The 288,358-nt window shown below is 41.7% G+C and overlaps 1 protein-coding gene across 7 annotated transcripts; it reads left to right on the forward strand.

The window, feature by feature from the left end:
• The first annotated feature begins 6,744 nt into the window (after nucleotides 1–6,744).
• LOC126427399 (uncharacterized) lies at nucleotides 6,745–238,841 on the forward strand. 7 transcript variants are annotated; one of them, XM_050089747.1, is made up of 15 exons: nucleotides 6,745–6,803; nucleotides 9,353–9,572; nucleotides 20,800–21,133; nucleotides 35,971–36,182; nucleotides 68,663–69,112; nucleotides 100,134–100,352; nucleotides 158,905–158,988; nucleotides 161,045–161,137; nucleotides 182,678–182,749; nucleotides 189,913–189,969; nucleotides 199,517–199,558; nucleotides 218,340–218,396; nucleotides 221,656–221,696; nucleotides 226,897–226,967; nucleotides 237,488–238,841. In XM_050089747.1, exons 2-14 carry the CDS (start codon nucleotides 9,420–9,422, stop codon nucleotides 226,898–226,900), a joined length of 1,818 nt encoding a protein of 605 aa, XP_049945704.1. In that variant the 5' UTR covers nucleotides 6,745–6,803; nucleotides 9,353–9,419; the 3' UTR covers nucleotides 226,901–226,967; nucleotides 237,488–238,841. The 7 variants fall into 7 exon arrangements, 6 of the variants coding, with proteins under 6 accessions (XP_049945704.1, XP_049945705.1, XP_049945706.1 ...); XM_050089748.1 differs by lacking the exon at nucleotides 100,134–100,352 and having other exon boundaries at nucleotides 35,971–36,185; XM_050089749.1 differs by lacking the exons at nucleotides 20,800–21,133; nucleotides 35,971–36,182.
• The last annotated feature ends 49,517 nt before the right edge of the window (nucleotides 238,842–288,358 follow it).

Here is a 288,358-nt window from a genome sequence, read left to right on the forward strand (position 1 = left end):
GGATAAAAACCAGCACATTATAAAGGTTTGTCATCGTTCAACTATTTAAAAACATAAAGCACCTTGTGCAAAAGGCCATGTCCATATACATATTGGTCTCATACGCTCGTTACATCACACAAACGTGGTACACAATCTGTTTACCTATGCTGGACATGGCCTTTTGCACAAGGTACTTTATGTTTTTAAATAGTTTTAGGGACGACAGGCCTTTATAATGTGCTGGTTTTTATCCACTTGACATCTTGTGCGTAATGTTCAGAGTAAAATGTTTTAGAAGAAAAGTTTAAGACCACAAGATACAGCAAAGTCTTTTGAAACTGGTTGTCTTATATAAAGAAATATGTTTTGCGATCTTGGCTGTTGAATGCTTTTCAAACTAAAATGAACTACTAAGTTTGGTATATTCTTTGGTGGAGTCTGAGCACTGCTTGCCTTTGCTGATTCTCAGTATGGAGGTCGTATCTTAACTAGGTGGTCCACCAGTGGAGTTTTTACACCACAATGAGGACTCATTGTCTGGTATGCTCGGTTGCAACGGCTTGCGGCAACTTCAACTACCGAAGCAGAGTGCCGAGCTGCCGTCTCTTTGATAGACGATATATGTTGGATACGACATCTTGGAAAGAAATTGAAATTTTAGATTTGAGTGGACCAGCACAACTTTATACTGACAATCAAGCTGCCATACATATGTTGAGAAATACCTATCAGGGAAAAAACAGGAAACATATTGATATTCCAAGAACGTTCATTAACCAACATACTGGAACATGTGGAAGGTTCAAGTCAGCTTGCTGACATACTGACAAAACCACAGACTCAAAAATTGAATGAAGTAATAAGAAGAAAACTAATTAACGGGGACTGTCTTATTGTTATATGTTGTGCAAGGTACTTTTATATTAACTGAGGTGACAAATGTCATGGGACACCTCCTAATGTCATTTTGGACCTCCTTTTCCTCGGCATAGTACAGCAACTCGACTTGGCACTGAACTCAACATGTCGTTTGAAGTCCCTTGCAGAAATGTTGAATCATGCTGCCTCTATAACGATTCATAATTGCAACAGTGTTGGCGGTGCAGGATTTTGTGCAGAAACTGACCTCTCAGTGATGTCTCATGAATGTCAAAGGGATTCATGTCAGGCAGTCTGGTTGGCTGACTAAATCATTCGCTCGATCGTCCAGAATATTCTTCAAACGAATGATGACCAATTGTGGCCCAGTGACACGACATTGTTGTTTGGGAATGTGAAGTCCATGATTGGCTGCAATGGTCTCCAAGTGGCCAAACATAACCATTTCCAGTCAATGATCGATTCAGAAGACCCAACCCATTCCATATAAACACAGCCCACACCATCATGGTGCCACCACCAGCTTACATAGTGCCATGTTGATGGGTGCATGGCTTTGTGGAGTGCGCGCCACACTCGAACCCTAGCATCGGGTCTTATCAACTGAAATGACAACTCATCTGACCAGACCACGATTTTCCTGTCATCTGGGGTCCACCTGATACGGTCACGAGCCCAGGAGAGGCACTGAAGACGATGCCTTGCTGTTAGGAAAGGCACTAATGTTGGTCATCTTCTGCCATACCCCATTAACACCACATTTCGCCACACTGACCTAACCGATACATTCGTCGTGTGCCCACATTGATTCATTTGCTTGTCTGTTACCACTGACAACTCTACACAAATGCCTCTGCTTTCGGGTCGTTAATTAAAGGCTGTTTGCCACTGTGTTGTCCATTGTAAAAGGTAATGCCAGAAGGTTGGTGTCCTCGACACACCCTTGAGACTGTGGATCTTAGAATACTGAATTCTCTAACGATTTCCGAAATGGAATGTTACAAGCGTCTAGCTCCACCACCATTGCCCATTCAAAGTCTACTAATGCCCGTCGTCCGGCCATAATCACGTCATAAACATTTTCACGTGAATCACCTGAGTACAGTCTCTGTCCGTAGCTCTTGTGTATGCAGTACTACTGCCGTCTGTATATGTGCTTATTGCCACCCCATGACTTTTGCCATCTCGACGTATGTGCCATGTATTTCCTTTTAATAATTCCGTATGTAGTAATTGCTATCCTGAGTGAAAGTGAAGAAGGATTAAATGATCTGCTGAACGGAATGAACAGTCTAATGAGTACACAGTATGGATTGAGAGTAAATCGGAGAAAGACGAAGGTAATGAGAAGTAGTAGAAATGAGAACAGCGAGAAACTTAACATCAGGATTTATGGTCACGAAGTCAATGAAGTTAAGGAATTCTACTACCTAGGCAGTAAAATAACCAATGATGGACGGAGCAAGGAGGACGTCAAAAGCAGACTCGCTATGGCAAAAAAGGCATTTCTGGCCAAGAGAAGTCTACTAATATCAAATACCGGCCTTAATTTGAGGAAGAAATTTCTGAGGATGTACGTCTGGAGTACAGCATTGTATGGTAGTGAAACATGGACTGTGGGAAAGCCGGAACAGAAGAGAATCGAAGCATTTGCGATGTGGTGCTACAGACGAATCTTGAAAATTAGGTGGACTGATAAGGTAAGGAATGAGGAGGTTCTACGCAGAATCGGAGAGGAAAGGAATATGTGGAAAACACTGATAAGGAGAAGGGACAGGATGATAGGACATCTGCTAAGACATGAGGAAATGACTTCCATGGTACTAGAGGGAGCTGTAGAGGGCAAAAACTGTAGACAGAGATTGGAATACGTCAAGCAAATAAATGAGGACGTAGATTGCAAGTGCTACTCTGAGATGAAGAGGTTAGCACAGGATTGAAATTCGTTGTCGGCCGCATCAAACCAGTCAGTAGACTGATGACAAAAAAAAAGTAGTAATTACCCTTTGCTCAGACAATTGTCTGTTGTTTCTTTGTTCAAGCATACTGTAACTGAGTAAGCTACATTACAGTGTACTGCTTTACATATAACAAAATAGTTACTACTCTTTAAAACAAGAAATTATTAAGAGCAGGCTTTCTGAAGCAGCAAACTTGGCTTCAGAGTAACGTTACTGACTGTAATAACATACCAAAATATCACAACTACATCACGTTTTGCGATTTAAGCCTATTCTGTGTTCGTTTTGACTGGCTTAATCGGACGCTACATCAAGAAATACACGCATCAGATGGCGGAATGGTGGTATACAAAGACTTCATTTTTTGTCGGTGCCTCTCGTTCACTGTCATTGCCAGCCCAATGTATACAGAAGCAGTTTAGTAAGTTGTATTACACTCCTGGAAATGCAAAAAAGAACACATTGACACCGGTGTGTCAGACCCACCATACTTGCTCCGGACACTGCGAGAGGGCCGTACAAGCAATGATCACACGCACGGCACAGCGGACACACCAGGAACCGCGGTGTTGGCCGTCGAATGGCGCTAGCTGCGCAGCATTTGTGCACCGCCGCCGTCAGTGTCAGCCAGTTTGCCGTGGCATACGGAGCTCCATCGCAGTCTTTAACACTGGTAGCATGCCGCGACAGCGTCGACGTGAACCGTATGTGCAGTTGACGGACTTTGAGCGAGGGCGTATAGTGGGCATGCGGGAGGCCGGGTGGACGTACCGCCGAATTGCTCAACACGTGGGGCGTGAGGTCTCCACAGTACATCGATGTTGTGCCAGTGGTTGGCGGAAGGTGCACGTGCCCGTCGACCTGGGACCGGACCGCAGCGACGCACGGATGCACGCCAAGACTGTAGGATCCCACGCAGTGCCGTAGGGGACCGCACCGCCACTTCCCAGCAAATTAGGGACACTGTTGCTCCTGGGGTATCGGCGACGACCATTCGCAACCGTCTCCATGAAGCTGGGCTACGGTCCCGCACACCGTTAGGCCGTCTTCCGCTCACGCCCCAACATCGTGCAGCCCGCCTCCAGTGGTGTCGCGACAGGCGTGAATGGAGGGACGAATGGAGACGTGTCGTCTTCAGCGATGAGAGTCGCTTCTGCCTTGGTGCCAATGATGGTCGTATGCGTGTTTGGCGCCGTGCAGGTGAGCGCCACAATCAGGACTGCATACGACCGAGGCACACAGGGCCAACACCCGGCATCATGGTGTGGGGAGCGATCTCCTACACTGGCCGTACACCACTGGTGATCGTCGAGGGGACACTGAATAGTGCACGGTACATCCAAACCGTCATCGAACCCATCGTTCTACCATTCCTAAACCGGCAAGGGAACTTGCTGTTCCAACAGGACAATGCACGTCCGCATGTATCCCGTGCCACCCAACGTGCTCTAGAAGGTGTAAGTCAAGTACCCTGGCCAGCAAGATCTCCGGATCTGTCCCCCATTGAGCATGTTTGGGACTGGATGAAGCGTCGTCTCACGCGGTCTGCACGTCCAGCACGAACGCTGGTCCAACTGAGGCGCCAGGTGGAAATGGCATGGCAAGCCGTTCCACAGGACTACATCCAGCATCTCTACGATCGTCTCCATGGGAGAATAGCAGCCTGCATTGGTGCGAAAGGTGGATATACACTGTACTAGTGCCGACATTGTGCATGCTCTGTTGCCTGTGTCTATGTGCCTATGGTTCTGTCAGTGTGATCATGTGATGTATCTGACCCCAGGAATGTGTCAATAAAGTGTCCCCTTCCTGGGACAATGAATTCACGGTGTTCTTATTTCAATTTCCAGGAGTGTATATGTGAAAATACGTGTTTGTTCTGTAGCTGTAGAAACTATGTTTCCGCTTTTTATGTAACAACTGATCACGGGGAAATGGCGTGATGCCGGACACGGTGGCCGAGCGGTTCTAGACGCTACAGTCGGGAACCGCGCGACTGCTACGGTCGCAGGTTCGAATCCTGCCTCGGGCGTAGATGTGTGTGTTGTCCTTAGGTTAGTTAGGTTTAAGTAGTTCTAAGGGACTGATGAGCTCAGATGTTAAGTCCCATAGTTCTCAGAGCCATTTGAACCACTTTTTGAAATGGCGTGATGCCACTGAAGACAGACCAATCTGTTGAATGCCTGGTCGCAAGCCGAACAGCGTCAATGGCCATCGTCTCTGAGAGCAACGCCTGCATATTACCCCTGCCATACTTTTCGTGAGGCACCTCCTAGACTGTCCATTATAGTACTGAACGTCTAGGTGTGAGACCGAGAGGTTGCGCAGTAATACCGAGAACATCATAAACTTTTGAAATATTTTGTGCCACCTGGAAATATTGTGCTGTCTGTGGGCAGCATTGACAACATCCTTGCCAATCTTACACACACACACACACACACACACACACTGTTTATATGCGGCTCTCAAAACCAGATTACTCCCAAGAAAATAAGACTTTGTTCCCTTTATTACGAATGTATCTCAAATGAAACTGAAAAAGTGTCGCTGTCACTATATTAATATCGATGGAATCAATAGTTATGGCTTTGCAATAATTACGTTTCTTGTGCTTGACGACATGAGACAATGTTTTCCTTGTGCTTTTGTTATTTCAAACAGATGAGATCGAGAGGCGTCATACTTATTTTTTAATTAGATAATCACAGAAGAAGACAGAATACAACCTCAGATGTCTAAGTCGGATTTAGATGAATCATTTTACAAGAGTTGGCTTTCACAAATGGAAGAACCAGCGAGAGGTCTATTGTTCATAGTACAGTGATGAAGTATACAGAAAAAAATATCTGCACCAGAAGGTGGAAAGAGAAGCTTAAGTATGCAAGGTATGGGAAGTACCGTTGAAGGACGACAAGTTATTTGTTTTGAAGAACTTGTTTTTTCTCTGTAGTGCAATGCTGTGTTCTTTGTTTATTAAAGGTAGTATTTTCTGTGCACATCATAATTAAAATTGTAAAATACGATCTTAAGCGTCTTGAGAACCAGTGATGTGCAAGAAAAAGCGACTTTATGTGACATGAATTTGGCATCAGCTCCTGGAATCAACACAGAATTGTATCTAAATAGAAATCGAAATTTCTGAAAAATCCACCAGAAAAGTCGGAAATTAAAATAAATTGCGAAAGAGCATCACTTGATAACGGCTAGACTGATCAGCTTCATTTTTTGGTTGTGTTTGTGATTGTCAGCGGTTTTGGCGTTAACAGTATGAAAAATAAAATTAAAAAAAGTTAGTTCAGTTTGGCAGTTCTGGTATCACCTGTTTTATAACAAAAAAGTCAGTTTGACAGTTATATACAGTGTGTTTCCCAATTTATGTAACACACTTCTAGAGATTGCAGAGGGGAGTTAGTAGATCAAGTTTTACATAGGAACCAGTTTGTGGAAACGTCATACAACGATGATACAGAGTCTCACAGTTCTAGGCGCCAGCACCCGTGAATACATGTGTAAACAGGGTGATTTCGTGGTGATGTTGCAAACTTTCAAGTATGATGGAGAAGGATAAATGTATAAAATGGAGGTAAGGGTCCATGGTTCGGAAAGGAACGAGTCGAAAGCTACAAGCGACAATATTTCTGATACCTCTGTCTGTGAAATACATGTACCGGTATTATGGTTGCTAAGAATGGAGATTAGGCAACTTTCAGAGGTGGTAGTATGGACCAAAACAAGAAAAAATGGGCAGTAAAGATCGCCTATACGTACATGAGAAGTTATGAGCACTTGTTCGTTTTTGCTGTTGTGAAACACTATTGAACAAGAGCGCATAGCTCTTATAGTCTTTTAGCAACAGTACCAGCACAGTGGTACCAGAGGGCTGATGCTCCTTTCTGCGCATGTGCGTGACGTCACAACATGGCGTCGTACGAAGTCAAATATTCAAGCGGTAAACTTACGCGCTGCGCCCTGTGTGCCCTAATAGTAGTGATGGGCTAAACTGCGATTTTCCGATATCAGTGATTTCTGTGAATGCTACTTTTCAGTATCTGTTATTCTTAACTGTGATTTGTCGCAGTTAAGAGTCGCAGTTAAGGAACCTAAGTCGCGTATCCCTCCGCCACTGCTATTTCTGCTACTTCCGCGATTTCTGCTACTTTTGCTACTTCTGCGACTTCTGCGATTTCTGTGACTTCTGCTACTTCTGCGATTTCTGTGACTCCTGCGATTTCTGCGACGTATGAAAAAGTTACATCTGCCCACATAGAAAATTGCATCTCAACAAACCTGTCATTGGTAAGTATGTTTTACGTTTATTCTTCCGTTGGCTTTAATTTTGTATTAAAGAAACAACTGTGAAAATATTAATAGTGTAATTAATATGTAAGTAGCCGCACAGTACCGTAATAGTTCGCGTTTAGAAAATGAATTCTAACATATTGTTATGTTCATAGGTACCTGAACTACATTTCAGTCACTCAGTAAAGTGATAATTCAAAATATCATTGTCAACAGATCTGAAGAAATTGCCAGTCTTTAGACCGTTTTCGTCAGACGACAGGTTAGTTTCTAAGCGTTTTGATGGACTTAATTACTTCAGTGAGATCGTTCTTGCGAATGTGATATAGCAAATATTAGCAAATGTGATATAGCAAATATTAGCAATCTACTCTGTCAATTATATTGCTAGTAATTAGTGACAGCAAAAATTGTTTAATAATCCTTGTGTTTTTGCAGACGCAGTTCTGACTGATTACTGGTTGCTGTACATATCTATCCACATCAAGGCTGTTGAGAGAGACTCGTGAAGATTCAAGACAGCTCTTAGAGGATTTGCAGTTCAAGAGTGAAATAATTACGAAATAAGTGTGTGACTGATTAAAGTGTTTTATTGAAGTTGTTGTGCGATTTTAAAGGAATAATAAATACATTGAGTGAATAATAAATATCTCATTTTCCACATGTTAAGCCGTCCTATACCCGTAATTTTCCGCCACTTATTTATTGGTAAACACTTGTTGGATTTGGATACCGACGTGCCGCCCCTCCCCCCCCCCCTCGTTTCTCCTCAAACTTGGTGTGACACTGACCTGTAACATATCCCGAAGTCTACAATATGCATTTTGACGCTGTTGATATGAAAGTGGGAAGTACAGATCTTCCAGTTAAATCAGGAATAGCTTAAGTGCATTACTTGAAAGTGACACAGGAAAAGCTTACTTATGTAGGTGGCAGTAGTGTCGGCAAAAAGTTCTTGTGTGTGAAGTTGCCATGTAGAACACCAGGTGTAAAACTTTTCTCCCGAGTCTTGAACTGTGTCGGAACAAAAGTGAGGCATTCATATGACTGTTTTCATTTCTCTACACTTATACAGATGTCTGAGTTCTGCTGTGTTAACATTGCAAAGTCCTGTAGGCATGTGGAGTATTAACCAAAACTGTCATATTGGAAGCAGAATCAAACACATTTGTTACGTTACTTGATATTTTCAGGAGAAAAAGGCAATGTTGCTTCTTATTAATATAATACATTCAGAGTCACAGCAGTATTTGACCAACCATAACTGATACTGAATGTGCATGTCGTCATATAATATGAAGGGCTTATTTCAATAGTGGTACATGTCCATTACCTACACTTTTCTGTCTATAATGCTTCTGAAATTAGTGATCCAAACAAACATAAATAAAGGTTCATATCTAGCAAGAAGCCATATGCTTGAATATTTCTGGTATCTGAACTGCAGATCTTTCAGCACTCATTTAACTTTACGACTCTATATCTCAAAATTAACAAAAATGGACTTGTACCACTATTGAAATAAGCCCTTCATATGCACACACAGCACATCGATCTCGTGAGGCACAAGGCTCTCATAACGAAGTACGTACGTCGGTCAACAGATGACACTAGGAAAAGTATGTTAACTGCGCTTTTTAGTTGCTACTTGCGACTCTTAGTTGCGATTTGTCACAGAAATCGCAGTTTGACTCGGTAGCGAATAGCGTAGTATGAACTTTGCTCAACAGATGGCAGTGCTAACTGCGCTTTGTAGTTGCTACTTGCGACTCTTAGTTGCGACTTGTCACGGAAATCGCAGTTAGACTCCATAGCGTACCGCAGAGATGGGCGTAGTACGAACTTTGACCCACAGATGGCACTGTTAACCGCGCTTTCTAGTTGCTACTTGCGACTCTTAGTTGCGATTTGTCACGGAAATCGCAGTTAGACTCCATAGCGTACCGCAGAGATGGACGTAGTACGAACTTTGACCCACAGATGGCACTGTTAACCGCGCTTTCTAGTTGCTACTTGCGACTCTTAGTTGCGACTTGTCACTGAAATCGCAGAAAGCAGTGCTAAATTCGACCAATAGATGGCTCACGTCTTTGAATGTGAAATACTACTTGCGACTGCTAACTGTGACTGAAATCGCAGTTAGATTCTGTAAAGTTGCTACTGTGATATCTGTGACTTCTCAGTCACTGCGATTTCTAACAGATACGCGATTTCCTGCCCACCACTACCTAATAGAGAAAAACTACGTGATTGAACGTGAACGATTTGTGGGTTTGACTTCTTGTTATTGATAATATGCCGTATCATTGTTCTGTGCCGTATTGCCGTGGTAATTATGACGCTGGCCCAAAAGTTACAGTATTTCAATTTCCGAAGGGTGAAACGTTGAGGAGGAAATGGTTATCAAGTATTGGTCGGGTTAACTTTGCTCCTTCTCCAAGTTCTAAGGTGAGTCTTTCGTTTTTGTTTACGTTCGTAAGAATTTTTTAATCTAATGACGGAGAGTACTGTAATGTATCGTGCTTCGTTTTCTCGACCAGAAAACCCGCAGCTTAGTTTGTTTACATCATGTAAATGATTTACTCCTCGAAGTGCAGGCAGTGGAAGTTTCTATAAATCTGATAATTGAATGTAGCACGGAAGACTCCTCCAGATCAGTGGCTTTCTTACATACACAGTGCTCTTCAGCGTTTGTTGCAAATTTTTGATGTAGTGTGCTATACACCGAATACGAGTTGTTTAAGCATTGACTGGTACAGTATTGGTATTCAGGCCTTTTTTGTGCTGTAAAAACTTTCAGTAAGCTGTCTTTGAAAAATGAAAGGCATTTCGTGTAGACGTAGGCCTACTCTCTGCCCGTAATTCAAACGTGAATTAAAACGGCAGCTCCCTTATTAGCAAATCCCTGATAAATTCCGCCTTTATAGACCTCGCTGTCGACGGGACTGGACCTTCTAGTATTTAATTTGTAGGAGACTGATGTTCAAAATTCGATTTAGTAAGTCTGAGCAGAACACACACAACGCTTTTGGTCGTGCAGTGCGAAGATAAAAATTTTACTTTATGGTGACAGAATTCTACAAAAGTGAAGAAGACAAGAGTAGATTAATATTGCAAATGGAAGATACAGGATATTTTGTACTATCGATTCTTTCTGCAACTTGTGTTACTTTCTGGGTCAGTAATTTCAGATACATTGAAGTGCTCTACATTTCTATCCTACATACATAACTAAATACCTAGAAAATCACCGTGTATGTATGCTTCTGCTAATATGGACCTCACACGTGGCAGTGTATCAGCTGTCTTGACACTGTCTGGTTTTTTAGTATTAACATACTCCAATTGATAATGAAATAGACATAGAAACACAGTGACACAAAAGGGCTTCACTGATATTGGCCACATAAATACACAACTTTCAGTAATTAGCCTCTTTCATGATGGCTTCTATGGAACATTTCTTTATGTGGGTAGTGTTAGTGCTGTTGTTATTGTTGTTGTTTTGAGAGGGGGGGGGGGGGGGGAGGTGTCACTTAGTACGTACAGACTGAATTAATAAAATAAATGTTCTGAAATTGTTAGAGGAATAGATGTACAGCATCTTTCTAGAGTAATTTTAATGATGCAGGCATCACCAGATTTGTGAGTTACATCTCACAAAATTGTAACCAATTCCTAATTTACAATATTTTTGCATTTTACAATTTCAAATGTCTGTAATTTACTGAGGAACAGTGTACTTTTATTCCTCTGCCAGCTGTTTTTAATTATTCTTTTGAGTTTATTGCCATAATACATTGGTGAATCATGGCAATTTTTTGAGTTTTGTTATTTAATGGAGTAGCTGTCCCTCCCCCAACGTTTCTCATTTGATTATCTCCTTATAAGTCATTTAGCGTTTTTAGAGGATATAGTAACTTTATGTATGTGGTAATAACTAATACATGGGAATTCTCCAGGGATTAAAGGAAGCAAAAATTTTAAATATACATGTGATCATTTTTTTTTATTTTTTATTTTTTTATTTTTTTTGTAGTTCCTTAGTTAGATATTTTCTTATTGTTATATGTTTGCTTTATTTCTCTCTCTGTTTTCAAATTTCCAACTTGGTTGTGCAGGTGGTCCCCCACCCCCCACCCCTCCTAGTTTTGTTTGTTTTGATGTTTTGGGACTGTAAAGTTAAAGGCTTCTTGTGTTTATCTTCACTGCCATTGTACTAGTAAGTAAACAAAACAATGACCTTTCATCAGTAACATTACCAGATGCCAAGTTCGTTTTGTTTGCCGATGATACAAACATTGCAATAAATAGCAAATCAAGTGTAGTCTTAGAAAGATCAGCTAATAAATTATTTGTGGACATTAATCACTGGTTCCTGGCCAATTCATTGTCACTAAACTTTGAAAAATCACACTACGTGCAGTTCAGAACTTGTAAAGGGTGTCCCACAAGTATATGCCTAACATACGATGACAAGCAGGTAGAAGAAGTGGACAGTGTTAAATTCTTGGGATTACAGCTTGATAATAAATTCAACTGGGAAAAGCACACCACAGAATGAAAAAGCTGGAATACTGTGCTTACTTTCATTCCATAATGTCATATGGGATTATTTTTTGGGGTAATTCATCAAGCCAAGCCAAAGTTTTCTGGGCACAAAAACGTGCGGTAAGAGTTATATGTGGTGTGAACTCAATAACATCCTGCAGAAGTCTTTTTAGGGAACTAGGCATACTAACCACTACTTCCCAATACATTTATTCTTTAATGAAATTTGTCATTAAACATATCACTTTTTCAAACCAACAGCTCAATTTATGGAATCAATACTAGAAATAAGAATAATGTTCACAAGGATTTAAAGTCATTTAGTCTTGTACAAAAAGGTGTGCATTATTCAGGAACACACATTTTCAATAACTTGCCAGCAGCCATAAAAACCTTAACAACCAATGAAATTCAGTTTAAGAGAAGCATAATGGATTTATTGGTGGCCAACTCCTACTCCACTGATGAATTTATCAGTAGAACCAACTGATATGATGTAACTTACCAAACGAAAGCGTTGGCGTGTTGATAGACACACAAAATTCAAGCTTTCGCAACCAACGGTTGCTTCATCAGGAAAGAGGGAAAGACGAAAGGATGTGGGTTTTAAGGGAGAGGGTAAGGAGTCATTCCAATTCCGGGAGCGGAAAGACTTACCTTAGGGGGGAAAAAAGGACAGGTACACAGTAGCGAGTGCGCTCTCTCTCTCTCTCTCTCTCTCTCTCTCTCTCTCTCTCTCACTCACTCACTCACTCACACACACACACACACACACACACACATGCACATATACAGACACAAGCAGACATTTGTAAAGGCAAAGAGATTCGGCAGAGATGTCAGTCGAGGCAGAAGTACAGAGGCAAAGATGTTGTTGAATGACAGGTGAGGTATGAGTGGCGGCAACTTGAAATTAGCAGAGGTTGTGGCCTGGTGGATAATGGGAAGAGAGGATATACTGAAGGGCAAGTTTCCATCTCCGGAGTTCTTACAGGTTGGTGTTAGTGGGAAGTATCCAGATAACCCGGATGGTGTAACACTGTGCCAAGATGTGCTGGCCGTGCAACAAGGCATGTTTAGCCACAGGGTGATCCTCATTACCAACAAACACTGTCTGCCTGTGTCCATTCATGCGAATGGACAGTTTGTTGCTGGTGATTCCCACATAGAAAGCTTCACAGTGTAGGCAGGTCAGTTGGTAGATCACGTGGGTGCTTTCACACGTGGCTCTGCCTTTGATCGTGTACACCTTCCGGGTTACAGGACTGGAGTAGGTGGTGGTGGGAGGGTGCATGGGACAGGTTTTACACCGGGGGCGGTTACAAGGTTAGGAGCCAGAGGGTAGGGAAGGTGGTTTGGGGATTTCATAGAGATGAACCGAGAGGCTACGAAGGTTAGGTGGACGGCGGAAAGACACTCTTGGTAGAGAGGGGAGGATTTCATGAAGGATGGGTCCCATTTCAGGGCAGGATTTGAGGAAGCCATATCCCTGCTGGACAGCCACATTCAGAGTCTGATCCAGTCCCGGAAAGTATCCTGTCACAAGTGGGGCACTTTTGGGGTTCTTCTGTGGGAGGTTCTGGGTTTGAGGGGATGAGGAAGTGGCTCTGGTAATTTGCTTCTGTACCAGGTCTGGAGGGTATTTGCGGGATGCGAAAGCTGTTTTCAGGTTGTTGGTGTAATGGTTCAGGGATTCCGGACTGGAGCAGATTCGTTTGCCACGAAGACCTAGGCTGTAGGGAAGGGACCGTTTGATGTGGAATGGGTGGCAGCTGTCATAATGCAGGTACTGTTGCTTGTTGGTGGGTTTGATGTGGACGGACATGTGAAGCTGGCCATTGGACAGGTGGAGGTCAACGTCAAGGAAAGTGGCATGGGATTTGGAGTAGGACCAGGTGAATCTGATGGAACCAAAGGATTGAGGTCGAAGATGAAATTCTGGAGTTCTTCTTCACTGTGAGTCCAGATCATGAAGATGTCATCAATAAATCTGTACCAAACTTTGGGTTGGCAGGCCTGGGTAACCAAGAAGGCTTCCTCTAAGCGACCCATAAATAGGTTGGCGTACGAGGGGGCCATCCTGGTACCCATGGCTGTTCCCTTTAATTGTTGGTATGTCTGGCCTTCGAAAGTGAAGAAGTTGTGAGTCAGGATAAAGCTGGCTAAGGTAATGAGGAAAGAGGTTTTAGGTATTGTGGCAGGTGATCGGCGTGAAAGGAAGTGCTCCATCGCAGTGAGGCCCTGGACATGCGGAATATTTGTGTATAAGGAAGTGGCATCAATGGTTAAAAGGATGGTTTCCGGGGGTAACAGATTGGGTAAGGATTCCAGGCGTTCGAGAAAGTGTTTGGTGTCTTTGATGAAGGATGGGAGACTGCATGTAATGGGTTGAAGGTGTTGATCTACGCAGGCAGAGATACGTTCTGTGGGTGCTTGGTAACCAGCTACAATGGGGCAGCCGGGATGTTTGGGTTTGTGAATTTTTGGAAGTAGGTAGAAGGTCAGGGGTGCAGGGTGTCGCTGGGGTCAGGAGGTTGATGGAGTCAGGTGAAAGGTTTTGTAGGGGGCCTAAGGTTCTGAGGATTCATTGAAGCTCCGCCTGGACATCAGGAATGAGATTACCTTGGCAAAGTTTGTATGTAGTGTTTTCTGAAAGCTGACGCAGTCCCTTAGCGACATACTCCTGACGATAAAGTACCACAGTCGTGGAACCCTTGTCCGCCGGAAGAATGACGATGGATCGGTCAGCCTTCAGATCATGGATAGCCTGGGCTTCAGCAGTGGTGATGTTGGGAGTAGGATTAAGGTTTTTTAAAAAGGATTGAGAGGCAAGGCTGGAAGTGAGAAATTCCTGGAAGGTTTGGAGAGGATGATTTTGAGGAAGAGGAGGTGGGTCCCGCTGTGACGGAGGACAGAACTGTTCCAGGCAGGGTTCAATTTGGATAGTGTCTTGGGGAGTTGGATCATTAGGAGTAGGATTAGGATTGTTTTTCTTCGTGGCAAAGTGATATTTACAAATGTCTGCTTGTGTCTGTCTCTGTGTGTGTGTATGTGTGTGTGTGTGTGTGTGTGTGTGTGTGTGTGTGTGTGTGTGTGTGTGCGCGCGGGCGCACGCGCGCATACCTGTCCTTTTTTCCCCCCAAGGTAAGTCTTTCCGCTCCCTGGATTGGAATGACTCCTTACCCTCTCGCTTAAAACCCACATCCTTTCGTCTTTCCCTCTTTCCTGATGAAGCAACCGTTGGTTGCGAAAGCTTGAATTTTGTGTGTACGTGTTTATTTGTGTGTCTATCAACATACCAATGCTTTAGTTTGGTAAGTTACATCATATATATCTGCACAATTTCCAATTTCAGTGCATGTTTATTACCTTATAAATAAATAAAAACTTTTTTATTTTAAATTCAGTGCATTAATATTTGTAAAATGATTCTTTCGTATAGTATCCATTAAAAAATGATCATCATTCCACTTGGGACCTGTGGAATGGTACATTAGGTTATTTGTTTGAGTTGTAAATATTTGTCATGTATTGTTGTTTTTCTGACATGCTCTACATCCTGGAGCACCTCCTCACTATGGACCAACTGGAATGAAAGGAAATCTAATCTTTTAGTATTGAGAACGCAGTCAGTAGTGGAAGCTTAGTCTACAGATCTTATTGGATTAGTGTTTAGTGTATACTGAGCATTTTCTTCCGCCAGTAATTGAATCAGCTATTCCTGAGAGGGGTCTCAATGAACTGCGTCTGGCTTAGGGTCACAGGTGTGATGCGTTCTCTTATTAAACTGGTCCACACAGTAAGTTACTAGCTAAAATGTATTCTAATCAGCATGTGACGAACATGTACCATGTATTCACTTGCAAATTGCATTGTGCCTGAAGCCAGATGTTTGTGTGCTGTAAGATTTCCTAATAGACATCTTCTGAACAATAAAACGTTTCACAGAATACGTGTAAACTTTGTGGAGACAGCCTCTTTCTAGGAAAGGTAATTTCATTGTGGAAGACCAAATAGTGTTGGATCACCTGATATAGAAGATAAAGTACTGTAGCACGTTGAGGGCAATAGTGGCAACAGCACCAGAGAAATTTAGTCATGTGACTGTGTGGAAAGTGTTACGGGAGCAGCCCCTTTACCCACCACCACATTCACAGAGTGCAGGGCCGTACTGAAACACATTTTCAATCCAGAAAAGCTTTTTGTAACTCGGTTGGTTAGTGGCAGTGTGTGCTCAGTACCGACACTTTCCGTTCACCACACAGCTCGCTGACAAAATAAATTTCACCAAGAATGGAGTGAGAATTTTCACATACATGTGGTAGGATGGTGATCCTTATTGCACTTTTGAAAACCAGTTCAACATTAATGTATGGGCTGGCATTATTGAAGACAGATTAACTGAACCTTTCGTTTCCTATGGGGGACTGACTGCAGCATCGTGCTGTGAATTTTTGTTGGAAGACGTTCCACTACACTTAGGCTACTTCGGGACACGGGGTTCGTGCATGGTGGGGCACCACCACTTTTCGCTCTGGAGGCTAGAACAATTTCAAATTGGCATGTCACAATAAATGGATAGGATGTGGGGCAGCAGTATCTCCATCTACTCGATACCTTGTTCTTTCTCCACTGGATTTTTATTTTTGGGGGCATTTAAAGGATATATTGTGAATGTTGAACATTATTCGCAGATGTGTTCAAGGATTTCACCAGATACAGCAGACACCAGGAATATGGGCTTGATTAAGACAATCTGTGATACAGCATTTGGAAGTGTGTGTTAGAGCTAATGGTAGACACTTTGAGAATTTCATTTAGCCATCGGCAGACACTACTTGAAAAGAAAAAGTATCCTTACAACCTAGCTGGAAATTTGAAACCAAAAAAGGCTCAAATGAACCCAACACAACACATTGTACTCAGCACATACACACACGCCGCCAGAGGACACCATGAAACACAAGAAGACGACATCTACAAACACAACCAACTCATAAACACCGTGTTGTGATGATGTCACACAGAACACCACCCTTGTGTCATGGGGTCAAAGCTGACGGGTCGAATCGGACGCTTCCATTGACCCAGATATTGATGTTACAAGAGGTGGTCTACCATGAGCATGTCTTGCAGTGTGGTGATAAATCTGTTATAATAATAATAATAATAATAATAAAATTTTATTGTCATTCAGCTCGTTACAGCAATTGACAAAGTCAAGAGCATACATTTCTCAGTGTACTTTAGCTTGCATGAAATGGGTAAAAGTAGAAACTAGAAGTTACAAAGCAGTACTTCAGTCCTCAAAAAATTCATCAACAGTATAAAAAGGATTGTTTACTAGTAACTTATACAACTTGGCTTTAAAAATATTTACAGGCAATTCTTTAAAATCTTCGCTTAGTCTGTTAAACATTCTTAGTCCAAGTACTAGGTAGGAGTTCTGTGATTTACACAGTCTATGATATGGCATGTCTACACAGTTCTATTTCTAGTATTATACCTATGAATCCCCACTCCTGGGCACGGACTACTCAGGAGGACGTCATTATCAGGAGAAAGAAAACGCGTTCTTGAGATCGGAGTGTGGAATGTCAGATCCCTTAATTGGGGAGGTAGGTTAGAAAATTTAAGAAGGTAAATGGATAGGTTAAAGTTATAGGCCTAGTGGGAGTTAGTGAAGTTCAGTGGCAGGAGGAACAAGACTTCTGGTCAGGTGAATACAGGGTTATAAATACAAAATCAAATAAGGGTAATGCAGGAGTAGGTTTAATAATGAATAAAAAAACAGTAGCACTGGTAAGCTACTACAAACAGCATAGTGAACGCATTATTGTGGCCAAGATAGATACAAAGCCTTTATATTCCAACCAGCTCCGCAGATGATGAAGAAATTGATCAAATGTATGATGAGATAAAAGAAATTATTCAGATAGTGAAGGGAGATGAAAATTTAATAGTCATGGGTGACTGGAATTCGATAGTAGGAAAAGGAAGAGAAGGAAACGTAGTAGGTTAATATGGAATGGGGGTAAAAAATGAAACACGGAGACGCCTGGTAGAATTTTGCAAAGAGCATAACTTAATCATAGCTAACACTTGGTTCAAGAATCATGAAAGAAGGTTGTGTACATGGAAGAGGCCTGGAGATACTGTAAGGTTTCAGATAGATTATATAATGGTAAGACAGAGATTTAGGAACCAGGTTTTAAATTGTAAGACATTTCCAGGGGCAGATGTGGACTCTGACCGCAATCTATTGGTTATGAACTGTAGATTAAAACTGAAGAAACTGCAAAAATGTGGGAATTTAAGGAGATTGGACCTGGACAAACTGAAAGAACCAGAGGTTGTACAGAGTTTCAGCGAGAGCATTAGGGAACGATTGACAAGGATGGAGGAAAGAAATACAATAGGGGAAGAATGGGTAGCTTTGAGAGATGAAATAGTGAAAGCAGCAGAAGATCAAGTAGGTAAAAAGATGAGGGCTAGTAGAAATCTTTGAGCAACAGAAGAAATATTGAATTTAATTAATGAAAGGAGGAAATATAAAAATGCAGTAAATGAAGCAGGCAAAAAGGAATACAAACGTCTCAAAAATGAGATCGACAGAAAGTGCAAAATGGCTAAGCAGGGATGGCTAGAGGATAAATGTAAGGATGTAGAGGCATATATCACTTGGGTTAAAATAGATACTGCCTACAGGAAAATTAAAGAGACCTTTGGAGAAAAGAGAACCACTTGCATGAATATCAATAGCTCAGATGGAAACCCAGTTCTAAGCAAAGAAGGGAAAGCAGAAAGGTGGAAGGAGTATATAGAGGGTCTATACAAGGGCGATGTATTTGAGGGCAATATTATGGAAATGGAAGAGGATGTAGATGAAGATGAAATGGGAGATACGATACTGTGTGAAGAATTTGACAGAGCACTGAAAGATCTAAGTCCAAACAAGTTCCCGGGAGTAGACAACATTCCATTAGAACTACTGATAGCCTTGGGAGAACCAGCCCTGACTAAACTCTACCATCTGGTGAGCAAGATGTATGAGACTGGTGAAATAACCTCAGACTTCAAGAAGAGTATAATAATTCCAATCCCAAAGAAAGCAGGTGTGAAAATTACCAAACTATCAGTTTAATAAGTCATGGCTGCAAAATACTAACAAGAATTCTTTACAGATGAATGGAAAAATTGGGAGAAGCCGACCTTGAGGAAGATCAGTTTGGATTCTGTAGATATGTTGGAACACGTGAGGCAATACTGACACTACAACTTATCTTAGAAGACATATTAAGGAAAGGTAAACCTACGTTTCCAGCATTTGTAGACTTAGAGAAAGCTTTTGACAATGTTGACTGGAATACTCTCTTTCAAATTCTGAAGGTGGCAGGGTTAAAATACAGGGAGCGAAAGGCTATTTAGTGTTTGTACAGAAACCAGACGGCGGTTACAAGAGTTGAGGGGCACGAAAGGGAAGCAGTGGTTGGGAAGGGAGTGAGACAGGGTTGTAGCTTATCCCCTATGTTATTCAATGTGTATATTGAGCAAGCAGTAAATGAAACAAAAGAAAAATTTGGAGTAGGAATTAAAATCCATGGAGAAGAAATAAAAATTTTAAGGTTCACCGATTACTGCAAAATGAGGATAATGGAATGTAATCGAATGAAATCGGTTGATGCTGAGGGAATTAGATTAGGAAATGAGACACTTAAAGTAGTAAATGAGTTTTGCTATTTGGGGAGCAAAGTAACTGATGATGGTCGAAGTAGAGAGGATATAAAATGTAGATTGGCGATGGCAATGAAAGCGTTTCTGAAGAAAAAAATTTGCTAATTTCGAGTATAGATTTAAATGGAAGTATTTGTATGGAGTGTAGCCATGTATGAAAGTGAAACATGGACGATAAATAGTTTAGACAAGAAGAGAATTTAAATTTTCTAAATGTGGTGATACAGAAGAATGCTGAAGATTAGATGGGTAGGCCACATAACTAATGAGGAAGTATTGAATAGGATTGGGGAGAAGAGAAATTTGTGGCACAACTTGATTAGAAGAAGGGATCGATTGGTAAGATATGTTCTGAGGCATCAAGGGATCACCAATTTAGTATTGGAGTGCAACATGGAGGGTAAAAATTGTAGAGAGAGACCAAGAGATGAATACACTAACTAGATTCAGAAGGATGTAGGTTCCAGTAGGTACTGGGAGATGAAGCAGCTTGCACAGGATAGAGTAGCATGGAGAGCTGCATCAAACCAGTATCTGGACTGAAGACCACAACACACCAGCTATGAATATCACTTCTCAGTATAAATTTTGAAACATTGTTTCTAATGTACAATAGAACATTATAATTGAATAAGTTTACTACTGTCTGACATTGCAGTTTAATTAACAGAGGTTTACAGTCTTCTTATTTACCAGAATCAGTAATCATTCTTAATGCTTTCTTCTGCAAAAGAAGAATGTCTTTTATGTGACAACTACTACCCTACTATAAAATTCCAGATGATATAATGCTTCGGAAGAATGCTAAATATGCTGATCGTACTTAGTTTTCTGGAACATGTCATTTAAATTTCTAATTAGATAAATAACTTGTGAAAGTTACCAGACATATTTTTGATGTGTGGTTCCCAGGACAATTTGTTGTCAATAGTAACACCTAAAAGTGTAATGATTTCTAATCCATGGTGGTTAGGGACCCCCATCAAGCTAAAGTAAAGTTCCTGGGTTTTACTGTCGTTTAGCAAGAAACCATTCGCTCTGAACCATAATGACGTTTGAGCAAAGGTATTTTTGGTCAATGTTTTCAGTGTGGCTAGATCTTAGCTTTTATTGATGAAAGTTGTGTCATCAGCGTATGATATTGTGTTCGAATTTATGAACAAAGGCAGATCATTAATCATTAACAGAAACAATAAATGTCTGAGCACCGACCCTTCTGGCACTCCAGACCTAACATAAACCAAATTTGATTCCTCTCTACCAATGCACACAACTTGTTGGCAGTTCTCTTGGAAAGATTTAAACATATTTACTCTGTTACGAACTATAAGTACCCTGCAAAAATTACCTGGTTGTACACTTCTCATTTTTTATTCATTTTTATTTACAGGTATGCCATGTTCACTTTAAAAAGGAAGATGTTATTTGGGAAACACGAATTTGTGATGAAAGGACAGGCCAGGTATTAGTTGCCCCCCTCAAAAAACCGCGCTTGAGGCTGGGTGCAGTTCCACTGTTATTCCCAAACTGTCCTCCTCACCTCTCAAAAGAAGAGAGCAGACATGAAGGACCAGCAGAGAAAAATCTGGGGCTCGAAAGTGAACATCTAGAAGCAGCATTACAAAAAGGCTTTGATGATTTTAGCTTCAGTTCTTCGGAACAGTTACCATTACATAACAAGGAAGTGGAATTGCCCTGTGAATTGAGGCCAGTTGAGACAAAGAGTGAGTTTCTGTATTTTGCTGAAAATTAGAAGAAATCCATTTTGTTGGTAAAAATTTAAGTATTTCATTTGTTAAGAAAAATTTGCAAGTTAAGACATTAGGAAAAGCTTCTTTTCCAAGAGAAGTAAATAATATTGATGAAATTGTAAGTATGTTGCAAGAGTTTTCAGGCAGAGATCCTGTGTACCCAGAAAGTTGCACAGACAACATAGTAGAGATAGTGACAGACAGTTGAGGAATGGTGGAAAATAAAACTGAAGAGTATGATAAGTAGATGTTAGAATTTGTGTGAACAATTTACGCTTGTAAATGCCAAAATTTTTCATCATAGGTATAGTTCATTATTGTTGTTGTTGTTGTCTTTTTCTTCTCTCATGCTTATAAATTCATACGCAGCAGTTCATTAATGAAAATACCACATCCAAGTAGGATCTGCAGAAAGTTTTATTTAAATCCATGACAGTAAAGGCTTGAGGAAAGTAATTTCCTATTTTATGCATAACAGAAATTTTGGTGCGTGACTGTTGTTGTAGTGGTGGTGGTTGTTGTCTTCAGTTCGAAGACTCGTTTGATGCAGCTGTGCATATACTCTGTCCTGTGCATGCCTGTGCATTTTTAAATAGCTACTACAACATACATCCTTCTGAATCTGCTTACTGTATTCATTACTTTGTCTCCCTGTATGATTTTAACTTGCCATCCTTCCTCCAATACTAAATTATTGAGCCCTTAATGTCTCAGAATGCATTCTACAAACCAGTCCCCTCTTCTAGTCAAGTTGTGTCACAAATTTCTTTCCATCCTAATTCTATCCACTACCCCCTCATCAGTTACATTATCTAACCATCTAATCCTCAGCATTCTGCTGTAGCACCACATTTCAAAAACTTCTATTCTCTTCTCATCTAGACTGTTTATCGTCCATGTTGCACCTGCCATAGATGGCTAAACTAAAGACAAATGCCTTCAGAAAAGACTTCCTAAAGGTTAAATCTATATTTGATGTGAAGAATCTTTACTTCTTCAAAACCACTTGCCAGTCTACATTTTATACGAGGGCCGTTCAGAAAGTAACCTCCGGTTGATTTAAAAAAATACACCAAGTTAAATAAAAATATTTTAATATATACATCTTACAACTACATCTTTGCACTATTTTTCTACATAGTCTCCATAGCGATTGAGGCACTTATCGTATCTCTTCGCAAGCTTTGAAATTCCTTCTGCATAAAAATCACCCGCTTGTGCCTGGAGCCAGCCTGTGACCGCATCTTTGAGCTCTTCGTCGTCATCAAACCGCTGTGACCCGAGCCATTTCTTCAAATGCATGAAGAGGTGATAATCACTTGGCGCCAGGTCTGGGCTGTTAGGTGGATGGTTGATAACGTCCCACTTGAAGGACTAAAGAAGGGCCGTTGTTCTGCGAGCAGAGTGAGGACGGCCGTTATCGTGAAAAAAAACGATACCGGAAGTCAGCATACCACGGCGTTTGTTCTGTATAGCCCGTCGTAACTTTTTTATTGTTTCACAGTACACGTCTTGATTAATGGTCGTACCACGTTCCATGAATTCAACCAACAACACCCCTTTGGCATCCCAAAACACCGTTGCCATCAGTTTTCTGGCAGAAAAATCGTGCGAGGCTTTTCTTGGTTTGGTAGGCGAATTTGAATGTGCCCACATCTTTGATTGTTCTTTTGTCTCAGGGTTCACGTACTTAATCCAGGTTTCATCATCGGTCACGATTCTGTTTAACAATCGTTCTCCTTCGTCCTCATAACGTGACAGAAAGTCTAATGCAGAGGCCATTCTTTGAGTTTTGTGGTGGTCGGTAAGAATTTTGGGCACCCATCGTGCACAGAACTTACGGTAACCCAATCTTGCTGTCACTATCTCGTACAAGAGAGTCTTAGAAATCTGTGGAAAACCAGTAGACAACTCCGACATTGAGAAACGTCGATTTTGACGAACTTTTGCATCAACTGTCTGAACGAGTTCGTCAGTCACCAATGATGGTCTACCACTCCTCTCTTCATCATGAACGTTTTCTCGTCCACTTTTAAATAAACGTACCCATTCACGGACAACTCCTTCACTCATAACTCTTGGTCCGTACACGGCACAAAGCTCACGATGAATAGCTGCTGCAGAATATCCTTTGGCTGTAAAAAACCTTATGACAGCACGCACTTCACATTTGGCGGGGTTTTCTATTGCAGCACACATTTCAAACTGCCACAAAAACTAAACTAGCGCAGGTACGACGTTCACTCGACCACGGCTTGATGCTGACTGACCTGTTGAGTGCGTGAACGCACAGATGGCGTCGCTGCTCCCCCCACAACCCGCACTGTGACCAATCGAAGGTTACTTTCTGAACCGCGCTCGTATATCTCTACATCGGCCACTTTCAGTTATTTTGCTGCTCAAATAACAAAACTCATCTTCTACTTAGTGTCTTGTTTCCAATTTAATTCCCTCAGCATCACCTGATTTAATTCAACTGTGTAGTAACACTGTCACGCTTTACGTCGCACTTCACTTAGCGTACACTGGGACTGTGTCCTAGGCATGCCAGATGTGAACTGACCGGGCACGGCCCGTGCTGCCTGAGTTGTTGTTGTTGTTGTTGTTGTTGTTGTTGTTGTTCCACCGGCAGAGGTCGCGGCCGAATTCTCGCGTGCCCTCTGGTGGACGGGACTCTACTTGCGGCAACTACCGTCCGTGACGCGCCGTGCCGATGTGCGCTTTCCGTGATCTTTCCAGTGGCTACTGCACTCCTCCTCCTTCGGGGGGTGAAGCCACTGTGATCCACTGCGTCGGAAGGTGGAGCGTCGGGCAGGAGCGATGACCTCCATGTCCATCAGGAGGCCGGAGTCGAGGGGATCTGCCAACCCTCGTGCCGGAACCTCTGAATACAACTGGAAGTGACCCACACGAAGAGGCCCCAATCGTCCCACCACTGGAGCCCGGGACAGAACGGGAGACAGGCCGTCGAACTCCGGATCCTGGTCCACCCCGGGAGGGGTGATGCCGGTGCTGGAGCTACTGGAGGCTGCCAAGGCTGAGAACCATCGCAGTGTGGCGGAATCACAGGAGAGAGGGGAGGTAGTGTCCCCGGAGAAACCAACACAGGTGCCGGCAATGGGGAAGCCGGTGCCCAAGGGGTCGGAGGGTGGGTGCCCAAATGTGGACGTAGCTGATTTTGGTGATGACGTACCTCCCGGTCCCCCGTCTAGGTATAGAGCCGGCGGCCATTTTGGCGCAGGACCGCTGCCAGTATCCAATGTGGATTGCGACCAAACCCATGTCCCCAGACCGACATACCTGGTGGAAAGCCGGGTACTCCGTTTTGCGAAGACTGGCGAGGACCGGGCTGGAGGAGGTGCAGCAGAGTCCTAGGTTGGCGCCCGTGGAGGAGCTCTGGGGGGCTGCGTTCTCCCATTGGTGTGGTCCGGTATGCCGTCAGGAAAAACGTCAACGCCTCCTCCGCAGGAAATTCGTGCACATACTTTTTCATCTGCATCTTAAATGTGCGCACCATGCGCTCTGCTTACCCATTCGATTGTGGATTAAAGGGGGGAGAGCAAACGTGCCGAATACCGAAGTGCCTACAAAAATCCTGGAAGGTCTGCGAAATAAACTGAGGTCCATTGTCCGAGACCAGGGTGACTGGCAGACCTTCCACAGAAAAGATTTTTGCTAGTGCCTGGATTGCAACTTCTGAAGTGGTAGAGGAGCAGCGAACCACATATGGAAATCGGGAATCAGCATCAATGACAATGAGCCAAAAGCCATTGAGATACGGGCCCGCAAAATCGATGTGAACACGTTCCCATGCCTGGGTCGCAGGCGGCCATGAAGAGAACGCTGACCTGGGAGATGCCTGTTGGCTCGCACACTGGGAACAGGCGGCCACCGAGTGCTCAATTTCTCTGTCAATACCGGGCCAGTACACATGTCTGCGAGCCAAGGTTTTAGTACGAGAAACACCCCAGTGCCCCTCATGTAATAACGTGAGGACTTCCCTTCGCAAACTTGCAGGAACAACCACGCGAGGAGCTGTATCATCCGTAGCCAGAAGGAGAACTCCTTCCAAGACGGAGAGGCGATCTCGTAGAACAAAATTATTACGAAGAGGGTTCGAGGCCCGGCCTGGAGGTCGGGATGACCACCCCTGCTGAATGAGGCGAACTACTTGCCGGAGAACCAGGTCAGCTGCCGTTTCCCTGGCAACTCTAGAACTAGTGATCGGGAAGCCAAGAACCGCTTGGCGCTGTAGTCTGTGGGCCGCCCTATCCGGAATCTGAGAGGCGGGTACAAATAAAGATATTAACGGCTTATGGTCAGTGATTAACTGAAACTTCGTGCCATACAAGAAAGGGTGAAACTTGGTAACAGCGTAGACAATGTCCAAAGCCTCTTTTTCCACCTGGGAGTAATGGGCCTGTGCAGGACTAAGAGTTTTAGCCACAAACACCAGTGGCTGCTCCGAACCACCCGCGTTGTGATGGGCCAGGACCGCCCCCACCCCATACTGCGAAGCATCTGTAGCCAGGACCAATGGCTTATGGGGGTAAAAAGTAGCCAAACAAGGCGCTGACGTGAGGAGGCCCTTCAATGAGGTGAACGCTCGCTCGCACGTAGGTGACCAATCAAAAGGAACACCCTTGTGCAGAAGGCAGTACAGGGGGCGGGCTATGGTGGAAGCCCTGGGAAGGAACCGGTGGTAATAGGCAATCTTGCCTAAAAAAGCTTGTAACTCCTTCAGCGAAGCGGGCCGCGGAAGGTCGACGATACCTCGGACCAAACTTCCTAGTGGCTGGACGCCGTGCCGAGAGATTGTGTAGCCCACTTACTCAATGGACGGTTGGAAGAAGTTTGACTTACGCAGGTTGCAATGCAAGCCCACGGACCTGAATTTGAGAAAGAGGGTGTGAAGGTTGTGCAAGTGTTCCTTCGTGCTGTGGCCCGTGACAATTATGTCGTCCAGGTAATTAATACAATGAGGGATTGTCGACGTGGCGTGCTCAAGATAATGCTGGAATATCGCCGGGGCACTGGATATTCCGAAGGCCAACCGCTGGTATTGGTAAAGGCCAAACGGGGTGTTGACAACCGCCAGCCGTTTGGAGTCCTCATCAAGAGGTATCTGATGATAAGCCTCCGAAAGATCGATTTTCGAAAAATATTGGCCTCCCGCCACAGCGGAGAACAATTCATCAGCACGAGGCAAAGGATAGGTGTCCACTACCAATTGGGAATTAATGGTGGCCTTGAAATCACCACAAAGACGTAAGTTTCCCGAGAGTTTCCTGACAATAACGAGGGGCGAAGCCCACTCACTGGAAGAAATGGGAAGAACGACCCCTAGGGCTGTCAGCCGGTCTAGCTCTGCTTTTACCTGAGGGTGGAGAGCCAAGGGGATCTGCCTCGCGTGTAGAAAACGCGGGTGAGCCGATGCCTGCAACGTTAAGTGAGCTTCAAAGTCTGAAACACCCCCCAGGCCCTCCTCAAAGATATCTGGAGAGTCAGAGGTCAAAGATTCCAATGAGTGATAGGGAACGTCTTTGGAGACCAACTGTATGGTATCAGTGATAGAAAAACCGGAAGCTTGAAAGGCATCGAAGCCAAAAAGGTTAGCGGAGCTCGCATCACTGACAACAATAAAAGTAATAGGCCGAGTGACTGATTTGTAAGTCACGTCAGTAGTGAATTGACCCAGTAGGGGAATGAACTGTTTACCATAACTGCGTAGACGCCAGTAAACTGGCGCCAACGGAGGCGACCCAAGGTCGGAGTAAGCTTGTGCATTCGACAAAGAAACTGCCGCGCCCGTATCTACTTGCAGTCGTAATCGGCGCGACCGAACCGACACCTCAATAAAGAGTTTGTGTGCCGATGCGTCGGGAGCCTGGCCCAATAAAACTTCCTGAATGTCAACATACATGTTCTCTGTAACTGCTTCCTTCGATTCTTTTGAGACCGAGCGGCAAACTTTAGCAATGTGTCCTTTTTAATTACATTTGCGACAAACGGCCCAACGCTGGGGGCACTCCGACCGATCGTGATGTATATAGCACGACGCACAGGACGGTAACAGGGGCCGACGGCCGGAACTCTGTTTACGCGCCGTGCGGGAGTGGCTGTAATGGCCGGATTGTACTGTTCGCTTGTCGTCCACCCCAGACATAGTGGGCGCGTCCGCGCCACCCTCAACCGCCGCGACGTCGCGCCACGCTTCCAACTGTTGCCCTGTGGCGAGAGAGACTTCGTACGATTGAGCAATGGACAGGCCTTCCTCGAGGGAGGGGTCTTCTAACAGCAGGGCCCGTTGCCGGACCTCCCTATCAGGGGCCGAACGAACAATGACGTCGCGCACCATAACGTGGGCATACGACTCTCGCGACTACTCCGTGACAAAATGACACTTGCGACTAAGACCGTGCAGGGTAGCGGCCCACGCCCGGTAAGACTGATGGGGCTGCTTCTTGCATTGATAGAACTCGATCCTAGCCGCCACAACATGCGTGCGGCGGCAATAATATGAAGACAGCAAGGAACACAGCGCGTCAAAAGACGACTAGGGTTCCTGCAACGGCGCTAGCTGCCGCAAAACTTGATGCAGCGAGGGAGATATCTGAGACGAGAAAAGAACACGACATACCTCCACATCGGCAACACGAAACACCTGGAAGTGCTGCCGAAGGCGATGTTCGCACGCGTCCCAATCCTCCCCCGTCTCGTCATACGGGGGAAAGGGAGGAGGGAACGGCGCCGGAGCAGACTGCACGGAGAGCAACTCCGCATGCACTTGTTTCGTGGTGGCCACGAGTTGCATCTGCTGCTCAACCAAAATCCGCACTAAATCCTCCGTGCCGTGGATGAGCTGTGAAACCAGAACGACGGCGCAACACGCGAAAGAACGACCCTACTCGTCGCCAATTGTGTAGTAACACTGTCACGTTTTACGTTGCACTTCACTTAGCGTAGACCGGGACTGTGTCCTAGGCATGCCCGATGTGAACTGACCAGGCACGGCCCATGCTGCCCGAGTTGCTGCTGCTGCTGTTGTTGTTGTTGTTGTTCCGCTGGCAGAGGTCGCGGCCGAATTCTTGCGTGCCCTCTGGTGGACGGGACTCTACTTGTGGCAACTACCGTCCGTGACGCGCCGTGCCGATGTGCGCCTCCGCGATCTTTCTGGTGGCTACTGCAAACTGCATTCCCGGGGCTTTGTTTTGCTTTTGTTGACATTCATTGTGCAATGTTTTTTCAAGACACTGTCCATTCCATTCAACTGTTCACGCCACCTTTGCCATCTGTGATAGAATTGCAGTGCCATCGGCAAACTGCAAAGTTTTGATTTCTTCTCCCTGAACTTCAATTCCTACTCCAGTTTTTCGTCAGTTTCCTTCGCTGCTTGTTCAACATACGGACTGAATAACATAGGGTATAGGCTACAACCCTGTCCCACTCCCTTCACAACCACTGCTTCCATTTCATGCTCCTCTACTCTTTGTAACTGCTTTCTGGTTTCCATACATGTAACAAATCATTTTTTGCTGTCTGTGTTTTACTGTTACTACCTCCAGAATTTCGAAGAGTGTACTCCAGTCAACACAAGCAATGGATTTCTCCAAATCTACTTATGCTGTAACTGTAGGTTTGCCTTTCCTTAATCTATATTCCAAGATAAGTTGTAGGGTCAGTATTGCCTGATGTATTCCAACATTTCTTCACAACCCAAATTCATCTTTCCCAAAATCGGCTTTTACCAGTTATTCCATTCTTATGTAAATAATGTGTGTCAATATATTGCAACCAAGACCATTTAACTGATGCTTCAACAATGTAGGAAAAAACAAGTTGCTACTTACCATAAAGAAGACATGTCAAGTTGCAGACAAGCACAATTAAGACAGTCACATAAAGCTTTTAGCCACAGCCTTCGTTAGTACGACACACATTCGCATACACAAGCAAGCGAGCGAGCACACCTCATGCACACACGACCACCAACTCCAGCATCTTGGGCCAGAATTCGGCCAAAGTAAGAGTGATTTCAGGTGTGCTGCAGGGGAGTGCCATAGGACCGTTGCTATTCACAATATATATAAATGACCTTGTGGATAACATCGGAAGTTCACTTAGTCTTTTTTGCAGATGATGCTATAGTATATTGAGAGGTTGTAACAATGGAAAATTGTACTGAAATGCAGGAGGATCTGCAACAAATTGACGCATGGTGCAGGGAATGGCAATTGAATCTCAATGTAGACAAGTGTAATGTGCTTTGAATACATAGAAAGAAAGATCCATCATCATTTAGCTACAATATAGCAGGTCAGCAACTGGAAGCAGTTAATTCCATAAATTATCTGGGAGTAGGCATTAGGGGTGATTTAAAATGGAATGATCATATAAAGTTGATCGTCGGTAAAGCAGATGTCAGACTGAGATTCATTGGAAGAATCCTAAGGAAATGCAGTCCAAAAACAAAGGAAGTAGGTTACAGTACACTTGTTCGCCCACTGCTCGAATACTGCTCACTGGTGTGGGATCCGTACCAGGTAGGGGTGATAGAAGAGATAGAGAAGATTCAACAGAGAGCAGCGCGCTTAGTTACAGAATCATTTAGTAATTGTGAAAATGTTAGGGAGATGATAGATGAACTCCATTGGAAGACTCTTCAAGAGAGATGCTCAGTAGCTCGGTACGGGCTTTTGTTGAAGTTTCGAGAACATACCTTCACCGAGGATTCAAGCAGTATATTGCTGCCTCCTGCGTATATCTCGCGAAGAGACAATGAGGATAAAATCAGAGAAATTAGAGCCCACACAGAGGCGTACTGACAATCCTCCTTTCCAAGAACAATACGAGACTGGAATAGAAGGGAGAACCGACAGAGGTACTAAAGGTATCCTCCTCCACACACCGTCAGGTGGTTTGCGGAGTATGGATGTAGATTTAGATGTAGATTGTGGAGTTGGCAGGTGCACACGTGTGTGTGTGTGTGTGTGTGTGTGTGTGTGTGTGTGTGTGTGTGTGTGTGTGTTTGTTTTTACTGATAGAGGCTGTGGCTGAAAGCTTTATGTGACAGTCTTTTAATTGTGCCTGTCTGCTACTTGACGTGTCTTCTTTATGGTAAATAGCAATCTGTCTTTTCCTGCATTGTTAATAGTCCTAAACTAATAGTTAAGTAATACTGACCCATCAACACCTGTTTTCTTTGGAATTGGAATTACTGTATTCTTCTTGAAGTCTGAGGCTATTTCGTCAATCACATACATCTTTCTCAGCATATGAAAGAGTTTTGTCATGGCTGGTGCTTCCAGGATTATCAGTAATTCTGAGTGAATGTTTCCCTTGACCTTGTATTAATTAATTGGGACAATTAAAATTTTGTTAGTGTTTGGCATGGTAAGTCATCCTGTGAAACTTTATTAAATGTCTTCTCTGCCTAGAACAGCCAGTTAGGAATCCCTGTCATGTGACTATATTGGATCTAATGGCTGCAGACAGACCTGACCTCTTTCAGGATGTCCACATCCAAAGTGGTAGATTAGATTAGATTAGATTCAGTTTTCGTTCCATAGAACCAAAAAATGAGATGATTCTCAGGTGTGTGGAACATGTCAGAAAGTATAACATAAAAACATAAAACATTTTAATACAATACTTACTATCCTGATCATTTGTCAGGAGATCGTCAAACTAGGTGAATACAATGTGGTAAACTGGAACAGCCAATATTTACAGTTAACATGCTGCCGAATGAAACATTATTATGCTCTATTAATAAATTTATCACACAGTAAATACCTAATCTTGACTCTTGTGACCAAGTGTTGTCAAAACTGAAATCCAACAGATATTTTTACTTAAGCTGGCTTAACAGTCTCCGTTAAGATATTCATCTATGAAGTAGTAGGAATTGCCTATCAAAAAGTCTCTCAAAATCTGTTTGAACCGCACTTTGTCAGTGACCATGATGTGATTGTGGCAACAATGATTACCAAAGTACAAAGGACATCTAAAACAAGCAGAAAAATATATATATATATATATATATATATATATATATATATATATATATATATATGTGTGTGTGTGTGTGTGTGTGTGTGTGTGTGTGTGTGTGTGTGTGTGTTCAATAAACTAGTTAAAAAAATCAGTAATATCATATCTCAATAAGGAACATGGAAGTTTCAGCACAGGTTGGTAGCATGTAGAGGAACTCTGACTTAGGTTTAATAGAACAGTCAATCACGCACTGGATGGATATGTACCCAATTGAACAATTCATAAAGGAGGGCACCTCCATTGTACCATGGTATACAGTCCTGTAAAGAAACTTCTAAAAAAACAGAGATTATTGTATAATAGGTGCAAAAAGAAGCATAGGATTATAGATAGAGGGTTGCTGAATGAAACACATTTGGCTGTGATGAGAGCAATGCATGATCCCTTCTATGACTACGGTAGCAGAATATTGTCAAATGACATTTCGCAAAATCCAAAGAAATTTTGGTCTTGTGTAAGGGTTGTTAGTGGCACCAGAGTTAGTGTCTAGTCCCTACTGAGTGAATGAGAAAGGAACTGAAATTGAGGGTAGCAAAGCAAAAGATGAAATGCTCAACTCCATTGTCAAATGGTCCTTTACAAAGGAAATCTCAGTAGAATTGACCCAATTTAAGCTTTGTACCACTGAAAAGATGAGTGAAGTAAATATTAGTGTCAGCAGTGTTGGGAAACAGTTGAAATCGTTAAATGGAACAAAGCTCCAGGTCCCAATGAAATACCTGTGAGATCCTATACTGAATTTGCAGCTGAGTTAACCCCTCTTCAAACTATACTCTGTTGTAGATCCCTTGAACAAAAAACTGGCCCAGTTTTTGGGAAGAGGCACAGGCCACACCTGTGTATAAGAAGGGTAGTAGAAGTGATCCACAAAATTACAGTTCAATATTTTTGACCGATTTGTTGTAGAATCTTAGAACATATTCTGAGCTTAAACATAATGAGGTATGTAAGTCTGTAGGTTTCCCTTTATAAGAGGAAAGAGGATGTGACACTCGTCTCTGTCAGTGTTGTAGCAGTAGTGGACACCAGAAGATCCCAGCAGAGGAGTCGAAATGTCAATAATTTTAGAGAAAATATGATGCGGCGTAATAACCCAGAAGATTTTAACTTCAGTTATAATGTATATTGAACAGAATGACCTTCTCAATGCCAACCAGCATGGATTCCGAGAACATCAATTACGCGATAAGTCACACAAATCTGAAGGCTGTAAATTCAGCTTAGGAATTACAATTACAAATAACCTAAATTGGAACAATTACATAGGTAATATTGTGGGTAGAGCAAACCAAAGACTGTGATTCATTGGCAGAACACTTAGAAGGTGCAACAGGTCTACTAAAGAGACTGCTTACATCATGCTTGTCCGCCCTATTCTGGAGTATTGCTGTGCGGTGTGGGATCCGCATCAGGTGGGACTGACGGATGACATCAAAAAATTACGAAGAAGGGCAGCTTGTTTTGTATTATCGCGAAATAGGGGACATAGTGTCACAGACATGATCCGTAAATTGGAGTGGCAATCATTAAAACTAAGGCATTTTTCGTTGTGACGGGACCTTCTCATGAAATTTCAATCACCAATTTTCTACTCCGATTGCAAAAACATTCTGTTGGCACCCACCTACGTAGGGAGAAATGATCATCACGATAAAATAAGAGAAATCAGGGATCGCACAGAAAAATTTAAGTGCTCGTTTTTCCCGCGTGCCATTCGAGAGTGGAACGGTAGAGAGACAGCTTGAAGGTGGTTCATTGAACCCTCTGCCAGGCACTTTATTGTGAATAGCAGAGTACTCATGTAGATGTGTTAAACTCAACTTGCACTTTTTTCACATGACGTGCCGAAAGCTTTATATCAAGCAAACCAGATAGATAAAGTGTCTTTTGATTTCTAAAAAGCATTTGACTCAGTACCGCACCTATTCTTATTGTCAAAAGTACGTTCTTATGGGGTATCAAGTCAAATTTGTGACTGGACTGGGGATGTTTTGATGGAGTGGACACAGCATGTTATCTTGGATGGAGAGTCGTCGTCAGATGTAGAAGTAACTTCGGGTGTGCCACCAGGGAATGTGTTGGGACCTTTGCTGTTCATATTGTATATTAATGAGCTTGCAGACAATATTAATAGTAAAACCAGGCTTTTTGCAGATGATACAGCTATCTCTGGTAAACTACTATCTGAGAGAAGCAGCATAATTTTTCAGTCATATCATGAGAAGATTTCAACATGGTGGAGAGATTAGCAACTTGTTGTAACTGTCCAGAAATGTAAAATTACGCACTTCGCAAAACAAAAAAAAACATAGTATCCTGTGACTGTTGGAATCGGCCAACTCATACGAATACCTGGGTGTAACACTTTATAGGGATATGAAATGGGATGATCACACAGGTTTAATCATGGGCAAAATAGGTGGTAGGCTTCAGTTTATTGATAAAATACTGAGAAGTGCGATCAGTCTACAAAAGAGATTGCTTACAAATCACTCGTGCAACCTATCCTAGAATGTTGCTCAAGTGTGTGAGACCCGTATCAGATAGTACTAATTGGGCATATTGAACATATACAGAGAAGGGCAGCACAAATGGTCACAGGTTTGTTTAATCCATAGGAGTGTGTCCCAAAGATACTGAAGGAGCCAAAATGGCAGACTCTTGAAGACAGACATAAACTATCCCGAGGAAGTCTATTAACAAAGTTTCAAGAACCAGCTTTAAATAATTACTGTATGGATATACTACAACCACCTATGTATCACTCACACAGGGATCATAAGGACAAGATTAGAATAATTGCTGCACACCCAGAGGCATCCAGTCAATCATTCTTCCTGCGCTCCACATTTGACTAGTAACTAGTATACTGGAACACACCTTCTTCTGTGCACCTCCCAGTGGTTCACATTGTATAGATGTGGGTAGATGTATTGAATTAGGTCTGTCAGTGCTTTGTCAAATTCTTCTCACACTATCACATCTCCTAGCTCCGCTTCATCTACTTCCTCTTCTCTTTCTTTAATACTGCCTTCAAGTTCAGTTCTCTTGTATAGCTCCTCCATATATTCTTCCGTTTTCCACTTTTCTGTTGCTTGCTTAATACTGGTTTTCCATCTAAGCTCTTCATATTCGTATACCTGAATATCAGTGGTTGCCGCTCACCATATAGCGGAGATGCTGAGTCACAGATTGGCACAACAAAAAGATTCTCACAAATATAGTGTTTGGCCATGAAGGCCTTTGTCGACAATAGACACACACAGTTACACAATCGTAACTCTCTCACCCCACTGCTGTCTCAGCATTTGTGTGTGTGTGTGTGTGTGTGTGTGTGTGTGTAGCATCTCCACTATATGATGAGTAGCAACCTTCCTTCTCATAATATTGTTACATTCCATCCTGGAGTTTCCATTGTTTGAATATCAATGGTGTTAATATTGTTTTGAATGTAAACGAAGTTGATCTATATTCTTATCTGGGATAAGGGACGAAGAGGAGGTTTGCGATGTAGGGGGCAACGAAATCTAAATTTTCAGTATTTCATGAAATTATTGAGCAAATTCAAAAACTTCAAATTCTCTCATAACCTACTCATTAAGAGGTATAATCTCATGTTATTTTAACACAATAAGGCAAGTATTACAGTTGGTACGCTGTGTTAATTTTGAAGCAGAGTAATGGGCAGTGCACAAATACCTGAACTTTATTTGTCCTGTGTTCTCATCCCGTATGGTAAGTCTCCCTTGACCTGCACTTCTGGGTGAATTTCCTGAAATCTACCCCTTTTCGTAGACCTCTCCAGTCCTTTTCCGTCACCCTTCTTCCTTGCCCTTCAACCACTTCGCCTGAAGGAGGAGCCACTGTCTCCAAAAGCTTGCCAATTACAACAGTCGTTTATGTGTGTGTTCTGCTGCTGCTTAGTGAGTAGATTTGTTATCTATCCAATTAAATAATTTTATCAATAATTGATTTTTATATTTATCTACTTTATGTTTCACGGAGATGCTCGTGCAACATGCACCTTTTTTTTAAAAAATTAGCACACTTTGGAACCAAAACTGGACTGCTCCCACGGAAGGGGAGCATTCTCCTACAAAGCCATGCTGCCCATTGAAGAAGAAGAAGAAAAAAGAATTTGCTGTAAGGTACTAACAACACTAGGAAAACTCCGAAGTTAGTTTCCTCGAGCATATTTGAGAGTTGAATGGAACTCATAGGGAATGATACTATATGACTTATGAACTTCAGTTACCATGAAAATAAAAATGAAAATATAAAACAGCTTTGGCTGCTGTCTTGCAGCAGGTTGGCCCCCACAGGCTACTCAGCCCGGCTTCTTGTTGTGATGTCTGAAAGGGAAGATGTTGGCGCAACAACGCATTCCGCATCCATCAGTCATATTTGTTCCTAAAATCCCAATGATACCTCTGTGGTTCTTTTTGATATTTTTGAAGTCATTGTTCGCAATATTCCCAGCTGCATCTCCTCTGTGGTGATGCTGGTGGTAGTACCATTTGTTTCTTGGTTTTGCCATTGCCATTGTTATAATTTTGTATTGTTTAGTTATTTTGTCCATTGGTCATTCTTCGGGGTTTGGATTTCCACTGAGCATACAGCTTCATGTTATCGACACAGTATAACATTGTCTGCCGATCGCTAATTCCTCTTCCCGCCCCAATCCCCTCCCGAATTTACTACACCACTTAACCATTCACTCTGTAGTTAACATGATTAATTTTCTTATATTATAGGCACCTTGAGGGGAAGTGTGCAAGGTCGCACCTCCCGTCAATTTGACCACACTTACGCTCGGCCTATTCCTTCCAAATCGATGACAGATTTTGAAGATGTTGCGGATCTTAATCAAAGTCGGACAGCTGGAAGACACCAAATTGTAGCTGAAGCACCCAACGGAAAAGTCTCTCACTGTGGAAGCCGTGTGGTGCCAAGTTGTTTCACAAAGGTAGTAAGCATCAGTTCATTTCACATATGTAATGTATCACAGTCGTTCTATGACTTTTGTGAATGTACTGTAATCCTTCATAGTTAGTTGTCATACCTGGTCATTGTATTTGCTTGCTCAAAAATCTCTCTTGTGCATCCGTGCATAGAGTAGTGATTGATTTTGGAGGTTTACAACAGGTCATAATCCACAAACACTTCCTCATTGTGATCGGGGTCTGTGTGGAAAAAAAACAGTTAATACATATTATTTAAGTTTTATTCTTGAAGTATTGCTTATTAATTATTCTTCCCTACTCTTGAATTAACTTTCATCTGGATTATGCAACCATGAACACTTATTACATAATCATGTACCGGTGTATTTTCTGAGTGGAGATATCCAACAGCTTTTTTGCAAGAGTTCAGATATACACATTCTTGAGCATATTCTCGATTAATGATTTTTGACGTTGCATACTCCGAGGCTCCCATTAACCTGACTGTGCAGTGCTGGAAGCTCCACGGTGATGTAGAAGTGTGTGCTGGTGCACTTCAACCAGTACAAGCTGCCCGAGGTGTAACTCAAGCAAACACCGCATTACAAAACAAGTATTTGCACTACCACATGACGTCATCAAGATAACTGATATCTTTGGTGCCATAGTGGGTAACCTTGGTGGGGAGTGATGAAATATGCTCATGTATTTTAGAACAAACTTCGGCAGAAATCGTGTTCTTCTTGAGATTTTTACCTCGTTTACCTTGAGGTGATTTACCCTGTTAGGAGATCGGTAAGCCTTCGAACTGTGCTCAGTAATGCCATAGAATGAAATAAACGCTTTCTTACATAACCTTTTCCTTTCTCCTCTTTATAGTAAGAAATATTCAAAACTGGCTCCTTTTTATCTAGGCTGTACAGAACGAGGCCTACGGTGCTTAATTGGCGTATTTTTCAATCAGTTGTTGTAAGAAAATATTTTGTTTGTCTTTTGTTTTCAACTGATTCAAATTAGCAACAAATTCAGATTTGTCATCACCATGAAACTTAATAAAGCATTGTTATTTACAGCTACAAGTAGCACCTGTTGTTCTAGATGGGATGAGACGCACTTTCCAGTTGATGTGTTCAACCTCAAAAACCTTAGAGGTTCTAATGACGTTTCTTCAATGTTTTTCTTCATTTCTGCTCCTTTTCTTAGGAGCTGTTTCATGATCACTTTCACTGCTTGTGGTACTCACAGACATATTAAACATAGAACAGGAAACATTAAGCACGAACTTGGAACACATTGAAAACAATCAACAAAACAAAGACTTTGATAACAGCAGCTGTTTAGGCTGGTAAGCACCTTGCTCATGCTTGGTAAAGGGATAAGACTGGTCATGCGATCTATCGGTGGGAGCAGAAACATCAGTGACTGACTCGTGTTATTTCTGTGCTCAACATTAGAAACATAGAAACATTAGTATCTATGAATCTACTCAACAGAGTAACATGGTCCTTGCACTTGACACGCATCTTGCCTTTCTAAGCATCCTTTCATTGAAAACGATTTTGTGCCTTTTTGTGACTGAAGTGGTTTCTGCACTCACCAATTCATTTCCACCTTCTCCTCTGCAATAAATTATTTTATGCCTTTCATTCACATCATTCCTAAGTAAGCTGTACAGGGATATGTTTCACTGCTCTGAGATGGTATGTAAGACTACATAGTTCAGGGAATGGTGCTGTAGAGCTTTGATAGTTGACTTTAACAACGTCTCTGTTTATACAGCCTGTGTTTATACAGCCTGTGTTTATACAGCCTGTGTTTATACAGCCTGTGTTTATACAGCCTGTGTTTATACAGTCTCTGTATATTACATTATAATGTCCAGAAACTGATACTGTTTTGACGATTACAGCTGTTATAAATATTAGGAAATGAATTCATAAAAATTAATAATTTATACAATGTCAGGCAGCGTATTGAACCGTGTCGTTTGCCACGGTTCCTGTTTTTTCCCTCGGTTTACTTGTGTTTGGAGTTTCTGCGCTTTCCTAGAGGGCATTACGGAGCCTCCACGAGCCTGCTACTAGCGCACCCGGCGCAAGGAGGTGCTGTGTGCCACGCCGAGGGCAGACGAGACAGTCGAGACGAGTGTTTGGCCCTGGACGAGTGTTCTGCAGTGGGATGCTTGGTCCCTGTATGCTAAGTCTGGATGGACCCAAAAGACTGGGACATGAGGACACAAGAGGCTGTAAATCTGTGGACAATGTTGGGTTTCCATTCATGGACTGGGGAAGCTATGAAGTCCGTCTGCAGCTGCCATTAACCTCCAGATGGTGGTGGTGTCACTGAAAGTAAGATTTTTCATCTAGTTAATGCAACGGTCGTCATCTGGTGGGGCCAGTCTTCCGGTATTGTGGAAGCTATTAATAACTGTGTGGCAACGTTTCTCTGCTTTGAGTTTCTGATCGGAAATTGCCTTGCGTGTGTGTTACTGCCCTCTTGCAGGATTGTGCATTTGAACGCCATTCTGACTCGCTTATGGCGTGTGTCGTAAAGGAAAGAGAGAGAGAGAGAGGGGGGGGGGGGGGGGGGAAAGGAAAATTTTTTGGCTGTGGACCTCCGGCAAGCCGTTGTTTTCCCATGGACAGCGTAGGTCACTTTTTGCATAAGCACATTGTAAAATGTTTAAATAACCTTGTACTGTCTGGTGGAGAGATACAGTGAACTGCAGCCAGTTAATTTTACGGATGTCTGAAATGCGAGATTATGTTAATGTTCGCTAATATCTGTTGTGTTTTAGTACAGAGACTTTAGTCACTGTTATTGTGTACACATTCTTGTGTTAAGGAGTTTGGTCCCCGTGGCATTTAAGCGCTCTATTTAGTTACATTTAAAGTAGTGCTAGAGTTTCTATTTGGTAATCCTCCTAGTCATGACTGATGTCGGTTGCTCGGTCTGTCTGAAATGTCGGGTCTTTTGAGTAGAGACCGTCGTTAGACTTGCTCTCCTCTCTCCCGAATTCTCGTACTGATACTACGGTGGGAGTTCTGTCGGAATCTCATTTGCAGAAGTTACCAATTCTTGTGAGCGCAAATAAAGCTACCTTTGCCTCTGTAATTTTCATCTGCTGGCCAGCGGGCTTTGGGTGATAATTAAAAATCACCAACTGGTCTTCGTCCAGCTTAGTTGCTCGTGTTAGACGAGTTCCCTTTCCGGTTTGGGTAAATGTTTCCTCCTCCTGGCGGAGCCATCCTCTTTCTCGAGCCACGCTGGGGTAAGAGTTGCCCCAGCATGTATTGCTGCTCAGTATTCCAGGAGAATGAAGTAATAGGTTAGTTATCTATTCTACCGTTATCCCCGAGAAAGGCGAATTAGAGTAGTTCTGGATATCCACCTAAAGATTGTACACTATTAAGATAGTTCTAGGTTTGGAGAAATTGCTGTTCAGTAAAATTTAGCCTTCTATGTCGGTAGTCCGGTGTATTCGACGATCCGACATTGTTATAGAACTGAGACACTTGGTTTCGACGCATTTGCTGAGATTTGACTTGTTTGCTATTGATGTTAATTGCTTTAGATGAATTTTATTTAATCTGTGGCTATAATTCTTAATGACTGATCATCCTAGTTCTATGGGACTTTATTAACTGTTGATCCTTATTGTTTATGGTCTTAAATATACAGGGTGTTACAAAAAGGTACGGCCAAACTTTCAGGGAACATTCCTCACACACAAATAAAGAAAAGATGTTATGTGGGCATGTGTCCGGAAACGCTTAATTTCCATGTTAGAGCTCATTTTAGTTTCGTCGGCATGTACTCCAACGTGATCAAATTGTAAACTTTAACAATCAACATGTGTGGGCTGACGAGAGTCCGCACGCAATTGCGCAATCACATCATCAACACAGATTTTCTGTTAACGTTTGGGCAGGCATTGTTGGTGATGTCTGGACTGGGCCCCACGTTCTTCCACCTACGCTCAATGGAGCACGTTATCATGATTTCATACGAAATACTCTACCTGTGCTGCTAGAACACGTGCCTTTACAAGTACGACACAACATGTGGTTCATGCATGATGGAGCTCCTGCACATTTCAGTCGAAGTGTTAGTACGCTTCTCAACAACAGATTCGGTGACCGACGGATTGGCAGAGGCGGACCAATTCCGTGGCCTCCACGCTCTCCTGACCTCAACCCTCTTGACTTTCATTTATGGGGGCATTTGAAAGCTCTTGTCTACGCAACTCCGGTACCAAATGTAGAGACACTTCGTGCTCGTATTGTGGACGGCTGTGATACAATACGCCATTCTCCAGGGCTGCATCAGCGCATCAGGGATTCCGTGCGACGGAGGGTGGATGCACGTATCCTCGCTAACGGAGGTCACTTTGAACATTTCCTGTAACAAAGTGTTTGAAGTCACGCTGGTGCGTTCTGTTGCTGTGTGTTTCCATTCCATGATTAATGTGATTTGAAGAGAAGTAATAAAATGAGCTCTAACATGGAAAGTAAGCGTTTCCGGACACATGTCCCATTACGTATTTTCTTGCTTTGTGTGTGAGGAATATTTCCTGAAAGTTTGGCCGTACCTTTTGTAACACCCTGTATGTTTGTTTAAAGGGGTAATCTTAGATTAATTGTTTATTACGTAATTCTTAAGTTATATACCAAATATTACGAGTGCAAATATTCTCTCATTGTTGCACTTTTGTGTTCTGTGGTTTGCACTGAAGGGTGTGACAATAAATGCAAAATCTAAAGTGAAATGTTGGGACGAATTAATCCTTTCCCTTATCATTACCTTTAAAGATAACTGATTGTTTGTCACTTGTTATTGAAATTGGTTGGGAGAATAGTTTATTGATTGACCCCATAGAAAGAGTATATCATGTATAAACACAGACTTGCGTAAATAACTGGTATAGTACAAGTACGCCTCGCTGGGCTAAAATGACAATAATAAAAAGTTCTGTATCCCTGTGTGGGTATCACCAAGTGCAAGTACAGGGGATATGGGTAACATGACATACAGAAGTTTAGATCTGTCTGGAGGCGTGCACAGGTAGCCAAAGCGGTTCAGGCAGCCGCTTGCAATATGTAGGAAATCTGGGTTCGAGTCCCAGTCTGGCAAAAATCTTCATTTGGCATTAATACAATGTACAACTGATTTTAGTACATGTTCACAATTTGTGAATCCATTTCCTAACAGTGATACTTGTATTAATAAGTCCCCAAAGCAGCCTTATGTACCTTTACTTCTACGGCTGTACTCTTCAAACCACTTCCAGCATCACAATCAATCCCCCCGCCCTGTTCCATTCACTAACAGTACATCATGTATACTCTGTGAGGTATGTATGGGAGGAAGTATTACGTTACACATTAACCTCTCACTGCTGTACAACACCCCTCTTACAGCATCTGATAGTGTAGTTCATTGAGCATCCCCATAATGCCCTCTTGCCAAGTAAATGAGCCCATGAGGAAAAATGCCAGTATTGTGAGGTCTTATCTCTCTCTTCCATTAATCTAACCTGATAATGGTCACACATAATGAACAATACTTAAGAATTTGCCAAATAAATATTTTGTGGGCAACTTTTTTGTGCGTGAATTAAATTTCCTTAACATTCTTCACCTGAATATCAGCCTGGCATCTGCTATTCCTATATGTTTTTTATAGGGTCATTCCACTGCAGCCCACTCCAGACCCATTACTCTGAGGTGCCTTGCGACTGCTACTGCTTCCAGTACTCTGTGGCCAGCAATGGATCTTTTTTCTTTTTAGTGTTTTTTTTTTCTTACACATCGACTTCTGTAGGACCAAATTGAGGAGCAAATCTCCAAGGTCATGGAATGTGTCAGTACATGAAATTACAACATAAAAGTAATAACAGATAAAAATAAAATGTTTATCAACCTGAAAAAGTAAATCAGTAAGTTTAAGTAAACGCAGTCAACAGTACAACAAGAATCGGCTTAATTTTTCAAGGAACTCCTCCACAGATTAGAAGTATTGATCCATGAGGAAACTCTTCTGTTTCGATTTGAAAGCGGGTGGATTACTGCTAAGATTTTTGAATTTGAGTGGTAGCTTATTGACAATGGATGCAGCAGTACACTGCACACTTTTCTGCGCAAGAGCTAAGGAAATACGATCCAAATGCAGGTTGGATTTCTGCCGAGAATTAACTGAGTGAAAGCTTGATTATTCTTGGGAAACAGCTAAAATTGCTCGTTTCTAAGCCAAAAATATCCTTTTAGAATGGGAAGAGTTACCCCAAAATATAATACCATATGACATAAGTGAACGAAAATAAACAAAGTAGATCAATTTTTATGTCAAACAATCACTCACTTCTGATACCGTTCGAATAGTAAAAATGGCAGCATTAAGTCTTTGAACAAGATCCTGAACGTGGGCTTTCCACAACAGTTCACTATCTATTGGAAAACCTAGAATTTTGAACTGTTCAGTTTCACTAATCATATGCCCAGTATGCAAAATCAAAATGACAGGTTTTGTTGAATTGTGTGTTAGAAACTGTAAAAACTCAGTCTTATCGTGATTTAGCATTAGTTTATTTTGTACAAGCCACGAACTTAGGTCACGAACTGAACTGTTTGAAACTGAGCCAATGTTGCACACAACATCCTTTACTACCGAGCTAGTGTCATCAGCACACAGAAATATTTTAGAGTTACCAGTAATACTAGAGGGCATATCGTTTATATAAATAAGAAACAGGAGTGGCCCCAACACTGATTTCTGGGGCACACCCCCCATTTGGCCGTACCCCACTCAGCCCCACATCACAACCATTCTCAATATTGTGAATAATGGCCTTTTTCTGTCTGTTGCTAAAGTAAGAGGTGAACCAATTGTGAGCTACTCCTCGTATTCTGTAATGGTCCATCTTCTGGAGCATTATTTTGTGACCAACACAATAAAACACTTTAGTTAAATCAAAAAATATGTCTAGCATTTGAAACCTTTTATTTAACCCATCCAGCACCTCACAGAGAAAAGAGAATATAGCATTTTCAGTTGTTGAATAACTTCTGAAGCCGAACTGTACATTTGGTAGCAAATCGTGTCATGTAAAATGATCAGTTATCCTTACATACACAGCCTTTTCGGTAACTTTAGCAAACACTGATGGCATAGAAATAGGTCTAAAATTATCTACATTATCCCTTTCTCCCTTTTTATAAAGTGGTTTTACTACTAAGTGCTTTAATCATTCAGGAAATTGACTGTTCCCAAAGGAAAAATTACAAATATGTCTAAGTACAGGGCTGACATGTGCAACCCAGTAATTTAATATTCTGCTAGGCACTCCCTCATATCCATGAGAGTTCTTCATCCTGAGTGATTTAATCAGTGACTCAATCTCCCCCAAGTTAGTATCTCAGAGTAGTATTTCAGACATCAATCTCGGAAAGGCATTTGCCAAGCAAAAACTAAATTTTTATTTAATTCACCAGCAATATTCATAAAATGATTGTTAAATACTGTACATATATCTGATTTATCAGTAACAGAAATATTTTTACTGCGAACTGACTTTATATCATCGACCTTGTGCTGCTGACCAGACACTTCCTTCACAACTGACCATATCGTTTTAATTTTATCCTGTGAATTAGCTATTCTGTTTGTGTGTTACAAACTGTAAAAACTGAGTCTTCCTGTGATTTAACGTTAGTTTACTTTCTACAAGCCATGAACTGAGGTCATGTACTGCATTATTTGAAACCGAGTCAATATTGCACACAACATCCTTTACTACCAAGCTAGTGTCATCAGCAAACAGAAATATTTTGGAGTTACCTGTAATACTGGAGGGCATATCATTTATATAACTAAGGAACAGGAGCGGCCCCAACACTGATTCCTGGGGCACCCCCCACTTGACTGTACCCCACTCACATCCCACATCACAGCCGTTATCAACATTGTGAATAATGACCTTTGCTGCCTGTTGCTAAAGTAAGAAGTGAACCAATTGTTAGCTACTCCCCATATACCGTAATGTTCCAACTTCTGGAACAATAGTTTGTGATCAACACTCAAAAAATATGCAAAGCATTCGAAACCTTTTGTTTAGCGCATCCAGTACCTTACAGAGAAAAGAGATTATAGCATTTTCAGTTTCTAAACGACTTCTAAAGTCGAACAGTACATTTGATAACAAATCGTATGATATAAAATGATCAATTACCCTTACATACACAGCCTTTTCAATAACTTTTGCAAACACTGATTGCATAGAAATAGATCTAAAATTATCTACATTATTCCTCTCTCCCTTTTTACAAAGCGGCTTTACTACTGAGTACTTTAATTGCTCAGGAAACTGACCACTCCTAAAGGAAAAATTACAAATATGGCTAAATACGGGGTTAACATGTGCAGCACAGTACTTTAATGTTCTGCTAGACACTCCATCATAACCATGAGATTCCTTAGTCTTCAGTGATTTAATTATTGGCTCAATCTCCCTCTTGTCTGTATCACAGAGGAATATTTCAGACATCAATCTCGGAAAGGCATTTGCCAAGAAAGTTATACGATTTCCTGTAGAAACTAAATTTTTATTTAATTCACCAGCAATGCTCAGAAAATGATTGTTAAATATTGTGCATATATCTGATTTACCAGTAACAGAAATATTTTTACTGTGAACTGACTTTATATCATCGACCTTGTGCTGCTGACCAGACACTTCCTTCACAACTGACCATATCGTTTTAATTTTATCCTGTGAATTAGCTATTCTGTGTGCATACCACATACTTTTTGCCTTTCCAATAACATGTTTAAGCATCTTACTGTATTGTTTGTAATGGACTACTGTAGCTTGATTGTGACTACTTCTAACATTTTGATATAGTTCCCACTTTGTTCTACATGATATCCTTATCTCACTAGTCAGTCACTCAGGCTGCCTTTTACTGCTAGTACCCCATTTAGAATGTTCTAATGCAAAACAACTCTCAAAGAGCATGAGAAATGTGTATTAAGGAAAGCATTATATTTGTCATCTATGCCATCAGCACTATAAACATCCTGCCACTCTTGTTCCTTGTCAAGGTTTGAAAAACTCTGTATTGCTGTTGGATTAACTTTCCTACATAGTTTGTAATTATATGTGGCATTTGTTTGAGTACGAAAGCCTTTTAGTGTTAATATTTGTGCATAATGGCCTGAAGGGCCATTCACCCTGTTGTAACAGAATGCCCATCTAGTAATGAAGAGTGAATAAAAATATTGTCTATGGCTGTGCTACTGTTCCCCTGCACCCTAGTTAGAAAAAACACAGTCTGCATCAGGTCATATGAATTTAGGAGATCTATCATAATCCTTTTCCTTGCACGATCATATACAAAATTTATATCGAAGTCACCACATATAACTACTTTCTGGTACTTCTTACAAAGTGAATCAAGAACCCTCTCTAGCTTGAGGAGAAATGCTATGAAGTCGGAGCTAGGGGACCTATAAACAACAACAATTAGAAGTTTACTTTCATTAAATTCAACTGCCCATGCACGACATTCAAATATCTGTTCAGTGCAGTGCTGTGATACGTCTATGGACTCAAATGGAATACTGTTTTTTACTTAGACAGCCACTCCCCCCACTGAGCAATGAACTTCTTGAAAAATGGCCAGCTAATCTGTATCCTGGTAAAGGAAGCCTCTTTGAATTGTCATGTGGTGCTTCGACGTACCAATAATATCAGAGTCAACATCTATAAGCAGTTCACTAACTTCATCTCTAATACCTCTTACTTTTGACGGAATATGTTAATTCATTCTCTACTTGGAAACGTGACATCCTCTGAAGGTCAGTCCTTAGTTAGAGGGACTTCCTTCAAGCAGGTATACCTATCAGCTGACTTCAATCTAAATAAGGTGCAGCTCCAACACCAGCTACTACAGGAATTTTTCCATGAGTGGTACCACCACCACCCACTACACTGTCACCTGAAAGCTTTCCCATACCTGTTGAGGTGCAGGTGCTAGTGAAACCCAGTCCACTGATAGACCCAACCGGCACCACTGAAATGTGACCCATGCCCTCTGCCATCAGCCCTCTCTCCAGCTCCATGTTACAGCGCCTAACAGCCGCATTAAGGTGGGGCCGATCATTATGCTGAAACAGTCGCACGAAATGCTCATTAGTGCCACCGGTCACCACCTACATCATATTCCCCATCCCTATCAAGACTGTTCCCTGGTCCACTCACTATCACTACTTGATCCTCCCTCGTAAAATTCCTACTTACAGGGTGTCCAGAAAAGGACTCCCTGATTTCAAAATTAAATATCTCGAAAACAAAGATCGACAGAGGAATGCAGTAAACGGTATGTTTATTGTGAAAGCTGTAAGAAGTTTATACAGCAGTTTGCAATAGTAGTTACAAAAGCTGCTAACAGATGGCGCTGTATGCTGTACAGCTCATATCAACATACATAAGTGAAATAATCGTATGAAAACAATCTTTGCAAACAATCACATCACAATGTTTTCAAAATGTTCACCATTGGCACTACAGAGGTGTCGCAAACGAAGAATGAAATTCGCCATCACATTTCGTTGTGTCTCGACCGAAATGGATTCACGTGCCACAGAGATCGCCGATTCGAGCTCGTCCAGCGTGGCGGGATGCTTCGGGTAGACCGTGTCTTTCACTGTGCCGCACAAAAAAAAGTCACAGGGAGTCAAATCGGCGAATATGGAGGCCAATCCGTGCCTGCACCAGTAAATGTGGGATATTCCAAAGCAATGACTCGATTCCCGAAGTATTCCTCAAGAAAGCGAAACACTTGTTCGGTCCGATGTGGTCGGGCTCCATCTTGCATAAACCATTCAGTACCTGGTCGATCCTCTAACGCTTGCTGTGTGGTGACAAATTGTTCGAAAATTGCAACGTAACGTGCACCAGTGACCGTTTCTCGAATGAAAAAAGGGCCAATAACGCCTCTGCTGCATACTGCAGCCCACACAGTAACTTTAGGAGAATACAGTGGTTTCGCTTCACACCAAAATGGCTTTTCGGAACCCCAGAATCGCGTATCCATTCAGGTGGAAGTGTGCTTCATCTGTAAACCAGATGCAGCCAACATCAAATCCTTTACTATCAATCATTGTGAGCATCTGATTAGCAAAGGCAACCCTTTGTTGCACAGCTCGTACGGGTATGGCCTGGTGCGTTTGAATTTTGAGTGGAAACATGTGTAGGCTCTTTCTCAGTATTTTCTGCGTGCCGGAACGCTTCAAACCAGTCTCAGATGCAATTCTACGGACGGACGACATTGGATTTCGCCGGAAAATTCCAGAAACTGTGGCGATATTTTCAGGCATAACTGCGGTTTGCTTGCGGCCAACGTGCCCCACTAGATCATCAGTTATGCTGCCCGTTCATTGAAATTTTGCGAAGAGCGTAAGAACGGTTTTCGCATCAGGTCCTTTCAGAACATTAAATTGTGCTCGAAAACTTCGCCTTGTTGCCATAGGACTCTCTTCTGACCTGTGGCACTCTAGCACCAGAAAAACGCATTGTTCAATGGAGTACACGGCTTTAATCTCTTCCTTCGGTACGCTAACCTCCTTTCACGTGTCAGTAGTGGAACTGATCGCTCTGGGCTTCGGATCACTATTTATACTAGGCATTACGTATGGCGATTACAGCGCCATCTGTTAGCAGCTTTTGTAACTATTATTTCAAACTGCTGTATAAACTTCTTACAGCTTTCACAATAAACATACCGTTTACTGCATTCCTCTATCGATCTTTGTTTTTGAGATATTTAATTTTGAAATCGGGGAGCCCTTTTCTGGACACCCTGTAACTCCCCTATGCTGTCAGTGACCTGAGCCAACCCTGCACTAGGCTTCACGATGCTGGTGAGCTGGTACTCACTCCCCAACACTTCCTGCAGCTGCTGGCTCACGCCTCTACCGTGAGAACTGCCTAGCAGCAGACCCTTTGTCTTTCTGCTAGACTTTGCAAGTGACCCAGGCCTCCTAACTGCTGCATGTTACCTACATCTACAGCAAAGTGTCATCTTCACTTACATGCAGTATGTTTTACTGTTTGCTTGCAGGCCAACTGCTAGTCCCAACACCAGTTGTCAGTCCACTGCAGATCTTCCTGAATGCTGAGAAGACTGCAGTAGTTTTGAACGAGAAGCAAAAAGCTGCGAACTATTTATTAAATTAGTTGATGCTTCAAGGTGGGTGGGGCTCCCTCTAAGGGGGACCCTCAGTTGGAAGGAGTGTACCTTCGGAGATGTTGCAGTCGTAGGGGATTTTCTCACAGTGAGTCTATCACCACCTGGGATTACATCTACTAAAAGTAAATGGAATCAAGCTGAAGATTCCGAGAATCTCCCAGTTGCACCTCAGTTCTCGTGGTATCACGTAATGAAGAAGATCAGTCCTTTGTTACAGTCAGTCTGTTTATTATTCAGAAGGGTATTGATGCAATTGCAGGCCCTGTGAAATCTTGCTCTCATTTAAGTAATGACACTTCGCTTTTGGAGACCGATCGTGATTTTGAAGCCCGACAACTGCTCGCAGCTTTACCGTCCACAGCTATCCTACTCAGGTTGAGGCCTCTTGAACGCTGGATTTTTTTTGAGGTGTTATTTACATTAAGCTGACAGATGGTCTGACTCAGAGAGAAATCCAAACTTACCCCTATGATCAAGGCGTCACTGCAGTCCTGGGTAATGAAAAAGTTGTTGCAACATTAGTGCCTACACACACTTTTCTTCTTACTTTTGATAGAATAGTGCTTCCATCAGACATCAAAGCAGGCTGTGAACTCGTCACGGTCTAACCGTACATTCCAAACGTGATACACTACTACCAGTACTGACGTTACAACCACACTCGCATGTCCTGTTGGAACACAGCCAGATGTGTAATCTGTGGTAGGAATGCGCACGAGGGTGATTGTCTGCCGTCTCCTCCCCAGTGTATCAAATGCAATGGCGACTGTGCTATCCCGTCCCGAGAATGTCACGTGTATGTCAGTGAGTGGGCCATCTAGGAGATCCAGGTGAAGGAAAAAGCACCTTTTCCTGTCGTTTGCAAGTTGTCAGCTACTTGAAAGCCCTCTGTTTTGCGGCCACCCAGACGTGCGACCTCAAATTTGGTGGTTGTAAAGTCACCCGGAGTCGTGGTAGCATCCCCGTCTTCTCCTCCGGCTGTCTGACGAGCCACCAAATCTTCGCCTTTGGAGGCGAAATACCTGCTACACGAGTGGCAGGCCAGAAAGGACGGAAGGATTACTCCTGTGGACTTTTTCTGTCCCTCCAGCCAACAAAAACCTGCAAAAGCTCTAAGAAATCAAACAAAGGCAAACGGTCTTCTCCTTCCCCGACTTGGAGATCCCCTTCAGTGTCACTGCGTGACGGTCCTTATCGCCGTTGTGCACCACCTGTCACTTTTCTGCCCTGGAATCTGCACGCCGACCCACTTAGAATGCTGAAGCATTTGTAGATCTTATGGAACAGGATGTTCCAAACTCTGCACCCTGTAGCAATGAATCTTCAAAGGGTGGCACTTGGCAGCTGTCAGTGTGACTACCCTTTCTCTGTTCCCTCCTCCCCGATCTGTGTTACGACTAATCTCCAGTTGAATGTTTGTGGCATTAGCTCCAAAAAGGAGGAATTACAGCTCTTGGAATCGCAATGACCACTTGTTCTCTGGGTCCGAGAAACAAAATTGCGTCCTTGCGACTGCTTTGTTCTCTCGTAATTACTTCTGGTCCACTTTGATGTTCACTCTGAGGAGGGCATTCCATCTCGTGGGGGAGTCGTGCTGCTCTTCTCGGATGACATTCGTAGTCCAACTGTCTCACTGAACACTCGGCTGCAAGCTGTCGCAGTCCATATTATCCTCCCTCGCTTCATCGTTTCTCTTTGCGATGTCTACATCCTCCATTATTTGGTGTCACCAGGGCAGAGTTTCTCCAGCGTATTGATCAATTCCATTGTCCCTTTTTGGTGCTCCGGGACTTTAATGCACACCATCCCCATTGGCACTCTTCCAGAACCTGCACGAGAGGCGCCCACTTGGCTGACATTCTCAGTCAACTCGACCCCATTGGAGCACCCACGTTCCTTTCAGGCTCCAGACACGTCTATTCTCAATTGGACCTCTCTTTCTGCACTACCCAGCTTGCCTGTCTGTTCTCTCTGACACGTACTCTTCTGAGTGTCCATTTCCCGTGTGCTATCCATCTGCTGACTCCTACCCCACCCATATGTAAACCCAAATGGCAGCTTCCTAAAGGCCTGGCCAGACAGAATCCGGCCTGCCGCTGCGACGGACGGCGCAGCGGCAGGCCGGGCCAGTCAGCGATCAGGGACGCCACACAGGCAACGGCCAGCCGGCCGGCCACAGCGACTCTTGATGCGTTAGCTGTTACACTGTGGAAAGGGCCAAACCCCACTATTAAGCTTGCATGCGTAGCGTGATTGTCTTGGCATTAGAAGATTTGGAATCTTCACGCAGGACACGTTATCTTTGTGGGAGATCATTTTTTTTTTTAATTTATTTTTTTATATATTGAGAAATGAGTAGTTCGCACTAGCGATACGAAATGGCACCAAGAAGAGATGATGTTGGGTGCACGACATTAGTAGCAAGAGAGAAAGCTTAGGAGAATACCATCGTCTGTGTATTGATCTAGAGTCTGACGAAGATAGGTTCTTCAATTATTTTCGTATGTCGCGAGAATGTTTCGAGGAAATGCATCATCCCGGCGGGGTCAGGGATTTTCTCTGCTCGTGATGACTGGGTGTTGTGTGATGTCCTTAGGTTAGTTAGGTTTAAGTAGTTCTAAGTTCTAGGGGACTGATGACCATAGATGTTAAGTCCCATAGTGCTCACAGCCATTTGAACCATTTGAAATGCATCGCCTGATAAAAAGGTAGCACCGAGAAGTGCAGAAGGAACTGGAGAAAGCCAATTGATACGAGGCACAGACTAGCCGTTTGTTTGAGATAAATTTTACCATTTGTAGCCTCTTTGTGGTTCAAATAGAAGTCATATAAATTATTCCATTTCAGTTTTGCTGTATCATATGAAAGGTTCGGCGGAAGAAAGTGCTATCCCACAATGTAGTTACGAGTGGAGTGATAAATTTATCTGCAGTGTTTACGAATAAAGCAAACGATAGTAAGATCTAGTTCCATATGTCCCGCTAGAGAGAACTTTGTACCTAATAGATTGTTTTGTTTCATTGTATTCATAACATTGTCATTGAATTTAAAGAAACATGTCTTTGGTTGTTAACTTATCTATTCGTTCTATCGACATAATTAATTTTAATCTTTTCGAGATACTTGACTACAGGCGACAGTCACCTGCCAGGCAATATGGACTGTTCTACAGCTCAAGTATTTACCTACTCCTACAACAGAGATGTGGAAGAAATCTGAAGAAGGATTTGTAGAACTTTGGGGGTTTGCAGACTGCCTCGGAAGCATACACGGAAAGCCTATCAGGTTAAAATGCCCGAAGGATAGTGGATCCCAGTTCTTCTGTTACAAACAGTTCTTTTAGCTGTTTCTCCTGGCGATCGTTGATCCATACTACGGAGTTTACAGTAGTTGATGTTGGAAGTTATGGATGTCACAGTGACAACACTATTTCTGAGAATTCAGCTTTCTATCAACAGTATATCGAGGGCAAAAGTATTCTACCTCCAAATCAGGATCGCGTGTATCATACAAAAAGTTGTATTCCCTCACCTCCTCTATAAGTCTTTCTGTGTCCACGATGCGTGCACTACGAGCTGCAAGACAGAAACCGCCTCGCGCCGCTGCTTCCAGTGTGACCACAGAGCAGCCGAGTGCGCCAACAGAGGCAGGCAGCCGCTCCGGCTTGCGGCGAATCTGTAATCTGTGGCAACCCGGCGGCGGCCGGTGCGGCAGGCCGCTTGCCGGTGCGTCAGAGCCGCACTCCGTGTGACCGCCGCCATACGATAACGAGAGATTCGACAGTGCGGCCTGCCGGCTGCGGTTCAAGGCCACAGGCCGGACGGCCAGGCCGCGTTCTGTCTGGCCAGGCCTTAAGGCTGACTGGAAGCCCTGTTACTTCCCGGCAACCTTCAACGAACAGTATTTCCCCAGTCGAGATGACCAGGTAGAGTATCTTCAGACTGTTATGCTTACCGTTACAGAACATTCTGTGCCTCACACTTTATATTCATCTCACCACATACCAGTCCCTCAGTGGAGCGAGGTGTGCCTCAATGCGGTTCGTGCAGGAAGATGTGCTCTCTGCATTTTTAACCGTCATCCTACGATGGCAAACTGTATTCGTTATAAACAGTTGCATGTGCAACGTCGTTGCAGTCTTTGTGATAGCCAAAAAAAAAAAAAAAGCTAGCTGGATTTCATTTACTAGTTCTTTTAACATTTCCTCTCCCCCTACTGTCATGCGGGGGCAACCTCCGTCGGCTCTCTGGGACCGAGTTCCATCCCCCGATTTCTGTCCCGACTGTAGCAGCTGATGTCATTGCGGGCCTCACAGCTATTTGCAACACCTATTTTGCAGAGGTTTAGAGTTCCACCCACTATCGACCCACCTTCCTTCCTCGGAAATGAGTGGAGGTAGCTAAGATGCTACCTTTCCCCTCTCTGAGGGAGCTAGGTCAGGTTCTTATTTCATCCCGATCCTCCTCCCGAGAGCTGGACGATGTTCACATTCGGATGTTGCAGCACCTTTCTCTCACGGGCAAGCACATTCTCCTCGATATATACAATCGCATTTGAGAAGATGGCACGTCTCAGACTTGCTGACGTGAAGCCGTTGTGGTACCCGTACGTAAGCAAGGCGAGGACAAACACCTTCCTCCTAGCTACTGCCCAATTTCTCTCACCAACTGTGTTTGCAAGGTGACGGACCATATGATTCGTGGCCAATTGGTACGGTGACTCGAATCTCGCGATCTACTGACCACTGCACCATGTCAATTTCGAGTGCGTCGTTTTGCAGTTGTCCATATCGTCACTTTGTCAACCCGTGTCGTGAACAGTTTTCTATATGACAAGAGGGAGATTGAGTTAATAATTAAATCACTAAAGACCAAGAACTCTCATGGATATGATGGGGTATGTAGCAGAATACTGAAGTATTGTTCTATGTATGTTAGGCCAGTACATAGCCATATCTGTAACTTTTCCTTTAGGAGTGGTCGGTTTCCTGACCGATTAAAGTACTCGGTAGTGAAGCCACTTTATAAAAAGGGAGACAGGGATAATGTTGACAATTTTAGACCTATTCCTATGCCATCGGTGTTTGCTAAAGTTATCGAGAAGGTTGTATATACGAGATTACTGGAGCATTTAAATTCACATAATTTGCTGTCAAATGTTCTGTTTGGTTTTAGAAATGGTTTAACAACTGAAAATGCTATATTCTCTTTTCTCTGTGAGGTTTTGGACGGATTAAATAAAAGTTTGCGAACGCTAGGTGTTTTCTTTGATTTAATGAATGCTTTTGACTGTGTTGACCACAAAATATTACTGCAGAAGTTGGACCAATATGGAGTAAGGGGAGTAGCTTACAATTGGTTCGCCTCTTACTTTAAGAACAGAAAGCAGAAGGTAATTCTCCGCAATATTGAGAGTGGTAGTGATGTTCAGTCCCAATGGGGCACTGTTAAGTGGGGCGTTCCCCAAGGGTCGGTGCTGGGGCCACTGCTGTTTCTTATTTATATAAATGATATGCCTTCTAGTATTACAGGTGATTCAAAAATATTTCTGTTTGCTGATGACACCAGCTTGATAGTGAAGGATCTTGTGTGTAATATTGAAACGGTATCAAATAATGTAGTTCATGAAATAAGTTCGTGGCTTGTGGAAAATAATTTGATGCTAAATCACAGTAAGACTCAGTTTTTACAGTTTCTAACTCACAATTCAACAAGAACCGATATTTTGATCAGACAGAATGGGCATATTGTAAGCTGTTGTGGAAAGCCCATGTCCAGGATCTTGTTCAGAAACTAAATGCTGCTTTATTTACCATTAGAACAGTATCTGAAATATGTGACACTTCAACACGAAAAGTAGTCTACTTTGCATATTTTCACACGCTTATGTCGTATGGTATTATTTTTTGGGGCAATTCTTCTGATTAAAAAAAGGGTATTTTTGGCTCAAAACCGGGCTGTTCGAACTATATGTGGTGTAAGTTCGAGAACATCTTGTAGACCCCTATTCAATAGTCTGGGAATTCTGACATTGCCCTCACAGTATATATTTTCTTTAATGTCATTTGCTGTTAGCAATATTAGCCTATTCCCAAGAGTTAGCAGCTTTCAAGCAGTTAATACTAGGCAGAAATCCAATCTGCATGCGGAATGCGCTTCCTTGACTGTTGTGGAGAAAGGAGTGCAGTATTCTGCTGCATCCATTTTCAATAAGCTACCACAAGAACTCAAAAATCTTAGCAGTAGCCCAAACTCTTTTAAGTCTAAACTGAAGAGTTTCCTCGTGGCTCACTCCTTCTATTCTGTCGAGGAGCTCCTGGAAGAGATGAAAAATTAAGCAAATTCCAGTGTTACATTTTTGATTTTCTTTATTTAAACTTACGACTTGTCACCTGAATATGTTTTTTTATATTTCATTTTATCTGTTTCTAATATTGTGTTATAATTTAATGTATTGACTCGTTCCATGATCATGGAGACTTCTCCTTAATTTGGTCCCACGGAACAATAAATAAATAAACAGTTTTCTGTGGAAATACCAGATGGTGGCTGTGTTTTTTTGATTTGGAGAAAGCCTATGATACCTGAAACTTCCTGGCAGATTAAAACTGTGTGCCAGACCGAGACTCGAACTCGGGACCTTTGCCTTTCGCGGGCAAGTGCTCTACCATCTGAGCTACCGAAGCATGACTCACGCCCGGTCCTCACAGCCTTACTTCTGTCAGTAACTCGTCCCGAGTTCAAGTCTTGGTCGGGCACACAGTTTTAATCTACTACCCCACAGTAAGATACCATAAGAGATGATGCTTTGGAAGAAGGCAAAATATGCTCATCTCACATAGTCATTGGGAATATGTCTTTTTAAATTTCTAATTAGATAAATAACTCTTGAAGGCCTAGCCAATATATTTTTAATGTGTGGTTCCCATGTCAATTTATTGCCAATAGTATCATCTAAGAATTTAACAGTTTCTAATTAATTCTTGGTAGTTAGGAATCTCTTTGAGGCTAACGTAAAGTGTCTGGGTTTTGTTTTTATTTAGTAAGAAGCCATTAGCTTTAAACCATAATGAGGACTGAGCAGTGTTTTCACTATTTTTAGGATATTATTTGGGCTCACTTCTGTGAAAGTGAATGTGCTTTGGGGAAGCCTTTCTAAGCAGCTGTCAATAATAGTAGGTGCCTTTTCAGGGGGTCTGTTTATTGAACTACTAATTTATTCAATGGACTGAATGCAATATTTACTAAATTCTTCTGGGGTAATGGCGATTTCCTCTTTGTGTTTAGTGTGTGCAATGGAGTTTATAACACTCCAGGCCTTTTTGCATTTATTGTTAGATTTTTCAATGCTTACTATTTTATGCAGTTTCTTTGCTTCATTTATTGCCTTCCTATACTTCTATTTAGCTTTAGCATACAGTTCTGATTTACTGGTTTTGTACAGACTAGAGTGCAGCATAACAGTATTTTTCAGTTGCCCTAACTGTGGAGTATACCATTCTTGTAATTACCACTAATATTCACGATACATTTTTTCAGAAGGATGTTATTTTCAAATATATTTAAAAAATACGGAGAAAAACTTGGTGAAAACAGTATCAGCTGAACAGTGTTGAAGCCTAATAGCACATGTGTCCTAACTGAAATAAGTGAGGGCATGTCTAAACCTATCCATCCCCTCTCTCTGCTCACTGGTCTAGTAATCACAATTTTAGATTCTGGTCTGAGAAAGGGAAACTAATTACATCAGTGGACATATGTTATCTTAATATTTGTAAATATATTGTCTGCAGAGGACGAGCCTGTGGTAGGTTTGCAGTTAACATAGTACAATTAAATTGTCACAGCACGTTTTTGAGCTCTGTCACAGTTTTTCTGTCCTGCAGGACATCAAAACTTCAGTTGATATCCCCTCCAGTGACAATATTGTGTTTTTTTCCATTTCAGTATACATATGTACATTAACAGTTCCTGAAGTAAGATAGGGGGGTCACCACTAGGTGGCCTGTACATTACTTCTACCATTAGTTTAAGGCTCTGAAATATTAGACCTGATATTTCAAAATGCAATTCATCACAAAGGGTATTGAGAGCTATCCTGCCACAGTTTTATGCAAGAGGTGTTTTTGCATATGTTGCTACCCCACCACGTACGTGCTGTTTTCTGCAATAGAAGCTAAGTAGTGTGTAATCATCCAATACTTTGTACCCAAGGTCATCTTCTTTACACCAAATCACTTAAACATAGAATATCTACCATGTTTTCGTTTGAAAATTTGTTGACTATTAAGTTTTTTTTTTCCCTCTCTCTCAGTTGACATATCCTATTACCCAATGTACGTTACCGCATGAAAGTTGACCAGGCTGTGTCCTTATGTTACTAGAACACCAAGCCTGGTCTATGGATACAAGTTTTTTGTCATCTCAGTTGAAATATAATACAAACATATTACTGGTCTTTTTTTCCTTCTCTAGTTTATCCAATACTATTCCGAGAATTGTGTCACTTAAAACACGTTTACCTAGATTATTGAAATGTTGATTATACTTGGTATGCCATTCTCTGCTACAACTTGCCCTACTGGTGTTAATTCAGGAAACATTCTTAAAGTGCTTACAGACAGCTTTGTACTCCTTGTTGGTCTGCTCCACTTCCTTATTCACACATGACCACTGCTGCAAATCATGTCGATGAGGAACATTTAAGACAATCACGTTGGTGTGGGTTAACACTTAGTGTCTTCTTCAGTATTGAAGCAGCAATCTTCCTTTCGTTTCTGCAGACGTCGTTTGCTCCGGCAATTATCACTAAAAAGTGTCTGTCCACAAGGGCTGTGCTTTCTTTTTTGATTGATGTTGAAACATCTCGTAAACCAGCTCCTGATTTAACGGTACTTTCTATTTCAAACTCGTCAATCATACGAGGTCCGCTTTCCATTAACATACACTCAGTCGCAAAAGTATTTGAACAGTGGGAACTTTCACAATGAGTACTCGCGAAACACTAACTATGAAACCCAAACCTACTTATTAGCAATATATATGCGTAACAACATTAATTACAAAAGAATTATTGTATTATTTCGTTTCCAAAACATAAATAACAGCAAAATTAACAACAAAAATGAAACATCCTGCACACCCTGCTGCTACAAAAGTATTCGGACACTGTCTAATAAATGTTCATAAGTTGTGTGACGAAAATGTCAATACCTTGTGGGTCCACCTTTCATTTTCAATACCTCCTCCAATCTACTAGGCGTACTTTCCACGAGTTTTTTCGTGAAATCTGGGCCTATATTTGCCCATTCTTGGCGCAGTTTCACTTTCAAGGTCTCCTTCGTATAGATGTTGTCCGCGCAGAGGGTCCATTTTAATTTATCCCGCAAATGTTCGATTGGGTTAAGGTCTGGTGATAGGAGAGGGGGGTGCAATACTTTTGGGCTATTGAAGAGCAACCACATTTGTACAATATGCGCGGTATGCTTGGGATCATTATCCTGATAAAAATGAAAGTTGTTCGCAGTACCTAGATGTCGTGCACTCTGCTTCAAATGTCCTCGCAATATATTCAAATACGCTTCCTTGTTCATCGTATCATCAATGAACACTAAATCACCCACACCATTGCCAGACATGCATCCCCACACTATGATGCTCCCACCTCCAAACTTTACTGTTGGTTTTAGGTTCCTGGGATTCAGCTCTTCATTGGTCTTTTGCCACACGTTTGCCTTTCCGTCGCTTTGCCATAATGTAAATTTACATTTGTCACAAAATATCACACGATTCCACCAATCCTGATCGTATTCAGCATATTCCCTCGCTAACTGCATACGTTTCTTCTGGTTCACTGCATTTATGAATGGCTTTCGCCGTGCCACTCGACCACGGTGCTGCGATCGTCGTAGTACGAGGTGCATTCAAGTTCTAAGGCGTCCGATTTTTTTTCTCTGGGCTGGAAAGGGATAGAAACATGCGCATTGTTTTAAAATGAGGCCGCGTTCATTGTCAATACGTCCCAGAGATGGCAGCACCGTACGGCAGATGGAGTTTTATCGCCAGCGGCGAGAATGAGAACTGTTCTAAATACTTAAAATGGCGACGTTTTCCTTACTTGAACAGCGTGCAATCATTCGTTTTCTGAATTTGCATGGTGTGAAATTACTTGAACAGCGTGCAATCATTCGTTTTCCGAATTTGCGTTGTGTGAAACCAACTGTAATTCATCGACAGTTGAAGGAGACATGTGGTGATGGAGTTATGGACGTGTCGAAAGTACGTTCGTCGGTGCGACAGTTTAATGAAGGCAGAGCATCCTGTCACAACAAACCGAAACAACCTCGGGCTCGCACAAGCCGGTCTGACGACACGATCGAGAAAGTGGAGAGAATTGTTTTGGGGGATCGCCGAATGACTGTTGAACAGATCGCCTCCAGAGTTGGCATTTCTGTGGGTTCTGTGCACACAATCCTGCATGACGACATGAAAATGCGAAAAGTGTCATCCAGGTGGGTGCCACGAATGCTGACGGACGACCACACGGCTGCCCATGTGGCATGTTGCCGAGCAATGTTGACTCGAAACGACAGCACGAATGGGACTTTCTTTTCGTCGGTTGTGACAATGGATGAGACGTGGATGCCATTTTTCAATCCAGAAACAATGCGCCAGTCAGCTCAATGGAAGCACACAGATTCACCGCCACCAAAAAAATTTCGGGTATCCGCCAGTGCTGAAAAAATGATGGTGTCCACGTTCTGGGACAGCGAGGGCGTAATCCTTACCCATTGTGTTGCAGAGGGCACTACGATAACAGGTGCATCCTACGAAAATGTTTTGAAGAACAAATTCCTTCCTGCACTGCAATAAAAACGTCCGGGAAGGGGTGCGCGTGTGCTGTTTCACCGAGACAACGCACCCCCACATCGAGCTAACGTTACGCAACAGTTTCTTCGTGATAACAACTTTGAAGTGATTCCTCAAGCTCCCTACTCACCTGACCTGGCTCCTAGTGACTTTTGGCTTTTTCCAACAATGAAAGACACTCTCCGTGGCCGCACATTCACCAGCCGTGCTGCTATTGCCTCACCGATTTTGCAGTGGTCAAAACAGACTCCTAAAGAAGCCTTCGCTGCTGCCATGGAATCGTGGCGTCAGCGTTGTGAAAAATGTGTACGTCTGCAGGGCAATTACGTCGAGAAGTAACGCCAGTTTCATCGATATCGGGTGAGTAGTTAATTAGAAAAAAAAAAATCAGAGGCCTTAGAACTTGAATGCACCTCGTGCTCTCCGCACGGTTTCGGGATGAACTTTTATACTAAGGTCTCCCTCCACCTCATTTGCAATTCGTGTGGCAGATATTTTCGGATTTTGTTGTACCTTTCGCACAATCACACGTTCATCTCTCTGTGAAAATTTCCGTGGCCGTCCTGTATTGCAACGGAATTACAATCGGTCTTCTTTCTCGTAATAATGTCGTGAACTGCACTTTTCTTCATGTTCACTATTGCGGCAATTTCCCTACAGGTTTTCCCCGTCGCGTGATGATAAACGACAAGTTGCCTTTGCTCGAACGTAGAACACTTCCCTCTGCGTTCCATCGTCGACCTGCACAGGCTCGCGATACGTGTTTACTATAGTTGAATTCTTTTATCTTGGCGGCTCGGGCATGCCCGCCCAGACGCGGGAGATTGCTGCGTTGCCAGTTGCACACGACGCATGCGCCAATAGATGCAGCGCCATAGTATAACGTAGTTCGCAAGCTTAAGTGTAGGGGGGAGCGCGCAGTTCATGAAGTAAAGCTACCACGGCCGCATTAACCCTTTCGCTGCTACAAAGATGTGCTCCCTGCATTCCGCGCTGTGCGCGATTTTGTCATCACTGCTCTGCTCGCCTGTGCAGACACATAGTGTTCCGACTGCTTTGACACTCTTATCAATCGATTCCACAAAAACAATTTGGCCCAAAAATTAGGTTTTTACACATCTTCTTGACTGATACCGTCCCTTTTGTGGCGGTGTTCGTAGCGACAAGCAATTCGCTGTAGAAACAGCTTACGAAGTCACCGCCACACTTTTAATAGCGGGCCGACCGGTCCGCTGGAACAGTGAACAGAAAGATGAAAACCCAAACACTCTGATTAAATAAAAGTCGGTACTTATCTTTATTAACGAAGATACAGAAACAGTAGTGAACTCCGTGTCTACAGAAATCTGTCTAGTTCGAGTCGGAGCGGCTAGGTCAGCGTCGGCTGACGACAAACAACAACTCGGCTGCGATGAACACACAACTGACTAGCAAGTACACAATTCGGTGGCGAGTATACAACTGAGCGGCGAATACAGAACTGTCCTAGCGCTCGCGACTCCAGCGCTTAAGAAGCCAGAAGCCAGCAGTGGCGCGCGCAGAGTTGCGGCGATTTCCTGTCTCGCTGGCGCTGCTTATGCGGACGGCGTCCGGACTTTGATGCTGCCAACCTTTTGGCAGCGGGCTCGGGTGGCATTACTGGCTAGGATATAACAGTCCCCCCATAAATGACGTAATTTTGTTTCGATGTTCAACGCAGTTATTATGCAGCATTAAATATAGTAAACCATTGCACGAAATTTTGAAGAGTTCGCAGAGGTAAAAGTCCATAGAATATACAGTAAATTTTATATGAAATTTAGGTATTTTGTCCACATTTCACTCTCAACATTGTGGCAACTAAAATCGACCATACGGAAAGTATACGCTATGGACTTCTACCTCTGCAAACTCTTCAAGATTTCGTGCAATGGTTTACTATATTTAATGCTGCATAATAACTGCGTTGAACATCGAAACAAAATTAAGTCATTTATGGGGGGGAGGTATCAGTCAAGAAGATGTGTAAAAATCTAATTTTTGGCCAAATAGTTTTTGTGGAATCGAGTGATAAGAGCGTCAAAGCAGTGGGAACACCATGTGTCTGCACAGGCGAGCAGTGCAGTGACAAAATCGCGCACAGCGCGGAATGCGACGAACACGTGTCTGCAGCAGCGAAAGTGTTAATAAAGAGACAAAGCACTAGAAATTTCAAAAAATTGCGTTCAAACGAATATAATTCGTGAAGTAAGGCACTTCGATATTGTTTTCAAATAATGAAAATATTAAGCACTGCACAAGGTTTGAACTCAACCTTTCGGTTAGCAGCCCAACACCTTAACCGTTACGCTAACACACCTCGTCTGACTACATAACGCCATGAGTGAGTACATAACGCAATGACGACTATAATACGTAACGCAAAATATTGACAACCACTGTTGGTATGACTTCGTCGAAAGTACAGTAGGAAATAAACAATTACCGCTGTTCTTTATTGCGAAAAAGCAGTTCGTGAGAGTGATACAAACACCTTTCCTTGCTATCGCCTGAATTAGGAGTCTTATTGCTTGTTTGGTTTAATTAATTAATAGAATATGAAGCAGTTGGTATAAAGAATGCTTTTTCCAAACTTTCTATAAAAGAATGTCTGCTATCAAGACATTGCTTTTGTTCTATTACTTTATTTATGACTGAACGTTTCTAAAACTGAAGACACTCGTCCATGCTCTGCACTGCAGTCGAGATGTGCCAGTGTCGTTCTCTGTTCATTGGCTGACTGTGTTTTGTGACGTCAGATGCGCAGAACGAACCTAAACTCGGCCGCCAACATAAATGACGCGCACTTTAATCATCGCTATCGTCACGCGGAAATGTCAGACACACTGCAGTCGCTTCACCCTCTGTGCGTCTCGGAATGAACTATTCTCTCACGTTGTCCGTCTTTGTCCGAATACTTTTGTTGCACCTTCCCGTGCCGTTTTCAGGAAATATTACGTAACAGACACATGTCCAACAAAAATTCTTCGTATTTGACGCGTTTCACGTTGCGACTACGTACCCAGAGTCCCAAATACACTACAAAGTGCAATTTCTGTATTTGTTCATGCGGCAAACTGCAAAACTATGCGCCGTTACGTGCTGTCCGAATACTTTGCGTCTGAGTGTGGCTGCTAATTCTCTGGCGTAACTGTCTGAATAAATCTTTATTTTACGTTTTTCTTATGCCTTACTTGGCTGTTCGCTAAGCTTTGAGTGTCCTGCACCACCTTAACAGATGAGTATGCTGATACAGTTTCTATGGCATCTGTGTTTTTTTTACGTGCCTGAGAGAAAGGTCGGAGGCAAAGAGGGCAGGGATCGTCTTCCGAGGCCTGGCCTCCACGTCCCGTTCCCGCCCCCCAGCGCCAAGGAAAGGAAAGGGGTGTTTTGAAGTGGATTATATTTGTTATTTAATGGTAACACAAAGTCCTGCCTATGTTTATTGTTAATATGTTTGTAAGAGCTCCCCTTCGATTTTACAGTTAGGCGGTATTACACTATCAAATTTCTTTGTCCAATATCTTTGTCAAAGATATTTGATAGTGTAATAGGGACTTTGTCAAATGTCGTCCAATATTTGATCAAATCTAGGGCCTCGCTGTACATTTGATCAAAGGAATCGCTTGTCTTCTGTTCACTGCAATGTGACATGTTACCACATGGAGCGCTAGCATCGCTACAGGATTCTGTCGTCTGTAGTGTTTTTATAAACATTGCCGGTAAATACAATTGGTGTGTTCCGACAACTACAAAATTAATAGAGATGTATGAAGCTGATGAGGCGCTTTACAGCGTGAGGCACCCTGAATACAAAAATAGATTAAGAAGATTGGAGACCTAACCTAACCCAACCTAACCTAACCTAACATAACATAACCCTCTCTTGTAGCAAGGAATCGGAGTGTTAAAGTGAGCCTGTCTTCTGAAGATGTAGCAGTTCTTAAGTGAATATTGTGCTTTGTGATATGAGGATACACTTAACTGAGCACATACAGAAATGTATGCTCGTCCATTCTTAAGTAATTAATGTACGAATTGACGTCTTCCACTGTACGCTCACGTAACAAGTTTTGTTGAATGCTTTTATTGTGTCGTTGTAAAAACCCACAGCTTCACCCAGATTAGATTAGTTTCTCGTTCCATAGATCCGTGCTGAGGAGATCCTCGTGGATGTGGAACACATCAGTTTTTTTAAGCTGAAATAACAATACTAATAGTATGAATAAATACATCATTTGTTTCTATTAAAAATTTCGTCAATGGAGTAGAAGGAGTTGGCCAGTAGTAAGTCTTTCAGGCTTCTTTTAAACTGATCTTCATTTGTAACTAAATTTTTTATGTTTGCTGGCACATTATTGAAGATGAGTGTTCCTGAGTAGTGGACCCCTTTTTGAACTAAAGTAAGTGCTTTTAAGTCCGCCCCTCGTGGTCTCGCGGTAACGTTCTCGCTTCCCGAGCACGGGGTCCCGGGTTCGATTCCCGGCGGGGTCAGGAATTTTCCCTGCCTCGAGATGACTGGGTGTTGTTGTGTCGTCTTCATCATAATCATTCATTCCAATTACGGTCGGAGGAAGGCAACGGCAAACGACCCCCATTAGGACCTTGCCTAGTAAAGCGATGCGGGTCTCCCGCATCGTTCCCCTACGCTCTGTAAAGAAGCATGGGACTTCATTTCCATTTTTTTTCAAGTGCTTTTAAGTCCTTGTGCAGATCATTTTTGTTCCTGGTATTGTATGTATGAACTGAGTTATAGTCGACCCTATATTTGCTATTAAAATTTAGAAAATTAGCGTATTTTGTCTCACACTTATATGAAACTTCTATGATTTTTTTGATAGGAATTCTTGTAAGTCTACCCTTACTATTTATTGAAGTGATGAGGAGTGAAGATAATAGAGTTTTAGAAGTTTCTGCTGGTGTGGGATACCCGAAAATATATAGGCAAGCTTGTAACTAGCAAAATACCAAGGGACATCGAGTGTGTTACTAAGTAGCTCGAGTTCTCATCGTTCAAATGGTATATAACAAGTCATGTCGTCTATTAACAGAGAAGAAACCACAGCATTGTGATAATGAACTTGAAACGTGACCGGTTGTGAGGCGGCAAGCCAATGGGTTAAAGTTATACATATGTGCAGCTAGATATTATAGAGACAATTGATATTGATCTATAGTTATCTGGTACGTCACTGTCACCATTTTGTATTTTGGAAGTGTAACTGTAATTTTAAGGCATTTGCTGAAAGTACTACCATACATAATTTTACTTACAAGATAGTGCATTGACATTCTAATTTCCATGATTATACATTTTAGAACATAGTTGTTGAGCCCATGGCAGTCCTCTGTTCTGGAGCTGTTCAGTGCGTTTACTGAGTAAATAAAGGCTGTAGCAGTAATTCTTCTCCAAGTAATCTTGTGTTTTACTGTGATTTTGAAAGGAATGCCCCCACATCAGATTAATCGCCATTTTGTGATACAAGGGAACTATCAGAATTAATGAAATATTCGTTGAGGGTCTTATAGTTAATTGAGATACTGATTTCCTCCTTTCCCATGTTTATTTCAGTTTTTACCACATTCCAGTGTGTGTTACATTTATTTTTAGAATTTAAAATGTAGGTGCTCCTCATTAGGTTTAATTGTGCTGCTTTAGTTTTGGATATATAGGTTTTTCTTAAGCTTATATTGTTCTTGTTCTCACAACTGTTAGCAGTTATTTCCTTCAGCATGAATAAAATATCATGACTTTACTGTGTTGCAGTGCGTACTATTGTTGTATGTTGTACTTTGTGACTATTACCAATGTTGCATCTTTTAGAAACAAGAGGGCAGTTATTGGATACTGTATGTTTCATGATGGAAAGGAAAGTGGAGGAGGATTCATTACTATCTTTCTCAGTGGTTAGTATATTGGACAACTCAGTTTAACATCATTTTTCATTCTTTCAGCATTCTCTTCATTGGCAATTACGTGTGTAGTCAACATCTTGGAATTATCAGTAGGCAGGTTTCCAACTTTGAGCCATATGCTGTCAGGGTCAGATATTTGTAGTTTGGTGGTGTCACATCCTACTTAATTTATACACACATTGCTTATTTGTCAAGGCATGCTTCCATCCTGGTTGGTGTTTCATTTCAGCAATAGAAATTCATTGATATTAACACAGTTAGGAAACAAATCACACTTTTTTTCTCTTCACTCTTATTTCCAGGTTAATATTTCCTGTGACCAAAATTTTGTAATGCTTGTATTTGGGATTGCAACTAAGCCAGGCCACAGCAACCTGTTTTCAATTGCAGGATGCCCACCTAACGGCACTCAAGAGAACAGGGTGTATATGTGGACAAGGAAAAAATATTCGTAATAACATGAAAGTTAAAGTAACCTCTGGTGTGCCACAGGGGAGTGTTATGGGACCATTGCTTTTCACAATATATATAAATGACCTAGTAGATAGCGGCTTTTTGCAGATGATGCTGTAGTATACAGAGAAGTTGCAGCATTAGAAAATTGTAGCGAAATGCAGGAAGATCTGCAGCGGATAGGCACTTGGTGTAGGGAGTGGCAACTGACCCTTAACACAGACAAATGTAATGTATTGCGAATACATAGAAAGAAGGATCCTTTATTGTACGATCATATGATAGCGGAACAAACACTGGTAGAAGTTACTTCTGTAAAATATCTGGGAGTATGCGTGCGGAATGATTTGAAGTGGAATGATCATATACAATTAATTGTTGGTAAGGCAGGTGCCAGGTTGAGATTCATTGGGAGAGTCCTTAGAAAATGTAGTCCATCAAGAAAGGAGTATTGCTCATCAGTGTGGGATCCGTACCAGATCAGTTTGACGGAGGAGATAGAGAAGATCCAAAGAAGAGCGGTGCGTTTCGTCACAGAGTTATTTGGTAACCGTGATAGCGTTACGGAGATGTTTAATAAACTCAAGTGGCAGACTCTGCAAGAGAGGCGCTCTGCATCGCGGTGTAGCTTGCTCGCCAGGTTTCGAGAGGGTGCGTTTCTGGATGAGGTATTGAATATATCGCTTCCCCCTACTTATACCTCCCGAGGAGATCACGAGTGTGAAATTAGAGAGATTGGAGCGCGCACGGAGGCTTTCAGACAGTCATTCTTCCCGCAAACTGTATGTGACAGGAACAGATAAGGGAGGTAATGACAGTGGCACGTAAAGTGCCCTCCGCCACACACCGTTGGGTGGCTTGCGGAGTATAAATGTAGATGCAGAAAGTACGAGAAGATGTAATTAGCTGTACTGTCATTGGCGTTAGTGCTTACTGTTTGTAGTTATGATGCAGAATTAAAGAGTTGACTGTACTGACTATTGGGACGTGCATATTAGCTCGCAAAATAGGTTGTGTGGCAGTTTGGGGATAAACTGCCATATAACATAATGTAAGTCTTGTACCAGTATTTTCGTAACACTTGACCTGTGTAAATTTAAAGGCGATGGATTGAAGTGATTGGGGCATCTTAAATTAAAATGATTGAGAAAGTTGCTATGCGCAGCCTCCACACTGTTACTCTCTCTTTCAGGACAAAAGCCCACTGCACACAATTCCAGATATCCATCCACGTTAATAACACCTAATCCAGAGCTCAATTCCAGCTGCAAGGTTCCTATGTAACAGCATTCAGGGGGCTATAAAAATTTGACTTCAGATTCGATCTTTCGTTAAGAAGTTTAACATGGTAAAACAAATTTTACAGTTAGAAACTATGTGTATATCTTGAGGCAGCACAACTGTGTTGTGGAAATACTAGGACTTCATTCATCCATTGTTGAAGAATGAGAGCATTTAGCTACTACCAACAAACTTGACACATGATTTCAAATCCTTATGAAACTTTATCTTGCTGACACCCACTACAAAATGATTAAAAAAGTATATCACTTAGTACATTTTCTCTGTTCTCGTATTAAACTGTCACATCGTGCATGACGTTTTATTATTTCTTTTTTACCACTAATTCAGTTTGCAAAATGTTTTTCATACATCATCAACAATACACTGAAAGTACCTGCTAAATTATGGCTTTGTATGATGTATAGTTAAGCAGATATGACATCATAAACACCGAGAACCATGAAAAAACTAGCTTTTACCTAAAATGGGGTGCAAATTACCCTGGCTATAATCCATTCATTAGAGCACTTGAATGACTTCCAACAAATTTAAATTTCGTTTCAAATATTTTGCCGGCCGAAGTGGCCGTGCGGTTAAAGGCGCTGCAGTCTGGAACCGCAAGACCGCTACGGTCGCAGGTTCAAATCCTGCCTCGGGCATGGATGTTTGTGATGTCCTTAGGTTAGTTAGGTTTAACTAGTTCTAAGTTCTAGGGGACTAATGACCTCAGCAGTTGAGTCCCATAGTGCTCAGAGCCATTTTTTCAAATATTTTCTAAACTTTTCCTCACTTTCCTGCTTAACATCAAATATATAACATATTTACTCATTTGTAAAGTTCTCAGACGTCTGATTTTGTTTTATACACTGGAGTTTCATTCATTAAATAATCACTGGTGGTGGTTGTGGATGTGGTGGTAAGGGCGAGGGTTATTGGTGTTAAGTAAATGACAAGTTGGTGTGAGCTGATTTTTATTTGTTACTCAGTGTTTGCAATTGCCCAGTCAACACAAATTTCAAACTTTCTCATCCTCTGAATCGCTCTGTACTTGGTCTCTCTCCCCTTTTGGTTACAACTGCTCTTTGTGTTTGACTGTAGCTATACCAATGTGTTTTACGTAACACACACTACCAACAGTAGTGTACTTTGTGCCCAATCAAAATATAAAAATAAATTTCATTAGTTGTTTTTCACTTTTATGAGTAGCAATACTTTATAGATTTACTGGTGTGTAAATAGGGCATAGTTTCTCAAAACAGCTTTTAGCACTGTCTTAGCAATGCCAATGGGGAAAGGTGGGGGGGATTACTTTACAGCCATCACAATAAAATTAAACCATTTTCGTTAGTTGATTTTTACTTTTATTAATAACATGCTGTTTAAAGAGATACTAATGTCTAAATAGAACACATGAAAATACTGAAAATATATTTTTTTTGTAAAAAGACACATCTACAACATATAAGTTAAATTTGAATTTTTAGATTAAGTTTGACTGAAAACATTAAAGCAATTAAAAATGTGGTAGAAGTTCTCATTAAAAACAATAAATATTTCAATCAACATTTTAAAATATGATGTTTATGACTAGCTTGTAACATTTACAAAAGATGGGCATAAGTACTCCCTCCCCTTATGTTATTGCTAGTGTTAAGATGGGAATGTTAAATTTAGCACAAGAGTTTGTTAATGGTGACACTCTGTTGTTTATTGCAGCAGAAGAACAACAGTACTGCCTCCGCCAGTGAGTCCGGAGTCCCGAGAAGGGTCAGTGGCTTCTGCAACGGCATCGGCTCCTCGCCTCGGCCTGGCCGACCTCTCGGCCCTCCACTGCCCCAGAGTCCGTCCTCCCGCCAGTATAAATGTGCAGTGTTCCAGTGTGATACTAATGCCCGAAAGGTGCCGGGTGTCGTGTGGCATTCTTTTCCCAAAGACGAGTACTTGAGGTGTGAGTGGATTGCCAGGTGCAAACGTATAGGCAGAGTGAATGTGAAAGGTGGGGGAGTCTGCTCGCTTCATTTTCGGCCGGAGGACTATGTACGAGATTTGAGAAACGAACTTCTCAGATTACCCTCGAGAAAGAAATTAGTACCGACTGCAATTCCCAGCCTGAACATTCCGAGTTGGAATGAAGGTGAAATTAAGAAGCGCAAGAATCAGAGAAAGGTAAGAAGTCAGTATGGAAAATTATTAATGCTAAAATATTTCACATAAATTAGTTAAGATTATCAGATTACCTTACTATGTGTGTGCTTATTGTGAACACTAGTTTTTGTGTTGTGATGTATTTAGATTTTTTACTGCACTGGATGACAAACCCAACATTACCCACGAATTTTCTGTTAGGCGCGAAAACAAAAAGTAATCAACTGGGACTGTAAGGTAATATCGAAAAAATTTCATTTCCGTGTGTTTGTGAAAGTGCCATTAAAATTATGACAGTCGTTCAGATAAATATGCATAATGTAGAATGCAATATTGTTGTTGGCTCTTCATAGCTACGTAGTCAAAAGCTATAAAAAACAATGCCAGATGTCAGGTATTTCCTGAAGTTGACTCAACTGTAGGAGTTTCTTAGTAGTAAAGAATAAAGATATTAAAACTTTGTGCATGATGCAATGTTTTTTCACAGATATCAGTATTTATAACATCATCTCTCTTGAACTGTGTGTCGTACAATGATGTGTTTCTGTAGGTACATTCAGTGGCGTATGTCGATACGGTCAGCAAAGTTTATTGCGAATAAATTTAGTGGTAGAGAAGCAGCAAATTAAAACATCATGAAGGACGTGGCAGTTTTTAAGCATTGCTGTGTTTGACATTGTTTCTCCTTGACTATGTTAGGTGGTTCTTATGTCCACAGTGATTGTTGTCTGACAGTTTAGGATTTCCTTGAAATTTGTCCAGTGGTTTAAGAGGAAATGTGGAACACACACACACACACACACACACACACACACACACACACACACACACACACGTGTGCTTGGAGAGAGCAACATTAAACGTAACTCACAGCAAAACCCAACAATGTTTATGAAAGACACTCATACAACTGGTGCGACTATACAGGTGATGTAGACAGTGTGTTATTACTGACTTCTGCCATTCGTCAGTTGGTTGTGTGTCAGTGCAATATTGTGAGTGCAGCTGTAAATACGTTAAAAGCTTTATTCATTTCAGGTAAGGATAGCTGTAGTTGAGCTCTACATTTGTTCTCAGTTGTTTGAAGAAACGCACAATGTATTCGTAGAAAAATTCTGAATGCTGGTATCTCAACAAAGAATAGCATACGTGATTTAGTTAAAAATCGGATCAGTTTCAAAGGCAAAACAAAATAGGCAACCTTCCTTTATGACTCCACTGGCCATTACTGATGTTCGAAAGAGTGTTTCTGCCACCTCAAAAAAAATCAGTTCTTAATTTATCCCATCACTCTGGTGTTGAGTGCACCACTTGACATAAAATTCTTCAGGATTAAAACTGAAACCATACCATTCCTAAGACTGTACAATAACTTGAGGAGGTAGATGGATAAAGGCAAATTGATTATTGCAACTAATTTCTTGAAACATTGTGGGTGGACAGCTAGACCCGATGGCATATTTCGTGTCAGACAAAGAATGGTTCCGTTTACCAAGTTACATTATTTGGCAGGATACCAGGTGCTGGATGGTGATGAATCCTTATGAGACATACCAACGCCCACTTGACAAAGTTCTGGTAATTGTATAGTGCGAGACATTTTTTTGAGTTGACTGCCAATACCCAAGTTCAAACACCATAATTTTGTAATAATTATGAGCACAGTTAACTGACAATTAAAAAGAAAACAGCTTCTTCCAATGAGATGGGGCAACATGTCCCACATCAAACATTTCACTGAATCGCATTCACACAGTAGAAAGGATTGTGTTCGCTTCTTTCTTATCGGTGACAGTCTGTGGTAATTGCTTGAGCTTCCTCAACATGGCAGTTCACAGTATGAAGTTTAAAGAATGCGTGCTACATCGTCGTGGAAAGTGTCTGGGCCAGGAGGTACAGCCTCTGCAGTTACTAGCTGTTGCATATAGAATGACACATAGTATATAAGTAGTGAATCCATAGCAACTGGGACCATCTGGACACGAAGCAAATGGCATGGGTGAGCTTACTGAAGAAGTAGGAATTAAAATTTGAAGTCTGTCATGGCATCATTACGTAACCTAAAATAAAAGTGTGCATTGTAAAGCAATTGAATGTGATCTGAAGGAAAATGAGATGGATTTTGCTAAAAATTATTCACTTATTATTCACAATGCAGTGCAAGTTTTCCATGGGGAAAAATAGTCAAGTGCCAATCCAGCCATTTGTTCCAGAATGAGATTTTCACCCTGCAGCAGTGTGTGCACTGACGTGTGAAACTTCCTGGCAGATTAAAACTGTGTGTTGGACCGAGACTTGAACTCGGGACTGGAAAGTTTCGAAGGTAGGAGTTGAGGTACTGACAGAAGCTGTAAGGATGGGGCGTGAGTCATGCTTGGGTAGTTCAGTCGGTAGAGCACATGCCTGTGGAAGACAAAGGTCCTGAGTTCGAGTCTCACTCCGACACACAGTTTTAATTTGCCAGGAAGTTTCATCCATTTGTTGTCTATTTTCCTCAAAATCAAAGATCTCAAAAAGTAAGAATCATGAGTTTTTACATTGTCAATGACTGTGACATGATGCAGTTGCTGTCTATCAAGGAGCTGATCAAATATGTAAAAACACTGTCTGCTTAGATTTCCGACATCTGCTATTTCATTGATGACTCCAGTACCCAATGCAATACTTTCAAATTTTTTCTCGATTTGTGCATCAGAGAAATTGTCTGGTGATGGCAGAATGGAATTATTTTGCAAGTCACAGAAAGTCACCTAGCAATTGGATTGGAGTTACAACAGAATAGATTCTGACAGCATTTTAAATTAATTCAATAATTGTATGACATATTGAAAAATTCAAATTTTTGTTGCCTTGAAACTTGGTTGACGAGCATCCTGCAACTTGGATTGTGCATCGCCTTAGCTGTTTACTGATGTAGATATTATTACTCAGTTTCTATACACATAGGTGAAAAAGCTGAGATCTTTACAACAATTGATAGAAGTAATGTGGTACAAGTAGTCTAACTGCAAATGCTCAGCTGCCAAGCCGAATGACGGAACTATATTTTGCGCAAGTTGGTCGTGTAATGTGAGTGGTAACTTCATTGGTATCTGCTGCCATTGAGCATTCAGGTTGGCATCTTATTCTCTGCACTGTGATACTGACAACAGCGCAGCGACATTCAAAACTTATGTGTCGTGGGTGTCTGGAATCTCTCGTTGAGTTTAGCATGAAGGTTAATGTTGAACTTCAGAATGCAGTTGTGATGGGTAAAAATATTAGGGTTGGAACTTAAAGAGTGGCAATTATATATTCACAACCGATACAAAAGAGTTACATGTTTGCACCTGTTACCGTCCTTCAAAGTAGTCACCAGCGTTGTGTAGAACTTGTGCCAGTGATGTGATAGGTGTAGTATACCATTAGCAGAGCCTGTTTTGTTGATGGTGCGAATGGAGCAGTCTACTGCCTGTCGAATCTCTGAAACAGTTCTGAAGCGAATGCCACGAAGTGGTTCCTTCATCTTTGTAATCAAATCAAAGTCAGAAGGACTTAAGTCTGGGAAGTATGGTACATAGTACAGTAGTTCCCGAAGAGAGCAGCCGCAGCTTGCACTGTATGCGCCCGCGCATTGTCGTGCAAAATGATGGGTGGTTTGCACAGAAAGTGCCACCGCTTCTTTCGCAAAGCTGGTTGCAGGTAATACTCCAAAAACGAACAGTAATACTGTGTCTTGACGGTCTGCCGTGGAGAAACGTAGTGCGTTAGGATAACACCGTCACAGTCGTATAAGAGAATCGCCATAACTTTAGACCGCTCCATTCAAACTATCAACAGAACAGGCTCTGCTAACGGCATACTATGCCTTCCACATCAGTGGCAATGGGTTCTATACAACACTGGTGACTACTTTGAAGGACAGTAACAGGTGCAAACATGTAACTCTTTTGTATCAGTAGTGAATAAATAGTTGCCACTATTTAAGTTCCAACCCTCGTATAAGTAAAACTACAATTCTAGGCCCAATTCCCCACATTGGCTATTTCATTGGTGACCCCAGCACCCAATGCAAAACTTTAAAATTATTTTGCTGCAAGTGCATATTAACCTCTTAAAACATCATACTGCCAATACAACATTTTTCAGAATTACTTCTACTGTTTTAAAAGAGTGCACAGCTAGTTATTGTAACAAACATAGCTCTGGCGCAATGGTATCCGTGGACATTGAGGTCCAGTTTGTCGCAAATTTCTCTGAAACTTGTGACCTTTGAATGTTTTTCTTCAAGTTCATCAAACTTTATCTGTGAGAAAACCTTTTTTGTCACAAAATGCCATTCATATTCTTTCTATCAAGAATTGCTAGATAATTAACAAACTCACTTTCCTGAGATAGCTTCATTTTGACAGCAACGAGAGCTAAACCTAGGACAGTCGGAGAGGAAATAAAAGAAATTTTTGAAACACTCCTCGGTTTTGTGAATTTTGAAATTTTCTGGGAAATCCCCCATCATGTGTGATAGGTTCATACGCCTCTAAAATAAGTAGCATCTACATCTACTAACAAAGTTGTGCAACATTTGTATGGACAATCTCAATACTTCGTATTGCAGCAGGCCCTATAGAAAGGCAGTCATCTGCACCTATGGAGTCAGTTGCTCTACAGAAATTGGCAAATGTTAAAAGAATAAAGTTTTAACTGGGATAAAGAGAGAAGATCAAACAGCAATGAGGATACAAAATCTTATGTTATAACATGTGGTATTTTATGCAGATGAAGGAATACTAATTTACTGTATATGTATCATATAATTTTTACTTACATGTTCAAGATGTATCTATACAACCGTGTAAAGAATTCATTGTTTAACATTACTGCCAAAAATTTCTAGATGCTTGACCAGTTTACTTCATAGTTTTAAACCACTGACCTTCTCACATTTTATCTCGGGCATTGCAACACTTCTGAATAGCACTGTCGATTGACAGTTTGTCCCTGTGACACAAATTCACGATGACAATGCTGACACGATCATAGTCACTAGATGTCGAAAGATGCCTGGAATGAGGTCATCAGACCATTTTTAAACTGTGTGAGCAATTCGTAACACGGGGTATGGCTCGAGCACTCATCACTGAAACCTTCCTGCATGATTTGGTGTGTCTCTGTAAAGGTTTCTTTGAATTTCAAGCAAAGTGTAATGCAGACGCATTGTCCCTCTAGCCGAGGCATCTCGAAATTCCCAAACTGTGTGACACAGCTTTCTGCTCTATAAAGCACTGAACGCTGACAGACATACAACAGTGAAACTTCCAGCAGTTAAACATTAAACACAGGCGTGTGCAGGGATGCCAACCATATTTCACTCGAGATGCCATTCGTGGGTAATTACGAATGTTCTGGAATTTATCAAACAGATCTCGTATTTTTTTAAATGACAGTTTACAAGTTTTGTGTTAAAACACAGTTTGAAGAAGTGCAGTGCTGTATTGCGCTGTGCTGTGAAAATGTGCAGTTCTGTGAACTTAACCTGCAGTCAGTTTCAACTACAATAGCAGGGAATTTGAACTGTTACACCAATGGTATCGCTCAAATATATTTCTAGTAACTAAGTAATATATGAAACAGAGCCAAGTAACACAAATATGACTTTATTCATAAACCTCTGATCAATAACAGAAATAAGCCTCTCGTGACTCCACATGTAATGAGACAAGTGAATCCTACTGAAGGGCAACGTAAGCGATGCACAACTTATGTTAGTAGTATGAGCTAAAAGAACACAGTGAGAGTGAGTCAGCCCTGCTCCACTCGTGTACAGGCGCAAGTCGATGTTAGACGGTGAGGTGGAGAACGCTTCGTACAGGTGTCTTCTAGTGACCGGCCTGTGCTGGCATGGCTGCCAGTTAATTTGAGGGCTCACTTGCGCTGACATTACACTCGGCGCACCCACACTCACCTGCACTAGCATCAGGATACAGCAATATTCTTCCTCCTTTCCTTTTCTCTTTCTTCCTCTTTATATATAATTTTAAACAAAAATAGTGTTCTCAAGAATGTGCTGTTTTGTTTTCTTCCTCGCAGTTGGTTTCAACAGAAAACATGGAAGTAATGTTGATGGCTTATTGTCGTATAATTAGAATGCTACTACAATGGAATGTGAATCATCCAAAAACATTGTATTCCTACCTGTTGGCAAATTAATAAACACATCAAAAAAAGTTTTGCATCACTGCGGTTCCCAGAATTTCTAAAGATAGGTGTTGACTGTGGATACTGTATCACAGACACATCCCTTTGACTGTTGAGAAATGTCACTAAACCCGCCAGAAGACGTAAACAACCGTGCACGAGCAACACCTGTTAGACGGAGGGGGTCTGACAGCTGATCAGTTCCAGTCATTCCACCTGGAAGGAGGTACACGGCTCCTGTTGACTGTAGTTCATCCGTGCCTAGATGGCCAAACTGTGGACAATAGGCTTCACGGTGCGCAACTTCACACCCGACGTCTGTGGCGAGGTCCATCTTTGCAACCACGACACTGTGCAACGGGCTCGACAACATGCCAAATGGACCGCTCGGGATTGGCAAGACATTCTCTTCACCGACAAGTGTCGCATATGCCTTCGACCAGTCAATTGTCGGAGATGTGTTCGGAGGCAACCTGTCAGGCTGAATGCCTTAGACACACTGTCCAGAGTGTGCAGCAAGTTGGAGGTTCGCTGCTGTTTTGAGGTGGCATTATGTGGGGCCGACATACTCTGCTGGTGGTCACGGAAGGTGCTGTAACGGCTGTACAATAGACGATTGTCGTCCTCCGACCGATAGTGCAGCTGTATCGGCAGCATATTGGCGAGGCATTGATCTTCACAGATGACGGTTCGTGCCCCCATCGTGCACATCTTGTGAATGACTTCCTTCGGGATAACGACATCGCTCGACTAGAGTGGCCGGCGTGTTCTGCAGACGTGAACCTTTTGAACGTGCCTGGGATATATTGAAAATGGCTGTTTATGGACGACGTGACCCACCGACCACTCTGAACGATCTATGCCGAATCGCCATTGAGGAGTGGGACAATCTGAACTGACAGTGCCTTGATGAACTTGTGGATAGTGTGCCACGATGAATACAGGTGTGCATCAATGCGAGAGTACTGCTAGGTATTATAGGTACTGGTGTGTTCAGCAATCTGGATCACCACCTCTGAAGGTCTCGCTGTATGGTGGTACAACATGCAATATGTGGTTTTAATGAGCAACAAAAAGGGCAAGTATGATGTTTATGCTCATCTCTATTCCAATTTTCTATACAGGTTCTGGAGCTCTCGGAACCGAGGTGATGCAATACTTTTTTTGATGTGTGTGTTATGCAAAATACTGTCATTGAAGCTACTATCCTCACAGATTCAGCAGCTGGAGAGGTTTTTCTCATGTCCCGTACACCGTGCATTTTCCTCATTTGAAGTGACTTCAGCACATTTATATTTTCCAAATTATAAAAGTAACATCCGAATTTCAACGTTCTTCGACAGACAACAGTTTAAAATTTGAACAGTCCGGGTAGACATTCCAACCACAGTACCATTGGTGCTCTTGCTTTCTTCTTGCTGGAGAAAACTCTGACAGGACTAACCTATTCAGACATGCTTCAAAACTGGTTATTTCCTCAACTTGAAGATGATTCAGATGACTTCATCTTCGTGCAAGATTGTGCTTCGCTTCATTTCTCCAAGTGTGTCTGATGTTACCTGAATGACACCGTTCCAGGATGTCAGATTGGAAGAGGAGCAGCAGAAGATGAACTTCATCGCTGGTGGCCTCCCAGGTCTCCAGATCTCACTGCTTGTGACTTTTATCTGCGGATTTATGTACAAGACGGCATTTTTATCCCCCCTGTACATGACACCCTCGAAAGGCTGCAGCATTGCACTGTTGAAGCTGGGAATTCGATGACTAGAGATCGGCTGCTTTTTTGTGTATCAGGAAATGGGCCGTTTTGTTATTTGTCATTTAACAGATGGAATGCATAAAAATTTGTACTTTTCTCTTTCCGGGAGCACTAGAGTTGTGTTTCTATCATTTGTAGTTCGGGAGCAATAAATGTTTGAAATCTGTTCCCTCTTTTTGAATATCTTGTATGTAGCAGCAAAACGACGTGAAGGGAGCCCCATAAATTGGGAGTTGCAGGGCGAGGTAGAATTACAAACCCACTTGTCTGTGTTGCAAATGTGCCTGTCAGGAGAAGTTGTACCAAAGCCATAAAACCTGAACTATTGAGCAACGGAATTAAGTCATTCGGTGGGAGCACTTTTGTTTTACACTGTTTCCAATTAGTGGCAGACTATAAATCTGGCATATGCCACATACGGTGCAGACTGCTGGCTGACAAGTGAAACACAGCGACGGATTCAGTGACAGTATGGTTAGCCGTATTGTGGTATGCCGGGTGTCACAAGATTACACTGCCATCTATTACGTGACGATTTTGGCTGATCAGGTCTGTCCCGTGGTACGGTGTTTGTTCCTCAATGGTGATGCCGTGTTCTGAAAACATGGTACACGTTCACACAGTTGCATCGTCCACAGCTGGTTTTTTGGTTACAAGAACGAATTGTCGCATCTTCCGTGGCTACCACAGTCAGCAGATAGGAATATTGTTGGGCGCTTGTGGTCTACTTTGGAAAGAAAGGTGCACGATCACTGTCCAGCTCTGCCATTGTTACCTGACCTTCCCACTATTTTGCAGGAATAATGGTGTAACATTTCCTTGAAAAACATACAGGGCCTGTATTTATCCGTTCCAAGATGACTGGAAACTGTTTCAAATGGCACCAGTTTTCCTAGGCTGTATTACGTGTAATAATGTGGTGTGTCTGTACTTCAGTCTACCCGCTGTAAGCAGCAAGCCACATATGGGTGAAGGGTTCCTTGTAGTATTGCTGGTCATTCCCGTTTCCTTTTCCACTCAGAGTCAGAGAAAACTGACTGTCTGTATGTTGCATTCATGCGAACCTCGATTTCACTTATCTCGGCTTTGCAGTCCTTACTCGAGATGTATGTTGGCAGTGATCAAATTGTTCTGTTGTCAGCCACAAATGCTGGTTCTCTAAACTTTATCAATAGTGTTTCGAGGAAAGAATATAGTCTTCCCTCCTGGGATTCCCATTTGAGTTCACAGAACATTTCTCTAATTCTTGGGTGTCAATTCACCTATCAGTGGCAATTCTAAAAGCACGTCAATGTCTTATTTTAATCTGATATCGTGGGGATCCCAAATACCCACGCTGTACACAAGAATGGGTCCCCCAAGTGTTGTATACGCACCCCCCCACCCCCTCCAGTGGAGGTAAGCTACACTTTCCTAGAATTCTCCCAATAAATCAAAGTCGAGCATTCGCTGTCCCTATTCTGTCCTTATGTGCTTATTCCATTTCATATAGCTTTGCAACATTACACCTAGGTATTTGATTGAAGTGGCTGTATCAAGCAGCACATTGCTGATAATGTATTAGGGCATGACGGGAATGTTTTCTACATCTACATTTATACTCCGCAAGCCACCCAACGGTGTGTGGCGGAGGGCACTTTATGTGCCACTGTTATTACCTCCCTTTCCTGTTTCAGTCGCGTACGGTTTGTGGGAAGAACGACTGCCGGAAAGCCTCCGTGCGTGCTCGAATCTCTCTAATTTTACATTTGTGATCTCCACGGGAGGTATAAGTAGGGGGAAGCAATATATTCAATACCTCATCCAGAAACACACCCTCTCGAAACCTGGACAGCGAGCTACACCGCAATGCAGAGTGCCTCTCTTGCAGAGTCTGCCACTCGAGTTTGCTAAACATCTCCGTAACGCTATCACGCTTACCAAATAACCCTGTGACGAAACGCGCCGCTCTTCTTTGGATCTTCTCTATCTCCTCCGTCAACCCGACCTGGTACGGATCCCACACTGATGAGCAATACTCAAGTATAGGTCGAACGAGTGTTTTGTAAGCCACCTCCTTTGTTGATGGACTACATTTTCCAAGGACTCTCCCAATGAATTTCAACCTGGCATCCGCCTTACCGACAATTAATTTTATATGATCATTCCACTTCAAATTGCTTCGTACGCACACTCCCAGATATTTTACAGAAGTAACTGCTACCAGTGTTTGTGCCGCTATATATAATCGTACAATAAAGGATTCTTCTTTTCATGTATTCACAATACATTACATTTTTCTATGTTAAGGGTCAGTTGCCACTACCTGCACCAAGCGCCTATCCGCTGCAGATCTTCCTGCATTTCGCTGCAATTTTCTAATGCTGCAACTTCTCTGTATAATACAGCATCATCCGCAGAAAGCCACACTGAGCTTCCGACACTATCTACAAGGTCATTTATATATATTGTGAAAAGCAATGGTCCCATAACACTCCCCTGTGGCACGCCATGGGTTACATTAATGTCTGTAGACGTCTCTCCATTGAGAACAACATGCTGTGTTCTGTTTGCTAAAAACTCTTCAATCCAGCCACACAGCTGGTCTGATATTCCGTAGGCTCTTGCTTTGTTTATCAGGCGACAGTGCGGAACTGTATCGAACGCCTTCCGGAAGTCAAGGAAAATAGCATCTACCTGGGAGCCTGTATCTAATATTTTCTAGGTCTCACGAACAAATAAAGCGAGTTGGATCTCTCACGATCGCTGCTTCCGAAATCCGTGTTGATTCCTACAGAGTAGATTCTGTGTTTCCAGAAATGACATGATACGCGAGCAACTTTCCTTTGTTGAGTGATTACCTACTCGTCTGCTATTAAGTTACATTTTTGTACTTTAGAGGAAGCTGCCATTCATCGTGCCCATTAGGTATTCTGTCATCCTGCACTCCCCTCCGGTCACGTGACAACATTTTGCCGTACATTGCAGCGTCTTCAGCTACAATTGCAGACTGCAGCTCGCCCTATTTGTCAAGGCATTTATGTATGTAGAGAACAAGAGTTCACACTGATGGTACGGCTGTCTCTGAACACTCGCCTCCTGGGATAATGCACTGTGCTCTGTTACATTGTAGAAGTAGAGTATCTCACCTTTTCTCTCTCACTTAACACTACAGCCCTTAACCCATTAACGCTCAAATCTGCGCTAATGCAACATTTCGTTTGTAATTTTTCATGTAAAATGAGTTGGACCAATTTCAGATTTCTTTATAAAACGGTAAGAGGGCACCTGAAATTGTTGAGGCGTTTTTAATCGGTTACTGAACGTAATGCTGGCCAGTCTGAATTTTAAACGTTTCGATAAAAGTGTTTATTGCATTGCGAAATTTCGTACTTTCTTCCTATTTATCAGGCAGTGATTTTTAAGTGAGTTTTATACAATGAACTACTTTAACCTTCTGCTATTATACTACAGTATTATTTACAGACTGAACTTACAATGCATACTATTTCTTGGCAATTAACAATAATGTTGTGTTTTTTACCAGCTTTGGGACTTGTGGGTTGTTGTTGTTGTTGTTGTTGTTGTTGTTGTTGTTGTTGTCTTCAGTCCTGAGACTGGTTTGATGCAGCTCTCCATGCTACTCTATCCTGTGCAAGCTTCATCATCTCCCAGTACTTACTGCAATCTACATTCTTCTGAATCTGCTTAGCGTATTCATCTCTTGGTCTCCCTCTACAATTTTTACCCTCCACACTGTCCTCCAGTACTAAGTTGGTGATCCCTTGATGACTCTGAATGTGTCCTACCAACCGATCCCTTCTTCTATTCAAGTTGTGTCACAAACTCCCCTTCTCCCCAATCCTATTCAATACCTCCTCATTAGTTACGTGATCTACCCATCTAATCTTCAGCATTCTTCTGTTGCACCACATTTCGAAAGCTTCTATTCTCTTCTTGTCCAAACTATTTATCGTCCATGTTTCACTTCCATACATGGCTACACTCCATACAAGGCTACACTCCATACAAATACTTTCAGAAACGACTTCCTGACACTTAAATCTATACTCGATGTCAACAAATTTCTCTTCTTCAGAAATGCTTTCCTTGCCATTGCCAGTCTACATTTTATATCCTCTCTACTTCGACAATCGTCAGTTATTTTGCTCCCCAAATAGCAAAATTCCTTTACCACTTTAAGTGTCTCATTTCCTAATCTAATTCCCTCAGCATCACCCGACTTAATTAGACTACATTCCATTATCCTTGTTTTGCTTTTGTTGATGTTCATCTTATATCCTCCTTTCAAGACACTGACCATTCCGTTCAGTTGCTGTTCCAAGTCCTTTGCTGTCTCTGACAGAATTACAATGTCATCAGCTATATTTGTATAATTTGGCTGCTTTATTCTGCCACAATAATCTTTGGTATTCCGTTGCCCGAACTATTTATTATTGTTTGGCCTTGTTTCGCAGATATTTAGTCACTTTGGTCGGTATACGGCCAGAACATTAGATGAAAACAGGGAGGGGGAAGTCTTCACAGGCACGGGGAATGCACTGTGTACTCATTGCCAGGCACTCTCGTACAAGACAAAGTATGTCCTCTTCAAACTCTGGAGTACAGTGCACCTGTGAGGCCACAACCAATCCTCAGAGCTGAGAACAAACCAGTTCCTTGGGGCCGTCATGTATGTGACATCGTAACTACAACAAGAAGTCTTAGTCATTCAGATATCCCAGGCACGGGGAATGCACTGTGTACTCATTGCCGGGCACTCTCGTACAAGACAAAGTATGTCCTCTTCAAACTCTGGAGTACAGTGCACCTGTGAGGCCACAACCAATCCTCAGAGCTGAGAACAAACCAGTTCCTTGGGGCCGTCATGTATGTGACATCGTAACTACAACAAGAAGTCTTAGTCATTCAGATATCCCAGGCACGGGGAATGCACTGTGTACTCATTGCCGGGCACTCTCGTACAAGACAAAGTATGTCCTCTTCAAACTCTGGAGTACAGTGCACCTGTGAGGCCACAACCAATCCTCAGAGCTGAGAACAAACCAGTTCCTTGGGGCCGTCATGTATGTGACATCGTAACTACAACAAGAAGTCTTAGTCATTCAGATATCAGAGAACCTATTCCTTAAGCTCGGACCTTTCGCTAACTGTGAATACTCGATATAACTAGCAATTTTTTGTAGATGTCCGAAATTCGAATAGATATTGCTGTCGTCACTCACAAATTTCCACTGCAAAAGATGCAAATGTGAATAACGACATAGACTGACAAAAATTTAAAGCGTTGCACCAACATGCCAACATGACCGGAAGCTACTGAGCTCACATTCCATTGTTTACATAGCTGGTAGGTTTTATGACTAGAATTTGGCCCTCATGCACGCTTTATTTTCAATGTAGGAATAGCCATTTCTGGAGGTAGGTAGATTAAGAACGCGTGATTAAGCAAATATGCTCTTTTATGAAGGCTTTCAATTTCATTCTGGTTTATAAGAAACAAATAAAATCTGTTCTAGACCCAAATTCATCGTCAACATAGTTTACTTTTGTTGTACAGCGTGTGAAATGACTACAACAACAGGCTTCTAGAGGTTGCAGAGGGGCCTTGATAGATAGTTTGGGTAAGGAACCCATGTCCAGAAATGTGCTGTTTGTATGTTAAAGAAGTTTCAAGACAGGATCTTTTTCAGACCTCCTGCTTCCACTTCAAGTACGTACACAAAACCGAGCGAGGTGGTGCAGTGGCTAGCACACTGGACTCGCATTCGTGAGGACGACGGTTCAGTCTCTCTTCCGGCCATCCTGATTTAGGTTTTCTGTGATTTCCCTAAATTGCTTCGGGCAAGTGCCAGGATGGTTCCTTTGAAAGGGCACGGCCGACTTCCTTCCCTAATCCTACGAGACGGATGACCTCGCTGTCTGGTCTCCTCCCCCAAAACAACCCCAACTCTACGTACACAAACTGAGAAGAGGGCACTGTTGGCAGTCCTTGTTGTAGTTACGATGTCACGCACAGTTTTCGTATGACAGTGATGACGGCGCCGAGGAACTGGTTTGTTCTCAGCTGGGAGGGTCGGTTGTGGTGTCTCACAGGCGCACTGTACTCCCGAGTCCTCTGTCTCGTACGAGAGAGCCCGGCAGTGAGTACACAGTGCACTGCCCGTGCCGTGAGCTCCTGTGGATACTTCCCCGTTTTCATCTAAACTGACCAAACTGACTAAATATCTGCGAAACAAGGCCAAACGATAATAAACAATTCGGACAATGGAATACCGAAGATTATTGTGGCAGAATAAAGCAGCCGAACTATACAAATATATTCACAAGTCTCAAAGTTGGTAAAAAAACACAACATTTTTTTAATTGTCAAATAGTGTGTGTTGTAACTTAAGTCTGTAAACAATAATGTAGTATAATAGCAGAAGGTTTAAAGTAGTTCATTGTATAAAACTTACTTAAAAATCATTGCCTGATAAATAGGAAAAAAATACAAAATTTCACAATGCAATAAACACTTTTATCGAAAAGTTTAAAATTCAGACTGGCCAGCATTACGTTCAGTAACCGATTAAAAATGCCTCAACAATTTCACGTGCCCTCTTACCGTTTTAATAAAGAAATCTGAAATTGGTCCAACTCATTTCACATAAAAAATTACAGATGAAATGTTGCATTGGCGCAGCTTTGAGCAGTAATGGGTTAAGGGCTGTAGTTTTGAGAGAGAGAGAGAGAGAGAGAGAGAGAGAGAGAGAGAGAGAGAGAGAGAGAGAGAAGGTCAGATACTCTATTTCTACAGTGTTCTGTGAAGATTCACAACTCTCCAAAGCTGCAAAACAACACAAACCACAGCCACGGCAAGCAAAGCGTATAATTTCCAGCGAACTACCTTACAGCCGAACAATAAAAATTCTTATCGCACATTCCACGAGAAAACAAGCACCCCCTCTTTGCCCCCTCCTTGACGCCTGTGATCCCAGGCACTTTTCTTGTATTTAATTTGGTTAATAACCTTGGCATGACTGTGCAGAAGCGGTTACCATTAAGTCACAGTGTCTGTGACACTGCTCTGTTTACATGGAATTTTAGGTTTCATGTTAACTGATAGTTCTGTTACATCATCGTAGAACAACTTCATAATTATGTACGAAAAGCAGAAAATTGCGGATATTCTGCAGCATTAATTTATAAGGGGCGTTCAAAAAGAAACTAGCCGGGGATGTAATTACAGAAACCAATAGGCCTACCCGTATGTTAGAAGCAGTGACTCTGGCTATTGAGACACTTGTCCCACTGTGTGTTGAATGTCTCATAAAATTCCCGGGGCTGCGATGTTAATCAGTTCCGCATGTACAGCTGGACGTCATCATCCGAGGTGCCTTTTTAAGGGCACCAAAAATGGCGTAATCACAGGGAGACAGGTCTGGATTGTATGGAGACTGGCTGAGAACCTCCCATTTGAATTTCTACAGGAGTGCGCCGTCTGTGTCGGCCGTATGAGGCTTTGCATTGCCGTGGAGCAGAATGTTCCCAGGGGTGAGATTGCCCGGTCGTTTTGATTTGATCGCTTGGCGAAGGGTGGTCGAGGTTTGCGAGTAACGCTGGGCATTCACTGTTGCCCTCTGCTGCAGGAAGTGAGTCTGAAGGAGGCTATCTCGGTCAAAGAAGAACATCAGCATAACCTTTCCTGCACTTGTGTGGACATCATCATCCAGTTGTACTGGCGGAACTGGTTCACATCGCAGCCCCGGGAATTTTATGTGACAGCCATTCATCGCCTTGTGTCACAGTGGGACAAGTGTCTCAACAGCCAGTGTCAATACTTTTCTAACATGCAGGTACTGGTTTCTGTAATTATGCCTCCGGCTCATTTCTTTATGAATGCCACTTATATTTTGTTAACCAATTTTTGTATTGTAAAGTTGGTTAACAAAGTAGCTGAACACTGTAAAAAACTTAGTTTTTCGTTTGTAATTTTGACTTTAATTTCATCACACTATTTATATTTGATGACTAAAGCAAAAATGTTGACATCATATTACCAGTACCTTTAAAAAAAAACTTGCAGATTTGCAGTAATGAGAACCTCAGCAAGTCCATATGTTTGAAATATGTTGCATTATTGCAAGTGCCTTGTTTTAGTACGCTAGCCCATCCTTTGCAAACCTCTTCATCTCTCTGTAATTCCTGCAACCTACAGCCACTTGAACCTGTGTACCGCGGTCAAGCCGTGGGTCTATTAGGCGTTATTTTCTCTTTTGTTAATCATTGTTGCACAAAAGAGAGCCCCACTGAAGATGGGGATCTGAATATTGTTTATAACACCATATAGTGCACTATGAAAGATGTAGATAACCTACATCAGTCCAGTGAGCAAGTTACTACAATTCTTAAAAATATATTATGTAAGCTGTTGAAGACTGGTTGGTACCAGGCTTCCATTTGTTTCTTTTAAAGAAGTAAGCACAGAGAGAACACTGTCAAACTATTTGTCAGCAACTGCTCGTATTTGAAACCTGAAATAAAAGTCTTACATGCACAGTGAACAATACAGGGAGTTCGGAAATTCCCGTTGCAGACTTGTAGCACATCTAGAGGGGAGTGAGAACATAATACAGGGAACACTTTCAGTTATTTATTGCACGAGAACGAAACATTGTACAGGTATCATACATACGTCATTTTGAAGAGAAATCGCGAAAGTTTTTTTCGCGTACACCACCACAGCGTAGTTGGGTAATTTGCCGAAAGCGTTAGCCGCAAACGTGGCAAGTTCTGGTGTGGAGCGAACTTTGTGTGTGTTTCAGAGTTCGACAGAAACAAGTGTGCTACAGCTGTTCGACGGATGTTTGGAACGAAGTATGGTAAGAAGCTAACAAACGAGGAAGGCCATTTACCACTGGCACAACAAATTCTTTGACAGGTTGCTTGTGCCCGGCAAAGAGAAGTGGACGTCCCAGTGTGAGAGAAGTAAATGTGGAGCGCATACGAGAGACATTCGTAAAGAGTCCGAAGAAATCGGTGCGTCGTGCATCCCGTGAACTCGAAATGGCTCCAGTGACAGTGTGGGAAGTCCTGCGACAGAAGCTGTCTGTGAAAAAATTCCAATTGGAGCTCGTGCAGAAGCTCAGTGACGACGACAAAGACAATCATTTTGAGTTTTGTTCGCAGTTGCAACAATTGGAATGATGGGGATGGCATTGTTGATTGCTTAATTTTTAGCGACGAAGCCACTTTTCACTCTAATGGGAAAGTGGACATGCACAATTGTCGAATCTGGGGTACAAAGTGTCCACACAAATGCATTGAATTTGAGTATGATTCCCCAAAGGTAAAAGTTTTTTGTGCCTCGTCACATACGAGGGTTGTTTTTTAAGTAAGGGCCGTTCGCGCGTATAGTCCCGTAGTTCGCACGGACGCCGCAACAAGCCACCGCGCCACTTGCCGGCATCCTTCCCGTTCACACTGATGCAAGATGAAGCTCTGTAGCTGACGTGTACGAATCGCTGTGCTACTTTATAATGTTTACGATTATTGAATCGCCCGCCGCGTGTGAGATACGGTCAGTGATACGTTTTTTGACTGCGAGAAGCCTATCAGCTGCAGAAATTCATCGTCAGTTAACAGAAGTTTAGGGCTCGATTGGAATGAGTGAAGGTAAAGTGCGTCAATGGGTTAGAGAGTTTAAAAATGGCGGTCAAAACGCCCGTGACGAGGAACGCTCAGGCCGGCCCTCTGTGATCACTGATGATTTGGTGGCTGCAGTCGAAACAAAGATTCATGAGGACAGAAGATTCACAATTTCCACTCTTTCTTTGGAATTTCTACAAGTTTCGAGATCGGTTTTGTACAAAATTGTGTCTGAAAACCTAAACTTTAAGAAACTGTGTTCTCGGTGGGTACCCAGACTCCTCACAGAGGACCACAAAGGGAAGAGACTTGCCACTTCATTGGACTTTTTGATTCGTTATGAGGAAGAAGGGGATGACATGTCTAGACAAATTGTCACCGGAGATGAAATGTGGGTATCCCGTATCACTCCCGAAAGCGAGCGACAATCGATGGAATGGCGACACACAACCTCACCCGTCAAGGTCAAAGCCAAACAGACGCTGTCAAAGCACAAGATTACGGCAACTGTGTTCTGGGACCGGCGCGGTGTTTTGCTAGTGGACTTTATGCCACGAGGAACGACAGTCAACTCAGATGCCTACTGTGCAACTCTAAAGAAGCTCCGCAGAGCAATTCAAAACAAAAGGCGTGGCATGCTGACAAAAGGAGTTTTGCTCCCGCACGATAACGCTAGGCCTCACACCTCTCAAAAGACTCGGGATTTGATTGATTCTTTTGGCTGGGAAGTTTTGGACCGTGCACCGTACAGCCCCTACCTTGATCCTAGCGATTTTCACCTTTTCCCATACCTGAAACACCATCTTGGCGGGTAGCGCTTCAATGACGACGATGAAGTGAAAGCGGCCGTGAACTCTTGGCTGTCAGAGCAGGCGGCCGAATTCTTTGAAGAGGGAATTAAAAACTTAGTTGTACGGTATGACAAGTGCTTAAATAAACAAGGCAACTGTGTAGAAAAATATGTAAAAGTGTGTAGAATCAGAAAATAAAAGTTTTTTTACAGAAGTATTTGTTTCTTTTTTTAAAAATAAAAACGGCCCTTACTTAGAAAACAACCCTTGTAGAAAACTGTACTGGCCATTGTTCTTCACCGAGACCACTGTCACTGGATATTCCTACCTGAGCATGTTGCAGCAATGGCTGATGCCTCAAATGCAATCGGACACTCTGTTCACCTTTCAGCAGGCCGGGGCTCCACCCCATTTTCATCGTGAAGTTAGTGGGTACGTGAACACACAGCTACGGCATCGATTGATTGGCTGCGCTATAGGAGGGGACAACGGTTTCGTGAAGTGGCCTCCCCGATCACCAGATCTCACTCCGTGTGACTTTTTTCTGTAGGGAGACATTAAAGATCTGGCGTATGTACCTCTACCATTTGATGTAGCTGAGCTCCAGGACAGAATACGGGAAGAGACTGCCACAGTCGACGATGCCGTGCTGAGACGGGTATGGCAAGAATTCGATTACCGCATTGACGTATGCCAGGTCACTAATGTTTCGCATATCGAATGTTTGGGGAAAAAAAAATAAACTCCTTTCAGATTTTCTCTACAAAGTGCAATATGTATGACATCTGTACAATTCTTAGTTCTTGTGCAATAAATAATTGAAAGTGTTTGTGAACTTAATGTAGACCCTGTGTATGGAATAGGAACCCAGTCCAGAAACATTGTATGATGGTTTCAATTCAGGTGTTTAACATGTCCACTTCCACTTGAGGAATTGAATTAGTCATGATAAAGTACAGCTAGTAAATAATATTTTGAAAGAAAACATAATATCGTAGAAGGGAAACAGCATGTTTCCCAGTCATGGGTTCATATTTAAGATATTATATACTCACTCCCCTCTAGTCCTAGAAGTTTGTAACGGGAATTTTCAGACACTCTGTATTTGCGTGAGAAGAATCTGGAGAAGTGACAGAAGTGAAATACCTCACACATCAATATATCAGACGTTAACAGTAATTATTAAACTAATTTAGCATGTCGAACGAAACTTAAATGATGCGTACAAAATGTCAGAAAGAATGGGAGCTAGGAAGCTGAAGACAGCAGAAGAGCAAGTTTTCTTCATTTTCTAAACACTTACTTGACTCCATGAAACATTACTCATATGTTTTCTCCTCGAGGTAGAAACTTCAAAGAGCATACCATTAAAATACTAGTCCCTCCTAAAACGGTACAAATTTTAAGTGAGTTTAGAAGTAACACTTCATCTCCCAAGTCCTAGATCCTTAAATTGTCCTACCAACCAGTATCTTGTTTCAGTCAAGTTGTGCCACAGATTTCATTTTCCCAATTTTGTTCAATACCTCATTAGTTCCTTGATCTCAATACATGGCTACACTCCTAAGAAATATGTTCAGAAAAGAGTGCTAAGGCTTAAGTCTATGTCCGACGTTAATAAATTCCGCTTTCCCACAGACACTTACCTCACAATAACTAGTCTACATTTTATATCATCACTACTTGGGTGAACATCAGTTACGTTACTGCCCAAACGCTAAACCTCATCTACTAGTTTTAGTGTACCATTTGCTAATCAGTCTCCCTCAGCGTCACCTGATTTAATTTGGCTACATTCCATTATCCGTGCTTTGCTTTTGTCAATGTTCATCTTGTAACCTGTTTTCCAGACACTGTCCATTCCGTTCACCTGCATGCGTGTCCTCGGCCATCTGTGACAGAATTGAAATGTCATCCCATATTGCAGTTATTTCTTCTACCAGAAATTTATTCCCTTTCCAAATTTTTCCTTGTTTTCTGTCACTGCCTGGCCGTCGCACAGATTGAATAACTTCGGGGACTACAAACAACCCTGTCTCACTCCCTTCTACTGTTCCATTCCTTTCATGTCCTTACACAGTTTTAACTGCAGCCTCATTTCTGCACAAATTATAAATAAGATTTTTTTCGCTATATATTACAGTGTTACCTTCGGAATTGTAAGCATTGTCAAAAACTGTATCAAAATATGGAAATACTTTAAACGGAGGTTTGCTTTCTTTCACATATTTTCAGTGATTGAATGGGAGTTGCTGAAGCCTAGAAGAAAATTCCTACCACAAGATTTATAAAATTTTCGCCACCTTATCAAGTATTTATATAAAAAGTTGAAAAATGACCTTTTTTCCGTGAAAAACAAGACTGAGCTGTCAAATGAATGAGGGCAGACTTGGTGTTAAACCCTGAGCTCTGTGGGGTCACGGTGGGGCCAACGAGATATGCGGGCCCCGTGACGAACTTGTGGAGTCACATTAGTCGGCTCGTTCAGACTTCGGTTGCTCAGTGCTTGAGCTGCATCGCACAATCCACGTGTGCGTTAAGTTGTCGCTGTTTGTTGTTTTTAGTGTGCGAGTGTTGAGTAATGAAACACAAAACTTGGAAGTTAGTTATGTAGTATTTAACCAAGTGTAAATATGATTTTGGTGAATGATATATTTCCATTCTGGACTGTGTAAAACTGTTGTCTGTGAGAAAGGTGTGTAGATTCAGAAATCTTTCTTTGTGGAATGGTTCTGCAGCTATAGTGCATGTTCTGTGGTAAAATATGGAGCTTTATTAGTCCATTGTGACAAATAAGAAAATATTCTGTCTTCTTTATTTCTTTATTTTATAGCTTTCACAAAACCTCAAAATGCGACACAAGTGTAGTATCATCGGATACCGTACAAATTACGACTCGTTAACTGAAAGGACAACAGTATTTTCATTGCCGACAGATGTAAGTTGACAAAAGGCCAGGTTTTGTTACATCCCAGCAAACTTATCCAAGATATAATGAACTGGTGTGTGCGTTAAAAGTCCTGTAACCCGGAAGGTGTACACGACCAAAGGCAGAGCCACGTGTGAGAGCACCCACGTGATTTACCAACTGACATGCCTACACTGTGAACTTTCTATGTGGGAATGACCGGCAACAAACTGTCCATTCGCATGAATGGACACAGGCAGACAGTGTTTGTCGGTAGTGAGGATCACCCTGTGGCTAAACATGCCTCGGTGCACGGCCAGCACATCTTGGCACAGTGTTACACCGTCCGGGTTATCTGGATACTTCCCACTGACACCAACCTATCAGAACCCCGGAGATGGGAACTTGCCCTTCAATATATCCTCTCTTCCCGTTATCCACCAGGCCTCAACCTCCGCTAATTTCAAGTTGCCGCCACTCATACCTCACCTGTCATTCGACAACATCTTTGCCTCTGCACTTCCGCATCGACTGACATCTCTGCCCAAACTCTTTGCCTTTACATATGTCTGCCTGTGTCTGTATATGTGCGGATGGATATGTGTGTGTGTGTGCGCGCGAGTGTATACCTGTCCTTCTTTCCCCCTAAGGTAAGTCTTTCCGCTCCCGGGATTGGAATGACTCCTTACCCTCTCCCTTAAAACCCAAATCCTTTCATCATTCCCTCTCCTTCCCTCTTTCCTGATGTAGCAACCTTGGGTTGCAAAAGCTTGAAATTTGTGTGTGTGTTTTTTATTGTGTCTATCAACATTCCATCGCTTTCTCGTTCGTTAAGTTACAGCATGTTTGTTTTTTGTATATATTTTTCCGACGTGGAATGTTTCCCTCTATTATAAACATTTTGATTAGTTGTACATCATTAGACTTTACAGTGTTATGAAAGATTTTCTAGAATAAGACCGAAAGTGACTGAAAATGCTGTGCCTACTATCTCTCCTAATACACCAGCCTACTGTTCAAAATCTGCCTCTAAAGTAAAACATCTTTCTGATGTGGAAGAAGAGAATTTTGCTGAAGCTATTGAGAACACTATTGCTTCCCATAAACAGTTTGTTGAGCAGGATTCACTGAAGTGCCAAAACAGTAATATCACACTTCCAGAAACCAGAAAAGTGGTGTGTGATGAAGGATGGTGATAGACTGCATGTTTGTCTTATGGGTGTAGGCAGTGGGACCGGTCATGTCATTTCTTTTATCACTGTAAATGGAGATTTGTCATATAGTGTAAGTGTTAATTTTTTTTGTCAGTGAACACACTGCAACTGAACTCGGTAAACGCTTTATATTCTCTTATGTTAGCAATGGAGAAAACAGGACCGCCACAAGATCTTGAAATCAGGTAATTTCTAACGTATTGAGGAAATCAGGGAAATTTGAACACACACTGGGAAAATCTTGTTTCTGTCTCAGTAGCACGAAATTGTTCGTTTACCGAGATGTCGTGCTTCGTCGCTGGCTGGGCACAGCTGAGTACGTGCGCCGCTTCTGTATTCTCTCATTCTTACTCCTTCTCCCCTTCCCACCCCTACTCTCAGCTTCCACTACTTGTTACTAGCCCAGCAGCTGCTGATGAGAGGCAGGGAGGCATGAGGAGTGGTTTTCTCGCATCTGATTCTCAGGGCTCGTTGACGCAACAGCGGGAGACAACGGTCGTGTTTGCACGAGCTGTGTCTGAGTGATTGTGTGAATGTGTGTGTGCGCTCTCATTTTGTGACAAAGGCTACGGCCAAAAATTTAGTTGCAAGAGTGCGATTGTGTTTCACAGGTGCCCGTTTGTGGCTCAGTGATCATCTTTACGGTGAGTTGCTACCTGTCCTCATTGATTCTCAGAGCATTTGCGCAAATTATCTGTTGCGTGGGTGATCACCGCGGTCTCCTTTCGTCAACACGGTGTCTGCGACAATGTGAATAGCTGGCCACACGAGTGGAAATCCGTGACGAGCCAAAACCGCAGGCCGTTTCGGTGGGTATCTCGAACGGATCGGGCCTTCCGATCTGGAGTCTGTGGTTTCCCACTAATGTGTGGGACCTGCCTGTCGGATCTAGTCTCACCGATAAGCTCACAGGCCGGGTCTGTCTGTGTGTGGCGTAATTTGGCGGCTTTTCACGGTTTATACACGGACCCGGGACTGTGGTGCTCCTCGGCAGGACAGAGGCCACGGGGGATGGATTTCAGAAAATGCGACTCTCACACTGCAAGTACATTGTGCAGTGCGGCATATTATAGACGTTCTATTTACTCTTTTGCAACTTGGCACTTTGAAAGTAGTTTATGTATTAGAAAGTATGGATTGCAAGAAGAAGAAAATTGTGGCAGTCGCTGGCAGTTTGTACGCTATGTACTCGTGTATTTCTTGAAAGAAAAATCACACAATATCTGTAGAATAATAGACATAACAAAGTGGATAATAACTGACAATAACAAACATAGCAGAACTATCATTTTATTGGTGGTCACCTTTAGTGTTGGTCTACACAACTCTTCCCCATCTTATACATATCTTTGAAGAAGCCCCTTTTTCTGAGGCTCTATCTGAAAGCAGTGAAGCTATTTTAAATCTGTCTTGCAACTTCAACAAAATGGGTGTTTTTGTCACCAAATAGGTTTCGCTTTAGTGAAATAGAATATCAGTGGTCTTAATGAAACATATATACCATTTGGCGTGCTTTATCCATCTGAAAACAGTTCTTTACAAACAATGTTGATGTTACTACTTAAGATTTTTGCTCACGTGTTTAGAAATACAGAAGTCGTTAAATTTTTTGTCAACTTAAGCCTTTACTTTCCCTTGATGTCTCAAAATTTGTCAGGGAAAAATGCTAAAACTTTTCTGGAAATCAGGATTTTAGTTGGGGAACTTGTGGCACCCCTGAAAAAGGAAAACTGGAGCATACTGTTAACTCTGCAATCGAATGCCTGGATACGGTACCAAGGTTTGATGAAAATGAACGATTAAAACGTGTGGAGCAATTGAAAGTGTTGCAGCTCACAAAAAACAATAGGCAATATGGCAGCAAAACTATGATAGTACCTAGCTGTTTGTATGTCCATTCTGCCACTCTAAGAAAATGCTGTCTGATGTTTTTACCGCACCCACGTACTTTACTGAACCTGATTTGTAATCATAACTTGGTGAAGCCATCATTAGATAGTAATAAAACAGAGTTAAATATCTGTAACCATGGGAACCGATAGTGTCTCTTTTGACCAATGATTATATACAGCCAGACCTTCATTTGTGTGTGGTGAAATGTAGGGCAATTACATATTTGATGCCGAAACATGTGCCAAAACAGCTCAGGTATTTATGGTCTCTTCAGTTTTGTCAAAATATGTTGATATAGTGGCTATCATTCCTGTTGCTAATATACAAGGTGAGCAATTGAAATCCTTAACCAGAAATGTTTTGTGTATATTGGAAAGAATAGGTTTCAAAGTAGTTATCCTCATTGCAGATAATAATAGTGTCAAAAGGAAAGCATATGAATTTTCAGTGTCAAAAAAATCCTGCAACCTTCTGTTGACCATCCACTTGATTCAACTAGAAAATTGTGTTTTATGTTTGACACTGTCAATATTTATTTATTTATTTATTGTTCTGTGGGACCAAATTAAGGAGAAGTCTCCATGGTCATGGAACGAGTCAATACATGAAATTATAACACAATATTAGAAACAGATAAAATGAAGTATAAAAAAACATATTCAGGTGACAAGTCTTAAGTTTAAATAAAGAAAATCAACAATGTAACAGTGGAATTTTCTTAATTTTTCATCTCTTCCAGGAGGTCCTCGACAGAATAGAAGGAGTGAGCCATGAGGAAACTCTTCAGTTTAGACTTAAGAGTTTGGGCAACTGCTAAGATTTTTGAGTTCTTGTGGTAGCTTATTAAAAATGGATGCAGCAGAATACTGCACTCCTTTCTGCGCAAGAGTCAAGGAAGCGCATACCGCATGCAGATTGGATTTCTGCCTAGTATTAACTGAGTGAAAGCTGCTAACTCTTGCGAATAGGCTAATATTGCTAACAGCAAATGACATTAAAGAAAATATATACTGTGAGGGCAATGTCAGAATTCCCAGACTATTGAATAGGGGTCGACAAGAGGTTCTCGAACTTACACCACATATAGCTCGAACAGCCCGTTTTTGAGCCAAAAATACCCTTTTTTAATCAGAAGAATTGCCCCAAAAAATAATACCATACGACATAAGCGTGTGAAAATATGCAAAGTAGACTACTTTTCGTGTTGAAGTGTCACTTATTTCAGATACTGTTCTAATGGTAAATAAAGCAGTATTTAGTTTCTGAACAAGATCCTGGACATGGGCTTTCCACAACAGCTTACTATCTATCCGAACGCCTAGGAACTTGAACTGTTCCGTCTCGCTTATAATATGCCCATTCTGTCTGATCAAAATATCGGTTCTTGTTGAATTGTGAGTTAGAAACTGTAAAAACTGAGTCTTACTGTGATTTAGCATCAAATTATTTTCCACAAGCCACGAACTTATTTCATGAACTACATTATTTGTTACTGTTTCAATATTACACACAAGATCCTTCACTATCAAGCTGGTGTCATCAGCAAACAAAAATATTTTTGAATCACCTGTAATACTAGAAGGCATATCATTTATATAAATAAGAAACAGCAGTGGCCCCAGCACCGACCCTTGGGGAACGCCCCACTTAACAGTGCCCCATTGGGACTGAACATCACTACCACTCTCAATATTCCGGAGAACTACCCTCTGCTTTCTGTTCTTAAAGTAAGAGGCGAACCAATTGTAAGCTACTCCCCTTACTCCATAATGGTCCAACTTCTGCAGTAATATTTTGTGGTCAACACAGTCAAAAGCCTTCCTTAAAACAAAGAAAACACCTAGCGTTCGCAAACTTTTATTTAATCCGTCCAAAACCTCACAGAGAAAAGAGAATATAGCATTTTCAGTTGTTAAACCATTTCTAAAACCAAACTGAACATTTGACATTAAATTATGTGAATTTAAATGCTCCAGTAACCTTGTATATACAACCTTCTCGATAACTTTAGCAAACACTGATGGCATAGAAATAGGTCTAAAATTGTCAACATTATCAATGTCTCCCTTTTTATAAAGTGGCTTCACTACCGAGTACTTTAATCGGTCAGGAAACCGACCACTCCTAAAGGAAAAGTTACAGATATGGCTGAGAACTGGGCTAACATACATAGAACAATACTTCAGTATTCTGCTAGATACCTCGTCATATCCATGAGAGTTCTTGGTCTTTAGTGATTTAATTATTAACTCAATCTCCCTCTTGTCAGTATCCTGGAGGAGCATTTCAGGTAACAGTCTCGGAACACATTTTTCTAAGAGCGCTATATGATTCCCTGTTGGGACTAGGTTTCTATTTAATTCACCTGCTATATTCAGAAAGTGATTATTAAATACTGTACATATGTGCGACTTATCAGTAACACGGACATTCTTACTACGCACTGATTCTATATCCTCGACCTGTCTCTGCAGACCAGCAACTTCCTTTACGACTGACCATATGGTTTTGGTTCAAATGGCTCTGAGCACTATGGGACCCAACTGCTGTGGTCATAAGTCCCCTAGAACTTAGAACTACTTAAACCTAACTAACCTAAGGACATCACACACATCCATGCCCGAGGCAGGATTCGAACCTGCGACCGTAGCAGTCGTGCGGTTCCAGACTGAAGCGCCATATGGTTTTAATTTTATCCTGATACTTAGCTATTCTATCTGCATACCATATACTTTTTGCCTTCCTAATAACATTTTTAAGCACCTTACAATACTGTTTGTAATGGGCTGCTGCATTTAGATTTTGACTGTTTCTAACATTTTGATATAATTGCCACTTTGTTCTACAAGATATTCTTATCCCTCTAGTCAGCAACCCAGGCTGCCTGTTTGTGCTAGTACCCTGTTTTGAACGTTCTAACAGAAAACAACTTTCAAAGAGCACGAGAAAAGTCTTGAGAAAAGCATTATATTTATCGTCTACTGTATCAGCGCTATAAACATCTTGCCACTCTTGTTCCTTGATAAGGTTTACAAAGGTCTCTACAGCAACTGGATCAGCTTTCCTGAACAGCTGATGACTATATTTAACACGTGTTGCAGCACAAAAATCTTTTAAAGTTAAAAATTGTGCATCATGATCTGAAAAGCCATTCACCTTTTTGCTAACAGAATGCCCTTCTAGTAATGAGGAATGAACAAAAATGTTGTCTATGGTTGTTCTACTGTTCCCTTGCACTCTCGTTGGAAATAATACGGTTTGCATAAGATTATATGAATTAAGGAGGTCTACCAGCATCCTCTTCCTTGCACAATCACTTATACAATTAATATTGAAGTCACCACATATAACTAACTTTTTGTATTTCCTATAAAGTGAACCAAGAACCTCCTCTAGCTTTAGCAAAAATATTGTGAAATCAGAGTCTGGGGATCTATAAATAACAACAGTTAGAAGTTTAGCTCCATTAAATTTAACCACACCTGCACAACATTGAAACACCTTTTCAGTGCAGTACTTTGAAACATCAATTGACTTAAATGGGATGCCGTTTTTCACATACATGGCTACTCCCCCACACCACAAAGAGCTCCTAGAAAAGCTGCCAGCCAACCTGTATCCTGGTAAAGGAAGCCTCTGAATTATCTCGTTATTTAAGAAGTGTTCAGATATACCAATAATTTCAGAGTCAACATCTATAAGCAGTTCACTAACTTTATCTCTAATACCTTGTATATTTTGATGAAACATACTAATTCCCTCATTACTCGGATACCTAAGCTTTGTCAAAAGTGGTTACTTCGTTAGAGAGACTTCCCTTAAGCAGGAATACCTATCCGCTGACTTTAATCTAAAAAAGGTGCAGCTCTAACACCCATTACTGCAGGAATTTTCCAATGAGTGATCCCACCAACCCCACCTATGCTGTCACCTATAAGCTTTGCCAACCTCCCCTTCCCATACCTGTTGAAATATATCAGAAACAGCTGGGAAACAAAATGAAATGAAATGTAAACAAAACTTTGCATTTTCTTAACATGGAAGACCATTCAGTAATGCTGTCAGCACAATAAAGACATTTGGAACTTGGTTTTGAGAAGGAAAAAAACTCTTTGGTCAAGTATGGCCACACCCTTTCATCAAAGGCTTTGTACCATTCACCAATTCAAAAGCAGAATGTGAAACTGGCATGAAGAATTCTCATGAAAATAATGTTGTACCACTGAAACATGGCACAAAAGATATGCTGATGTTTCTGCACAAATAAACCAGATGGTTGGTTTCCTCCAAATTATTGTGAAATGGCGGAAGATTATTGACCTGTGTTTGAAGACCAGAGATTTAGTGATCATAGCTGAGAAGACATCAGAGGAATATCCAGTAGTCATATGCAGCTTTTATGTAATATTTGTCACAGACTGAGAATTTGGAGACTGTCAGTACAACCAAGTGTTGGTTTGTCCGCACAGACATTTTAGTCTCTAATCTTAACCACAGAATGTTACAGAACTTACAGAAATCACATATTTGTTCCAAAAATATAGACTGGACTAAATTTTTCTCAGCAAGTTCAATCTGATAATCTTCAGAGCTGATTTAGATCCTATCTGCAACTAAGTGAGACCAACTGTTACATAAGCTATGTGTGCAGGTCTTGGAAAATGAAAGAAAATTAAGATTTAAAAATGATGTGCTATTTGCTGCTGAAAATAGTAATCTACACTTCAAAATTCTAATTCCCATCCAGCAAATTCGAGATCATAATACTGATTTGCAGCTGTGGTTCAGAAGTACTGGATTTAAATTTTAAGTCACATTATGTTCCTGCTGATATTTTACCCATACTAATGTATGTAGCTGTCTACACACTGAGAAAAGTTTTCCCAAAATCAAAATGTAATACTTGTCTGTATTACAACTAAATGAGGAAATGGAAGTAGACTCTTCATATGACTTATAAAGGACCAGAACAGAGGTAAACCAACCTTGCCCTCTGAGGAAGTAGTGTACACTTTTGAATCAGTGTGGGATACAATATCTGTACTCATAGAGTTTTCTTCATCAATTTATGAAATGTGACAAACGGCTATCTATCTCTCGTAATTTAGCCATAAGATGATTGATGAAAAATAAGTTAAGTTGTTGCTAAGTGCAACTGTTTGCTCCACAACAGGCTACTGGGTAAACTTGAAGATGTCTCTCTTTCTACATGGAAGTTACTATCAACTACTTTGAGAAAAGGAACAACAATAAAGAAAGGGAGGATTAGATCATTTCAAAAAAAACTTTAAAAATGAATTCATATGAATTAATTTAAAATAAGCATGAAAATAGAGCCAACAGCAATGCTAAGTGAGATTAGTCTGCTATGAAAGTATTTGGTATTAGAAAATTAGAGCTTCTGTTTCGTTTAGTTACTTCAAATACTAACTGTGGCCTAATGCAAGGAGGCTTGTAGAAGCATTTCATGCTAAGTGTAACACATCTGACTACCTCTTTGCTATTTCATCTTTCAGTTACTCTTGTGTAACCAACTTTCGTCAGTACTGTGATTTGACGAGGGCCGGAACAAAACCCGATATTCGCGTGTTTGAGCTGTAGGGGGAAGATACGGGAGTAATAATACATGCTGCCACAAAATAATTTTCATCACAACGCGGCATCAAGTGTTTTATGGTGTGCTTCTTCTTTTTATAGCTTGTGGGCCCATTTAGAGATCACTATTTGTTACCTTCTGTATTAACAGCAAATGCGGATTTATCTGTTTTTGTTCCGGCGCTCCTCATTTACATCTTTACTGTTTCGATAATCAGTGAATGCGTAGTAGTACGTTACTGTTGGAGCATGGAAGTTTTTTGTTTTTTGAAGATTGCAGTTTTGTTCTTCCGTGCCCTTCTCTTGCAATTTTTCACTGTTCTGATGCTTTGTTAAACAGTGAAAGAGGAGGCATTTACGATGGCATTGACTGATACTTTTATTTAATTTTGTATCCGTTGTGAACAACTTAAGTTCCAGAATGAAAAAAATTATACATAGTTAACGTCATATTGTTAGCAATGAATGACTGGCAGTTGGAGCGTATTCTACTTGGAAGCAGTTCGAAAGGTAAGTTTATGCTGTTTGCTCGTTTTTACTGCTTGCAGTAAATGTGCCAGCAGAGTTACTGCAATACAGTTAGCTTCATTAGAAGGGTTAGCACCTGCAGTAATCAAGGTCAGTGCAAATGAAGGGACCTAGTAAAGGCCTTAACAGTGGTTTGTGTTACCGAAAACCTGAATCTCTTTAAATCTGCAGTTAATTGGCCTCAAAAAACAGCATAACTCGCATCCGTCAGAAGCAGTCGCTGGAACTCGTAAGATCCGTAGTAGAGGGGAGACGCCCTGACGTCACAGCTGCGAAGCCGAGGGTAGCCATCTCAATCCGATCAAAGCATTGCTGCTGTAAGCTTGTGTGCATAGGCTTGTCGCTCGCTTTTGGAAGGATTTTGCGCTTTTGTGGTGACTTGTGTGGTGTTCGGGTGTACGAATCGTTCTGATTGTGATGCGAAATCGAAGGGAATAACGTTTCATGTGTAAGTTGTCTCGCTAAATGTGATTTTACTACTTCATTGTGAACGAACGTGTACTACATCTCTATTTGTACTATAGTGTATTTTTTTCCTTTATGATTTTAGATTCCCGAAAGATGGAAGTCGGAAAGCTCTGTGGGAGAATGCCGTGAGGAGGGGGAGAATGCCGTGAGGAGGAAGAATTGGCTTGCGTCTAAATGGAGCACTATATGTTCTCAGCATTTTCGAGAAGATGACATTGACCGAACTTCCCTTTCAACAGTAAGGCTTCGAGAAAATGCTGTACCATCAGTTTTCCCTACACACCCAAAACATTTGCAAAAGGTATGTTAATTCAAAGAATTCTTAGTTTTCAAGTTCATGTTTCAGTATAATACGTACGTATCGTCGATAATCGAAGTGTTGAGTAACTCACTTTGTCTTCATCACGTACCAAATTAAAAGCTATCACTACATTAACTGGCGTAAAGTATAGGCCTAAACAGGACACTGTGTAGATTTGCCATTCTATGTACCGTATTTCAGGGAATATTGGTGGTAATGAACAGTGTTTCCCAGTAGTGTAACGTAACTGAAATGTTCCAGTACGTATTACAAACAAGATGTATTTATGGGGCTTTGGGGGGAGGGTATAGCTAACTTAGTTTACAGTTTCTATTATTTAGCTCTAATTCCGAAAGTAATTGAATACACACGTGACGTAAATGTTATCAGTTATGTGAATTTACCACTGTAAATACCTGTCAGCTTGACAAGAAAGGCTTGCATTTAAAAGAATGAAAATTATAAAATAGGGAATGACATAAACAAAGCACAATGTGAAATGGTTTATGCCTAAGCCACCTAAAAACATTGGGATATTGTTGCCCTGTTAAGAAATCTCTTTCATACCAAAATAAAAAATTGGGACCTAAGGTAAGTAAGCAATAAGTAGAACTCCTTACTAATATTAAAATGACTCCCATAGCAGATGAAAATTGGAACACTGTTATACTGCCTTGGCTAACAGACATGCCGTGTAAGTGCTGCTGCCGCAGTTGATTTGTTAGTTACTAAAAAAAAGTGCCCCAGTCTCATACTAGAGCTGCTGCGTACAACTTAAGAGAAGAAATGTGGGTATGTGTTGAAGTGTGTATGAACTGTATGGAAAAGAGTTTTGTTTTCTTCCTCAGGGTCAATGTTATCCAAACTGAAAGTACCTTTTTTTGTGTATAACAAACACCTAATTTATATTTCTTGGGATTCCCCGCAGTTCTATTCCACTTGACAACAGAATTAAGTTGTGCACAATGTGACAGGTTGTTGGCTAAACATTAACTCACATTGAGTTATTTTATCAGACTTATTTATCTGCTGCTTCATTGTTTAAATAATTAACAACAAAGATCATTTGGTTACCTCTTCAGATATGTGTGGTGGTCAGAACCGCAATCAGTCTGTAACACATTAGTAAATAGCTGCTACAATACATCATTCTGAACTCAAACAACTGAAAAGTTTTGGTTTGTATGTCACGAAAATCGGAAAAGACGACGTCACTTTTCGTAAATCTGAGATTGCTTCGTCCAATCAGATGGTTGTATCAGGTGATCGTAAGAAAAAGTAAAGAAAGAACACGAGTTTGTGATACACGTTTATTACTGAATTAACAAAATTGTATCATTTACATTGAAGACCAGCATATACTACTAGCTATTCGTAATATTACATTAAAAACTATTTTTAATCAGAAGAAACGCTGAATTTCGCCTTTACGAGATTTTATTTTAAACAACTAATTTGATGATGTTACATGCGTATGTGGTGCAATTAGCGACTTTAATACACACAGCGCTATAGCACACTGGCAATGTTTGTCAGTGTGTCATGGCAGCGAGCCACGCCCCCATGGCTTCAAAACGTAGTACGGCTGGGATACGTAGCGCCATCTCCCCTTGCATCTAAAGCTAGCGAAATGAGGGATGCTCAACTACCTGACCTACCGATAGATGACTCTAGCGTCAAGCTACCATGATCCTTTGCGAGTCCAGGTGTCTTGGGTCACGCTCAACTACAGGATCAACCGATAGATGACTCTACGGTCACGTTACCATGATCCTTTGCGACGCCTGTAATACTGACAAGGGAACCTCCCCATCGCACCCCCCTCGGATTTAGTTATAAGTTGGCACAGTGGATAGGCCTTGAAAAACTGAACACAGATCAATCGAGAAAGCAGGAAGAAGTTGTGTGGAACTATGAAAAAAATAAGCAAATTATACGAACTGAGTAGTCCATGCAAAACATAGGCAACATCAAGGATAGTGTAAGTTCAGGAGCGCCGTGGTCCCGTGGTTAGCGTGAGCAGCTGTGGAACGAGAGGTCTTTGGTTCAAGTCTTCCCTCAAGTGAAAAATTTACTTCTTTTTTTTCGCAAAGTTATGATCTGTCCGTTCGTTCATTGACGTCTCTGTTCACTGTAATAAATTTAGTGCCTGTGTTTTGCGACCGCACCGCAAAACCGTGCGATTAGTAGACGAAAGGACGTGCATCTCCAATGAGAACCGATAACATTTGATCGCAACGTCATAGGCCAACCGATTCCTCCACAGGAAAACACGTCTGACATATTCTATACGACACTGGTGACGGCATGTGCGTCACATAATTGTCTGAAAATAAAAAATTAAAATTTTCACTTGAGGGAAGATTTGAACCAAAGACCTTCCGTTCCGCAGTTGCTCACGCTAACCACGAGAGCACGGCGCTCCTGAGCTCAGATTGTCCTTGATGTTGCCTATGTTCAACATGGACTACTCAGTTTGTATATTTTGCTTATTTTTTTCATAGTTCCACACAACTTCTTCCTGTTTTCTCGATTGATCTGTGTTCAGTTTTTCTAGGCCTATCCACTGTGCCAACTTATAACTAAATCTGAGGGGGGTGCGATGGGGAGGTTCCCTTATGAGCGACAAAGAAATTTCAACTCCTGCTTATTCTGTAGTCTGATCTATGAATGATGGCTGTTCGCGCAGATTGAGATATGGATGGGGATTGCACTGTTTGCCGGTTTCAAGCGACGATTGCCGTAAGCGCATAGACGTGCTCTGGGCTAGAAAAAAGCGTGGTTGCTGCAAATTATGATTCTCACTTGCCTGCGCGGAATTTGTTGCTTATCTCTACCATCGACCGTGACAGCTCGCAAGAAATGGAATAAAATTTTACTGAATAGCTCGCCACGGTCGCGTTTAATGCTCACGATGGCAACCACTTTCACAGCAGAGATCTGAGAACAGTACTGAACGGCATATTGGTTGTCGGAGAATGCGTGACGTAGATGCGCAGAACAGGCTTGACCCTAACTATAGTGAAAAAATTCAGCAAGGAAAGGTTCCCTTCCTAGTTCCGCCACACAGTTTCGACCTAAATTCTGTAGAACTGGTCTGGAATCTTTGAAAGAATAAGATCTGTAGTTGTAATGCATAGAGCATCTCGCCCACTAACCCGAAAAAATACAGGCTGATGCTTCTGCTGTTAACAAATGTCACCTATCCTGAAGTAAGCCTTTCGACGTAAACAGTTACGTTAGCGATTTGCGCATCAGTTTTGCTCCTTTTATATTCAAGTAGCTTTCCTGTTGGTTTCCTAAGACAGAAGGAACCTCCTTCCAAATCTTTCCACCAGATTAAAAACTTCAGTGAGTAGGTATTGAACCCAGGACCTTGATATTACTAGCCAAAAACGGTAGTCGTTACGCTACGACGTCATTAGCGATATTTGGGCATTGTAATTGTAGGTAAACTACTACAGTATGGATCAAGACTAGGGTGTCCATTCGTCCCGTTTTTCCCGGGACAGTCCCGTTTTTTACCAAAATGTCCCGCTGTCCCGAAAGTTTTTTTGGGACGCTCAAATGACCCGTTTTTTATGATTCCGCTTGGCTAGAGTATTTTACGCTACTGGTTGTTTGACTTGCTATTAACTGCGCAATTATTTACGCTAGGAAGCGTGTGATGACTTTCAGCATACCCCAAACATGTACCGAACTGTCAAAAGTCGCAAGTAATTATGAACGCACTATAGGTTACGAATAAGAACGAAGATTCTTCTCTTCTAAATCGATCCACTGAATCTGTCCTTTCCGTCCAGAGATACTCTACACCACTGATACTTGCTCTCTGGCTTTCGTCATCACACGGTTAATGTTTTGCACTGTACAATCACTGTTTCATTATGCCAAAACGAAAGTGTAACTTTAACAGCAATATAAAAAGCGAGTTTCCTTTTATCACTGGTAGTGGAGAAACTAGAATGTACATTGTGCAGATCAAAATTTGCTATTGGTCATGGTGGAAGCTCTGACATTGTGGATCACATTAAGACGAAGAAACAACGCATGAGTGATCAAACGAAAAGAGCAAATAAATGCGTAAGTGACTACTATGTAAGCTTAAAATCAGTAACGGAAATGGATAGGCAGCTGGCAGCACAAGAAGCTACGTTTGCATACCACAGTGCAATGCATAACCATAGCTTTAAGTCAATGGACTGTACTACAGCAGTTGTTAAAAAACTTTTCAATCCTAAATTCACATGTGGACACACAAAATGTAATGCAATCGTTTCAAATGTTATTGCACCGTATGCAGCTCAGCAGGTTTTAAATGAACTGAAAAGTGCTCGTTTCATTTCTGTAATGATTGATACATCGAATCATCTGGATTTGAAGTTGGTTCCTCTCCTTATCAGGTATTTTCACCCTGAAAATGGCATCACGGTGAAAGTGCTCGAATTGGTTAATTTAGGTGAAGAAACTTCAGATTTACTTCAGAATCATGTGCTGGAGGTTTTAAAGAAATATGATACTGAGGGAAAGGTGATTGCAGTTTCTGCAGACAACACTTAACACCAATTTTGGTCGTAAGCAGAGGAAAGGAAAAAACAATTTGTTCTATAAACTGCAACAGACCACAGTGAATAATATAGTAGGTGTTGGCTGTCCAGCACATGTGGTGCATAATTCACTACAAACTGGCTGTAAAATATTTGTTTATTTCAAAAGTAAAAACATTAACATGAAAAACATCATTCATTTGGTGGAGTTTTGTCTGGCAATTCCTGGGTCAAATGCTGCTGCGGAACGTGTGTGTTAGTTTGTGAACTCTTTGTGGTCATATGGAGAAAAAAAAACAATGAAAGTTGAAACAGTGAGGGCCTTGCTCATTGTCAAAACACACGTTAATGGTGTATCAAGAAGTGCACTTTCAAATGAAAGTGCACTTCTTGATAAAGTACATGAAAGTGTAAAGTACGGTGATAGTGTGGCAGAATACTTGTAAAAAGTGATTTGGGATCATCTGAGTGCACGTTGTAAAGGTTAACTTGTATGTGTATTAAATTTAGTCAATACAATATTTATGTCCCGTTTTTTCCTTCATTGTCCTAGGTTTTTCTCTAATTTATTTCAAATGTACCCTTTTTCAATGAAAATGAAATGGACACCCTAATCAAGACTGTCACATACACAAAAATGGTGTGTGATAACTATTGGAGAAGAAATACTTCGACGGGCAAGGGAATTAAAAATATAACAAAATCACTCGGAATAGATTCAAGCAACGGATCGGCGTTATCATTCGCGACGAATCAACATTCACAGCTATAAAAAATAACTACATCACCAGAGAAGATAAGTTAACTGCGGTTTTGACGGATACTGCCAGTGAAGAGTCGTTAGCAGCGAAATTAAGGTGTACTGATACGTACTGTTTCTGTTGTCTTAAAAAATGGGCACCTATTTGTGTGGCGCATACAGACACAGGCGTCTACAGCTAGCGGTAGCTTGACGCTAGAGCCATCTATCGGTAGGTAAGGTAGTTGAGCAGCCCTCATTTCGCTAGCTTTAGACGCCTGTCTTATTCTTACCTCGCTGCGTGGGCAGGAGGAGGGCAGATCCACCTAGCGGCAGAAGCTGAAGCTCGTTGGTGTCGGCGGTGGTTGGGGGGGGGGGGGGGGGGTACGTAGATGTGACGTCACGCAGCGAGTTAGGCGGGTCCTGAGGCGTGCTGCCATGCACGTGACGCTGCAGGTCTTACGAGTTGCAGCTGCCGTCTGCGGGGAGCGAGTAACTGTTTCAAACGGTTTAATAATTCGTATCTCCGTGTTTAAATACACTCTAGCTCTCAGTAACACACGTTACGACTTTTGGTATGTACAGTTTGACATACTGATTTCCCTGGACCCTGCACGGGATACATTGTTCAACGCACCGCGAGGCCCACGTGAATGGCACGTCACGGGGTGTACGTCACAGCACGTGACGCAGTAGGAGAGCGAGTAACTGTTCCAGAGCAGCTTAATAATTCGTAACTCCGCGTTTAAATGCATGCGAACTCTCGCAGCACACGACTAAGTTAAGACCTGTAGGGGGAACTTTTTCATTGACATATTGATTTCCCGCGGGCCCTGCACGAGCCGAGCGTTCGCGAAGTATGGCGGACAAGGCGACTAGCGTGACGTCACAAGATCGTTGCGGGCCCGTAATTTCCCGCGGGGCGCCGTGTATTCGTGACCGCATCTCCGATAGTCAGTGCTGCGAGTTGCCGCGTATAAACCACGCGTGTGCGTGGATTGTCCGCTGTTTCTTAGACAACTTAATGCGCCTGTTGGGAGTTGATTACGTAGTATTTACTCGTGTGTATATGTCGTTATTGATTCCTGCATTTCAACTCCGAACTGCGTAACAGCATATTCTTTTGTAAGCGGCGTGTGTGTATTCTGAAATCTTTTTGCAAAGGTTTTCCAGCTACGTCGCACGTTCTGCGGTAGAATATGGAGCTTTGCTAGTTCGTTGTGATGGATACTGCGATATTCTGTTTGTTAGCCTTGGTGACACCTCAAAATGCCGCACAGGTGTAGTGTGTTTGGGTGCCGATCTAATTACGACAAAGAAACTAAAAGAGTGACGGTATTTTCATTGCCAACTGACGTCACACGGCGAAAGGTGTGGCTGGACCACATCCCGACGGACTTCTCCAAGATAAAAACACCTGGCGTGTGCATAAAACATTTCGACGAGTCATACATCGTTAGAATAGACCGAGTTATGGATAGGGGACAATTGAAGGAATATCCCAGAATAAGGCCGAAACTGACTGAAAACGCAGTGCCAACTATTTTCCCGAGTATATCATCTACTTATAAGGTAAGTGTCCAAAGGACAATTTGGCAAAAACGATTCGAAACAATATAGACTAGAACGCTAAGCGCGCAATTCTTTAAAAAAATAAAAAATCGTACTTCCGTCGATAAAATGTTTGTAACTCCTTGATTACTTTACAAATGGGTTTAATATTTCATGTTAAGCATGGAAGTACGAGAAAACGCTTGAAATAAAATAAATTTTTGATGGTGTACAGCAACCAACTGCAAATGGGTTTCACGTTACTTTTTTAATAAAGTACGGTTACCAGTTTCGAATTTTTTGCCATTCATCATCAGACGTTTTTTTCGTACTTTCATCAAAACAAATTACACATTTTCCTGTGAGTTGCTCTAGGATAAACAATTCACAATGATCAATGTGTAACCAAATGGTTACGATACATGTCGGTGTTGGAATGCGGCTTATGAAATGTTCATCTGGCGCATTTGTTTTCGCAGTTTTGTTGCAGGCCAGCCGTAGTGGCCGAGCGGTTCTAGGCGCTACAGTCTGGAACCGCTACGTTTGCAGGATCGAATCCTGCCTCGGGCATGGATGTGTGTGATGTCCTTAGGTTAGTTAGGTTTAAGTAGCTCTAGGGGACTGATGACCTCGGAAGTTAAGTCCCGTAGTGCTCAGAGCCATTTGAACCTCTCTTTTTTTGTGAATACATTCTCAAAGATGTTTGTATTTTCGGAGTCACAAACGTTGCGCTGCATTGTAAACCACTTTCGTTCGGTCACAAAACGAAGTTTCAGTGTGCACCACATGTTTTGATTTACAACATACGAAAATAAATACACACTGTAAAAGGTACATGAGTGTCAAAAATTTTGCAATGCAATGATGCCATATCTTTGTATTTTTCGGGAGAGGAAGCGTAAAGTATTTTCATGTTAGAAGGACAAGGTGTTTCACATTAAGTCTATGGCATTAAACGCAGAATATAAACTTCGATTATGAACAACGGATGAAATAATTTTTAAGGGTAGCGGATATTGCTAAGTGGTCTCAAAACAGAAACAGAGGATGTGTATAGGCTGTCTAATTTGCGCTCCATTTTAAGCAAACCCAAATTTTTCACACTTGTCAGTGTTTATAATGTCAAATATAATTTGGTGTGTACATTCAGTGGTTAATATGTGGATAGTGACTGCAGAATGTGCTGTGAATATGAGTTAGTACTAAAGAAGTAATAAATTAAAACGTTGTGCCTGATGCTGGGAATTCACGGCCTGATTACCGAAAATGACGTAAGCGAGAAGTTATTTTTCTTTCATCGTTTAGTGAGAGGTGTCGACAAGGGGGAAAAATACTCGAAATTGTATGTAAAGTCTGTCGGAAGTCGCTAAGTTCTGTCATTCTCAAGTATGCTGTATGAGTAAAGTTTGGGTATTTGGGCGCCAGTGGTTTTACATAATAACTGTTGTGTTGAAGCTTAAACACAAGCTTATACCTCTAGATGTATATAAGATTAAATTGCGTCAATAATTTTTTGTTGCCTCTGGAAGCCATTAGGCATTGGGACTGTGAACCACGAACCAGATTAGCAGCTTTTTGTAGTGGCCTTCAGATATTAGACAGGTCCAAGGTATCTCCCGTTCTTGCAGCATTACCTGTTAATAACTACAGATGGTAGTAAAATCTCCGGAAAAAATATTAGACATACCTGTTTTTAGTCTCGAATGTGATGGACTACTTTCCAAAAGAAACTTATTGCCTGTTGAACCGCAAAAAACACGTTGCAAAAATTTAAAAAAAATTACCTCACGGCATTGAAAAAAAGAAGCCTAACCTATTTGGAATTAAAAAATTCGAAGTTTCTCGAAGTTTATAGATGCGTCATACATATTATATCGTGAAAACAAACAAATACTCTGAAATAAAGAATAAAATAGGTGTGAAACTGTTTCGCCCGTGTAACAAAAATTATCGTCGCTGATGAATTCGCATTCTGTTACTCTCGTGGAAACTTCAGCGGAAAAGTTGTTAGGGAAAATATAAAATTAATTTTGGCAACTTCTAAGGCATGATCATTGTATCTTGTCACCTGTGAAAGCAATTTATTTACAGAAACTGTGGGCGACAGCGCGCGAGTATTTGCATCTACATCTACGTGATTACTCTGCTGTTCACAATGAAGTTCCTGGCAGAGGGTTCAATGAACCACCTTCAACCTGTCTCTCTACCGTTCCACTCTCGAACGGCACGCGTGAAAAACGAGCACCTAAATTTTTCTGTGCGAGCCCTGATTTTTTATTTTATTTTGGTGATCATTTCTCCCAATGGAGGTGGGTGCCAACAGAATGTTTACGCAATCGGAGGAGTAAACTGGTGATTGAAATTTCATGAGAAGATCCCGTCGCAACGAAAAACGCCTTTGTTTTAATGGTTGCCAGTCCAATTCACGTATCATGTCTGTGACACTATATGCCCTATTTCGCAATAATACAAAACGAGCTGCCCTTCTTTGTACTTTTTCGATGTCATCCGTCAGTCCCACCTGATGCGGATCCCACACCGCACAGCAGTACTCCAGAATAAGGCGGACAAGCGTGGTGTAAGCAGTCTCTTTAGTACACCTGTTGCACCCTCTGTGTGTTCTGCCAATGAATCGCAGTCTTTATTTTGCTCTAACCACAATATTATTTATGTGATCGTTCCAATTTAGGTTATTTGTAATTGTAATCCCTAAGTATTTAGCTGAATTTACAGCCCTCAGATTTGTGTGACTTATCGTGTAATCAAAATTTTGCTGATTTCTTTTAGTACTCATGTGAACGACTTCACACTTTTCTTTACTCAGAGTCAATTGGCACCTTTCGCACCAGACAGATATCTTATCTAAATCATTTTGCAAGTCGTTTTGATGATCTGATGACTTTACAAGACGATAAATGACAGCATCATCTGCAATCAATCTAAGACAGCTACTCAGATTGTCTCCTATGTCGTTAATATAGATCAGAAACAATAGAGGGCCTATAACATTTCCTTGGGGAACGCCGGATATTACTTCTGTTTTGCTCGATAACTTTCCGTCTATTGCTACGAACTGTGACCTTTCTGACAGGAAATCACGAATCCAGTCGCACAACTGAGGCGATACTCCGGTTAGAAGACGCTTGTGAGGAACGGTGTCGAAAGGCTTCTGGAAATCTAAAAATATGAGATCAATTTGACATCCCCTGTCGATAGCACTTATTACTTCATGAGTATAAAGAGGTAGTTGTGTTTCACAAGAACGATATCTTCTGAAACCGTGCTCACTACGTGCAGATTTATCGCGTCAGCTGTAACTTATCATCCATGCACGCTATACAGTACTTCTTTGGTACTTTCAGACCAAGATTTCCATATGTTTGTATGGTTTTATGAAACGCAAGTTTCAAAAATGGCTCTGAGCACTATGGGACCCAACTGCTGTGGTCATAAGTCCCCTAGAACTTAGAACTACGTAAACCTAACTAACCTAAGGACAACACACACATCCATGCCCGAGGCAGGATTCGAACCTGCGACTGTAGCGGTACTGCGGTTCCAGACTGCGCCTAGAACCGCACGGCCACCCCGGCCGGCAAACGCAAGTTTCATCAAAGTGTACAAGAAGACTATTGCCTCAGCGTGCAATACGTCCATTGTGCGCAAATACTTCGCCCTCCCGGCTGCAGCGTGTCTGCATTCCGTTTCAGATTTTCGTCTATCCCACTTGCGGGATCGAAAACCAGAGAGAGAGTGGAAAAGGCGAAGAACGCAGTTCTCTGAGCCAGAATAATTATTCTCTTTGTTGAGATCACCATGTGTTTTACTGGCTGGCCTCTATCTTAACGAAGTACAGTTCTGCGCGCTAACTTTAATTCGCCAAATGCCGTAGATACCCGTTCTCGCACGTATCCCTTTGTTGGAGAATGAAAACGCGCGCCCACATCCGAAGACTGGTGATGTTAGAGCGCAGCTTTGCCACCGACAACGGTCGTCAGAGGTCACCCGATAACATCGGGCGACAACTGGTCATGTTGTTGTTGTTGTTGTTGTTGTCTTCAGTCCTGAGACTGGTTTGATGCAGCTCTCCATGCTACTCTATCCCGTGCAACCTTCTTCATCTCGCAGTACCTACTGCTAAATTTGTGATCCCTTGATGCCTCAGAACATGTCCTACCAACCGATCCATTCTTCTAGTCAAGTTGTGCCACAAACTCCTCTTCTCCCCAATTCTATTCAATTCTTCCTCATTAGTTATGTGATCTACCCACCTTATCTTCAGCATTCTTCTGTAGCACCACATTTCGAAAGCTTCTATTCTCTTCCTGTCCAAACTATTTATGGTCCATGTTTCACTTCCATACATGGCTACACTCCATACAAATACTTTCAGAAACTTAAATCTATGTTAAATGTTAACAAATTTCTCGTCTTCAGAAACGCTTTCCTTGCCATTGCCAGTCTACATTTTATATCCTCTCTACTTCGACCATCATCAGTTATTTTGCTCCCCAAATAGCAAAACTCCTTTACTACTTTAAGTGTCTCATTTCCTAATCTAATTCCCTCAGCATCACCCAATTTAATTCGACTACATTCCATTATGCTCGTTTTGCTTTTGTTGATGTTCATCTTATTTCCTCCTTTCAAGAAACTATCCATTCCGTTCAACTGCTCTTTCAAGTCCTTTGCTATCTCTGACAGAATTACAATGTCATTGGTGAACCTCAAAGTTTTTACTTCTTCTCCATGAATTTTAATACCTACTCCGAATTTTTCTTTTGTTTCCTTTACTGCTTGCTCAATATACAGATTGAACAACATCGGGGAGAGGCTACAACCCTGTCTTACTCCCTTCCCAACCACTGCTTCCCTTTCACGTCCCTCGACTCTTATAACTGCCATCTGGTTTCTGTACAAATTGTAAATAGCCTTTCGCTCCTTGTATTTTACCCCTGGCACCTTTGGAATTTGAAAGAGAGTATTCCATTCAACATTGTCAAAAGCTTTCTGTAAGTCTACAAATGCTGGAAACGTAGGTTTACCTTTCCTTAATCTATTTTCTAAGATAAGTCGTAGGGTCAGTATTGCCTCACGTGTTCCAACATTTCTACGGAATCCAAACTGATCTTCGCTGAGGTCGGCTTCTACCAGTTTTTCCATTCGTCTGTAAAGAATTCGTATTAGTATTTAAATGATTAATGGAAAATCTCATATAAAGATGTGAAACAAATACTAACAAAGAGATAGAGGGGCTGGCCAGTACTTACCTCAGCTCAGTACAGCCGATAGATACACAGAAAACAGAACTGAAAATTTACATTCCTAGCTTTCGGAACTTTGTTCCTTCATCAGGGAGGAGAGAGGGGAAAAAAGGGAAGAAGGGAAAGTGGATTCAGTTACTCACAACCCAGGTTATGAAGCTTTGGAGTTGCCCAAGTCTGTCGGAATGCACAATGGACATGAAATGAAATGCTGTGTGACGAGGGCCTCCCGTCGGGTAGACCGGTCGTGAATGAATGCAAGTGATCAGACAGGATGCTCACGTACGTGTCACCTGTCAGAGTAGTATCTACACGTTTCAGGGGTCCCATATGAGTACAACTGCAGACGCCCCACGCTATTACAGAGCCTCCACCAGCTGGCACAGTCTCCTGATGACACACAGGGTCCACGGATTCATGAGGTTGTCTCCATACCTGTACACGTCCATCCGCTCGATACAATTTGAAACGAGACTCGTCCGACCAGGCAACATGTTTCTAGTCATAAACAGTCCAAAGTCGGTGTTGACGGGCCCAGACGAGGCGTAAAAAAAGCTTTGTGTCGTGCAGTCACCAAGAGTACACGGCTGGGCCTTCGGCTCCGAAAGCCCATATCGATCATGTCTCGTTGAATGGTTTGCGTGCTGACACTTGTTGACGGCCCAGCATTGAAATCTGCAGCGATTTGCTTAAGGGTTGCACTGCTGTCTCCTTGAACGATTGTCTTCAGTTGTTGTTGATCCTGTTATTGCAGGATTTTTTTTCCGACCGCTACCATGTCGGAGATTTGACATTTTACCGGTTTTCTGATATTCAGGTTAGAGTCGTGAAATGGTCGGACGAGGAAAATTCCCACTACAGCGCTACGTCGAAGGTGCTGTCTGTTATCACTCGTGCGCGGCCTACACCACCACATTCAAACTCCATACTGTAAATAACGGATTTTGATGCGCTTCAAATATGTTGTAGACGCACTTACCCTGAGTACGTGGCTATCCGGTTTTTTTAGCGCCGGGCCCTGGTTTTTGTGAAAATCGATTTTGAAGTTCATTGCGCGCTTTGGATACCCGTAATATTGCATGAATGCCGAGCAAATCAGCGTAGCGCAGCGGTAGAGATTTCACGGCTACCGCGCAGGAGGTTCTGTGTTCGAATCCTGCTCTTGTACTTTCTATTTTTCAAAATCGACCGAATTTTTCAATTTTATTTCGAAGAATATTAACAAACAGTGTAAGGTGTGCGAAATTATAAAGATATATACAATTTTTAACTTTTTCTGTCATACAATATTACAAAATCTTATTTTTTATCGTCCACATTGCTTGATGTGCCAGATCAGTATTGTGGGTGATACTTATCATAGAAAAAACCGAAGCACAAATTTTCGCAGCACCACGCACATTTTATGAAAGCAACCATCTTTCAGGCACACGGTTTCTTCATAACCGATACTGGGAAACGCAATTCATTTGCATTCAAAAAGATTTCTCTTTCAGCCTATAATTTCGATGCGAACCATGCGTATCTAATTATCCTTTCAAAATTAGGTGCGCTGAATTGATGTAAGTTTAGCGAATGTAATTTTATCGAATCTTCTCTAGAAGCGATCCCTCCATTGTCTATCATCAAGTTGTGGGGCGGCGGGTGGAATAATAGAATAAATGTTTTGTATTTATGCTGTTGTTTGCCGTTCTCAACACTGGCTCTCTAACTACAACATTGGCAACCAGAAAGTGCTTAGCAAAACGTGAAGCCTGTAATTAGAATTCCTAGTGCCCACTTCATCTGAGAAATACATTTATTAGCTACAGCTTATAGCTCTGAGGAATTAGGAGATTGTCTGGGATTCATAATCAAAAACCATTCTCTCTAAAACAGCTCTGAGGAATTAGGAGATTGTCTGGGATTCATAATCAAAAACCATTCTCTCTAAAATGTTCACTATATTCAGAAAGTCACAGACCAAAAAGAATCCACACAATCCAACTACCAGAGCAGTTCAGAGTCTATTGCGCTGATGCAACTATAACTGTCCAAATTAAATGTGTAAGGGAATGCTCGCCATAATTTGATGATAATGTTCATCAAACGCCACGCTAATAATGGTAGAATCTGCAGCGGCTCGGGAAAATACGACATACGCAAACTAAAAATAGATCATTGTCATCCCAAAATTAACACTTCACTCGTAAACGATTTCATGGTTTCGCGTATCCCGAGTAACTTATTACTGCATCCGAGGCTGTTTATAGCAATGATACCGACGAGACGCGACTCCCTGCACAGGTGGTGTGCTAATCAGCGTCTGGAGAGAACTGGGGCCTACTTCTTTCGCGCAGCGTTCTTATATACGTATAAAGCCGCGGTGCGGACGGCTAAGGGAACGCCTGATCAAATCCGCTCTCCCGACTAGCCGCTGGGCTAGTAATGCACCACTTTAAGTTATCGAATAAATCGTTGCTTCCTTTGCTGATGGCCGATGAAGCTCTCAATTTAAATGTGTAATCAGCACACAGGTAAGTAATCATAATAAAAGTCTGACGTGGCTAAGTCAAATATTTTGAGCCAGAGAATTAATTTAATTACACTACACGCAGTAGACGAGCTCTGAACTTGCCCTTTGGAGATACGCTATCGCTATAGTTTTATAGTTATTCAGTTGAAACTTCTCACATTTTTATGAATATAGCGGATCTCCCTTGTACTTAAATTTAAACATCCTAACTTTATTTATTCGCCTACTTAATCTATCTTGCTTCCTTAATTTTTTAAAACAAAAACCAGAAAATCATGAATTTCAACTAAAATTTTAATTTGTGAGATCCAGAACACTGTTTCTACTAAATTATTGTGCAAAAGGAATCTAAATATAAATTTTTTAAGTTGCTAGCTCTTTTCTGTTGTGCCAATGATTTTTACAGAAAAACGTCCAAATTTCGAAAATGGTTAAAGTTATTGAACTGACATTCAACACATATTGATTTAGTACACAATGGAAGGACTGATGTGAATTTTATAAGGCGTGAGTAGGCTGCTTCCCTACAAAGTCGGGAGCATTCTGAATAATTTACGTGAAGATTTTCACCTGTCGGTAAAAATCAGCATCGCAGAGCTGGCAATAAGGAGTGCACTTTGGTGGGACCACGTACTCGCTTTCCTTTCATCAGTGAATAGATGATTGTATAAAGTTAAATCGGTTTGCCCTCCCCACGAGTCGATAACGTACAAAAAATTTTTGTCCCACGTACGGAAGAATTACAGAACGCAAAAATTCTTCCTACACAAGTTTCGTGAACTTCCCGTATTTCGTGTACTTCCCAGTTAATTGGTCTACTCGTTTTTGAACGTTAGGACCAAATTTTCCGGACGGTTCTTGCATACATAAAAAAACATACGTTAGCACGATTCGAACACGGTACCTCCAGCGCGGTAGCCGTGAACCTTTACCGCGGCGCTACGCTGACTTGCTCGGAATATATCTCCATTCCTTCCGAACTGACTATGCAAATGTAGACAAGATGTGGCTCAAATTCAAATATATAGTAGCAGCAGCAATTCAGAGATTCATACCTCATAAATTGGTGAGAGATGGAACTGATCCCCCATGGTACACAAAACAGGTCGGAACGCTGTTGCAGAGGCAACGGAAAAAGCATGCGAAGTTCAGAAGAACGCGAAATCCCGAAGATTGGCTATAATTTACAGACGCGCGAAATCTGGCACGGACTTCAATGCGAGATGCCCTTAATAGGTTCCACAACGAAACATTGTCTCGAAATTTGGTAGAAAATCCGAAGAAATTCTGGTCGTATGTAAAGTACACAAGCGGCAAGACGCAGTCAATACCTTCGCTGCGCAGTGCCGATGGTACTGTTACCGACGACTGTGCCGCTAAAGCGGAGTTATTGAACGCAGTTTTCCGAAATTCCTTCACCAGGGAAGACGAATGGAATATTCCAGAATTTGAAACACGAACAGCTGCTAGCATGAGTTTCTTAGAAGTACATACCTTAGGGGTTGCGATGCAACTCAAATCGCTTGTTACGGGCAAGTCTTCAGGTCCACATTGTATACCGATTAGGTTCCTTTCAGATTACGCTGATACAATAGCTCCCTACTTAGCAATCAATACAACCGCTCGCTCACCGATAGATCTGTACCTACAGATTGGAAAATTACGCAGGTCGCACCAGTGTTTAAGAAGGGTAGGAGGAGTAATCCATCGAACTACAGACCTATATCATTGACGTCGGGTTGCAGTAGGGTTTTGGAACATATACTGTATTCAAACATTATGAATCACCTCGAAGGGAACGATCTATTGATACGTAATCAGCGCGGTTTCAGAAAACATCGTTCTTGTGCAACGCACAACGCGTTCCTCTTTATTCGCACGAAGTAATGGCCGCTATCGACAGGTGATCTCAAGTTGATTCCGTATTTCTAGATTTCCGGAAAGCTTTTGACACCGTTCCTCACAAGCGACTTCTAATCGAGCTGCGGGCCTATGGGGTATCTTCTCAGTTGTGCGACTGGATTCGTGATTTCCTGTCAGGAAGATCGCAGTTCGTAGTAATAGACGGCAAATCGTCAAGTAAAACTGAAGTGATATCAGGTGTTCCTCAGGGAAGCGTCCTGGGACCTGATCTATATAAAGGACCTGGGTGACAATCTGAGCAGTTCTCTTACGTTGTTCGAAGATGATGCTGTAGTTTACCGTCTAGTAAGGTCATCCGAAGACCAGTATCAGTTGGAAAGCGATTTAGAAAAGATTGCTGTACGGTGTGGCAGGTGGCAGTAGACGCTAAATAACGAAAAGTGTGAGGTGATCCACACGAGTTCCAAAAGAAATCCGTTGGAATTCGATTACTCGATAAATAGTACAATTCTCGAGGCTGTCAATTCAACTAAGTACCTGGGTGTTAAAATTACGAACAACTTCAGTTGGAAAGACCACATAGATAATATTGTGGGGAAGGCGAGCCAAAAGTTGCGTTTCATTGGCAGGACACTCGGAAGATGCAACAAGTCCACTAAAGAGACAGCTTACACTACACTCGTTCGTCCTCTGTTAGAATATTGCTGCGCGGTGTGGGATCCTTACCAGGTGGGATTGACGGAGGACATCGAAAGGGTGCAAAAAAAGGGCAGCTCGTTTTGTATTATCACGTAATAGGGGAGAGATTTCGGTCACCAACGTTCTCTTCCGAATGCGAAAATATTTTGTTGAGCCCAACCTACATAAGTAGGAATGATCATCAAAATAAAATAAGAGAAATCAGAGCTCGAACAGAAAGGTTTAGGTGTTGGTTTTTCCCGCGCGCTGTTCGGGAGTGGAATGGTAAAGAGATAGTACGATTGTGGTTAAAAAAAAATGGTACAAATGGCTCTGAGCACTATGGGACTTAACATCTGAGGCCATCAGTCCCCTACAACTTAGAACTACGTAAACCTAACTAACCTAAGGACATCACACACATCCATGCCCGAGGCAGGATTCGAACCTGCGACCGTAGCAGTCGCGCGGTTCCGGACTACAGCGCCTAGAACCGCATGGCCGCCTCGGCCGGCCGATTGTGGTTCGATGAACTCTCTGCCAAGCACTTAAATGTGAATTACAGAGTAATCATGTAGGTGTAAATATGCAATGTTAATTCATGGAGAAGAAATACAAACTTTGTGGTTCGCCGATGACATTGTAATTCTGTCAGAGACAGCAAAGGACTGCAGTTGAATGGAATGGACAGTGTCTTGAAAGGAGGATATAAGATGAACATCAACAAAAGCAAAACGAGGATAATGGAATGTAGTCTAATTAAGTCGGGTGATGCTGAGGGAATTAGATTAGGAAATGAGGCACTTAAAGTAGTAAAGGAGTTTTGCTATTTGGGGAGCAAAATAACTGATGGTCGAAGTAGAGAGGATATAAAATGTAGGCTGGCAATGGCAAGGAAAGCGTTTCTGAAGAAGAGAAATTTGTTAACATCCAGTATTGATTTAAGTGTCAGGAAGTCATTTCTGAAAGTATTCGTATGGAGTGTAGCCATGTATGGAAGTGAAACATGGACGATAAATAGTTTGGACAAGAAGAGAATAGAAGCTTTCGAAATGTGGTGCTACAGAAGAATGCTGAAGATTAGATGGGTAGATCACATAACTAATGAGGAAGTATTGAATAGGATTGGGGAGAAGAGAAGTTTGTGGCACAACTTGACCAGAAGAAGGGATCGGTTGGTAGGACATGTTCTGAGGCATCAAGGGATCACCAATTTAGTATTGGAGGGCAGCGTGGAGGGTAAAAATCGTAGAGGGAGACCAAGAGGTGAATACACTAAGCAGATTCAGAAGGATGTAGGTTGCAGTAGGTACTGGGAGATGAAGAAGCTTGCACAGGATACAGAAGCATGGAGAGCTGCATCAAACCAGTCTCAGGACTGAAGACCACAACAACAACAACGGATATACAAAACGCGCAATAAACTCCAAAATCGATTTCCTGAAAAACCAAGGGCCGTCGCTAAAACACCGGATAGCCAAATACTCAGGTTAAGTGCCTAGTGCCTGTACAATATATTTTAAGCGCATCAAAATCCGTGATTTACAGCATGGAGGGTCCCCTTGTTAGATCTTGATAACGTGCCATTGTAACAGCGGTAACCGATCTAACAACTGCGTCAGACAGTTCTTATATACCGCAGCGCCGTATTCTGCCTGTTTACATACCTGTATTTGAATACACATACCACTCTGGCGCTTCAGTGTAATATACACTGAACACGGCCTAATAACCCGGAAGTCGTAAGTGATGTCAGTATCAGCTTTGAAAGCTTACACTGTATGATCTCGTGTCTCATTTCACGTGGAGCGGAAGCCGAACTGACTCGAATAGCCATGTGCCATGATACGGGTAGGTTTTATGGTGTGCGTTACGTGCACGTAGACTCGGCGATAATACGAGGCAACAGTTTTACCGACGCATTTAACTCCCACAGCACTGGTCAACCAGCTGGTTCAACTAACCAGACATCTGAAGCTTCCGCATGGCTGCTTGAAGAGCCACATTGAAAAGCATCGTAGAGAGTGCGTCCCCTTGTCTGGCACCTTTACTAATGCTAAACCAATTGGTCAGTTCTCCATCCACTCGCACTGCAGCCTTGGAACCAGCCAATGTTGCTTGAATAAGTGAGACATACTTCGATGGTATACCAAGTAGCAGCAAATCATTTAGCATTTGTGCTCTATCTAGACTATCAGAGGCCTGCTTGAAGTCTACACAGAGGTTATGAAGCTCAATGTTATACTCATGTATTTTCATGTATTTAGTTATCTGGTCTGTTGTTGATCTATCAGGCCGAAATCCACACTGATACTCCGCAAAATCTCTTCTGAATATGGTACCTGGTGTAGATAATACTAGAGACGATCTGATAGGTTACATTCAGCAAGGTAATTCCTCGGTAATTTGAACAGCAGGTCTTGTCTCCCTTCTTGTGTATTGGTTGGATTACACCTAAGCTCCATTCTTCTGGGATTCTTTCCTGATTCCATTTCAACTTAATAAGTTTGTGGATCCGCTTATGAAGATCAGTTCCCTCATTTTTAGCAGTTCTGCAATTATTTCATTGGTTCCTGGTGCTTCATAATTTTTTAAACAATGCACTACCTTCCATACTTCCTCTAATGTTGGTTCCTATTTTTCTGGATCTACGGTATAATAGAGTGGCTGCCCATTTCTGTTAGGTTTGCCCTCCAAAATTTCCTTGAAATATTCTCTCCATCTATCCAGAACATCTTGTTTATCTGTCAGCAAATTTCTCTCTTTGTCCTTACAAGCTGTTATTTTTGGTCTATGTTCTTGAGTTCCTTTTTTGTAGTATTTTCTGTTTTCATTCCTTTTGTACTGCTCTTCTATCTCCTCTCTCTTCATGGATTCCCTTTTTCTCCTCCTGCATATCCTTGCTGCCTCTATTCTCTTTTCATTATATAATGCCTGATTTGATCTAGTATTCTGCTGCATGCATTTCAGCCTTACTTCCTTTTTCTGTTCCACTGCCTGTCTACATTCATCATACCACTCTTCATTCCTAAGTCTCCTGACTTCTCCCAGTATTTCATGCGCTGTTGTCCTAATGACATCTTTAATAGAGTTCCATTCTTTGTCTATATCATCTCCACCATCTTTTATTTGTAACTTCTGTCTCAATCCGTTCGGGTACTCCTGAACAGTAGACCTATCTTTCAGTTGTTTTGTATTCCACTTCTTTACCCTGGAAGCCATACCAAGTTTCTGTCTGACTTCAGCTCTACATCTACTTCTACTTGGTAACTCTGCCATTCACGCGTAAGTGCCTGGCAGAGGGTTCATTGAACTATTTTCATACTACTTCTCAACCATTCCACTCTCGAATGGCGTGTGGGAAAAGGAACACCTAAATATTTCCGTTCGAGCTCTGATTTCTCTTATTTTATAATGATGATCATTTCTCCCTATGTAGGTGGGTGTCACCAAAATATTTTCGCATTCGGAAGAGAAAGTTGGTGATTGAAATTTCGTAAATAGATATTGCCGCAAAGAGAACCGCCTTTGTTTCAGTGACTGCCACCCCAACTCGCATATTGTATCAGTGACACTCTCACCCCTATTGCGAGATAACACGAAATGAGCTGCCCTTCTTTGCACTTTTTCGATCTTCTCCATCAATCCTACCTGGTAAGGATCCCATACCACACAGCAATATTCCAGCAGAGTACGGACAAGTGTAATGTAGGCTGCCTCTTTAGTGGGTTTGTTGCATCTTCTAAGTGTTCTGCCAACAAAGCGCAGTCTTTGTTTCGCCTTCCCCACAATATTATCTATGTGGTATTTCCAATCTAAGTAGTTCGTAATTGTAATTCCTAGGTATTTAGTCAAATAACGCGGAAGCTGTAAGTGATGTCAGTATCAGCTTTGAAAGCTTACACTGTATGATCTCATTTGATTTCGTTTCACGTGGAGCGGTAGCCGAAATGTCTCGAATAGCCATGTGCGATAATACGGATAGGTTTTATGGTGTGCGTTACGCGCACATAGACTCGGCGATAATACGAGGCAACAGCTTTACCGACGCATTTAACTCTGACAGCACTGGTTCACCAGCTGGTTCAACTAACTTGCAAGCAGGTGCAGTCACGATGTAAAAAAGGGACGAACAGAGAAACAGTATAGCGTCGAATATCATTTAATTTTGAAAAAGAACGAAATAACATACAGGGTGTCTATGAAGTCCCTTTACAACTTCAAAATATTATTAAAACGACAGTTGTTGAAATATTTTAACATCCAGCCACACGTGGGGAAGACCGACACATACATTAAGGACTCAGGACATTTCATTGAGAAGCTGAAGAAACTGAAACTTGCAGCAAACGACATCCTGGTCAGCTTTGATGTTGTTTCTTTATTTACGAAAGTGCCACCCAGTGACGCTCTGGAGCACATCAGTTCCATGTTCCCGCAGGACATCGGAAAGCTCTTCCATGCATGTCACACCACGAGCTATTTCACGTGGAATGTCGATTTCTACGAACAGCTGGAAGGTGTCGCCATGGGTAGTCCTCTCAGTCCAGTGGTGGCCAACTTCTTCATGGAACATTTCGAAGCACAGGCACTGGACTCGCCGACTTGCAAACCTAAGCTGTGGTACAGGTACGTCGATGATACTTTCGTGGTGTGGAGCCACGGTGAAGAACAGCTCGGTGACTTCCTAAGACACTTGAGCAGCCTCCATGCTAACATAACATTTACAATGGAAGTAGAAAAGGACAAGAAACTGCCATTTCTAGATGTGCTGGTCACAAGGGACGGCGAAAACCTGGGACACAGCGTGTATCGAAAACCAACACACATGGACCAATACCTGCGCAAACTGTCAAACCACCACACTAGCCAGAAAAGAGGCATGATTAGTACGCTCGTAACGATAGCAGGACGAATATGTGAGCCGCAACACCTCAAACGAGAAACGCAACACCTGGAAACTGTTCTGAGGAGCAATGGGTACTCCACAAATTATATTAGAACAGAGCCAAACACTCGGCGAAGTAAGGAACCAGAAAAAGAAATGTCGGGTACGGCCTTTCTGCCATACATTCCCAGAGTGACGGACAGAATCGGCCGTATATTGCGCAAACGTGGCGTAAAGACGATTTTCAAACCGACAAGGAAGATCAAAGAGTGTCTTAGATCGGCGAAGGAGAAGAGAGACCCACTTGCAATGTCGGGAATGTACCGTATACCGTGCACATGCGGAAAAGTTTATGTCGGAATGACTGGACGATCAATTAACACCAGGATCAAAGAGCAGAAGCGACATTGCAGGTTGGGGCAGGTGGAGAAACCGGCCGTGGCAGAGCACGCGCTGAATGAGACCGACCACGTAATAAAATTCGCCGACACGGAAGTTCTGGCTGTAGAGAAGCACTATCACACGCGCTTGTTCAGAGAAGCTGTAGAAATACAAAAACACGCGAACAGTTTCAACAAGAAAGAGGAAAGCCTTGAGGTAAACGGAGCCTGGCTTCCCGAACGGCAGCGAACGACCGTCGCAGGTAGCAAGAGGAGAATCGCACCGGAAATGACCGCGGAGAAGCCCTCGGACGTTGGCGCGCCAGGTACATATAGTCTGCGGCCGCGAGCTCGGCTCCAGTTCACCACCGGCAATGGAGGGTCAAGCTTTGACAATGCCAGCCACTCGTGCTGGCGAAACGTCAGAAAAATCTTTAGATGAACGTCGGCCGAAGAACCCGAGACAGAAGCCAATAGGCAGTTTGTCAACAAGTGGCCACGAAAGCCTTAATAATTTTGTATCGTTTCTTTTATTGTAATCATCGTTTATAAAAGTTTTTTTTTGACAGCGTTTAATAGACCGCCATATAGGTGCCTTTAATTGCAGGAAGCACGCAAAGACGGTACTCGATTTCTTGCCATATTCACTGTAGCATAGCTTCATCAGTGGTGGCAATGGCATTACTAATCCTTTGCTTCAAGTCAGCAATGTCCCGTATCTGTGTTTGATACACGATATCTTTTACATACCCCCATAAAAAAGTCCAAGGGAGTGATATCTGGCGAACGCGGTGACCAAGGAATAGGCCCATCCCTCCCAATCCATCTGCCTGGAAATGTTTCATTGAGGAACCGACGAACGTGCAGTCCCCAATGTGGACTGCTGGAAAGTGATGGTTGTAGTCAATCAGTTGTGGTGCTACATATTCTATCAGAAGGCCGAGGTAAACGTCTGCAGTAATTGTTGACACGTTGAAGAAAAATGAACCAATTATTCGGTTGCAAATGATTCCACACCACACATTCACTTTTGGACTTTCCCGGTGAAGCTCCCTAGTTACATGGGGGTGTTCAGATCACCAGATTCTCACATTGTGTCTGTTTAATGTCCCGTAAACATGAAAAGTTAAATGATAATTAATTGAAACCCTTTGCTGCCGACAGGTGTAGTTGATACACCTCGATGGGGACAGCTGAAAATGTGTGCCCCTACCTGGACTCGAACCCGGGATCTCCTGCTTACATGGCAGAGGCTCTATCCATCTGAGCCACCGAGGACACAGATGAATAGTGCGACAGCAGGGATTTTCAGCTGTCCCCATCGAGGTATATCAACAACACCTGTCGGCAGCTGAGGGTATCGATTACACTTCCGGCCATTAAAATTGCCACACCACGAAGATGACGTGCTACAGACGCGAAATTTAACCTACAGGAAGAAGATGCTGCGATATGCAAATGATTAGCTTTTCAGAGCATTCACACAAGGTTGGCGCCGGTGGTGACACCTACAACGTGCTGACATGAGGTCAGGTGAGTTATATATATATATAAATTCCCGGCAATCAGTTGCAACAATTATGAATATAGTAAGTTGTTGACAGTCGTTTGTCGTGGAAAAACTGGCGACTTCGAACATCATTATGTTTTCCGCAAACAAAGTTTTATTTCACAAATGTTATTAATTGTCTTCATAATGTTAACCACGTATAGTTAACGGAAGACGTAGAATCGATATTCCGAAACGAATACGTATAGGGTAAGTCAAACATTCGAATTAGAATAGAGACCCCACGAACACAAATTTGCTGCGGCAGGTATGAAATATAAACTCCGTTACTCGCTCGTTACACTTGATGGACAGATGTTGAATGGGCCGAAACGAGCCGCCGCATAACAGCGAAAGAAGGTAGATGCGGTCCCTAACGCAACTTATAACATCGTCGAAAACCAGTGCGGACGTGAGAGCTTTGGTACACCCTGTTAAACAAACGGAAAAATGGAGGCGGTACAATTGGAGAGCGATCCGCCTTCACCAACATGCATAAGCAATTCATTAATGTTTGAATTACAAAAAACTAATAATAAAAAAATTGCATGGCGCGAGATTCGATCCGGCGACTTTCGAATTACGAACCCGAGCGCTTACCGCTGCGCCGCGACACTGTAGAAAATTGTTACTCGTAGAGAGTATTTCACCGCAACGGTTTCTTTTAACTGTCCATTTTCTCGACAACGGCTGAGAAGTACATCTTGGTGCTTTGCCACATTACACCTCTGGCCATGAGCTTTTATCATGCGCAGTATGAATCGAATCTGAATTTCACAATTGGCGGCCTCCCCTTGTTAGTTCAATCTGTTCCCATGAGTGGCGCCGTCACAGCATGTCTTAAAGACGGCTGCTACACTTGACGTTCGTCAGACGTGCTGTCACAGAATTCCTGTGCTGTGAAAATGACACAGTGGGAAACGTCCACAAGAGGTTGAAAAAGGTGTACGGAGATGCTGCTGTCGATCGCAGTACAGTTAGTCGGTGGGCGAGCAGGTTACGTGACGAAAGCGGGAACGGCAATATTGAGGATTGTCCTCGCAGCGGCAGGCCTCGTACTGCACACACTCCAGACAATGTGCAGAGAGTTAAGGAATTGGCGACTGCTGACAGACGCATCACAGTGAACGAATTGTCACGCTATGTTGGGATAGGGGAAGGAAGATGGCCCTCTTGTGCACGCTGCCAAACAATGGCTCCAACAGGTTGGTCCAGAATTTTACAGTGCGGGTATACAGGCGCTGGTTCCAAGATGACGTAAGTCATTTGAGAGGCATGGAAATTATGTGGGGAAATGAAAATATTGTTCCTAAAGGATGTATCTACACACTGTAAAACTTTCAAACATGTAGAATAAAAGACGAATTTAAAAAAAAATAGTGTGCGTTTCTTTTGGAGTGACTCTCGTACAATCAAATATTCAAAAACAGGATCCACAAAACTGGGCAAGTTATGTCACCGAGAGTTCGCCTTCTATTTACTCTTAGTTTGACAGATAGTATTTATTACGAATTTAATGCATTTGTGTTTTATTACAAACATACCGGATTTGTGTTTACTCTAACAATAAAAAAGCAGCTGAATCGTATTGCCATTTTACTTCCCCTTCTGATGAAACAAAGTAGTCGGTAAGTTCATTTCGCACTTCGTTGGCCGACAGTGGCCAGTAATGTCTACTTAGCTGTTCCAGAGGTACACTTGTCTTCGCGCGATTCTCCAATTCGACACTGACGTTTTTCGTGACGGCCGAAACTTACGTAAGATTGAGAACTTACAGCTACAGTCAAGTTCGGCAAATACTTACAGCAAGGCGCAAGAAAAGTTTTCACGCTAGGGGAACGCGCCTTTATATTTAAGATTTGCCAGCTATGTGCTATGATGGGGCGTGTGGGGAGAGAGAGAGGTAACGATCAGAGCGACTAAACAGTATACACAGAAGGGTAGCCCATTCGAAGCCACAAGAAAAGAGGTAGGTTGTTCAGGCGCCTAGCGAGCAAAAAATTCCGATTCCCTTGCGCTCGATGACGTCACGCGGACTATAATGGCTGCGCATTGTTGTAAGTGCTCTCTAAACTACAGCAACTACTAGAATTGACCTGTGCAGAAGCTCAGTTCTAGTTATCGGTTACAATTGTTATTTCACTCCAATAGTTTTAGAGAGCATTTACGAACGTAGAACTGCTATTACGTTTCAGTGCACACAACTCTTGCAAAAATAGTTTACATATGAATCATGGGTAGGTTGGAACCGGTGACTGAAATTTATCCATACAGGGTGGTCCATTGATCGTGACCAGGCCAAATAGCGTACGAAAAAGTTACGAAGAACGAAACTTGTCTAGCTTGAAGGGGGAAACCAGATGACGCTATGGTTGTCCCGCTAGATGGCGCTGCCATAGGTCAAACGGATATCAACTGCATTTTTTTTAAAAATAGGAACCCCCATTTTTTTATTACGTATTGGTGTAGTACGTAACGAAGTATGAATGGTTTAGTTGGACCACTTTGTTCGCTTTCTGGTAGATGCCGCTGCAATAGTCACGAACATATGGCTCACAATTGTAGACCAACAGTTGGTAACAGGTAGGATTTTTAAATTAAAATACAGAACGTAGGTACGTTTGAACATTTTATTTCGGTTGTTCCAATGTGACACATGCACCTTTGTGAACTTACCATTTCTGAGTACCTGTAAATACCACATTAATGCAATAAATGCTCAAAATGATGTCCGTCAACCTCAATGCAATCTAAATAGTGCAATGTATGCTGGTTTCCTACCATTTCTGATTACCTGTAAATACCACATTAATGCAATAAATGCTCAAAATGATGTCCGTCAACCTCAATGCATTTGGCAATACGTGTAACGACATTCCTCTCAACAGCGAGTAGTTCGCCTTCCGTAATGTTCGCACATGCATTGACAATGCGCTGACGCATGTTGTCAGGGGTTGTCGGTGGATCACGATAGCAAATATCCTTCAACTTTCCCCACAGAAAGAAATACGGGGACGTCAGATCCGGTGAACGTGCGGGCCACGGTATGGTGCTTCCACGACCAATCCACCTGTCATGAAATATGCTATTCAATACCGCTTGAACCGCACGCGAGCTATGTGCCGGACATCCATCATGTTGGAAGTACATCGCCATTCTGTCATGCAGTGAAACAGCTTGTAGTAAAATCGGTAGAACATTACGTAGGAAACCAGCATACATTTAAAAAAAAATTCTTTATTGATAACCATTATAATTATACAAGTTGACCCACTTCCTTAAACTCATTAGAGGGTCCTAACAGTTATACATTTATATATTGAATTGTGCAGCTAGCTTTTAGTTTAATAGTGAGCTACAGTTACACAAACAACAATGGGCATTTAATATCTATATCTACTGTTTATATCTAATTCCTATAAGTAATTGAATTTATGTATTTTCTGCAGCGTCACATGTGTGCCAGTAAGAGTATAAACCTGCTTAATATGCTAACCCTGAAGAACATGCCCCTGGCACTGGGGAGGGCTCGACGTTATAATTCGCTGCAGTACCTATTCTAGTTTCCTATAACTAAGTCCTACAAACTAACTTATCCTACGTCATATTCGGTGTGTCATAATCGGTGGTTGGTCCCTACTCCCCGTAGTCCTGTACATGGCGGATTCCAACTCGGGTGAAGTCAGCCAGTCCACGCACAGGCGGTATGGGACTAGGGCTCTTGGTCACAATCGGTAATAATTATTACCCTTTTCTTACTGTATCTCTCTTAAATATTCAGTTAAAACTTTTCGAGATACCTCGTTTGCCAAGGTGTTTAGAGTCTGAAAGGTTTCCTCACGTCTAAGCAGTTGATACGTGTCATGGTTAGGAAGACTGTCTCGTAGTGTGTTTGCGACATCATTGAAGAGAGGCCATTCGTAAACAACATGTTCGGGTGTACCCTCCGGATCGCCGCAGTCGCACGCTGGTGTTGCCCTTTTCCCAAATCGACATAAGTATGTCGGGTAGGGTCCATGGCCAGTGAGAAAGTGAATCAGACCTCGTGTGGGCTCGAAGTACTTCATACCCAGGCGTTCCCTCACATCAGGTAGAAACTGGAAGGTTCGTCGTCCAGCCTCTTCTACAGCCCAGGTCTCCTGCCAGAGTTCCTCCCCTCTTTTCCTTATTTCTCTTTTGTCCCCCACTCTGATACCCATAATGTCTACTATCTTTTCGTAATTATCCCTTTTGGCCCAGTACCAGGCCACCTGTTCCCTTATCTTGATGTCCAGAGGGCAGAGCCCCATTATGACTAATCGGCCCCCCCTGGAGATGTTCTGTAAGCACCCACAGCTCTTAGTAGCATGCTTCTCTGGACCCTTCTCACTGCCATGGCGGGCACTACCCTCGTGAGCCTGTGCGCCCAGACTCCCGAGCCGTAACCCACGACTGAAGTTAGGATGCTGTTGTGATATAGTCTGATTAAGTGTGGAGGAAGATGTAATCTTTCATGACCTATTGAGATGAGATTGTTTAGTATCTGAAGGGCTCTCTGGGTGACGGTATCAATGTGCTTGCCGAAACTCCACCTCTCATCAATGATGACTCCTAGGTAGCGTGTCTCGCGTCGTCTAAGAACTGGTGAACCGTCTATTCTGACAGTCGGATTTCTAATGAGATGTCCTTTTAGCAGGAGGTAAGTAGATTTGCTGGGCGATATCGTCATTTTAGTCGCGTGGCACCACTGTTGGAGTTTGTCTAGTGCTGTCGCTATCTTTGGTTCAATGTCTTCGCGGCTGCGGCCGCCAACCAACAGGAGGTGGTCATCTGCGTAAGCTATCACCTCTAGCACCTCTTCACTCTGTTGTAAGCTATCTAACAAAGGCTCCATGTCGATGTCCCAGAAGAGGGGTCCTAAGACGGAGCCTTGGGGACATCCTTTAGTGATTGTCTTGCCAACTCTTTCGCTAGAGGATGATAGCCAAACCTCCCGATCCTCACAATAGCTCCTCAGGCAACCATATAGCGGCCCTGGACACTCTTTCTCCCGCAGGCAGGAGAAGAGCGAAGGCCACCACAGGTCGTCGAAGGCGCCACTGATGTCAACCGTGATGCCAACCACGTATTTGTGCAGGGTCGAGCCACAGACCTCGGCCGCCAGGGCGATTGCATCAGATGCCGACCGCCCCGGCCTGAACCCGAACTGCCTGTCACTCATCCCGCACAAAACTCGGTGTGCTGTCAGTCTGTCAGCCAGCAATTTTTCCAATATTTTGCCAAATATATCCAGTAGGCAAATCGGCCTGTAGGATTTCGCTTCTGCGGGATCCTTATCTGGTCCTTTCTTTATGATGACTACATGTGCCATTTTCCATATCTTAGGGAACTTACGCTGCCTGAGGCATTCATTGTACAGATGTGTTAGTGGTGCAGTCAGCTGGGGCGCCAGAAACTGCACCACCTCCGCAACAATGCCGTCTGGCCCAGGTGCTTTTCCTCTTTGCAGAGATCTTATGTGGGTTGCTACCTCCTCTTCTGAGAAGGGGTAGACAGCCGTCTCATTGGTGTATATTTCTCGGTCTTGATCTCTGAGTTGCTGCTGCCTCTCTGTTTCCCCATCCGCATTGTCGTCAGGCAGCAGGGAGTGGAGGAGGACCCCCGCAGTCTCCTGCCAGGACTCCGTCATCCTATCCCCGTACCTGACTAGATAATTCCAGAGGAGAGCGGATTTTTTTCTCTCACTAGCTTATATGGGAGCCCCCATGGGTCCGTGACTAGCTGGTTGAGCACGAAGTTTTCCCAGCTTCTCATTCTGACTTCCCGCAGTTCCTTTTGGAATTTTCGCTTTTCCTCCCTATACAGCAGCTGCCACCTTTGTCGTTCCTGCCAGTACCTCCTCAGCCTTCTGACAGACTGACGCAGTTCGCTTAGTTCGGCAGACCATGGTGACGGTGAGGCCGCCATGGCCCTCCTCCTAGTAGGTACGGCTGCCCTCACCGCTCTTGTCACTGCGTCCACCAGTTCCCCCGCCCTCTGATCCACGTCCAGGTCTAAGTGCATGTCGTCTTCCGGTTTTGGAGGAATGTCACACTCCCTCGCTAGGCGTTCCCAATCGGTTCTTTTATAGTTTAGTTGTATTTCCCACCCCGTGGCCCAGTGGCTCTCTCTTTCTCCTATGGTGAAAGTTATCAGATTGTGGTCGCTTGTGGTGGTATCCTCTGTTACTCTCCAATTTTGAAGGTTATTGGCTGTATTCGGAGTTACAAGGGTAATGTCAATGTTAGTGCCCTGTCCTCCACCTGCAGCGTAGGTGGGAGGATTGCCGGGTCTGATAGCCACCAGAAGTTGTGATGCCATAATAAATTCTTCAACCTTTTCACCATTTGCATCTCTTGTGCCACTGTACCACAGGGGGGATTTTGCATTAATGTCGGCAGTTATTATGACTTTTCTTCCCCGCAACGCCGTGGTAACTCTCGCTAGGTGGTCTATGTGAAGTTCTATACTGTCCCCATACTGAAAGTACATATTAATGAGAGTTATAATTCCCGTAGGGGATTGAAGCTCCACAACGTTGCAGTGGCTAGTTGTAAACTGCGAGAGTGTGGTGACTCTCAAGAGTTTGTTAGTGATTATGATTGCCGCCTTCGGGTCATCCCCTCTACTGACTATTTGCCAGCTTGCGGCAGCACAAGCTATTTTCCCAGCCAGGGAGTATGGCTCCTGTAGACAGAGTACATCAAGTCTCCTCTCCTCCACCTCCCTTCGGAGCTCTTGCATTACGAGTCTGCTGTTGTGTGTGTTAAGCTGTCCTATAGTAATTTTTGTCATTATGGGTAGTATGTATGTATTCGGTCATGTGGCCAGGTCTTATTCCAGTCAAATGCAATTCGTCCATGTGCCACTACTGATTGTTGATAAATGTCGTCAAGATCGAATTTCTCTCCTCGTCTTTCGAACACTTTCTTGAGCAGGTCTCGCAAGGCTCCAAAGTCGGTGGGGAGATTCACTGATTTTAACTGGATTCTGTCAACAGCCTCCATAACCGGAAAGGTTATTTTTCTGCCGTCTTCATGTCCTACGCGGACCACATGTCGTAAGGCAGTGGTCAGGGTAGCCGGCTGCTCCAATCTGGATAGCTGCATGGTGTACTCCAAGTTGGGGTACACCCTAACCGGATCGACCGGTGGTAGTCTGACTATTGGTGTGCACTGAGTGGTGGGGCTCGTACTAGAGCTCGTCACTACATTTTCCTGTATTGGTTGGTTGTTAGTGTTACTATCCTTATGAGTTGCTGGAGCCGCAGGATGCCCTTGCCGCTGTTGGTGTGGTTTCGGCTTTGTTTCCCGGCTTCCAGAGGAGACAGTTTCTGCCATGGGGAGATTTGTTTGTATTCCTATATCCATTGTTGGGAATTCAGTTTGTATAGCCATGTCCTTTGTTTCAGTTTTGATGACTCCCGTAAGCGACCTCATAAAGTCCTTGAATCTATTTGCCCGCATGGCATCCCTCCTCCTTTTGCTCGGGGACTTTCGCTTTGGCATCCTGTTCGGTATGCTGGGCTCAGCCATAATCAGTCCCGGAGATCAGTCTTTGCTCCAGCATTCTGTATGTGGGGCAGTTTCTACCGGTGGTTCCACAAGACTTTTTTCCTCGATTCCTACATGGTATGCAAACTGCCGCCGCCTTGCAGTCTTTGCGGCTATGACCTTTCTCCCCACACTTGGTGCACGCCGGCTCCCTGGTGCACAGCCTCAGGATGTGATCCAGGTCACCACAGTTGTGGCAACGAAACCAGCATACATTGCACTATTTAGACTGCCATCGATAAAATGGGGTCCAGTTATCCTTCCTCCCATAATGCCGCACCATACATTAACCCGCCAAGGTCGCTGATGTTCCTTCCACTTGTCGCAACCATCGTGCATTTTCCGTTGCCCAATAGTGCATATTATGCCGGTTTACGTTAACGCTGTTGGTGAATGACGCTTCGTCGCTAAATAGTACGCGTGCAAAAAATCTATCATCGTCCCGTAATTTCTCTTGTGCCCAGCGGCAGAACTGTACATGGCGTTCAAAGTCGTCGCCATGCAATTCCTGGTGCACAGAAATATGGTACGGATGCCTTTGATTTTGACGTAGCATTCTCAACACCGACGTTTTTGAGATTCCCGATTCTCGCGCAATTTGTCTGCTACTGATGTGCGGATTAGCCGCGACTGCAGCTAAAACACCTACTTGGGCATCGTCATTTGTTGCAGGTCGTGGGTGACGTTTCACATGTGGCTGAACACTTCCTGTTTCCTTAAATAACGTAACTATCCGGCGAACGGTCCGGACACTTGCATGATGTCGTCCAGGATACCGAGCAGCATACATAGCACACGCCTGTTGGGCATTTTGATCACAATAGCCATACACCAACACGATATCGACCTTTTCCGCAATTGGTAAACGGTCCATTTTAACACGGGTAATGTATCACGAAGCAAATACCGTCCCCACTGGCGGAATGTTACGTGATACCACGTACTTATACATTTGCGAGTATTACAGCGCCATCTGTCACAAAGCGAAAAAAGTGGTCCAACTAAAACATTCATATTTCTTTACGTACTACACAAATAAGTAATAAAAAATGGGGGTTCCTATTTTTTTAAAAATGCAGTTGATATCCGTTTGATCTACGGCAGCACCGTCTAGCGGGCCAACCCTAGCGCCATCTGGTTTCCCTCTTCAAGCTAAACGAGTTTCGTTCTTTGTAGTTTTTTCGTTTGATGCTTATTTCGTGATATATTTGGCCCGGTCACTATCAATGGACCACACTGTATAGGTTAATTGTTGTTATGTATTCCAATATTAGTTGTATTTTTGTGTATTTTCTTTAGTTGTGTTCTGACTATTCTTTTAGAATTTAGTGTATCGGTTTCTCCACATTTCATGCTACTGTTTCGTATTTACTGTCATTCAGTTCATTTTCATGGTTTTCCACTACTTTTTAGTTTCTCCCCGCCTAAAACCCCAAGGTTCCTACTCTTCTCCGGTTAGATTCAATAATTAATAGTAAATTTAACCCTACTTTACAATAGCATGACTTCACCATGCGCTTTACTGTAATGCAATTTAAAGGGTCTATGTACTTTTCTACTCTCATAAATTACGAGACTAATTCTTCTGAGACGTGAAATTTTTTAAAAATTCTTGTTCTTAGTTATTTTCGTTATCTTCATTGCGTTTCGGTGTAGTTCATGACTAAGTAAATAACGGCGTTAAATGTTATTGTAATTTTATTGCATGCTATATATGTATGTTTACGAGTATGATCCGTTGCTTTCATAGATTGCGTATACGTAGCGTCTTTGCTTTGGGTATGACGTCATTTCTCGAAGCCGACGAGTGCAATCGAACACTAGAATTGACCCAAATAACGTAATTCGTATATACTTTCACTTACATATTTCGCAGTAATAGTGACGATATACTGGTCTCCATCTGGTGATTTTGAGTTCTTTATGAAACAGCTGTACTGCATATGGGTTGTAATCAGAATGACTTAGTGTAAAGTGGGCATTATAATTTAAATGTTTAGGGCATGCCTATTGTATGCTTGTTTCATATAGCCCAATTCACCATCATTCGGTTTACAAGTATTAAGTCAGGAGCGCTGCTATTGACCTTTCCTATAGATGCTTCGAGATTTTCAAAACAATTCAGTTAAATTACGAGACTAATAAATGAAAAACGAATAGTATTATCAAATACGAAAAATATACACAACTCAATTTTCGTCATTTGAAAGTGTACCATTTTCTGTAACGTACGTACAGTTAGCAAGAGGAATGTCTGAAAGTTGCCCGTCTGCATTGTTGGGTCTACCGCCCGATTACAAACGATTCAGCCATCGATGGGACCGGGGCCTTAGAAATGATGTAGCCTTTAGAAGCAAAACAAATGCGCTCCGCCATGTCTCCAAAGGGGACAAAAAAGTCATTAATTCGAAAGACAGTCACATCACACATAAGTGTTTAGTAAAAACGTTTTATGCAGTGGTAAATACGTCTGTCGGAATAGGAACGTGGGCTTTAATGGAGTTCACACGACATGCCGTTGCATCCCCAAAGTCGTAAGCTCATGTACAAAAGGGAAAAGTCGCTTTGTCGTGAACTGGAGCAAAAAAAAAAAAAAAAAAAAAAAAGTGAGGGCCGGATTTTATTGAAGGCTGAGTCGAACGCGTGTCTACTCTAGAGAGACGAACAGTTTCGACATTTGACGTAAGCAGGTGGCGTGTTTTTGAAGGTTCTTTGGATGCCTTAGTAGTCGGTTCACATTCCAGTTTTCAGGTTGCCATGTTTGGTTGTGGAAGCAGCCAGTGTGTAAAGATTTGGATACACTTCTGACTGGTAGCCCGTTTCAGAGTTTTCATCAAGGCTGTCGAATAATCTAGAATACATGCAGGTCATTCAAAAGTACCTTCGTTTCGAAAACGACTGCGCAACGATCACGATACAGAAAAATCAGATATAAGTTGACAGCCCCTCCCCCACCCCTACTCCTCTCTCTCTCTCTCTCTCTCTCTCTCTCTCTCTCTCTCTCGCGGCCCTGCGGAGCAGACTTGCCAAACATGGCGTGTAATGGAGCGACGCGTTCGTTATGCGTCCTCAGATGCGGTGAAAGTGAGTCAATTGTGACGGTTCAGCGACAATTCCGCGCCAGATAAAAGTCCCGATAGACCAAGCAATCCATGGATGGTATAACATACCGATAAACGGGCTGCTTACGTGGCCAGAGAACAACACAGGCCGGCCGGTACTGTTGGGAGTTCTCAATCTTACGCAAGTTTCGTGTGTTCAGTACCGTCACGAAAAACGTCAGTGTCGAATTGGAGAATCGCGCGAAGGCAAGTGTACCCCTGGAACCGCTAAGTAGACATTACTGGTCACTGTCGGCCAACGAAGTGCGAAATGAACTTACCGACTACTTTGTTTCATCAGAAGGGGAAGTAAAATGGCAATAAGGAGGTTCGTTGGGGCAGTTGCCACAGTGCGCCAGAAAACAGGCCGTACTGCGCATGCGCAGCTACGATAACGTAGCCACCGAGGTATATAGAAAAAGCAGGTAGGCCATTCCGGCCCCAAGCGAGTAAAAATCTCCCAGACGCCCTTGCGCGCGTTGACGTCACGGAGAGGACGCTGCAGTGCTGTGCATTCAGTGGAACACGGAAGTGGTAGTGTAGTAGATCCCATAAAAGTGATTTGTTTTGAGACAGTCATGAGCAAGGGTCACTGTATCTGTGCCGTGGCACATTGCACTAATACTGCTCGCACGACGACGGACGTTATTTATCACGTTTTTCCCAAGGATGAGCACTTGCAACGTGAATGGATAGTTCGATGCAAACGCGAGGATAAAGTGAATGTGAAAACTGCACGTGTGTGTTCAGCTCATTTTCGGCCTGAAGATTATGAACGGGATATGAGAAATGAGCTTCTAGGGTTACCTTCAAGAAAGAAGTTATTACGAACAGCAATCCCCTGCATAAACATTCCGAGCTGGCATGAAGAAGAAATTGCGGAAAGCGGTGATGCAAACGAAAGGGTAAGACGTATGCACATACATAACACTTTAAATAATTGAAACTGAAAAATTACCGTAATTCCATCGAATTCCCGTAAACGCAACGCTTTTTGACGCATTACTATATAGCTTTACGGGAGTGAATGACACGCTATATTGTACTCAGGTATTGTGCTCAGGTGTATTTGCTTTTCCTCCTGCATATAATAGCCTCATTTGACGTAGAAATAGCCGTTATTTTTACGTATTGTCAATATGTTAACTATTTTGAAGCTAGTGTATGGTTCAAATGACAAAATCGGCATATTTCGCGTAATTTGTTTAGATTTACTTCTGTGAGAATAGCTGATACTGACCAATTGACTTCGTAGCGTAGTGGTGTGGTTTCTGATTCCCATGTTGGAGGTTATGGGTTCGTATACATGCATTTCTTCTTAATTTTTTATTTTTGCATTTTATCAAATTAAGCTATTGCAGCCGCTTATGCCACTGATATTTAATCGCTTTTGTCAATTTATCTGATTTATAGTGAGAAACTAATGCAGTTGCATAGTACTTAGTAAAAAGTTTTAGGAATAGTAGGCCTACTCGGTAAATAATTATAGGAATAATAAAATTAAAATTAAATTCATTCCTTAGGGATCCGGAAGTCGTGCACAACGCTGTGGAGCAACAAGTTTGCAAAAGCGAGCTTTGACGGCTTTAGAAACTGTGTCACCGGGGAAACAAGAAAGTAGACGGAGCCACACGTACAGATTGCTTTCATGAAGTCACTGAAGTAGTGAATAAGGATTTGGAAATTGAGGAACTGAGGGCCGAGACTGAACTTTTAAAGCTACCACGTGCTTAGTGTACGCTCATTCGGTTTTCGTCGCATTTCTGTTTGGAATTTCGTGCGTGGTGGTGCATTACGCGGCCATGTGCAGCCTTGCGGCATGTTGGTAGGATTGTTTTATCATATCCTACCCATGTAAGGAATACAAATACGGAAACAGTTCTCGGCGTAATATTCATTTCAAAACTAGACTCTACAGCTGGAAGAACCCTAACAACTTTTTGCTATGCAGTGACATCAATGTAATTTTTTTTTTTTTTTTTTTCGTGCTGTGCAATGTTATGTACCGTTTCCAATCAGGTTTACGTCTACACAAGATTGCAAAAATAAAAGAAACAGTGTCTTGTGTAGCTTACACCAGAATAAAGGACAATAAATTATTTCATGACTATTTCAAAATGTGTGAAAAATTAATGAGGTTCTGTGCGTGGCAAAGAAACTGTACAATTGACAGTTTATATTCTACTTTGGACTAAATATAAAGCGATGAGGGGAGTTAAAATCATAAAACGCGGTATGCTGCCATTCTGCAATTTAACATATAATGGCATTCCATAAATTTAAGATTTAAACAACACAAATTAAGAAATAACTCAAGTCTAGAGGATTTACTAGGCAAGTATCTTGTGATCGAAAAACATTGTTTCACAGAAGGCAGATTAGTAAAAGTCTGCCAAAGCTGTCAATATATTTGAAACATAATTTGTAATTCAAAACTACTGACCAAATTTACCTGCTTAGTCAGCTTCAAGTGAATATTTACATATATTCGTACGTATATAACATTAAGAGGTCTTACAGTGTCATCAAAGAAACAGGACATGAGAGCATCGGTATTTCGTAAACCATACTAAAATGCTTAATTCGGCATGAAGTGCACATTTATTTGTCCACATTCACACTGCAGTACCTGATATTCAACTTTTCTATGTGGTTTTCAGGATTCCAATTCGCTTGGAGTACCAGTGTTGTATTACGTATCTCATGTTTGGTTCTTTATTGTGGTTTTATGCCATTCGTGCCAGAAAACGAAAATGTTTGCTTGAAATTGAACGAAGTTGAAACAAGCCAATAGTGTGGTATAAAACACAGTTTCAAATAAATTGAATGTCTCGGCAGAAAAGATTAATAGAAGCAAATTTCTCCAGCAAACTGACAAACATTAAGACTATGATTGCTAATAACGTGGAAATAATATAGAATCAGAAAATTGAGACTAGTAACTTATTTTAGTCTTACATGATAATACGAATGTATATTAATTCACTTGGTGGCTCCAGGCCACAGAAATCTCTTGTTTTCATTTGACATGGGAACTGTAAACGAAGAGAGAACTGGTATATCAAGAAACATATACAAGGGTCACGTGAAGAATACCCCCACCCCCTATAAATCAGATTGCTCTGCGCATGCGCTAATCTGGTAGGTTGGGCGCCCCAGAAAAGTTTCTCCGGGGAGCAACTGGCTACTTTTGCTACTGCAATTAGCCGAAAGCGGGAGAAGACGCTGTTCATACGCGAATTCAACTCTGTGCATGCGCACGAACTCGCTGGTAACTGCTAAACAAGCCTTGGTAGAATCGCCATATTGCAGCGGGGCAATAGTACCGTTAGTTGTTTTTGTTTGTGACTTTTGATTGTTTTTAAACAAATATGGTCAATAGTTGTCGCATACGGATGCAGTAATAGGTGGACAACAGGAAGCAGTATTCAATTCCACCTGTAAGTTACACGTGCTTTAATGTCTCAGTATCCGGATCCCGCTCCAGCTACTGCCGGGTCTGGGTGCTGACGAGTCCTCTCCACGTGGCTCGGTCCTCCCACCACTTTTCTTCCTCCACTTGCTGCCAGGTCACTCACACCTCTCCTTTCTGCAGATATTCTCACTTCCGTTTTCCACCGTGTTCTTGGGCGCCCTCTAGGTCTTTTTCCATCCATCTTTAGTTCTTTCATAATTTTGGGGAGTCTCTGCCCATGCATCCTTTAACATGCCCATACCATCGTAATCTGTTTTTTTTTTTTTTTTCAATTTCTTCTCGTGTACTTTCTTGTTTAAGGTCCTTTCTAAACTCTACATTCCTTACTCTGTCCATTCTTGTTTTTTCATTAACTGCTCTGAGAAGTTTCATTTCCCTTCCTTGCAGTCTGCTCCAGTCCCATTCTGTCATTGTCCATGTTTCTTCACCATAGGTGACAATAGGGAAGTATAATTCTTATACATAAGGAGTTTTACTTTTTCTGAAACTTCCTTATTCCAAATCGGGTGTTTTATTGTTTGGTAGAAATTGCCTCCCTTCTGTAACATCCTGTTAATTTCGTTGGTAATCTTCCGTCCTTAGATATTTCACTCCCTAAATAAGTGACGCTTTCTACCACTCTGAGGGATTCTCCATTCAAGATATTTCCTTTTATCCCTTTCTCTCTTCCAAATATCATTACTTCACTCTTATCTTCATTTATTTTTAATCCATAACTTTTCATTATTTCCTTCCACGCATCAAGTTGTAACTGTACATCTACCTCTTTATCACCTCGTATTACCATATCATCTGCAAAAATCATCATTTTGTCTTTTTCTTTTACTATATCTTTAACTGTCCTACTCATTCCCTCCATCACAACATTAAAAAGGGCAGGAGATAGAATACTTCCTTGCTTAAGTCCTTGTCTTATATATACGGTAAGGGAAACAAGTGTTCGAGAAATTACAATCCCGTGAAAAGATATTGCAAGTGAAAATCAGTCGGAGACGGCAACTTGCTCGGAATAAACCATCAGTTTCTGAGGTAAAACTATGTATTTAACTAGTAACAAGGATAAACCATGCTGCTAATGTGTCTTAATTGTTAACATATCCTGCAGAATGATTCGTGTTAACATTAAAAGATTTTTCCCACGTTAGCAACTGAAATTTGCAACAGATGAATGCTTTATCATATTTGTTGCCTAATGATGTGTACAGAACTTGTCCGTATAGAGAAATGCACTTGGCATCACAGCCGAACCTAACCTAGTATCTGAAAGTTTGTCACATATCTCATGAAGTAACTATAATAAGAAATTTTTCATGTAAATGTTTTGGTTACTTTGTATCGCTATAAAGTTGCATCGTTCAGGAAATAAACTGCGAAAAGTGAAAGGTTCAAAAATGATCAAATGGCTCTCAGCACTATAGGACTTAACGTCTATGGTCATCAGTCCCCTAGAACTTAGAACTACTTAAACCTAACTAACCTAAGGACATCACACAACACCCAGTCATCACGAGGCAGAGAAAATCCCTGACCCCGCCGGGAATCGAACCTGGGCGCGGGAAGCGAGAACGCTACCGCACGATCACGAGCTGCGGACAAAGTGAAAGGGGGAAAAAATATTTTGCACAGGTGATGTTTTTGAGAAGCATAATTTGTCGGCAGCTTTAGTGGCATTATGCAAATTGCGTATGAAAATACAGCAGAGTAATTGCGAAATTGATCTTGCAGGGAAGGGTTAGAAGGTACAAGGGAATAGCACACAGTGAACTATAGACACACACACAGCATTATATAGTGTACATGAATGGTAATTGCATTTTTTCTGCGTGGCAGAACAGTTTGACACCTTGCCCCGGTTTAACATGGCGCGAGGCCCACGAGAAAATGGCTCTGAGCACTATGGGACTTAACATCTTAGGTCATCAGTCCCCTAGAACTTAGAACTACTTAAACCTAACTAACCTAAGGACATCACACACATCCATGCCCGAGGCAGGATTCGAACCTGCGACCGTAGCAGTCCCGCGGTTCCGCGCTGCCCACGAGGAAGACAGACCGACCGCGGCGCGTACGTCACGAAGGTAGTCCTGAACTCCCTCGCTCAGCTCGGCAGACAAAATGCGTTTCTAAACCTGTTAACTCGCAGCTGGGCGTGTAAGTACTAACGGGAATTGCACCTTCCACTGGAATCTGCTATTATGAGGTCTTACTGATTAACAGCACTACAGCAAAATTTAATTTAAGATCAATACTCGATATAAATGGTATAACAACGTGTTTATAGCATTTAGTCTCTTCTGCTTAACAGTACTCAATACATGATGGAAGTGGTGCCTTATGCAACTGATAATCATATTAGCATAATGTTATTTCATTGTACGTCAGTACAGCCGTAGCAAATTATAGGTAGGCCCATGGACTTCCCATCATAGCACTATAATTTAATAACAGATTCCATAATAGCGGATTCGAGTAGAAGATTCAGTTTTCGTTTGCACGGACACGCCTAGTTAAGAGTTAACAGGTGCAGAAACTAGCTTGTCTCCTGATTAGAGCGAGCGGGCGCGGGACAACCTTCGTGACGTACGCGCCACAGCCTGTCTTTCTCGTAGGCCACGAACATGGCGAGTGTGACCTCACAAGTCACTGATTTGCTTCATTTAGTCGTCTTTGCGGTTCAGTATTAAGGGGCTCCGGAACGCCCTATACTTGCAATGTTAAAATAACGCTTATAAATTACATCTTTCCTCACAAAGTATTTGAGGTAGGAAGTTGAACTTTTTACAGACTATTTATTGGAATATGGGCTACAACTTAACACAGGGATTTTACAAAATTTTAGTTCAGTTATTAAAGATGATTTTTTTTTCAATTGTAATGAAAATTCACAACATTTTTTTGCAATTTTTTATTTATACAGGGTGATTCAAAAAGAATACCACAACTTTAAAAATGTGTATTTAATGAAAGAAACACACAATATAACCTTCTGTTATACATCATCACAAAGAGTATTTAAAAAGGTTTTTTTTCACTCAAAAACAAGTTCAGAGATGTTCAATATGGCCCCCTCCAGACACACGAGCAATACCAACCCGATACTCCAACTCGTTCCACACTCTCTGTAGCATATCAGGCGTAACAGTTTGGATAGCTGCTGTTATTTCTCGTTTCAAATCATCAATGGTGGCTGGGAGAGGTGGCCGAAACACCATATCCTTAACATACCCCCATAAGAAAAAATCGCAGGGGGTAAGATCAGGGCTTCTTGGAGGCCAGTGATGAAGTGCTCTGTCACGGGCTGCCTGGCGGCCGATCCATCGCCTCGGGTAGTTGACGTTCAGGTAGTTACGGACAGGTAAGTGCCAATGTGGTGGCGCTCCATCCTGCTGAAATATGAATTGTTGTGCTTCTTGTTCGAGCTGAGGGAACAGCCAATTCTCTAACATCTCCAGATACTGTAGTCCAGTTACAGTAGCACCTTCGAAGAAAAAGGAACCAAAAACTTTATTGGCTGAAATGGCGAACAAATGTACAACTAAATGAAACTTTATAGCTCCCTTAATTCGCCGACAGATAGTGCTTAGCTCTGCCTTTTGTCGTTGCAGAGTTTTAAATTCCTAAAGTTGTGGTATTCTTTTTGAATCACCCTGTATATTCAAAAATATACAGTTTTTTGGAAAAAGGCTGTGTTAAATTATGCAGAAGGTACTGTGTAACATTTACTGAAAGTTTGAAACAAATATGTTTGGAAGATCCTTAGAAAACATGTAATTAGTATGAGAAAATAAAAGTTTTGGGAATCGAGCGACAAAGATTGGATTAACTTTTTAGTGCGTTCCAGGTCCATAGGATGGATTATCTTCATCCTCTGCAAACTCCTCCTCCAGCTTCCTCTTGTTCCTCCTCCTGTTTACTCTTGCTTGTATTTCTAGACTCTTTACAGCCCTGTCTGCAGCCCGAAGGCGTTCCTTGTCTAAAGCAAGCATCGCTCGTTGTTGTGTTCGTAGATTTTGCTACCATTTTCTTCAGTTGCAGTTACTGCAACACTGTTCCAAAAGGTGGTCATGTATGGACACTTATCACATTTCAGTTGTATTTCACTAGCAAGTCCTACGTGCTTTATTATGGAGATCTCCAGACCAACTTCACTACAATGAATACATCTTACACAGTTTCAAAAAATTCCTTTAAGAACCGACATATCAAATATTTCATTCACATCCGATTCGCCCATAAAACATTCATAGTTTTCACTTATTGAACCAAGCTTCTTCTGTGAAGTATTTTCTTTCCCACTTTGACTGCTATGGGCAGGTGTACTTGAGAGGTTAGGTTCACTCACTTGGTTATCGTCTTTATTGTTTACAGTAATAACACATACCTTTGGCTTTCCAACATTTCTCCTTTTCATAAAAGCCTTCGGAGGATTTGTAATAACTTTACTTTTACTCATTATTATACTTCAACAAAACAGAGACTCAAGAAACATAATTAATTACGAATATTTTCGAGATAACGACAGAGTAAATAAACATGAAACAATCGACAATCACACCAGCGATATATATTGAACCATCACAGGTTAACCACAACACATACTTTATCTCACATCACTAAAATGTACCTGATGAACACGGACGTTAATAATAACACCATTTGACAGCAGTTTAACAGCGCCACAGTGGGTCACGCCCATGTAGAACACATTTCAAAAAAAATTTAAAAATAGTTGTAGTCTTCGGAATAGAATAAATTATATATCTATTAAAAGGTAATAGTCTGCAGATTCAGAAAACGCAAAAAAGTAAAAATTGAACTTTTCATAATTTTGAGCCTTTCCCGGAGCCCCTTAAACTAGCTGGAGGCGCGTGGTAAGAGTTGGACTTCACTTATTGTTTGCCGTGCCTGTATTGAGCGTAACGCTGTGTCCACTGACGCTGTTTCCTGTATTTTTTTATTTTTATTTTCAGGCAGTCGTCTTCTGAAACCTGGTAGGTATTTGTGAATGAATCAGTATCGTAAATGTGGTGACATCATTATGCGAACACTATATCGTGGCAGTGTTAAGTAAGGCAGTGTTTTGAACTATGCGTAAGGCCGGTATTACACTATCAAATTTCTTTGTCAAAGATTTGATCACAGATGTGATCAAATATTCCGCCAACTATATTTGACAAAGATCTTTGACGTAGCGCTAGGAGGGGTATTACACTGTCATCATATTTTTCGTGAAAGTTCAAGATGGCTGACAACAACAACTTGTTATTCACCGCAGCAGTTGCACGTACCACAATTGCACTGTGTGCACATGCGTAAGAGAAGCGGAAAAAAAGTAAACATACCTAGGTGAAGCCGTGGGTGTTACGACGACACGACAAAAGCATTCAACAAAACTTGTTACGTGAGCTTATACTGGAGGACGTAAAGTCGTACATCAATTACTGAAGAACGGATGAGCATACATTTCTGTATGTGCTCAATGAAATGTATCCTCATATCACAAAGCACAATATTCACTTACGAACTGCTACATTTGCAGAAGACAGGCTCACTGCAACACACCGATTCCTTGCTACAGGGGAAGGTTAGGTTTGGTCAGGTCAGGTCTCCAATCTTCTTAATCTATTTTTGTGTTCAGCGCGCCGCACGTTGTAAAGCGCCTCATCAGCTTCATACATCTCTATTAATTTTGTAGTTGTCGGCACACACGAATTGTATTTACCGCCAATGTTTATAAAAACACTACAGACGACAGAATGCTGCAGCGATGCTAGCGCTCCATGTTGTAACATGTCACATTGCAGTGAACAGAAGACAATCGACTTCTTTCATCAAATCTACAGCCAGGCCCTAGATTTGATCAAATATTGGACGACATTTGACAAAGTTCCCTATTACACCATCATATATCTTTGACAAAGAAATTTGATAGTGTAATACCGGCCTAAGATACCGGCAGAGATCGGGTCTGAAATGGCATTGCAGCCGCAACAAACAAGTGTGCTATAGCCGCTGCCAGATGCGTTGCGTACACCAGTTTGCTTTGCATTGTGGATTAGTTTGGGTTTTTATTTTTTTTCTCGCTGATTTTGATGAGTCTATGGAACTGATCTCATGTTAAGTCCAATAGTGCTTACAGCCATTTGAACCATTTTTGTAGCGCAGTCCTATGTCTAGGTTAGGTTAGAAGACGACAGTTTGGTTGTGAGTTGGCGAAGCCAACAAATGTGAAAGCAGAAACACTGGTTCTGACAAATTAATCTTCGCTATTGGTCAGTGTTTACATCCGCAGCACACTGAAAAATGTAGGGGGGTCACGCCATAACTTTTACCCCAAACTGGGTAAGTGCAAATTTGATGACTCTCAGAAAGGAATCTCATGTGAAATACATAGTTCACGTTTACATTCAAATATCAGATTTCTAACATACTTGTTCAAAATAGTCATCCATCCTAACAATAAAACTGTGCGACTGTCTTGTGTCTGAACACGCATATCTCCAGAACTACTAAAACTGTGTTCATCATAACAATAAACTTGACACGATGTATTCTTCCGCGTTTGCTTGAATCTCGTTTGATTTCGTTGCACATGAAGCGGAAGCCAAGCTGTGCCAGTACAGTTAAGTACGCTCATAAGACCGGGCGAGGTGGCGGAGTGGTTAGCACACTGGACTCGCATTCGGGAAGACGACGGTTCAATCTCGCGTCCGCTCATCCTGATTGAGGTTTTCCGTGTTTTCCCTAAACCGCTCCAGGCAAATGCTGGGATGGCTCCTTTGAAAGGGCACGGCCGACTTCCTTCCCCATGCTTCCCTGATCCCATGAGACCGATGACTTCGCTGTTTGGTCTCCTCTGCCAAACAACCCAACCCAACGTTCATAAGCATATGTTTATGCTGTGACAGAAGTACATAGAATGAGCGGTAATGCAGGACAACAGCTTTATCGGCGGATTACCTTGTACAGCACTGGCTGGCTCTAGATCAGCTTTGCTGGGTTTATATTGTAATGGTACGCTAGCAAATGTAAAAGAAAAATTGCGGCGTTTGTATGGTGTGCTAGATCCTGTGAAAATGATTGTCATGAATCTACAACACCTATCGCTCAGGTTCATGTAAGAACAAATAAAGATTTGGTTTTTCATTTATGTCCAATAAAGTTGAACTGTCGTAATTTAAGCAACTTTCACGAACAATCTTTCATAAAACATCGATAATGAAGAATTTATGTTTGAAGTGAAAACAGGAATTTTACGTGCAGTAAGTAATTACTAATTAGAAACTGGAAGATGTACATTATTCATAAAAAATGAATTGTACTCGTACGAGATGGTGTTTTAAATTGAACAAAAGAAAAAAAAGGTGACCAAGGTGAGACTCGAACAAGCGATCGGTGAACTGCACCAGACAATCAATCTAATATAGTTCCTTAGAAAACTTCAAAGCTGATTTTTGATATTTCATGAAAAACATTAAGAACAACCCATTTCTCGGCATTTTTTAGTTCCACACACGAGTTTCTCAACGGAGCTGGAAGCAGCCTGTGCCATTTTCATACTGCGTATTAACAGCAAGACATCAGAGCACAAGAGTAGGGAGACTGCGACTGTACACTATTTTTGAGATAAAAACTATATACGATGGACGGTCGAAAAGTTTCTAGCCCGAGATAGTTACCGTAATGTCTCACACCAACACCACCACCTACTTTTATGGTGATCCTTTGTGGGTATGCTGGTCAAATTTCGCGGCTCCAGCTTCGTTAGTTTTGCCGCTAGGATGGCGTTGTATACCGTAGTACATTAAAGTTCTGTATCACTGCCTAACATACGTTAGACTGTTCTGTATATAGGAAAGTGTGGCCATTCTATTACCCTGCATTTACCGTCTTCCGCAGTTCAGGGTTGGCTGGAACTGCGTCACGTGACATTAGCAGCCATTGTGGGCCCAAGCGTTACGTGCGAAGCACAGGAAGTGCTATGTATTTTCGAAGTTTTAGGTAGAGTAATGCCTCAGTGCTGTGCTGTTGGCTGTTCGTTTCGAGGCGAAAAGGGAGGAAAACTGTACATTATTCCTTCCGAAGGGAGAGATGCAACAAGGAGGATGATATGGCTGATGAAAATCAACAGAGCCAACTGGCAGCCCACAAGACACTCTCGCTTGTGTGCGGTAAGTTCAATTTTTATTCATTAATGCAAATCATCTTGAGGTTTAAGATTCGCTCTGTAACAAACTTGCTATATTTTGATTCACTTCGTGATCAGATTTGGTGCAACATTATACGTGATTAGCCTAAAACCGGTCAAGAGTTTCTAAAAGACTTTCTTCGGACAAACTCTAGTAAAAACGACGTGTTTTTAGTAAATCTGTAATGAACCGAATGGTATAAAGGCGTACTTTTGCAGCGCGAAAGGTTTAGTAGGTAAAAGTTTTTCGTTCCGTAGTTACACAGTGTAGGTCTAACTGTTGGAGACGGAAAGTGCAGTATATGTATGTTTTTAGTTTGTGTTTACTGTTGCGTCCTCCGAAAAAATACGCTATTATGGCTAGCTGTACTTCAAAGGTCAATTAACAACGTGTCGTTTTCAGTAAGTTTCGTGAAAATAATTGGCGTGATAATGACGTGCCTCTGTAAAGAATCTGTTACTTGCATTTAATAGTGTAGGCCTACCGTTTCGACAAACAATGAAATAAAGGAAAAGAAAAACTTCAATCTTAACAGTACAGTATATTTTTAATTACTACTTTTAAAATACAGCTTCTTGTACTCTTAGCAGTCTCAGATGCAAATACTAGAAGATGTGTATCATACAATATTTGTTGTTACACAGGAAATCTAAACCAATTGAAATTTAAACTTGAATGAATAATATACATTACCTAAAAGATGTTAGTTTTCTCATACATAAAATGAAATTTTTACAATTAGTTTGCAGGTAGAATCTGAGAGATTGGTAAGTGTTAACAATGCTTGTGTATAGTTACTACTGTATCTAATTCATAGGCCTCCGAGCTTCTTGCACTGTATGTAGTTATGAGTAATGTGTGCTCAGTTCTGTTGATATTGCAGATTCATATATAGGCCTATTTTATATTCTAAACTATAGTTATAATGTATAGTCTTAAATTTTTTATATCACTTAAATGAATGAGTTTGCAATTAAATTGGCTGATAGAATTGTTTCTGTTTACCAGAATCACTTCACTCCAGACCAGTTTGAAACCAACAGAGCTGATGGACTGGTAAAACTTAAACCAAATGCTGTGCCAACCATTTTTTGTCATCATCACCCAGTGGTATGTAATGCTGCTGCTTAGAGGAAACCTGTTGGTCTACTAGAGAAACATACTGAGGATACATGCTTTTGGCAACGAGAGTCCATCTACCTCTCAGGGAGGAAAATAAAAGATATCAGGGTGTAGTGACACAAGGCAGTAGAAGCATGGCCATGAGAAAATTAGTGCAGAAACTGTGACTTCCAAAATCACTTTTTAGTAAATGATTTGTAAATTTGACATTCAAATTTATTTTGTTTGTGCAAGAAACAAAATATGTGTTAATATTTTCTTTTCAAATGGTCTCATTTTTGTTTTACTGATAGTGATTTTTATAATATTTTTGTTCTATGTTTCTTTCTCCAAGTGTGGAGTGTTTTCATTATCTCATGTAATATTTGTTACATTTTACAAGTAGACTATTTCCCTGTCAAGGACTCAGAATGGTGCATATATAAATAAAACATCCCTCAACCTATGTACATATTTGACTTTTGTGCATTGCCACCACCTTTGTTTCATCCTTGTGCTTCATTTGCTTTAATTTTTTTTCCTCTGTATTTCAACAGCCTTTTATACACACGATGTATCTACGTTTTATGTAATATTGTAGATAGGGAGAAAGTATACATTCTTCCAGGAAGAACATTAGCTTGTACTTTATACTCTTTCGTAGTTCAGAATGAAATAGCACATGTGCAAGATATGCTGATGGTTGATAGGTTGGCCAACACTTCTTGAAGAATACTTGTTTCCAAGCATGGTGAAATGTGAAGGTCAATTCTCGTAAATGTCATGCACATTTTGTTCTGTAATTGCTACTTTTAATGCTGTTTTGTCAAAAACTGACATATTGAGCCTGTGGCTGCGTACAAAATGTAGGTTGACTCTTACACAGAAGATTAAAGCAACCAACCACTTTTTACAATGCTATTCATTTATTAAAACAGCGCCATTGCCGGGTTCGAACCGATAGGTTCATCTTCTGGCAGCTAGTCCACATTTTACATTATATTTCGTTGTTTGTTTCCCCACCTGACGAAACTTTCTTGGGGGTGCTGATGCCAATGAAGAGTGCGTGCCATTACGTTCCAGTGCAGGTCACTTATCTTGCAATGCCGAAAACTGTATAATGCACTTTGTGTGTGCGCGCACGCGCGCGTGTGCGTGAATACTGTAATGCACCACTCACACACTTAGAAGTTTCATTACATGGAGGTATACACAAAAAAGTGCTTTATACAGTTTTTGATGTTGCAAGATGATAAGCGAGCTGCACTGGAATGTAATGGCGTGGATTCTTCATTGGCACCACCACCCCAAGGAAGTTACATCAGTTGGGGAAACAAACCACGAAATGTAGTGTAAAACGCGCACTAGGCGTCTGATGATGAACTGGTAAGGGCGCTCTTTTAATAAATAAATAACATTGTAAAAAATGGCTGGTTGCTGTAATCTTCTGTGTGAGAGTCAACCTATAGTGCTATTTTTATTTCTCTTCATAATCTAACAATTTATGTTGAAAATCATGAATATGTCACTGGAAATGCAGGCAACTTGGGTAACTTTGCATCACTTTGGACCATTTTTTTAAAATACTGCCCACAACATATATTACCTGTTGGAACACATGTTGTAGTTAAAATTACTGAGTGCTTTTATAATAAAAAATATAGACAAAGTGACCAATTGCTGTAATCCTTTAATATTTATACTGATAAAGTTACACTGCCATTCCTGCTAAGTTTAGGTTAGTCTTAGACAACACATTATTTTACCTACATAGAATGCCCTGAGTAACTTCAAACCATTCCAAAAGTAAATCACTGGTTGATAAGAAGCCTAAACAAATTGTTCTGTTCAGTAATGCACATTTACTTTGAAATTTAAAGATATTTATGTCGACCAGTTATTAATGGTTTTTAAGTTGAGGGTATATAAATATAAAAGTAACACATCTTCAGGATGTTTTTAATAACACACATTACAAATAAAAGTGCACACGTTGTCTTCAAAGTAGAACAACACTTTCAGTAATGCTATATAGTAAATACATTCCCTCAAACATTCTCAGATATTGTGTGCAGATGTTCATTGCTGTTATGGACTTTGCCTCTTTCTGTTAACAGGTATTGGGCAAGATTCATCTTTTCTATTAATACTTTGTCTTTACGATTCAAAACTCAGTCTTAGCTTTCAAGCCAAAACCTATTTCTTTTTTCCTTTCTTGGTCCTGCAATTGTAAATTATTTTAATTGAGATACACTTGCCTTACATCTCCGCTGCAGTGACTTGTCCGGTATGTGATTTACCTTCATACAGTGTAATGACATATTTATTTGAAAGCTGTTTTCAAAAATTAATGTGAATTTAATGTAATCATCAAACCTAGAATCATGTTCCCTTATTGGTGGTGACAGAGCTGATGTTTACAAGTTCCCTGTGGTCGTGAGCACAATACTGCTGTTTACACCTAATTTCATGCTACTGTCAGGAGCATCTCCAGGCCCATTATTTTAATTTCAGTGTCTGATCACTGCAGCATAAGTCATTGTAAATTTTCTTTTTTTTAGGTTAATCTTGGTTGCAATGGGAAGGGTTGCAGGAACTCTACTTCACCATTCAGTTAATTTTACTCATTGTCGTTGTCTCCTTTAAATTTGTGTTACTTTCCAATCCATTCGAACAGCAAAAAAAGTCAGATGAGCTGATAGGATCGATGGTAATTTAATTATAAAATAGAAATCTTGGAGATAAAACTACCACCGCCAGCACATAAAGTGGAAAAATAATGAGTGCTACTGTACAAAGTTACCATGATTGGTGAAAAATTTGACCTGATTGACTGTACAGTATGTTTTAAACTTATGTTTATGGTGCTCACAATAACAAATTGTACTTTGTTTCACACAATATAATGTACAAAAAAGAAAACAATTTTTGCAGTATGCTAGTACCGAACCTATGATCTTTCATTCAGTAACCATTAATGTTAACTGGAGACTATTATTACTGTTGCAGCCTGGCCGCTAATATACATTGTATTAATATGACTACAGTTGTTTCTGTTTCCTACAGCCTACTTCTGATGGTAGACCTACTTTTGTTCGAACACATTGTAAAAATGTTGTATTCTCTTGTACTTTTGTAATCATTTTCCTGATGTCATAGAACAGTTTGCAGACAAATATATAAAGCATCTGTAATCATAGTCACGTTTATCAGTTGTATTTACTAAGGTGCCACACACATATATTTGAATCTAATGCTTTATTTCATGTAACAAAAGAGACATTGGGTGAATTTTTGTACTACCGAGTAGCAGGAACAACAAATAAGTGGATATAGAACTTTAAATGAGTGATGGATTTTTACTTGCATTTGCGAACTAATGTTGGTTCCCATTTGTCCTGCTGACTATTGGATAGGACCAATTTAACGCTAACTATGAAAACAGGTGTTCAAACCCAATACTGCAACAAGATCTGTGAAATCTGCTTTCGTTATTAACTAAGGATAGAAGGGAAAAAACTTGTTTCGTCCTCGTCGCAACTAATGCTTTTCGACTCATTTGTCTTGAATTTGTTGAGATTTTTTTGTTGCTAAATATTCGACATATTCTGTTTGAAGCTACTGATCAGTTTTAGCAGTGCATTAGACGGTTAAGTGCAATTCTTTAATATACACGGCTAAATATGCTGCAGCAGTCAATGTATCACCAGCGGCGCAATGGGCCCAAAATGGCGGCCACAGGCAAGTTGGCCATACTTTCCCTATACAGAGCTTTATAGTGTAAGCAGAATGGTGAATATTGAGTGTGTCAAGAACTGTGCTGTGATTGAATATCTTCATTCGAAGGGAATGGTGCTCAAGGAAATTGCAGAGGATGTGCAGAATACACTTAAGGATAGTGCTCCATCTTATGAAACATTGAAAAAACTTGGTGTCCTACTTCAAATGTGGAAGAACAAGTGTGGAAGATGCACAAAGGAGAGGAAGGCCTGTCGCCCCCGTTGCCACTGATGAAACAGGGACTGCAATTCGTGATACGATTTTGCAGGATCATCGAACAATGTTGCACCACGTTGAAACCTCATTTGGAATCTTCCATGGGCGCGCTCGTGACATTGCTGTGGATATTTCGGAATGTGCAAAGTTTCATCTCGGTTGATCTCGAAAGACTCGAATGCAGATCAGAGACGAGACCGTGTGCAGTGTTGTGAAGAAATCGTCCGCCAATTTGAAATGGATGAAGACTGCTTTCTTGCAAGGTATGTGACAGTGGACGAAATGTGGGTTTACCATTTTGAGCCTGAGACAAAACAGGTCACAACAATGGAAACATCCTTCATCCCGTACCCTAAAAAACTTCAGAGTGCAAAAATCAGTCAGTAAGGTGGTGGCATTGGTCTTCTAGGATGCAGAAGGTGTAGTTATGGTGGATTACTTGCAAAAGGGCGTGACTGTCAATGCATTATACTATTGCACCCTCCTGCGCTATTTGAGAGAAGACAGAAAGAAATTGGCACATAGATCAGGATAACACACCAGCGCACAAAGCCCTCGCAACATTGGAAAAACTGCCCGACTGCAGGTTCCAGTTGTTACGTCATCCACCATAGTCTCCAGATTTGGCTCCATCAGACTTTTTTCTTTTGCCAAACCTAAAAAAGTCCTCAAAGGATGGCGATTTGATAGTGATGATGCAGTGTTCGATGCTGTGAAAGCTTGGTCGGACTCGAAATCGAAGAACTTTTATTTGTGTGGTTTGCAGAAGTTAACTGAGCAAGCCCACAAGTGTATTAGTGTACACGGGTATTATATTGAAAAATAAATTGGTCTTATGAAATTTCTGTCGTTCTTGATTTGTTAGGCTAGAAACTTCTTGACCCCCTCCTCATAGCTAAAGCATAATTAAGAAAATGTTGACAATTGTTAATATGATAAAATATCACAGAGTTTCATTTAATGTAATTTAGTAATAAGATACCTAATTCATAAGTAGGACCTGCAAAGTTTTCAAAGCAGAGATAAGAGGTTACAAGCCGACGAGCCAACACTTCAAAGATTCAACAGGCAAACTGATAATTAACAACGAGGACACATGTGAGCTACTAACAAAATACTTTAAAAATCTTCTAAACTGCGAGAAACGAACACATTTAATTTTCAGACGGCCTCAAAAGCAAAATCCACCTTCAGAACCTCCACCACTGCATCAAATTGAATAATACATTGGCCATCTGAAAAACAGAGCGCCCCATGAAAATGGCATATTAGCTGAGATGTGGAAATGGAGGGAAGCAGGCAGCTGAAACCATTTATGGGGTTATTAAAGATTGCTGGGAGAAGGAAAGAATACTGGACGTCTGGAAACAAGCTACGATCAATCCACTACAAAACAAGGGTGACAGAACAGATGCCAGGCGTGGTGGCTGAGCGGTTATAGTCGCTACAGTCTGGAACTGTGCGACAGCTACGGTCGCAGGTTCGAATCCTGCCTCGGGCATGGATGTGTGTGATGTCCTTAGGTTAGTTAGGTTTAAGTAGTTCTAAGTTGTATGGGATTGGTAACCTCAGATGTTAACTCCCATAGTGCTCAGAGCCATTTGAACGTCCCTAATACAGTATAGGGTCCCAGCGAGCACACAGAAGTGCCGCAACACGACGTGTCATGGACTCGACTAATGTGTGAAGTAGTGCTGGAGGGAAATGACACCACGAATCCTGCAGGCCTGTCTATTAAACCGCAAGAGTACGACGGGGTGGAGATATCTTCTGAACAGCACGTTGCAAGGAATGCCAGATATGCTCAATAATGTTCATGTCTGGGGAGTTTGGTGACCATGGAAGTGTTTAAGCGTTCTAGGGGACGGATGACCTCATATGTTAAGTCCCATAGTGCCCAGAGCCATTTGAACCATTTGACAGGACAGATACCAACAATTACCGTGGCATATCTCTGCTTCCAGTCTCCTACAAAATTTTGTCTATAGCTGTACTGAATGTGATAGAAGATCAAGCAGAATACACAATTGGTGAATATCAAACAGGGTTCAGAGAAGAGAGATCATGCCCAGAGCAAATTTTTAATTTGAAAACTATCCACAGAATCTGAACAGTGCAGATTGTTACATTCTTTGATTTCAAAGAAGCATACGATTCCACAAGTAAGTCGACCGTTGCAGAAAAAAAGTAATCGGACTTAAACCAACATATCTGAACATGGTGTAATACATCAAATAGCAAGTATGACACAGTTCTTTTGTACCACAGTGACAAACGTATTTTTGGAAGTCTGCGTCAGTGACAGAATTAAGTGCTGTAATCTTCACAGATACAAACTAATATTGATTACATGTTTACTAATTTTACTCTGTATGCTATAAACTTAACGAAATTACTTTGCCTCTTTCATTAGGTTTTATTTATATTTTGCGTCTTGGCTAGGAAAACGAATTATTTAGTTGGTTTGATGTGGGTACCTACTTATTACATTTTTGTCGTTCATGAATCAGAAGACCTACAAAATAGTAGAGTCTTTCTCAGTATACTAGGATGGCTGAAAGACTGATTAGGGCTATGCGGTCTCAGAAATCCGGTGAAGATCATTAGGCGAGACTTGCTTCAGTTAGAGTAAGTGAGGCATGACATAATTGTGATAGAGAGCGTCATGCAGTAAATCACTTGTGGCTACATATGACGAATAACTCGTCCAGCCATAGATGTTCAGTGCTACCCGTGTGGACCCGGAGCAGATCGCTAGTAAGTAAAACTTCCTTGGTTACTATCCTTTTTGGTGTCGTAATTTTCATGGTCAGAGGTATATTTTAAAAAATATATAGGGTTAGGATCTTCGTCTCATTATTATTATTATTATTATTATTATTATTATTATTATTATTATTATTATTATTAATTCAAATTATCTGTTGCTGTTAATGCAAATTTCCATTTAAGTTTCTTATATATTGTTTTTACCACAAGAGTAGAAAAGAATGGTCAGTGTGACCTGGACATTGCTAAGGACTGCTATTTTTTTACACGCACCAGAAGGATGTCAGATGTTTCTGCTGTGATGGCTACATCTTGATTTTTGGGCCGTACCCATAAACTTGTGTATTGCCTGTGACCACAGTATTTGGAAAGTTGGTGTTTCTCGTTGTGTTTTGCATTATGTCCTGTGCGATTTGCAGTAAGAATTTTGTGGACACTTTCCTCATGCACCAACTGTTGGTGTAAATTGAGTGCACCAATCTAATGCTCACCCCTATCTCATTTGCAAGTTCTTATACTGTGACATAACATGGCACTTTCTCTGTGACATTGTCATTTTGGCTTGTCGAGGGCTACCCGGGTGCGGTTCACTGTCCATTGGTGTGTTACCATCTTTGAAGCTGTTCTACTAGTCCTTTACCACTGGACCTGACGGGATACCAATTCGATTCTACACAGAGTACGCAAAAGAACTTGCCCCCCTTTTAACAGCCGTGTACCGCAAGTCTCTAGCGGAACAGAGGGTTCCAAATGATTGGAAAAGAGCACAGGTAGTCCCAGTCTTCAAGAAGGGTCATTGAGAAGATGCGCAAAACTATAGACCTATATATCTGACGTCGATCTGTTGTAGAATTTTAGAACATGTTTTTTGCTCACGTATCATGTCATTTTTGGAAACCCAGAATCTACTCTGTAGGATCAACACGGATTCCGGAAACAGCGATCGTGTGAGACCCAACTCGCTTTATTTGTTCGTGAGACCCAGAAAATATTAGATACAGGCTCCCAGGTGGATGCTATTTTCCTTGACTTCCAGAAGGCATTCGATACAGTTCCACACTGTTGCCTGATAAACAAAGTAAGAGCCTACAGAATATCAGACCAGCTGTGTGGCTGGATTGAAGAGTTTTTAGCAAACAGAACACAGCATGTTGTTCTCAATGGAGAGACGTCTACAGACGTTAAAGTAGCCTCTGGCGTGCCGCAGGGGAGTGTTATGGGACCATTGCTTTTCACAATATATATAAATGACCTAGTAGATAGTGTCGGAAGTTCCGTGCGGCTTTTCACGGATGATGCTGTAGTATACAGAGAAGTTGCAGCATTAGAAAATTGTAGCGAAATGCAGGAAGATCTATCTGCAGTGGATAGGCACTTGGTGCAGCGAGTGGCAACTGACCCTTAACATAGACAAATGTAATGGATTGCAAATGCATAGAAAGAAGGATCCTTTATTGTACAATTATATGATAGCGGAACAAACACTGGTAGCAGTTACTTCTGTAAAATATCTGGGAGTATGCGTGCGGAACGATTTGAAGTGGAATGATCATATAAAATTAATTGTTGGTAAGGCGGATGCCAGGTTGAGATTCATTGGGAGAGTCCTTAGAAAATGTAGTCCTTTAACAAAGGAGGTGGCTTACAAAACACTCGTTCGACATATACTTGAGTACTGCTCATCAGTGTGAGATCCGTACCAGGCTGGTTTGACAGAGGAGATAGAGAAGATCCAAAGAAGAGCGGCGCGTTTCGTCACAGGGTTATTTGGTAAGCGTGATAGCGTTACGGAGATATTTAGCAAACTCGAGTGGCAGACTCTGCAAGAGAGGCGCTCTGCATCGCGGCGTAGCTTGTTGTCCAGGTTTTCCGGAGGGTGTGTTTCTGGATGAGGTGTTGAATATATTGCTTCCCCCTACTTATACCTACTGAGGAGGTTACTAATGTAAAATTAGAGAGATTCGAGCGCACACGGAGGCTTTCTGGCAGTCGTTCTTTCCACGAACCATACGTGACTGGAACAGGAAAGGGAGGTAATGACAGTGGCACGAAAAACGCCCTCTCCCACACACCATTGGGTGGCTTGCAGGGTATAAATGTAGACGTAGATGTACCTGTGAGTTGCTCACAGCAATGGCACCCCCCACCCCCTCCCCTCCTCCCACCCGAAAGCTCTCAGATCTTGTGAACGGTTTCCACTCGAGCATTTTCTGCAAAGTGTTACTACCAAAAGTATGATCACACAAAGTATCAAGTGACTAGACTGAGGATTTTTTGGCATGGAGTGCACAGCTTGTTATCTTGGATGGAGGTATATCAGTAGATGTAACTAAGGTGTGTCCCAAGGAACTGTGATGGAACTATTCCTGGTCATGTTGTAAATCAATGGCCGTACAAACAATATTAATAGTAACCTCGAACTTTTTGCAGATGATGCAGTTCTCTTCAGTTATGTATTGTCTATAAAAAGCTGCACAAATATTTAATCAGGTCTTGACAAGATTTCAACGTTATGCAAAGATTGGCAGCTTTCTTTAAATTTTGAAAGATGTATCATTGCACACTTCACAAAGGGGAGGGGGGGGGGGGGGGGGGCGGGGAACCATTCTATGACTACCGTATCGATGAGCCACAGTTGGAATTGCTAAACCCTACAAAACATTGACATTACACTTTGTAGGCATATGAAATGGAATGCTCAGTTAAGATATGTTTGAGATGTAGAAGGCGCAGATGGTGGTTCAAAGGGAAAAAAAAGAGAAAAAAAGTAGACTGGTAGGGAAATGCAATCGGTCCACAAAGGAGACAAAACTCTTGCAACCTATTCTAGAATATTGCTCAGGTGTGTGGTACCTGTTCGCAATAGGATCAACAGGAGATATTGAATATACACAGAGGAGGGTAGCAGGGGCGGTCACAGGTTCGTTGGGCGTGTGGGAGAGTGAAGAGAGTGAGCTGACAGACGTGTTAAACCCCGTGTGTATCACTCACATAGGGGCCATGGCAATAAGGTTACGATAATACAGCACACACAGGAGCTTTTAAACAATTGTTCCTCTTGTGCTCCGTATGTGGCTGGAACAGGAAGAAGCCCTAATAAATGGTACAATGGGGCATACCCTCTGCCATTCACTTCACATTGATTTGCAGAGGGTAGATGTGTCATTGAGGTTTTAGCAATTTTGTGCCATCATTTTTCAGCTTAAATTGAATCCAATGAGCACTCTTTACACGTACTTCTTTATAGACTGGCTGATACCTTCTGCTGGTGGGAAAAATATTGACGGCCATGCACGAATGTCCCCCAAAACATTTCCAGTGATGAAAATCTCCCGCACTTCAAAGTTTTTATGCTGGGAAGGAGGCTGTTCAATACTTATTGAAAACCCATTGTACGTGGCCTGTGGCACCTCTTCCAACAGCACTGTGCTGCTGCTACTCTTGTTGTTGTTGTTGTTGTTGTTGTTGTTGTTGTTGTTTGGGGGGGGGGGTGCACATATATATGATGGTGCCTCTTGATTTCTTCCAGTGAATTTTGTGTCAGAAGGTGCTTCCCCAAGCTCTTCATATGAAGTTCACATGAGTGGAAATCTAAAAATTTAGAAGGAATTGTGTGTCAATATAAATGAAACATACTAAGTGAACCTAGCAGACATCACTGTCAGCCATTTATAGGTTTTTGTCTGTTGCAAAAAATCTATACAAATTGAGTGAATCCATATGAAACTGAGCCTGATATTATTTATAATTTGAATTATATCATAGTTTTCTGAATCTGCAGAAGTTAAATTTTGTTGTCCTGAAATAATTATCGAAGTTAAAAAATTAGATGAAGTTGGCACTTTTGTAGATGAGGATGAAGGACAATAAATTTGCTTGTTGATGTTGGTATCTATTTCAGTGTGGGTTATTTCAATTAATTTTTTAGAGCGGAATCCTATCTTTCAAACAAACTATTCATTGTTACTGTACACGTCGAGAGGGAAAGATTTTACCTGGGATAAAGTTCGTGGTCCTTTTTGCTGTAGTAAATTGTAAACATATACTGTATGTTTTGTTTATAAACATACATCCATGCAGTTTCCTTGACTTTTAAAATATTTAGACTTGTAAGTCTAATAATTTTTTATGATTTTAAATGTAGAATGTGCTAAATAATGCAGAGCCACATTTAATGATGGTCTTAAGTGTATCTACAGAAACAGTTTATTGCATCTGTATTTCGGTGGTTATGTATGTTTGGATTTTGATGAAACATGTGGCATGCATGAGACTAAATTACTTGTGGGTGTAAGACTTCTTTGCTGAATTGATGACTGTAAAGACATTGCAGAAATCCAGAGATTGAGCTAACAGAAACAAATTTAAAATTTCAGAAAGGAGGACGAATCAGAAAGAAGCTACGTCAGCGTGATGACGATGACAACAACGTGGACACTGCTGCACACCAAATACCAGTGGTGAGTTATATCATTTGTGCTCCTTCCATACAGCAGCAACATGATAGGGCACTGTAACGATTACAGCTTATGGTGGGAACACTATTTTGTAATACATGGACTTGAAATTTGTGTGTCAGATTCATGTGCGTATTACATCATCAGAAAAATTTTTCTATTCGGACCTCTTAAAAATGTTCTCCAAATAACATTCTAAACAAAAAAAAAAAAGAAAAAAAAAAGACGATGCACCATGGAACAATTAGCCAAATGGGATGGAAACCGGTAGATGGATGATTTATTCAAGTGAAAGAGTATCACAAATTGAGCAAGTCAGTAATGTGTCAGTTCAGCTATGTTCCTTATGTAAGCAGTTACTTGGCTCGGCATCGGTTGAGAATTGTCGAATGTCCTGCTTAGAAACATCGTGCGAAGTTCTGTCCAGTCAGTATGTTAGATCATCAAATCCTGAGATGTCGGAGGGCCCTGCCCGTAATGCACCAGATGTTCTCAGTTTGGGAGAGATCTGGTGGCCTTGCTGGCCAAGGTAGGATTTGGCAAGCACGAAGACGAGCAGTAGAAGCCCTCGCCTTGGGTGGGCAGGCACTGTCTTGGTGAAATGTAAGCCTAGGATGGATTGCCACGAAGGGCAACAGAATGGGATATAGAATGTGGTTGACGTACCGCTGTACTGAAAGTTGCCACAGATGCCTACAGAATGGTTCCTGCTGTGAAAGGAAATGGCACCCCCCTGGTCGGTGGGCGACAGTCGGGCTGGTATACCGTCGCTATCTCGATCGTCTCCAAATGCATCTTCACCGGTCATCGGGGATCAGTTCGAAGTGGGACTCGTCACTGAAGACAGTTCTGCTCCAGTAAATAAGATTCGAGGCTAAATTTGCACGACACCACTGCAAGTGGGCTCGTTGGAGTACAGAGGTCAATGGTATTTGGCACAAGGGGTGCCTTGAGGTCACCCCCCTTTCTGTGAGCCTTGTATTGTTGTTTGTTAAATCGATGATGACGACGAATCTGGGCCTCCGAGTGCCTGTCTGACAGTTGCTCTGTCCTCGCTGTAGAGGTTGACTGCCTCCTTCTGGGCACTGTGTTTTTGCCACGGTTCGCTCATTCCTGCCAGTAGTGTTAAATAATGTCACTGCTCTTATTCAGATGTCAGACGATTTCCCGGTTACTCCGACCAGCTTCTTTGAGCCTAACTACGTGCTCTCTCCCAAATGCTGACATCTGCGAATATTGTTCACGTGTGTGTCTGTGAGGCACGGTTTTGTCGAAATGACTACACGGAATGAAATTCGCAAAAACTTTTAAGCCATGGTATCACTGTGTCCCCTATTTAGTGTTCTTGCCAACTGGGAGGTGAAATTGTGCCGCAGTCTCAAATGTTCATCCATCGGCCACCAAAGTTGTTAATTTTCATGTTCCATTGATACCTGTACGAATATCATTTTGTGACCAATTTTCGTAGCTCCTTGGTGGTTCATTGTCAATTTTTTACTGTCTTAGAGTGTATTGCAAACTTCAGCTTTTGCATCTGTGTATTCCCGTCCACTTTGTTTCCTGAATTGGTATATTCTTCTTTTTTTTTGGGTCTTGAGAATATTGAATCCAGAGAAAAATTTCCATATCCTGTCTTCAGTTCGCCTGTCTAAAGGCTTGTCATCCACTTCAGTTTGATAATTTCCTCTGCTGCTGTTCCGTCGTCTTTCCCATTAATTTTCCGCATGCACTCCTTAGTTTTTGCAATTTTCTGTTCGCTTTAAGTTTAATTCTATCTATTTTTAACCTTCTTATTATGAGTACGATCTGAGTTGTAACACACAATACGTGAGTCTTCTGCGATGTGGTTTGAAAAAACTATTATCTAATTAGCATTTTATTGGGAATAAGGAACTCGATTCCTCTTGTGTCTGCCGTGAGAAGATTGTAAACCTAGTACTGTTTTGCCATTTTGTATTGGTGTGTGTGATTGTACAGTTCACATATTTATAAATACTAAACATTCAGTTTACGTTATTTGTCTCACTATTTACAAAGTTGGTGGTATTTTTTGTTGCAGAACCATCAGGATGTGGTCATAAAAAACGAAGTTGTTGTGAAGCGAGAAGTCGAGTCTGATCCTGACGACGTGTTGGGCGAGGACGGAAAACAGGTAGGGTGAAATGAAGATTGACATCTGTAAAGAACAATTACATTTGTTGCTGAATATAAGTGTCTGTGTTAATATAAGTGTGCTGATAGTGGGTATTGTGCGGTGTCACTGACGGCTTATGGAAAATCCACCAGTTAGCCTTCCCTTATCAGTTGCCTAAAGTAAAAAAGGAAACCTCTGTTCCTCCAGACAACTTCTGGACATTGCCGAGAATGGAATAGGTCGGGAGCTGATACGGACACTTGGAGCCTTCAGCCAAATGTCACTGGGGTTGAGAGGGTAAGAGAGAGACCACTGTGGGACTAGAAGTTCAGAATAGAGAGAGGCAGCAGGAAAGCTAGGGAGAGAAGTCCTGCCTATGTTAGCGACCGTAGCGGACAGTCATCGAATGGGTTGTTAAAGAACTCGGCTCGTAGGATTTGGAATTGGCTTGTCACTATCTGAAGGCAGAGTGGTGGTACACAGTAACTGTCTCTGTGCTAGGACTCAGCCATTCTGTTAGAATAAAACAATTAACTGTTAAAAAGCTGAGTCTCATGCCAAATGCTTAAATCTCCACATCAGATATTTACATCCACTCTGATCAGAGTATGTGTTAAAACAGCCAACCAGCTGCACCTTAAATCTTATCTACATAAATACTCTGCAAGCCACTGTAAAGTGGATGGCAGAGGATTAATCATACCGGTAGTCGCAGGTTTCTTTCTTGTAGTATTTGGTTTTTGAATGAGAGAAAATGACTGCCCAAATGCCTCAGTACAGGGTGGAGAAAAATTGACACAACATTTTAAAAATACTCCCAAATATTCTAAAACACCTTCCCAGCCTCTACACAGCTAGTAAATGACCACATTTCTGTCTGGGCTATTAACAGCAGCTGTACCTATTTTAATTCTACACTGCAGGCGTGATGGCCTAGCAATAAAACGCACACCTAGAAACCGGAAGGTTGTCGAAACGAATACCCGTCGGACCACCAATTTCTTCATCTGTGTTTAATGTTGCCTTCATTCTACATTGTGAAGATTCACCAGGGACGACAAATGATTTGGATTCCACGTTAAACTGTAGGTCTCATTTCCATCTCTGTGGCGGCGGTACTGAGTTGGGTTAACTCTTTCATTCCCAGTGCTGTTCTCAGACAACATGATATTAAAACCTTTTGATCCTCGAAATCACCGTGTCGCTGAGGGACAATGTGCATTTTGCCACTTGGTGGTATATGTACCTACTGCAGATCAATGAATCTCTCTCACTTGGAGGTCACATTATGTTGCTGTCTATAGGTGGTTGCTGGTGTGGCGTGTTTATGTTCATTTTTATTTTACCAGTGAATTGTTATTTCTTTGGTATTGTGGTGAAGATTATGCTTGCCTTACTGCTCTGACAGTGGTCACTATCAACAAAATGTCTGAAGTAGTAATGTACCTTGATACAAATGCGTTGCGTCTATGAACAGCACTGGGATTAGGTTACTAATTGTCTGCACCAGTCTGTTGAGCTACGCAAAATAATAAAAATCATTACAATAATAAAACTCCTCCAGCCTCTACTAAAAAAACACAGTATGCAATGCTTTCTCCTGCATGCAAATAAGTCATGCTTGAAATTGCATTTGCAGTACATAAAAGATACACGTAGTAATAACACAGAAGCTGTGGATCGTGTCACATCAAACTATACATACAAGATGGTTAAAACTGTACCTGAAGATGCATATCAACATGACCTTCTGGTTGGCAACAGTGTCACTTCCCTAACCTGTACTCCAGGCAACCGAACAAGTATTATGCTACCACCAACATATATCTTGCATAGGGATCATGGGGAAAAGAGGGAGATTTCCGTGCATACAGGGTGGAGAAAAATTGTCACGAAATTTTAACCCTGGATAGCTGATGCCAGTAGGAACCAAAATTACTAATGTCAAGTAGGTCGACAAAGCACCATTTTTAAACTACGGAAACTTGGCGCCACGCACTCGTATTGGCCGTGGGATTGTCCGTTGCCGTTCGTCAGTTGATGGGCAGCGCTATGGTTGTCGGTTCACACACACAAATGTCCCTCTCCCTGTCACTGCCTCAACGTGATACGAGGGCTATCCACAAAGTACATTACGGTTTGGAATTAAAAATAAATAAAGTACATTTTTACATTGTTGCCATTTAAATTAAGGCACTTATCGTAGCGATGGACGGGCTCGGAAATTCCTTCGTCGTAAAATTCGGCCGCCTGTGCCTTCAACCATGTGGCGACTGTCTTTTGGGACAGAAAAGGTGTGATTTTTGTGGATTTCCTGGAAAGAGGCACTACAATAAACTCTCAAAGGTATTGCCAAACTCTGCACAACCTCAGAAGAGCAATACAAAACAAGTGCAGGGGAAAGTTGGGCTCAAAGATCTTGCCGATTCACGATAACGCCCGGGCCCACACGGCAAATGCCACTCGTGAAGTTCTCGAATCTTTTAAGTGGGAGTTGTTTCCTCATCCGCCGTACAGTCCCGACCTGGCACCGAGCGACTTCCACTTATTCCCAGAAATGAAGAAGTGGTTGGCTATGCAGCGCTTTGATGACGGCGCACAGCTTCAAGAAGAGGTAACCACGTGGTTGAAGGCACAGGCGGCAGAATTTTACAACAAAGGAATTTCCGAGCTCGTCCATCGCTATGATAAGTGCCTTAATTTAAATGGCAACTATTTAGATAAGTAGTATTTAAGTGTGGCTTTCATCTGTATATAATAAAAAAAATTTCCAATACTTTATTTATTTTTAATTCCAAAATGTAATGTACTTTGTGGATAGCCCTCGTACGCACACGTGTCCAATAGGTCTTGCTGTTTGTCTCAACCTCATGTCGGCAGCATTCACACGTAAGCTTCGCTTCGGAGCACACAAGCGTCTCCTGCGATTTAGTCATACAGTAAGCATGGCAGCACGGTTTTTGTTTACGGACTAGCTAACGGTAATGAAGCTCGACAGTTGTGCAAAGAACTGTACTCGGCAAGACACCACCCACACCCGCAAATGTTTACAGCAGTTCATCGGCCACTTGGTAAATCAGGCTCGTCAGTGGGATATCGTGGTGATGCTGGAAGACCTCGGACGTGACGGGCTGCTGCATTTGAAGAGACCGTTCTCGAACGCTTCGAGGAAGCACCTATGACAAGTACTCCCACAGTTGAACATGACATGGGGCTCACTCATTGGTTACTCTGAGAGGTTTTGAGGGATGACGACCAGCATCCATTTAGTTTCCATCCTGTGGCGGGCTATGAACTCAGGCCGGGGTTTTGCCGGTGGTTTCTATGACGTGTTGCACGAGATCCCGACTTCCCTGCCACTTTGTTGTTTACTGACAAGTGCACCTTCCATTGGAATGGCCTTTACAACACTCGAAATGTTCATTAGGTGGGCAAGAGGAAATTGTCACGTCACGGACACCAGGAACAATTTTTGCTCGACATTTGGGCAGGCATTGTGGGTGACCACCTGACTGGGGCGGTCCGTCTACCTCCTCGACTTACCGGGACTTTTTGCAAGAAACTCTGCCCGCGCTGCTGGAAGACGTTCCCCTGGACAAACTGCTTCGCATGTGGTTGCAGCACAATGGGGCACCCACACGTAACAGTCGTGCTGTGCGTGGGTGTTTAAATGAACTCTTAGAGAGCCAGGTAATTGGCAGAGGTGCTCAAAGGTCGTGGCCACTGTGATCACCCAACCTCACGCCACCGACTTTTTCCTGTGGTGGTGGTTAGTGTTTAACGTCCTGTCGACAACGAGGTCATTAGAGACGGAGCGCAAACTCGGGTTAGGGAAAGATTGGGAAGGAAATCGGCCGTGCCCTTTCAAAGGAACCATCCCGGCATTTGCCTGAAACGATTTAGGGAAATCACGGAAAACCTAAATCAGGATGGCCGGAGTCGGGATTGAACCGTCGTCCTCCCGAATGCGAGTCCAGTGTGCTGACCACTGCGCCACCTCGCTCGGTTTTCCTGTGGGGACTCGAGGTTCTAGTTCACCCATCTGGACGCGAACCACCGAGAAACAGTGAGGAATTAATGGATTGCATTTAACATGCCGCCAATCACGTCAGGGCAATCCCAGAAATCTCTGAATAAGGTTGTGTAAACGTTTTGTACCTGAAATGTAGAGTGCTCAGCCTCACTGTCATGCCAGTGGCAACAGGCTCAGGGACAGCGGCTAGTTGTGACAGTTGAGTACAAAACTAACAAGTGGCGGTGAATTGTTCATTGTGCCAGAGTTTTGTACCGTATAATGTGACTGGTTTAGAACCACCTACTGGTCCACACGCAGCTGCTAGGACAGGGACCCCAGCCCGACACGTGGTACGTCGTCTGGCTACTTACAGGTGTTTCCTGCACACTGCTCCATAATGTGACACCTAGCATTTCTTGTCAGCAGTTGTCACACACTGGGAATTACCCAGGAAAATGTGTTGTGGCCCTTGCTGTTCATCAGGGTGTATACGTTGTCGGAAATCAGGAAATTTTTTCATCTGGGAGAAAACTGGGAAAATCTTCAGAATTTTTTAGAATTCTGGGAATTTTTCATTGTTTCAGAGTTCGGTTAAATTTTTGTAATTTTGACTGGTAGGAGGTGATAAATAGCAAAATGTGTCAAAGGCTTTAGGGCGAATACTATGTAATACTTCATAACAATAAACTGCTGCCGACTAATGTGATGTCACAACCGTTTACATTAAGTTTGTTTGAGCAGCTGCCCGTGTTCTCATGTGCATGTGCAGTCGAGTTGCATATGGGCCATAGCTTCTCCTGCTTACAGCTACTTGAAGTGTGGCTGTTAGCTGTATCAGCAGTAGCAACAAGCAGCCAGATGCTATCCAGAAAAACGTTTCTGCCGCGCCTAAGCTCTGCCAGATTGCCACATTTGCGTAGCATTCTGGATTGTAGTGGGAAGGGGGCTAGTCTCCAAGTGAGCCGTGTTTACGTTTAGTCATTTTGCTGCTTCCTCTTAGTTCACACCAAGTGAAAACAAAACGGATTTCTGTGGTTGGGAGCTAGCAAGTGAATTAAAATTCAGTCACATAATTGTGGAAAGATAACGTATGTTATTAGTTTCAGATTTTATTTTATTTCCACTTTTTTGGCAGTCAGTTGCCTCGCAGAACAATGAAGTTATTTTTGTCAGTTTTGCTAAATAAGTGTGCCTTTTACTAATCATTTCTCCAGAGGCGGTCAATTTATTAGAATTGAAGTGTTGCATTTCGCACTATTGGCTATTTTCAACTGCTCCCTGAATTTTCATCTTCTGGTATGTATGGCATAATGCCATAATAAAGAACCAAACGTGAGATAATACATTACAGGTACTCCCAGAAAATTTACATCTCGAGAACCACACTGAAATCTTAATATCAGGTTGGGGCCTACTTCGTTGTGAATCTGGATGTATGGATGTGCACTTTCAAGCCGAATTATGCATTTTAGTATGGTGTACGAAATTTTGATGCTCTTGGAGTATCGTATTTCTTTTGATGTCATACATGACATACATAATACGTACGAACATATGGGCTTCCATATGTCACCATAGCTGCCAACGCGCAATAACATCTCGCGCAATAACACCTGTTTTCTGCTGCTCTGTGGCAACTGCTGAAATGAAGCTATTTCTAACAGGTCACGAGAAAATATTGCGATTGGTGCTTTGAAAAGCATTAGTTTCAAAGTAAATTTCCTTGTACGCAAGATGGATTAGGTTATGAGTGTGAAAGTACAATTAATTTCTTAAATCACAGAGCATTTGACTCTCTTTTAAAACTTAGCACATTGAAGACTAGCCACTTAGAAGAATTTTGACCCCAGAAGACCAGACATTAATGTCATCATTTAAAATTTTACTTGCACATTTGTGAGATGTATCTTAACTGTAACACATGCAAAAAAGACTAATATTATATGTGAAAGCTTAGCCTTTCATGTAGCTAATTAATCTTCAAGACCAATACTATATGCGAAAGCTTAACATTTCTCGTAGCAACACTATGTACATTAATTTAAATCGTTAACTTTTTCTATTTATGTGTTCACATTACTTAACAGTGATATTGCCATTGCCTGGCTATGTCACGTGTCCAATGCTTTGAATATCTACTGACATTGGCTGGCGAGATCACTTGACATGAGCCATGACTGGTTTACAAAAGTGCGTTTCAATCTGGATTTCAGTGCTTCGGAAACTAACGTGCTGTTTCGAATCTATACTTCCGTAATACAAATACAAAAATATGCAGCATATCGTAATATATACATTTTGTTCAAGGAAGTCCCATTTTTTTCTGCTCTAAGGGAAACAATATTGTCACACTTCATGGAAAAAGTGTATTTTTCACCTTGGAAGAAGTGTATTTTCACATGGGAAGAAAGTGCATTTTTAAGTGGGAAATGTGGGAAAATCTTAGAATTTTTTTTTTTTTTTTTTTTTTTTTTTTTTTTTTTTTTTTTTCCACGTATACACCTTGTTCGTGTTGTATGTTAATGACCTCACAGACAACATTAATATTAATCATAAGCTTTTATCTCTTTATGAAGTCATTTATAGTGAAGTACAGTCTGAATAAAGCTGTACAAATGTCCAGTCAGATCTCAATGAGATTTCAAAATGGTGCAAAGATTGGGAATTGGTTTAAATGTGCGAAAATGTAAAATTGTGCTCTTCACAAAATGCAGGAACATTAATTGAACAATGGAAGATCCAGGATGGAATTTAACAGTATTATGAAAAGGAAAGTTGCCACTCACCATATAGCAGAGATGCTGAGTAGCAGATAGGCGCAACAAAAAGACAGTCACAAATAAAGCTTTCGGCCAGTAAGGCATTTGTAAAAAGAGAGAGGGGGGGGGGAGAGGGAGAGGGATGGGGGGGAGAGAGGGAGAGGGAGGGGGGAGAGAGAGGGGGGAAGGAGGGGGGAGGGAGAGAGAGAGAGAGAGAGAGAGAGAGAGAGAGAGAGAGAGAGAGAGAGAGAGCGCTACTGAAGCCACACTGTGAGCAGCATCACCAGTGCATGATGGAAGTGGCGACTTGGTGTGAGTAAGGAGGATGTTGGGGTGTGGTGGAGGGTTAGGGATAGTAGGGTAGGGGTGGCGGACAGTGAAGTACTGCTGGGGAGTGCGCAGGGGTGAAGTGGAGACAGGGTAGGGCAGCTGTGTGCAGTCGTGTCCTCTGGTCCAACTGAACCGATCATTGATTGGAAATGATTATGTTCAGCTACTTGGAGATCATTTGTGGACTTCATGTTCCCTAATGACGATGGAATTTTTATGGATTTCAAAGCACCATATCACTGGGCCACAATTAGTTTTAAGAACATTCTGGACTGTTTGAATGAACGATTTGGCCACCCAGGCCACCCGACGTGAATCCCGTGAAACGTTGACGAGACATAATCGAGGAGTCAGTTCGTTCACAAAATCCTGCTCTGGCTACACTTTTGCAATTATGGACAGCTATAGAGACAGCACGGTTCATTATTTCTGCAGGGGACTTCGAAGGACTTGAGACCGTGCCACGTGGAGTAGTTGCACTACAACGGGCAAAAGGAGGTCCATTGCGATATTAGGAATTATCCCGTGACTTTAGTCACCTCGGCATAAGAGGAACCCGTCGTAACAATGATGAACACCCCCATCTGTAACACCACCGCCTGTGTATCTCACCGTTGGCGCTAAACGTGTTGACAGATAACATTATCCAGGCATTTACCAAACCCAAACCCTTCCGTCGAACTGCCGCATCGCGTAGTGTGATTCGTTCACTGTCCAGTGGGTTGCTGTTCACACTGCCTGAAGTGTAGCTTACAGGGTGTATACGACCCGGGACAACCGGGAAAAACCCGGGAATTTTTTAGAAATACGGGAAGTTTTCATTGTTTTTGTTTTCAGTTAAATTTCTGTAATTTTCACTGGCAAGAACCAATACTCTAACAAAGGGTATTATTGTATACCACTATTTCAGAATAATACTGCAACAATAAAACATGAACGAGAGAAAAAATGAAAATAAAACTTAAATTGCAAAGGAAATGTGCCATATACAGCAACAAAACACGGTGCTCGTACAAGCGTCTGCCAACAGCAAAATGTGTCAAAGGCTTTAGGAAGAATATGGAATGTTCCGTAACAGCACATGTCTCCGATGAACGTGACGTCACAACTGTTTACATTAGATTCGTTTTAACAGTTACAAGCGGAATCGTGCGGATGCGCAGTTGAGTAGTACCTTCTCCCGCTTCTGGCTACAGAAATGTGGCTGTTGGCTGTGTAATAAGCAGTCGCAGCAAGCAGCTAGATGCTACCGAGAAAAATTTTACTGGAGTGCCCGAGCTGCTAGATTTTTGCATTCGCAGCAGGCCCAGTTCTAGGAGGGGGTGGGGGGCAAATTCGTACTATTGAGGGAAAGAACCTCGTTGCACAAAGCGACCAGCATCCAGCGCACGTTAGTCTATATGACTTTGAAACGCTTCCCTGTCAGTTTTTGAACATTTTTGAACACATTCGAAGTTGATTTCTGAATCAATCGTAATTTGATTTGTGAATGTGTGCATAGTGTACATGATGTCTCTGTCAGGGAAATCCTCGTCGCATGTAGAAAAAAAGTTTCCTACAGACAAAAGGGGCTGTACGAGCTGAGTGGAGTAAGGCAGAACGGATGAATGACAACCGCTATCTGATTGTGTGGTTGATTGGGTTTTTACAGATGATGAGCATTGTTATAATTACTAGCTAAATCCAAAGATTCACACTACAGGAGTGGAAATAAACGAATAACAGGTAAGAAAGATTACGTATTACATTCTCGGTGTATCTAAGAAAATGAAATTTTGACAGAAAATTTTTGGGCAGATCGCTATACTAGTAAGGGCCAATCGTACAGTCCCCGGCTAGCAGCAGCTTTAAATTCTATTCTGGGAGAAGCACGGATTACGTGTTGTACGAACATGTAGCAATGCCTAACCGGAGAATAATCACGGGATAACTAAACCTGTGATTCTAGCAGAGTTTGTGGAGTTAACCTGCGAATAAGCTTCGACATTGGCAGGAACAGTTACAGAACTAGTGCTAATAAGACTGTTTGTTAGAATGAGGAAGGAGAAGAAACGGGGACATCGTATACATTATGGAACAATATGACGATTCCAAGTTTGTATAAAAATTTCGTACTACTACTTTTCGATCTCATACTTGAGAAACTGGAGTGTATGAATGAAGTGTGAAACTACTTCCTAATGTAAGGCTTTTTGCTCGTAGTAGGCCTAATAGGCACTTGACTATATTCTGTCACTACAAAAAAGACCTTTTTTGCCCAAACAGTCTCGTATATTTGGTGTGTATTACAATCGTTGCTGTATTAGAAAGGCCTATTTAGTTTTATCTAGCAGAGAGTGACAAAATAGATGTAATCTGATCGCGAAACCACACCAGTCTTGGGTCCTATTTGCGTTAACAGCTTTTTCGGTATTAGACAACGACATTTCGACTTTTCATGTAGCAAAATATTTCACGAACTTTGATGAGGTAATAGATTCTTTCGCAGAAAGGACAGCATGCCATGTAAAGCTGTAGCAAGATTAAAGAGAAAAAAATTCTAGGAGCTAAGGATTGAAGAAATGTGTATTGGCTTGCTTGTCTCGTGTCTTTACTGGGTTTATGTATCCTATATTTAAATTTATGTTACACAGGGCAGCAAGTTGTTAGCTGATAGGGAATAAAGAGTGCAAATTTTCTGAAGAGGGACAAGATTTCAAACTGTCCAAATGTAAGCAGGAGAGGCACCAGAGGACATTTTAATTTCCACTGTCCTGAATATGGTTTGATGGCATCCGTTACCAAATATACACTTCCACAGAGCGAAGCACACTGATATACGATAGAAAAATGGTGTGCGAGGAGGCGAGGCAATGCCCTTCGGCACACTTACAACCAAATAACATGTCTTACATTTCCTCGAACACACGTGTTTTATGCATCAGACTCTTCAGAAAGATGTGCGCTACAAAATGAACATATTTTTGAAAATTCGATTTTTTAAAATTTTTTATGTCCTATCTCAAACACTTGAGGGAGTGGCGGGGTATTGCACCGGTTCGGAAATATCATAGATCCGGGGCTGATGCGCAGAGCAATCTGAGTTACAGTGGGGTAGTGGGTAGTCTCCACGTGACCCGTGTTTACATTTAGTGATTTTGCTGTTTTCCTCTTCGTTAACAGCTCTCACGTCAAATGAAAACAAAACAGATTTCTGATTCCCACCTCTCTGACAGTCAAGCATTAATTGCCTTGCAGAACAGTTAAGCTATTTTTGTCAGTTTGCTAAAGAAATTTTCTTTATAATTCCACACACTGTTCTCTGCATTTCAAATGCACATTTTTAACTTCTAGCACGTTTGGCATTATGCCATAATAAAGAACCAAACATCAGATAACACAGTACTGGTACTCCAAGAAAATTTACATCCCGAAAACCACATCGAAAAGCTTAATATCAGATCGTGGCCTACTTAACTGGGAATAGGGACATACAAATGTGCACTTTTAATGTGGACATTTTAGTATGGGTCTCGAAATTCCGATGCTCTTGGAGTATCCTCTGATGTTTTGTTTTTCTTCTATGACATAATGTACGATCTTTTAATGTTTCACGCATACGAACGTACGGGCTTCCTGGGACATCATAGCTGTGCAAGCGGGGTGACACCTGTCATCTGGCGCTCTCTGGCGACTGCGGAAACAAACGTATTTCTAACAGGTCACGGGAAAATATTCTGAATGGTGGTTTGAAAAGCGTTACCATCAAAGTACGATTCTGGCAGTTACAACGGAGCTATGTGCGATAATGTAGGATGAATTTCTTAAATCACAGAGCGTTTGACTCTCATTTAAAAATCAACTCTTTGATGATGAGCCATTTAGATGAATTTCGAGCCCAGAATATCAGACATTTAAGTCGTTATTACAAATTTTACTTGCACATTTGTGTGATATATCTTAAATTGTAATACGTGCATAGAAGACCAACATTGCATGTGAAAGCTTAGCTTCTCTTGCAGGGTATTAATCTTACAGACCAATATTATATGTGTAAGCTTTGTGTTTCGTGTAGCAACACTGTGTATATTAATTTAAACCATTAACTTTTTCTGTTTGTGCGTTCGTGCTACTTAACAGTGATGCTGCTATTGGCTGACTACATCACGTGTGCTGAGCTCTGAATACCCGCTGTCATCGGCTGGCAAGATCACGTGACACGAGCTACGACTGGCTTACAAAAGCGCATTGCAATCTCGATTTCAACGCTTTGGAAAGTAACATGCAGTGTTTGGTGGAATTCGAATTTATACTTTCGTAATACGAAAATATGCAGTGTATATGTTGCTGCACATCAAAGATCTTTCCAAAATGCGTTTTTTTCCCTGTGTTTAGTTTTATAAAGCGCCGGGAAATTCTACTCCTGTGTACAAAACCATAATCATTCAAAAGACTTATACAGTTCCAAGAGAAAATATACTGTCAGTGAACAGGGAAAAGGTATGTTTTCACCCGGGAGAAAGTTAATTTTTAACCAGGAAATCTGGAAATTTTTTTTCCTTGTCCACGTATACACCCTGAGCTTAGCATTGACTGCAGAAGTGTGTAGCTTATGAGGAGATGCTAGATCTTGGTACCCTGTTTTTAATTTCCTGTGCACAGTTATTGTGCTAGCTGGGTTGCACTGCTGGAAGCACTTCGGACCTCAGAAGTATTTGTCAACTGATTTCGTGCAATGTTTTTTTACAATCATTCTCCACAATGATCTGCAGCTCCTGTCTGGCTGCTATCTGTCTAGTAGCTATTGTTTCTTCCTCGACTGAGAATGCTATCTACACATTCCTGCATCAAATAGTACAAGCCCTGAAAAACAAATTATCGCTTCCTGCATCAAATAGTACGAGCCCTGAAAAACAAATTATCGCCGGTTGGTATTTTTTGTGATCTCTCAAAGGCATTTGACTGTGTGTATCATGTGACACTTAGAAAAACTCAGGTTTTATGGAATTGAAGGCTATACACACAGCTGGTTTGAATCATACTCAACGAACAGAAACCAAAAAGTTGTGCTCAATAGCACAAATAATGTTGGGAGGTTGGTAAATTCTAGTGACCGGGGAGTTATCACAAAGTGAGTCCCACAAGGTTCAATTTTAGGTCCTGTGCTGTTCCTTATTCATGTGAATGACCTCCCACTTAACATTCAGCAAGCGGAACTAGTACTTCTTGCGGATGGCACGAGTCTTATAATAAATCCCATTCCAGAAAAAGCAGCTGAAGATATTGTTAAGGATGTCTTTCAAAGAATTATTAAGTGGTTCTTAGAAAATGGACTCTCCCTTAATTTTGAAAAAAACTCACTATATCCAGTTCTGTACACCGAATAGAGTCATACTGACAATTGATGTAGCATATAAACAGGGCTCAGTTAACAGGGTAGATTCCTCCAAATTTTTGGGTGTTCACATTGATGACAACTTGAACTGGAAGAAGCATATTACTAAGCTTCTCAAACAACTAAGTTCAGCTTCTTTCGCTCTTCGTCTAATCGCTAGTCTTGGTAATAAACAGATCAGCCTCCTAACGTACTTTGCATATTTCCATTCAATCATGTCTTATGGAACACACTACTGGCCATTAAAATTGCTACATCACGAAGATGACATGCTACAGACGTGAAATTTAACCGACAGGAAGAAGATGCTATGATGTGCAAATGATTAGCTTTTCAGAGCATTCACACAAGATTGGCACTGGTGATGACACCTATAACGTGCTGACATGAGGAAAGTTTCCAACTGATTTCTCATACACAAACAGCAGTTGACCGGCGTTGCCTGGTGAAACGTTGTTGTGATGCCTCGTGTAAGGAGGAGAAATGCGTACCATCACGTTTCCGACTTTGATAAAAGTCGGATTGTAGCCTATCGCAATTGCTGTTTACTGTATCATGACATTGCTGCTCATGTTGGTAGAGATCCAATGACTGTTAGCAGAATATGGAATTAGTGCGTTCAGGAGGGTAATACGGAATGACGTGCTGGATCCCAACGGCCTCGTATCACTAGCAGTCGAGATGACAGGCATCTTATCCGCATGGCTGTAACGGATCGTGCAGCCAAGTCTCGATCCCCGAGTCAACAGATGGGGACGTTTGCAAGACAACAACCATCTGCACGAACAGTTTGATGAAGTTTGCAGCAGCATGGACTACCAGCTCGGAGACCGTGGCTGCGGTTACCCTTGACGCTGCATCACGGACAGGAGCGCCTGCAATGGTGTACTTGACAATGAACCTGGGTGCATGAATGGAAAACATCATTTTTTTTGGATGAATCCGGGTTCTGTTTACAGCATCGTGATGTCGCATCCATGTTTGGCGACATTGCGGTGAACACATATTGGAAGCGTGTATTCGTCATCGCCATACTGGCGTATCACCCGGCGTGATGGTAGAGGGTGACATTGGTTACACGTCTCGGTCACCTCTTGTTCGCATTGACGGCACTTTGAACATTGGACGTTTTATATCAGATGTGTTATGACCCGTGGCTTTGCCTTTCATTCAGTCCCTGCGAAACCCTACATTTCAGCGTGATAATGCACGACCGCATGTTGCAGGTCCTGTATGGGCCTTTCTGGATACAGAAAATGTTCAACTGCTGCCCTGGCCAGCACATTCTCCAGATACCTTACCAATTGAAAACGTCTGGTCAATGGTGGCCGAGCAATTGGCTCGTCACAATACAGCAGTCACTACTCTTGATGAACTGTGGTCTCGTGTTGAAACTGCATGGGCAGCTGTACCTGTACTCGCCATCCAAACTCTGTTTGACTCAATGCCCAGGCGTATCAAAGCCGTTATTATGGCCAGAGGTGGTTGTTCTGGGTACTGATTTCTCAGGATCTATGCACTCAAATTGCGTGAAAATGTAATCACATGTCAGTTCTAGTATAATATATTTGTCCAATGAATACCCGTTTATCATCTGCATTTCTTCTTGGTGTAGTAATTTTAATGGCCAGTAGTGTAGTTTTCTGTTATAACACACCTCTTAGATATGAAGTTTTGATTGCACAAAAGAGAGCAGTGAGAATAATTAGTGGTGTTCACGCAAGGACGTCATGTAGGCACCTTTTCAAGGAGTTGGGTATTTTAACTGCACCATCAGAGTACATATATTCGCTAATGAAATTCACTACAAATAATCCATCTCAGTTCGCAAAGAACAGTGATGTTCATATGTACAACACTAAAGGGAAAAATGACCTTTACTATCTGTTATTGAAGCTGTCAGTTACTCTAAAAGGAATACATTATTCAGCAGCAAAAATCTTTGATCATTTGCCCAACAACATAGTGTCTGGCAGGTAGCAAATCAATTTTTAAATCTAGCTTAAAATAATTTCTTTTGGACAACTCCTCCTACTCCATGGACGAGTTTCTGTTTCAGAAATGGTTAACACTAGTGCTATTCATGTGTGTGTATATATATCTTGTAATCTGACTTGTTCCACATCATATCAGTAAAATAATCGGGAAAGTCATCTACGGATCATGACATAACTAAAACTAAACCTATCCATTTCACAATCACATCAGCGACACTCGACTTGGGCATTGTCAGAAAGATGAGTGTGTCCCTGTCAAATTTGTTACTCTGGTTATATCAAGTGTCTATACTTTGTTCATCATAAGAAGAAACCTGATGTAAACAGACATGATGATTGATCAGCAGCTGCAGCTCTCATACTTTGGTGGTGGTCTGCTCTTGGAAGTAGGTTCAACTTAGGTGTTAAATACACTATGTGATCAAAACTCTCTGGACACCTGGCTGAAAATGACTTAGAGGTTGGTGTCGCCCTCCAACAGTAATGCTGGAATTCAACATGGTGTTGGCCCAAGGCCTTGATGACAACTTCCATTTTCGCAGGCATACGTTCTGTCAGGTGCTGGAAGGTTTCTTGGGGAAAGGCAGCACATTCTTCAGGGAGTGTTGCACTGAGGTGAGGTATTGATGTCAGTTGATCAGGTCTGGCACGAAGTTGCCATTCCAAAACATGCCAAAGATGTTCTATAGGTTTCAGGTCAGGACTCTCTCCAGGCTGGACCATTACAGTGATGTTGTCGTGTAACCACTCTACCACAGGCCGTGCATTATGAACAGGTGCTCGATCGTGTTGAAAGATGCAATAGCCATCACCAAATTCTCTTCAACAGTGGGAAGCAATAAGGTGCTTAAAACATCAATATAGACCAACAGGGGGTGAAAGCCCCCTCCATGAAAAAATAAGACCACACTGTAACACCACCGCCTCCGAATTTTACTGTTGGCACTACACATGTTAGCAGACAACTTTCACCAGGCATTCGCCATACCCACACCCTGCCATCGGATCACCACATTGTGTACCGTGATTTGTCCCTCCACACAGCATTTTTCCACTGTTCAATCATCCAATCTTTACGCTCCTTACACCAAGTGAGGCGTCGTGTGGCATTTACTGGCGTGATGTGTAGCTTATGAGCAGCCGCTCAACCATGAAATCAGTTTCCTCACCTCCCGCCTAAATGTCACAGTACTTGCAGTGTACCCTGATGCAGTTTGTGATTCCTGTGTGATGGTCTGGATAGATGTCTGCCTATTACACATTACAAACCTCTTCAACTGTCGGCAGTCTCTGTCAGTCAACAGACGAGGTCGGCCTGTACGCTTCTGTGCTGTACGTGTCCCTTCACGTTTCCATTTCACTGTCAGATCGGAAACAATGGACCTAGGGATGTTCGCAAGTGTGGAAATCTCGTATACAGGAGTTTGCTGAAACTGACACCCGTTCACGTGACCGCATTCAAAGCCCGTGAGTTCTGCAGAGCTCCCCATTCTTCTCTCTCACGATGTCTAATGACTACTGAGGTCGCTGATATGGAGTACCTGGCAGTAGGTGGCAGCACAATGCACATAATATGAAAAACGTATGTTTTTGGGGGTGTCCGGATACTTTTGATCGCATAGTGTTGTTACTATTATTGTCACTTTAAAAGAACCTGTGACATGTATCAATATATTAACAGCTCTCAATGTTTTTCTTAATCATACTTTAGCTGCATAATTTTTATTTAAAAAGTCATGTACAGTCAGTGTCCGTAAATGTTTCTTGTGCGCAGAGTCTCACTGTTAATATGTACTGAGAGGATGGATGACACTGCTTCCTGCTTTCGTAGTGAAACACACATGGAACAATGTTAATGGCAAGAAACAAGTTGTTCTTAATTTTTTTCACAAGGTTACAGAGAAAAATCAGCTGCAACTTTCTCGAGAAACAATGTGCAATAAATATAAGGGAGGGTATTTTAATTATATGCGCGGCATAAATGGTAGCATTGTAGAATGATGATCGTGTATGCTGGTGGGTGGCAGTTCGAAACTATTTGAGGTCCACAATTTGGAACCTAAATTATTTAAATATGAAATTCATCAAATATATGTGGGTTAACACATACATAACCATCATTTTTCAAGCAAAATTCCCTACTTCTAGTTATATACCGCGTGCAAAGTTACGGTTTTCATCGCAAATAAACATTCTTGTAAAAGATTGTGGAAGTTGAGAAAACATTACCCAATTTTTTTGAAGAAAAATGAAAAATCAAATACTTTTTATTTAAATATGTCCTTGTTTTGTAGAACATGAGCCAGAGTGATAAGCGTTGTAGAAACATGGAAAACAATAATTTTCGCGGTGTCTAACACACTGTACAAATGCTGCATTTTTATACTTGTCATCGTAACACTGCAATCTGAACGCAGTAGAATTGATCTGGAGCTAAGTTAAGGGATTTGTTGCAATTAACAAGACATTTAAGCTGCCAAATGTACCGGAACCGATGCACAAAACTTTGTAAGATGTCACTGCCAAATGACGGTGAAATGCAGAGCAGCACGTCGTAAAAGAAGAGGAAATGTGGACTTTTTAGATGGCTTGGGATTGTGTTGCTGATCGCCTCGTTATTGACATAGCATTACTGAAATGGACGGTGTTTGTTGGAGTCCAATATGGAAGGACTGCAGGGTTTACCAGACAACTGAATGTAGTACCTTCAATGGCTTCAGTAGTTAAAAATTTGGGAAATTGGCAGTGTGTTTTACACCACACAGTTCATGCAGAAAATTACCCTTATTAAAGTCAGAAATCTTAAACACTCTTGGTTTTAACTACAATACTGTGTTAGCTAAGATGAGGGCATGTTATGTTTTCTGTCCAGTCACCTCAGAAGTATATTGTATGAGTTTCACCATAAATTGACACTCAAAGCTATATTGTTCCTCAGCTTGTCTCTTTTTACTTCTTTACTGCAGCTGCTTACATCATTGCAGGTTAGTTGAATCACTTGCCTGGTCAGTGCTGTCAAACGTTTTATGTGCCGGTAAAGATGTTGCCCCGAATCGATGTACATGTAACGCACAGCATAAAACGTATCCTCATTATTGTACTTGTCTGTACTCTACACAGCTTGGCTTCTACTTGACGTGAAATGAAACCCGATGAGGTTCCAGAAAACTCAGAAGAATACATAGTGTAATGTTTACATGAGGTTTATTCTTGTGACGATGAATGGAGTATAGTCTATGTTCAAAGTCACTGAGATCTCGTGACAGATCCATACTGCTGTTACTGCTTCTGTACTAACGTAATACTCACCACCTTCTTTTATACCGGCAGGTCCGCCTGTTAAGTGTTAGATTCCTCATTGCATTGGAGTGTCGAGATGCTTTTGATCAGACAGTGTTCACTGCACCACCTATGTAATGCTCCTATAGAGACTGCAAAGACAGGATTACTTATGCAGCGAGCAATCGATTGCGCGCACACACGCGCGCGCGAGAGTGTTTTTATTTTAACCACATGTGTATACTATTATTACATTTAATAAAATTGCCATGCATACAGAATCCGTGAGTCACTTGAAGTGTAACATGTGGGTTAGGTCCTTGTTTACACACATGTTAAAGTTTAAAATAGTGGAGTTTCTTAGTAGTTTTGCAGAAATAACCATTATGGAACACATTTTAATGCAGTATTTATATACTTCGAGATTTAAAACCTAAACACACAATAGTACATGAAACTTCAGCAATTTTCTTTGTTCTCTTTCTAACAGGCTGAATTCCTCAAACTTGTTTTTCTTCTGTATCATTGTTCTCACTTAAAACTATCAAATCTACATGTCTTATATTGTTAAAGTGAGAGTCTAGGAAGTCACACACATTCTCTTTGTGGACATCAGTGAATCCAGTCTGCCTTGTAATTGCGACTTTGATGTCACTTCATCTTCTAGAACTGACACAGCATTGGGCCACAGTTTCCGCTTTATACCATTTGTACCTTTTGGAATGATGTCCGTTCACGTGTCTCTAGGAACGTGGATTGCCACCTTAATATTAAACTGATGTCAGAAACTCTTGACGATAAATTCGTTATTCGAATCACGTATTCATCTGCAGTGGACCGATGCCCGTAACGGAAACGGTTTTCACACCAGCTTGTGAGCTGTCGCTCTTTTTCTAGCAAAAGTCCAGACATTCGTATCCAAATGCACATTACTGTGAGCACGACGAGACAGATAATTGATACTCGATTACTGAAAGCAGTTGCCCACGTGATCGAGGTGGGGAGAGGGTAGCGGGAAAGAGGCGGGTCTGTGAGCAAAGGCTGTAGTGAGGTTATCCGTATATTTCGAGAGCTCCTGCTTTTCACTGCAAATGATGAGGCTGTAAGAAAGAGACTTTGTGTCGTGGAACAGGTGACAGTTATGTAGATGTAGACAGCTGCAGAATCAGAGAGGTGGGTGCGTGTTACACGGGCAGACGTATTTACGAAGCAGTCGGAGAGGTTGATATTGACACTAATTTAGAGTAGCAGTCCTGATGATGATGAGGTTCTGCAGCCGATTCCGAAATACTGCGAAATGTTCGGCAACCACCCTATCGAAATCAAGTGTCCCTGCTTTCGCAGTAGTTGTTTTGGAATTATAGAATGAACTTAATGTTCTTCATTATTTTTGCAGCGATTTTCTTCTTTCAGGCTCTGTCACATTTTTCAGTGCAAATGAAACACTCTCTTTTGAAATTGAATGGATGAAATAATGATCATCTTAAAAGTTGTATCATCTACTTGCGCAGGTGTCTGGTTATTTAGTTTCTTTACATTGCATTGTTTAATATATTCACACTGGCGTACCTTCTGCACTTCAGTTGTTTCACATTATGTGTGTAAGAGTATGAGCCTCATCCTCACATTCCTTGCTGACCTGTAAGGAAGTTCCTAATCCCTTTGTCTCTTTCGATGTCTCTCCTTCTGGAACAGATTAAACACAAATAAAAATGTTGGTATAATCCAGCATTATTCTTCTCGTAGTCCACAAAATAGGAAAGAGAGTAAGAAGAAACACTTCGTAGCATAACAACCTGAAATGCCCCACATGGTTTAAATAAGATCGTGTCGTAAACTCAACTAAACTGGACACGTGTAGAAAAACGGCAAAGAACAGACGATGATAAAGTGGGAAGGGGAACTTAGCATTTTCGTTGTGGGCACCTAATCCCGATTTCAACAATATATATTTATGTTAAAAAATATGCAACCAATATTGATGAAAATGTATTATAGGTTATCTATCAAACAATGAGAAAGCGATGCTGGAATGTAACAATATTGTGAAAAGAAAAGTCGCTACTCACCATACAGCGGAGATGCTGAGTCACAGATAGGCACAACAAAAAGACTCTCACAAATAAAGTTTTCGGCCAGTAAGGAATTCATCAATAATATACGACACACACACACACACACACACACACACACACACACACACACACACACACCTCCACAACTGCAGTCTCAGGCAACTGAAACCACAAACCACACTGTGCTGCCTTCTGTTTGGCTATAACAACCAACAAGCTATCTGTCGACACAAATGGCCACTGACAAACTGTGGCCAGAAACAAGTGGACCACCCTGTTGCTGAACATGCTGCCAAACGTGATACCCCTCATCTCAATGACTGCTTCACAGCCTGTGCCATACGGATCCTTCCCACCGACACCAGCTTTTCTGAATTGCGCAGGTGGGAACTTTCCCTGCAATACATCCTACATTCCCATAACCCTCCTGGCCTCGACCTTCGTTAGTCACTGTCCTCAACCATCCAGCCCCCTCCCTGTTCCCATTCCAGCACTACACAGCCGTCATTCCACTGCCACACCCAGTCTTTTTACTTCTCTCCATTTCCGCTACCCCCCCCCCCTCCCATCTGTCTAACCTGCAGCACTTCACTGTCCGCCACCCCCACAATACTATCCCTCCCCCAGCCTCCTCCTTACCCCCACCCAGTCGCCACTCCCATCATGCAATGGTGCTGCTGCTCGCAGTGAGGTTTCAGCTGCCTGAGACTCCTGTCGTGTGTGAGAGTTGCGTTTGCGTGCGTGGACTGGCCGAAAGCTTTATTTGTGACAGTATTTTTCTTGTGCCTATCTGCGACTCAGCATCTCCACTATGTGGTGAGTAGCAACTTCCCTTTCCATAATATTGTTATATTAGGGTATCTGGTAGTTATCTGAACTAAATCAGTCAAGAACTTTCAAGATTTTTGGTAATAACATAAACAAAGACTCGTCTTGGTGTAGTAGTAGTAGTAGTAGTAGTAGTAGTAGTAGTAAGCAGTAGCAGCATAGATGACAAGGAATGGGTAACTGAGTAATCCTTTACTTGTGTTTTGAAAATCGGGTGATTTCCACTACCCTGTCTGAGGTCTGCTTGTGCCCCACAGTAAAAAACTCCATTCTGAACTGCAGAGAGGGACTTGCAGTCTGAACTGAAATCATTTTTACGTGCAGTGTTGTGACTGAATGGTGGGGTGCAATGAGAAGACGCCAGACTTAATACTTTCCTCATCTGGTCACCCAGATTTACGTTATCCACAGTTTCCTAGACTTGCATAAGGCAAATTCTGGGATGGAACAATTGCTGTGTCTATTATGGCATTGATGGAATTGCAAAACCCTAATCTTCCTTTTTACTTGTATCTTCTGGCTGTGAATTTCACAGTGCATCTTAAATTTACTCTTGTCATTAACAATGAACACTGTGAGGATGTAAAAGTGCTTCAGCACATGAATGTGAGAACTCCTTGGTCCCCGAAGAGAGTTCTGCAATAGCTTTGTCTGGTGGATATATGCAATACCTTTACTGGACACTTCTGTTGAATTTTTTTTGGGCTTAAGCTGCATTGTCCACCGAATATTGTGTTGTAGAATAGCATTGTGTGAATGTGTTGACTATCTCGTCTGTAAACGAGCACAATTTTTATTATTGACTTTCATTTGGAACTACATTTCTCAGAATTGCTAGAGATTTGTCACTACTCTAACTGCCTCTGGTGCAGACTTAGTATATCAAAGTTCTGTGTTTCAGGAATTTGAGTATGTGACAGTCGAGGAACAATTAGAAGACCGTGACGAACCCACGCGTTCAGCAACTGAAGAGGTGAGAGCTACACGTTTTTAATACTGTTGTAGTTTTTCCGAGTCTATTAGCAACGCCATACCCTTGAGGATGGCAATAAGAATGTACAATCACTTAGTCTAAGGAAATGAAGCATTCAAGCCTAAACATTAATTCAGAAATGTCAATAATTAATTTCTGGAAGGAGTTGCACGCCAATTTATGTTTGATGCAAAATGTCTATGTTGATAGTTAATAGACAATAAAGATACGTAGGTATAGAGGTAGTTTTGTCATGTTTTGATAGGTCGATATCTAGTTGTGGTAAAAAGTTACTAATTGGCTGCTACTTGTTACCAAGATGGCAGCTTGTGATAAAATTTCAGTCAATGTAGAAAGTTAAACACTTTAGTGCATAGAGATACACCTTCAAGGGAAAGTTGCGTATTAAAAGCAAGTCCCTGGCAACTTCACGTTTCAGAGGTGTTGTTCCAAAGTTGCTGCTAAAGGCACATAAAAAGTAGTATAAGTTATATAACATTTTCTTGGTGTTCAGACAAATCAGATCTGTGTTATAACTCTAGCTTTAGAAGCTCTGGATAAAAGTAACCAGACCATTTTTAACAGACCAACAGCTCAGTTCTTGATGCCAAACACTGCACTGCTGAAGCACATGACGCCCCCCTCTCTGTTCCTATCACACATTCACCTCCTGCTCTCTCAGCCAGCCTGTCAACTTTGTCTGTGTCAGGCTCTGTCTGCACAGAAAAATAATGTTTAGTGTTTTGAAACAATAACAGATGTAACATGACATTTCGTAGTAAAATTTGGTAAGTCCACCACAGAGGCCCACTTATTCTTGAAACAGCTGTACTATGATGAATGTCTTTCACACACTCAGGTTGAAAGTGGTTTAACCAAGTCAAGAGAGGGAGGAGAGGAGATTAAATATGAGTCACGTCCAGGGTGACTCTCGATGTCAACAACAGACTGAAGCATTGAAAAGAAGTGGAGATGTAATAAAAAAATAAATGTCAGTTCAGGATGAGTGTGGTTATTGATATTGTAAGGATTGACAGAGAAATGGTTTGATCGATTTTATCTGAACATTTTCATCTGAGGAAAGTTTCTTTATAAAATGTGTCAAAGAAGCTAATGCCTGAACAAGAAGGCTTTTGAATGGCACTGTGAAATCCATCAAACAGTATCCTAAATTTCTTGAAAAAGCAATAATGTCATCAATTGTGATTTTTAACTTAGTTACTACAGTGCCAATCAGTGCACTAGACAATGCCCGGTTCACTAAACCTGAAGAAGGTCGAATGTGAAAATCGTAACTCAAAGAACTGACGGTTTTGTTTTTCGACATTCGCGGGATCGTGTACGTCGAGTGTCTGAAGCTTGAACTGAAAAAAATGAGTATTATCGTAAAGATCTATACCCTGTGAATGAGTAAGAAGGAAACAACCTGAGTTTGGAAAAACAAGTTGTGGATTCTGCCATACTGCTTGAGTTGTCAAATCGTTTTTGCATTAAGTGTGGGGTCCCTGTTCTGCAACATTAACTCTGCTTGCCAGATCTTGCTCAGAGTGACTTTCTTCTGTCCCCAGAAATGAAATCTGCGCTGAAAAGGGTGAGATTTGAGACAGAGGAAGCTGTGAAAGAAAAAGTGATGGAGACTATTAACGTGCTTTCAGAAGATAACTTCAAACACTGCTTCGAGCAGTGGAAAATGTACATAAAGTGATGTATGGATCACAGAGGGATATATTTCGAAGATGTAAAGAAGTAAAACTAAAGAATGTTATATCCCTAACCTGGTTATTTTGTTGTTGTTGTTGTTGTTGTTGTGGTCCTCAGTCCAGAGACTGGTTTGATGCAGCTCTCCATGCTACTCTATCCTGTGCATCTTCTTCATTTCCCAGTACCTACTGCAACCTACATCCTTCTGAATCTGCTTAGTGTATTCATCTCTTGGTCTCCCTCTACGATTTTTACCCTCCACGCTGCCCTCCAATGCTAAATTTGCGATCCCTTGATGCCTCAAAACATGCCCTACCAACCGATCCCTTCTTCTGGTCAATTTGTGCCACAAACTTCTCTTCTCCCCAATCCTATTCAATACCTCCTCATTAGTTACGTGATCTACCCACCTTATCTTCAGCATTCTTCTGTAGCACCACATTTCGAAAGCTTCTATTCTCATCTTGTCCAAACTGGTTATCGTCCATGTTTCACTTCCATACATGGCTACACTCCATACAAATACTTTCAGAAACGACTTCCTGACACTTAAATCTATACTCGATGTTAACAAATTTCTCTTCTTCAGAAACGATTTCCTGGCCATTGCCAGTCTACGTTTTATATCCTCTCTACTTCGACCATCATCAGTTATTTTACTCCCTAAATAGCAAAACTCCTTTACTACTTTAAGTGTCTCATTTCCTAATCTAATTCCCTCAGCATCACCCGACTTAATTTGACTACATTCCATTATCCTCGTTTTGCTTTTGTTGATGTTCATCTTATATCCTCCTTTCAAGACACTGTCCATTCCGTTCAATTGCTCTTCCAAGTCCTTTGCTGTCTGTGACAGAATTACAATGTCATCGGCAAACCTCAAAGTTTTTACTTCTTCTCCATGAATTTTAATACCTACTCCGAATTTTTCTTTTGTTTCCTTTACTGCTTGCTCAATATACAGATTGAATAACATCGGGGAGAGGCTACAACCCTGTCTGACTCCTTTCCCAACCACTGCTTCCCTTTCATGTCCCTCGACTCTTATAACTGCCATCTGGTTTCTGTACAAATTGTAAATAGCCTTTAACCCCTGCCACCTTCAGAATTTGAAAGAGAGTATTCCAGTTAATGTTGTCAAAAGCTTTCTCTAAGTCTACAAATGCTAGAAATGTAGGTTTGCCTTTTCTTAATCTTTCTTCTAAGATAAGTCGTAACGTTAGTATTGCCTCACGTGTTCCAACATTTCTACGGAATCCAAACTGATCTTCCCCGAGGTCCGCTTCTACCAGTTTTACCATTCGTCTGTAAAGAATTCGCGTTAGTATTTTGCAGCTGTGACTTATTAAACTGATAGTTCGGTAATTTTCACATCTGTCAACACCTGCTTTCTTTGGGATTGGAATTATTATATTCTTCTTGAAGTCTGTGGGTATTTAGCCTGTCTCATACATCTTGCTCACCAGATGGTAGAGTTTTGTCATGACTGGTTCTCCCAAGGCCATCAGTAGTTCTAATGGGATGTTGTCTACTCCCGGGGCCTTGTTTCGACTCAGGTCTTTCAGTGCTCTGTCAAACTCTTCACTCAGTATCTTATCTCCCATTTCATCTTCATCTACATCCTCTTCCATTTCCATAATATTGTCCTCAAGTACATCGCCCTTGTATAAACCCCTCTATATACTCCTTCCACCTTTCTGCCTTCCCTTCTTTGCTTAGAACTGGGTTGCCATCTGAGCTCTTGATATTCATACAAGTGGTTCTCTTCTCTCCAAAGGTCTCTTTAATTTTCCTGTAGGCAGTATCTATCTTACCCCTAGTGAGACAAGCCTCTACATCCTCACATTTGTCCTCTAGCCATCCCTGCTTAGCCACTTTGCACTTCTTGTCCATCTCATTTTTGAGACGTTTGTATTCCTTCTTGCCTGCTTCATTTCCTGCATTTTTATATTTTCTCCTTTCATCAATTACATTCAATATTTCTTCTGTTACCCAAGGATTTCTATTAGCCCTCGTCTTTTTACCTACTTGATCCTCTGCTGCCTTCACTACTTCATCCCTCAGAGCTACCCATTCTTCTTCTACTGTATTTCTTTCCCCCATTCCTGTCAATTGTTCCCTTATGCTCTCCCTGAAACTCTGCACAACCTCTGGTTTAGTCAGTTTATCCAGGTCCCATCTCCTTAAATTCCCACCTTTTTGAAGTTTCTTCAGTTTCAATCTGCAGTTCATAACCAATAGATTGTGGTCAGAATCCACATCTGCCCCTGGAAATGTCTTACAATTTAAAACCTGGTTCCTAAATCTCTGTCTTACCATTATATAATCTATCTGATACCTTTTAGTATCTCCAGGATTCTTCCATGTGTACAACCTTATTTTATGATTCTTGAACCAAGTGTTAGCTATGATTGAGTTATGCTCTGTGCAAAAGTCTACCAGACGACTTCCTCTTTCATTTCTTTCCCCCAATCCATATTCACCTACTATGTTTCCTTCTCTCCCTTTTCCTACTGACGAATTCCAGTCACCCATGACTATTAAATTTTCGTCTCCCTTCACTACCTGAATAATTTCTTTTATCTCGTCATACATTTTATCAATTTCTTCATCATGTGCAGAGCTAGTTGGCATATAAACTTGTACTACTGTAGTAGGCATGGGCTTTGTGTCTATCTTGGCCACAATAATGCGTTCACTATGCTGTTTGTAGTAGCTAACCCGCACTCCTATTTTTTTTATTCATTATTATACCTACTCCTGCATTACCCCTATTTGATTTTGTATTTATAACCTGACCAAAAGTCTTGTTCCTCCTGCCACCGAACTTCACTAATTCCCACTATATCTAACTTTAACCTATCCGTTTCCCTTTTTAAATTTTCTAACCTACCTGCCCGATTAAGGGATCTGACATTCCACGTTCCGATCCGTAGAACACCAGTTTTCTTTCTCCTGATAACAATGTCCTCTTGAGTAGTCCCCGCCCGGAGATCCGAATGGGGGACTATTTTACCTCCGGAATATTTTACCCAAGAGGACGCCATCATCATTTAATCATACAGTAAAGCCTGGTTATTTTATAGCCTCAAAATAGTCATCTTCATAAAGAGATGACTCTGTCAAGAGAGAGTCTGAACACCAAGAAACATGTATAGAACACTGCCACTGCGGAAAACTTAGTTTTTTTCCTTTTCTTCGTGGGCAAAGGACAACATTCCACCAGAATCTTGTCTTTGCACGGTAGTTCAGGCTGTCGATAGTCCTAAGGTCCAGTTGCATTGTTACTACCAACAGTGCATCTTTCTTTATGTATTTATTGTCAGACTCTCTCTACTCAATCATGGCAATCATAACAGAAATCACACATAGATATTCAATGAAAGAATTGACATGAGGCTTGCTACTGAGTATTGTTCATCACTTTATGAGGCACTTGCTGGGTTTCATTGCATAACAGTGTACTGTGTGAAATACATTACAGAAAACACACACATTGTGTGTGTGTGTGTGTGTGTGTGTGTGTGTGTGTGTGTGTGTGGACGCGCGATAACAGCTTGCAACAGCAAGAGTTCTTACAAAAGATACCGGGCATTATAGGGGCATACTCTTCAAATAGTGCGATCCCTAAACAAATTCAGTGAACATATTGCTCCCTTATGAATGTGCCTGGATTGATACATTCATTAGGTGAGGTGTCCAGGAGTGGGACTGACTTTTTGATCGTGGTGTAGGGTAGGGTCCCAGCTGTTACACCTGCGGCCATTCACCCGAGTGGTCCCTCGTCTGCGAATAATTGACAATAAAGGATTTTGTGTGATGGTGTACATACTTCAGAACAGTGTGATACTCAGAGCCACAGCATAGCATAGTGGTTAAAATACTTTCCTGATGCGTAGAAGTTGTGGGTTCAAATCTCGTTCAGTGATTTAAAATTGTTGATTTTGAAATCTTATGAAAATGACTTTGGTCTTAATTTTTCTTAAATTAATTGGTTAAAATGTAATTTCTAACCATTTGCACCTAACTTTAGTCATCATTTGAACTTTAGTCATCATTTGAACTTTAGTCATCATTTGAACTTTAGTCATCATTTGAACTTTAGTCATCATTTGAACTTTAGTCATCATTTGAACTTTAGTCATCATTTGAACTTTAGTCATCATTTGAACTTTAGTCATCATTTGAACTTTAGTCATCATTTGAACTTTAGTCATCATTTGAACTTTAGTCATCATTTGAACTTTAGTCATCATTTGAACTTTAGTCATCATTTGAACTTTAGTCATCATTTGAACTTTAGTCATCATTTGAACTTTAGTCATCATTTGAACTTTAGTCATCATTTGAACTTTAGTCATCATTTGAACTTTAGTCATCATTTGAACTTTAGTTGAACTAATTTTTTTTCTTCATATAATTTTTTTGTCATTTGGCATCTTTATGCATGTGATTTTAATTATCTTTATTTATCTATCATAATACTTAAATGGTTGAAAATGCTGCTCTGTCATAAAAAAACAAAAGACAAAAGAATCTATTTCTATTGGCTGAGCAGTGGTGTCAAAAATGTATATGTTAAAATATGTTCATTTCTTATGGCAATCTTTGTACAAACACATAATTTCCTATTGCACTGTGAATAAAATGGTGCAGATAAGGATTTGAATGAAAGAAAGGCTTTTGGATAAATTGAAATTTATGGAAATTGAGGAATAAAAATAAGGAACATGGATGAAAATGTAAAATAATAAAGTGGAAGAAATTAAATTGAAATTAACATACAAAAATAATTATAATCACACGTACAAAGATCCACAATGAAAAAAGTTAGGAAGAAAAATGAGAGCAAATAAGAGTGTTTATGCAATGATTAAAATGATGTTGGGAAGGATTAGAAATTAAAACAATGCATTTAAACCAATTAACTGACTAAAATTTGTCAGTCATTTTGATAAGGATTTAAAAATAAAATCCTCAAACCGTGTGATGAGATTAAACACACAGCTTCCAGTGCATCAGGTACGTATCTTAACCACTACCCTACACCACCACTCTCAAAATTACAATTATTTTGAAGGCGCCAAGAGTTTTTCATCGATTGCTCGCAAAAGACAGCCTGCTAACGTGAATGGCTGCAGGGTGTGATACCTGCAACCCTGACCTACACTACTGTATAGGTGGTTTCAAAAAGTCGATCCCTCATGTGAGGACTTCTGCTTGTCAGAGAAATTGGAGCTTAGATGAAGATGTACTGTAATTTCACTAATTTGCAAATGAAATAGCAATGGATGAAAAAATGACCCCTTGGACTTTTTGACCACTCTCACATGCTGTGTGGTGGCTTGCAGACAGCATCTGTAGTAGTAGTAGTAGTAGTAGTAGTAGTAGTAGCAGTAGCTCTATTACTGGCGTTGTGTATCATTGGAAACTTAAGTGTTTGTGTTTGTTTTTGTTTTCAGCCATGTGAACAAGTGGGTCATGATCAGGAGCTGCCAGTTATCATCAAAGAAGAAATTGTAAGTGCATGGTGGCCACATTTGTTGGGTATCTTCTGCAATAGAAAACTATTAGTTTCTACATTGTAGCACCAGTATAGAGTATATGAGCAATTTATTGATACATAGGAGGTGTACAGTGTGTTGTTGTATACCGGAATTTTTCTGTCTGTATACAATGTTAAAGTAACTTGTTGTTGTTGTGGTCTTCAGTCCTGAGACTGGTTTGATGCAGCTCTCCATGCTACTCTATCCTGTGCAAGCTTTTTCATCTCCCCGTACCTACTGCAACCTACATCCTTCTGAATCTGCTTAGTGTATTCATCTCTTGGTCTCCCTCTACGATTTTTACCCTCCACGCTGCCCTCCAGTACTAAATTGGTGATCCCTTGATGCCTCAGAACATGTCCTACCAACCGATCCCTTCTTCTGGTCAAGTTGTGCAACAAACTTCTCTTCTCCCCAATCCTATTCAATACTTCCTCATTAGTTATGTGATCTACCCATCTAATCTTCAGCATTCTTCTGTAGCACCACATTTCGAAAGCTTCTATTCTCTTCTTGTCCAAACTATTTATCGTCCATGTTTCACTTGCATACATGGCTACACTCCATACGAATACTTTCAGAAATTACTTCCTGACACTTAAATCAATACTGGATGTTAACAAATTTCTCTTCTTCAGAAACGCTTTCCTTGCCATTGCCAGCCTACATTTTATATCCTCTCTACTTCGACCATCATCAGTTATTTTGCTCCCCAAATAGCAAAACTCCTTTACTACTTTAAGTGCCTCATTTCCTAACCTAATTCCCTCAGCATCACCCGACCTAATTAGACTACATTCCATTATCCTTGTTTTGCTTTTGTTGATGTTCATCTTATATCCTCCTTTCAAGACACTGTCCATTCCATTCAACTGCTCTTCCAAGTCCTTTGCTGTCTCTGACAGAATTACAATGTCATCGGCGAACCTCAAAGTTTTTATTTCTTCTCCATGAATTTTAATACCTACTCCGAATTTTTCTTTTGTTTCCTTTACTGCTTGCTCAATATACAGATTGAACAACATCGGGGAGAGGCTACAACCCTGTCTTACTCCCTTCCCAACCACTGCTTCCCTTTCATGTCCCTCGACTCTTATAACTGCCATCTGGTTTCTGTACAAATTGTAAATAGCCTTTCGCTCCTTGTATTTTACCCCTGCCACCTTTAGAATTTGAAAGAGAGTATTCCAGTCAACATTGTCAAAAGCTTTCTCTAAGTCTACAAATGCTAGAAATGTAGGTTTGCCTTTCCTTAATCTTTCTTCTAAGATAAGTCGTAAGGTCAGTATTGCCTCACGTGTTCCAGTGTTTCTACGGAATCCAAACTGATCTTCCCCAAGGTTGGCTTCTACTAGTTTTTCCATTCGTCTGTAAAGAATTCGTGTTAGTATTTTGCAGCTGTGACTTATTAAGCTGATAGTTCGGTAATTTTCACATCTGTCAACACCTGCTTTCTTTGGGATTGGAATTATTATATTCTTCCTGAAGTCTGAGGGTATTTCGCCTGTTTCATACATCTTGCTCACCAGATGGTAGAGTTTTGTCAGGACTGGCTCTCCCACGGCCATCAGTAGTTCTAATGGGATGTTGTCTACTCCGGGGGCCTTGTTTCGACTCAGGTCTTTCAGTGCTCTGTCAAACTCTTCACGCAGTATCATATCTCCCATTTCATCTTCATCTACATCCTCTTCCATTTCCATAATATTGTCCTCAAGTACATCGCCCTTGTATAGACTCTCTATATACTCCTTCCACCTTTCTGCTTTCCCTTCTTTGCTTAGAACTGGGTTTCCATCTGAGCTCTTGATATTCATACAAGTCGTTCTGTTATCTTCAAAGGTCTCTTTAATTTTCCTGTAGGCGGTGTCTATCTTACCCCTAGTGAGATAGGCCTCTACATCCTTACATTTGTCCTCTAGCCATCCCTGCTTAGCCATTTTGCACTTCCTGTCGATCTCATTTTTGAGACGTTTGTATTCCTTTTTGCCTGTTTCACTTACTGCATTTTTATATTTTCTCCTTTCATCAATTAAATTCAATATTTCTTCTGTTACCCAAGGATTTCTACTAGGCCTCGTCTTTTTACCTACTTGGTCCTCTGCTGCCTTCACTACTTCATCCCTCAAAGCTACCCATTCTTCTTCTACTGTATTTATTTCCCCCATTCCTGTCAATTGCTCCCTTATGCTCTCCCTGAATCTCTGTACAACCTCTGGTTCTTTTAGTTTATCCAGGTCCCATCTCCTTAAATTCCCACCTTTTTGCAGTTTCTTCAGTTTTAATCTACAGGTCATAACCAATAGATTGTGGTCAGAGTCCACATCTGCCCCTGGAAATGTCTTACAATTTAAAACCTGGTTCCTAAATCTCTGTCTTACTATTATATAATCTATCTGATACCTTTTAGTATCTCCAGGGTTCTTCCATGTATACAACCTTCTTTCATGATTCTTAAACCAAGTGTTAGTTATGATTATGTTGTGCTCTGTGCAAAATTCTACCAGGCGGCTTCCTCTTTCATTTCTGTCCCCCAATCCATATTCACCTACTATGTTTCCTTCTCTCCCTTTTCCTACTGACGAATTCCAGTCACCCATGACTATTAAATTTTCGTCTCCCTTCACAATCTGAATAATTTCTTTTATTTCATCATACATTTCTTCTATTTCTTCGTCATCTGCAGAGCTAGTTGGCATATAAACTTGTACTACTGTAGTAGGTGTGGGCTTCGTATCTATCTTGGCCACAATAATGCGTTCACTATGCTGTTTGTAGTAGCTAACCCGCACTCCTATTTTTTTTATTCATTATTATACCTACTCCTGCATTACCCCTATTTGATTTTGTATTTATAACCTGACCAAAAGTCTTGTTCCTCCTGCCACCGAACTTCACTAATTCCCACTATATCTAACTTTAACCTATCCGTTTCCCTTTTTAAATTTTCTAACCTACCTGCCCGATTAAGGGATCTGACATTCCACGTTCCGATCCGTAGAACACCAGTTTTCTTTCTCCTGATAACAATGTCCTCTTGAGTAGTCCCCGCCCGGAGATCCGAATGGGGGACTATTTTACCTCCGGAATATTTTACCCAAGAGGACGCCATCATCATGTAATCATACAGTAAAGCTGCATGCCCTCGGGAAAAATTACGGCTGTAGTTTCCCCTTGCTTTCATCCGTTCGCAGTACCAGCACAGCAAGGCCGTTTTGGTTATTGTTACAAGGCCAGATCAGTCAATCATCCAGACTGTTGCCCTTGCAACTACTGAAAAGGCTGCTGCCCCTCTTCAGGAACCACACGTTTGTCTGGCCTCTCAACAGATACCCCTCCGTTGTGGTTGCACCTACGGTACGGCTATCTGTATCGCTGAGGCACGCAAGCCTCCCCACCAACGGCAAGGTCCATGGTTCATGGGAATGCAACTTTGTGGTTTGATGCCTTTCTGTTTCTCTTGTAAGTTGATATGTTATTAACAAGACCATTTTTGTTTCTTTCTCTTGATATGTTCATAAGAAGCCTACAGAAGTTTACTGGTATCAAAGAAAGGCCTCAGTTTGAGGATGACGTTTCTCAAAATGTACATATGGAGCACAGCATTGTACAGAAGTGAATTCTAGGCTGTGGGAAAACCGGAAAAGAAGAGAATTGAAGCATTTGAGATAAGATTTATAGAAGGCTGCTGAAAAATTAAGTGGACCGAAAAGAGAAGACGTCAAATAGTTGTCTGCAGAGTTGGTGAGGAAAGGACTGGGTGAGAAACACTCAGTTTAGGAAGGGGCAGGATCATAGACCACTTGTGAGGCTTCGAAGGCAGAGGCGTCAGGAGCACCCGGGTCTCGAGACTCTGTCCAGTTGCAATGTAGGCGTGAGCCACGTCTGGCCTCTGTCAGGTGGGCAGGAGGCTGTCAGCTCCGTCTGGCCTCGGGAGAGAGGCTTTGAAGTCCCCTGCAGCTTGCTGTCTGTGTGTGGAAGTGTCGACCGTGTGCCATTACAGTTCCCGTAAAATGGCACGGTATCGTTATCCCAGAGGCAAGAGGTTTGACCCAGGTATATGTAGAAGTGCAGTTGCTGCAGTACGGTCGAGAATCTCTTGACACGGCCGAGTGTTTCCCAGAAGGAGTTTGTGGGTGGAGTTTTCAGATTGATCGGCAGACACAAACTGAGCTTGTACCAGTCAGAAAATATACATCCTGTGAAGTTAGCGAACTTCAGATAGACGACAGGTAGTCTGAAGGGTTACTGCGAGATTTGTGCGAGGCTCGTGTTAAGGATGTGTACTCGTTTTGCCAACTGTAATCCTGCCTGCAGTTTATTCAAGCTACAGGAAGGCAACAGAACTGTAACAGAGTAATGCAGCAGGTGCGTGGCTGTCTCACACGTGTACGAAGCCAACAAATGCTTTACACAATGTGTCTAAGAGTCAGTATGTTGCAGACAGAAATCTATCTCAGTTCAGTGGACTCCATTCCTGCATTTTTGGTGTTGAGCTATCCTAAAGGTCTGTGTCACCAGTCCGTTTACTGGCTGGACTAAGTCTACCTCGTGGTGTCTTGTGTTCCCACAGTTTCTCTGTGTCGGCTCACAATTTCCACAGCTCTGTCGCTCGATGCCAGTCGCTGGGTGTGTGTGTTCCTGTGGTGGTCGATACAAGACAGAAAGGTCTTCCAATAGGAGACTTGCAGAAACATTGATCCTATAATCCGTTCATTGTAAAAATAAACCTGATGTAAACAAACACAAACACAATGATTGGTCAGAAGCGGTAGCACACGGGCACTGGTGTTGTTACACTCTTGGAAGTAGGTCCTACTTATGTATGAGATATCTTATTACTAAGTTATGTTAAATGAAACTTCTAAGATATTCAAATGTGTTAACAGCCATCAACGTTTTTTTTAAACCTGCTTTAGCTACATCGTTTTGCTCTGATTGTGGCGCTGTTAATGCACAGTATGAAAATGGCTGAGGCTGCTTTCTGTTCATTAGTGACACACAGGTGCAGAACATGGTAAAAAAAGTGCCAAGAAACAGGCTGTTCTTAATGTTTTTCATAAATTACGGAGATATTTGGCTTTTAAGTTTTCCCAGCGTTGTAAATAATGCAGTCTATACACGAACGTACGTTGAACCTGTAGCACAGTCAGTAGCGTAATGGAATGTGAACCAAATGTGGTTATATGTCCTTTGATTTAAATCTCCCCAGTATAATTCCCCCCCCCCCCAGCCTCGTTCAATTTGAAATACCTGCATCCCGTAGTTATAAAACTCGTTGTTTTTTATGAATAATGCATCTTCTTGGTTTTAATTATTCCTGTTTCAATTTCAAATACAAATTCATAATTATCAATGCTATATGATAGACTGTTCGTAAGTTGTTTAAATTAATAAAACATCACAATTTATTTTTAAGGCAAAACTGAAAACCAGATCCTCGTTATTTGGACTGCGTCCATTGTTTTATACCACAGAGGTAGATAAGTATCGTAGAAACATGAAAAACAATCATTTTCACAGCATCGAGCACACCGTACAAATGTTTTTTGCTACTGTACCATTACCATATGAACCCAAGAGAACTGATCTGGAGCCAAGCTGTGGGATTTGGCCCGAGAAGCAACAAGACTGTTAAGCTGCCAAACGTACTGGAACTAACGCACGCAGCTTTTTCACATGTCACTGCAGACCATGTGAACGATATAGAACGGCTCGTCATAAAAGAAGTGAAGGCCTGGTTGTCTTTGTGGATTCTGTTTTCGATAGGCTTGTTATAAACGACACTTCCAGAACTGAAATGTATTCCTCGGATTCAGATAAGGAAGGAGCTAAGAGATTACCAGATGACTGACTGTAAGTAATAGCTTCGGTGGCTTCAATATTTAACTATATGGTGAAAAACTTTAGTACTCGCATACATTACACACAGCTTATGCAGAAAAATTACCCTGTGGTTAAGTCAAGAATTTTCATCATTGTTGTTTTGAATTACAGTAGTACATTAGCTAAAAACGATTACGTGTTGTGTTTTCATCTAGTCGTCTAAGGAGCATATTGTGGAGATTTGCAATGTATTATTTCAGTCTGCTTAAAAATTAAATGAAATTCGAAGCTCTATTGCTCCTCTGCTCGTCCCTTTTTACGTGTGAACTGCAGCTGGCGATGCCACACCAGGCTAGCTGTACCAGCTGACTGGCCAGTGCTGTCCAGTTAAATGCGCCGGTAAAGTTCTTGTCCCGTATCATTGCTAAGTTGATGTGCGCTTAATGCACAGCACAAAATGTATCCTTATCATCACACTTGACAGTTCTCGGGACAGTTTGGCTGCAGTCCCACTTGAAACGGAAATCCAATGAGGTTCCAGCAAATGCAGAATAATACATAGTGCAATGTGTACAGCAGGTTTATTCTTACGATGAATGAATTATCGCACACAGCTCTGGGCTGAGAAGTGATTATGGGCTGTTGATAGTGAATAGTCAGCTGGAAACTGTATAGCCATTAAACAATCGTGGTCACTGACATAACAAACTTGGCTGATAATCTTTGCAGTAGTGTAGCAGATGTGAAGAAATGTACAGGGTGGCAGCTAGTCAAGGAAATTTGAAGGAATGGGCTTAAAAATTCAGAGGCCGTGGTCAAGTGTTTGCAGGTTTTCTCCCAGAGTCACTTCAGGTGTGGCTACATGACTAAAGCTGCCTGGCTTTCAGAACCGAGGCAGTTCTGTCTAGTAAAAGCTCCTGGCGGGACACCTTCAGTCTTATGCTGAACTCGCTATCAAATTCACGCAATCGGTTTAGCCGGCAGCGAGTGTGGATTCTGGAAGGTTCTGGAGAACGTAATTCTGTCGCTTGTCTTTCTAGTGATTCAGACCTAGAATAGAATAGGCATCTTTCTTGGGAAGCAGAGCCTCTGGCACTCTGCCCCATGACCAGCCAACAACTTAACACGATCTGCCATCTCTCGTGTCACTGACTTCCTTTAGTTTCTTCGACGTCTTAGACTGGCCTGTGTGTGTGTCCCATGTATCCTGTATATTGAAATACATTTTCTTTATTTGACCAGATTTCCTGGGCACCCAAGTCCCGACCACTTGACTATCTGTACACAAAACAGGTGGTACTGATAGGTATTAGAATAAGAAATCCAACTAAATGCAGTAAATGAGTTCTGTTACTTGGGCAGCAAGATCACTGGCCATGTCTGAAGTAGGGGAGATAAAAATGTGAAGTAGGGGAGATAAAAATGCAGGCTGGCAGTAGGAGGAAAAGTACTTTGGAAAATTAGGAATTATTGAAAATTTAATAAAAATTTAAGCATTATGAAGCCTTTCAGAAAGTGTTGTGCAGTGTGTAGTCTTTAATGAAAATGAAATGTGTGCAGTAAGCAATTAAGGTATGAAAAGACGAGAAACTTTTGAAATCTCTCTGGTAATCCATTGTGACAGTGGGACGGTAACTGTACACAAAATATTTGAATAATGTTAACTAAACCAGCAGTTGTACTGTTAGCCAATAATTTAATAAACAGTGTTAGGCTACAATACAGTTTTTGGTTGTAATTATCATTGTTCAAGTAATTTTGAAATGTGTTACGACAGAAGACAGCTGAAGATTTAGAGATCCGATCAAATAACTGATGAGGTACTGCATCAAATTTGGAGAAATGGATGTATGTGGGAAAATCTAACCGAAGGAAGGGGCCGGTTGTGTTTTGTTTTTGTGGATGGTGTTGTGGAATATGTTAATAACTAGCAAACCCAGCAATACTTTGCTATTACTAAACAGGTATGCGAATTGTATACTCATTCTGATCCCCCCCCCCAATCCACCCCACCCCCAGTCTCTCTCTCTCTCTCTCTCTCTCTCTCTCTCTCTCTCTCTCTCTCTCTCTCTCTCTCTGTGTGTGTGTGTGTGTGTGTGTGTGTGTGTGTGTGTGTGTGTGTGTGTGTGTGCGTGCGTGCGTGGGTGTGTGTGTGGGCCTTGTTTATCATTACTGTAAATGAAATCTTGATAGGGAAATGAAGTCACTTTAAATAAATCAATAAATTGGTTTACTGTAAATGGATAGATAGTGTGTCTGTATTCACCAAGACGTAGTGCCAAGAGAACTCACCTATATTAAAAAAAAAAGTACTATGTATGCAATTTTTGGAGGTGCTGGTATGTGTGAGTCACTTGTGTGTTTTCCTGCTGCTGCTTGTTGAGTAGCTTTTTTTATCTGTACAACTACATTATATTGCCAAAAATTGATTATTTTCATGGCTAAATTGGTTGGATCATTAATGTAATGGGACAGGAGAGACATCTCCAGCTGGTGGACCTGCAAGGCTTGTAGCTTCAATGACAGTGTGGCTCACAGTTTTAAGCTGTGAATGGGTAGAGTTACAAAGTTTTGGATGATTCATATGGCACACTGTATAGTATTATTCTAATCAAAGTCGATAAACTGTAAATATGACATTTCTCTTTTCTCTTAAAACTGACGGCAGTGAAGAGAAGAGCACACTAATGTGTATACAATCTTTGTTTAAAATTATGAATAAGGAGAAGTTTGTCTAATGGTTTAAATGCCCCAATATCAGAGTTTGGGTTTGTCAAAGTAGAGAGAGTGTTACCTGTAATAGGGTATGGAGTTGTTTATCACGGTTCCATTGTGCTCCACTTATTGTGCTTAAGAAAATACTAAATGCCAAAGGGTATGAACAGATTTCGCAGCAACCGAGCGAGGTGGCGCGGTGGTTAGACACTGGACTCGCATTCGGGAGGACGACGGTTCAATCCCGCGTCCGGCCATCCTGATTTAGGTTTTCCGTGATTTCCCTAAATCGCTCCAGGCAAATGCCGGGATGGTTCCTTTCAAAGGGCACGGCCAACTTCCTTCTCCGTCCTTCCCTAATCCGATGAGACCGATGACCTCGCTGTCTAGTCTCCTTCCCCAAAACCCACCACCCACCAGATTTTGCAGCATTGTGTATTGATTACATTAGAGCAGCAGTTCAGAGGCTATTGTTGATTTATCAGAATGACAGTGCACCCTGTCGTACAGCATCATCTTCGTGGCAGTAGTTTTTTTGACAGATAACATTCCTGAAATGGTCTGACCAGTCCTGAGTTCCAACCAGGACCCAATGAGACATCCTCGGGACAAGTTAGAATGTCGACTTTGCTTCGGACCCCTGTTTTGGCTCTTGGGGGATAGTGGGCTGTCGTGCCTTCGCAGACATTCAGACATCTCACTGAGAGTGTATCCCACAGCCGCCGTAAAGCTGAAGGTTGTGGGCGACACATATTGAAGTCCACCAATAGGTGACCAGGCACTCTAGATGAGATAGTGTATGTGTGCTTTATTTCCACTTCAGAGGACTGTTATTAATGCCTTGATTAATATTGTGGTTGAATATCTGTTCCTTTCAGCCAGGTGCCTTTGTGATTCCAACATTTTGTATATATGACTCTTAGGTGTTCTGCAATCAGTGTGTGTTACGTGTTTTCCAATATATGTGTTTTGTTTGTTGCAGGACTGTGACGATTACATCGATCCGTTCGGCATTTCGGGAGAGGTAAGGTGTATAATAGCTAATGTGCTTTGTGTTGATACTTATGATAACGATAGGAGTGCGGACAACGTGTTGAGCAGTGTACAATAACGTAAGCGAGACATTTTGAAGTACCGGGCTGTGCCCTTCCTAAGAGTAGTAAAAATATGTTAAACTAATTAGCTGACACATTACGTCATAGAGATTATTAATCTGGTCAGCTCACAAACTCCCCTCAAAGTTGTAACTTGGTTCCCAGGAAGGCCTACAAATGGAACTGGAATTGGTGAAATACTCATTATGGAGTGTAGAAGTGACGCTGTACGTGGAACAATTCACTGAGAAATACTGAAATTCTAGAAGTTGTTCATACCCTGTAAATTGTCGATTTCAAATTAGTTGTCGGAATAAGACACTAGGAAGCGACTTGGTATTACGTGTTGAATACTTGCTATCAGAATTTAAGTATCTGACAAGTTAATTAGTATATGGGGGGCTTAATCTGTAGATCACATTATATGACCATGTGGCACGAATAAATACGGTAGCTGTCAAATTTCCGTGGCAAAATTCTATACCCTTTGGATGAGGAGATTTGGCATAAGAAGAGTTTCATAGGTAATTTTCACTATTCTTTGAGTTCATTCTAAAGCAGCAGTCATACACACTCAATTTAGAAGTAACAACTCTGTCTTTCACTATTAAGTCCATTTCAAGTGATGTGGTATTGGAAGTCCTTCCAGTTAAAGTTAGTTAGTTCGCTGTTGTAAATAAATTGCCCACAGTTGCAGAATTTGGTGAATGTTTAAGAAAGAATAAGAACAGTGTGCTAAACCCGGTCTCGAGCCTGCCTTTGTCTTTCGTGAGAAAGTGCTCTACCGACTGAACTATCCAGGCACGACTCACAGTCTGCCCTCACAGCTCCACTTCCACCTCTACGTCATCTCCTATCTTCGAAACTTAACAGAAATCCTCCTGCATACCTCACAGGATGTGCAAGAGAACCTAAAGATTGGTATGAAAACTGCAGTGTTTGTTTTACTAGCAATGGATCTTGTGGAAGTGATTATAATGTGAATGACATGAATTTTACCTCCATAGTAGTGCTGTTTCTCTTTAGTGCAGATCTTGCTGCAGTTATGTAGTTTATTGACAACTTCTTAAATGATGAACATATCGAGCCTTGGTAAGCTCGAGACCTTTTCATATTTGAAGACCTCTGCAGTAAAATTCAGTAAGGGACAAGTCGCTTGTTTTGAGAAATTGTGGAGTAAAGTTTGAGCAAAATTTCATAAAGAAAATCTTTGTCATGCGCAATGTGATTTTCTAAAAAGTTTGTGTAAGTCATTGTTTTGAATTATGGGTCAATCCAAATGAAGTGGTCCTATAAAAATTAAGTTGGTAGTTTGACCATTTTTAAATATTTTAATTTTTTTATTTGTGATTATCCTGTAATTGAGAAGTTCAGAAAAGTTTTAAAGAAAATTTTACCTTTCACCTTTACAGAATGACGGCCATTTTAGTTTGTAAGCGCACATATATGTTTCAGTTTAGAGACGTTAGCAAAAATATGAATATCTCTGCACTGGGTTAAATTACAACATTGCAGTTGACATGATTGTTTTTAGAAACTTGTCCTCCACAACATTGTCTATTACACAAAATATCCTAAATTCAAAATGACCTTCAAAATTTGGTTACCCAAATTTTCAAAAATCCGATTTTTAGACCCAAAAATAGAAAACAAGTTGTGATGTATGAGAGTTTGTTCCCCCCTTCCCATATAGTTAGATATCATACACTACTAGCCTCATATAGAGCAAGAACACTTAAAAGTCTTTCCTTAATTTTTATGAATTTTTGAAATTTGAAAATTTTTATTTTTTGTAAAGTTTGGGGTTAGTTATCTCAGGTGGGACTGAACACAAAAATGATTTTTGCAAAGTTTGTGCACCTATATGATAGAAACGTACTGTAAAAAATTCAACATTGATATCCGACTGTGAACAAATATATGAATTTTTGAAAATGAGGAGATAATTCACATTACTCTACAGCTGATCTTATGGCTGTTGCCTATTCATGTGTGATATTGGTGAGATATAATAAATTATTATTGAAGTAAGGTACTGAATTATATACAAAAAGTGGAAACGTCACTGAAATTAATTTGTATTATTTTGACGTACTTAAAATAAATATTTTCAGTTAACATCCTTGGAGATATGACTGTTCCGGAACCTGGTGGGGATTGTTAAGAACACTTATTTCTTCAGACAGCTTCTGTGATGTAGAATAAGACCCAGTTGCTGTGGTAAGTTCAAGCACGGAAAACATTTTTCATTGGTATCTGGACTTTGTCACTAGTAGATTTCTTGAATGATGTTCTTGGGCCAGCAGGGTGGTAAAAATGCACAAAAACATCATTGTTTTCCAAACTTATTCTTTCAACCACTGCAAGCTACCACTGTCCATCATACACACATGCCACTATGTCATTCAACGTTAAAGCCAGAAGAGATGTAATTTTACTGACACAATGATCCTCATTAATTTTGGTTTCTGATGTTACATAGCATCGAACTAAGTTTTCTGCAATGCCAAGGAATTTGTGGAAATGCTCTGTTCCATTTATTGCTATACAATTTTGAAATCTGGTTTGAAGTGTTGTTTTCATATGCAGAACCATTTCTTCTTTCTTGATCAGAAAATAGGTAATGCCTATAATATTATCCTTACAAAAGACATACGTGTCCTGTACTGTGAGAATTTGGTCTGTGATTGGTCTTTGTAGACCGGCTTTACTTATTTCACGCTTTGTTATACCTCCTACTCCATCACATGCATTTTTACCATGGCAAGATGCAAAAAAGTGTCATTCAGCCTCCAACCCAAAGTCTATTTTGTGGTTGCACTTATTTGAAAAATTCTCTTTGTTCTTATACTGACTACCACTTCCATCTGAAAAGTATATCAGCTTCTCAACCTTGGGAAAATGTTCCTTTATGTAATTTATTACATACTTTTGAAACACATCTACAGCCTAAGTGTTGTGCTCCAAGTTGTCACTTAGAATACAAATTGAAGAATTGCAAACTTCATCTTTCTCATTTTTAAAGTAGGGAATAAATAGATGCACTGTTGCCTGGTCATTGACCCAGTGGTACCCTTGTATTGCATCTTGGATCACCAATGTAAATTTTTTTGCAAAATCAGCTAGCACTATGCATTCAGTTTCATGAAGTTGTGCTTTTTTGTCCTTCAAAAACTTACTTTGGATTTTAGAAACATATTGGTGACTTCTGAGTTTTTGTAAATTATCAATTAGAGATTCCAAGTAGTCTTCCTGGGATTTAACCATTGTTATCATTTCTGCCCTGTCAGTTGTGATCCACAGTTGGAAGTTAATACTGTTTGGCATTTCCTCATCATATTCGTGAAACAATTCAATAACTATTTCCTTACCAGGGCATTTATTACACAAACCCATCATGTAGTCATTACTGTTAGTGTTACAGACAATTAAATCTAGTAATTCTTTGTGCTTAAGATCACTTGAGTTTTGCACCCGCAATCATCAGTTTGTCGATTTGATGATATAAACAAACACATACGGATTGTGTCCCTGAGGATCCAGCCAAAATATTGTGAATTATACCACTACAAACTTATTTTACATAACGACACACAAATGTGGGCAAGAACTATGTGAAATCCTTATGTGCTATTTGAACATCAGTGATAATATATTATAATTTATTAGTATTTAGTTCCATAAGTAATACTATTCTAGGTACATACAATAAGACTTTGTTTTGTATAAGAGCCACTGTCTTTAACCATGTCTTTATTTGACAAAATTGCAAACCACAGCGGAGGTCACAAAATTTTGACCTTCCAATTTTGCGTTTAGGGTGAGAATTTTTGAAAGGTACATAAAGTTCATTTAAATTTGACAGCACTAGTCGTTTCTGCTTTGTTACTTTAACTCCATTTATAACAACTATTTTGCTGACTTTGCAACCTGGGCACATTCTACTGTTTTCATCATCTTCAAAAAAACTGCTGGATCTTTTTAATTGTTTCTTCACTTATACCTACTCCTTTCTTCTTTCCTAAAACTGGAAGAATCCCTTGCTCTTTCACTAATTTTCGAGTTAGTGTAACCAAATGATGAGAAACGTTGAATTCATGAACTATTTTTTTCTCTTGACCATGAGTCAGGGAGCAAACTTAAAATTTTAACTTTTTCCTCTTTAGATGTCCCTGAAGATTTAATTTTTAATTTCTCTATTAACCTCAAATATTCAGTGTCAGATGATGCTGGTGGTAGGTTTTCTTCTTCTTTAGAAATAATGTTGGTATCTGCATTATTAAAGCATGATTCCAAGTCTTTTCTAATTTTGTCCGAAATTTGTTGTACCTTATTTTCAATAGCTGCTTTTCTTTTTCTGCTACTTAATTCAATTATTTTCGAAGCACGAGATACATCTAACTTAGGACAAGCAAAATCCAATATTCTAACAGCTTCCTCATTAGGAATATAAATGTCATTAACTAGGTTACATGATTCTGGTTCTGGATTCACAACAAATATTTTTGAGTAACAATTTGGGCCCAAGGCATTTCCAGGAATCTCATTACATTTCATTTGGGACGCTGTTTCACTCTCACATAACAAGGACAAATGTTCAAGTTTCATTTCCCTCAAACCTTTAGTAATAGGCTTTTTATGAACTTGAAGTGGACCACAGAACTTTCTTACAAAAATGTGGTTGTACTTCAGAATATATTTCTTCTCATGATAATCACACACTGATTTTACAGAAGAACTTACTTGAAATTTAAACAAAGTTTGTCTAACTTCATCACAGTCATTGACATCTTTCAAGTTTTTTGAAACTGAACCATAAACTGTTTTGTGATACACTTCACTTGCTATCTGTCCAACAGAGCACTGTTCATCCATGTTATTGCATTCCAGTTAATCTCTCAAAATTAATTACAAATTGAAGTATGTACATCCAATCCAACAGAGGTTTCAGAACAGACTGGCTACAACAATGCCACACCCAGCGATAATGTACTTCTTTATTGAGAATAAACCTAAACGTAAATGGGCATTTTTATTACCATAGAACAAAAGCGAAAGCTCCTATTGTTCAATATTTCATTATTGAAAATAAATAAACTAAATGAATGTTGGGTTATAGTATTAATTAAATAGATGTCACAATTAAATTTTATCACAATGAAATAATAAACCATTCATATAGGCAACAGCATGAGATCAGTTGTAGAGTAATGTGAATTATTTCCTCATTTTCAAAAATTTGTGTCTTTGTTTACAGTGAGATAGCGATGTTTAAAGTTTTACAGTACGTTGCTACCATATAGGTGTACAAACTGTGCAAAAATCATATTTTTATACTCAGTCCCACTTGAGATAACGTAACCCCAAACTTTACAAAAAATGAAAATTTTCAGATTTCAAAAATTCATAAAAAATTAAGGAAATATTTGTAAGTGTTCTTGCTCTATATGAGGCTAGTAGTGTGTGATATCTAACTAAAGGAAAAATAGACTCTTATAAATGGCTCCTTGTTTGTTATTTTTGGGCCTAAAAAGTAGAATTTTGAAAATTTGGATACCAAACTGTGCAGGTCATTTTGACCGGTTATTTTTGAATTTAGGGTATTTTGTGTAATAGACAATGTTGTAGAGGACACTTACCCTAAAAAAAAAATCGTGTCAATTGCAATGTAATAACGTAACCCAATACAGAGATATTCAAATTTTTGCTAATGTCTACAGACTGAAAAATCGTCGCGCGCCTACAAATAAAAATGGCCGCCATCCAGTAAAGGTGCAAGATAAGTTATTTTAAATAACTCTTTTGAACTTCTCAATTATAGTGCAATCACATATAAAAAAAATTAAAATATTTAAAAATGGTCAACTAACCATCATTGGACCACTTCATATGGGTTGACCCTTATGTTTACAGTAACACAATTTTAAAATGCTGACCACCTTATACTGCTCTTCATTTCTATCTATGTCTACACGTACATGACTGCTCTGCAATTCACACTATAGGGCCTGGCAGAGGACTCGTCAAACAACTTTCACTCTCTTTCGTTGCCTTTCCACCCTCAAGCGGTGCACAGGTAGAACGAACACTGAAATCTTTCCATGCGAGCTGTGATTTCTCTTATTTTATTACAATGATCACCGACCCCTGTGACCGAGTGATTCTAGGCACTTCAGTCTGGAACCGCGCTGCTTCTACAGTTGAATCCTGCATCGGGCATGGATGTGTGTGATGTCCTTTGGTTAGTTAGGTTTAAGTAGTTCTAAGTCTAGGGGACTGATGACCTCAGATGTTAAGTCCCATAGTGCTTAGAGCCATTCGAACCATTTTATTACAATGATCATACCTCCCAGTGTGTGTGGTTATCAGCAACATATTTTCGCATTCGGGGGACAAAGTTGGAGATTGAAAGTTCGTGAAAAGATCTCTCCACCCCATTTCATGTATCGTGTTCAGGACTAAGTCTTCCTTATTTTGTGATAACACAGAATCAGCTGCTCTTGTTTGAACTTGTCCTTTGTCAATCATACCTGGTAAGGACCCTATACTGCACAGCAATACTGTTGCACAGGATGGACAAATATAGTGTAGGCAGTCTCTAGTGGATTTGTCGAATCTTCTAAGTGTTCTGCCAAATAAAATGCAGTCTTTGGTTCGCTTCCCCCAGAAGATTATCTGTGTGATTGAACGAATTTGTTTGTAACTGTAATCCCTGGTATTTAGTTAGATTGAAGCTTTTAGATTTGTGATTTATTGTGTAACTGAAATTTAGTGAATTCTTTTTTATTGCCCATGTGAATGACATCACACTTTCCATTATTTAGGGTCAGTTGCCACTTTTTGCATAATGGAGATACCTTGTCTACATCATTTTGCAATTGGTTTTGATCTCCTGGTGACAGTAAATGACAGCATAATCTCCAAACAATGTAAGAGGGCTGGTCGGATTGGCTCCTAAATCGTTTATGTAGATCAGGAAGAGTAAAGGGCCGTAGAACACTTCCTCTGGGAATGCCAGACATCAGTTCTGTTCTACCTGATGGCTTTTCATCAGTTACTATGAACTATGACCTTTCTGATGGGAAATCACAAAAATGATTTTTTTTGTCATCAGTCTACTGACTGGTTTGATGCGGCCCGCCACAAATTCCTTTCCTGTGCTGACCTCTTCATCTCAGAGTAGCACTTGCAACCTACGTCCTCAATTATTTGCTTGACGTATTCCAATCTCTGTCTTCCTCTAACAGTTTTTGCCCTCTACAGCTCCCTCTAGTACCATGGGAGTCATTCCCTCATGTCTTAGCAGATGTCCTATCATCCTGTCCCTTCTCCTTATCAGAGTTTTCCACATATTCCTTTCCTCTCCGATTCTGCGTAGAACCTCCTCATTCCTTTACCTTATCAGTCCACCTAATTTTCAACATTCGTCTATAGAACCACATCTCAAATGCTTCGATTCTCTTCTGTTCCGGTTTTCCTCAGTCCATGTTTCACTACCATACAATGCTGTACTCCAGACGTACATCCTCAAATTTCTTCCTCAAATTAAGGCCAGTATTTGATATTAGTAGACTTTGGCCGGAAATGCCATTTTTGCCATAGCGAGTCTGCTTTTGATGTCCTCCTTGCTCCGTCCGTCATTGGTTATTTTACTGCCTAGGTAGCAGAATTCCTAAACTTCATTGACTTTGTGACCATCAATCCTGATGTTAAGTTTCTCACTGTTCTCATTTCTACTACTTCTCATTACCTTCGTCTTTCTCCGATTTACTCTCAAACCATACTGTGTACTCATTAGACTGTTCATTCCGTTCAGCAGATCATTTAATTCTTCTTCACTTTCACTCAGGATAGCAATGTCATCAGCGAATCATATCATTGATATCCTTTCACCTTGTATTTTAATTCCACTCCTGAACCTTTCTTTTATTTCCATCATTGCTTCCTCGATGTACAGATTGAAGAGTAGGGGCGAAAGGCTACAGCCTTGTCTTACACCCTTCTTAATACGAGCACTTCGTTCTTGATCGTCCACTCTTATTATTCCCTCTTGGTTGTTGTACATATTGTGTATGACCTGTCTCTCCCTATAGCTTACCCTTACTTTTTTCAGAATATCGAACAGCTTGCACCATTTTATATTATTGTACGTTTTTTCCAGGTCGACAAATCCTATGAAAGTGTCTTGATTTTTCTTTAGCCTTGCTTACATTATTAGCCGTAACGTCAGAATTGCCTCTCTCGTCCCTTTACTTTTCCTAAAGCCAAACTGATCGTCACCTAGCGCATTCTCAATTTTCTTTTCCATTCTTCTGTATATTATTCTTGTAAGCAGCCTCGATGCATGAGCTGTTAAGCTGATTGTGCGATAATTCTCGCACTTGTCAGCTCTTGCCGTCTAAGGAATTGTGTAGATGATGCTTTTCCGAAAGTCAGATGGTATATCGCCAGACTCATATATTCTACACACCAACGTGAATAGTCGTTTTGTTGCCACTTCCCGCAATGATTTTAGAAATTCTGATGGAATGTTATCTATCCCTTCTGCCTTATTTGACCATAAGTTCTCCAAAGCTCTTTTAAATTCCGATTCTAATACTGGATCCCCTATCTCTTGTAAATCGACTCCTGTTTCTTCTTCTATCACATCAGACAAATCTTCACCCTCATAGAGGCTTTCAATGTATTCTTTCCACCTATCTGCTCTCTCCTCTGCATTTAACAGGGGAATTCCCGTTGCACTCTTAATGTTACCACCGTTGCTTTTAATGTCACCAAAGGTTGTTTTGACTTTCCTGTATGCTGAGTCTGTCCTTCCGACAATCATATCTTTTTCGATGTCTTCACATTTTGCCTGCAGCCATTTCGTCTTAGCTTCCCTGCACTTCCTATTTATAACATTCCTCAGCGACTTGTATTTCTGTATTCCTGATTTTCCCGGAACATGTGTGTACTTCCTCCTTTCATCAATCAACTGAAGTATTTCTTCTGTTACCCATGGTTTCTTCACAGCTACCTTCTTTGTACCTATGTTTTCCTTCCCAACTTCTGTGATGGCCCTTTTTAGAGACGTCCATTCGTCTTCAACTGTACTGCCTACTGCGCTATTCCTTATTGCTGTATCTATAGCGTTAGAGAACTTCAAACGTATCTCGTCATTCCTTAGTACTTCTGTATCCCACTTCTTTGCGTATTGATTCTTCCTGACTAATGTCTTGAACTTCAGCCTACTCTTCATCACTACTATATTGTGATCTGAGTCTATATCTGCTCCTGGGTACGCCTTACAATCCAGTATCTGATTTCGGAATCTCTGTCTGACCATGATGTAATCTAATTGAAATCTTCCCGTATCTCCCGGCCTTTTCCAAGTATACCTCCTCCTCTTGTGATTCTTGAACAGGGTATTGTATTTGTATTTGTATTTATTTATTTATCCTGTGGATCACATATTGTACAAAGTACACATGATATAGGACAAGTCATTTTTCTTAACAATATGTAGTTTGGAGAAAAAAAATGGCAATGGACTGCCATTTAAGAAAATATACACAAAATTGTTCATTGATGAATATAGTAACTTCACATACAGAGAATACAAACAATTTACATGGGGAACTAAGAAACATGTAGGCAATGTAGTGCTACTTTAAATTTACACAAATAATCACTGAGATTACAGAATAGTGAAAATGTCAACTGGAAACACAACAGAAGGACAATGTCATTTAAAAACTACATTAAACATGAAATTAACATTGAGATTTCACAGACAATTAAGTTTTAATACTAATAGAATGTGTACTTGTACATTCAAAAAGCGAGTTAAAAAATTTTGGGAAGTGAAACTGAAACATAGTTGTGTATAGTAGAAATTAGGTTATTATTTTGCCTACAGGATGTTTTACTCTAATCACAGTATTTTACAAAGAAACTATAATTTTTCATTTCCAGGAATTCTTGTACTGAATAGAAACAGTGCTTTGTCAGAAATGCCTTTAGTTTATTTTTAAATATTGGATCTGGAGCAGTTTTTATTTGTTCTGGAATTTTATTGTGTAATATGACACCCAGATGAGTTATATATTTTTGGTATGATGATGTCCTTCAAAAAATTTGATGGATATTAGATTGCCCTCTGGTATAATGAGCATGTATATCATTGTTTTGGATTAATTTGCCTGTTCTTGAGAGGTATTCCCTGGTGAATACGATTGTTTCTTGAATGAATAGGGATGGGATGCTTAGAACATTAAGTTTTATAAATTGACATTTACAGGATTCCAGCTTTTTGAGGCCACAGGTTATCCTCAGTGCTCTTTTTTGCAGTTTAAATATATTTGTGCTGTGAGTTGAATTTCCCCAAAAGATGATTCCATAGCGGAGCAATGAGTGGAACTGTGCGTGGTATGCTTGCATTAGTGTGGATTTACTTGTAGTAGATTTTAGTATTCTTAGTCCATAGCACAATGATGAGAGTTTCTTTGATAAGTTGTTTATATGTGTGTCCCATTTTAAATTTTGTTGGACCCATAGACCCAAAAATTTTGTTGCATTTACATTTTCAATTTTATCATTATTTAACTTTACTTGGATAGTTTTTTGATTGGATGTGGGAATTAGATGGAAGTTGATACATACAGTTTTCCCACTATTAACAATTAGACCATTTTTGTTAAACCACTCAAAGTTTTTTCATAGAGTTATCAGATATTGTCTGAAGGGATTCAGGGCTAGATCCAGTCAACACTATGTTTGTATCATCAGTAAACAGGATAGTTTTTTGTGGGCTCATACGTTCAACAAGATCATCTATGTAAATGAGGAAAAGTAATGGCCGTAGAACAGAACCCTGGGGAACACCATATCTTATTGTTCTTTCCTCCAAGAGGAAAATTGTGTTATTTATTTTATTCTGTACATTAATATCGTATTGAAGTGATACCTTCTGTCTGTGGTTTTGTAGGTAAGAGCATAGCCAGTTGTGAGCCACACCTCTTATTCCTCTTCTTTCCAATTTAGCAAGCAGTATTTTATGATCTAGTACGTCAAAGGCTTTAGAGAGATCTAAGAAGATACCTGCAGCTGTATTATGTTGGTCAATTGATTTCAGTATGTGGTCCAACAGTTCAAAAATTGCTGTCTGGGTGGATAAAGATTTACTAAAACCATGTTGTTGAATGCTGATTGGTGCGTGGTTTTTTATGAAATTTATAAGCCTGTCATAAAAAAGTTTTTCCAGAATTTTTGAAAAGATGCTTAATATGGATAATGGTCTATAATTGGATACTAAATCAGGGGAACCTTTCTTTAGTAATGGTGAGACTTTAGCTATTTTTAGAGCATCTGGAAAGATGCCAGTTTTTAATGATTGGTTGTAGATGGTTGATAATGGCTTTACTATATGGGGAGCACACACCTTTAATATGAGGTCAGGTACTTCATCATAGCCACTAGAGATTTTATTGGGTAACAATTTTATTATGTTCCTAATTTCATCAGGGTTTGTTTCATAAACAAACATTGTAGCATTAGTGCTGTTTGACATATTGGTGGAATTGAAGAACGATACCTTGCAGTTTGCCTGAATGAGATCTTCTGCTAGTGAGGTGAAATATTCATTGAACTTGTTTACAACTGTGTATGGATCTGTGACCTTAGAGTCATTAAGTGTTAGAGAAATGTTTTCCTTTTTAGGTGTTGAACTACAAGTTTCTTTTTTAATAGCTTTCCACATAGCTTTCATTTTGTTTGAAGAGTTTCTTATGAAATTGTCATTCCATAAACGTTCTGCCTGTCTAATCACTCTAAGATAAGTTTTTTTTGTAGGCTTTACAATAGTCAGAAAATTCTTCAGTGACTATGTATTTTTTGGAGCAATATTGGAGAAATCTGTTTCTCTCACTAGAAATTTTGATTCCTTTTGTTACCCACGACTTTCTATTTTGATTGCTTGAAGTTTTTGTTTCAAAAGGAAATGCTGTATTAAAGTAATAAAGGAAGGTGTTATGGAAGCTTAAGAACATATTATCAACAGTTGTTTGCATGTAAACACTGTCCCAGGGTATTCACTATTACTAGCTGAAACTTGTTACAGAACTCAATTAGTCTTTCTCCTCTTTCATTCCTTGTCCCAAGCCCATACTCTCCTGTAACCCTTTCTTCTACTCCTTCCCCTACAACTGCATTCCAGTCGCCCATGACTATTAGATTTTCGTCCCCCTTTACATACTGCATTACCCTTTCAATATCCTCATACACTTTCTCTATCTGTTCATCTTCAGCTTGCGACGTCGGCATGTATACCTGAACTATCGTTGTCGGTGTTGGTCTGCTGTCGATTCTGATTAGAACAACCCGGTCACTGAACTGTTCATAGTAACACACCCTCTGGCCTTCCTTCCTATTCATAACGAATCATACACCTGTTATACCATTTTCTGCTGCTGTTGATATTAGCCGATACTCATCTGACCAGAAATCCTTGTCTTCCTTCCACTTCACTTCACTGACCCCTACTATATCTAGATTGAGCCTTTGCATTTCCCTTTTCAGATTTTCTAGTTTCCCTACCACGTTCAAGCTTCTGACATTCCACACCCCGACTCGTAGAACGTTATCCTTTCGTTGATTATTCAATTTCTTTCTCATGGTAACCTCCCCCTTGGCAGTCCCCTCCCGGAGATCCGAATGGGGGACTATTCCGGAATCTTTTGCCAATGGAGAGATCATCATGTTACTTCTTCAATTACAGACCACATGTCCTGTGGACACGCGTTACGTGTCTTTAATGCAGTGGTTTCCATTGCCTTCTGCATCCTCATGTCGTTGATCATTGCTGATTCTTCCGCCTTTAGGGGCAATTTCCCACCCCTAGGACAAGAGAGTGCCCTGAACCTCTATCCGCTCCTCCGCCCTCTTTGACAAGGCCATTGGCAGAACGAGGCTGACTTCTTATGCCGGAAGTCTTCGGCTGCCAGTGCTGATTATTTATCAAAATTTAGGCAGTGGCGGGGATCGTACCCGGGACCGAAGACGTTTTGATTATGAATCAAAGACGCTATGCTGATTACAGAATTGAAAAGATATCTGTAGACATGCGATTTAGTTGGAAGCCACTTTAAGGTATTCTTTGAAAAGGCTTTTGGTAACTTTGGTAATTGGTAGCTTACCATAGTAATGATTAAGCCAGAGGCCTGAGATTAATTACACCCACCAGTAGGAAAGGAAGCTGATAACCGGATCAGTTGGTGTGGCAGTTGTAAGGTAGCAAAAGCGAGTAGCACTGAGGTAGCGTATTGCTGTGTTCATGTTACTTAGTAAAGTGGAATACACTCTTTGAAATTCTGACCATATCAAGGATAGGATACAGGGATTGGAATGTTATCTTAGAATTGTACAGAAATGGGACTGCAGTTATACGAGTCAAGGGATGTGAAAGGTAGGCAGTGGTTGAGAAGGGAGTGAAGCAGGTTCTAGTCTATCCTCCATGTTATTGAGTGTGTGCACCAAGTGTGTTTGAAAGGGAATTAAACTTAAGGGAAGAGAAATAAAACTATGAAGTTTGCCGAGAACATTGTGTTTTTGTCAGAGATGATGAAGAACTAGAAAGAGCAGCTGAGTGGACTGGATAGTGTCGTAAAAGACGTTGTCATACTGAAGCCATTCATTTCTTCTAGGTCACTGGGTTTTTATTTTATTGTTTTGAAGATGCTCCAATTCGTCTTTGCACAGTGTTTCAGACTCTCGATAGTCCTAATGTCAAATTACATTGTCACTGGCAACAGTGCATCTTTCTTTATGTATTATATCTAAAAACAAAGATGATGTGACTTACCAAATGAAAGTGCTGGCAGGTCAACAGACACACAAACGTACACACAAAATTCAAGCTTTCGCAACAAACTGTTGCCTCATCAGGAAAGAGGGAAGAAGAGGGAAAGACGAAAGGATGTGGGTTTTAAGGGAGAGGGTAAGGAGTCATTCCAATCCCGGGAGCGGAAAGACACTCCTTACCCTCTCCCTTAAAACCCACATCCTTTCGTCTTTCCCTCTCCTTTCCTCTTTCCTGATGAGGCAACAGTTTGTTGCGAAAGCTTGAATTTTGTGTGTATGTTTGTGTGTCTGTCGACCTGCCAGCACTTTCATTTGGTAAGTCACATCATCTTTGTTTTTAGATATATTTTTCCTACGTGGAATGTTTCCTTGTATTGTAATCATTTCTTTATGTATTGTTATATAAAACACAGGCGCTCTCTACTCAATCGCAGCAGTCATAACGGAGATCACACCTAGATATTCAATGAAAGAATTGGCATGAGGCTTGCTACTGGGGGGGATATGTGTAGGTGGGTTTCTACGATAACAACTTGCAACAGCAAGAGTTCTTACAAAAGATGCCGTGCATCATAGTGGCGTTATCTTCAAATAGTGCAGTTCCTAGATCAATTCAATGAACATATTGCTTCCTTGTGAATGCCTCTGGATTGATACATTCATAAGGGAGATTGCCAGGAGTGGGATTTATCTATCATAATATATAAATGTTTGAAAATGCTGCTCTGTCATTAAAAAACAAAAGGAAAAAATAATCTGTTTATATTTGCTGAACAGTGATGTCAAAAATATATAAGTTAAAATATGTAACTTTGTTATGAGAATCTTCATACAAAATTTTAACACACAATTTCCAGCAGATAAGGATTTGAATGAAAGAAAGCCTCGTAGATAAATTGAAATGTAAGGCCATTGAGGATTAAAAATAAGGAACATGGATGAAAATGTAAAATAATGAAGTAGAAGAAATTAAATTGAAATTAATATACAAAAACAATTATGATCACATGTACAAATATCTACACTGAAAAGGGAATGATAGGAACCACGGACCTTGCCGTTGGTGGGGAGGCTTGCGTGCCTCAGCGATACAGATAGCCGTACCGTAGGTTCAACCGCAACGGAGGGGTATCTGTTGAGAGGCCAGACAAACGTGTGGTTCCTGAAGAGGGGCAGCAGCCTTTTCAGTAGTTGCAGGGGCAACAGTCTGGATGATTGACTGATCTGGCCTTGCAACACTAACCAAAACGGCCTTGCTGTGCTGGTACTGCGAACGGCTGAAAGCAAGGGGAAACTACAGCCGCAATTTTTCCCGAGGGCATACAGCTTTACTGTATGGTTAAATGATGACGGTGTCCTCTTGGGTAAAATATTCCGGAGGTAAAATAGTCCCCCATTTGGATCCTTGGGCGGGGACTACTCAGGAGGACGTTGTTATCAGGGGAAAGAAAACTGGCGTTCTATGGATCGGAGCGTGGAATGTCAGGTCCCTTAATCGGGCAGGTAGGTTAGAAAATTTAAAAAGGGAAATGGATAGGTGAAAGTCAGATGTAGCCCTTTGGTGGCAGGAGGAACAAGACTTCTGCTCAGGTGAATATAAAGTTATAAATACAAAATAAAACGGGGGAAATCCAGGAGTAGGTTTAATAACGAATAGGAAAATAGGAATGTGGGTAAGCTACTACAAACAACATAGTGAACACATTATTGTGACCAAGATAGATACGAAGCCCATGCCTACCACAGTAGTACAAGTTTATATGCCAACTAGCTCTGCAGGTGACGAAGAAATTGATGGAATGTATGATGAGATAAAAGAAATTACTCAGATAGTGATGGGAGACAAAAATTTCATAGTCATGGTTGACTGGAACTCGATATTAGGAAAAGGAAGAGAAGGAAACGTAGTAGGTGAATATGGAATGGAAGTAAGGAATGAAAGAAGAAGCCGCCTGGTAGAATTTTGCACAGAGCATAACTTAATCGTAGCTAACACTTGGTTCAAGAATCATAAAAGAAGGTTGTATACATGGGAGAAGCATGGAGATACTGGAAGGTCTCAGATAGATTATATAATGGTAAGACAGAGATTCAGGAACCAGGTTTTAAATCGTAAGAAATTTCCAGGGGCAGATGTGGACTCTGACCACAAGCTATTGGTAATGAACTGTAGATTAAAACTGAAGAAACTGCAAAAAGGTGGGAATTTGGGGAGATAGGACCTGGATAAACTGAAAGAACCAGAGGTTGTAGAGAGCTTCAGGGAGAGCATTAGGGGATGATTGACAAGAATGGGGGAAAGAAATACAGTAGAAGAAGAATGGGTAGCTTTGAGAGATGAAATAGTGAAGGTAGCAGAGGATCAAGTAGGTAAAAAGACAAAGGCTAATAGAAATCCTTGGGTAACAGAAGAAATATTGAATTTAATTGATGAAAGGAGAAATATAAAAATGCAGTATATGAAGCAGGCCAAAAGGAATACAAACATCTCAAAAATGATATTGGCAGGAAGTGCAAAATGGCTAAGCAGGGGTGGCTAGAGGACAAATGTAAGGATGTAGACGCTTATCTCACTAGGGGTAAGATAGATACTGCCTACAGGAAAATTAAAGAGACCTTTGGAGAGAAGAGAACCACTTGTATGAATATCAAGAGCTCAGATGGAAACCCAGTTCTAAGCAAAGAAGGGAAAGCAGAAAGGTGGAAGGAGTATATAGAGGGTCTATACAAGGGCGATGTACTTGAGGACAATATTATGGAAATGGAAGAGGATGTAGATGAAGATGAAATGGGAGATATAATACTGCGTGAAGAGTTTGACAGAGTACTGAAAGACCTAAGTCGAAACAGAGCCCCGGGAGTAGACAACATTCCATTAGAACTACTGATATCCTTGGGAGAGCGAGGCCTAACAAAACTCTACCATCTGGTGAGCAAGATGTATGAGACAGGCGAAATACCCTCAGACTTCAAGAATAATATAATAATTCCAGTCCCAAAGGAAGCAGGTGTTGACAGATGTGAAAATTACCGAACTATCAGTTTAATAAGCCACGGCTGCAAAATGCTAACACAAATTCTTTACAGACAAATGGAAAAACTGTAGAAGCCGACCTCGGGAAAGATCAGTTTGGATTCCGCAGAAATGTTGCAACACGTGAGGCAATACTGACCCTACAACTTATCTTAGAAGAAAGATTAAGGAAACGCAAACCTACGTTTCTAGCATTTGTAGACTTAGAGAAAGCTTTTGACAATACAGGGGTAAAATACAGGGAGCGAAAGGCTATTTACAATTTGTACAAAAACCGGATGGCAGTTATAAGAGTCGAGGACATGAAAGGGAAGCAGTGATTGGGAAGGGAGTAAGACAGGGTTGTAGCCTCTCCCCGATGTTATTCAATCTGTATATTGAGCAAGCAGTAAAGGAAACAAGATAAAAATTTGTAGTAGGTATTAAAATCCGTGGAGAAGAAATAAAAACTTTGAGGTTTGCCGATGACATTGTAATTCTGCCAGAGACAGCAAAGGACTTGGAAGAGCAGTTGAATGGAATGGACAGTGTCTTGAAAGGATGATATAAGATGAACATCAACAAAAGCAAAACGAGGATAATGGAATGTAGTCGAATTAAGTTGGGTGATGCTAAGGGATTCAGATTAGGAAATGAGATGCTTAAAGTAGTAAATGAGTTTTGCTATTTGGGGAGCAAAATAACTGATGATGGTCAAAGTAGACAGTATATAAAATGTAGACTGGCAATGGCAAGGAAAGTGTTTCTGAAGAAGAGAAATTTGCTAACATCGGGTATAGATTTGTGTCAGGAACTTGTTTCTGAAAGTATTTGTATGGAGTGTAGCCATGTATGGAAGTGAAACATGGATGATAAATAGTTTGGACAAGAAGAGAATAGAAGCTTTTGAAATGTGGTGCTACAGAAGAATGCTGAAGTTTAGATGGGTAGATCACATAACTAATGAGGAGGTATTGAACAGAATTGGGGAGAAGGGAAGTTTGTGGCACAACTTGATTGGAAGAAGGGATCAGTTGGTAGGACATGTTCTGAGGCATCAAGGGATCACAAATTTAGCACTGGAGGGCAGCGTGGAGGGTAAAAATCGTAGAGGGAGACCAAGGGATGAATACACTAAGCACACTCTGAAGGATGTAGGTTGCAGTAGGTACTGGGAGATGAAGCAGCTTGCACAGTTTGGAGTAGCATGGAGAGCTGCATCAAACCAGTCTCAGGACTGAAGACCACAACAACAACAACAGGAAGAACAATGAGAGCAAATAAGAGTGTTTATGCGATGATGAAAATGATGTGGGGAAGGATTAGAAATTAAAACAATGCATTTGAACCAATTAACTGACTAAAATTTTTCAGTCATTTTGATAAGGATTTAAAAATAAAATCCTCAAACCATGTGATGAGATTCAACACACAGCTTCCAGTGCATCAGGTATTTATCTTAAACCACTACTGTTGAAATTACAATTATTTTGAAGGCACTAAGAGTTTTTCTTCGATTACTCGCAAAAGATGGCCTACTGGTGTGAGGTTCTGCATGGTGTGAGTGGCTGCAACCCTGACCTACACTACTGTATAGGTGGTTTCAAAAAGTTGATCCCTGATGTGAGGACTTCTGCTTGTTAGAGAAGTTGGCATTTATATGAAGATGTACTGTAATTTCACTACTTTGCAAATGAATGGATGAAAAAATGATCCAATTGACTTTTTGCCCGCTTTCACGTGTTATGTGATGGCTTGCAGACAGCACCTGTTGTAGTAGTAGTTGTAGTAGTAGTAGCTCTATTACTGGCATTGTGTATCATTGGAAACTTAAGTGTTTGTGTTTGTTTTTATGTTTTCAGTCATGTGAACAAGAGGGTCATGATCAGGAGCTGCCAGTTATCATCAAAGAAGAAATTGTAAGTACATGGTGGCCACATTTGTTGGCTATTAAATTATAGAGGGAGACCAAAGTTGAATACGTTAGGCACAGTAAAGTGTAGGTGGGGACAGTAGTTATGAAAGAGACTAGCATAGGGTGAACCATCTGTGTGTGTGTGTGTGTGTGTGTGTGTGTGTGTGTGTGTGTGTGTGTGTGTGGGCGGGCACGTTCTACCCCCCTCGTCCTCCTCCTTCTTCTTCTCCCCCCTCCCCCCCCCCTCTCTCTCTCTCCCTCCCTCCCTCCCTCCCTACCTCCCTCCCTCCCCTCCCTCCCTCCCTCCCTCCCTCCCTCTCCCTCCCTCCCCCCACTCTCTCTCTCTCTCTCTCTCTCTCTCTCTCTCTCTCTCTCCCCCCCCCACTCTCTCTCTCTCTCTCTCTCTCTCTCTCTCTCTCTCTCCCCCCCCCACTCTCTCTCTCTCTCTCTCTCTCTCTCTCTCTCTCTCTCTCTCTCTCCCTCCCCCCCTCTCTCTCTCTCCCTCCCCCCCTCTCTCTCTCCCCCCCCCCACTCTCTCTCTCTCTCTCTCTCTCTCTCTCTCTCTCTCTCTCTCTCTCTCTCTCTCTCTCTCTCTCTCTCTCACCCCCCCTCCAACTTCTGCTTTCCCTTAGAGTTCTCAGTTGCAATAATTGTTCCGCTTCTCCTTAATCTTCCTCTCAAACCACCCTTACTTTTTACAAAGTACTATCATCTCCGGAATGAAGTTCATCTCAGCGCTTACCAATGTGCTATGTTTGATTTACTGTGTTTCCTCCTTTTTATCTTTGTTCCTCATCACTACAATAGGTGGGTCATCCTCAACTGTCCTCCTATCCTCACTGAGGATTCCACTGACAGTTCTGAATGTTGATCCAGTTTTCTTTTTGGTATATTTGTGTGTCTATTACCAGTACACGAAATGTCGCCTGTTGAACATAACTACTGCACTCTTGTATTTCCTGTGTCATTTTTTCACTGGATTCACTGAGCTCCGATTTTCCAGACACAGTCTTTCGAACTTTCAGGATGTTCACGACTGTACAGAAATCGGACAGCTGTTATTTCCATTCTGTGCACAGGACTTGTATGCTGCCACGAGCACCTCTTTATATGCAGTACACCTTTTGATCCAGAAGGTGGCGGCGGGTGACGTGTTGTTAGCAGAGGAGCAGTAACAGGAGTTCGGGTCTGTCAGGACAGCTCGGTGACTCTGAATGTGGACCAGTCGTCAGACGTCACCCGAGTAACAGATCCGTCAGGGGTATTTTGACCCTTCTCGAGCTGCCCGAGTCGACGGTCGGTGATGTGACTGTGAAGTGAGAACGTGAAGGAACGACCGCAGCTCAGTCGAGACATGTAGATCTCGTGTACTGACGGACGAGGACTATCGAGCGTAGCGGAAGGAGTCACTTGTGAGTTCCAAAGTGCTCCTAGCAGTCCAGCCAGCACAGTGACTGTGCATAAGGAGTGGAAAAGAAGGGGTGCAGTGGTTGAGCATCTCCTGATAGCCGTGTGTTTCTGTAGTCACTGATAAGCGACACTTCAGGTGGGGTAAAGAAAACGCCACCGAACAGTGAAGGAAGTGACACTGAAACAAGCAGTGTGGAGCGAAGAATCGTGCTATACCCTGTGGCAATAGGATGGAAGGGTTTGGGTTTGGCAAATGTCTAGAGAATGTTACTTGTGATACGGTATGGGGTGGTTTATCACATGTACTGTGTGCTCCTCTTATTGTGCTTCAAAAAATGCGAAATGCCTAAAGTTATGGACAAATTTCGCAACATTGTGCATTACCTACATTAGAAGAATAGTTCAGAGACGATTGTTGATTTATCGTTACTACAGTGCCCCCTGTCGTACAGCAGCATTTGTCTGGCAGTAGTTTTTTTTGGCAAAAAACATTCCTGAAATGGTCTGCCGACCAGTCCCGAGTTCCGACCAGAACCCAGTGGGACATCTTTGGTACGAGTTAGAACATCGACTTCGCTTCAGACCCCAGCGTCCGACATCACACATCATCATGTATCAGCTCTTGGGGATACTGGGCTGTCATTCCTTCAGACATTCAGACATCTCATTGAGAGTGTATCCCGCAGAGTTCCAGCTGCCATAAAGGTGAAGGTTGGGCACAACACACATTAAAAGTCCACCAATAGGTGTCCAGATACTCTTGATGAGATGGAGTATATGTGTGCTTATTTCCACTTCAGAGGATTGTTATTAATGCCGTTACTGCGAAAGTGGTTTGGAAAGTTCTCGGAATAAACATGACAAATCGCCACTAGCGTAACGAGTTGTTCACGTGATATTCATTCGACTGTTGCCTGTAAACACATGCCACATCAGTGCTCTTGGAAGAGAGCTGTGGCTGTGATGCGGCTCCGTTGTTGTTCCCACATAGCGATTTGCGAAGATGGAAAAAAGTCGAGATCTGAGCAGTGATTAAGTACTTTATAAAGAAAGGCATGAAAGCGAAGGACATGCGTGCTAATTTCCAGACTACACTGGAGGACTCTGCTCCTTCATATTCAACTGTTTCCAAGTGGACAAATGAATTCAAATTAGCTCAGGAGAGCTTAGGTAATGATCCGTGCAGTGGTTGGCCAAGATGTGTCACTACTCCAGAAATCATTGCAAAAGTGCACAAAGTGGTCACAGAGGATCGTCAATGGAAAGTGCGTGAAATTGCTCACACTTGCCAGATGGCATCTGAAAGGGTATATCACATTTTAACTGAAGAAGTAGAGATGAAAATATTATCTGCAAGATGGGTGCCGCAACAAGACAATGTGCAGCCGCACACGTGCTGTCGCCGTGGCAAAATTGCACAAACTAAGGTATGAATTGTTGCCACACCTGCCTTCTTCACCTGATACGGCTCCGTTAGACCTCCATCTCTTCCCAAAACTGAAAATTTTTCTTGGTGGATGAAGATTCGCTTCAAACAAAGAACTGATAGCTGGAGCTGACAACTATTTTGCAAGCCCGGAGGAAACTCATTTTTGAGGTGGGATCCAGGCACTGGAACATCGTTGGACTGAGTGTATTAATCTACAAGGCGAGTACATTGAATAATTATAAAAGTTTCAATGATGTAAGTGCTTTTTTTTCTATTCTGTTCTGAGAACTTTTCAAACCACCCTCATAACATTGCCTTTTGTTTGTGGTTGAATTTGTGTTCCTTTCAGCCGTATACCTTTGTTATTTCAACATATTTTATATCTCTTAGGTCTGTTCCAATTTATGTGTTTTGTTTGTTGCAGGACTGTGACGATTACATCGATCCATTCAGCGTTTCGAAGAGGTAAGGTGTATAATAGGGGATGTGCTTTATGTTGGTACTTAGGAGTACGGTCATAGTGCGGACAAGGTGTTGAGCAGCGTACAAAAACGTAAGTGAGACTTTCCGAAGTACTGGGCTGTGCCCTTCTTAAGAGGTAACTAACAAAAATGTGTTAAGCTGATCAGCTGTTGCTTTACATGATAGACTGTTAATCTGGTCAGCTCACAAACTCTGCCCAAAGTTATAACTTGATTATCTACAATTGTGGAACACTTCACTGAGTAATACTGAAATTCTAGAAGTTGTTCATACCCTGTAAATTGTCAATCTCAAATTAGTTGTCAGAGTAAGGCACTAGGAAGCGATGTAGTATTACGTGTTCAGTACTTGCTGTTGGAATTCATCTGAATTTAAGTCTCTGACAAGTAAATGAGTAAATGGGAAGCTTATCGTGTAGATCACATTATGTGACCACGTGGGATGAATAAATATGATAGCAGTTAAATTTCCATGGCAAAATTCTATACCCTTTGAAGGAGGAGATTTGGAATAAGAAGAGTTTCATAGGTAATTTTCACTGTTCTTTGAGTTTATTCTGATACAGCAGTCATACACACTCAATTTAGAAGTACCAACTCTGCCTTTCACTACATGTCCATTAGAAGAAATATGGGATTGGCAGTACTTCCAATTATAGTTAGTTAGTTCGCTGTTGTAAATAAATTGCCCACAGTTGCAGAATTTGGTGAATGTTTAAGAAAGAATAAGAACAGTGTGCGAAACCCGGTCTCGAACCTGCCTTTCACTTTTGTGAGAAAGTGCTCTACCGACTGAACTATCCGTGCACAACTCACAGCCTGCCCTCAGAGCTCTGCTTCCACCTCTACGTCATCTCCTATCTTCGAAACTTAACAGAAATCCTCCTGCGTAGCTCACAGGATGTGCAAGAGAACCCAAACATTGGTATGAACTCTGCAGTGCTTCATGAGTAATTGGCCTTCTGCAGATGATTATAATGTGAGTGACAGGAATTTTGCCTCTATAGTACTGCTACTTCTCTTTGGTGCAAATTGTGCTGCAGTTATTTGGTTTAGTGACAAGTTTTGTAAATGATGACCACAACACTGCTGGGGTTAGCTCAAGACATTCTCATATTTGAAGACCTTTGTAGTAAACGGCACTACAGGACAAGTTGGTGGTTTTGAGAAATTGCGGAGTAAAGTTTCAGTAAAATTTCATAAATAAAATATTTCACCTATGTGCAGTGTGATTTATAAAAAATTCGAGTAAGTCATTGTTATCAAATATGTTTACAGTAACAAAATATTTTTAAAATGCTGAACTCTAAACAAAAATTGCATGTTTAAAAATTTGCCAGTGTGCACTTGACATTGTTTCCCTGCAAACTTAGTGTACTTAAAATGGGTTAATATGGACTTCCCACTGTTCTTGCGTGATGAATTAATGAAAAATTACTGTGAAACAAAAAAAAATTAAAATGTTACATTTGCTTCATTCTTGATACTAAAATTTGTATTAACGATTTTCTTAGTAATAAAGTATAACAACCTTGAAAATTAATTTGTTTTCCAGCACATTACAAAATTAATTTTAGCAAGCAGCTTACTGCAACATGTAAACAATGCTAAGAGTATCCTGTAATACACTCCTGGAAATGGAAAAAAGAACACATTGACACCGGTGTGTCAGACCCACCATACTTGCTCCGGACACTGCGAGAGGGCTGTACAAGCAATGATCACACGCACGGCACAGCGGACACACCAGGAACCGCGGTGTTGGCCGTCGAATGGCGCTAGCTGTGCAGCATTTGTGCACCGCCGCCGTCAGTGTCAGCCAGTTTGCCGTGGCATACGGAGCTCCATCGCAGTCTTTAACACTGGTAGCATGCCGCGACAGCGTGGACGTGAACCGTATGTGCAGTTGACGGACTTTGAGCGAGGGCGTATAGTGGGCATGCGGGAGGCCGGGTGGACGTACCGCCGAATTGCTCAACACGTGGGGCGTGAGGTCTCCACAGTACATCGATGTTGTCGCCAGTGGTCGGCGGAAGGTGCACGTGCCCGTCGACCTGGGACCGGACCGCAGCGACGCACGGATGCACGCCAAGACCGTAGGATCCTACGCAGTGCCGTAGGGGACCGCACCGCCACTTCCCAGCAAATTAGGGACACCATTGCTCCTGGGGTATCGGCGAGGACCATTCGCAACCGTCTCCATGAAGCTGGGCTACGGTCCCGCACACCGTTAGGCCGTCTTCCGCTCACGCCCCAACATCGTGCAGCCCGCCTCCAGTGGTGTCGCGACAGCCGTGAATGGAGGGACGAATGGAGACGTGTCGTCTTCAGCGATGAGAGTCGCTTCTGCCTTGGTGCCAATGATGGTCGTATGCGTGTTTGGCGCCGTGCAGGTGAGCGCCACAATCAGGACTGCATACGACCGAGGCACACAGGGCCAACACCCGGCATCATGGTGTGGGGAGCGATCTCTTACACTGCCCGTACACCACTGGTGATCGTCGAGGGGACACTGAATAGTGCACGGTACATCCAAACCGTCATCGAACCCATCGTTCTACCATTCCTAGACCGGCAAGGGAACTTGCTGTTCCAACAGGACAATGCACGTCCGCGTGTATCCCGTGCCACCCAACGTGCTCTAGAAGGTGTAAGTCAACTACCCTGGCCAGCAAGATCTCCGGATCTGTCCCCCATTGAGCATGTTTGGGACTGGATGAAGCGTCGTCTCACGCGGTCTGCACGTCCAGCACGAACGCTGGTCCAACTGAGGCGCCAGGTGGAAATGGCATGGCAAGCCGTTCCACAGGACTACATCCAGCATCTCTACGATCGTCTCCATGGGAGAATAGCAGCCTGCATTGCTGCGAAAGGTGGATATACACTGTACTAGTGCCGACATTGTGCATGCTCTGTTGCCTGTGTCTATGTGCCTGTGGTTCTGTCAGTGTGATCATGTGATGTATCTGATCCCAGGAATGTGTCAATAAAGTTTCCCCTTCCTGGGACAATGAATTCACGGTGTTCTTATTTCAATTTCCAGGAGTGTATTTCTGCTATTACTCCCTCACGTAAAATCACATTAACTATGGTAAAGGAAACAATTTGACATTGTTTACACACTTAATTAAATATTCAAATTTATCTGGTTATAACCCTGAATTGCGGTTGTATTTGAGAATATAGTCATAGCATCCTCAGATATTCAAATTTATCTGGTTATCAACCTGACTTGCGGTTGCATTTGAGAATATAGTCTCCCACAGCATCCTCAGTTTTGTACAATTCGCCTCTGAAAAGCATTTTCCTGGCATGTACACTACTCATTACCACTGATCGCAGCAATGCTTTTGACACTTCACACTGTTTATTTCCACACATACTGACAAAATTGTCATTAGCGAAAATAAAAAGTTTCCTTTGCTCGGTTTATCGTGAAATTTTTAACTGGTAAGTATGAAGCACATCACTTACCACATTTCTTACTGACTGTCCCTTACCACCGTTTACATGCGAGGTCTTCATTCATTGACACCAGTAATGTGATGATGGTCAGCTTTGGTATAGAATGATCTGGGTTCTATTGCCAGTATGCTTTTCTATTACCTCCAGCCATTTACTGAGACACCTGCAGTAGTGTGTTGAAATCCTTGCTCGAGGGTGAAAGAAGTGATGAGTGGCGGATAAATTCTCCTGACTGGCAGTCAAATTGAGACTCTTATGAAGGCAGTGAGCTGGGAGGTCAATTTAATAGTTATTTTTGAATTATTTCAGAATGAATGAGACTATAAAATTTAGGTTTTGCTCATAATTGTTGTTTGGTGTAGCTTATTGTCCTGGTTATATTTGAATCTCTGTGTGTACGTAAATGTAAGGTTGTTCAGGTGCCTTGTGAATGAGTGTACCGATGCAAGGGACACACGATTGCTGGCATCTCATTGCAGGTTTTTGTCCCAATTAGTGTTGCATCTGTATTGCACTGAAAACAGTACACAACTGTGTAAATGTCGACATTATTCGCGATTACCCACGGTGCCTGCTGTTGACACCTGTAACGCCCTCCATACCTCGTTACCCTCCTGTTTGCTCGGTTGTGTCGAAGGTTTTGTTTTCTGACAGTCTCAGTTGTGCATTAACAGTGTTACGTGGCAATACTATGGGTGGGTTCACTAGTGAAGAGTTGGCCCACATGCGCCTCCCTCGACTGACATCTCTGCCCAAACTCTCTGTCTTTAAATATGTCTGCTTGTGTCTGTATGTGTGGATGGATATGTGCGTGTGTGCGAGTGTATACCTGTCCTTTTTTCCCCCTAAGGTAAGTCTTTCCGCTCCCGGGATTGGAATGACTCCTTACCCTCTCCCTTAAAACCCACTTCCTTTCGTCTTCCCCTCTCCTTCCCTCTTTCCTGATGAGGCAACAGTTTGTTGCGAAAGCTTGAATTTTGTGTGTATGTTTGTGTTTGTTTGTTTGTGTGTCTATCGACCTGCCAGCGCTTTTGTTCGGTAAGTCACCTCATCTTTGTTTTTATATATAATTTTTCCCACGTGGAATGTTTCCTTCTATTATATATATATATAATCTTGAAAATGTCTGCTTGTGTCTGTGTATGTGCGGATGGATAAGTGTGTGTGCGTGCGAGTGTATACCTGTCCCTTTTTCCCCATAAGGTGAGTCTGTCCACTCCCAGGATTGGAATGACTCCTTACCCTCTCCCTTAAAACCCACATCCTTTCGTCTTTCCCTCTCCTTCCCTCTTTCCTGATGAAGCAACCGTGGGTTGCGAAAGCTTGAAATTAGTGTGTGTGTGTGTGTGTGGTGTGTGTGTGTGTGTGTGTGTGTGTGTGTGTGTGTGTGTTATTGTCTCTATCAACGTACCAACGCTTTTGTTTGGTAAGTTACAGAATCTTTGTTTTTAGATAGATATATATATGGGAAACATTTCACGTGGGAAAAATATATCTAAAAACAAAGATTCTGTAACTTACCAAACAAAAGCGTTGGTACGTTGATAGAGACAATACACACACACACACACACACACACACACACACACACACACACACACACACTAATTTCAAGCTTTCGCAACCCACGGTTGCTTCATCAGGAGAGGGAAAGACGAAAGGATATATATATCAACTAAGGATAAGCATCATATAATCCCTTTTGTTTATTTTTGCAGGTGAACTGGCAGTAGGGAGTGATAGCCTGTCTACCACAAGACGGATGAACTGAACGAGTTAGAAGAGGCAGGTATGTGTATAAATGTTTAGTGTTTTAATGAGTCAAACTCGGCCCAGTAAATTTTCATGCAACTAGTACTACACGATATCAAAAGCTGTGAGCAGTTGACGAGCTAGTTCACTGGTGCACGGCCATAGATCAGGCACAGCATTTCAGTGAGGTGACCAAATTTCCACCATCAGATGCACCGATGAACTAAATACCCAGGAAATGGCGAAGGCACGAGGCGAATGGCTCCTCTGCTGGTGCAACTCGTCGAGTCTCTCACCGGCTCCTCGGCAGGCAGTTTGTCGGCACACCTCATGTCGACGAACTGATCGCCAGCTGAAATATTGTACTTGCTATTGTCCACCCGAGAATTATGCCGGGAGATGTCGAAGAACCACACGAGTGACCAGTTGTCATTGTTGTTGTCGTCATCTTCAGTCGAAGACTGGTTTGGCGCGGCCCTCTGACCAGTTCATTGTTCCTCTTTCTGAACTGATATTTCCCATCCGTAATATTCCCTTTGTTTAAATTTTTTTCTCCCTCTTCTTATAGTAATAGGAAAAATTTTTGACCTTTCTTATCGTGTCATATATATAAATTTTTGATTGGCACACATACCAAACGTGGGTCACTGCACTGTAAATCTGGACTAGTAAACTGTACAGGGAATATTAAATACTGGCACGAAATAGTGCAGGCAAATCCAAAAAGTATTTAGACCTTAGATTATCACTGAGCAGCAGCACTAAGGTCGGTTTGACACACGCCTCCAGGTCTGCCGCTAGCTGGCCGTCCTATTTGTTTCGGCAAAGGTGACAGAGCTGTGTCGAAACACGTTTGAGGCTTATGTACTGGGAATAAAACCAGTGGCAGAGCTTTTTTGGTGAATGGTGTGTTCTGTGGAATGGTGTATGTTCGTGGTGCTGTAAAATCACACATTAGAACACAGTATTGGGACGAGGTGCTGTATTCGAAAACAGTTTAATTCTACAAAAGGACCAGACATCAAAACCACTTGCAAGCCTTCGGTAAATTCGAATACCCAGGCAGCGTGCCCCTGGGCCGGCTGTAGCTACTCCAGAAAATGTTGCCTCAGTTTCTGGACTTCCTCGGCAACATCAAAGGAAATTTCATACGAAGAACTGCAGCAGAGACCAGATTGAGACATTTCAGTGTACATACAGGTCAGGGAAACACTCTACGCATTTATATTTGAAATCCAAAGTAGTAGGTCTTCCCACACCCACTGTGTGACAAATCAGATTCTCTTAATGACTGATAAGGAAGGGTTTGATGTTAGCTGCATCTGGTTCACAGACGAAGTACACTCATATTTGAATGAACTTGCGAATAAGCAAAACTGATGATTTTGACATTTCGAAAATCCCCATTTGTGTGAAACAAAACCTCTACATTTTTCCGAAGTTAATGTTTGGCCTGTGGTATGCAGCAGATACATTATCAGCCCCTTTTTCGTGCGAGAATTAAGGTAAAGTGAATGTTACGCTACAATTTTGAAACAGTTTGTCACCTCACCGCAAGTGATTTAGGATCGACCAGGCGCCAAGTGGTTTGTGCAAAATGGGCCCTGATGACATTACAGGAAACAGATGTTACTTTTCTGACCAGTATTTTGGTAATACTGTCAATGTGATGGGTTGTCCCAAATTCATTGATGCAGGCACGGATTGGCCTCCGTATTCATCCAAATCTTGACTCCTAGTGACTAGAAGGGGCAGTGTGGTCACATGACAATAACATCCCTGTAATGGACTGGCCTGCACAGAGTCCTGACACGAATCCTATAGAACGCCTTTGGGATGTTTCGGAACGCCGACTTCGCGCCTGTCCTCACCGACCGACATCGATACCTCTCCTCAGTGTAGCCCTCCGTGAAGAATGGGCTGCCATTCCCCAAGAAACCTTCCAGCACCTGATTGAACGTATGCCTGTGAGAGTGGAAGCTGTCATCAAGGCTAAAGGTAGGTCAACACCGTATTGAATTCCAACATTACTGATGGAGGGCGCCACGAACTTGTAAGTCGTATTCAGCCAGGTGTCCGGATACTTTTGATCACATAGTGTATGTGGGAAGTCCAGCTTGTAACCTTAACTCTTATGCAAAGGATAGGTAGCATACTCACAATTGACTATGCAGTTGCACAATGTACATCTGAATGTAACTTGCTAAATTTCAATTGCTGCTTCACAACTTGGGTTAACTGCGCAGATAGGTGTTATCACCTCCTCTCAACTCTCATCCCCTCACCCTCAATCTGCCCTGCTCTCTACTGGTACACTCACTGGATCATCCCATTCTTTGCTCTTCTCCTTTCCACTCCGTTTCCTCCCCCCTCTCGACACTACAGGAGTAGCTTTGCCCGCCACCCCTGGTAGCTTTGCCCGCCACCCCTGGTGGCTTTGCCCGCCACCCCTGGTGGCTTTGCCCGCCACCCCTGGTGGCTTTGCCCGCCACCCCTGGTGGCTTTGCCCGCCACCCCTGGTGGCTTTGCCCGCCACCCCTGGTGGCTTTGCCCGCCACCCCTGGTGGCTTTGCCCGCCACCCCTGGTGGCTATGTTTCCTCTTCCTCCTTTCCCATTCTAGTACAGATTGTTGCTCCCATTCGGTGCATTTGTTTCAGCCTGGCCTGATGAGTGAGAAATAGCAGTCCCTTGTGTGTGTGAGGTGTGCTTGCTTGTGTGTTTTTTTTCTTCTGATGAAAGCTTTGGCCAAAAGCTTGATGTGCAACAGTCTCTTTGTCGTGCCCGTCTGCAATTTTACATGTCATCTTTATTGTAGTAGCTGTCTGTCCTTTTCGTAATTACTGACACTGTCTCACATGTAATGCTTGAGGGCATGTTGCAAACAGTTAATAAAATAATGTTGACAAAATGGTGGATGGTTTAAGATCAAAATTATTACAAGGTGTACAACTTTGCTTCCGCCGTGTCTCCCCACATTTGAGGCTTTAATGAAACAAATTGGTTACACATGTATCATTCAGAGTATTTTCCATCGCTGGCCACTACTTTCTCCCATCTTTCGGGCAGTGTACAAATCCCGCGTCGAAAAAATTGTTCATCTTTTGAAGCGATCAACGAATCGATCCAATTTGTGACTTCGTCTTAAGATCGGAAGTGTTGGTTAGCCAGGCCATGTGCCATTGATCTAACTAGGTGATAGTCGGAGGGAGCAATGTCTGGAGAATACAGCGGGTGGGGTAGGACTTCTCATTTTAACGTTTCCAAGTACGTTTTGGCCTCTTTCGCAATGTGGGGTCGAGCGTTGTTGTGCTGCAGAATCACTTTATCGTGCCTCTCTCTGTATTGAGGCCATTTGTCTTTTAATTCTCTGGTTGAACACATTAATTGCATTCAAGAACAAGCACCTGTGATTGTTTGACTTGGTTTTAACACCTCTTGGAGCCGTGAATATTCGGTTTGGCCGACGACGTGGAAGTGTGACCAGGATATCCCCGTGATATATTGCGTTTAGGGTTATCTTAATAAACCCTTTTTCATTCCTGGTTACAATAAGATGCAGAAATCTCTTCCGTTTTTGCCTCTGAAGCAATTGTTCACACACACACACACACACACACACACACACACACACACACACACACACACCGTTCAATGTCTCTCGGTTTCAGCTCACATGGGACCCAAGTTCCTTCTTTCTGAGTCGTGCCCATGGCCTTGAGACGTTTTGAAATGGCTTGCCATGTCACTCCCACTAATCGTACCAGTTCTCCTCGAGTTTGATGCGAGTCTTCACTCGGCAATGTTTCCAATTCTGCATCTTCGAAAACATTCTCTCTTCCACCACTGTGCTGGTCTACGACATTAAAGTCAGCGTTCTTGAAGCATCGAAACAACTCGAGGCACGTTCTTTCACTAGTATTGTCCTTACCGTATGTACTTGAGAGCATTTGATGAGAATATAGTAGCAGTTTTCAGTTTTAAGAAATAAAGTTTGAAATAAAGTATATAAAAATCTGTGTTTTTCTATTTGGCTGCTAAAACTTTTAGTGAATATTGTGACTTTATGTCAAGGAGTGTGACAGGTGTGCAGTTTAATGTTTTCGTTTATCATTCTCCGTAGACCCCATTGAGGAGGAGAGCCTTCAGGGATGGAGAACAATTAAAAGTCTACGTTAACACGAGACACAGAAATTGTAGAGAATGTAAGGGAGGTGTTTGTGTTGTTGCCCCGGATGACGATTACACGAATATTTTGTCAGGATTTGTAAGCGGCATTTTCTCGAGGCACGGCAATATGCGAACACCGAGAAGTAAGTTTAAACAGTTTTATTAACAGAGGCGGATTATAAAACACGCGCGCTACGTGTACCCATCATCACTGTGTCTGACATCCTAACACCGGCTAGTTACGGTCGTATTGAAAGGCTGCACGGTGAGCTGAGAAAAGAGACATACTCACACCCGAGGCCGCGCTAGTTAATACTGTGCGCTGTGGGCAGCGGCCAGTCGCGTACTTTGCCTCGCACTGCGGCCGGATTCACATGTACTGACGAGCAAATTGTCAGCATTCCAGACGGGTTGGCTGGCAAGCGCGTGTTACGTACTGTACAGCTGCGTGCAATCTGTAGACCCTTACGAGAATTAATTTGTATACTGTGTGAACAATAACTGCCGAGTGCTGTTCGTGCTTACGCTGTTTAATTGTAATGAGAAAATTTAGAGGACAGCTGCTACTTCAAAAGATCTGGTGCCTCCTTGGTTTTACCATTAGTTAAAATTTGTGCTGCTAGTAGCTTATTTTTCCAGAAAACTATTTTTCTACACTATTTGATGCTGAATGCTATTTACAGTACTTTACTGGACTGTAGTTTTGTAACGGACACTGCTACTTGCCGTGTAGCTAACAGAGCTTTTCAATCTGAGTGTCCCGATATTCGGGCACTGTGTGGAAAGCGTGGGTAATGACATACGACTGAGGAGGCGGTGCAATTATTAGCACACTGGATTCGCATTTAGGATGACGGCTGTTCAAACTCGCATCCGACTGTCCCGAGTTAGGTTTTCTGTGATTTCTCTAAATTACTTTGGGCAAATGCCGGGACGGTTCCTTCAAAAGAGCACAGCCGACTTCATTCCCCAGCCTTCCTAATCCGACGGGACCGGTGACCTCGCCGTATGGCTTCCCACGTGTCACCTGACCGACCGACGGTGTACATTTTTTCAAAATTTTCTTTTGAACTTGTTCCCAATTTTATGTTTTGCCACAACTTGTCGTTAAACACTGGTACCGGTACAGCGACGCACGGTGAGCATCAGGGTGCATTACAGTTGCAGTCGGTCGACCTGGGTCTGGACGAGGTGAGCAGGGCTTTTCTCGTGAAGCTGTTTGTCAATACGACAACAGTAGTACTGCTGCTTTTTGTAAGTATCAATGTATTAAAGAAGTACAGAGTGGTCCTCTTTGCGCACCAGGGTTGAACACAATTCAGAAATTCGAATTAACTGGATATTTGGAAATTGCTCCTTATAGAGGCCGATGGCTAAGTGCACCACAATGTTACTGTTGCCACGGCTGAGAATACTGGATGCAGTGTGCACTCTTCTAGCTACGTCACAATTACTGAACGTTCCACAGTTAGAACGCTACGGTCGCAGGTTCGAATCCTGCCTCGGGCATGGATGTTTGTGATGTCCTTAGGTTAGTTAGGTTTAACTAGTTCTAAGTTCTAGGGGACTAATGACCTCAGCAGTTGAGTCCCATAGTGCTCAGAGCCATTTGAACCAAAAATCCACAGTTAAAAAAGTGCACGAACAGTTGTGAAATAGTGTGTCTACTGTATCTACTCGAATCTAAGTTGCACGTGAAAAATGAGACTCGAAATCAAGGAAAAAAAAATTTCCAGAATCTAAGCCACACCAAGAATTTGAGACTCGAAATTCAGGGGGACAGAGAAGTTTTAGACCACACCTCCAAATTGAAACAAAGTTGGTCCATTGTAATGCGAGACACAATTTAGGTCGAATAGATGAAGATACAGCTACAGTAGTTTGGTTCGAGTCGTAAGCTTAGCAGTTAAGCTTTACCAGTTAGCCATTGCTGTGCGTCAGGCACTCCATCCGTATTTATACGGGTACGCTTCCTTTCTCAGGTGCTTCGTCTGGTTTGAATCGATTGCTTATTTTGCTTTGATCTGATAAGTGCCGTTCTCTTTGTTATAGGTGTTTATGTCACTCTAAGCTGAAAATGCATTATTGTACTGTGTTGTGCATTGTTTGTCGCATTCTGATAATGAGTGTTTACGACCTGTAGCCGCTCGCGGCATGGCTTGCTTTTGTGTGCACTACCACTGCTTACAATAAAAAAGAGAGGAATTGTCTCATTAGCGAAACAATGGCAAGAGACTGCTATTTGTTGTTACTTACACTGCTGCTTTCTTTGATAATGATCAACAAGAACCAAATAATAGACTGTGTATGATAGAAGATGTTCTGAATGAGAGTTTAGCAAAAATTTTGCAGGCACCTCTTTAGTGCATTACATTCTGCACAGAAATTACTCATCTTAGATTTAAAAATCTAGTCAGTTGCCATGCTTCATTTCTGATAATATCGGTATTCAGCATGAGAATAATACGAATATAAATATGACACGATACCTATATTCTTCAGTGTTTGCTGTTGTCTCACTCTATTTTCATAGTTTATTAGCCAGACAGGATTTAAATGAGATAGAAGCAAACACAAAAGAATACAGGGTGTAATGTTTAGATTCGTATTATTCTTATGGTGGACTACTGCATGTAATTCACGATTTGTAAAGGTTGCTATTAGCAACCATCTCTTGTCACAGGTAGGAAAATATTCAGAATGTAGAGTTGGCCATATTGGCATACGTCCCCAACAGTCTTGCCAGTCGGATTTTAGTAGTAGATTTTTTTTAGTGATGACTTCAAATGCAGTGTTGGTGTTGCCTTCAGTCCATAGACTGGTTTGATGCAGCTCTCCGTACTTTTCTATCCTGTGCAATGAAGAGTAGCCACACTTATAAAATACAAATGAATGTAACTTAGAAATTAAACGCTGAAATTTAAAATAAAATTATATTAGGTTTTTAATACATCTTATACGAAATGTTTAAAATATCAGTCACAATTCTAAATCACTATCACTCGATTCTTTGTTGCTCATTTCTTCATACAGAGCATAGTTCTATGTACCATCTAGTGCATTGGATACCGAACATTTTTTTATATGTTTGTTGCACAGTCTGATTTGGAACACACTTCCGTGCATCATAAATCGACTGGCACACTTGCGACAATCTTGCGCCATTCACACGTCCCGTTGGTGTCAGTTGTCTGTCGCTTTTCGAAAGCCAGTCTGTATACATGCATTTAAGCTTGTCATTAAATGGTTCATTCGAGAAGACGTCGAGTGGTTGCAGAATTGATGTCATCCCGCCTGGAATTACTGCCAAGTCCGTTTTGCTTTCCTCTAATTTTAGTTTTACTGCAATTGTTGTATGGCCTGCGTACACATCTAATAACCGACAGACTGCGTAAACCGAGCATTGCGCCAGGACAGCGATTCCACACAGGCCTAATCCATTCCAGCACCGTGTCCTCCGAAAACCACCCAGTTCTGTTTGCTCGTACAATTACACTTTTTGGAAACTCTTCTGATTTCAGTAAAGTCTTTCGCTTAAAAACTACGAATGGGGGTAATATAGATCTATCTGCTGTGCAAGCAGGCCTGAGGACATCCGCTGTTTTTTCACCCCCTGATGTAAGAACACTTATGTCTTTCTTTCCATTGGCGTCAACTGTATAATTTGACGGCATGTTGAAAGATACGGGAGTTTGGTCAGCATTTACTGTCTGACCGAGAAGGTATTGCTTTTCTGCTATTTGTTGTAAACTTACACTGCTGCTTTCTTTGATAATGATAAACTAGAACCAAATAATAGAAGTGGTGAAATTCCACAAGTTTTCTTCATAATTTTTCGGCAGCTTCTGTGCAACTGAAGTTCGCCTCCGAAGTGAAAAACCCCAGCGCTTCATAAGCAGATCACTCCAGCTGCGACTAGCCTTAAAATTTTCGGTTTTTTGCTCTCAATCAATTTCATATGCATTAATTTTTAAAATTTCTGTGTTCACAGGCAGGAATTTCTGACACTGTTCCTTAACAAATTCATTCAAAATCACTTCTAGTGCATGGTATCGGCCGCACTTTGACCCACTAAATGCTTTCTAACTACTTGAACATTCAAATAATTTGTCTCTCTGCAGTCGCCATGGCCTGATGTTGCTCTCGTCAATCCAGTATTGCAGACCTGCAGCACGATTAGAACTTTGTTCCGCAAAAGAAATAACTCCCCTCTTCAATTTGGAACTATAATGAAAGTGCTTCCTTACGGTTCACAAACATCAACAAGCACTTCACAAAATTCCACAGCGTATCAACTTGTGCAACAGTAATAAAGCCTTGTGCATTGTTGGTATTTTTGTCTAAAGAAATTTATTTTTTTAGCTATGAATATTTGAAGGGCTGCTACATTCAAAGACGAATACTATGGAATTTCTGTTTACTTCGTTGGATAGTGTACAAAAATGCAGTGGTCGAAATTTGTGATGGAGAAAAAAGCTCGTATTCTACCCCTTTTAATTTATTTACTGGCGCAGGGGTTTTGACACCAGTATTTATCTTTATGCCTGCAAAGCATGCGTCTGTAGCGCTACATATATTTGACGGCAGAAGTTAGTTGTGGCGGCACCTACCAGCATTTTACAGAACTTCCGCTTACTTTGCACAGGTGGTTTTTTGGATTACAAAAACTGGAAAAAAGTGCGGCTTAGATTTGAGTAAATACGGTAGTGCAGTTCTAGGCTGCTGTGGATGCTGATGATCATTACATTGAGCAATGTTTGTAACTTGGAACATAGACATGGAATGCAGTTAACAAATATTACCCGCTCATGGGGGTATTTAAATGTGTGTGTGTGTGTGTGTGTGTGTGTGTGTGTGTGTGTGTGTGTTTTTCCCCTCCTCCCTGTCATTTATTCGTTACCTTTCATCCACATATCATTACAAGTGTATCCACATAGTTTCATTGTCCTACAATCACATGTTTTTCAGAGGGAGTCCTCTCAAGCAGTGAAAGCTTTATTCTAACCATCTTGTACTTTTCTGTATAGGACTAATGTCTGGAACACAGAAACATACGAGGGTAATCCCAAAAGTAAGGTCTCCTACTTTTTTACAAGTACAGAACTCTGTGTGGCAGTTGGTCACACTGTTATGAAGAGTGCCTCACGTGCTGTGTGTAAACATGCACACTCCGTGCTGAGTCGCTCAGTCTTGGCTTGGCAGCCGTTGAGAATGGAGCTCTCGTTGGATGTTACCGCCAAGTGCGAATTGCGTGCAGTTATTGGGTTTTGAATGCAAAGGGCACTGCACCGATTGAAATCCATCGGCAATTGGTGGAAATGTATGGTGAGTCGTGCACAGATGTCAAAAATGTTCGTAAGTGGTGTAGAGTGTTTTGCTGCTGGTCGGACCGCAATTCGTGACGAACAAAGGAGCGGGAGACCGTCAGTTTCTGAGGAGGGGTATTGCTGGTCGACTTTATGCCCACTGGGACCACAATTAATGCTGACAGGCACTGTGAGACTCGGAAAAAACTCAAACAGGCAATTCAAAACCGGAGAAGAGGAATGTTGGGCAAGGGTGCACACATTCTGCAAGACAACGCTCGCCCACACATCGCTCGGCAAACCGTTGCTTTCCTGCAACAGTTTCAGTGGAACATGTTCACCCACCCACCCTATAGTCCTGACTTGGCGCCCAGTGACTATCACCTGTTCCTTAGGTTAAAAGAACATTTGACCGGAAAATGATTCAGCTCCTATGACGAGATGAAAGAAGAGGTTCGTAACTTTCTAAACAGCATGGCCACGAGCTGGTTGACATGGGCATACAAAAACTGCCATAGCGTCTAAAAAATGCTTTGACAGAAATGGTGATTATGTCAAATAATAGCTGAATGTTCAATCTGTAAACTGATGTAAGCCATTGTAGAAATAAACAGGAGACCTTTCTTTCGGGATTACCCTCGTATAACAGAAAACAGCTTTCATACTAGCTCTTTTTCTAGCAAAACTCCAAACATTCTGTGTTCCAGCCGTCAGTCTGCTATAGTTGAGTCGTTGCTTTTCCCTTATTTTATGTATTGCTCCATCCAGAACTTCCCATTATTGTTAAAAGTTATTTTGTGTCTTGTGTTATCATTGCATAATTCACAGTCAAATTGAAACTTTTTTATCAGCAGCAACAAGAACCATTAAGTAATACAGGTATTATGTACTACAGGAATGTAAGAATTCAGAGATGCTTGAGTAGGCTTCTGCAAGATTTACAGTATATGTCCCACTTCTCGTGAAGCAGAAATATTAAATCTTTGTTCCAGTTTTGGGAAATTACCAATTTTTTTGTAGAAATTTTGCGTTGTGTAATACCTTCCTCTTCTCACTTCACATTGTTTATCTTCATTCCCACAGGCAACAAACAGTTCTGCAGCTATACGAAGAAGACGGCTCACCGTGACGTGAAGACAGGTAGCAGTGACAGTCCAGACGACGACACGTACTGTTGTTGAGTGTCTGCACCAGAATGTCGTGAGTCACAAAAATATGAAACTCGGACATTACACTCTGGAGATGGAAAGCATGTTTGTAACGTGTAGGAAGTACAATTTTGGTTGTCCTGAATCCTACACTGCTTCGATCGTAATGGGGCACGTACAGTGTTACACGCATCTGAGGTTACGTGCAGAATGCCATTTGTATTGTGAGAAATCAATATGCAGTTGGCTACAGAAGGCTGCAGTGTCGGAGTCGGGTTGTTGGCGTAGAGTATGGGACAGCGCCTGCTCGTGCGAGATGTGTGAGATGGCATTTGGATTGTCTTTAATCATGTGACACTCTGTACTAAATTCAGAGCGCTCTTTTGTATGTGCTATAAAAGAATCCACACTCTGTGTGTGACAAGATTTTTGTTGTGGTATGTAATACATAGTACGACTTGCGTAGTAAGATTTGTTAGAGACCAATTTCTGCTGTGGAGCTTCCGTTTTTTGAGTTTAATGTGACAGAATAAAAGCTGAGGTTAATGACACTAATGTACAAAGAATTAAATTCTACTACACAAGTGACATTGTGAATTGCATACCGTTCTCTGACCACTTGGTGTTGCTCTGTGCAACTGTGGCAAATATTACCAAACTGTTGCTTGCACCTGGTTGAATGACTTTACTTATGTGAAGAGACGGGATATTGCTGTATTGCTGTATGAGAAGAGTGTAAGCTACTGAAGACTATAAGGACTAACTTTAGCTCTGTTATTGTGTTTCTTAAATTTGTTATATTATTAAGTATTTATTTTTTACTAATCAAATGCAGTTTTTGGCAATTCAGAATTTAGTTTTGGAAGGAAATGGAGCAGATTGTGTGCTTGGTCAAATTTGCTGGGCTCAATCCAGTCTTTGTGTTCCCCCTAAAGTTTTTACCTTTGTAGCTCCCTCTAGTACCATAGAAGGTATTTGCCAATGTCTTTACTTAACTTGTTGAAAGACAAAATTTTGCCAAGGTTAGAGCTAAAATGAAAATGATGAGTGTTTGCTTTTAAACATAATCCTCATCATCTCTGAATTTTTGAAACCAACAGCTTTATTATATACAGGGTGTTTCAATAAATGTGTTTGCCTCTGTAAGTTATGAAGTAATAGGCGATGGAAATATTTATTGCGGTAGGTCACCATAAGAAACGTTACACTGTCAGCGGAGCTATGAACATAGTTTATTGTATAATTATCCAAAGAGTTACAGTAAAAAGATACAACTTTTTTAAATGGAACAGTAGTTGTTTCTGTCAGGCACTGGAATCGCAACACCAGCTGTGTATACATCAATTTACATTACATTCCTATCACTTCAGTTTGGGAGCTACAACCCTTAAAAGTTTCAGGTGACGATACCTTCTAACTGTGGTACGGCCGAGTTGTAACGTTGCCGGTGTCACAGAGCGAGAAGGACTGCCGACCTGCTGACTGTCACAACACGTGGCCATATACCCGACAGTTCCAGCCACACAAGCAAACGGGGCACAGTTACTGGCATCGGATGAAGATGGCATACACGAACGACGAGTATGTTGACGTGTTCTGATGCTCGGCGAGTGCCGACGCGATGCCACTGGAGCAGCCGTGGCATACGACGTGAGATATCCTAGGTGGAGAGCTCCGGCAGCCGTTACGTTCTTATGTGCCGAACTACGACTTCGGGAAACGGGCAGCTCGGTAATTTGTCGCAGTAACAGACGAAGAACTGCAGAAAGTGAGGAGGCAGAGGTGTTCATTTTAGCTGCAGATCCTCGTTTCACCCGTACCGCACGTCACTGACCCAGGAGCTGCACGGGAACAATTTCCGTGCGAGAGTTACATTCTGTGAATGGGCCATGATTAATTTCACGCTGGAGTCCTTACGAGGTGTTAAGCTTCACTAGTCACGCCTTTTAGCCAAAGCCTTTCTGCTTCATTAATCCTAAGTGCACTTTTTACCGTTACTTGTTCTCTTGAGCAAACACAACTGTGCTCCAGTGTCTGTCAATAATTTCAAATACCTCTACTCTATGCAATACAGTACTAAAACATCATTCCCTGTTGCACAGTCGATTATCCAAACTGTGGGTTTACCTATCGCAACAAGGCCCGACTGTGCGGCCTTGCCGCCTCTTAGTTTCCCTGCACCACTTTTACGGTTTTACTGGATACTGGCACGCTGCCTTTTTCCCCAGGCGTGCCAGGGCCCTTCGTGGCAACCTTTAGCTTAGTGGCCCTGCTGCTTACATTTGTAGCAGGCTACGTCTTTTACCCTTGTACACGGGTATCCACAGTGCCCTGGTAAATTACATTTTGGACATCTACACTCCCGTAGCCCTCCATCGGTTTCTCTGTGACTTCCTCTGAAATCTCTCGCATCTATCGGACGAACCTTCCTTAACCTCACCCGGCATTCTGCGCCTGTGTGCCCCGGCTTGTCGCACCCGTAGCGAAAGTTTGTAAATTCTTTGCCCGTCATTGCCCGTAGTCTGCCCTTTGGCCTATTCTTCCTACACTTGCTTGCAATATGGCCTCTCAACCCGCATGTGAAACATTTCAATTCTTTAATCTCTCTAGTGCTCTCCACTGCTTCCTTCCCACGGTTGAAGGTTACCCTCAGGAGTAGTCCCCGCTCTTTCGTGGACAGTATTGCACACTCTTCCTGCAGTGCCAACTCCACTGCTGCCGCTAACATAATTTCGTCACCTCTGCTTCTCACTATTGTTTGTACTCTATTGTTGCTTAACCCCTGTATAAAGCAGGCACTTCCTAATGTATCAATCAGTTCTAGACACTGGACTCGGATTCGGGTGGATGACGGTTCAATCCCACAGCCGACCATCCTGATTTAGGTTTTCCGTGATTTCCCTAAATCGCTCCAGGCAAATGCCGGGATGGTTCCTTTGAAAGTGCACGGCCGACTTCCTTCCCCAATCCGATGAGACCGATGACCTCGCTGTCTGGTCTCCTTCCCCAAACAACCTAACCCCAACTCAATCAGTTCTATCGCACCCTTCAAGTTTTCTCTAGCTGTAACTCTGTTTACTGCTTCTCTAAAATCTCTCCGCATTTTGTCTATTCGGCTTGCCCACATTGCAATTGGCTCTCCCTGTCCCTGTCTTGCTTGGGAAATCTTACATGTGCAGTAGTCTATGGTACTCTTACTCGCATAGTTTTCGTCTAGAACACGTTTCACCTCCTGCCACGTACATGTGCGTTTGTGCGCTTGCAGTTTCGATCTGGTGTCATCGGTTATTTTTGCTTTAACGAACTTCAGTAACGTTCCGTGTTCCTCTGGCTTTACTAGTTCAAATGGCACACCTACATTTTCAATAAATTCCCTTGAATCCTTTTTATTCCCTTCAAACACTTTTGAAACAAGACATAAGACTTCCTTCACTGACATCTTACCTTTAGTGGAGGATGGTGGATCTTCCTTAGTCTGGGGCATCTTAACTATGTTAATACTTTACAATACAAAGATACAATATTCTTAAGACAATTTTGTAAGTACTGCTTCTCTCGGGGTGCGCCGTCTGTTCTGTCGATCCGCGTCGTACCGCGCTGCTCCGCTCTGTCTCTGTACCTGCGCTGCTGCGATGTATAGGCCGCTGCTCTGCTTGGCTGTGCCGACCCTGTCGCTCGACTCGGCTGCTGCTGCTGCTCGTCTCGGACCCTCGGTCTCGAACACTGGCTGCTTAGGCACCACTGTGCCTCGTCACTCTGCGTCTCGCTGCCACTGTCCCGCGTTCCTCTGCACCCGCAAGGACTACCTTTCTGCACTCTGCCGCAGTGGGGCTACTAATACTGAAAGTTGCGAGTCACAACAACTTCCTGCCAATTGCTTATGTGCCTTTGTGCCTTCTCTTGTTTTGCACCCAAAATTTTTATTCGTGTCGCGGCCCGAGCGTGGGTATTGCGAGGGATTGAGCGACACGGTTCACGAAAGGGATTTAGCCGCCTGTTGACCTTAGTGAGAGGGAGACTTTTTGATCTGGCTAAGAGGTGGAAATCCCCGATGTGAAGGTACCAGGCCAGGAAGCGGGTGGAATTGAAGTCTTGCTAACTTTAACAAGTTGCAGTTTATTCCGAAATATTACACCTCACCCTAACTGCGTGGTGATAGCGTTCACAGGAAAGCAGTCTAATACAGGGACGGTGACTGATTCCACCGTTCCGACTGCCTACTGGAAGCTCTGCAATACTTCCTAGCGCCCTACGTCAGAGTCCCGCGGCTACGCCCTGACGCTCTTCAGTGACTATTTCCAGCTGCCTGCCTACGGCCCGTTCCTCGGCCCGAGTCGGCTGCCGCTATCGCGCCGACTACTGTCGCTACCCGGGGCCTGACGCCGAGAGACGCCGGAGCGGTGTTCTCCCGAGTTTTTTTCAGCTCTGCCCGTCTGACCCGTCCGGCGCTCGGCGTGACGTGTCGAAGGCGACTTACCCTCATTTGGTAGCGTTTAAGTATTATTATTGTTATTGTTCTTCAGAGGCGGGGGGGAAGGATAGAGGCGCCTCTCCCAATACGGTCACGCACTGCGTCCTGGGCCCTTCGTTGGCTGCTCGTGACGTAGTGCGGTCCCCACCGAGGGCCCTCTTTCTTTCTTGCTTTCTTTCATTCTTTCTCTCTCTGATCCCAGACTTCTCTCTCTAACCAGAAGTTTTCCGTTGATATATTTAATTGCCTACTTGCCACGAGTCCCTACACAGAGCTTCTTTTGTCTCGTTAAGAAGTCTGTTTCTTTTCTTATCACGCGTAGCTGCCCGACAGTTTGGACCTCCGCCTTGGCTCTCCAGTTGTGTTCCTTTATGACCCCTCTGCCACGCCCGGCCTTTACCTTACATTTTATCTCACCTACTGTTTACGGACTATTTCTGTCGTACTGCCTGAGAAAGACTGTATTTAGACTTGGCTTGTTCCTGCAGTTACAACACCTGGCAATAACACAATTTTAATTTCATCTCATTTTGGATTACATGTAAATGTAATGAACAACTTTGGTCGTTTGTACACAGGCACAAAAGTTATGGTGTCTGGAATACATTCTTGCGTGGGCTACCAATATATGATGAGCGAAGAATATATGAAGTACCGATGTCGTTGGTATTAGTTATTCCGTCTACATTACCAACAATAGCATCACACAAATGATTGTATTCCTCATTTCGAAGTTTCACTTGATTATACCTGATGTATCGTAATTGCTTGCTTTCAATTTTCGCATACATATCGACGATATATTGATAAAACAGCTGGCAGCATCGGAGAACATTATTGTCTTTATTGGCACGAATCATCAGCCGATATGCGTAGAAGTTCATTGCGCTCACTTTCTTGCTGGTTTCTGCACCTGCAAAGTAAAAATATAATTAAGACAAAAAGAAATTAATTGTTTATAAAAATAAAATATTTGGTAATGACATGTAAATTGTACCTGTTGCTGGATTTCTTTGTTTGATATTTAAATGATATTAATCTTCTCCTTCCCAAAATATCAATGGATATTGCAAAGTGTCGTAAGAGCGATGACTGTCTTCAATAGTATGCACTGTGTTATCTCTGCGTCGGATTCGTATATCTCGACGTTCAAATGTGTCGCCAACCGTAACAACTGCAACTTCATTAATGGTGGGTGCATTATATAGGCGCGCGTGCTGCCCAGATGGTACTTCATCTCCTTTGATGACAATTGTATAGTTGTCATTTTGCAGTCTGTTTGAAACGGTATTGAACAACTGGACCAACTGGTTACGATTGTGTAAAAACGATTCTGAAATACCCACTATTTCTCGCTCCTCCATCTGCTCGATAGTGTTGTACTGGCAGCGTGCATTTATTTGCTGCTGCTCATCACCCATGAAGTAGATTTGCAGAAATTTTGAATCGGTATCAGGCATCGGCATTAAAGGGCAAATTTGATGATACACTTGGCCCTGAATCTTGTAGCTCCAGCCAGTAGTGTTTTCAGTGGCTCTGGCGGCGAATTCGATGGTGGCAATACAACTTTTCCAGATGCGCAGCAGAAACCAGAAGATTCACCTTTGTATTTGAGTGTATGACAGTGTTGGCAGTGTTTGTTCATAGCACTGTTTACAATTTATGAATGTGACGAATAGTTAATGTCCGACTCGTATTGAAACGCAAGGCAAAGAAGTGATGCACATGTCAATGTGCGGCGATACACTAAAGCTGAACATCACTTCATCACTAAAAATCACACTCTGTAGAAATGCATCATCCTCCATCTTTGCTAGCACATAACCACAAAATAGAAGACACTTCTCTTTGTCATTGGGATTGAGAGCCTGCATGAGAAACTCTGTCTCAGAACTTTCCATACAGTCGGTTGGGGCATTCTAAGTTCTCGACTGGCTCTTTTGGTAGACTTACAGATACTGCCCACGAAACTTTCTCGAATCCGTCGGACATCATCCTCTGATGCATGCAGTTGGCCTGTGCTTTTTCTCTGTTTAAACTGCTTTTGCGAGTCGGTGGTTGAATATCAAATTTGGTACGAAACACTCGTTGAAGTGCAGTTTGTCACTCTCTTTTGCAAACTCGGGAATGCAGAAGACATTGTGCTCTACAGTCGCCATCTCTCACAACTGACAGTGAAACAGAATGACTACCCTATTGCCGCAGGAACTCTACCGGCTGCTTCTGAAACTGTCACTGCCTGCCCACCACTACCACCGTGAACTGTGAAATTTCCTCTTTTCATTGGTATAAAACCTGTTCATTTTCGATTTGTACTTGAATAGATATGAATTTTTGAAAATGGGTCCATCATATAGAATAACCCTGTATATTTGTAGAAACAAGAAACAGTTCACTTACTATTCCAGCTTTGGAATGTCTATTTTTACAAGTGAAGTGTTGTAGGAAGAAACCTAATCTGTTCACTCTGTGTGTTGTCAGTTTAATTGAAAGTTTTCTGTGAGTGTTGTGTCTCAGGAATTCAGCCCCCCCCCCCCCCCCCTGCTGCTTTCAGTTTAACTTCTGTACTGTTGCCATATCCAAGTGAGGGCCTCCGATAGCCACGTCTTCTGTTACAGTACACTGACTGGCATGAAAAACGCGACACCTCAATTTCTTACAAAAACTGAAATATATTTTAAATTTATGACACTAATCCACTATCTTATGATAGAATATTGTGGTATGGTCCCATCTAAGTGTCCAGCAAAAAGAAAGACGATTATAAACAAATTTAAGAAATTAAGCCAGAGCTGCACATTTCAAGGAAATTTTGAGTAAGCTAATAAAGGTAATGCACATCTATTTCAAGTTATACGTTCACACTTTACTTCAGACGTCGAAGACCTCTGTTCGCATCTTCAAAAGCGTGTATGCCACCTCTTGCACCAGTGACAGCGTTCAACCTTTCCGGCAGGCTCCTGATTAATGTGGGAATGTCACGTCGATGAATCGTATCCCATTCTTCCAGGAGGATGTACCTTAAGGCCTGTAGGGTCTCTGGATAGTGCCGACAGGCTCTTCTCGGCCAGTCCGAAACGTGCTCAGTAGGATTCAATTCGGGGCTTCAAGCAGACCAACCTGTAGCACGAATCACTGTTTCATCTGAGAACTCTCTCACAAATCTCACACGATTTGGGCATGCATTGTTGTACATTAGTGTAAAAGCACCAATAAATGGAGCGAAAGGCACGACATGCAGCAGGATTTCCTCCACATTCCCGTGCTCCACAAATGCCAAATCCGTCCCTGCGGCTGTATTGATTCCTACCCATATTGTCACATAACCACCCTGAAAAGGCATCCTAGATGAGAATAATCAAGGGGGATACCTTTCCCCTGGCCTCGTCCAGACCCTCTCTCTTCTCTCAAATCGTGACTCATCAGAAAACGACACTTAATACCGTTGTCGTACCGTCCAGCTGAGATGCTCTCTCGCGAAATGTAGTCGAACTGTGCAATACTCTCTAGTGAGTTCTGGACTTGTAGCACATCTTCTGGGCTGAAGATCGGCGTCTTCCGGTCTTCTTCGAATGGTTCACTTACTAATATTGACCCCTTGAAACTGGTGGAGTCAATTTCGTGCTTCAGTAGCAGTGATGTGACAGACCTTGATATTGGAGGACTACCCATTGGGGTAGTGGCCGATATTAAACATGAATAAAATACAGGGTGATTCAAAAAGAATACCACAAGTTTAAAAATGTGTATTTAATGAAAGAAACATAATATAACCTTCTGTTATACATAATTACAAAGAGTATTTAAAAAGATTTTTTTTTCACTCAAAAAAACTTCAGAGATGTTCAATATGGCCCCCTCCAGACACTCGAGCAATTATCAACCCAATACTCCAACTCGTTCCACACTCTCTGTAGCATATCAGGCGTAACAGTTTGGATAGCTGCTGTTATTTCTCGTTTCAAATCATCAATGGTGGCTGGGAGAGGTGGCCGAAACACCATATCCTTAACATACCCCCATAAGAAAAAATCGCAGGGGGTAAGATCAGGGCTTCTTGGAGGCCAGTGATGAAGTGCTCTGTCACGGGCTGCCTGGCGGCCGATCCATTGCCTCGGGTAGTTGACGTTCAGGTAGTCACGGACAGATAAGTGCCAATGTGGTGGCGCTCCATCCTGCTGAAATATGAATTGTTGTGCTTCTTGTTCGAGCTGAGGGAACAGCCAATTCTCTAACATCTCCAGAATCTCCAGATACTGTAGTCCAGTTACAGTAGCACCTTCGAAGAAAAAGGGACCAAAAACTTTATTGGCTGAAATTCTCTGTAAACTGTTTATACCAACATTTAATACACCACCTATCAGGAGGTTTAACACCATACTTCGTTCGAAATGCACGCTGAACAACTGTCGTCGATTCACTTCTGCCGTACTCAATAACACAAAAAGCTTTCTGTTGAGCGGTCGCCATCTTAGCATCAACTGACGCTGACGCCTAGTCAAATGTACAACTAAATGAAACTTTATAGCTCCCTTAATTCGCCGACAGATAGTGCTTAGCTCTGCCTTTTGTCGTTGCAGAGTCTTAAATTCCTAAAGTTGTGGTATTCTTTTTGAATCACCCTGTATATTAATGTGACAGTGACGGCTAACTACCACTAACTACTGAATCAAAAGCGATATTGAAAATAACTTGTATTTATTGTAAATTATCTCACGATAGAAATTAGATCATATTGAACAAATCGTGAATGAAAACAAATTAAACAAATTGTACACTATTCTTAGATATACTACACTGGTAAGATTGGCTCTCAGCTCTCAATGTTAAGTTGATGCGAAGTTAGATTTAATTATGCCCCTGGATAAGCAAATGGTAAATGCGATCTGACTGCGTTCCTATAATCTCTCTTGTGTCTGAAATAATACGTACTTCGGACACCACCACCGAGAAACAAACCGAACAACATGCAAAAAGACAAATAACCAATAACGAATCGTAACCAAAACTGCACGGATGCTCAGTGGATGGCAAGAACACGATCCGACAACTATTTCTGAACTTTACTGCCGCTGCTGCAAGTTTTACATTACCGTCTACCAGCGTGCTGGCTCCGTCGATACTACTGGGGCGACAACTGCAGCTGCGAAGTCACCGAATTAGGATAAGTCTCTCAAATATCTTGAGCAGAATAAGCTACACAAACTGCTAATACCACAAGCCCTATATTTCCTCTACATGGTATACAACGCTTTCAAGCCTGGCTCAACAACCTTTAAGGTGCAGCCCAGTGTGTCTTGTACTAATGTGCAATACCAGTATGATAGCTCTGTGCACTGGTTGACTACGTTCAATGGTGACTGCCAGCCTATAAGACGGAATCAACTGCAATTATACTAGTAGTCAATGTAATGCCTATCGTGGATGCCGATGTCCTACTGTAGCTGCAGATCATACACAGCACAGTATTCAGAATCTAAGTCCCTGTCTCAGAGCTACTGAACTTTGCGACTGTCCGCTTCCACGGCACAAGACGCTCTCCTCCTCTCGCTCTCTGCACGGTGCTCTTGCGACAATCTTGCCGTCAAACTCTAATCGGCCAATCCCGACGCTGCAAAGGCCTCCCACATCTCCCTCGCAGATTTCTCTGTCCAAACAGCAGGCGTTGATCCTCAGCGTTTCCCACACTTTGCTACGAACTGCCCATTCGGAGCTCAGCCCATTTGCTGCTAAAACGGCGCGCGACCGGGCGGCGCCAGTGCGTACGTCGGACGCTCTCTGTCTGCTCGGCATTAGCCCCTCTCTCTCTCACCTGGCACCCGGCAGCGTTCCTTTTGATGCTTGCCGGTCAGTGACCGCATCCCCTGGGATCCCCGGCCCCTGCACAATGCTCTTCCGGCGCTCGCCGGCCTTCGCCTCCCCAGCTGCGCCCGTCCACTCCACTCCTCGCCTCCACTGGCAAATTTACTTTGCTTACACCTATAGCATGCAACTAAATATTATTATTACCAAAGCCCGTATTATTTCAGACATGTGTTTAATCATCACGTATCTCTCTTTCTAATGCACCTAATAAGACTAATTAACCATTATATGGGTTTATTTAATTCAAACATGCAGAATAATCTGCAAAATGAACGTCACAAATGAAAGCCAGCTTTCAATATTGTAAGAAGCGGTCATCTCTCTGATGTTGCTCTTCTTGGGCCTGTTCCTGGCCTCCCTGCAAAGCCTCCATTTTCCCTACACCTTGTTACTGTTCTGGAAATTGTGGACGGTGCAGTCCTCAACACTCCAGCAACATAATGCGGCCATCTTCCACCCAAACAACAGCTTTTGCAACTTGTTCGGGGCTTAACGGCATGTCGACACTCGCAGTAAGATCCTACAAACACGTGTGATTGAAAGGGGAACAATTCAGGATACAACAATAAGTGCTATAAGAGGGGGAAAATACTATTCACTCCCATTCAGTGATGTGTTTCCCAGGTTGCGCGGGAAACGACAATTGAGGGTAGTGCTATAAACAATCGACACTTCAATGTTTGCTCACAAAGCAATGCCAGTTACATACCCCATCTCAAAAAATTGGCTGAAGTGCTTCACTTTGATGAGTAATCACACAATGATTACACGTCATTTATTGGGTGTTGCATTTGACATGCTGGTCAATGTATATGTGACTGACAAGGTGTTGAGAAAAATTCCCTTTGCAATACAGTAACCTGTACGTATACTGAGTAACTGTGGTAAACAGTATAGATTCGTTCTACTGGATATATAGTATACAGAACAATACTTATAAGAATGGTAATATTATAACAATGGAAGGTCCCGAATGGAAAAAAGAAACAATATTTTACTGCTATACATCTTAGCTTTCATCGAAAGAGCCTTCATCTGAAGTACAAAATACATATACATTCCGGCCACTGCAGTCAGAGACAGTGGCCACGTGTGTGTGTGTGTGTGTGTGTGTGTGTGTGTGTGTGTGTGTGTGTGTGTATTTTCTACTTCAGATAAAAACCTTTAGGGTGGAAGCTAAGACATATCACAATCTTTTCAATGTGCCTGTCTGCAACTCAATGCATCCTCTATCTATTTCATACTGATAATATTGTACTGTGTTAACCCTTCAAGCCGGTAGTTTCCGGGCGCTTGCCTAGCCTACTGGCGGTAGTTTATATGGCTGGCTGGCCCTAGAATGCAGTGTTTCAGTGAAATTGTTCTAGGATGGAAATTACTTGTTCTAATGTTATGAAAATTTCAGGTATTGGTGTCAATACATATTCATTACGATTAAAACATACATTGTCACTTAAAATGAATTTTGAGTGTGGTATATTTTGAAACAATCTTGGAAACAAAGTCCTCTTCGTAACAGGAATATGCATTTAATCTCAATCAAGAGAACAAATAAACCACGTATACCACAGTCTTTGCACCAGAACGATGTTTCCTTGTGTTTCCCCGTCTTCTTGCAGCAGACTGCACATCTCTTTGCAGGCTTACTCTTGTTCTCTGTGGGTGGGATCTTCTCAATAAAATGCCTCGCTGTGAGCCGTTCGGGCACAGGAGTTTTTGAAGGTTGCCCACATTGAGGTGAACTTACATTCTTCCCGTGAATTTCCAGTAATTGTGTTATGACAGGGTGTATACGTGGTCGAGGAAAAAAAATCTGGATTTCCTGGTTAAAAATACACTTTCTCACAGATGGAAATACACTTTTTCCGCGTTAAGTAACAGTATACTTTTCCTCGGAACTGTAAAACTTATTAATCCTTTGAGTGGTTGTGGTTTTATGCACCGGCATAGAATTTCCCGGCACTTTAGAAAACAAAACTCAGCGGAAAAAAACACATTTTGGGAAGATGTCTGATGTGGAGCAACATCTACAACACATATTTCCGTATTACGAAAGCATAAATTCGAATTACGAAAGTATAAATTAGAATAGTTACTTTCCGAAGGATTGAAATAGAGATTGCGATGCGCTTTTGTAAGCCAGTCGTAGCTCATGTCAAGAGATCTCGCCAACCGATGACAGCGGATATTCAGAGCATAGGATACGTTATGTAGTCAGCCAATAGCAACATCACTGGTAAGTAGTGTGAACACACAAATAGGAAAAGGTAATGGTTTAAATTCCTATAAATAGTGTTGCTACAAGAAAAGAAAAGCTTTAATATTGGTCTCTAAGATTAATAAGCTGCAAGAGAAGCTAAGCTTTCATACGTAATGTTGATCTCTTTTTCACGTGTTACACTTTAAGATACATCATACAAATGTGCCAGTAAAATTTTTTAACGAAGACATAAATGTCTGATCTACTGGGCTCGAAAATATTCTAAATGGTTGTCCTCCAAGATTTGATTTTTTGAATGAGACTCAAATGCTCTGTGATTTAAGAAGTCACGCACTGAGTTCATCTTGTCTAAAAGAAAATTTACTTTATTTGAAAATAACGCTTTTCAAACAACCATTCAGAATGTTTTCCCGCGACCTGTTAGAAATAGATTCGTTTCAGCAGTTGCACCAGATGACAGGCATCACCACGCTTGCGCAGCTATGACGATGCAGGAAGCCCGTACGTTCGTACGAGTAAAACATTAAAAGATCTTACGTTATGTCAAAAAAGACATTAGAGGATACTCAAAGATCATGGGAATTTTGTGAACCATACTAAAATGCATAATTCGGCTTACAGTGCACATTCGTATGTCCAGATTCAGATATAAATTTTCTTCAGAAAATTTGCAGTCTTTACTGCTTATTAGCCCTAATAACTTGCTGTTTTTTGTGGCATAAAATTAAATAATGATATCAATATAATAGAAGGAAACATTCCACGTGGGAAAAATTATATATAAAAACAAAGATGAGGTGACTTACCGAACGAAAGCGCTGGCAGGTCGATAGACACACAAACATACACACAAAATTCAAGCTTTCGCAACAAACTGTTGCCTCATCAGGAAAGAGGGAAGGAGAGGGGACGACGAAAGGAAGTGGGTTTTAAGGGAGAGGGTAAGGAGTCATTCCAATCCCGGGAGCGGAAAGACTTACCTTAGGGGGAAAAAAGGACAGGTATACACTCGCACACACGCACATATCCATCCACACATACAGACACAAGCAGACATATTAAATAATGTCTGCTTGTGTCTGTATGTGTGGATGGATATGTGCGTGTGTGCGAGTGTATACCTGTCCTTTTTTCCCCCTAAGGTAAGTCTTTCCGCTCCCGGGATTGGAATGACTCCTTACCCTCTCCCTTAAAACCCACTTCCTTTCGTCTTCCCCTCTCCTTCCCTCTTTCCTGATGAGGCAACAGTTTGTTGCGAAAGCTTGAATTTTGTATATATGTTTGTGTTTGTTTGTGTGTCTATCGACCTGCCAGCGCTTTCGTTCGGTAAGTCACCTCATCTTTGTTTTTATGTATAATAAAATTAAATAAATGATACATAAAACAAGTAAAGACAAGAGGCAAGCAAGACAGTACACATTTCTTCAGTCCGTAAGTCCTAACTTTTTTCCCTCTCTAATCTTGCTAAAACTTTATATGGCGTACTTTCCTTTCTAGGAAAAAATCTATTACCTCATCAACGTTCGCCAACATTTTGCTATATGAAAAAACGGAATGTCGTTGTCTAATACTAGAAAAGCTGTTAATACAAACAGTACCCAAGATTGGTGTGGTTTGTCGATCTGATTATGTGTATTTTGTCACTGTCTGCTAGATAAAACGAAATAGGCCTGCCCAATATTGCAGCGATTGTTACACACACCTAATAAAACATGACTGTTTTGGCATAAATGGTCATTTTTATAACATTACAGAATATAATTCACGAAGTACCAATATCAAATGCCTATTATGCCTACTACAAGCAAAAAGTTTTATGTTAGGAAATAGTTTCACATTTCATTCATACTCTCTAGCTTCTGAAGCATGAGATTGAAAAGTAGTACTACGAAATTTTTATATAAATTTGGAATCGTCATACTCTCCTGTAATTTGTGAGAGTCCCTGTTACTTCCCTCTCCTCGTTCTAGCAAACAATCTTGTCATCACTAAATTCTGTAACTATTCCTGCCAGTGTCAACATTTATTCTGTGGTTAACTTCACTAACCCTGCCACAATCGCCGGTTTAGTTATCCTGCATTTATTCCCCGCTTAGGCGTTATTGCGTGTATGTACAGCGCGTTTTCCGCGCTACTCCCAGAGTAGAACTTTTGCGGCTGCTAGCTGGGGATTGTAGTGTAGCGGTCTGGCCAAATTATTTCTGTCAAAATTTCATTTTCTTGGATACACGGAGAAGACAATACGTAATCTTTGTTGCCTGTTATACCTGTTAGTCATTTATTTCCGCTCTGGTAGTCTGAATCTATGCAATTCGCTAGTAATAATAACAATGCTGATCATTTGCGAACCCAGTCAACCACGTAAACAGCGATTGTCATTCGCCCTTTCGGCTTTATTCGCTCAGCTCGTATAGACCTGTCCCAAAGTTTATTTCTAGATGAGAGGGGGGATTCCCCTGGCAGAGACATCACGTGCACTGTGCATGCATTCATTCAGAAATCAACTTAGAATTTGATCAAAAATGTTCAAAAACCAACAGGGATGCGTTCAAAATCATACGAGTAATCGATAGACCAACGTGTGCAGGATGCTTGGCACATTGTGAAACAAGGTTTTTTTCCTCAATAATATGAATTTGGCGCTGACACCCCCCACCCCGTTATAACCAGGAATAACACAATAACCTCGTCAGTCTGGTTTATTAAATCACAAATCACTTTTTTTAACAATTATGTTAGCCAAGCGTCTACCCAGGCTCACACTCAGAAGTAATGCATAATTAAAGTTTGGTTATACCAATGTCCAAATGTGCATAGTGGGGTGCACGTCCCGTAATTATTCCCAAGTCCAGTGAAGTTCAGTCTCTCCAAGTGAAGTCGCTAGATTTCCGCCGAGCAGCCAGGTAACCTCGAGTGGTGCAGCGAGTCATCCACAAGCAGCTGGAGTACGGCGTACTGCACTTCCCGATGAGAACTGTCGTTTGCGGCGGCGGCCGGGTTTATATAAGGCTTGCTAGTTAATGGAGCCGTCAGCTGGGGTCACTGTTTTCCAGGGAAAACCAATTGCAATGTTTCCTGGCGTAGCCAATTGCTGTGTGCTGACAAACGCGCCTGCGTGAAGGCGGCCAGCGATGGTAGCCGCGAGCCGCCCAGAGAAGTGTGGCCAGCGATGTATTTCTCGGCCACGTAAGGGAGCGTGTGTGTGAAGACGGCCGGCGATGGAAGCAGCGGGCCGCCCAGAGAAGTGCGGCCGCGTGCTGGAGCGCGTTGCGTGTTGTTCGGTGTTTGTTAGAAGTGGTGTATACCCCCCCCCCCCTCCCTGAAATTGCCACCCGGGGCAGATACCCCTGTTTACCCTTAGTTCCGGGCCTGTTGCGTATACGTGAATATGGCTGCATAGGCGCACCAGTAAAATCTGGCTGCTTGCTGCAATTGCATGTACGGCTAACTGCCACACTTCTGCAGCCAGAAGCAAGAGAAGGTACTACTCACACGCGACTCATCTGCAAATGCTTATAAGCTCTCTCGCAACTGCTCCAACGAATTTAATGTAAACAGTTGTGACGTCATGCTCATCGGAGGCAATTTGTTGTTGTGAAACAGTGCATAGTCTTCCTAAAGCCTTTGACAGTTTGCTGTTGGCAGATGCTTGTATGAGCAATGTTTTTTGTTCTTGTACATGGTGCATTTCCTTTGCAACTTTAAGTTCTTTTTTTCCTCATTCGTGTTTTATTGCTGCAGAATTATTCTGCAGTAGCGAGATATAGTAATATTATTTGTTAGAGTATTGGTTCCTACCAGTCAAAGTTACAGAAATTTAACTAAAAAATGAAAAATTCACAGTTATCTCCCGGATGAAAAAATTCCCGGGATTTTCCTGGATCTCCCAGTTGTCCCGGGTCGTATACACCGCGTAGGAGCAGAAGCCTGAAATTTATATGCGTTTCTTCCATGGTTTTTTTGCTAGCATTGTAAACAATAAAAGCATTGTGCACTGCAACATTCATCAGCCTTCTAAACATTTTCATATACCACTTTACACCTTTCTTCCTTTCCATGAGAAAAGGTTGTAGTTTCTGAGCCTTCAGATCTACACTGCCCATAAAACTTTCTTACCTCGTTGCCCCCTTTGGTTCCCGTGACAACTGCATCATTATGAAATGAAGAAATAAAGGCAACCTGCTTCTTATCCATCCATTTCAGTACCATTACGCTGTGTGAATGATATGCTATGAGTTCACCTTTCTTCAGTTTTGCACGTCTCAAGGCATCAGATACATTCTTCCTATTCAGTTGAAGTGCGCCAGCTACATTCATACCTCTTTCCTTCAAAAAGTGGCACAAAAGGACGCTGTTATAATTGTCCATCCAGAGCATATGGCCTAAGTTGAAAAGAGGCTCAACAAGCTTCATTACAATCTGACTGGTTTTCAGGGTATCTACAGAAAGAAATTCCGTTCCTATTTCTGTGGAACTTCCTGCATAAATAATAAATTGCCATAAATAACCTGTGGAGGATTCGCAGATCTCATTGGACTTTATACCAAACTTTGCTGATTTTAGAGCTAGATGGGTTTTTTATTGCCAGACCTCCTTTCCATAACGTAAGAGATTCATAAACAGAAATGTTTTCTCCTATGTTGTATGTATTTCTAAATATATCATTCAGGTGCACTTGAACAATCTCTTATTGCCTTCAAATGTATTCAGTTCTTCATTGTTTAGAAAATGAAGGAATCTGCAAAGTAGCTCCAACCTGTCTTGTTGCATACTCTGGTAAAAAATCGGCGTGTTCAAAAGCGGATGCTTGCTGAAATACAACTTTATGGATGGCTTCTGAATAATTCCTACCAACATCCGCAGTGCGAAAAACACACGAAGCTCATCTTTGTCCGTATCTATCCAGTTACGTAGCCTAGAACGAGGTTGTAGAACAGTCTGTTTTTGTGTACAATATGCAGCATAACGGTTAGTTTCACACACGATTGTTTCTACGATGGTTTCACCGAAATAAAGCTTGAACGCTTCGGCTGCAGAATTTACCTGCATCACAGGCCCACATTTACCAACGAATGGTGTTTTCAAAGAGACATAAGAGCTGTCATCTTCTTGCCATTTCCAGTCTCCTTCATTGTGTGCGTGTTTCACCGGTGCACCTCGTTCGATGTCATCGTCACTGTCCGCCGTTTCTTCTTCACTTCTTTCGGGTGTTTCTATCTACATCTACATCTACATTTATACTCCACCAGCCACCCAACAGTGTGTGGCGGAGGGCACTTTACGTGCCACTGTCATTACCTCCCTTTTCTGTTCCAGTCGTGTATGGTTCGCGGGAAGAACGACTGTCTGAAAGCCTCCGTGCGCGCTCGAATCTCTCTAATTTTACATTCGTTATCTCCTCGGGAGGTATAAGTAGGGGGAAGCAATATATTCGATACCTCATCCAGAAACGCACCCTCTCGAAACCCGGCGAGCAAGCTAGACCGCGATGCAGAGCGCCTCTCTTGCAGAGTCTGCCACTCGAGTTTGCTAAACATCTCCGTAACGCTATCACGGTTACCAAATAACCCTGTGACGAAACGCGCCGCTCTTCTTTGGATCTTCTCTATCTCCTCCGTCAACCCAATCTGATACGGATCCCACACTGATGAGCAATACTCAAGTATAGGTCGAACGAGTGTTTTGTAAGCCACCTCCTTTGTTGATGGACTACATTTTCTAAGGACTCTCCCAATGAATCTCAACCTGGTACCCGCCTTACCAACAATTAATTTTATATGATCGTTCCACTTCAAATCGTTCCGCACGCATACTCCCAGATATTTTACAGGAGTTACTGCTACGAGTGTTTGTTCCGTTATCATATAATCTTTAATCAGTACTATAACAACCTTCCAATTCTATGTATACACTACACAGTGGTCCATTGTTCTTTATTGTTAAGATTGTGGCCTGATGGTACCCTTCAACGCCTGGTGAAACTTCAAAACTCCACTGGTTCGAATCCAAACACTGTTTTTCTGTAGACCCTAGCCCGATTTTTGGTGCTTCCAAATCTACAGCTGCTATGTTAATCAATTCGTAATATGTCGCTGAAGGCCCTTTGAGCTTAATTTCACTATTTGCTGAGCATGAACTTACGTAATTATGCATTGTGTCAGCGAAATCAGCATTTTTCCAAACCATCTCGTAAGCATACTTTTCTTTATTGTACTCTACCTTCACATCTAAACAGCTAGAATCTATGTTATAAGGATCATAAAAGTCTCCTGAATAGCACTTTCCTGTTAGATCCAGATCATGATTGATGCAGAACTGTTCATTATTGTATGCTATAATTTAGCTGGCCAATATCTCCCTGCTGAATTTATATTATCAATCTGAATTTTATCTTCCAGGTTCCTGTATGTTGTGTCAAAAGAAATGTTTTTGTTCACCATCATGATGTAATGTCCCTTCAATTTTGATACCCGGCAGACCACTAACTTTCTTATATACATTAACTAATTCATTGGGTTTACCTATATCAAAGCATGCATCTAACCTAACGCTAGTGGCCATAAATAAAGTGCATCTATTACCGTAATGACTCGGGAATTCACCTTTGACTAAATGTTTAAACCCTCCAGTGCATTTCTTATAACAATCACTTTCAATCTGGTATACATCTGATGAGAGACCTCCAGGGTACCCATAGTTGTAGTACTGACACTTCATGTTTATGCTATAAGGAATAGTCTTAGAAAATGTGTATTCATGGACGGATTGTATCTTGTTCACCTCTAGCGTGTATTCACCAAAGTTTATGCACTGACCGGCCTTAATTAGGACGTTTACCCGCGTTGAATTACCGCTATCTACTCTATAAGTAGCAGGTACCAATTGGTCCACTCCACAAGCTGCCTGTACATTTGACATGTTGGAAATTAACAAACCTAACAATACAACTATTGTAGTTTTAGGTGCTATAAAGAAAGTGATTAGACAAAATAATATTACAAAAGCATTATTTACATTGAAAAACTGAAGCAAACTAACATCTAACCTATACAATATATTCTCATACCAAGTAGGGATATTTAGTGAACAGGCACAGTTATTAGTTAAAATCCTCATCTCTTTGATCTTTAGCAGGGCCATTGCCGTTACAACACAGATGAAAACTGTACTTGTTATCGCACTTATAAACTTGGTCTTTAACTTTGATCTGTGTAAAGGCTTTGTAGATAGTTAAACTCCAAATTGATGTTCCTTGCGGTATTTTGTGAAATTCAGTCTTTATGCCAAAAGAAAGGTACATAATTCAGAAAACAGTTGGTACATAATGGTTGACGCACAAAACTCCTGAATAGCTGATCATTGTTAAAACAGCCAAGACTACAACAAGGTTGTTTGTCTTCAAGTAATCCTATCGTTGCTTCATTTTTGTTTGTGTGTGTTTTAGCTGATCATTGTTAAAACAGCCAAGACTACAACAAGGTTGTTTGTCTTCAAGTAATCCTATCGTTGCTTCATTTTTGTTTGTGTGTGTGTTATAATGGAATAGTGCTCATCCATCACCGTTTGTGACGCATTTACCGGTAGGGGTGTACTGACACACTATTTCTGTGTAGTTAATAGGTAATCCTTTAACGCAAGATTTCCCAGCTCCATTACTCAGATGACTTTTAATTTCCCATTCTTCATCCTCCTCACAATTAACTGCCACAGTGTTGACCTGAATTTGAGCTTCTTGCCTATCAACCAGAATCATCCGCTTTTCTTCTTGAATCTTTTTATAATTTTCTTCACAATTACTAAGTGTTAGCAAATTGGCGTCTTTATAAGAACTGTGTCCAGTTACACCATAGATTAATTTGACAGCTTTTACATACTCTTCAACACATTTCAAGAAAATGTCGCAATCCCGACGTGAATCAGCCAAATTATGTATTAGGTCTTTCAGAAGACGTTCTTGTCTTCTATTGGGAATTTTGGCAAACGCTGAGGCTATCACAGCTCCAGACCTTCGAACAAAGAAACATTGCTCTTTGTCTCCCTCTAGATGATAATTGTTAACAAACGTTATTAAGTCTGCCAATCTGCTCTGAAATTCCGTAAGAGTCTGGTTTTTCCCTAACTGTTTACATTGATTTTGACCTTCTGGTATCAACCGACAATCCGCAGCATTATACCAAATATTTGCAGGTCCACTTTTAACAATTTGTTCAGTATCTCTCTGAGCCTCAGGGTTTGGGGTTACCATAGCGGGCACACCAAAACATAGTGTAGACATTAACAAGCTAACAATAGTGATTAACCAGAAATTTGAAGATTTATTAGACTGCTGCTTGTATTTAGAATTAACAAATAAAGAGCCTACCGTAGATGTTGGTTGTTGTTTCTTTTTGAACCTTTGTTTTTTGGGTGTTGTGTTTGTCTTTACAGCTAAAGCCTGTCAGTTAGCCTCTTTTGCATCATTGGCTACCCTAGTTAAAGTTTCCATTTGCGCTGTAAGACTCTTCATTTCAGTAGCGACTTTAGTTGTCCTAACCTCACTTTCAACAAGTTTCTTTTCTTGTTTCCTCAGTTGTTGCTGAACAACTTCGAAACTTTTCTTTTGCCCTTTGCCAGAAAGCATCTGATCTGTAGATTTAATTTTGAAATGCATTGTCCCTATAACTGTGTTGCGGCTAACAATGCTAAACTGAACACAACCATCTGGTTTTTTTCAACAGACAACACCATCATCTAACGGATCTTTATTAGACATGATGTTTAAAAGTTCATCTTTAGTATCACATTGTTTAGATCCCCAAGAATACTGTTTGTTCTTATCTTTCCTAACTAACCTACCTCTAAAACTTACCGTTATTACCACTTAAATTCACCAGGTTATATAAATAATTTGTACCTATTACTCTACAACCCGTAATTACAGAACATAAGTTATTTTTACTATTTAGTATAGGTGTTCCTGACTGAAGTAGTACTGAACTGCTTGCAGTTAAACATTCTTCATAGTACACTTTATTATTGTGGTTAACTACGTGTAGTAATTTATCATTATTTAGGGTCAATGGCACATCGGCATCTAAAGTCTTAGCTATTAGTGAATTAGTTACAGGACTGAAAACACCATTAAGATAAACATCACAATACTGGTGGTATCCCTGAGCAATATATTCTCGAGCTGTCAAGTTGTCTATAGTATGCATAACTCTGTATAATCCATCGACATAGACGCTCTTCGTCATAGGATCGAATGTCAAATCAAAATTCCCTTCATCTGCGAAAGGTATTAGCATCTTTCGGAGATACTTGGTCTTATTTTCTAACAGCAGTGAGTTGTACATTAGCGCCCAACCATCTTTATGCTCTGTTCCGTAACCAACCGTATAGTAGGAAACACCTTCTGCCACTAGTGGAACGGCATTTAATGTTACACCTTCGCTACAAAATAACGTACCACTAGTCCCAGGTTCAATAGTCTTCCTAATGTATTCTAAGTCAAATTTAGGAAATAGCCCATCGTTAACTAAAATAGTGTGGTATTTTTCTAAATCTAGGTCAAGTTCACTTATTACAATAAGATCTTCAGTCAGACTTCTGACATGTTCAGGTAGTGACTCCTTATAGTTGATTCTTTTCCATGCATGTTTACACATTCCCCATACTAATTTTCCAGTCAACTTATCTTCCAAGCAATGGATATAGTACCGAATTATCTGCTTAGTCTTATTATTTTTCTTCCTAACTATGGTGACTTGAGCATTTACACCATCTATCGGCATAATGAATCTACCCTTTGTGACAAATTTTGCCTCTTTCAACTTATTAATATTCTTTAAGAACCTTATGAAACCAACATCCAGGTTTTTGATCCTGTTTCTGTCTCTAAAAGCTAAGTTAAGTTTAGGATATTCTCGCTCTCTATGACTGTGCTTTATCTGCTGTTTTTTCTTGACTCGATAATATGTACTGGTGAATGTTTCAGGCTCCCTAGGTTCATTCCATTTCTTATCGTAAGCTTCCCACGGCTTTGTGCACAAGCACTTAGACTTAAAGCAGTCTTCAATTCGTTTGCTTATTAGGCAACGGTGTCGATTCCTCTTCAGTCTAAGTTTGCGTGGGTCTCTGAACTTAATGCCGCAAGGGGGTGTACCGTACTTGATGGCATATTCGGAACCATTTAATTTAGCTACGCCCATCTTATTACACACTAATGGTTCAATTTCCCTTGCCGTGTAATTTTCCTCGAGCGAATATCGTGGAAATTCTGTAGTGCCCCACGTATTTGTGTCGACCCTACCCTTAATCTTTACAGTCTTAGACATGGTAAGGATCTCGAATTCACTAGTCTCTACGGCTGGTTTTCTGCCTCTATGCGTACCAGTCTTCCTTTGTTGTTCTCGTTGCTTCTTAGGCGTATATTTAGAAGCAACAGAGATCTTTGGTGTCTCGATAGGAGACCTAAAATCCGGCACATCACATTTGATGTCTAAGCCAGTCTTTACTAGCTTAATCATAAAGCCCATCTTCTCCTTAAGTGTGTTAAACGTGGTTTCATAGCCACGCTGTTTTGCAGACTTAGCTTTTGCAATCAAAGCCGTCAAATGCTTGCTAATCTTTTGCTCAAATGTGAGCTCGGTTCTCTTAGGCTTTGCCACCTTAACCTTCTTCATCTTCCTTCTCGGGCACGTATCCCGAGCCTTAATCTCACCGTCATCTTTCTCCACCAATTCTGGGTCAGTAAAAGTGGAGAAGGGTACATACTTCCTGTAGTTCTTTGGGCTAAGTTTTGCCCTTACGAGACCATCGCGGTCAACGACATACTGCGCCGGTTTCTTAGCGCTCCATGTCCTGCCGTATTTTGGCTTATCGACCTGCTCTGTCACATAGACAGCTCTCTCTCCAAAGAGCACTTCAAACCTGCCAAATTCGTGTCTAGCATGTTCGTAGACACGTTTGCTCGTTCTCACTGGGATCTTTACATCCCAATCCGAGTAGCCTTTGAAGCGCAGGCAAATTTTACCTCCTACAATCTCTTTCCGGACATAACTGGTGAATTTCTGCAGCACAGACAATACTTGGTCCAGATCGCATTTGCCCTTATTATATAAACTGATCAGAGCATCCGTAGTTGCCAGCTTCATGTTCTTCTTAACTGGACAATTTTCTTTGTTGTAACCTTCGGGTTCTTCTTCTCGGTCTTCGCCGATGGCCGTAGTTTCTGATAATAGTAGGCCTTGTTGTTGGTGTATCTCATTTCTTCATCTGTCCGATAGATGAAGTAATGCACAGTCTCACGGTAGAAACCAGTATTTGTCCCTTTCAGCGTTGATGGCTGACACCAAAACTTTCCGATGACGCCAATGTCACCATTTTTAAGTACCTTGACCGACAAGGTGTTTCCAGTTGACCGTGTCTTTAATTTGGCCAACACCTCCTTCTTTGCCCATTTATTGGCACGGGCACAGTTCAGTAGAGATTCGAATGTCTCTGGTTTGACATCGTGGGCAGCCCGTTTCTGGTACTTCTTAATCTGGGCAGCTGTCTTGATCTTTTTTGGCATTGGCTTTTTGTCTGCCAATACCACTTCTGTCTCCTTCTCCTCCTTGGGCATTTCTGTCATAGTCGGGGTTGTGGATGATGTCTTCGGGACCACATCCTGCGCCGCTTTTGAGTGCAGCCGGGAAAGGTCAACCGGGACGCGTGGGAGAGTCGGGAAGCTGTCATCGACAGTCTTGCACTCCTCAATCCTCACTGTCATCACCTCTGGGTCCATTGGCAAACTTTATTTTACTTTAATCAGGTATGTAGATATTATCGCTACTGCTTACTTCTACCACCTCTGTCGTCCTTGACTAGCTTTTAAAACACCAGGTAACCTACTTACACGCAGGCCGCTAAATTGCTTCAGGGCAACCTCGGAACACGAATCTATTGTTCCTCAAACAGTCAAAATCACTTTCATCGTCAACATCTAATCACTCCCGCTGTCATTTATACATCTAAACCGTTCGTCGGTTCATTGAGAATTGCAATAATTTGCTCTGAAGTAAGACTGCACGAAGTGTTTGGCTGCATCATTTTGCATTAGTGTGTGTCGCTCGGACTGTAACATACGACACGTTATTTCTCACGACTGCCTCACTTCGTGTCAAAGATCTTTTAGAAACAGAGCAGCACAGATACGTTTGTAGTTAGCTGACGTAGTAGTATCGGGGCTGTGGTCAACAGATGGCAGAGCAATACAGTTTTACCTAGAGAGCAATGACCTATATAAAATAACAGTATGTATTACACCACGATGTGTTTGGGATTTCACATGAAACTTTGTGCCATCAGTATTGACTGTAATGTCATTCTCCTACACTACATGAAGCTTTATGACGAGCCTCAATAACATTGATTCTATATGAATGGCCACCCTTATACAGTTTGTCACGCACTAATTTCATCAACACAGCAAGTAGTCTGTCAAGTCTATTGTTTGTTTTTCCCTTTAGATAACAATATTTTAAAACTCTATGCATTGCTTCAAGGTGCATATTCATATTTATACCCAGATTGCGACGGTGACAGTATGCCCGCTGCTGAGGCTGGAATAAGTAATTTTAAGAGAAATATACACCAAAGTCTCTTGTACCTTCATCTGCTTGAAGCTGCCCGACGAACAATTCCAGCAGCTCATTAAAATTGTCTATGTCTGCTTCTTCAAGCAATGTACGAAGAGCTTTTTACACAAGTGCTTTCTTTTCTTCATTGCCATGGACTTCCGTCAAATTATTCCACCAGCTGCGGTCTGTGTGCCAAGCACACAGCAGATTATTTTCTGCAGGTCCCATGACTCGTGACCACGCACTACGGAAAGTATTAGTGTTATCGGACATGAATACAGACGTTTTTATGATGCCAGCTCTCTCTTTCACAGCACTAAAGAAATGAGTCATTATGGAAGTAGTCTCCCGATTTGAAACACAGAATGCTACAGGCATACCTGAACCAAAATCGTCTACCACTAACAATGTGGTCACCAACAGCTTGTAAACATTTGTACAATGTGTGGAGTCTACACATACAATATTTTGTCCAAATCTCTGTAATAACTGCTTCTGGTAGTCAGTCATTAACACTATCACCGAGTCAGTGCTATCAAAATCTTCCCTGGCCTCGCCTTCTTTCTTATAGAGGAGAACACAGTCTTTCATTTTCTCCAACCACATACTACAGGGTTATTACAAATGATTGAAGCGATTTCACAGCTCTACAATAACTTTATTATTCGAGATATTTTCACAATGCTTTGCACACACATACAAAAACTCAAAAAGTGTTTTTAGGCATTCACAAATGTTCGATATGTGCCCCTTTAGTGATTCGGCAGACATCAAGCCGATAATCAAATTCCTCCCACACTCGGCGCAGCGTGTCCCCATCAATGAGTTTGAAAGCATCGTTGATGCGAACTCGCAGTTCTGGCACGTTTCTTGGTAGAGGAGGTTTAAACACTGAATCTTTCACATAACCCCACAGAAAGAAATCGCATGGGGTTAAGTCGGGAGAGCGTGGAGGCCATGACACGAATTGCTGATCATGATCTCCACCACGACCGATCCATCGGTTTTCCAATCTCCTGTTTAAGAAATGCCGAACATCATGATGGAAGTGCGGTGGAGCACCATCCTGTTGAAAGATGAAGTCGGCGCTGTCGGTCTCCAGTTGTGGCATGAGCCAATTTTCCAGCATGTCCAGATACACGTGTCCTGTAACGTTTTTTTCACAGAAGAAAAAGGGGCTGTAAACTTTAAACCGTGAGATTGCACAAAACACGTTAACTTTGGGTGAATTGCGAATTTGCTGCACGAATGCGTGAGGATTCTCTACCACCCAGATTCGCACATTGTGTCTGTTCACTTCACCATTAAGAAAATATGTTGCTTCATCACTAAAAACAAGTTTCGCACTGAACGCATCCTCTTCCATGAGGTGTTGCAACCGCGCCGAAAATTCAAAGCGTTTGACTTTGTCATCGGGTGTCAGGGCTTGTAGCAATTGTAAACGGTAAGGCTTCTGCGTTAGCCTTTTCCGTAAGATTTTCCAAACCGTCGGCTGTGGTACGTTTAGCTCCCAGCTTGCTTTATTCGTCGACTTACGCGGGCTACGCGTGAAACTTGCCCTCACGCTTTCAACCGTTTCTTCGCTCACTGCAGGCCGACCCATTCATTTCCCCTTACAGAGGCATCCAGAAGCTTTAAACTGCGCATACCATCGCCGATTGGAGTTAGCAGTTGGTGGATCTTTGTTGAACTTTGTCCTGAAGTGTCGTTGCACTGTTATGACTGACTGATGTGAGTGCATTTCAAGCATGACATACGCTTTCTCGGCTCCTGTCGCCATTTTGTCTCACTGCGCTCTCGAGCGCTCTGGCGGCAGAAACCTGAAGTGCGGCTTCAGCCGAACAAAACGTTATGAGTTTTTCTACGTATCTGTAGTGTGTCGTGACCATATGTCAATGAATGGAGCTACAGTGAATTTATGAAATCGCTTCAATAATTTGTAATAGCCCTGTAACACTGGCTTCATCAATGTTATGCTGCTGATCATCACCAATGTCGAAGCCTCTCTTAATGTTATGAAGGTCATGTTGAGTCAGGAGATGCAGCCTCTCCATTCCGCTGGAATGAATTGAGTCCCGCACATCATCCAGAATTCTCTGGAAAGTGACCCTCTCAGCAATTTTACCTGCAACATTTTAAAATTACTCCAATTCTCAGTATGTACATGAACACACTATGCAGAAAGGACACTGTAGTTAACCACTCCCAATAAAATAAATTCGTGCAATATAACAGTTGCTAAGTACTTATAAACTGGATAGTTTAACAAATGGCTTAACAGTATATTCAGTGTACCCTTCCAACAGTACTGAAGATGCTATTAACACACTGGGGATGGGAGAATAAACTGAGACCTGATTACAGCACCTGTTGCAATGCGATATTTGCCGGTTTCAGCTACAAAGGCTATTTTCAAATGGTTACGAGGTCTACAGGTACATGTCAGAGTACTGTAACTGGTGTTTTTGTCGAGTCTCAAACCCATTACTGTAGTTGCAGATGCCCTGATCCACCATGTGTAACATGCTGGACAAGAAACAATAAATGTATTGCCTTTAGTCTACCCAGGTGCATTAATGATCTATTCTTAAATAGATTACTATGACACAAGCAATAACACAGGGCAATACATAAGTATTTCAGAACTTATCTCCACATTTGCATTACTATAATGCATTACACCTGCTCTCACACACCCAAGTACATGGCATTACAGTCACCAACATTGTGGTCAACATGGATCACAACATCTGGTCTCTTAGAACTGCATTCATGCTACCATCACATATTGTATTCATATGAACTGCCAATCGATATATTCACACCTTTTACTCCAGATCTCACATCCGTAACAATATTAATTTTTCAGCAGTAAAAAAAGCAATGTTCCTTCACTGCAAAAGAATAAAAGTCAACTACATAGGGTGATACAGCCAATAGTTGATTGATTAACAATTTGAGTTTACGTTTATATTATTTATAGAACATCTACTTGAAGGAGTAAGTTGATAACAACACATATCACAGAGAAAAATTTCCTGTAAAGAATGACATACATACTATTAACCTTGAAATGCTTATTCCCTACATTTTCTGAATTTCAGTTACAGTGGTCAGAAATTACCAATAGTTGATCATACAGTTCCACAAAATGATCGCCCATAGTCCAACAAGTCTGCTCAGTTTCATCCCAGTTTTCCAATATCAACAGGACGTTGAAACTTGTAACGCAGCCTGCCTTCTGGAGGAGATAATAGAGGGTTCTGGAAGTATTGCTAAAATCTGTCAAGTGTGAACAGTGCTTATATCATCTTCATCAGTCTTGAACAGTGTATTTCCTTCATCGCAGCTTTTCAAACCCATTTCCTCAAGTCCCTTTCTGTGGTAACTCTTTGAACAGTGCACAGAAATTTATACTTATTATTCTTTTGGCCTGGAAACAAGATCAAAGCAAAATCTCCTCCTTTGAATGCAGGCCTTCCAATGTCATGTCTCTTCTCAGTGGTAGCGAGGTTTTTATTAACGTCAGACTTTTTTTTTTTTTTTTTTTTTTTTTTTTTTTTTTTTTTTTTTTTTTTTTTTTATTACGTTGTTCTATTCTAGCTCGTTTGGCAGCTTCTGTGTTGGCTTTTAGTTCTTCCAATCTAGCCACTGTTTGGATGTTGTTGCATATGGTATATACTCTCTTTTCCTTCCAGCTTTTATAGGGGATTCAGTAGGCCAAGTAATATGATTAGCAAAATGTGGACTGATTCTGTTTTTCTGAGATGGTTGGTCAGAATGGCGTTTTGGAGTGTCTGCTTCAGGGTTGACTGGATGTGAAGAGGGCTGAGGAGGATCTGAACTGTCATTTTCTTGTACTGAATCTTGATCTCCTGACTTTTCATTATGACATGTGGATGATTCATCTTCTGAGTCACAAGATATTTCGCTGTTAGTACACACTTGAGGATCTCCTCCTGGATTTTCTGATGCGGGGATGGATTGTTCTGTGCTACATAAATGCAGAGATGGCATCTGTAGTTTTATTTGTTGAAGGTGATTTACAAGTAGCACGAATTTTACACCAAACCTGAAACAGTTCTTCTGCTCCTGGATCACCTTCCCATCCATTTTTCTCTGCTGCATGGAATTCTTCTGCTCTACCTCTCTTCATTAAAGATTCAAAATGCAAAAGATGTTAAACACCAAATGATGATGGTTTTATTGCATTACCACGCATTATAACAGGTGCACAATGTCTAGATTTGCTGGACATCCATCTAGCATAGTCCACTGCGTCAGGATCATAAGTGAAAAGACCACACTTCCTGAAACCATTTTTCACTGTTTCAGGAGTAGCCTTTTCATTGAAAACAGTCTCAAGCAATGGGCCAAATACAGTTTTTGTTACAACTTTGTTACCAGTTTTGTGTTTCCAATTATATACAAAATCTCTCCGTCCAGATTTCAGGGGACAAAATATTGCCACATCAGCTGGTTGAAGCACACGAGTCGCATTTGGATACAATGCAAATTGTATTATCCCATTGTCGGCACAAAACTTAGTAACTTTATATGATGTATGAGATTTGTGCCCATCTACCAATAAAATAACAGGAAATTTGACTCTCTGTTTCTTCAACCATGGAAGGAAAATGTTGGCAATGTATTCAAAGTAGAGGGCCCCTGTCATCCAGCCTTTTATTGACTGCCCACTGCCCCATTCACTGTTCAAATTCTCAGATATGTCCCTTGAAATTTTCTGTAGTGGAAATACGACCATTGGGGGTACAGTGTCTCCAGCAGCATTGAAATTTGCCATTACAGTAATGGCTTCCTTTTCATTGCCAGTTTTGACTTCATACAGATTGTCAAAAGGAATTGGACCTAGAACTTTCCCAGTTTCAGGACATGGTTCAAATCCTGTTTCATCTGCATTATAAATTCTTTTTGGTTCATCTAAAATGTCCAAATTATTACCCTGTTGAAGATGCTGATGAAGTCCATTGAACCACTGCCTGATATTTTCCTCAGTAACAGCTGCTCTGGCAGTATTTATGCTCTCAGCATGCCGTTCTGATACATCAGGGTGACGTTTCATGAATGACTTAAACCATTTTCCACCAGGCCTTCCATCTTTGAATGGTGTAGGTCTTCCATCTGCCAAAACAATGTCACTCAGTTTCATACAGCGTCCTTTGCCTTATTGGAAAACCAATAAATTCTCTTCAGCCTCTGTCAACACTGAACTTGGTCCCATCTTACGCTGCATAGGTACTTTTCCTTTAATTTTATTATTTAGCATACTAAATGGAATACCAAAATGTTTTGCAGCTTTCCTCGTACTACTGCCGTCCGCTTGAACTGCTTCTACTGCACATTTTAAGTCTTCCTCAGAATACTTAAAAAATTCTTTTTTCGACTTATCTTCTTTTGGAGCCATTTATTAATTCAGTCTGCAGATTTCACTCCTGTAAGTAGAGGGATTAAATTAATGACTAATAAAAATTTTATCTGTATGCCTCAGTACTTGTTGGTTGATCATACGTAAACCAGTAGATGATCACCCCGATCATCTACTGGGAGCCATATAAATTTCACATTTCCATCAGTATGGGACAGAAGAAAGAAAAACCTACTTGGTCCATGGTTAAAAGCAACTCTTTGTGAGAACATTCTAAAACGTACAAGTAATTGATCATTATGACCAACTACTGGAAAACATGCTTTCATGCACTCCAGTAGTTGATATCCCCCAATCCCCACCCTAATAAATGACTGAAGCAATAATTTACACTTCCTTCATGATAAATGATACAATCAACCATTCATAATGAGTTATCTGTTAACACAGTTCATCATATTTCAGTATTTAGTACAGGGTTATTACAAATGATTGAAGCGGTTTCACAGCTCTACAATAACTTTATTATTTGAGATATTTTCACAATGCTTTGCACACACATACAAAAACTCAAAAAGTTTTTTTAGGCATTCAAAAATGTTCGATATGTGCCCCTTTAGTGATTCGGCAGACATCAAGCCGATAATCGAGTTCCTCCCACACTCGGCGCAGCATGTCCCCATCAATGAGTTCGAAAGCATCGTTGATGTGAGCTCGCAGTTCTGGCACGTTTCTTGGTAGAGGAGGTTTAAACACTGAATCTTTCACATAACCCCACAGAAAGAAATCGCATGGGGTTAAGTCGGGAGAGCGTGGAGGCCATGACACGAATTGCTGATCATGATCTCCACCACGACCGATCCATCGGTTTTCCAATCTCCTATTTAAGAAATGCCGAACATCGTGATGGAAGTGCAGTGGAACACCATCCTGTTGAAAGATGAAGTCGGCGCTGTCGGTCTCCAGTTGTGGCACGAGCCAATTTTCCAGCATGTCCAGATACACGTGTCCTGTAACGTTTTTTTCGCTGAAGAAAAAGGGGCCGTAAACTTTAAACCGTGAGATTGCACAAAACACGTTAACTTTTGGTGAATTGCGAATTTGCTGCACGAATGCATGAGGATTCTCTGCCGCCCAGATACGCACATTGTGTCTGTTCACTTCACCATTAAGAAAAAATGTTGCTTCATCACTGAAAACAAGTTTCACACTGAACGCATCCTCTTCCACGAGCTGTTGCAACCGCGCCGAAAATTCAAAGCGTTTGACTTTGTCATCGGGTGTCAGGGCTTGTAGCAATTGTAAACGGTAAGGCTTCTGCGTTAGCCTTTTCCGTAAGATTTTCCAAACCGTCTGCTGTGGTACGTTTAGCTCCCTGCTCGCTTTATTCGTCGACTTACGCGGGCTACGCGTGAAACTTGCCCGCACGCTTTCAACCGTTTCTTCGCTCACTGCAGGCCGACCCATTCATTTCCCCTTACAGAGGCATCCAGAAGCTTTAAACTGCGCATACCATCGCCGATTGGAGTTAGCAGTTGGTGGATATTTGTTGAACTTCGTCCTGAAGTGTCGTTGCACTGTTATGACTGACTGATGTGAGTGCATTTCAAGCATGACATACGCTTTCTCGGCTCCTGTCGCCATTTTGTCTCACTGCGCTCTCGAGCGCTCTGGCGGCAGAAACCTGATGTGTGGCTTCAGCCGAACAAAACTTAGAGTTTTTCTACATATCTGTAGTGTGTCGTGACCATATGTCAATTAATGGAGCTACAGTGAATTTATGAAATCGCTTCAATCATTTTTAATAGCCCTGAACTTGTGTCAATAAATATCTGTATCACTGTAACCTACCTTACAATTAGTCTAGATGCTCTGACACTACACTCCTCAGCACAGCACAAAAGGAAAGATTTTCTCAGAGCTATCAGTTCCCTTCAATTGTTGTAACAATAAAAGAAACAGGTTTGCCAACTGTTATAATTTAAAGATTAGAATGAAACTGACCAACTACTGGGTGGTGATGAACTACTGGCTGAAGTACCCTATAACTAAAAGCATGCCTGACAATGGATTCTGAAACTTTCACACCTTATTTATTTGGGGATCACTGAAAGGCCAGCAAAATTCTACAATTAAGGTAATACTCACCAGCGATGGCGTCTCTATCAGAACTATTGAGATACAAAAAAGCAAAAGTGGCCGAAATGTGTTATGTAGTAAGTGACACTACAAATTCCACGTCCTCCTTCGTGAAGCTCTATGGCAGCAACGCAATGGTTCCCCATCTTGCAAGTGCCCTGGTACTTAAACAAGATTTTGCCACCTGACTTTGAAGAAAAAGTGCCACTTCCGTGGCACACAAAGGTGGTTTTTGCAGTGCCATCCTTTAAATGCTTAGTGCCATAACGAGAGACAAAACTACTTTTTGTTTTGCTCTCCTCCTCAGACTTCCACTTCATAAAGTCTAAAACAAAAGCATCGCTGAAAGACAATTACATTCAGATTCAATAAGTGCAAAGTACACAACAGGAGTATTAAAAAAAAAAAAACTGCACTGTTAGAAACCCTCACGAGGTACTGACACTAAACGGTTACTGGTATGATTTTAATCATTTAAATTTGCAACAAATTAACCTTTACTTAATGTAGCATACAGTATGTTCACAGTTTATGCGAAATGCGTCTTTTCAGGCTTTCAAATAAGCACATGTTCTATTGACCAACAAAAACGAGGGCTAATAGTCACGGGTCAGGCAAGTATGTAATAATAATGGACGATATTAATTTAAGTAGGCAGTGTACACTTAATTTACCGTCCTTTGTTTGAAATTCACTAATTTCTTTTACCATCTCAACCGTGTGCTCCTGCTCCACATGTAGTCGCAACTCAGCCAAAAAATTACATTTAAAGCAGCAGCCACTTTTTGAGCACTTTATCGTACCTTCTTCACCTGGCTGAATTATATGTACATTTCTCAATTGAGCGTTCAAATGCTTCCCTGCCGAATATTCTCTATCACAAACGTAACACGCAACACAACTAGCCATTCACATCAGATTTGAATACGAGAATGTGTGTAGCAAAGATGTTGCATTCGCTCAGATCTCACTTATGCTTCTGATTGGCTACTGTATAAGACGTCACGAATTTAACTTTCAGCCAATCAGCATCACGACCAGCGAGTCGCGAGACGCAAGTCTTTTAAAAACTGAGCCGCCATGTCTTGTAACGTCCAGGTTCAGCCGACTCGTCGTCTGCTAATACTGAATGTTGTTATTGTTTACTACGCATGGCGTAAAAAAGAAAATCTGCACCGACATTCTGATTTGTCTACTGTAAAATATATGGTGATGAAAGCTAAAAGAAATGAAACACATTTCTGACATAGATTAATTGAAAAGTTCATTATGAAATGTTGCAGTTCATTTCGCTGCAGTGCCTTACAGATTAGGTCAAAACAATTTTAAATAGTTCAGTAGGTCCAAAAACGATCAATTGACAGCGCAGGACCTTTCATTGTCCCTTAAACAATATAAATTTGTATATATTTGTCGAATATGTTTCCCTCTTCTTCCATTGGCCTGGTTTTTGCACAAATGGTGTAACCTACAATTTAAATACTATTTTAACAAAATGCTGACTAGAAAAGAGTAATGTGGCTCTTCTCCAAATTCAGCTGGCACCATTAGATGGTCAAAATCGAGTAAATAAATTCGGCTTGTCACCCAACATTCTGAACAATTCCACACACAACTACAGAAGGAAGCTGTTCTTCCAGATCAAGGTTTGGCAGGTCCCTAAAAACCCTTTCTGCCACTGTTAACAATTTCAATACACCCTTTGGAGCAATATAAAAACTATTTTTGATATATCTTATTGCAATGAAAACTGTTTTTCCATCAGTTTGAGCAGAAAGAACTTTAAAAAAACTACATATTTAACTTTTTACAATCTTGCCTGACAAGACTTCCAGAAATGTACTCCACCTGGTTTTGCACAGATGGTGCAAGCTACATTTAAAACACTGTTTTGACAGCATCTTGTTCACAAAAGAGCAACAAGACTCACCTGCAAATTAACACCATTATATAGTCAAAATCAGTAAATAAATTCTGCCTGTCACCCACCCTCCTGAAAACTTCCACATAAAATTGCACAGTATAGTTCTTCCATATTAAGATTTACCAGTTTCTTTTTTTGCAATGAAATGCTTTTTTCTCTGCATTTGAGCAGAAAGGAGACCTTTTAAACAATCTACATATTTAAGTATTTTACAAACTTGCCTAACACACTGATGTCTCTACTGTAAAATAAATGGTAATGAAGGATAACAGAAATAAAACACATTTGTGACTTTAATTGAAAATTTATTACAAAATGTTACACTTAATTTCAGTGTAACGCCATATACATTCTGTCAAAAACAGTTGTAAATAGTTCATAAGTTCCAAAAAAAGAGCAATTGACACCACCAGACCTTTAATTGCCCCCTTAAACAATATCAGTTTTGTGTACATTTGTCTGATGTGTTTCCCTCTTTCTTCCACCGATTTGGTTTTGCACAAATGGTGTAACCTACAAGTAAAATACTGTTTTAATAGCATCTTGACTAGAAAAGAGTAATGTGACTTTTCCAAATTCAGTTGACACCATTAGGTGGTCAAAGTCAGTAAATAAATTTGACCTGTCACCCAACATTCTGAACACTTCCATGTACAATTTCAAAGAAAGTTGTTCTTCCATATTAATTTTTGACAATTCCTGGAGACCCTTTCTGCCGTTGTCAATTTGATTACGTCCTTAGGAGCAGTATACAAACTATTGTTGATATCTTTTACTGCAATTAAACCTGTTTTTCCTTCGGTTTGAGCAGAAAGGAGAACGTTTAAGCAATCTACACATATAACCTTTTTACAAACTTGCCTGACAACACTTCCAGAAATGTACTCTGCCACCCTTTCCGAATATAGAGTTAACATTTTACACTCTGGAATGTAGTAATCATGGTCAAATTCCTCAACACAATGTGAATTCTCTACAGGATTTGATATTGGTACTAAAGGTGTTTCCAAATCTCCTTCAGTGCTATTAGAATTTTTAAGGGCTCTATTTGTGTTATTAAGCACTTTCTGTATGCTGATCTAAAACTGCAAGGCATTGGGATTATTCCTGTTGCCCCCACTTCTGAGAATGCTAGAGAAGAAATTTTCTAAGTGATCTTGGCTCATCCTCCTTGTCAAAATAAACTTAAGCACTGGAAATTCAGTCCACACATACATTTCAGCCACTTGTTTTAAGCTTAAGAGATCTAACACCATACCAGAAACACCCATTTTTCTACCTGATAAATATAGTGGATCACCATTACAAAGTTTCAATTTTATAAAATACTGAATGGTTTTTTCAATAATTTTACAGACTGTTGTTTTATTATCTTTAAACACTGGTGTTTTGGTGCCTTTGTTCATAAGGTTGCACGAATTAAGTAAATCAAAAGTTATCCACCATTTTTATGAACTTAACAGTGCCCTCACAATTGACAAACCCTAGTAACTGTAAATCTCTGCAAAAAATCATTGCATCAGCAACAGAATTACTCAGTCTGGGCAGCCAATGCTACCTTCATTTTCTGAGGTTCAAATTGAATGTGTGTCATCCTCATCTTATTTGCCACATGCAACCCTTCATGTTCTTGCAATTCAAGTAGCGTATTAAAATATTCCACTTAATTACTTGACCATCCCCATCTAGTAATTCTTTTTTTCACATAAAGTATTCCTCATTAATTTCAACATGTTAGCAGCATCAAGAAAACAAAATACTTTTTTGTCATCATTTGAGGGATGAGGAAACCAGCGTTGAGTCAATTACACCTACCTTAATTCCTAATTTGTCCATAACAGACCTGTTAGCTGCAGCACCATCACAAGCACCACAAGCTATATGCACTCCTGTTTCCTCCAATTTATGGAGGTACTGCTGCTGTAAATTAAGTTTCACACTTGCTGTTAAACCATTAAGAAAACAATAGCCAACAGGAATTTTCCAACTCCTATTAATCCCAGTGACCATAAACACTGGTGCCTCTTTTGCTATTTGGCGATCATCACTTTCCTCACATCCTTGCCCTAAGTCAACATAACCCCAGACCTTATTACCGTCCCATATTAAGTCTCTTTTAATAGCCACCTCATCAAACATAAGTGCAGCCAAAATAGGTCCTGAACTACTTTGAACCTCATCTGCTAATTTTTTAAAGCTTTCTTCTGTGGATCCAGGACTACCATTTACTTTAGTTGCCCACCTGCGGAGTGTTCGAGGATGGGGTAATTTAACGAACTTCCTCAAATAATTATAAGCTTTGGAGGAGTAAAAATTGAGTGTAAGGGCAAACTGTCTTATTTCTTTAGGATATTCAGGAATTGAACATTTGTTTTTCCAAACATTGCTTCAGAATAACACTATTTTTGTCACATTGTATCACTTCAAAAGCACAGTTTTGAAGTCTCTTAGGCCCGCAGCCACTGTTTTATATGTCACAATTTGTTTCTTCTTTCTTGAAACACTTTGCATGTTTCACGTGCTTCCTCAGCTTCTCAGTCCTTTTACTGTAGTGCCTCATAATTCTGTTCCAATTTTTTGGGGCTAGGCAAACAGTAAGAATGATCTGTGTGATCATTCTGATTCACTCTTTCACCTACAAAAATGAAGTATTATCATTAAGCTTTATTTTTCTTTAAACGTACATTGATTAATAGTAAAATTCACACATAACCCATATAACAGATAAATAACAGGAAAACTATTTTACCTGGTTCATTTGATAAGGAAGCTGATTCTTCACTGGCAAGCCGTTTCCTTGGTTCTCTCTCTACTATAGTTGTTTTCTGCAGGTGGTCAGGAAACGTAAATATTGTCGGTACTGCGTTTGCCAGAAGTTGCCTTTTCTCGTCTGTACTATACATGTATCTATCTTCAAAGTGAAACGAGTATATGTAGCTATATTGAGTTGGTTGCCACTTATCCCACCGACTTGACAGCTCTTTCTTTTTCAGAGGAAATCTAAAAATAGAGAGACGTGTTTACAGTAGCTTATTTACATTTTGTATACAGCTTAAACATGAAAATGATGCACAAGACGCTAAGTACAACACGCATTTAGATACTCACCTGAAATATGATATTCCAGTTGTTTTATCACTTCTATTAGCGCAATTGTACACTGCACATACACTGGACATGAATCGCAATCGGTCAATAAGACTTTTAAAACAAATTACAACCGGTGATTTTCTAACACCAGTACTATACATCATCATCTTGGACAGTTTCCAGCCACTGGCTGGGTCTGTCGGGAACACAAGCCTCTCCATCGTGTTCTGTCTTTCCACCATTCCCCCTCTTCCACCTTCGTCCAGTTCTCTGGGCCTCTTCCCCTCCAGTTGCAGATCAAACATCCTCTTTGGAATTCTTCCCTCATCCATTCTCTTCATGTGTCCATACCACTGCAGTCTTGATTTTTCTATCCTGTCCTGTACTGGTTCCTCCTTTAGTCTTTCCCTCACATACACATTTCGCAGTCTGTCTCGTCTTGTTACACCCAACCTGCTCCTCTGGAACTTCATTTCACTAGCCTGTATTCTACTTTTGTCGCTTTTGTGCATTACCCATGTCTCACTTCCGTACGCCAATATGGGGACAAAGTAGGTTCGGTATATAATTCCCTTGGATTTCTGTGGCACCTCCTTGCTCCAAATAAGCCCCCTAATGCATTTGTAGAACTGCCCTGCTTTTCTGCACCTTTCATTTATTTCCATTGCGTTTCCCCCCTTACTTTCAATCACGCTTCCCAGGTACTTGAAGTTCTCTACCACTTGTAGTTTTTCCCCTCCACAAGTTATATCCACATTTGGCCTATTCTTCTTCCTTGTTGTGACGATTATTTCACTTTTCTTTGCAGAGAAATACATTCCATATTGTGCTGCCGTTGCCTCCCATGCATCTAACTGCTCTTGCACCTCCTTCTCGCAATTTCCCCATAACATCAGGTCATCGGCAAAAAGCACTGCTTTCATTTTATGATCTCCAATTGCATGTTATACTTGCTGTAGGATTTCGTCCATAACAATAATAAACAATAAAGGCGAAAGTGCACTTCCCTGTCGCAGCCCATTTTCCAGCTTGAACCGTGCAGTACTTTCCCTCCCCACTTTCACACAGTGTGAAAGTAACACCAGTACTATACAACAAATGTAAATATACTGACATGTAGACGTTCCAAAAAATGGCGGCCAGTGTTGCTTTTTGCTGCCGCTGGGAGCGCAGTTATCTCTCAGATAGCAACTCTGTGTAGTTTATATACTTTTTTTTTTTATTTCAACATCTGTTCATCAGGTAGGCTGGCAGCAGCATCTTACGCTGCTCTTCAGCCTCAGAGTTAACAATGAGAAAACAAAAACATATAGAAAACACATAAGAGATTGAACAATTTGGCGGGTAAAAAACAGTGGACACAGAACACAAAAAACACGAAGCTGTTCACACTCGACGAAAAACCACACTAAAAACTGTCGACACGACACACAAACACTGATGATTTCGATGGCACATGTGAACGTTGGAGTGTGACGGCGAACACCGAACACAAACACGATGGCACACACACGAGAAACTGGTGGCGATGATCTCTGGCGCGCGAATGTCCACGTAGCGTGTGCGAGTCTGGGGACCTGCCAAGAGGGGAACGGGAACGGGGAGGGGGAGGGGGAGGGAGAGGGGTGAGCAAAGATGCCAGTGGCAGAGGAGATGGTAGGAGGAATGGGGGTAGGGGAAGCCAGGGGGGAGGAGTGGCGAGAAAAGGGAGGGTGGAGAGAGGGTGCCCATAGGAACAAACACAGGAAGAGGGAGGGAGGATCAAAGTTGGTAGGAGGGGTAGATGGAGGGGAGGAGGGCATCATCAGGGAGGGGGAGCTGGCGGAAGCCACCTTGGGAGGATGTGGAGAGTGGAGAGATTGGGAGCAGGTGGGACGTGGAAGTACAGGCGTGGCAGCGGACGGGGGCGGGACAGGATGGGAGAGACCAGCGGGTGAGGAGGATCGAGTTTACGGGAGGTGTAGAGGATCCGTATCCGTTTGAGGAAAAGGAGGAGGTGGGGGAAGGGAATAAGGTCGAACAGGATACGCGTGGGGGAGGGGAGACGGATGCGATAGGCGAGGTGAAGAGCATGGCGTTCTAGGATCTGAAGGGATTTGTAAAAGGTAGGGGGAGCAGAGATCCAGGCAGGGTGGATGTAGCAGAGGATAGGGCGAATGAGGGATTTATAGGTCCAGACCCCAAGTACGGCCGGAAAGGAGCTCGAGGAGACAGTCGGGAGTGTGCCTTGGCTCGGATCGTCCAGAGGTGGGGGTCCAGGAGAGGCGACGGTCGAGGGTGACGCCGAGGTACTTAAGGGTGGGGGTGAGGGCGATAGGACGGCCATAGATGGTGATGTAGAAATCGAGGAGACAGAAGGAAGGGGTGGTTTTGCCGACAATGATCGCCTGGGTTTTGGAAGGATTGACCTTCAAGCAACCACTGGTTGCACCAAGCGGTGAACCGGTCAAGATGGGATTGGAGAAGGTGTTGGGAGCACTGCAGGGTGGGGGCAAGGCGGTGTCATCAGTGTACTGGAGAAGGTGGACGGGGGGTGAAGGCGGCGGCATGTCCGCCGTAGACAAGAGGTACAGAAGATGGGAGAGAATGGAACCCTGGGGCACGCCGGCGGAGGGGAAAAAGGTGTAGGAATCCGTGTCGTGGATGGTGACGTAGGAAGGACGTTGGGAAAGAAAGGAGCCGATCAGACGGACATAGTTAATAGAAAGGGCAAAGGTTTGGAGCTTGAAGAGGAGGCCGGAATGCTGCACGCGGTCATAGGCTCGTTCTAGTTCGAGGGAGAGGAAGATAGTGGAACGATGGGAATTAAGCTGTTCGGAGAGGAGACGAGTGAGGTGAAGGAGAAGGTCATCGGAAGAGAAGGACGGCCGAAAGCCACACTGGGTAATGGGAAGGAGGCGGTGCTGGCGGAGATGCTGATGGGTGCGTCGGGTGAGGTTGGATTCCAGTACGATGGCGGTTTGGAAAGAGGCAGGAGCTTCATGAAGGTGGCGATAGGTGATACGATTGTGACCAGGAGCGGTGTTGCGTTTCGTGCGGATTGTAGCGATTCTGTGTAGTGATAGGAGCATTGAGTTCTATGTGTGCAATGTTGCCCAAGTACTGGAAACCAGGAGCGAGGGGAGGGACAGAGTTCGATCGCGGACATCTGGGAAGAGGGAGTAATCGAACTGGGGATCGTCAGGGATTGACGGACTAAGCCGAGTGATCACGGCGGTGATGGTCGGCGGGTAGGAGATGGGGAAGGAGCAGAGTTGAGGGAGGCGTTGGGGCCAAACCGGGTGATGGGGATGCGGGAAAGGATGTCAGTATGAAGGGTGGGGCTGGGGGAGGAGATGAGAACTGAGTCTCTTCGGGGAGTGAGGAGAGAGACGGGGGCTCCAGGGAAGTGTTGGCGGAGGAGGAGGGAGAGGTTCCGGGCCTCGAGGAGGGAAGGATCAGGACGGGAGAGGAGGTATTTGTATAAAGAGGGGGGGGAGGAGGAGGAGGGAGCAGGCCCAGGCTGGGAGACATCCATGGCATCCTTGGGGCGGGGGGAGGGGGGGGGGAGAAGGAGGACGGGGCGGGGCCTTTTTGGGAGCTGAGGTGGTGGTGATGCCACTAGGGCGTTTAACGGCGGCAGAAGAGTGAGTGGTAACATGAGGGACGGGAGCTACAGGGAGGTGGCAGGAAGGGGCAGGTCCTGGCGTGGACACAGGAGCCGACGCCGGAGATGGCGACGGTGAAGGCGAGGGGGAGAGCTGGGCACAGGCAGTGGCCCGTCGGGCCACCACCCTAACGGGAGCTGCAGTGACAGGCTGGGGGAGTGGCTCAGAGGTGGAGGTGCGGGAGGAAGAAGCTGGGGAGGGGGCGGCGAAGAGCGAGGGCAAAGGGAGGGTTAGAAGAGGAGGGATGGAATGAGGGGGGGGGGGCGACTGGGCACACCATGTAGTGGTGGTGGTGGTGGTGGTGGTGGTGGCGGCGGCGGCGGCGGCGGCGGTGGCGGCGGCGGCGGCAGAGGGCGAAGTGTACACAATGGCAGTGATGGTAGTAGTGGCAGTGGTGGTGGGGGCTGACATGACGACAGGGATGAACTAAAACAGTACAGGACGAAAAGGAGAGGAAAAAACCGGGGACAGACGACAACTGGGGCCAAAGTCCCATGCTGCTGCTGCAGACGGGACCGCCGCTACTGGTTGGCTGGCACCTGCAGACCTAACGCTTTGATTAGTGACAGAAATCACGAATCGAAGGGCGGTACTCGTTATGAGGTACTTTTATGTACCTCCTTGCTAGAGAGCCTATATAGGGAGAGAGTGGCCAGTCCTTCGACCATAGATACTACAGGGTGGCGCAGATGGATCGGGTGGTTTTGAAGTGGACTGTACGTCTGGAGGGGGGGGAGCCAGGTGTTCGGCGACTTCGTCCTGTGGTGGGGGGGGACGGGAAGTTTCAGTTGCAGGCTGGCAGTCAGTCGCGATGGCTACGTGGTCCGTTGAGCATCGTGTTTTCGCAGTGGAAGAGTTCATACGCAATAACGAGTCAATTGTTGCTGTGACGCGTGCCTTTCGCCGGCGTTTCAACATCCCACCTCGCGGTAGTGTTCCTAAGCGAGATACGATATTGAGTTGGGTGCATAATTTCCGCACTACTGGTTCATGTGCTCCAAAATGGACGCCTAGACCGCCAACAATAACAACGCCTGAGAACGTGGAGCGTGTGAGACGCGATGTCACTGCGAGCCCACGTCGATCAACGAGACGTCGTGCTCAAGCTCTTGGAATGTCACGTCGGAGCCTTCAAAGGATTCTTAACGAAGAACTGAAATTCCACCCCTATAAAATCCTGTTGGTACAGAAGATTCTCCCAACAGACCATCTTCAAAGGCTTCAGTTTGGCCAACAGATGTTGGAGTTATTGGAAGATGTAAACCTGATTATCATGATGTCTGACGAGGCTCACTTTCACATTAACGGATACGTAAACAAGCAAAATTGCCGTTACTGGGCCGACACTAACCCAAGAGATCTACACCAACGGCCTCTCCATAGTGACAAAGTGACGGTTTGGTGTGGGGTTTCTAAGGTAGGGATAATTGGTCCTTACTTTTTTGAAAATGAAAGGGAGCAGGCGGTTACTGTTAATTCGCAGCGTTATGTGAACATGATTGAAGATTTTCTTCTCCCACAACTTGAAGAGAACAATTACGACATGGGCAATATGTGGTTCCAACAAGACGGGGCAACTGCACATACCGCTAGGATATCAATGCAAGCTGTACGCGCTCTGTTCCCTGGCCGTTTGATTTCCCGTAATGGAGATGTCCATTGGCCCCCTCGCTCGCCGGACCTCATGGTATGTGACTTTTTCTTATGGGGCTATTTAAAAGCAAGGGTCTACATGAACAAACCCCGGACCATTCAGGAGTTGAAGGCAGCAATTCACACCGAAATCACATCAATTCCTGGTGATGTGCTTGAGCGGGCAATGCGGAACGTTAAGGACCGACTCCAAGAATGCGTCGCTCGAGAAGGAGGGCATTTGATGGATGTAATTTTTAAAAACTAACATTACTATTTTTTTGTTAATAAACTTCCATTGTAACTACACGTTTTGCACTTTATTTCAATCCAATACCTTTACAATTGACAGTTTGACAAGTATTTTAAAACCACCCGATCCATCTGCGCCACCCTGTACTAGACTGGGCAAGCATTGCAGCGGCTATACATCTGGCGTGGCTGCAACATAGAATCACGTGACTGTTGGCAGAACGTCGGCGGGAGTTTGAGGCACAATTCTGATTCCTGATTTCACTTCCAGTATTTCTCAGTGGATTTCCTGCTAACTTCACCACATTAAATGTAGCTTGTGTAAACACAGCTAGAAGTGATAAATTATTGCGTAACCACTGTACAAATTTAGTTTTACAGCCATTACTTCACAATGAACTTTGTGAACTGCTGAAACACTTTTACCGTGAATATTGCAGTGTTATCAATTATGAGATGCATTCTCTACTCACAATACGCGTTATGCACTGCATAAAATGTAAATATTGCGTGTGTGTGTTTTAGTGCCTTGGTTGGAGAAAGTGTTAGACTTCATAAATCGGCATAAACAACGAAACCTGTAACGTAAACACTCGTGGCCACATCGAATGTAACGAACTCAATTGTGTCGTTCACCCACAAAACGTAAAGCAGTTTCATTTGAAAGCTCTTTTTTGGTTTAAACAGTTTGTTTCGTAGATGTGTCAAATAAGATATAAATTCTGTCTACAAAATCAGTACCTATTTGCATGAATACTTGTTCCATAGATCACGAATACGATACTTCGCAATGATGTGTCAGTTTAATGAAAGGTAGACTTATCATTACATGACAATTCTTTCAATCACTTATTTATATCTAAAAAATCGTCTTCTGAGTAGGAGCTGTCATTCGTAGATTCTTTTAGTTTGATTTTAAATGCTGGTTGGCTATCTGTCAGGCTTTTAATGTTATTTATCCCATACATTACAGCTTATTATCTGTAAACTAACATAGGCCATGCAATTACCTTTTTGCAAATGGTATTCAGTATCTGTTTTTTGTTTTTGATATTCATATGTTTTGTAACTAGGAAGTACAAAATAAAACTAAACCCTGAGGAGAAAGGAAACCCCTAACTTGTTTTTGCAAATTATTCTTTATTATTTAAAATAATGACAGCATAATTCACCCCTTTTTTGTACCAAAGTCAGATTTAATCCAGGATAGTAAAAATCATCCTTCTGCTGTAGTAGCAATGCACATTGCCATTGCTTTTGGAGTGGGAAGGGTTATTGGTAACAAATCTCTCTCTCTCTCTCTCTCTCACACACACACACACACACACACACACACACACACACACACACACACACACACACACACACACACACTATATATATAGTGGTACACTGAATATCCCTAGCTCCTTACAATTCAAGACACTAATATGAAATTCCAACTATCTGTTACTTAACTTTTAACTGGCACAGCCCAAATAGCAAACATTTAAGTTATTCTTTCTCCTGCAAACTATGGTAAGAATTTTATTCTTAACTGTCTATGGCAATCTGTTACTAGACTAGGAATATCACATCTTCAAAGACAAAGGTATACGCATAATATAATTCACATAAATTTTTCATAAAACATTTATTTTGCAACACAATACAGTATTTACAACAAACTCAGCACTGAACAAATTTCTGTTTTTTTAAAAGTAGACCAACACTACGCACGAACCATTTAGTGTCCCTTAAATAATATTGTTTTTGTAAGCAAGCTCCTTTGCACATCCTTTCTGAAAGGTTTCTGTTACACTCTTCCCCAAATGGTGATTGCTGATCTTGAAATACTCAAATAAAATAGATTTTATAAGTGTTGTTCGATGGTTTTCTGTGGGGCCAATGCTCATTATATGCTCATTGATAGATGTAAATGCATTGCTGTCAATTTCTGCCATAGCAGATGACACGAGCACAAGCATTACATTTTTTTGTCAGCATACCCTTTGCCTGCTGCAAACGATAGGTTTGTTCTGCTACTTTACAGATTTGAACATCATCCCTGGAATGTGTTACTAAAACTCCCATATTCTTTCTCGTGAGGAGTTCATTTTCGCTTTCGAATAAGCCATATAAAGAATTTGCACATTCAGTACAATATATGGTTTTCTTCAACTTACGTACTATAAATCCTGCAATGTACACAACAACATTTGTCACATATTTTGACAGTTGTTTAAAACAAATGGAAGGGATACTGTAACAGTGATCATGAGACACTTTTTCAACATCTGGAATTTCAGCTCGGAAATTTATACACAAAACAAATGGGTTTGTTTGTACTTTACCCAGTGCTGAAGATACATTCAGAATAGAACACTCTTCAGTGTCTAAACAAGTTCCAAACTCTGAATCCCTTACTTGCTGATGTATAAGTAACCTTTTGTAAGCAGCTTTGACCTGAGTCGCCGTAGGGTTATTGTTATCACCACCATACCTCCTGATTGAACTAAAAAATGTCTCGATGTGATCTTGTAACAACTTGTGTGTCAGTAAGAATTTAAGTTGTGGATTAGGACTGCTTATCAGAGAATGGTATAACCTTTTGAGACTTTGAATTGACACAATAAAACCAAGGAAACCAGTTTTTCTGTTTGTAAACAAAACAGAGGGGCCATTTGCATCCAGTCTTAAATTCTTTATATATTCTTCAGCTTCATCCATAAAAGACAAAATGTGGCTAGCAGTCTGCAATGACAGATGTGGTTTATAATCTTTCACTAACGGATTTCTACTGTTGAAGCAATCAAAAACATTGTTCATAATCCTTATGAACCTAACTGTTGGTTCACAGTCTTTAAAATCGTCTAGATGCTATCTTTGTCAAGAAATTCAAGGGCATTAGCAAAACTATTACTCAATGTCTGTGCAGCAATTCTGACATTAATTTTATGGCGATACCGCTCAACGTGCTTCATTCTTACTTTTGTAGCAAGATGAAGTGCCTCCACACATTGCAAATCGTGTAACTTGAGTACATAATCCCATTTAATAGGATTTCTATTGCCATCAAAAATTGTGCCCTTATCAGCTAAGGTATTACGCACTAACTTTAGCATGTGACATGGGTGCTTAAAGAAAGATTTTATGTTAGATAAAGAAAAAGAAGCACCTAACTTTTCTATCATTGAAGTATTTACATGTGTTCCATGAAAAGTTACTGATATCACCTCAACACCAGCATCAAAAGTAAACTTTAGAGCCTCATTCAATAGGTTAGATTTTTCTAGTGCAGTTAGTCCATTGACTAGAAAGTAACCAATTGGCAGTTTCCAAGAACTGTTAACAGCAGTTACCATAAATGTTAGTGCCTCATTTGCAACTGGAAGGTTATCATCATCAAGCTCTGCCCCATAATCTACATATCCAACAAATTTATTTTGGCGAAATTCAATGTGTTTCCTTATGGCAATTTCGTCAAATGACATAGCACACAGCAATTTCTTGCCCTTGTTCATGAGCTCTTGACTCTTTATTCTGGGAGCAACTGCTGCTACTTTGCTGAAACCTGGATTTCCATCAATCACACTATACCACCTTCTCAGTGTCCGCAGATGTGGCAGAGATGTATTGAAATTTCTCCTTACATAACTGTAAGCCATTCTGCTGTAGAAATTGTTAAAGCAAAGGTCCGAAGAGCTGCTGGGTACTTTTCTCATGTTTGACCTCTGCTGACACGCTTTAACAACTCTGAGGTATGTGGTGGCAGCATCTGAAAGCAATATGATACTCTCAGTAAAGAACTGCAAGAGCTAGGCTACAAACTGTCATTCACTCAACATGTTCTGTATATCACATCATGCAGAAGACTCTACATTGGTAAGGAATGAGAAAACAACACATAATTAGCAGTTACAAACTAACTTTGTTCATAGAAGGAACAAAATATCATAACTGTTTCTACTATTTGTGCTCATGTATGGTAGATCTAACATAGTTAAGTTTCCAAGAGTGTCTCCACTTTAATAAAAGTTACTGCTTTCTCATTTATATTAAATTATGGTGCTTTCTCCTACTTTATTTTATCAATTGTGGTTATTGAACACCACAACTATTTTTGTAAATTACACTGTAGGAAATAATGCAACCAAGTCAGAAGGTTCTTTTAGTAGAGATTTGTATTGTACCATTACTAGTTTTGAGTCTGAGCCCATTGTCAGATGGTAGCATTGATTTTACATATGTGTCCCAAAATATAACAAAGTTCTAAGAGAGGAAATGTAAAGGAGAGAATTTCATGAAGTAAGTGCAATGTGCATAGTCTGTATGCAATCTAATACCTTTCAAGAAGTATCTAATTTCAAAATTTTGTTATATTTTAGGACACACATGTAAAACTGCAAGGAATTAGTGGTATTGCATGCCAATGGGTTCCAGGCCGAAACTAGCAATGTTAGAATAACAATCACTTCTAAAAAAAACTTGTGGCTGGTTGCAGTACTTTCCACAGTGTAATTTTAACCTATTATTTGCATGAGCATGTTGATATTTTTTCAAAACAATGCCTACATTTGTGTGTTTTCTGTCGTAAGGTAGACAGCAAATTCCGATAACAACTGACACCTCTCTTATCGGAATAGCGCTCAGCTAACCCTTTAGCCGAGGCTTCAAAAGTGATAGCATCTCGCAGAGCGTCGACTGACTCAACATATGTTCGAGCGTCTCCTGCTAGTTTCAGCTTCAGCACACTCAAAGGAAACTATCAGGCCAGCCACAAGTCCTACCTACATCTTTGAAACACTGCAAAAATGTCGTTACATTTTCGTTAGTTTTACCCGCGAAAGTCGGGATGAAATTTACGGCAGGGAAACTGCCAACAAGAGTGGACATAGGCGGAACTGGGCTATCTGCAGAGGCGCGACTAGCGCTTGCGGCTGCTTGTTCTATTGTAACTTTTTTGTTACTTTCCGCCGCAAGCGCATTGCACTGCTCTTGCAATTCCATCTTTTGCACAGTTAACTGTCTTATCTGTTCTTCTAACATAGTGACAGGGCCTGCGCCAGGAATTTCGGCAGCAGCTCATGCTTGCTTATTTGAACGGGTGTCAGGCATGTTTACAAAATGACTTCACAAACAACTCGAGGAATTGCTACAAAGGTAGCGAGGCCAGGCTACTGCAATTGCTCGCGACTTACCCTACTTCATTATGCTTTTGGCGGCGGCGGCGAAGGCAGACGAAGCGGCAGCCGGGCGTTGACTGCAGGCTGCGAAGCGGCGGTGAGAAGTGCTGCCCCGGCGGCATCTGATAGGGTGGCATCCGGGTAGCTTGCATTTCACGCTAGGTGAGGAGAGCCCTACGTCAACGTGACGTAGTCACGCGTCATCATGAGTTTCACGATTGTCCTATCGACTGTTGTGTGCGTCTTGAATCTGCACTGTTCATTGTTCTTAGTTGAAGGCAAAATTAAATGGAACTAGATGGTTTAATATTTCCAGCAACATACGGAATTACTTCGAACTTCAGTTTAACGTTTCTGCCCACATGAATTATGTACAATTCATTGGCTTTTATAAAAATACGAAACACTTTAATTTCTCCCCATTTCACGTTTTTATCCACATGATTTATGCACGATTAATCGGACTAAAATATGCCTAGACACTTTCGTTATGGTTATGATTCCTTCATTCAGATATTCGTTATGTTCATGAAACACACAATAACATCCCACATTCTTTGGATTGCAGCTTAATAATGAATTATTTCACGTTTCTATCCATACGATTAATGCACGGTTCCTCCGATTTTTTTAAAAAAAAATTGACTGAAAGCTTTCTTTTACTTTCGTTATGGTTCCTTCGTTCTGACATTCATTATGCTCCTGAAACACGTAATACCATCCCAAATTGTTGGGATTACAGGTTAATAAATCAGCTGGGATGAGCGTAACAGATAACTCCTGTCACTTCGTTTGTACACATGTATATACATTTAGCTTTGACGTTATCGGTACAACCGGAAAGATCGATGTACGCACTCATGTAGTCGATTTAGGATATGTACGTCCGATGACGAAGCGTTACGTCACTATGACGTAGGGTTCTCCTCACCTAGCGTGAGATGAATGCTACCCGTGGCATCCGGCTGCGGCCCGGCTGGCGGCGTGATGGTCAACGCGCGGCGGTGTCGCTGTGTCGCGTGCGTTATTGCTGAAATAAGACGGGCCACCAGGGCCGACGCGACGGCAACAGGGACAGCCGCATGTAATAATGCAGTGTCGTATCGGTGCTTCCAGCATGGCCCCCAGGTCAAAGAAAATGTCCCGGCATCTAGCCGTAATTTCAATACTTGTTAGACCGCATGGTGGGTCAGATCCCACTTCACGGACTCCAGTTGTGCGTGTCTAGATGAGGTGGAAGTGGGGTCTAAAAAAGAACAAGTGTTAATTTTTCAACTCCGGTCAGCAAACTGCCGCCCGCTTACTGAGAAAACATTTACTGATTGACCTAGCCGGGGTACAGTAAGTGAGTTTAGCGGCCCTAAGGCGCAAACAGAGTGAGCCAGGGCTCGAAAAGTGCACGGAGGCAACCGGCCAATGCGTCTGATCTCGTCGGGGGCATGTCAGTAAATGAGGGCGATCCACACACCTCGTCCGCGCAGCTCGGCGCGGTGGACGCTCGCACGTGATCTCCTGGACCTTTCTGATTGGCTGCTGTAGGAGCTCTGCCTGGATAAGGCCGGTATTACACTATCAAATATATTTGTCCAACATCCTTGTCAAATATATTTGATAGTGTAATAGGGATTTTTGTCAAATGTCATCCAATATTTGATCAAATCTAGGGTCTCGCTGTAGATTTGATCAAAGAAGTCGCTTGTCTTCTGTTCATTGCAATGTGACATGTTACCACGCGGAGCGCTAGCATCGCTGCAGCGTTCTGTCGTCCGTAGTGTTTTTATAAACATTGCCGGTAAGTACAATTGGTGTGTGCCGACAACTACAAAATTATAGAGATGTATGAAGCTGATGAGGCGCTTTACAACGTGAGGCACCCTGAATACAAAAATAGATTAAGAAGGTTGGAGACCTGACATAATATAACCTAACCTAACATAACATAACCCTCTCCTGTAGCAAGCAATCGGAGTGTTACAGTGAGCCTGTCTTCTGCAGATGTAGCAGTTTTTAAGTGAATATTGTGCTTTGTGATATGGGGATACACTTCATTGAGCACATACAGAAATGTATGCTCATCCATTCTTAAGTAATTGATGTACGACTTGACGTCCTCCACTATGAGATCACGTAACAAGTTTTGTTGAATGCTTTTATCGTGTCGTCGTAAACTCACACAGCTTCACGCAGGTATGTTTACTTTTTTCCCCGCTTCTCTTCCGCATGTGCACACAGTGCAATTGTGGTACATGCAACTGCTGCAGTTAATAACAAGTTGTTGTTGTCAGCCATCTTGAACTTTGACGAAAAATATGATGACAGCGTAATACCCCTTCTAGCGCTACGTCAAAGATCTTTGTCAAATATATTTGACGGAATATTTGATCACATCTTTGATCAAATCTTTGACAAAGA

Source organism: Schistocerca serialis, chromosome 11 (assembly GCF_023864345.2).
Source record: "Schistocerca serialis cubense isolate TAMUIC-IGC-003099 chromosome 11, iqSchSeri2.2, whole genome shotgun sequence".
In the NCBI taxonomy this organism is placed as follows: domain Eukaryota; kingdom Metazoa; phylum Arthropoda; class Insecta; order Orthoptera; family Acrididae; genus Schistocerca; species Schistocerca serialis.

Bases quoted from the DNA above. Each gene is read 5' to 3' on its own strand.
- LOC126427399 (XM_050089747.1), top strand. From the start codon at position 9,420: ATGCCGTATCATTGTTCTGTGCCGTATTGCCGTGGTAATTATGACGCT. The intron at 100,353-158,904 runs GTATGTTAATTC...TTAAAATTTCAG, and splicing joins ACCCAAAACATTTGCAAAAG to AAAGGAGGACGAATCAGAAA. The intron at 161,138-182,677 runs GTAGGGTGAAAT...TCTGTGTTTCAG, and splicing joins TGGGCGAGGACGGAAAACAG to GAATTTGAGTATGTGACAGT.